Here is a 288358-nt window from a genome sequence, read left to right on the forward strand (position 1 = left end):
ATCCTGCTTCTTCTCTCCCAAAGGAGAGAAGTGGCTTTGGTTTTCACTTTAGCATTGTGCCAGTGGTACAGCACTACTGGTTACAACCAAATGGATCTACCTTTTCTTTTGCTTGCTTTTTCTAACAGTAACCAAACCAATACCTTTGAGAATCCTATGAAAATCCCATTTCTACACCATTAGCTGCCAGCATTAGTATTCAGAATCATTTTTATTTTATTTTATTTACGGCGTGTATATGCTGCCCTTCTCACCCCGAAGAGGACTCAGAACGGCTTACAGATATATTTTCATACAATATATTATGTTATTAGTATAGTACAATATCAGTATTATATATTACTATATTGCACTATGCCATTATATTGTAATATTATTAGTAATATTACATGTAATGTAAATATATAATTATAATATTGTATTATTATTACTAGTATTATAGCCATTGATTGAGGTCCCCAGAACCTCAATCAATGGCTGATACCAAATGAGAGACTCTCCCCTGGGCACACAGAAAATTGGGCAATTTGGAAGGCGCTGAACAGACAGCGCTCTGGCACCACAAGATGCAGAGCCAACCTCAAGAAATGGGGCTACAAAGTGGAATCCACGACATGCGAGTGTGGAGAAGAGCGCACCACTGACCATCTGCTTTAATGCAACCTGAGTCCTGCCACATGCACAATGGAGGACCTCCTTGCGGCAACATCAGAGGCACTCCAAGTGGCCAGATACTGGTCAAAGTACATTTAATCAACTACCAAGCTTGCAAACTTTGTGTTTTGTCTATCTGTCTGTCTGTTTGTTTGTTTGTTTTTTTTGTTTTGTTTTGTTAAAAATACAAATGTCTGGTTGCTCCTGACACAATAAATAAATAAATAAATAAACAAATAAATAGTATTATATTGTATTACATTATAATATTATAAATATTATATGTATATACAATATACTATATTATATTATTAGTAAAGACAAGATGGAATTGTCTTCTGCTTCCATCTGTCTTCACTCTGGCCAGAGCAGCCATTGGTGCCAGAGGGGGGAGGGGCCTCCCAACTGATGATATAGGCAGAAGACAAGATGGAAATGTCTTCTGCTCCCCTCTGTCTTCACTCTGGCCAAAGCAGCAGTTGCTCATATGCCTCAGACCTTTGGAGATCTCACTTAGAACTTTCTTGAGGCTGGCTTCCTCAGCCTGAATCCCTGTGCATCTTGTGGACTGTAATTCCTATCATCCTTGAACATTGGCTAGGAGTAATGGGAGGACCAGCATTCCTAGTTCTCTGTCTTTCTTGTTTCCATGCCTTATTTAATCCCTTTCCTAACTTGTAGTAACAAAAGACAACTTGCTTGCTGATTTAGCCCCAAAAAACCAGGATGTGCATTTAGATGCATTTAGGTGTTGCTTAATTCTCAGGAATTATAAAAGACATTTGCTTAACCCTTGGATGATTCAAAAGTTGACAATATTACATAGTCCAAGCAACAATGCTAATAAATCATCGCCATGTACTGGGGTGCTCTCTATTTCTTCACCATGCCACTGTATTTAAGCATTTAAGCCTACAGTCTTTTTTCATGGGTTTTTTTTGTTTGTTTATAATAGTTACATGGATGTGCTATGGTACAAAATTCCCTAACCACCCTAGTATTCAACATCTGTGTTATACAATGTAATACTACCTTAGTGAAATAAAAGATAACTACAGAGATAAAAAATGAATCTGGTGGGTTTTAATTATATCTAACCACATAGTATCCTAAGCCTTTCACTATTAAAGTATTTCTTTCTGGCGTATATATTTTTACTCTCATCTGGATTACATAATCCCAGATGTTAGTGTATTGTTTCATGAACCCATTTGTTCTGTCCGAACTCACAGACTGGTCTATACAGTAATATCTCCAAAGCTTTGTAAAAGCATTCTTTATCCTTGTTTCCAAATCTGTATGATTGCAGTAATATCTGTTTCCATAGCATCCGCAAAGGTCCTCTGTCACAGAACTATATAGTGAAACATTTATTAAAATTTTCCTGCCTTGATGTTACATAATTCTTGTAATTGTGATTTTTCTTTCTGAAAATGAATGTAAGGCACAAATGAATACATGCCTCGTCTTATTTTATACTATTATGGAGTGTCTATATTCCCCTTGCCTCCCCGTTTTGAGAGTATCATGCAACTGAATGGATTCTATGGCAGAGATTTGCAGACCTTATTTAGGTTTCTTCAGTCAGGTAATCAAGTTTCCCCAGCACTGAGCTCTACATTCACATTAGGGCCCTTCCACACACCCACATAGCCCAGAATATGAAGGCAGATAATCCACAATATTGAACTGAGTTGGATGAGTCCACACTGCCATATAATCCAGTTTAATGTACCCGTATATTCTGGCATATAAGACGACTGGGCATACAAGATGACCCCCAACTTTTCCAGTTAAAATATAGAGTTTGGAATACACTCGCTGTATAAGACTACCTCTCTGCCAACACACACCAAATAAAATTTTTAAAAGCATCAGATTTGATTTCAATATGGTAATTTTCCTATTACTGTACCTCCTTCTCTGCCTCTCAGATCTCGCACCTGCGCACCTGCACCACTTCACTATAGTCTTCGGGAGCGAGATCTGAGAGGCAGAGGAGGAGGTACGGTAATAGGATACAAGGGTGGACCAGACAGGTAAAAGAGATGTGTTTTTCTGGGCCTAAAGCCACTCCATCTCTTTTTTTCATACCCCGGGCGCCCCAGACGCCTGCAGCTTGCTCTGCCCTTCACTTACACCTTCCCGGTGAGGCGTCCCTTCACCTCTCCATCAGGACTGCATTAAGTCCATGAATCCCGATGAATGGATTTTCTCCTACCATACTTGTACAGCATCACCCTTAATGCTTTCATACAGTCACTGCAGACGGCAGGGATGCGGCCACTGCCATATTTGAGCTCCCCCCACAATATGCAGTAACCACAGATTCTCCAATCCGTATTGGAAGTTTCAGCACCCACTATAAGACGACTCCCGGCATATAAAACTACTCCCGCATATAAGATGACTCCCATGCATAAGGCTACTCCAGCGTATAAGATGACTCCCGTGTATAAGACTACTCCAGCGTATAAGACGACTCCTGCATATAAGACGACCCTTGACTTTTGAGAAGATTTTCTTGGGTTAAAAAGTAGTCTTATACGCCAGAATATATGGTATTTATTAATTAATTATTTACAGTATTTCTATACCGCCTTTCTCACCCCTGGGGTAAACTCAAAGTGGTTTACACATAAATAATGGCAAGATTCAATGTGTTACATTGGGCACCGATACAATGCCAATACAAGCAATAACAATAGTAAAACCACAATTAAACATAAATCACAAAACAATACATCAACAAGCATTATACAGCTGTGTGGAAGGCGCTTCAGTTGCCAGTGCAGTCCAAAAGGTTCTGACTGTGCCGTATGTTCCATTGTTGTAATGCAGAGGGATTTCTTCACAGATAAACAAACAGCATTTAGGGAAACTTCCTTATTTAGAATCCTGCTTCAAATTCAGTTACAAACCACACCACTGTTCTGAAACCTCTCAGCTTCTCACTGATTCTTAATGTATTATATTATTATTTTGTATATTAGTCTTTAGTGTCTAAAGAAGCTTTGGGTCACACATTTAATATCGGGAGGGCAACGATGATGAACAATAAAAAAGAAAGATCAACTTTAAAATGGTAGAAGCACAAAATTGTGGCAAGGAAGCACAAAGTACAAAGTGAAGAGGTAGAAGCATAGTTTTCTTCATACTGTACTCATTCCAGCCTCCCTCTCTCTCGTGCTCCCCCCCCCCCCTCTTCATAAAGCCAAACATACCAGGAATAAAAACCACACAAAATCAACTGACCCAAAGTTCCTCAAATAGGACAACAACAAAGCAGATAGCAATCTCCCAAAGCAGACAAGAGCACAAGGCACAGAGGCACAAGGCATGGAGGCTACTCCCTTGAAGCCCTAAAGCCCTGTACTCTCACACTAGCACTTCCTCTGACACTAGTGCTCCTTCTCGCACTAGGTCTTAACTCAAAGTTTAGACACTCTTAAATTGGGATGTTCTTAAGTCAAGGTCCCACTGTATTGTCTCACTCACCACCTGACTGCCACATGCAGCCCACAGGACCAAAAATTGCCCACCCCTGTTCTGTATTTATCTCTGTTACCATACATTAACCTTCTGTCAGAGGCCAAGGCTAATCCCCCAGCCCTTCACATCTGTACCTAGGTATAAGTTTAATTCAGAGCTACAAGATTTTTCTTGGATTCAATATATGCAGTGTCCATTCTTAACGGATCCACCCTTCCCTCTTAATTCAAATTATAAATATTTTAATGTTAGGAAATTCAGATTTCTGTCAGATAAAGAGAGTGTCCCCCATCCTTCTCTACATACATATAATAGTGAACTTTAATAGGATTTTAAAGGCATGTCAGTTAAGAAGAATTTAACCTACTTTCAATGCTTAATGGTATAGATATTAAATTTTCATTTGGCAGGAGATAAACTCTAAGATGTAGTGTCTAATTCTAAAATCTGACAAATTTGGTTTTGAGTCAATCTAGTTTTTTATATACTTTTTAAAAACATCTACTTGACAAGATGCAACAATAAAACCCCAAACCCATTTGAACTTAGGGAGGAAAGTCTGAGATGCCCATCTCTCCATGCCACTCTGCAAAATAGTAGACTGGAAAGACTGGACATATACTTTGGATCAATTGATATATCTACACCCAGAATTCTTGCTATGTTCAATATTGCAACTTATTAACTAGAATCGGGGCAAACTTCCCACACAGAACCCCCATGACCATCAGAAAATACTTTAGATAGATAGATAGATAGATAGGTAGGTAGGTAGGTAGGTAGATAGATAGATAGATAGATAGATAGATAGATAGATAGATATGATTCACACAGATATAGTATCATAGATTTAAAAGGGACCCTTAAAGAAGGACAGTGATATGTTGCATGTTCCAGGGTGGGCAAACCACAACACTGACAAAGAAACAGCAAGAAATACTCTTTATCCACAAGCATAAAGAAATTACATATATTAGAAACCCAACACTTTCTCATTCCCTTTATTTTCCAGATCAACAGACTGGGCCACAGCAACGCGTGGCAGGGGACAGCTAGTATTATTATGAAATATCAGCTGTTCACAGCTCTGAATGTTTGTTTGATTGCATGCTGCAAGTCATTTCTGGTCGCTTCTAGTATGTGAAAATCAGCCATCTATGAAGACGTTGCCCAGGGGACGCCTGGATGTCTTGCAATCCTGTGGGGAGGCTTCTCTCATTTTCCCCCATCTGCCCTTGTGCTTTGCTACTCTGCTGCTGAGTATGTATGCCCAGTGTGGAACACATCTCATCATGCTAAAACAGTGGATGTGGCTCTTAATGAGACATGCCATATTATCACGGGGTGTCTGCACCCTACACCACTGGAGAAATTACATTGCTTAGCCGGTATTGCACCACCTGACATCCACCGGGAAGTAGCAGTCAATAGCGAAAGGACATCTGCAGCCCAACCCTTGTTTGGATATCAGCCAGTACACCAACGCCTTAAAAAATTTTTTTTAAGTTTTCTAAGATCTACAGAGACACTTGCAGGAACACCTCAGCAAGTTAGAGTCCAAAAAATGCAGGTTAAAACCCGGAACCTCAATCCATGGCTGATACCAGTTGAGAGATTCCCCCCTGGGCATCCCCCCTGGGATGACTTGCAAGGCACTGAACAGACTATGCTCTGGCACCATGAGATGCAGAGCCAACCTTAAGAAATAGGCCCACAAAGTGGAGTCCATGCCATGCAAGTGTGGAGAAGAGCAAACCACAGACCACTTACTACAATGCAGTCTGATCCCTGCCACATGCACAATGGAGGACTTTCTTACAGCAACACAAGAGGCACTCCAATGGCCAGCTACTGGTCAAATGACATTTAATATAATGCCAAGTTTTCAAGCTTTGTGGGGTTTTTTTATTGTTGTTTGCTTTTTAAATACATTACAACTGTACCCTTGGTTTGCTCCAGACACGATAAATAAATAAACAGCTCCGAATAACCCCAAAAGGGATTTTTCTTTGGATATATGAGCTTACCAAAAAAAAAAAAAAAGGACTTATCATACCTTTGGACTATTTTTTTTAATTGTGTCAGGAGCAACTTGAGAAACTGCAAGTTGCTTCTGGTATGAGAGAATTGGCCATCTGAAAGGACGTTGCCCAGGGGACGCCCGGATGATTTGATGTTTTTATCATCCTTGTAGGAGGCTTCTCTCATGTCCCCACATGAGGACATGAGGAGCTGGAGCTGATAGAGGGAGCTCATCTGCCTCTCCGCGGATTCGAACTTGCGATCTATTGGTCTTCAGTCCTGCCGGCACAAGGGGTTTAACCCACTGCGCCACCGGGGGCTCCACTTTTGGACTATGATCACTGTACATGTTCTTATCAGCCAAAAAAAAGAAAGAAAGAAAACATAGCTTTGCCAGATAAATGGTGAAGGATAAATATAATGCATCTGATGGAGATAGCAGTTCCCAAAGTATCCTCTTTTATGTTCCTTTGGGGATATATAAAACATCAGGCTCATTCAGTACTGTTCTGACCACAGTTTGCTTGCATCAACCCTTTAAAAATTCATCCTAGCCATCTGTTCACATTGCATCACTTTGATTGGATCACCTTACATCATTTGATACTTAGTATAACCTCTTCATTCCCCTCTCCCAGCCTTTCACTTCAACTCCTGGGTTAACAAAGGTACAATAGTATAATATCAACTTAGAAATGTCCTCACGGGGATAAGTAAAGGTTCTTAGAAAGGTACCATACATAATACTGTGATTGGTTGTAACAATGAAGGCCTCATTCGAAGTGTCTTAATTAACAGCAGAAATTAGAAAACAGCACAAAATAGCACAAGATTTATATTATGTGTTGCAAAAATCATGTTTTTTTCTTTGATCCACAAGTAAGTTATCATGGTGCTTTCCTTAATACCTTTGTCAAATGACACAGTTAAAAAGTAAATTGTTTTGCTTGATGTTTATTATTTGCTTATGAGTTTATTGTGTATTGTATGTTGTTGATTGTCGGCGGCCTTAGCCTTTGTAAGCCGCATCGAGTCCTCCAGGAGATTTTGCGGGGTATAAATAAAGTTAATAATAATAATAATAATAATAATAATAATAATAAATTGATATCAAGGAAGATTTACCAAAAAGAATCTGCACCTGCCACTACTTTGGTCTGCAACTGGTCTCAAGCTCAAACATAACAAACACAACAGCCTTATTTTGCTACATTAATTATGAGCACAAGATAAATATGATTAAAGATTCCTATTCATCTCTTCATGGATACACACTAGAGCAGAAGACATATTTAACAACTTAAATGAGGCATGAACAACGTTTGAAAGCTTATTGGACTTGTGGCAAAATAAAAGTCGTGCCATTGCAACGTGGTACCATTGCTGCACTCATAAGGAAGTTCTAGTTGCTAAGAAGATACTGGAAAAACAAAAACAGATTTTAAATAAAACAATCAAAATTGTAAATTTTATAAAAAGCAAAATACAGAATTCAAAACACTTTGAGCAGTTTTCCAAATATCGCTATGTAACAAAATTTGAAAATGTTTCTGTTCCTGGTTTGAAAGTGTTGTTTACTGTTTAATTGTGTGGTACTTACATTGAAAGTAGCTGTTGTACTCCAGAAACTTTGTTTTTGTGGCTGCTACACACTATGTTGAATTGGCTGAGACTCTACGAGAAATTAATTGAAAAACTATAGCAAAATGTGATGCAGGATATCCCACAAAAACAGTTTAATAAACTTTTTCCATATTTTTTGTGCTAGAACCAATTAGAAATGACATTTATAATCCAGGAACAATTACGCTGCGAAATGCGTTGGTTATCACAAGGTAAATCTTCATCTAATTTTGTGGGAATTGAGAGATGAGATGAGATTATTCTTCATAGAGCAGAAATTTTATTTCATTAATCATGGGGCAGATTTTTCTTGGTTAGTAAAATTAGCATATCTGTTAGACATCTTCACCCATTTAAATATGCTCAGCTGAAATCTACAAGGAGACATAGTTACAGTTTTTCAAGCTGAAGACAAGATTGAAGTAATGACAAAAATGAAACTGTGGCATCATTGCTTGTTAAACCAAAACTATGAGACATTTACAAACCTTACAAATTTTCTTGGTTCCACTAAGACTTTTTCAAATTGCACATCATTAGAAAAAATGTCATCGTTTCCATGAATATTTTCTTGCTCTTGGTGCAAGCAAAAACCGAATTAGAGATCCATTTTCAGTTAATATTTATGAAGTTGAGGGGTACCATTACAGTAGCTGAGCTAGACAGACTCAGAAATATCCATAGGTGGTGCTCTGAGATTGCAGTTCAAGGAACAGTCCTTTCCAAATTTCTGGGCTCGCTCACAAGCGGATTTTCCATCATGATCAAATAGAGCTATGAAAATATTCATGCCTTTTATAACAGCATAAGCATGTAAAAATTTACCTCCTCTTGTTTACTGTAAGCCCTACAGTCTTGCTCAGGTAGAAACCAAAGCTAGGATGAGCCCTGAAATTCCGATCCAATAAGCCTTTATTGGCATATACATAGCAATAAGGTATAAAATACAGTACAGACCATAGAAAAGGGAACTTCACATTTGCTACACATTCAGTTTACAATCTTCATTCAGGAATCCTGCCACTGAAAGGCAGCAGTTAAAATCTTGACAATTTAAAAGCATAATGACTTTGTCTGGGTCACTGTGGTTTTTCAAGGCATGCATAACGTGTGGTAGTAAGCTAGATCTTGGTTCCTGGTAAAGTGGGCAGTGCAGAAGAACATGTAGCTGTCCCATGCTACATGGACAATACCTCTTATTGCTCGGTAGACCATTAATTCTTCCTCTAGGGAGAGGAGATGGCATAATATTAAATCTAGCCAGCATGTAGGCTCTCATGTAAGAGGGGTTAGTGAGCGCTGCAATGTAAAAGGCTGGGTTTCCCTGTATGAATGGAATTGCCATGTTCATAGGTCTAGCCAGCATGTAGGCTCTTTGCACCAAATTACAGGGAACAGTCAACCCTCCTGTTTAAGGAGCTCCACTGGCTGCTGTTTATTTTCCGGACCCAATTCAAAGTGCAGGTTTTGACCTATAAAGCCCTGAACGGTTTGGGACCTGCCTACCTGCGCAACCGCATTTCCATCTACGAACCCACATGGTTTCTTCGATCTTCCGGAGAGGCTCTTCTTTCACTTCCGCCCGCATCGCAAGTGTGACTTGTGGGGATGAGAGAGAGCGCCTTCTCTGTGGTGCCCCCCCCCCCCCACTCTGGAATTCACTCCCCAGAGATATTAGGCAAGCTCCCACCCTGGCAATCTTCAGGAGGAATCTGAAAACCTGGTTATTCCAATGTGCCTTCAGTGATTGAATGTAAGATACTCCCTGACCAACCTTTGCACAAAATGACCTCAGAAGCACTTTATTTTATGGTTTGTGCAATTAAATCCTTCCTCATCCCTGGATCCTCCTCCCCGATAATTTACATTGTCCTATCTCCCAGTGTTTTAAAATTTTTATCTTTGAATTTAGCCCTTCCCAGTGTAATCTTTTGTGTTTTAATGTTTGATTTTATATTGTTGTGTTGCTTATTATATTGGTTTTGCATTTTATGTATTTTATTTTCTGGTTTTGTTATGCTTTTGTGTTATATTGCGTGTACTGTACTGATGGGCATGGCCTCATGTAAGCCGCACCGAGTTCCCCTCAGGGAGATGGAGCGGGGTATAAATAAAGTATCATCATCATCATCATCATCATCATCATCATCATTATTAGGCTCTCCTGTAAGAAGGGTTAGTGAGCGCTGCAATGTAAAAGGCTGGATTTCCCTGTATGGATGGAATTGCCATGTTCATAAGTGAACAGGATTTGTTGGCCAAGCACAACAATTGGTTATAGTCCCTTTTTAATAAGCCTCTTTTTAATAAGGGAAGAGATCTCAGTGAAAGTTAGCAAGTTCAAGAAGTCACTATGATAGCCCAATTCCCTGATCTTTGCTAGAACTGTTGAGCACCATTTTGAGTGATGGCGTTCGCTCAAGGTGAGTTGGGTCAGAGAGTTGCTGGGGATTTGGTAGTGGATAGATAACCAAAATTTAATGATGTTTAGCCATATAGTGGCCTCTATAGAGTATTGGCCAGATTCTAGACATAGAACTGCATACGGGACACAGTTTGGGACACCAAATAATTTGTGGAGGAATTTCGAGTGGAAGGACCTGATGGCACTGTTATTAGGAGTTAACCAATTGGGTGCTCCATAGAGTAGTTGTGACATTGCCTTTGCTTGAAAAACTTGCAGAGCTGGGGGGATATATTGGTTGCCCCTGGAATGGAAAAAAAACCTCCTGGTAACACTCTCACTTGAATGGGTCCGTGCCAGTGTACATTTTAAGTGAGTGGACCATGACAGGTTGTTGCTGAACCAAAGTCCTAGGTATTTGAAGTGTTTTACTTGCTCGATATAATGGCCCTTTATCTTCCAGACTTGTTTTATTGCTTTCCCCAAAATCCAGGATCTTGGTTTTATCATAATTCACCAGCAGATCATTCATCTAACAGAAGTCAATAAATTTGTTCTGTAGTCTTTTTAAACCTACATGGGGGAGAGATAGTAGGCAGAGGCGGCCCTAGGTAATTTTCAATGGTAAGCAAACAGTATTTTGGTGCCCCCCCCCCCCAATCAATCACTGATATATATTTTCTGTTCGTCGTGGGAGTTCTGTGTGCCATATTTGGTTTAATCCCATCATTGGTGGAGTTCAGAATGCTCTTTGATTGTAGGTGAACTATACATCCCAGTAACTACAACTCGCATATGTCAAGGTCTATTTTCCCCCAAGAGCGCCTCAAGAGCGCCCCTGGGCAAAATCAACTATACTGCAAATGCTTACTTTGCGTAATGGGTTGAGCCGCCCCTGATAGTAGGCCTGAAATTAAGCAGGAAGATAGGCAATAATTTTGGCCAAAGGATTGATCAAGCACTGCTTTAAGTTCAACTTACAACACACAGCAAGATAGATAATTTCAAACCTCAATATTTTATAGAACTTTGGAATTACACAAACAACAACAAAGTGTACGTGAGCAATATCTAATGCCTACACTGTAATCATTATCTGAAGTATGTGGCTAGTACAAAATGTACTAAAAATGTGCTTGTTTATTAGGTTAGTTCTCAGGGTCTGGCACTGTATATAACCATAACATCTGGTTGTTAGCCCTGGGCAGGTAGTATTACAGTTACAGAATTTCTAGCATTGCACATATGGCAGAGCTCAGCCAACAATGCAGATCATGGGGAGATATCAGCACTAAAAAAGATCAGCATACAGCTCAACCTTTAATTCTTATCTTATGCCAATAAAATAAGTCTAGATGTGACTTGGAAAACATAGAGTCAAAACTCAGCATACAAGTTTCAGCTCTTAAGCTTTCTGCAATGAAGCTTGTAAGTGAAATGTAGCACCGGCATTCTCATTAATTAATTATTTAAAAGTTCCAAACAATAGTACGGTTCACTGTTCTGGCATCATTATTATTCTTATTATTTTCAATGTGTATGGAAGCACTCCAATAAAAATATTATAATACGAGTATGTGTATTTAGCTATTTTTCCCTTCTCTCTGAATCTGAAGATCCTTGACTTTAAAGAAATATTTGACGTACTTTAAAATCTTAGATCTTGTGTTAAGCATTTGAAGGGGGCACTGGTAAAGAAAAGCTTTCCACTGGTCTTTAATGCCAGTTAATTTGTCAGTAACATCCTAGATCAGCACCTTGGACAGCGACCAGGCCTTTTCTGCAAGGATCTCTCTGCTCATACTGTATATTCATTAAGTTTATTTCAGTGTTTCTCAATCTTCCTAATGCTGTGACCCCTTAATACAGTTCTTCATGTTGTAGTGACCCCCAACTATAACATTATTTTCGTTGCTACTTCCTAACTGTAATTTTGCTACTGTCATTATTCGTAATGTAAATATCTGATATGCAGGATGTATCTTCATTCACTGGACCAAATTTGGCACAAATACCTGATATGCTCAAATCTGAATAGTGGTGGGGTTTGAAAGGGGATTGATTTTGTCATTTGGGAGTTGTAGTTGCTGGGATTTATAGTTCACCTGCAATCAAAGAACATTCTGAACTCCACCAATGATGGAATTGAACCAAACTTGGCACACAGAATTCGCGTGACCAACAGAAAATACTGGAATGGTTTGGTGGGCACTTACCTTCAGTTTTGGAGTTGTAGTTCACCTACCTCCAGAGAGCACTGTGGACTCAAACAATGATGGATCTTGACCAAACTTGACACGAATACTTAATATGCCCAAATGTGAACAATGGTGGAGTTTGAGGGAAATAGAGCTTGACATTTGGGAGTTGTAGTTGCTGGGAATTATAGTTCACCTACAATCAAAGCACTCCTTGAACCCCACCAACAATAGCATTGTGTTGTTTTTTGTTGTGCTTATGTATTTTAATTGTTTTGTAACCCACCTCTAGCCATGAGGAAAAGCAGGTAAGAAATAAAATTATTATGGTTATTATTATTAGTGTTATGTGGAGAGTGTTGGAATGACAACCTTCATCAAGCTTGCTCTAGCAATCTGTTTGTGTATGATCTCGTTGCTTACTGTTTCCTGCATGTATGTTCTAGTCTACATATTCCTTTACTGACGCTCCTTCCACACAGCTGAATAAAATCCCACTTTTTTGGTTTGAACTGAAATATATGTCAGTGTGGATGCAGAAAACCCAGTTCAAAGCAGATATTGTGGGATTTTCTGCCTTGATGTTCTGGGTTATAGGGTTGCATGGAAGGGCCCTGAGAACTTATAAAAAGAGGCTGCAGAGCACATGCTCTCACTCTCTCACACTATGTGACCTCTTGATAGCTGTTTTGTTATAATAGTGATGTCCTGCCCGCCTGGCACAAGGAACCATCTCAAAGATATCTGAAACTGGACTAATAAGTTTTTGTACCTGTGTGTGCTGAACACATGAAATTTGGGAGTAAACCAAATATAAGTTTAATTTATTTTTGTCTCTTGGGTGCATGATATGAAACCAGTTGTTTTATGGGAGAGTATTTTTTGGGCATGGAAAAGATAAACACTTATACAGGTCTGCAGTTTTTTTATGCACTGGCAAATCTGTTTTCCTGACAGATCACAGATTGCTGGTTATTCAGTCTAACAACTGAAACCATTTCCTAGCATCATTATATTTGGTTGTATACTACAAGAGGTGATTCTGCTCTAAAGAGTTTTTATGGCTCTTCTCTAAAATGTTATGTCTCTAATAGTGAGTCAGTTTATCCCAGATTATCTGGCAGTGCAGAAGAAGAGCCCTTCCACACAGCCATATCACCTAGAGCAGGGGTCTTCAAACTAGGGATCAGGAACTGGATGCGGCCCTCCAAGGTCATTTACCCAGCTCTTGCTCAGTGTCAACCTAAGTCTGAAATGACTTGAAAGCACACGGCAACAACAACAATCATATCTCATCAGCCAAAAGCAGGCCCACACTTCCCATTGAAATACTAATAAGTTTATATTTGTTCTTCACTTTAATTATTGTATAGTTTCAAAGTGTTTTTTTCCTCTACAAATAAGATATGTGCAGTGTGCATAGGAATTCATTCATGGTTTTTTTTCAAATTAGCATCCAGCCCTCCAACAGTTTGAGGGACTGTGACCTGGCCCTTTGTTTAAAAAGTTTGAGGACCCCTGACCTAGAGTATCAAGGCAGAAAATCCCACATGATCTGAGTGTGGACTCAGATAGGTAAAGGTAAAGGTTTTCCCTAGTCGTGTCCAACTCTCGGAGTTGGTGCTGATTTCCATTTCTAAGCTGGCATTGTCCATAGACACCTTCATGGTCATGTGGCTGGCGTGACTGAATGGAGTGCCATTAACTTCCTGCTGGAATGGTACCTATTGATCTACTCACATTTGCATGTTTTTGAACTGTTGGCAGAAGCTGGGGCTGACAGTGGAAGCTCACGCTGCTCCCCGGATTCAAACCTGTGACACTTCGGTCAACAAGTTTAGCAGCTCAGCAGTTTAACCCACCGCATCATCGGGGGCTCAGATAATCCAGTTCAAAACACATATTGTGGGATTTCTGGGAATACCATGGCTTTGACTATGCAGATCTTTGTTGCCAGTGTGATATCTCTACTTTTTACTATTTTATCGAGACTGGACATTGCTCTCCTCCCAAGAAGTAAGCGTCTTTTGATTTCCTGGCCACAGTCTGCATCTGAAGTAATCTTTGCACTTAGAAATACAAAGTCTGTCATGGCCTCCACATTTTCTCCCTCTATTTCCCAGTTGTCAATCACTCTTGTTGCCATAATCTTGGTTTTTTGATGTTTAGCTGCAACCCAGCTTTTGCACTTTCTTCTTTCACCTTGATTAGAAGGCTCCTCGGCTCCTCCTCGCTTTCGGCCATCAGAGTGGTGTCATCTGCATATCTGAGGTTGTTAATGTTTCTTCAAGCAATTTTCACCCCAGCTTTGCATTCATCAAGCCCCGCACATTGCATGATGTGTTCTGCATACAAGTTAAAAAGGTTGGGGGAGAGGATGCAGCCTTGCCGTACGCCTTTCCCAATCTTGAACCAGTCTGTTCTTCCATGGTCAGTTCTGACTGTTGCCACTTGGTCCTTGTACAGATTCCTCAGGAGAGAGACAAGGTGGCTTGGGATGCCCATCCCACTAAGAACTTGCCACAATTTATTATGATCCACACAGTCAAAGGCTTTAGAATAGTCAATGAAGCAGAAATAGATGAAATACTGAAATACTAATAAGCTTATATTTGTTAAAATTGTTCTTCATTTTAATTATTGTGTTGTTTTAAAGTGTTTTTGCACTACAAATAAGATATGTGCAGTGTATATAGGAATTCGATCATTTGTTTTCAAATTATAATCTGGCTCTCCAATAGTTTGAGGGACTGTGACCTGGCCTCTGTTAAAAAAGTTTGAGGACCCCTGACCTAGAGTATCAAGGCAGAAAATCCCACAATATCTGTTTTGAACTGGGTTATCTGTGTCCATACTGCCATATATTGCAGTTCAAAGAAGATAATGTGGGATTTTCTTCAGCTGTGTGGCAGTGGCCTGAGTACAGTAATCATCACTATGGGCTTGTTGCTCCATGCAGGGAGCGCGCGCTGCCCGCGTGCCCCTTTCAGGCCCCGCCCCTCCTCCTCTTGGCCCCGCCCCTCCTTTCCCTCCTCCTCCTCCTCCTCCTCGGCTTCTCTCGCCTGCCTTTCCCTCGCTGTCTCCGCTCGCTTCGCTCCTTCGGCGGCCTCCCTGGAACCAGCCGCCATGGCCGACATGAAGACGGGCATCTTCGCCAAAAACGTCCAAAAGAGGCTGAGCAGGGCGCAGGAAAAGGTGAGCCATTTCCCTCACAATATCGAATAGGAATCCCTCTCCCCCTCCATCTCCCGGGTGTCATTTTCCTCTCAGGCTGAAGGCGGGCGCGAGAGAGTGCGCGCGCCTGCCTGTTTTGCGGGTCCCTTGTGCGCGCGCATCGTTTGCGGAGCCCTTCTGTGTGAGTGTGAGTGTGTGCGCGCGCATCCTGATGCCTCTCAAGGAAAGGGAGGGGGTTGCTTGAGGCTTCTGAAACAGAGCCTGAATCGGGGATGCTGACCTTGATGCATGCGGTGCCTTTGCAAAGGGCCAGTCTCCCCATCTCCAAAGGAAGAGGGAGAACTGCGGAAGGCTCTTTCTCATCGTGGTTTCCCCCCTCCTTCCTTCCCTCCCTCCCTCCCTGCTTTCTCTTGGCACGTTGCCTTCCTCTGCCCGTGGTGTTATGTAACCGCATCCCCTTGTCCCATTTAGTCCTTAGGCTCCTTTCGATGGAGTGGTGCAAGGGCAGCGCCTCCTGCCTGCCTTTCCCCCACGCGAAAACATACTGCTTGCCAGGAGGCAAAGGGGGCCCACCCGCAACTGTATAAGGCTGTGTCACTTGATTTCTACTCTAAGGTCTTTTGTAATGATCCATGTTAGAAATAGTCATTGTTTGGTTGTGGGTGTTATGAGTGGTCCCATTAGAAATCTAGAACATGGCCATACAGCCCGAGAAACCTACAACAACCCAGTGATTCCGGCCATGAAAGCCTTCAACAATACAAATCCATAGGGCCCTTTGGATGTAGGATACACCTCCCATTCTCCTCTCTCAATCTCTCCTGAAACCTTGCCAGTCTTTCCAGGCAGTCCTGACAGAACTGTGTTCTGGATTTGGCCTGGATCCATCGCTGGTGAGATTGACAGAGCTCCCTGGATGTATATGCACTACAACTCCCATTACCGGCTCTCTGGGTGTGGTGGATACAACTCCTTTCACCCTCTGTCAATCCCCTCTTTATGAACAATTGGTCATGATGGGTATGTGTGCCAAGTCTGCTCTAGATCCATCATCAGTGGGATTCATGGCTTGCTCTGGATTTTGGTGGACTGCAACTCCCATAATCCTCTGTCAATCCCCTTCTGTGTATACAGTTGGTTGTGATGAGTGTATGTGTCGGTGTTCTCTGATGTTGGGTGGACCAGAACTCCCATCATTCTCCAGTCAATCATCAGTGGGGTTCAAATCTCTTGATTTGGGTGAACTACAATTCCCACCATCCCCTGTCAAGCTCCCTCTGTATGTACAATTGGTCATGATGGGTATATGTACCAAGTTTGGTTCCAATCCATCACCAATGGGGTTCAAATCTCTTGATTTGGGTGAACTACAGTTCCCATCAACCTCTGTCAAGCTCCCTCTGTATGTACATTTGGTCATGATGGGTATATGTGCCAAGTTTGATTCCAATCCATCGTCAGTGAGGTTCATAGCGTTCTCTTGATTTGGGTGAACTACAACTCCCGTCATCATCTGTCAGTTCCCCTACAAACCCCGCCAGAATTTAAAGTTGGCCATTATGGTTATGAGTGCTACATTTGGTTCAGATCCATCCTCACTGGCAATGACATGACTCTCTGGATGTGAGAGGCGTCCTGGAAAATACATAAATGCATACACACCATATTTACTCAAGTCAAACGCTCACCTTTTTTGGCTAAATTTCCTCATTGAGGTGCACATTTGATGGTGTGTTAGAATTGCACACCTAACCCTGTCTTCATTGTTAGGCAAGAGATCCCAGGTGTGAACAGAGGAGGGAGAGGCATCTGGCTGTGCAAAGGCTGATGGGAAGCTGATGGAGGCCCTGGAAAGTCTGGTGGGGAGGCCAGACAGAGGGCCACAGCTTCCCACCCGCCTTTTTGTGGCCACTCACCACCTCATATTACATTTAACAGTAAATTTATATATTTATTTTGTAATGCATACATCATTACATTTGAAAATGAATTGTACATAGTAAATAGATGGGATACACACACACACACACACTCAGGCCCGTAGCCAGGATTTTGATTTGGGTGGGGGGGGGGCTGAGTTTGATTTGGGGGGGGCTAAGTCTGAGTGAAAGAGGGTCTACCTAGCAAACCTTTTGTATTGTTACCCCAATACCCCCATGCATATGGGATATATTGAGTATGGTGATCAGATAATGATATGAATAAACATAACAGTTTAAATAATGCACCAGTAAGGCGTTCTTGCGGACCACCATGAAGCCCCTCAAGACCCCCCCCCCCCCGCTACATGCCTGCATACACTTTTATTATATAGATAGGTAGTACAGATCTGAGCTCATATAATGTATGCATCAGCCCCACATAACTCAAATCAGAATTATTTTTGCAGTTATTCATTATATTCTTAAAGATAATATATCATTGAAAAATGATTTTATTATTTTTAATTAAAATAGTAATACAACATACATTTTAGTTGAAAATTGTAATAATAGCAGAACCATTATCTTTTCAAGCTACTCAAAGGTCATTAACATATTTAATATATTGTCTAATGTTTACTGGGGCCCTTGCCATCGGGCCAGTTGATGCCCAGGCCAGTTTGCCATTAGCCAACACACTCGCGCGCACACTGTATTGTATTCATCTGCTTTGCTTACTGCTGACCATGGGCCTCATTTTATTTATTTGTTTATTTTATTTCGAGCATTTATATCCCGTTATTCTCACCTCCAAACAGGGACTCAGGACAGCTTACAACAGGCAGTCATTAGAAGCGAAGACTAAATATTAAAAATCATAGTTACAATTAACACAGTTTTAACAGTTATAAACATTCAATTCAAAAACAGTTCATAATTCAATAATGCCTCTGACCAAGGTTCACATGAAATTAAGCATGGCTTGGGACGCCAGATAGGTATTGGGTACATGCCCTATCACAGGGATCCTAAATCTAGAAAGGGTAGACATCTCCACAGCCTTTTTGTGCTCTAAGGTGGAGGTCAGTACTAACATTAGTGGCCTTTGCTACTCCCAGGGCCTCTGCAAACCTTTTCAGTGAGCCCTTGGTATCCACTAGTGTTTGGTTCCAGGACACCTGTAGATACCAAAATCTGCAGATACTCAAATTGTATACAGCAATATAGTAAAATAATGTTCCTTATATAAAATGGCAAAATCAAGGTTTGTGTCTTGGATTTTGGGGGGAGTATTTTCAAGCCATGGTTGTGGGAATCCATGGCTATAGAATCCACTGATATGGAAAGCTAGCTACTAAGTTATTGTGTTATGATCCCACTTTTGCCGCCATAGCAACATCCTATGGAATTCTGGGATTGGACTTTATGGCGGGGCATTTGGAGTTCTCAGCTAGTGAGCTCTGGTGTTTCCTCAAACTAGAAACACTAGAACTCCATAGGATGCATCTTTGGCCATTGGAGGGATGGTACTGCCCTATTAATGGACTCTTGACCTCCTGCTATTTAGGACAGGCCTTGCCAAAAGAGGTCTACTCAGTGAATGTACACTTAAGTCATTGTTTTTGTAATGGCATCACTGGAGCAGGTCCTTGTGAGGGGTTTGGCCTAATTATTTTTCCTCCTCACCCTCTGCTCTTCCTGTACCATCTGTCTGTAAAAACATTCAAGGCCAAGGATTTGCTGAGCCCCACTATTTTCTTCAGTTAGGAGGAGAAACATCTTTGGAGGCCTTGCTAATACATAGAAGCAGCCATGTTACATCCTTGGTTGCCTGTAACAGAAAAGATAGATTGCGACTGTAATTCTAGATCTATTCAGAGAAAGAAAGATTTGCTCCTCCCTCAGCCCCCAGCTCTATGCTTGCACACTTTCCACACTGTAAGAGGATTGTGTTTCTTTTAATATCCACCCAAGCTCATCATGAACTAATGTGATCTTCCTCACTGTGTCCATTTAGAGAACTGAACAGTCAATTGGTAAGAATGGCCTTCAGGAAATCACTTCTGTTAGTCATCCAGAATGGCTACCTTGTCCCCTGACATAGGCCTTTGCCAGCTCTTTCATGAGCAGTGGTTAAGTATTCAGGAATGCATTAAAATATTCAGTCAAACATTGAAGGTCCTTGGTGGCTGAAAGGTGAGTCTTCCAGCAATTCTATGTGTTATTACTTCAAGGAACATCTTCGAGGAAGTAACTCGAAAGCAAAGACAGAAGATGGAAGGAAGAAATAGCAAGTAGAATGGAAGAAAGTCTTCAAACTGTATATAAACTATGAAGCATCCTAGATATTACTGGATTACAATTCCCAATTGTAGTAGCTAGTACGGCCATTAGTGATGGATGCTAGAAGTGGCAGTTCAACAGCATTTGGAGCTTCACACATTTTATGCCGTTGATGTAGATCAGTGGTTCTCAACCTGGGGTCCCCAGATGTTTTTGGCCTTCAACTTCCAGAAATCCTAACAACTGGTAAACTGACTGGGATTTCTGGGAGTTGTAGCCCAAAAACATCTGGGGACCCCAGGTTGAGAACCACTGATGTAGATTAATCACATTCTTAATGTTTGTAAATATATTGTTCTTAATGTTTGTATAATAGTAGTGTTTCTTTCCTGAAAGGACAGAACAGGACTAAGAAAGAGTTCTCGGGTTCCCAGAATCTACCAGCTGGATTCTGGCCCCCTGGAATCTAGGTTCTCAATTTGGCTCTGTGCTGAGCACATATCTTAGCATCTTGGTGCCATAAAATAAAGTGTTAAGGAAACTGCAAATGCAAAAATCCTTTCCCAGCCCCATAGTCCTTTCAAAGATGTTGAGATTATTTCTGAGTTGAGTGCTTTGAATCCGCACTTGTGGGTTTCACAAGGTAATCCCTTTTAACTGTCAGTAAATCTCTTATGTCAATCCATCTCATATTTGATATTTGCAGCACTTCTGTCCCCAAAACACTTTAAGCCATTGCTAACCCATTAAACAAGGAAAACACAAGTGTTTGGTAGCTGCCTGTGTATTTATAAAGTCTATAGGGTTGCTGACAAAATATTAAATTTATGGACATAATATAAACTTATATGAGTTTAAAATACATCTGCTTAAAATAAATCTTTAAAAATAGAGCAGGCATTCCAAACATTAAAACCAAATTCAGTAACAGATCTCCCTTGAAACCAGGAGGCAGTGTCCTAAATCCAGTTACTAGTTCCAGCAGGGTACAGCTGACAGCCAGTGTGTTTTGTGTGTTGGACTAGGACTCTGGAGACTATGGTTCAAATTCCAAGTCAGCCATGGAAGCTGGGTAAATGATGTCCAACTCTGTCACTCCTTTCCACCTGCTACTAAGGAGGCTGTCCAGGTCCTGAACCGGTGCTTGGCCGCTGTGACGGTCTGGATGAGGGCGAACAAATTGAAACTGAATCCAGACAAGACAGAGGTACTCCTGGCTAGTTGCAAGGCCGAACAGGGTATAGGGTTACAGCCTGTGTTGGACGGGGTCGCACTCCCCCTGAAGACGCAGGTTCGCAGCTTGGGTGTGATCCTGGACTCATCGCTGAGCCTGGAACCCCAGGTTTCGGCGGTGACCAGGGGAGCATTTGCACAGTTAAAACTCGTGCGCCAGCTGCGCTCGTACCTTGGGAAGTCTGACTTGGCCACGGTAGTCCACGCTCTGGTTACATCCCGTTTAGACTACTGCAACGCTCTCTACGTGGGGTTGCCTTTGAAGACGGCTCGGAAGCTCCAACTAGTCCAACGTGTGGCAGCCATGATACTAACAGGAGCGGAGCGCAGGGAGCATACAACTCCTTTGCTGCACCAGCTCCACTGGCTGCCGATTTGCTACCGGGCTCAATTCAAAGTGCTGGCGTTGGCCTTTAAAGCCCTAAACGGTTCTGGCCCAAGCTACCTATCCGAACGTATCTCTGCTTATGAACCCACCAGGACTCTAAGATCTTCTGGGGAGGCCCTGCTCTCGATCCCGCCTGCATCACAGGCACGGCTGGCGGGGATGAGGGACAGGGCCTTTTCTGTGGTGGCCCCTCGGCTGTGGAATGCCCTTCCCATGGACATTAGATCAGCCCCTTCGTTAATGGTGTTTCGAAGAAAACTAAAAACCTGGCTGTTCAAACAGGCGTTCGGTTAAACAATGCAATGTACATGATGAATATAGGAAACGGAATTATGGAAGACGAATTGGATCACGATTCTAGTTATGAGACGTTAATGTGTTATTATTGATGTGTCATTTTGTATATTATGCTGTTAATGGTTTTTAAATTTTGTATGCTGTTGGATTGACTTTTGCTCTTGTTGTAAACCGCGTTGAGTCGCCTACAAGGCTGAGAAATTGCGGTATACAAGCAAAGTAAATAAATAAATAAATAAACCTGGGAAATTCACACTCTCTCAGCCTTGGGAAGGCAATAGCAAACCCTCTGATCAGATCTTGCCATGAAAATTATGTGATAGGGTCACCATAAGTCAAAAAGGACAACACCATTAAGAGTAGAGTCACATCATCAATGTTAACTTGAGAAATCAACATGTCTATAAGTTCTTTTTAATTTGGTGATATCTAGCGAGGACTAACAATTGCATTTAAGCCAGTGCTTTTTATTGGTCCATGATAACTTCAATATTTGAAAGCTTTACAAGCCTTTGGTCCTAGATTGAGTTCTCACCATTTCCATGGAGGGCTGAAAAATGACTGCTGTCAGTCTGTGTATTTGTGTCGAGATAAATGGCCCCGTGGACTCTGACGTGACTTCCAACGCTCCTACATAGACATCTATGCATTCTTTGAAAACCACTGTACCAATTTTATGTTTTTCTATCTTATTTGCCTGGAAGTGCTGTCTGCCCTATGACAAACACCTGAAAAGTTGGTTAAATTTAGCCTAAACAAGGAAATATGAAGGATTTTCTTTGTTTTTTTACGATACTGGATAAATTGTCAAGAAAAGTCAGAGTTGCTTCCTTTTCTTCCAGGGGAGAGGGCTAGAATAAATAGATAGAAATGTCATGAAAACATAGTTCTGATTAACAATGCTATTAGCAAGAATTGTTCAACAATTTTGTTTGTGGTTAATGCAGTCGGTTGTCCCAAATGGCTTCCAAAGCAAATAATTAGGAGAGTCAGAAGAATGTTTATTTTTCAAGCTTGCTAATAACCTTTATATAATTTTAAGGCCATCTATTCATTAGTTACTTAATGAAGCACAGTAGTGAGCTGAAATTCTCAATATTTCACCTTTACATGTGGATATACATGTATGTTTTCACAATTGTACATCTGATCTGATCGATTATTCTATCAATTAACTTGTAAGCTGGTATTACTATGCGTATACTGCTGTGCTAGATATGTCTACACAGAAATAAGTCATCTTCATTTTCACCAGGTTTACTCTCACTTTTATGCGGGCAAGATTACTTGTATGTTGTCTTTCCTTTCCTCCCACAAATGTGTACCCATACTGGTTCAGAGTACTCAGAAGATAAAAATTGCAACAGTAGAAAAGGTGCTTTTTGAAACATAATGAGTTGGGTCCAGACTAAATGAGCTTCATTTAACTCCCATTGAAGTCAAAAGAACCTGATGCGGTGGTCTCTCAATTACTTCTTCCCAGAGTTCCAGAGATAGGCAGCATATTTGTGTCTGTTGGATACAATTGTGTCTTTCTCTATTGGAAGCTTGTCAGGGACCAGCAGTCAATGGCTCAGAATCCAACACCAGTCCAAGGACCATCGCTTTGAGTAAGCCATTAAGTTCAAACTTGGGCATAAAATTGGGCATATTTAATACAAATTGAACAAACAGAAAGTGACATACAGTTCAGTATTGGAATTTTTCTGAACAGAATTCTTTTGCCTAATGTATTTCTCACCTAAGTTGCTTTTTCTATCTTCTCGAATCTGTGGCAGTGTTTCTATGTCATGTAAATTCTCTACAAATTATAACAGCATATTACTATACATGTATACTCAGAAGTAATCACACTGATTTTAAAGTGATTTACCTACAGGTTGGTTGCCTCAGATTTGTAGGCTCCTTTTACACTTCCTTATATCCCAGGATCTATTTCCAGATTATCTGCTTTAAACTGGATTATATGAATCTCCACTACCATATAACCCGGAATAAACAGATAATCTGGGATCAGATCTTGGGAAATGGGGGCAGTGTGGAAGGGGCTGCAGTCACTATTGCGGTATCAAGGCTAAATGATGTTGTTCTTTGGCTACAATGTGGCAAGGGATGACCTACCACAGCAGCCACCAAGAAATATATCTTACCTCTTGATGCAGATGCTGGTGACTGATATTTCTTAGGAATGGACCTCAGTCACTAAATGTTTCTAACTTTCACAAAGTGCACATTCTTCTGTCAAGGCAATGATGAAAGAGAAAGGCAGGAAGTATTGTGAATTCCTTTTCTTTTGGCCCTCAGTCTAACATTTTTCTTCTATTCTTTCCCATTCATATGCATCAGAATTTGGTGTTTTGCAGTCCATTTGTCTTTTGGGGAGGACCAGTGCAACCCTTGGGTTCAACCATGGCCTCAGCACCTCCCAAAAATTGGCTAAAATGTAATGTGAAAGTGGAAAAATGTTTATTTTGTCTGATACTCTTCCACAGCAAAATAAGATGTATTGAGTTCATCTACAAGGGTGACCCAAGGCCATGCTTAGCTCAGTTCTTCAGTGCACATCTGTAGCATCTACTACATCTGGCTGTGCTGAGTAATATTCATAGTGGCAAAGTGGTCTCTTCTCAAGTTGTGCTTTTAAACAATACTTCTAGGTCATAACCAGTGCCAGCTCTAATCACATTTGATGCCCTTCAATCCAGGAAGTAAGATGTTTCTGGAGGAGGCTATGATGCTACAACCACCCCCTTCCTCTCTTCTACAGGGCATAGTATTTTAAGTTTCTAAGTTTCATAAACCAATCCCTGGATAAACTATATCACACAGCAGAAAAATGTTGCATTGTGGATAGAAAATTAAACAGAACCAATATTCAAAACTTTAAGTCAACCTATACCCTGCTGTTCCTTCTACTGACAACAGGTTATGATTTGGGCTAACCTAGTGAAGATAGATTATGATCCCTGTCAGAAAACTATATTTACATTCCTGGAGTAAGAAATGAGAAAAGTGTTGAACAAGTTGAACAGTCGTTACAAAACAATGCAGTCTACATGTTGCACACACCATTGGTGAATTTCCCTCCTTGCCCCCCTGTGAATATTTTTTATTACAATATATGATGTGAGATTCCCTATGTTTATTACATTTCATTTTGGGAGGTTGTCAGCAATGATGGAGAAACTCATAATCCAAAACAGGCTGACAGAGACTCGTTAGCTTAATTAGAAGTTCTGATATTTTTAAATAATAAAGGTCTCATATCTCTATTTTCTCTGCTTCATTTTGTTTTGTGCTGAGTCCAAGGATCAATTTTGCTTTCTCTCTGAAAATTAAATATTTCATTTATAATTTTATATATGTTTCAATAGAAATCGGTAGGATTGTTGACCTTTTGTTTGCTGGAGATCAGATGTTTGGAAAGAACATTTCTTTACTCTTCATTTGGCTCTTTTCTTGCTTTCTTTCCTCTTTTGTTTCTCTTTTGGAAAAGATTAAAGGGTTCTTTTAATTATTGTGCATAATATTTTTAAAAAATCAAACTGTACAAATTTGCCAATGGAAATGGAATCAGAAAAGCCATTTTTAAAACGTAAAGTATTACAACTATATTTGTATTTTATATAGTGGTTCAAAATGTAAAACATTGCATATTACTATTGGTTGATTTGTATGCCACACCAAACCATAGATTAGGATTAGAGCAAGGCTTACATATTTTCCCCATCCTCCCTGACAAAGACATGAGAAATATTTTGAAAACTTTCCCTCTTTAACCACAGCTTGCTGCATGATATAAAACCAACAAGCTATGATTAATTCAAAATGTAGTTTATTTTAACATGACAACTTCAAACCATAGTTTTAAGAAGTTGCTTGTTTCAATAAATTTAACACTTTGTGCATCTACACCAGGCATGGGCAAATTTAGGCCCTCCAGGTGTTTTGGACTTCAGCTCCCAGTAGGCTGTTAGGAATTGTGGGTGTTAAAGTCCAAAACACCTGGAGGTCCGAAGTTTGCCCATGCCTGATCTACAATGTAGAATTAATGCAGTTTGAATTTGAAACTACTTTTAACTGCCATGATTATACTATGGAATTATGACACTTCTAGTTTTACAAGGTCTTTAGCTTTCTCTCTGAAAGACTACTGGTAACCCATTATACTACAAATCCCACAAAATTCCATAGTTTTGAACAGTGGCAAATAAAGTGGTGTCAAATTGCATTAATTTTGCAATGTAGATGCATCAACTGAGTAGAGTCCAATCTTTATTGCATTGCTTACTGGAGAAATGTTGCTGCAACCCAGTCGTGAAAGTCTATCTTCAGCCTTCCTTTACCATCCCCCCAGTGCCAATGCTGCAAATGTCCAGCTAAACAGAAGAGAAGGAAAGCACATGGGGAGGGAGGGGCAGGCCAGGCCCCATCAAAAGAAACCTTAAAAGGAACTTATTTATCAGAGGCTTTGTTAACTGAGGTATTTTCTATATCAATTTAACTAAGGTCTCATATTCCTAAAATGGAATTACCTTTGAATAGTTGTGTACTATATAGAATTATTGTGATTTCAGTAAAGTTTGTTGAAAACACAAAATTTGAATGTGGATTACTACATTTGATAGAATGTGTGTGGAAACTACCCAAAGGCGCAGTATTGTAGGGTACAGTATAAAATCGGTAATAACAATAATCATAACAATAAAAAATACATCCTAGGCAAAGCAACAAATGACTCACACAGATACAGTAATATTAAAGTGAAATCACTGCCAACCCATTCTGTCAAATTCAGTCTGTTGGCCTGGTAAGGGGGGAGGGGGTTGCTTTGCTTCTTTCATATGCTTCATACTCTGTGTTCCCAAACATTTCTCTGGTTTTTCTTCTTTTTTGTTGTAACATCAACCTCCCCCTCCCACCTCCCCAAGTCAGCATATATTTCCTTTCCCACGTTTTTTCTGCCTCTATCTGATACAGCAAAGAACATCACTGAAGCACCATACTAAAACTCCATGCAGTGGCCAGTGACACTTTGTTCTCAGCATGACATAAATGTTAATACAGGTTGAGCATCCCTTATCTAGAATCCCAAAAAACTCCATAATAATCCACATGCGATAGTGACACCTTTGCTTTCTGATAGTTCAGTGTACACACAAACTTTGTTCCGTGCACAGCATTATTAAAATAATGTCTATAAAATCAGGATATGTTTGTAAGTTGAATGTGGAACGTAAACAATTTGGGTCCCATCTCCAAGGTATCCTTATGTATATGCTGATATTCATAAACCTGAGGGGAAACCTCAAAATACAAAATACTTCTGGTCCCAAGCATTTCGGATAAGAGATACTCAGCTTATATTTGAAAGAATAGGTAGGGAAGGTACAAGCCATGGACCACATGTATTTCATCTATTATTTTGCAGTTCACCAGGAGACCTCCTCCAAAACAAGCAGACTGCCCCATTTTGAATATGTAGCCCAAAGTACCCCCAAAATGTTAAAGTGCAGTTTGCCCATTGTTATCCTCTTAATTCCCTTACCCTAAAATGATAAATTGGGGGCTAAGCTAGTGGTCCTCAACCTGTGGATCCCCAGGTGTTTTGGCCTACAACTCCCAGAAATCCCAGCCAGTTTACCAGCTGTAAGGGTTTATGGGAATTGAAGACCAAAACATCTGGGGATCCACAGGTTGAGAACCACTGGGTTATGCAGAAACCCACAGGGACATGTTTCTGATAGGCTTGGGCAATCCATGGTTCTAAATGGTTCTAAAGTACTTACAAAACTAAAGTTCTGGTGGTGAAAATTTCAGAACTCTAACAAAACTTTCAAAATTTAATTATTATTTCATTATTGGTGATTTTAATGACAGAACCAATTAGGAACTGCCATTTATTATGAAATTTTGAGAGTTTTGTTAGAGTTCTGAAATTTTCACCACCAGAACTTTAGTTTTGTAAGTACTTTAAAACCATTTAGAACCATGGATTGCCCAAGCCTAGTTTCTGAGCCAGGTGAAATATGGCCCTTTGGTCTTTCCCAGAGGCATGGCTGCAAAATATTGGTCTCTATCATTGCTGCAGTTGTCTATCAACATTTTAATAGGTAAACACAGATTTTCAGTGTGAAAGAAAGTGACATGTTGTAAACACATTCTGTGCAGCTTATACATGAGCTGATAGCAGCTCATACATATGTTTTATCAGAGAAGTCAGCAGCATATGGTAATCCCAATAGCATCCTAATCTGAATGTGAGACATAAAGTAGATCTGACTTAGGCGGTGTACTTCGATAAAACGCTTCTACAACGAGGACCTTCTCTAAGCTAATACTAACAATTTTCATTTGTATTATTATGTATGCTTGGTTGTGTGAATTTCCCCCTCATGTGCAGGCATAGTACTTGCATGCATCTTGGGAGTGGCCCTCCATATGTGTAAGGGATGCCACGATGGCAAGGTGTTCTGGGACTCACAGTCCAAAAGATCTGAAGAGCCAAAGGTTCCCTATTCCTGATACAACAGAATGTTTCTGACCAATGTCTCTGAATTGCTTTGAAGGGCTGATTCATTTTCAGAAATTGTTCTAGTTATTAGATCAAGGTTAGAACAGAACTTCAGCAAGTCTCTTTTAATATAATTGATAGTAGGGATCAGATTTATCTGCCAAATGTTACCCAAACGATTCCGGTCCAGGCTATTTGGCTGACTGTATCCCCTTGTATGAACCTGCCTGGCCCATTAGATCTTCAAGAGAGGCCCTTCTCTCTATCCCACCTCCATCTCAAGCTCGGTGGTGGGAACAAGCGAGCAGGCCTCCTTGGTGGCTTCCCTACGACTCTGGAATTCCCTGTCCAGGAAAGCCAGAATACCCCACCACCACCACCACCACCACTCTTCTGTCCTTCCAGTAGCAGGATAAACCCCTTTTAATCAAACAGACATTTAAAAAAGAAGGTTTTTAAGATCATGTCAGGAGCTGCTATGGTTTTATACATTTATACAGATTTAATCTGAATTGTTTTTAATAGTAATGATGTTTAATGCTGTCTTAATATTCATATTTGTTTATTTGTATATTTAAAATTGTATTGTAATTGTTTTAATATTAGCCTCTTTGAGTCTCCTTATGGGGAGAAAAAGTGGGATATAAATAAACATCATAATAATAATGTTACCCGCACCTGTGTTTCACATGAATCATAGAATCAAAGAGTTGGAAGAGACCTCATGGGCCATCCAGTCCAACCCCCTGCCAAGAAGCAGGAATATTGCATTCAAATCACCCCTGACAGATGGCCATCCAGCCTCTGTTTAAAAGCTTCCAAAGAAGGAGCCTCCACCACACTCCGGGGCAGAGAGTTCCACTGCTGAACGGCAGTGAGTAAGACAACTACTCCCTAAAATGAATGGATGAATTGTTCGTTTCTGGTTGTAATTATTTTAGTTCAGACTTTCTCCAAATTATCTTATTTGTGCTTCTTTCCTTCTTTTGTCACCAAACTGAATTCTCTTCTTTTGCATATTAAGAAATTAAATTTCTCATTTTCTAGCAGCATTCTCTTTGGTTTTCAGCTGTGATGCTGCAACCAAGCTTCCTTTCTTGTATCATCAATATCTGCAGGCCTCTGATGTATTGTACTGTAGGGTCTAGTGATTCAGCCTTGTGCTAAAAATAGCACTTCTTTTTGCATAGGAATATGTACAGTGAGAAAAGGCTTCAACATTGTGTACAAACATGCTGCATAGCTTTGTAAACTGTATTTGAATGCAATCCAGAGAATGGGTTGTGGAGGTAGGACAGAGTGCATGTTTGATATACACTACATAATGTGGACCTTTACTGTTAGGAAGACGTCAGGTTTGTGGAATATTCTTTTTATATTACTGAAATCTCACAGTCCTCCTGGTGCAGAAGAATACACCTAGAATACTTAGCCTAATTATGGGTTTGATTTTCAGAAGTGAACAAAGGTTATAGTCTCTGTATACCAATCTTAAAGCTTCTTCCTCAAACTTCTTTCATTTCAGCAGTATGATTTTGGGTGGAGGAGGGTCACTTTGTTTTCCTTTTGTTGTACATTTACAGTAAAACATGAAAGCTTCATTCCCTAGTGAGGACAACATACTAGTTGTGAGCAGTGGCACAGCCAAAGAGGTCGGAGCTTGCAAAACTTGAGGACTCTTAAGTCTCTGCCCACCACAATAACTTACTTTCTTTTTCATTCCTTCTCTCTTTGTCATCCCACTCTAGCAACCTTTTCTTGGTCACATGAACTAGGGATGAGGACTGGATGCAAAATGGTCACATAGTACATATGATGTCAAAGCAGACATAATAGGTAAAGGACTCTCTTCTTCTCAAATTAGCCCATTTAATTTCAATTAGGAAATATTTATATAGCTTTCTTAAAGTACTGTTAACATAAAAGGAGGGAGAGGGTTACATATCTAATAATCATAGGAAAGGTATTGAATTTGAAGTGCTTCATATCAAATTGTAACTAAAATGGAGCAAAAACAAAAACAAAACCTCCAATGAGCTCCTTATTACAGTCCCTTCACACTTGTCTAGCTGCTGCTTTTCCTCTATATCCTATCCAGCTGAAATGTTTTAGCAGCATTGACATTAGGGGAGATGATGAAGAAAGGCTAGTGAAACACAGATTTTTGTGTTTGTAATAAATAATGCAATAAATATTGAGCAGGAAAAAAACAGAATTTGCTGTACTAATTTTATTGTAGCTGTGTGTGCCTACCTAAAATGGAAAAGATAAATAGAAATTGTCTTCAGGATCTCACAATGCTCATGCATGAATAGCAAAACAGAGAAAATGAAAAAGCAGATGAGACTCAGCGAGTCTTATATTATTATTTTATTATCATTAATTATTATTGTTAATTTATAATCTCCCCAAAATGAGACTCAAGGCAGTTAACAACATATCTTAAACAATATAGATTACAAATTATACAAAAATGATGAAACATACAAATATAAACAAAACAATTTATCAGGTTAAGACATGAAATATTAAAAACATTATAATTCATGAAAAGATTGTACAGATCATAAAACATAACAAAACACAGCACATCATTAAAAGACCATCTTATTCAATTTCAAACCATCTAAGAGCACAATAATTCTTATGGAAGGAGTGCAATGACCTCCTTAAGGAGGGAGCTCTGAAGTCTGGAAGCCACCAAGAAGGCCCTCTGCCTTGTTCCCACCAAATATGTCTTAAGATTTGGCCATCAAAATGGAACTCTTAAGAAAACTGGAGGAGAGTGGGAGGAAAAAAAATCATTCCTGGGTGCAATTTTGAAGAATACTTCAACATTTAAAATGTTTTTGCTTGCATATCCAAGGCTTAGAATTATAGAATCATAGAGTTGGAAGAGACCATAAGGACCAGGTTGGCCCAGCCTATGCTGTGCACAAACAACTATCAAAGCACTCCTGAGAGCAACTTGCGCTTTACCCCACCTCACTCCGAAGTAGCATATTCCACCGTCTGACAGCTCTTACCATAAGGAAATTCTTCTCAATATTTAAGTGGAATCTCTTTTCTTGCCATTTGAATCAACTGTTCCATGTCTTGGTCTCCAGAGCAGCAGAAAACAAGCTTGCCCCCTCTCCTCAATGTGATATCCTTTAAAATATTTAAACATAGCTATCATGTCCTCTCCTAAGTTTATTTCTTCAGAGCTAAACCTACCCAGCTCCTCATAGGGCTTGGCTTCCAAACCTTGGATCATAACACTGTTGGCTCATATTCAGCTTGTTGTCTACTAAGATTCCTTTCACATGGATTGTTTTCAAGCCAGGTGTCATCCATTCTATAGCTGAGCATTTTATTTGTATTGTCTAAGTGAAGTACTATACTTTCTCCTTGTTGAAATTCATTTTGTAAATTTTGACCTAGCTCTGTAATTTATTATGGTCATTTTGAATTCTGATCCTGTCCTCTGGGGTATTGATTATTCCTTCCAATTTGGTGTCATCTGCAATTTTGATAAGTGTGCCTTCTATTCTGTCATCCAAGTAATTGAAAAGATGTTGAATAGCACTGAGCCAAAGCCATGTGGCACCTCACTGGTCACTTCTCTCCAAAATGAAGAGTTGCTTCATTTCACATGTCCCTGTGGTTGCAATTTATAAACATATATAAGTCAACTTTATATATAAGCTGAGAGCAGGCTTGGGAGCTAAAATTATGGATGCTGATATGACCCATGGATAAATTCAGGATCATTCTGCAGAGAGAGGAAAGCACCAATCCCACCAGAGGAGCATACCCACTTCTGGCTGTCAATCCTATTTCCCTGACCAGGCATTCAAAAAGTCCAGAAGCCATACCATGAGAGAGGTAGTAAAGGGGGTTGGTACTTTTTTGGATTTCAACCTTTGGATGACATCCTTTTCTCGTGACGTTTTGTTTCTCTCCGTCTAAAAAGGAAATGGAGAATTTACTAACCTCCATCACACATGCTTACCTTCTCCCATTTGTATTGTAATAATCCATTTATTTTGCCATCACAAAGAATAATGTAGACTCCTCCCACCTCTTCTCTGTTTTCTTTTTATTTTAACGAAAATTTCACAATTCCGGAAAGCCTGTATCTCCTGTATCCATTCCTTCAAAATAAAACTTTCTGAACAGCTAATTCTGTCAAATTTGACATTGTGTTGCTTCACCATTAAAAGTCATTTTTAAAGGCATTACCACTCTTTCTTTGTGTTCTAAGAAGTAATGGTAGAAATTGGAACATTGAGGGCCATGTAAAGATCCCCCACACAAAAAATCACTAAACAGAAATAAGATGGAGAAATAAAATAATTCCCATTCCACTTTACCACTTTAACCTCTTTTATGTGCAGAGAGACAGCTGGAGTCACTTCCTACATGTCTTTAAAATCTATGCATTCCAGACCTTTAGAAATGGGAGCAAATGAGGAACCTGTGGAACAATCTTCCATTGTCTGATGAGCTCCATGGGGCTCTGTGTTTTTAGTGTCTAGAAATGTTTGGAAAAACATAATGGGATGGTCCTTTGAGATTTTCCTGGGACAGTTTTTCACCACTGTGATCAGAGAAGGGGAAGCCACTTTAAAATGTGGTGATTATTTAGTTCTGTCTTACTCATATAATTCTCTTGGCTGCATGAATATATTAAATTTCCTTATTGTTAAAGAACAAGACATTTTGGTAACGATGGATGTCAGATTGTTATATATAAACATACCATGCCACCAGACTTTTCTTATAATAATGCAAACTCCTGGGGAAAAATTGGCAGACATCCACCCACCTCTATCTTGAGTTCATTGCCTGAGCTGGCACTATACAAAAGTAGTTCAGGTCTAATAATAATTTATAGTGACAAATGAAAGAGGTTGCCATGTAATGTCCATGGTACTAGAAAGAAAAATCCTACATATGTGTGTGATGGATGGATGGATGGATAGATGATAGATAGATAGATAGATAGATAGATAGATAGATAGATAGATAGATGTCTTTTCTGATTTGGAGAGGAGGTCAAGAGTCTCTACAAAACATTTTGAGTGGCTGACTTCAGTAAACAACATTCAACTTGACATTTGTTGTCATTATAAAAAAATCCACTTTTTGGATGTAATATTTGGAGTAAGAATTAGATTATATACCTTGTTCTGTTAAATAAAACACTTTGGACCAAAATGCTTATCTAAGATTTGACAGCTCACATCCTAAAACTGGGGTCCTCAAACATTTTAAACAGAGGGCCAGGTCACAGTCCCTCAAGCTGTTGGAGGGTCAGACTATAATTTGGAAAAAAAAACATGAATGAATTCCTATGCACTGCACATAGCTTATTTGTAGTGCCAAGAACACTTAAAAACAATACAATAATTAAAATGAAGAACAATTTTGACAAATATAAACTTATTAATATTTCTATGGGAAGTGTGGACCTGCTTTTGGCTGATGAAATAGGATTGTTGTTGTTGTTGTTGTGTGCTTTCAAGTCATTTCAGACTTAGGTTGACCCTGAGCAAGGGCCGGATAAATTACCTTGGAGGGCCGTATCCAGCCCCCAAGCCTTAGTTTGAAGACCCCTGTCCTAAATCTTCAAGAAATAATCTATTCCACAATCAGTTTCTAAGTATTAAAAGAAAGTGTACAAACAAGCAGAATTTCTTTCAGAAATCTAGGCTACTGAGCTAATTGCAGCAGAGGGACTGTCCAGAGAGTGCTATCAGTAGCAGTTTCAATAAGACTGCAGATATGACACACTGATCTTTGTTTAAAGAGAGAGAAAGAGTATTCAGTAAAGGAATACATAGTAACCTGACATTGATAGCTGAAGACTACAAAGAAGTATTACAAAGTACTGATACAATTTGTAGGATAGAAAGTACACAAGTGTCAAGAAAACCCTCTTACTACTTGCAAAAGAACTTGCAGGGTTTGTAGTGGTAATAAATTATTTCAGCGTAGATCAGCACACACATCTCAATTTTAGCCATTTACTGTAGAGCTACATCTTCCCTAAACTCCCTTCCTGCAGGAAGTTGTTATGTTTGAGATAACCTTCAAAAACAAATAGTTGTTGGCAAGTATATGTTTTAGAGACTACTTTTAAAAGAATATCTAAATAAATTGCTTTGTAATGTTTATATATCTACATGAGATACAATTTGATAGGAGGAATACATGCACATGCATAGTTTTATGATTCTTTTGTCTGTGCCTTCCTTATAATAATTGTTACATATGTATTTTTCCCTTTCATTTTTGTGGGGATATTTTGAGAAATAAAATATTTTATGAATCTTGAGACCCTGTTTCTTTTTTCCACTGGATTCACTGGGTGTTTCCAGTTTCTTCTGTTTTTTCCCTGCAGCATGCATGTGGTATTTGGTGTTTTTGCTACTGATTTAGGCATATAAAGACCAACAGCAGCACTTTAAATTGGGCTGTAGACAAACAATGATAATTTATGCAGTGGCCTGTGTTTTGTTTATTTGATGTTCATAAGAAAATTAACTGTCTGTTTTGTATCACTCAAGCGCGTCTGAACTGTCTTCAAAGGCTGCAGAACTTAGAATGCATGATAGCAACTGAGTCTGACACAAAAGTTTGAATCACTGGGGAAAGGTCTACATTTTCCAGTTGTTATTTTTGTGTGCTTTCATGTTGTTTCCCACTTATCATGGCCATAGGTATCCTATCACAGGGTTTAGTTGCCAAGATTTGTTCAGATGGGTTTGCCATCACCTTCCTGTTACACAGTGGATTTTTAAGTCTTAGCAGGGAATTGAACCCTGGTCTTCTGATGCCCAACATTCAAACCACGACACCACATTAGTGCTCTGGACCATAGCACCACACCTTCCCCAGAAAGAGCCATAACAACCAAAGTTGCCAAAGCAGATAGAAAACAGTCATTTGCATTTTTGTTGAGCATTCCAGTGCCAGAAGCACAACCAAACTCTTCACATGGCTCTTCAGAACTGTCCAAACCAGGCTACACAACTCCATTGAAATCAATAGTTTTCCTGTTTATTATCTTGCCAGGACTTGGCTCCATCTTGATTGACTTCATCCATCCCAAAAATGCCTCTGGGCGTCTTGGATCTGGTGACAGAAAACAAGGATGGGTTATAGCTACAGTCGTTTGCCTCTTTGTGACATCTAGCCCAAACATTTGAATAACTTCAACCAGGATTTTGTTTGTGGTACAGAGCACTATGTCATCTCCTCAACTGATCTTTGCATCTGTAAGGGCTGGAAGCTTAATGTTAAAAAAAGGATGGATTTTTTTCATTACTAGCAAGAAATGCAATTTTGGGGGGAGGGGAATGGGTTATATAAACTACCCGCAGGTTTTTATTGAGTTCTCTGATTTGTAGTGGCTCTAGGTAAACAGTGCGTGCTCAAAAAATTCCCCAGTGACCTTTTTTTTATTCATTTAATCAACTACAGTGAGTCACATCTGTACCTTTGACTCATCAGCATTTCTATATTTTGCTGATGCTACCAGCTACTCAATATAATATTGTGTTTTGGAAAACAAAGAGAACCTGTCTCTCCATTGCATATCATTGCAGTGACGTGGCCAAGCCAAGCATTTTGCTAAAATATTTACAGAGATGGCATGCAGATCCACGCGCATCAGCCTTTGCCTTGCTGTTCCCCAACCAGACACCCACGCACACGTCCAAAGGGCTTAATACATTTGCTTCAAGCTGACTGTCGTTGTTGCATTTAATCTTCCTAATTTTTCTTCCCTTACAGCCTGCAGTATTCATGGGTTTGGATGGCTTTATGATGGAAGGTTTTCTGCATTATTTAGTTTCATTATATCTGATTCACCATCACAATCAATCAGAGCAGGAACTAAGCCTAATCATTCAGTGAACTTTTGTTATCAATGTTTCCTTCTATAATGACCTTGTACAAAATTAATAAATGGCAAGATCCATAACCAAAGGCAGAGCTCTAGATTGCATGCAAAAGGTCATGTTAACTGGGAGAGTCTTGCAAGAAGCTTTCAGCTTCAGTCTTGAACATCTCAGGGTCAAAAGCATCTTGTAGCAATTGTCATCTTTGCTTCTTGATAATCAAGAGAGCTACTGCCAGTCAAAGTAGAGAGTATAGGGTGGTCAAACAGTTTCTGCAAGCACAGGCTACTTCTCTGCTCCTAACAAAGCGGTTACATAAGTATTACAGAGGCTGAGTCATCTGCTCCTCACTGTGCCATCGTGGGGGCAATCAACATGGAGCTCTGCAAGTATTGTGACTGCTATTTTTTGATATTTAGAATTTCAAGAGCAGGCAAACAGTTTTAGCTTCTACTGTGTTAATGTGCCATTTTACGTCTTGCCCATTAGCATCTGGAGCGAAATATGATTTATATGTATTCCTTAGTGTTGACTGGGAACTTACATACAGGGAACTTGTGTCTCGCTGAACCTTTGGCATTGGGATTATCCTGCGGGAAGAGGCACCCCTTGATTTGCTTTCTTTGAGCACTATCTCACCTTAAAGCAGGGCTTTCTAAGCTTTTTATGTTAGTGACATGCTTTTTATACATGCATCCTTTTGCAACAAATTAATTCCATTTTACTAGCAAACTGGGGATTAAACCAACATCTTATAAAAGTTTCAAAAATAGTTACATACTATATATCTGTTATATATTATGTACTGTTAAATGTATATTTGTGTGTATGTGTATGTGTTGCATATGACCTTTACTGTATAAAGGAGATTTGGAATTTTATCCTTTACACTTCTTGTGTACTACACTTGATTCTTGTGTAGTTCCTTCTATATCTGCTCTGTGTGGTTCATCACAAATATCATTGTCAGCAGATTTTCTTTTCTGAATTAGAAACTTATCCATTTTATTGGTAATTACTGCAATGCAATTGAAGAATTGGGTAAATGATAAAAGTTGTAATAGTACTACACTTGAAGAACAGCAGCATTCCACTTCTGCAGTGATGACGCTTACTTCTTGGGAGGAGAGCAATGTCCAGTCTCGATAAAATAGTAAAGAGTAGAGACATCAGACTGGCAACAAAGATCCGCCTAGTCAAAGCCATGGTATTCCCTGTAGTAACCTACAGATGTGAGAGCTGGACCTTAGGGAAGGCCGAGCGAAGGAAGATAGATGCTTTTGAGCTGTGGTGTTGGAGGAAAGTTCTGAGAGTGCCTTGGACTGCGAGAAGACCCAACCAGTCCATCCTCCAGGAAATAAAGCCCGACTGCTCATTGGAGGGAAGGATACTAGAGACAAAGTTGAAGTACTTTGGCCACATCATGAGGAGACAGCAAAGCCTAGAGAAGACAATTATGCTGGGGAAAGTGGAAGGCAAAAGGAAGAGGGGCCGACCAAGGGCAAGATGGATGGATGGCATCCTTGAAGTGACTGGACTGACCTTGAAGGAGCTGGGGGTGGTGACAGCTGACAGGGAGCTCTGGCGTGGGCTGGTCCATGAGGTCACGAAGAGTCGGAGACGACTGAACGAATGAACAACAAGAGGTTTTTAAACATAGACTAGATGGCAACTGTCAGGAGGGCTTTCATAGTTCCTGCCTGGCTGAAGGGATTGGGTTGGATGCCCTATGGAGTTATGCTCTCTTTTAGGAGGCTATCTTCTTCCTCCTCTTTGCTCTCTCTTCCCCACTTCAATGAGACTGGGACTAACCTAGAAAGCTGAGGATGACAAGGAGGAGGAGGTTGGTAGCCAACATGGGGCTTCAACTGCTATTGCTGCTCCTGCTGGTGCCCACCCCCCCCCCTTCTCTGTCCTTCTCTTCCAATGTGAGACCGCAGGCCATCCCTGTTGCCACTGTTGCTCCTGCTGTGGCAGCCAATGCATGTCTTAGTTTGTGTGGGCAGAGGGGAGCATTTTTATGTGACACACTGGGGGACAACATTCAACATACCAGTGTGTTGTGACACACAGTTTGAAAAGCTCTGCCTTAGAGAGTAGTATGGAAAGAGAGAAAGACGTGATCAGAGTCTGGGAAAGTTGCTTTTTTGGACTCAGAATCATCCAGCGGGCATAATCAGAGTAACCATCTATCCATCCATTATTGAGTGAGTCCCTTTATGGAGATGGTGGTGGGGTATAAATTAAGTTTCATCACTCCATCAATCCCTTCATTTATATGTGCCTTTCTCCCAGACTGGAACTCAAGTGGTTTACAAAAGGCAGAAAATTAGAATAAAAATTACATTTAGTGATTTTAGCCTCAACCTTCCAAAGGCTGAGGCTAAAACAGCATTAATCTATCAATGGAATTGAAACTATTAAAACATTACTTGAAAACAAAGATTAAACACCCTTCTTGCTAATAATCAATTCTCAAAGGATTGCCAGACTTGAAAGGCCTTATCCTGCTACTTGAAAAGACAACAAAGAAGGAGCCATCTTGGCATCCCTAGAAAGGGGGTTGTATAGAAAAAAGCTGTGTCTTCAAAACAGTTGCACTTAGATATGATTTAGGTTGGGTTAATATAATAATAAACACTTTAGAAATTGTATTGGATAAGGCTAATTTGCTCCCCCCAAAATCACATTGGAATAATTCAATCCAACATTTCCTCCTATCTCTTTTGTAAGCTGGGAAAGTAAACATCACTGATCTAGGGGGAAATCATTCCAATTAGTAGAATTTATTTATTTACTTTATTTGTTTACTTTTTTCAGTCATACCTTTCTCCTAATATAAGAGCTAATAATACATATAAAACAATGCAAATGAAAACCAAATATAAATATAAAATGGAAAAACAGCTAAACTATTTATATAATTAAACCCATTAAACATTAAAATATTTAAATGTATTAAAACCCCAAACTCACCCCAGAATCCCAATCACACTGTCCCCAAAAGCCTGCCTCTCACTAGTTCATAAATGTCTAATAGCAAAGGATGGTTTTCACTAACCCATGAAAGGCATGCAGGGAAGATATATTTTCTTAGAAAAGGAAGCTTCATAACTGTATTTTCCTATTTAACAATGTATTTCACATATCAAGCTATCAATATAATGTATTTCACATATCTAGCTATCCATACAGGCACAAACTCATATAATAACAGTGTATGTATATTCCAGTCTGATTAATAGTCCATGGCCCTTTTTACTTCTTGCTTGTGGCTGGTTTTTTTTTTTCTAAATGCTTTACGTTGTGCCAATATTTTTAGAAAAATACTATTTCTTCTTGGTAAATTAAGTGAAGGCTTTCCACCCTGTGGTGACTGGTCCATAGTGTAACTGTATCGGATGCTCTGTATAATCTCAAGCATAGCAGTGAATTTAAGCCCTGATGCAAACATTCTGAAAGGAACAGATCCCATTCTGACAAAACCCCAAAGCCATTGGCACCCACTATGAAGTATTGATACATTTTTCTCTTCTTGCTATTCTGGTAAGCTGGTCTTTCCCTTCATTAACACAAACTACTAAACAATACATGTGACAGAGCCGCACAGTGGCTATGTACAGAGCTTCAAAATGTTGGGTTTTGGATGACAGCTTTTAGATTTTCCCAAACAGAATGGCACGCTGATTTAGAGATTCTGGGACTTCTAGATCAACACATTAAGTTCTGGCTAGACACTCCCTGCCCCCAGTTCAATTCTTAGCTCACATTTGGGTAATTTTAGGCAAGTGTTAAATTATTTTTCAATATGTACACATTCATGTGTATCCACTGTCTACTACCAGGAAGCTACGGCTTCATCAGATGGACAAAATTTCCCAACCTATGATAGTTCAACCTCACTTCAGGCATGGAGCCTGCCGGATCCGACAATACAACATCAATCTACTTCCAGCAGGGTTCCATGCCTGAAATGTGGTTGAACTGTTGTAAGAGGCAGCACCGGCAACAGGAGGCTTTCCGTGTTGCATAGACAACAATGGGGGGAAGCCATGCAACAACGCTTCCTCCCGGGGGATCAAATAGGGACGATGTGAGGTGCAGGGTGACTGGTTCCCTGCAGACCTCGCTGGATTTGCCACAATCCATGATGAATCCCCGCTCTTCTCACCAAGATTGATGATCTCAGTGTGATGAGGACCCTAGTATTTACCATGTCCACGGCTCTCTGACTCCAGTTCAGTCCCAGATATACTTTATATTGTTGTAATGAGAATTACCAGAATCCTTTGGGCTCCTAAGGAAAAGGCTGTGGAATTATCTATAGTATTCCAGCACGCTCTTCTTTGATATTGCTTCTGAAATTGCCTATGTGCTGTAAATGGTAATGTGTATAACAAAATGAGTACAACTCCACATTAAAGGCTCCATCATATACAATCATAACCATTTCCCCCCTTTTATGTGATTTTTCAGGTTAATCTATCTTTTAAGAAGCACTTCAAAAAAAATCCTGAAAGGAAGCACTCCAAGTACAGTTGAACTATTTCAAATACATATATATTTCTTGAAATCCAATAAAAATAATCATGATTATCATAATTTTCCTTCTATATGATTTTAAACATCTTTTCATAATAAAAAAGCTAGTGAAGCTTGAAAAGCTGACATAATGTATTTTATGCTTTGGAATTGGCCCAATAAATGCAACACCGCTTGTGGACTTTGGAATTTGTTATATTTTGCTGAATGGACAATTTGGCTGTCCTAAATATAGTTCTCCTGGATTTCAAGATATCAAATTTAGCCACAAGAGTGGAATCTTAAACATGAAGGAACCAAAGGACTGGAACTTAAATCCTTGAGGTTTTCTCCCTCCAAAGATTGGACTACAGTTTGGGACTACAATTTGTGAAGTTCTACTTATACAGCACCATTTTTTTCCAGATGTAACAGTACAGAGACTTCTTGAGAAATTTAATGTCCTCTTAAGAAAACATTGTTTATACTTGGTTTCACACAGAACAGGGACATCTGGGTCTCAAGATAAATTACTTTTCTCTTTTTAATGGAATTGAAAATATTACGTGTCTTTTAATGCTCTTTATCCCTAGTTCTCACATGACTGATAAGGGAAGTGGCCTCTTCCCTGTATTAAAATCCATGAAATCCATTTTAATTGACAATATCTCATGCCCCTTCTACACTGGCACAAAATGCAGTCCCAATCTGGTGACCTAGATGATGGATTTGGCTCACATGGAGTCCTGGCAGGGACTATAGAGTTACGCAGAAAATTGTTTGACACGGCTGAATATCCACTCTATGAGTCCCCCTGCCCTTATGTTTTGGCTGCGCCTCCATTGGCATAGTATTGCTCTGACTGGCTGATGCCACTTAGAGTGTGGAAAACAAAGTAGGTGTCATGTCATGTTTCTGGGGACTTCTATTTCGTGTCACCTGCCTGCCTGAGCCAAGGAATGTTGGATGGGAGCAAAGACACTTAGGACCTCATAACATTGACAAAGGCACGGGGGTGATTCACCGGCCCCCTTGGTGAATCCATGGGGCAGTGGGGCAATCCCAGTGCCCTGTGTCCCGGCTTGCCTGCAGTAATGCTTTTCCATTACACATGGGGAAGCATCGCCATGTGGCTTCCCCCTGTGCTGGTCCAGTTGTTCCCTGCAGTACACTTGTGCCACAGTTTATTGATGCAACCTCGCTGGAAGTTAGTGTGTATCGTGCTGCGATGTGTGTGGCTCCGTGGATCAACATGCTTGTGAAGACATGTATAATGAAGTCCTTAGTGAATCCTGGGTCTTTGGTCAGGATTCAGTCTTTTCCCCAAGTCATCTTAACTTGAGCAAGGCTGCATTAAGGTGGCATTTTCTTGGGTTAACCTGGATGAGCCCTGTGTAGCATGCAACCTCTGTGAGGCTGATCCACTTATGCACTAACCTAAGTGGTCAGTTTAGATTCAGTTACTAACCAAGACTGTTGCTCTCAAGCAGAACACAGGCTGCTAACTCCAGCATCATCTCCATTTTTCTCATTTATCATTTTTTGACATCATTGCATGATGAAGAAGCAAATGAAGTTTCAAAAACCTGCTTAATGTATTTTATACCTTGGAGCTGGCCCAATCAAAGCATTTCTGCTTCTGAATCTGAGATTTTCTTATATGCATAGATTTCTATGCTTGATAGTTTTACTAATATAGAAATTAGAATATTTATTTAAATACTATTTTGCATATGCTCAGAGCATATTACACTTCCTATATTGGTTTTCAGTATAGAAGTGGGATTTGATTTAAGCTTTGCAGTGTATTCTGAATGAATATTTAGGAAATTATGGTTATAATTCTTCTGGCATTATGCATGCATATAATTCAGGGTTACCTGCATGAAAATATTTTTCTGGTTGGAACTCAAGCCTCTTGCACTCCTTCTAAACTAATCCCTAGTTTTTACATGTAATTTCTGCCTCTGCTCCCAAATTTTCTGTCTAAGAAGTTGTGCCTAAGTGCATATATAATGCTGTATACTTGTACATTTGTCTTAAATATCTTGAAGGCACCAGATCCTCTCTAATTTGGAAGATAACCAGGCTCAGCCTTGGTTAGTAATTGAATAGGAGTCAGCCAACAAATACCAGGTGCTGTAGGCCATATTTCAGAGGAAGAAATTGGTAAAACCTGAGTAGTCTTTGTCTAAGACAATTCTATGAAATTCATGGACTCACCATACTTTAATAGACAACTTGAAGGCACGGATGCTTACATACAACATTTTATTTATAATAATTAAAATGTTAATAAATTAAATAAAAAGTTATAGTATTTCAATCAAAAATTCACCTTCAACAGAATGTTGGAAATCACTTATTTTGAACTACAACTCATTGACTCCCCCAACCTAACTCTGATTTAAATGTATGCCATGAAGAGATTTCTTATGTGATTATTGAAACCCATACTGCTGTTCAAGGCACAAAACCATTCGGAGTATCCATCGTATAGTTGCGACTGTGCACCTTAGCACACGTGTTTCAGAATATTATATTATTATACATGAAATCCCCATTAAGTCATGGAAACTACTAGGTCATGGCAAGCCACACTCCTCCTCAGAGGAGAGCAAAAGCAATCTGCCTCTGAACAAATCTATCAAGAAAACCCTATAATAGGATTTCCTTAGGGCAGACATGGGCAAACTTCAGCCCTCCAGGTGTTTTGGATTTCAACTACCACAATTCCTAACAGCAGGTAGGTTGTTAGGAAATGTGGGAATTGAAGTCCAAAACACCTGGAGGGCCAAAGTTTGCCCATGTCTGTCTTAGGTCACCAAAAGTAAGAAATAACTTGAAGGCACATAACAATAATTCTGCATTTTTTTCTATTTGCTTATTAATGACATTTTCCATGTAAAATTTCAAAGCAACAGAAGAAGCAGTAGAGATAATAAGAGAAAACAAAATGGCTGAATCCTACAGGTAAATTCCAAAAATTGATCTTTATAATATAAATATATCTCCTCATAAGAGAGTGTGTGAAATAATACTGTATTAGAAAAGAAATTCTAGCATTCTCTTTTTATATTTCTATGCAATTTCTACTAGAGGGCTGTTTGTTCTTCTCAAGAGAGGAGGACATTGCAGAAATCACTCAACCACAACTGATCAAACCATAGTACCAGAAGTAATGTCACTGCCCTGGAATGCCTGTGGGAGATTATCTTCTAGTTCTGTTTTATAGTAAGCTTAAAATGCTGCTGGAGATCTAGATCTGTGGTCTTCGAATGGAAATGGGGATGAGGGATATGAATAACTCTCTTGGAAGGCTTGCTGAAACATGGAGATTCCAAACATTTTGATTGCCACTTCTGAGTAGAGAGAGAAATGTCCCAGCTGGAGGCCAGGAAAAAAGAGTGCTGAAGCCCCTGAAAGCTGCAGCATTAATCTTCGTATCCTTTTGCCATGGGAAAAAGGTTTCACAGGGACAACACAAATTACCAAATGTTATAATAGGAATTTGCCACGGAAACCCAACAATTGGATTGCAAATAGCATTTGCCCCCTACTTCCTAATAAGGAGAGAAAATAGATTGTTGTGATCATAGAATATGGCATTCTTGTAAAGGGATTCATTTTGGGGTATCTTTCCCTGAGAAAGTTTAGACCAAGGGTGGGTAAAGTGTTCTCCACAGGCCATATATGGCCCCTGAACCCCATTTAGGTGACCCCAAATTCCCTTCCAGTTTCCCAAAAACACTTTTAAATACCATATACGAGGGGTATTTTTTAAGTAAGGTCCGTTTTGTTGTAGACACTAGTAGTTCGCGCGCATACCGCAATGAATGTGTGCGTCTTGTACCGGCATGCCTCGGGAACAACTGTGCTCAGTTTCCGCTCTGTAGCTAACCTGTACGTTTCTGTGCTTTAAAAATGTTTAAGACTATCAACTCACCCGCCGCATGTGAGGTTCGCTCAGTGATACGGTTTTTGTCAGCAAGGAACCTGCCTGCTGCAGAAATTCATAGACAGATTTGTGAAGTGTACGGTGATACTGTTATGAGTGAAAGCAAAGTGCGTAAGTGGGTACGACAATTCAAAGATGGCTGTGACAACGTCCATGATGAGGACCGCTCCGGTCGCCCTTCTTTGATTGCAGATGGCAGTGAACTCTTGGTTATCGGAGCAGGCGGCAAGTTTTTATGAAGAGGGTATTTAAAAATTGGTTCAGAGGTATGATAAGTGTTTGAACAAACTTGGCAACTATGTCCAAAAATAGAGTGAAGTATGTACTTTATAAAAATAAATTTACTTTTTTGAAATAAACTTTCATTGTGTACTTATGTTCCAACGGACCTTACTTAAAAAATACCCCTCGTATAAAACAGCCACAATTTAAGGATGCTTTTCCTTGCCAAACACGCCCCCCCCCCCCCCCCAGCATTCCCAAATGCCTCTATTTTTGTTGGAGTACTTTTCAAAATGGTGACATGACACCTGTTCCAGTTAATATTGTGTGAAGGACACAAGTTAAAGAGATTGAGCAGTGTCTTGGGCTGCAGCCCATATGGAATCAGAGAGGGATAAATTGGTCTCTAGCTCCCATGCAGTTGACAATCCCTCATCCGTTCCATGAGGCTTTTTACCATCTTTAATGTATTATCTTTTTGTTTTGATGCTATCTTATTGTGTTATGTTTTTAACTTTGTGCTTCCTGGGCTTGTCCCTTTGTGAGCTGCCCTGAGCCCCTTAGGGGAGATGGAGGCGGGGTATAAAAATAAAGTAGTAGTAGTAGTTGCTGTTATTGTTGTTGTTGTTGTTGTTGTTGTTGTTGTTACTACTACTACTACTTGAGAGCCAGATTCACAGTTCCTGCATAAAGAACAGATTGATACATATTAGTGTATGTGGCCCCACCTACACTGCTATATAGTGCAGTTTCGGATCCCAGATTATCTGATTTGAACTGAATTATATGGCAGTGTAGACTCATATAATCCTATTCAATGCAGATAATCTGGGACTAGATACCAAACCATTAAACTGTGCCTTTAATGGTTAACGCCTAATGGTTCTAAACCCACTGTATAGAATTATACTGTAAAGATCCATGAAGGTGTATAATTTTTTTCCAGTACAACAATTAAGAATGAGAAGGGAGTAGCACACATGTGAAATGATCATGATCAGTTATAAAATAAAGGTCAGTCAAGGTTTTTCTCTCTTCTCTTCCTTTCTGACCTACATGGAAGGATGTCTCTCCAACTGAGTTACTCATTGATACCCTGCTGTGGGCTTGATATGAAAGAAATAATTAAAATGACTATACAGTTGCTTAGATTGAATAGGCTCATCTTGAATAGAACAGCATCTTTAATGCCAATGGAATAGCAACTTGTTGCCATGGCCTTCATCACTATGACAGATTTGGAGAATCAGTTATTCCCCTCCATTTGGGCAATATGATATCCGAGGGAAAATAAAATGAACTTCATTGTTCTAGAGATGGGGAACAGATTAGTTACACCCACATGGATTAGCTGGAATGATAATAAAAATATTTCTCATGTCACTAATGTGAAAGAATACATACTGTGGAAGGGACACAGAAAAAATATATTAACATTTGTTTATTATTTATCCTTCTCACTGTATTTGAGTTTATAAATACTCAGTGTTCTTTATAAGTATTATTATAATAAGTTAAGTTTACAGAAACCACTAACAATATCATCTGTATGTTTGATTAGAAGCAAGCCTTGATGGCCAAAGTGAAATATATCTCTGGGAAAACATTTGCAGAATTGCAGCCTAACAGTGCATTCCAGTGTGTTTTTCTGCAGAAGCTTACTCCTCAGGGCAGATGTGGTAGGTTTTGTTCTGTGTTGGTTGTCACGTTCATTCCCTGCTCTTTGAAGATAGTTGGTTCTCTCTCAGAGGTTACCAGATCTCTAAGCACCACGGAGGTCTCAAAGAATTGCTTTCCTCAAGGCTTTAAATCAGGAAGACACCACTTAGAGCCAGTAAGAGGGGATATGCAGTGGGGAGAGGATTCTTATTTTCTGAGGACAAAGGTTTAAAACCATGGCACCATCTCTGCCCATTTTCAATTTCAGCTGGTACCAGACTCACTGATTCCATCTACCATGTCACTGTGACATCACAACAAGCCATTCCTATAGTATCACAATGGTCAAAGAGTTTGCTTCTGAAACCTCAGGAAATGGGATAATCTGGACTTGGAAACATACTGTTTTGGGAGTGGAAAGTGCATTGGGACTTTTCCTTTCTGTGATCTTTTGTCTTGGAAGAGTGAAAAGCTGGCATAACTATAAATTCTAGAACATAGAAATAGTGAGTAAATATTGTTCTTTTTCCATATTAATGCGAACATAAGCAGGACTATAATGTTGCCAAATTTGCATTTCACAGTTCAGACATTATTTGACTTGAATAACATGTTCTCATAGATTCTGACATATAGTTTAAAATGTTATTTAAATACTTATTGATATCAGCACAGCTCAAGTTGAGCACTTTTGGTTATTTTATTTCATGGGTTTTTAACTTGCTTTTAAGTATATCTGCTTGCAAGTTCTTGGGAAACATGGTAAGTGTGAAATATAACAATACCCAAATTCCACATTATTGAAAGAATAAAATAACAGAAACTATAATGCAAAATTGAAATTAACACAAAGAAAGGGGCAGACTCTGGTTATAAGTGTAAAATAGCATTTTAAAAATAAAATTAAAAGCAGTAGATCAATCAGTCATTGAAATAATACCATAAAATTATACAATTGTAGGCAAGAAAATCTGTAAGACTCTCCTGAAGGTAAAAAAGAAGAAATTATACAGTACTGTATTTCTCATAGGATTTATTCCAAAAAAGATGTAGGGCCACCATAGAAGAGATCTAAAAGGTGGATTTATCTCACTTAGTAAAACACAGAATGGTGAAGTTCTGTACTTGAATTTACTAGTTGCTTCTAAGAGTGTAAGAATCATGCATGGTACCTTTTTAAAACGTTTCATCCATTGGAAGGAATTCTATCAATTCTATCTGCAGTGAGCAAACCGGAGCAGTTTATTGTGCAGTCCTTCTTCTCAAAGCTAGGCCTTAGATGGTTACAATCAGATATTCTGACCAACTAGATTCCTGTAGAGTTGGGGGAATCAATTTGCTGCTTAGTGTTTCTAATAACTAAGACAGCTGGGTGATACTAGAAAAGGCATTTTTGGAAAATATATAAAGGGGACTATCTTCCTAAAAATGCTTATCTGACAAAACACAGTTCTTAAATAAATAACATATTGCATTTTGTAATTCATAGGCTCATTTGTCCAACCCATGCTTGACTGTTTCCTATCTTTTGTAATCCTCATCCTTGTAAAACTTTTTAATATATTTCTTGTTAGACCCTTTCCCTCAGAGATAAGTTCCTTGAAAGCCAAAATGGTGAAGTCATCCTGAAAACTGAGATGCTGTGCCTGAAACACAGATCTATTCAAAATACATTCCACTTCACAGGACTAAGTCTTGTTTAGTGTACATCACTTTTGGTGATAGTAGGGCTTGGAAAAGATACATTATTGGACTTGTGTGCTTTCAAGTTATTTCTGACTAACAGTGACCCTGAGGCAAAACTTGCATGGGGTTTTCTTGGCTGAACTTGTTCAGAGTGGGTTTGATGTCCTCTGAAGCTGGAAGTGTGACTTGCCCAAGGTCACCCAGGGTGTTTCTGTGGAGGAGTGTGAGCTCGAACCTTGGGCAACAGGATCATAGTCCAATGCTCAAACCATTATACCAGGATTCCTCAAACATTTTAAGCAGAGGGCCAGTTTATGGTCCCTCAAACTGTGTGTGTGGGGGGGGGGGTGGACTATAGTTTGAAAAAATGAATGCATTATTTGCACACTGTAGTGCAAAAAAAAATGAAAGAACAATACAATATTTAAAATGAAGAACAATTTGAACAAACATAAACTTTTCAATATTTCAGTGGGAAGTGTGGGCCTGCTTTTACCTGATGAGATGGTCAAGTTAATTAGGGTAGTTGTTGTTGTGCGTCTTCAAGTTGTTTCAGACTTCGGATGACCCTAAGTCTAAAGTTTAGGGTGGGTACATGACCTTGGAAGGCCACATCCTCCAGCCCATAGGCCCTAGCTTTGGGATCTCTGCATTAGACAATGCTTGCTCTCATAGCCTGATGCCATGCTGGCTGAGAGTTCTGGAAATTATAAATTCGAACAGTAACCTTTCCATGCTCTTTCTGATAGGCATGAGATAGTATGAAAGAAAATAGAAATTAGAAAATAGTTTTACGTTGATAGCTCATGCGGAGATTGAATCCCTGTTGTACACTTAAAAAATCGTTTTATATCCCTCATTGGGAGACTCAGAGTGGCTTAACATATGGCACAATTCAATGCCATTCAACAATGCATACACCACCCAATCCCAACCAAAACTGCAGTGTCGGATGGAAAATTGCTTAAGTATATGGAAACATATATCACATTATCTACATTTTAAATAGTTGTATGCAAGGATTTATTCCATCCATGTGATACAAATGGTCCAGTACACATTAAAATCAAATAGATTACAAAATTGTATATACATAACATTAAAGAATTTTTAAAATTGTTAATACAAAGCATGTCTAACATAGTGATTGCATAAAAACACTGAATAATAAAAGTTTATATTAGAGTATAGTGTGTTTGCCCTTAAGCTTTGTAATTTTTTAACGAAGGTTGTGAATTGTTAATGAGAACTCATCCAAATACTGTGCAGACCTTTGAAGGATCTTATAATTAGTGAATTAGTATTGATTAATTAGTGAACATTGAAGGTGAGCACATTTATCTTAGTGATTTATAGAAGCCATTGAAAGCATAACCAATCTTTTCAGTCGAAGCTTCAAAATAATTTCCAGACATATGTCCAAGATCAAAAGTGAAGAAATCTTTAACATGTTATGGATCAGTTAACATCTTTCAGAGCCTGACATCTAAGCACATAACCAGCCATGCATGAAGCTAAAGGAATTATTTCACCAGAAAAAAAAATCATTATGTTTCCCTGTGGAGTAGATTCATATAGTGCTTTGTCTTTGTATTCTGTCAAGACATACACTTGTACTATTCCTAAGCCTTAGCATTTCATATAATGGTCTGGAATTGTCTTGGTTCTTGTAACGTTTGGGGCTTAAAGAGAAGCTTGATGGCTATTTGCTGGAAGTGCTTTGACTCTGTATTCTTTCATGGGAGGAGGTTAGACCCAACTCTATGATTCTTATTTCAAGAAGAGTTAATCAACTACCTGAGGTGGCTGATACTCCATTCAACTGAGTCTGGCAATATTGAATCAAGGTTTAACTGCCAGCCCATGGAAAGGGAGAAGATGTTGTCTTGTTCTTTATCACCAAAAGGTGACAGACTGAGGAAGCAGCATTTTTATTTTTTAATTTTAGAAATATAAGAAAGAAAATCAATGGAACTAATTGTAAAACCCTTCTGACTTAATATATTCACTGGTGGCGTCATACTTCTCTGACACAGGTAGATATATTCTGCATATATCAAGTATTTTTTTTTCAGAAAACCCACAAAATCAAAAAGTAAACCATGGGCTCTACTGAATACTTGGAAATTGCAGTGTATGAAGGGAAAACCTTCAATATAATTTCTTGAAATGATGGTACAATCAGTCATTTAGAGCTGTTAACTCGTAACAGTGTATCAGCCAGAAAGATAGTTAAAATGTCAGACTACTGTTCATTCATGTGGAATAAGTGGCAGCGACTGCTTGGCACAAATAGTTTGGCAATCACAGAATTGAATGCATATTGTCGTGTGCATCAATGTGGTTAAATTATCAACTTTTGCTTGACCTAGATAGACTTTGTGGAGGAAATCCATAGGCGAATTTGGCTCATGGGTAACATATGCTAAGGAGTTAAAGGATACAGGGATAATACCCTGCCACAGACCCAGATGCTAGCTCTGTTTGCACATATACTCTGGAAGGAATAGTGCAAGGGCCAGTAACATCAGTCACAATATCAGAGGTGCATTTACTTGCTCTTCCTTCAATGTGGTATATGCTGGCCTACGCCAGTATCGGATATCTTGTGGGTCTGAGCAGATGTGTTTGTATTGGATGATGTGAAAGTAAGCAATGGATGTGATAGTGTGTTCTCTGTAGAAACTGGAGGCATGTCAGTATATGCAGCGATCAGCAGTGTGGTGCTTAAAAGTCCATTGGCTTCAAAGTGAATTGTGAAGATACTAAATTTATATGATGGCTGACATCTGCTTTTCTTTTGAAGCTAGAAACATCAATGGGCCTATTTTTTGATTCCTAAGTTTTCAAAGTTAATACTTAATATACATCTTCAAATTACTCTGTTTAATTTCAGTTTGCATTTAGCTATTATTAAATGCATTAACATCTAATCTAATCTAGGTGTTATCCTGAATCCCTTTTCAAATATATCAATAACACTATGTAATAAAATAAATAAAAATTCTATTCCTGGTTTGAAAGTGTCATTTCCTGTTTAATTGTATGGTGCTTATTTTGAAAATAGTTGTTATACTCCAGAAACTTCCATTTTGGGGCTGCCACAAGCTACGTTGAATTGGTTGAGACTCATTGAAAAAGCTATAGCAAAATGTGCTGCAGAATGTAAAGTTTTTGCAATTTAATAAACTGTTTCACTGACATTGATAACCTAGGAACAAAAACCATGTTACACAGTGTAAGCTAGGGTTGAGTTAGAAGGAAAGTGTTTGAGCTCATATTTCCAGATGCAGTGCTTTATTCATTCATACTGATTACAGTCAGCCCTCCAAATTTGCTGGAACTAGTGGTGCAGAAATCTTGCAAAAGTAAAAATCACATATAAAAATACTGTTTTTTTCAACCTGAGAGAACAGCTCTCTAGAAACATCTAGATTCTCCAGCATAACGTTGTGGTCAGCTGTGTTCACTGGAGGAATGACTGGAAGAATCACACTGTAGGACCTAGAGATTCGCAGATAGGTTTTCTCTCTAGGAATCTCTAGATCCTCCAGCATAAGTCTCTGGTAACCCTCTAGAGAAGCTGACCATAGAGTCACACTGGAAAACCAATAGATTTCTAGAGGGAACATTTTAATCAAATCAGCAAAAGAAAAACCCACAAATGGGGAGGGCCAGCTATATATTATTGCTGTGATCTAAGAGAGCACAGAAAGAGAATAGATGAGCCAAGAGAGAACAAATGTCACAGTTAGGACTTCCATAGTCCCGTCCCCCGCCCAAGTATGAGCAGAGGATGGTGTGCATGTGCCAACCTTTTCCAAACCCACCATATTCAATGGGTTTTATGCCACCCTTAGGATACAATCATTGCGTGTGGTGTGTTGCGAGCACTTTATTTACTAAATGAATTAGTTCGGTGTAACCTCTATCCTTGAATAAACCTGCGTGAGCAACCCATATTAAAGGCTCAAACTTGAATTTAATGAGATTGCATATCTGCGATGCACGAGCTTTCTTATATCTGGCAACAGGTTAATTTCTTCATTTTTGTTACAATTTTAAATTGCTACCCTTTGAAGAAGCAGAATTTTTCTCCTGTGTTTAGTACCGATAGTTTGAATTTAATGAAATAGTAATGCAGCAGAATCTTGGCAGACCTCCCAACATTTGGTTTAGATATGGCTGCAATAACAATTAGAAACGGAGGCAGGCCTTTGCACTCAGCAGGGAGGCAGGGAAGTGACAATGCACAGAGGCCATGATCTTGACTTTATGACAAAAAGTTTGTTTTGGGAAGCTATGATATCTATGATAAGAGCACTCTCGGCGAAGATAAAAATGTTACTTCTTCTTTGTGGTCTCTGTGAATCACACAAATGGGTTATCCTGTAGCTGTGAAGAACACACTTGGAAACTTTTAGAGCTTTAATGTTATATTTTTGGCAGTAACCCCCTACTCTGCAAGTAATCTTCCATGCTTTCTTTCCAGTTGATTTTCAAAAACTATAACTCTGATTTCATCATGACTTTAACCATGACAGTTTCTTCCAACATCATATGTATTTGAACTGTGTTATGGGCGTTTTTGGAAGATAAACATTTGTCTCATATTTCCAACATTTGCTAGAACTGCCATTGTACATATTAGAAAGTCTCTCTGGCATGAAGTACCACCTATACCTCATCATCCCCTCCCCCCCCCCCCACACACACACATGTGAGATCATATTGAACACAACTTCTACATTTTTACAATCAGGTGATCATCCTCTGAATATGATAGATTTTCAAATTCAGGTTTAACTATTAGAAATCCAAATAAGCTTTTATCCATCTTAAACCACTCAGTGATTTGTCTATAAGCAAACCATTATATTGGGAAACTTTCTGTTGTTAACTGCTCTCTTTAACTTGTATTGGTCATCTAGCATTAGCAAGTCTTTGTACATCAACCATTTTCCTTCTAAAAAAACTTCTTAACAAAGCTTCATGTGGAGAACACCATAGTGTTTTTATATTTATTTAATAGTGATCTCCTTATGAAGTGGTTGTTAAAGTTTGGATCAACTTTTCTGGCATACCAAAATAAGCATGTATCATAAATTTCAAACCATCTCCTCCTAATTGCAATATCATTTGTTTCTCAATGTTAACCAGTACTTCAGTCATGTCAAACAGAAAACATAGAAATACATTTTCAAATTGGGGAGACCCATAACTATTTTTTTTTTCTTATCATCTTGTTGTATCTTAAATTTAACCCTAGGCCTCTTTTCTTGGCAAATGAAAGTTGACATGTTTTTTTTTTTTGCCATTGTTTGAATGGAATACCATTGGTTAAAACTGGTAATGATTGAAACAGAAACATAATAACCATAAACAACATTTATCTTTAAATAAATTAGATTTTTTGTAGACATATTTACGATTTATATTTCATCTTTTGGACAACTGGGAAACCCAGTTTCTCAATTAATTTTTTTTTTGTTTTTCTTTAGTCATATTTTTAGTCAAAATGGCTGTTTTCTTCATATTGATTTTGAAGCATGACATCTCTCCATATTCCTTCAGAATTGAATTCAAGCTCCCACCTATATGCAAATAATCTTCTAATATCATCAAAGCATCTGTAAATGCTTTTAATTTATAACTTTGACCCTTTATATTTACCCCTTTAATGTATTTTTTAGCTCTTACTGCTCTGTTCAGTACCTCTATTACCATCAGAAACAGCAATGATGAAAGACAGAATGGTTGTCTAATTCCTTTCTGTATTTTACATAATTGTCGCAATTCTCCATTAATCAGGATTTGAACATTTTGGTTGTCATGGATTTGTTTAACCCATTCTTGAAAGTTTGGTTCACATATATAGGGAACAGAAAATAAACATCAAAGGCAACAAATGTGAGATGTGTAGATTAGTTCTACATTTAGAATGTGTTTTATAGTGTGAGTTTGTTTATGTTAGGGTAATTGCCCTGGATATAGTTGTGTTATTGTTGTACTTTAGTTTTATACCAGCGTATATATCCTGTGTTGCCTGGGTGTGGAAAGGTGTGCTGTCTGCTTTCTCCGGATCTAAGAAGGCCTGTCTCACAATGTCTCTAATGTCTCTCTGGCAAAATGGGCAGGCTCTTTTTGTTGCTCTTTCATTCCTTCCTCTATTTTCCTCAGACATCTTCTCCCGCTTCCCTTCTCTTCCTTTCCTTTCCTTTCTTTCCTTCTTCTCTTAATTTCTCTCAAAGGCAAGACTTTGGTTAGGAGAGGAACACCTCCAATTGTGGGTATAACTCATGCACTCTTCTTTTGTGACTGGATTTCAGCTCCCATCATTGTCTATCATTTCTCCTTAATCTCTTGGTATTTTAAGTTTGATCATGAAAGATATCAGTACCAAGTTTGGTCCACTTCCATTGTTGGTGGCCATGATACAGTTTTCTGGATGCAGGTGGACTGAAATTGTCACCATCCTCTGCCAATTGCTCCATACTCTACCAATACTTTAAATTGGTCATGATGTGTATGTGTGCCAAATTTGGTCCAGATCCATCGGTGGTGAGATTCAGGCGGTTTTCCACATATGAATGTACAACAACTCTTATCATCCTCTGTCAGTCCTTTACAAAGCCTGCCAGTATTTTAAGTTGGTCATGATGGATTTGTGGGCCATTTGGTCCATATCCATCTCTGATGGGATTCACATGGCTCTCTGGATGTGGGTGGACTCCAACTCCCACCATCCTATTCCAATTCCCTACCCTGCTACACTCGACCAGTATTTTAAATTGGCCATTATGAGTATGTGTGCCAAGTTAGGTCCAGATCCATTGCTGGCCATGATACAGCTCTCTGGATGTGGATGGACTACAACTTACGCCACACAATATTATATAATTGTGTCACATAAAACATTTTATGTTCCTGGCACAAGAAACCAAATTTATAAAGGATGCTCATATCACATTTTCCCCATTTTATGAAAATTTCTATTTTTTCTGGAAAAAAATTGGGAAAAACTGGCACTCCTTCCTCCTCAACTTTAAATTTTCTAGAATTTTTCCTTTTCTAGCTTTAGGATGCAAAAAGGATTAGGATTCCATGGCATGCAGTGTAGAGAATACCTATCTAGGCATCAACTTCATGATGCTGCTGAAGCCCAAACCTCTGAACCATCATCATCATATTTATTTTTGTTCCACCTTTTGCTCAAAGTATTTTACAATTATTAAAAGTACAATACAGCTAAAAACATACAAAAAGTGAACATTAAAATAAAATTAAGCTGTTCGTGGTGTTGAAACAATTTAAACATGTGCCCAAAACAATAAAAAGCAATTAAAAAGAGAAAAAGCAACTAAAAACAGTTCAGTTTATAGCAATACAGCATCGTTACCCTGTGGTGTTTTTTTTAAGCTTTTTGTTTGAAAAGTCTGTTGGAATAGAAAAGGTATAGCCTAGTGATGGAAGGACAGCAAGGAGGGGGCTATTCTGGCCTTCTTTGGGAGGAAGTTCCAGTGTCTAGAACCAGCCACTGGGAAAGCTCTCTCTTGCATCCCCAACAGTCATGCCTCTGATATCAGTGGGACTGAGAAAAGGGCCTCTCCTGATAATCTCAGGGTCCTGGAATGCTCAGACAGCCAGCTGCAGTCTGCCAGATAGTTTGGACATGAGCCATATAAGACTTTGTAGGTCATAGCCAGCATTCTGAATTGTGTCCAGAAACAAATTACCAGGCAGTAAAGCTGTTGCAGCAGGGTGTGTGTGTGTGTGTGTGTGTGTGTGTGTGTGGTTTCTGTATGTTGCCCTGATTCACATTTTGGCTGCCTCTGGAAGTTTCTCAACACTCTTCATAGGCAGAATCATATATAGTACATCAAAGTAGTCCAAATGGTAGTCCCTTTTCACAGTCCCACCGCCATCACAAGCACTGTTGGTAGGGATGAGGGAGAGGGCCTTCTCAGTAGTGCCCCTCCCTCCCCAGCACTCTGGAAACCCTCCCCAGAGAAATTGGGCAAGCCTCCACACTTTCAATATTCCGGAAGGAACTGAAAACTTGGCTTTACAAACAGTCTTTTAACAATGGTTAAACATAACAATGCCAACAGCCAGATAACCTAATTGGACTGCACTTTGTAAACTGGACCTTGGTCCCACTAACCTGAGCAGTTGTGGAGATGCTTTAATTGCTTTATACCATATAATTCTGGTTTTAAAGGATTATGTCTGTTTTTTAATTTAATATGTTTTGTTTACTTTTCACTTTTATGGATTGTTTAGTTACTTTTGTTGATTCTATTTAAATTAGTTATTGGTTTATTGTTTATTATCATTGTTTTATTTTAATTATTGTTGTATTATTTACACTGTTGTAAGCCATTTCTAGTCCCCTCAGGGATATGGGGTCGGGTATAAATGTTGTTGTTGTTGTTGTTGTTGTTGTTGTTGTTGTTATGTACCGGTGTGGTCAGATCTTGCATTTCAAGGAATGGTTGTAGTTGGCTCACAAACTTTAGATATACAAAAACACTCCTGAACCTCCAAGTTCAAACCTGAGTCAAGTAGTAGTAGTAGTAGTAGTAGTAGTAATAATAATAATAATAATTTTATTTTTTACCTGCCTCTCCTCATGTCTCATGGTGGGTTACAAAACAATCAAATTACACAAGCACAGCAAAAACTCTACAAATATACACACAAAAACGTACCACCATAAAAGTTACATTCAAAAACGTATCTTACAAAATACATACTATAGCACACAAAACAGAGATCAAACAAAGGACATTTAAAATTCATGTTTAAAGACTGTCTGGGTAGGCCTACCGGAAGAGATAGGTCTTTACATGGTTTTTAAATTCTGACAGCTTATTTAGTTGTCAAAGCTCTTCTGGCAGGTCATTCCACAGTCTTGGGGTGTCCGATGAAAAGATCCTCTGAGCGACAGTAGCCAGTCAGGTTCTGGCTGGTTGGAGTAGCTGGCCTCCAAAAGACCGAAGTAGTGTATGGGAGTAGGTGATCATTTAGGTAACCTGGATTGAAACCAATTGATGGGCTTTAAAGGTCAACAACACCTTGTACTTTGCACGGAAACTAATTGTCAGCCAGTGAAGTGGCTTTAGCATAGGTGTAATATGCACATGCCGAAAATTTTCCTGTAACTAATCTGGCTGTTGTATTTTGAACCAGCTGGAGTTCCCAAACTTGGTACAAGGGTAGCCCAATATAAAGCGTGTTGCAGAAGTCCAACCTTGAGATTACCGCTGCGTGCACTACCATGTTCAGGTCCTCCAAATCTGTGAAGGGACGCAGCTGCGGTATCAGCTGAGGCTGATACATAAGCACTCCTGACCATCACATCTACCTGGGCTGACATTTGGAGAGACAGATCCAGGAGTAGTTCAAAGTTGTGAGCACAGTCTTTCAGGGGGAGTATAACTCCATCCAGAACTGGTTGACACACCTCTATCCTCAGATGAGGACCCCTGATGGCAAGCACCTGTTTTGTCTGGATTCAGTTTCAATTCCTCATTCAGCCCATTGCTTGCTCCAGGCAATCATTCAGAGAAGACACACTATCCTTGAGTGCATCCAAACTATGAACCTATTTCTTCAGAGGAAGCATAATGCCATCTGGCACAGGCTGAATCCCTTTCCCTGATTTGAATGTCCTTTGCCATTGAGATATTAAAAACATTAAATCATAGAATTGAAAGAGACCACATGAGCCATTCAATCCAACCCCCTCCCATGCAAGAAAAGCACAATCAAAGTGCCCCTGACAGATGGCCATCCAGCCTCTGTTTAAAAGCCTCAAAAGAAGGAGCTTCCACCACATTAGTTCTTCCTAATGTTCAGTTGGAATATCCTCTGCTGTAATTTGAACACATTGCTCCGAGTCCTTGTTTCCAGGTCTCATGAGGCAACTGCAGCACTCCATAATTTAATGGCCAGGGAGCATTGATTCTAACTGGTCCTAAGACTAATTTTTAGCAGAATTGAATGTTTACATATTGCAGTTCTTGCTTTAAAACTACTGAATTTTATTTGCAACTTATCCATTCATTCAGAAGTCTGTTTATTTGTCAAACCGACTATAAAGAGTAAAGGTATTTTTAAAGACCTAGCTTCAGCAGGTAGTAAACAAACTTGTGTCTGGACTGTGTCCTCTCGGACTGCAGCTGATTGAATACTAATGTAGAAGAAGCCTAAGTATGAGAAAGGAGAGTTAGCCTTCTGCCTGAGATCTAGATTTCTTGTAAAGGTGCCTTGGTGGCATCTGAGCTGAAACCATCTTAAGTTGCACAGCACAGAGTCTGGTCAATTGCCTGCAGTAAGAAGCAGACAAACGGTACAGGTTGATCTGCCAGTACTGATCTCAGATTGGGCAATATCAGTATTATCAGTACCTTCTCTTCTATATTCTTTCCAGAGAACCCTGTATCTTCCCAAGTAATGCATGTTGTTGAGCTTCTACTATTAGTTAGATGCTATCTGCCTCTTTCTCTGAGCAAATTCACAGAATTCAGGAGAAATCTGGAAGCAATTACTGTAGACTTTTGACATCCTCTAGTTCCAGGATGTCCCTTTGCTACCAAAATCTGTGGATGTTCAAGTTCCAATTTCTACAATGGAGGAATAAGATGGCGTCTCCTATAAAAATGGAAAAATCAAGGTTTGCTTTTGGGATTGTGGGGATATTTTCAAACATTTGATGGTTGAATCTGTGCATTTGGAAGGCCAGCTGTATGTGCATGACATAGTGGCAAGGATAAAAATGGTCCAGGTTTACCACCCTGAAGAGATGCACATGTATTCTGGGGAATAGGGTAGCTTTCTGATTTAACATGGTGTCATATTGTGCTTCAGGGTGGCAGTGATGGCAACACTGTTTTTGTAATTAGCACGTGTTTCTTTGGTTGGCTAGTTATGGAATAAAAAAAGTAAAGTCTTCCAAATCCTGCACTGGCATCTGTGCGTTTTGACGTTTTACTGTTGAATGCAGATTTCTCCTTTTCCTGATAATGAATGTGAACTGAATGTTTGTTAGCAATCATTAGATGGATTCACTAGCAATTAGTTTGTTAATGAAATGCTGACAGCATTCACAGTTGTTTGGATGACCTGATCGACCAGATGGCTTAATTAAAGCAGTGTTCTGCTGTATTACATCTTTAAGGATCTCTAAAGAGGTTACATTTACTGCTGACCCTGTTCCTCCCACACCCAACTGAGCACATGTAATGGGGACAGGAGTGGCCTCAACTTGATTATCTGATATTACAAAATTAGAATCTGAATTGAATGAATTTCTGGCATTAGCAAGGCTTTTTGTTTTAAGCTAATGTAAGTTAATAGACAGTCAATAGCAAATAAGTGCACAACAAAGCAGAATTCAGGAGCTCTGTGGTTTTGTATAATTTAACATACTGAAGTTGTTTACTAATAAAGATTAATAGATGCAAGTAAATTGTTTGGAAAGTGCCCAGGCACAATGGTGGAAGACCTTAGACAACAATATTGCTTTGCTTTCTGAAGGCTCTGGGTTCAATCCTATCATCTCCAGGTATGACCTGGCAGTATTCCTCTGTGAAACCTGCAGGCACTATGGCCCCTTGGTAGAGATGACAGTAAGTGAGATGCAGCAAGTTCACATTTTCCTCACAAAAAACCTTGATATTTCATATTACTCATTAAGATGCTACATAAAATTATTCTCATCAATTTGGGCACACCGTGTTTTTGTCTCATGGAAAGTTATTTCATCCAGATTTTTCTCCATTAGTATGATTTGTTTCTAGAGCACCAAGAAATAGCTAGACTACCTATTGATAATTTCAGAATAGTATGAGAATTTCCCATAATTCCAGCAAGGTTTGCCTATATGCTTTGAAAATTCTACTTTGCTGCATTTTTCCACTTTTTTCGTGTCAAGAGTGATTTGAGAAACTACAAGTCACTTCTGGTGTGAGAGAATTGGCCATCTGCAAGGATGGGACGTTGCCTAGGGGATGCCTGGATGTTTGATATTTTACCATCTTTGTGGGAGGCTTCTCTCATGTCACTGCATGGGGAGCTGGAGCTGATAGAGGGAGCTCAACCCACCCCCAGATTTGAACTGCTGACCTGTTGGTCATCGGTCCTGCCAACACATGGGTTTAATCCATTGTGCCACCAGGGTCTCCTAATACCAGGGTGGTGGGTAATTATTTTGTTTTTGCTTTGTTTTGGTCATAGCTGGACAAAATGCAGTCCAGATGTCATGCCCTTCATAAACATGAGATTTTTTAAAAGTGACATCACAGTTCACCACTGAAATTTAGTTGTGCTATAATGCAATGGGGTAATCAGTAACATAGTCCATTTAGTGCTTTTTTTGCCAGTGTTAATAGTTAATATCATTGTGAACATTATATTGAAGTCAGTTTATACACTTTAAAGGTGCTTTAATTGTAAATACAACAAAGCGAATCATGTGTAAACAAAGTTTATTTGCTAATAATGAGTGGGAATATTTCATTGACTTCAGTAATATTTAATGAAGAATTAACATTAATTAACATTAATTATTTTCAGATAATGTTAATCTCTTTTACGATATTTAGCTAAGTTTTGAGAGCCAGCATAATGTAGTGATTTAAGCATTGGACTATGACTCTGGAGACCAGAGTTTTGAACCCCCACTTAGCTGTGGAAATCCATTGGGTAACCTTAGACAAGTCACGCTCCCTCAGCTTCAGAGGAAACAAAAGTAAACACCCTCTGAATAAATCTTGTCAAGAAACCCCTGTGATAGAGTTGTCTTAGGCCCCTTCTACATTGCCGCTATATCCCAGGATCTGATCCCAGATTATATGTTTATCCCAGGTTATCTGACATTGGAGATATATATAATCCAGTTTAAAGTAGATTATCTAGGATTAGATCCTGGGATATAGGGCAGTGTAGAAGGGGCCCTAGAGTCATCATAAATTGGAAGCAAACCAAAGGTACACAACAACAACTCTCTCTCTCTCTCTCTCTCTCTCTCTCTCTCTCTCTCTATATATATATATATATATATATAGTCTTAATTTTAAAAACATCTAAAAAGTACTTGGCTAGTCTGAAACAGGGCTCTGGCTACATGGTAGTTGTCTACACCTGATTTGAGTGAAATTTTCTTTTCCTCTTTGTACTAAAAAAAATTACATGTCACCACAGAGTTTTGGTCTGTCAAATTTGTATTCCAGGCAGACATGAGTGGGAGAACTGTTTGTACAAAAAATGTGTAGCTGAGTTCAGTACATCTCACGATCTCCTTATAAAACTGTCAGTGAGTTTGACTTAAGGGTAGCAGAACTGCAAATATGAAAAGAAAACCTGGAGAGCAAATAAATAAATGAATGTAGCAGGAATGTGATTCCATCCCCTGTGGGCAACATCGAAAGACCCTCACATCTCTGGAAGATATTAGTAGTGTTCTACATTGCCCAACAATGCATTCCTGCTGAAAAGTGCAGAATACAGTCTGAGCTTGGAAAAGTAGCTTTTGGGGCTAATTTTGTAAGTAATGTATGGATTTGAAGTTTCAAAACAGAACTGTTCCATGCTTAGACTGTTTCTCCCAGTTCAGACAGCAGAGAAGACTTCCACAACAGAGTAGTGATAACATGGAAGGACAAACATTACTGTTATTAAAAAATAAGTTTTTAGAATGAGTTGTTCACCAACCACTACCAATGAAATTTTTTTTAAGATGAAGAAGTGAGATGCAGAAAAACAACTTATTTCCTAATGGTAAAATGTGGCTCTTCAGACAATAGAAGAGTATAACAATTACTCTGTTCATAGCCTAGGCCATCATGCTTTGAAGCTTTTCTGCTGCATGACACATGCTCTCCCAGTCATTGATATTATAAATGGCAATAATTGAGCAGAAGACATCCCTCACCACTGGCCACACAACCTAGAGCTGGTGAAGATTGCATTTCAGAAGCATGTGCATGGCCACATACTCACCTCACCCCGATTAATTACTGTAGGGGGGTCTTGTTTTAATCAAAATTATCCCATACAAATGGATCATATCCAGCTGTAAAAATGATTTGTTTCCTATTTAATTACAATATTCTTCCTCTCATACACTTTCAAGCACAGTTCTCAGATGATGTTATTCAAGCCAACATGGAATTAGATTCCCACTCTTTAAGGAAAGCACTTTAGATCTTAAGGGTGATATGTCTGCTATCAGTGGCCCAGTATGATTACACCTTCAAGGAATACTCTGTCGTCTGGTACGGCACTTGATCTTTGGTATAATTATCTCCAGGTTTCTTAGAAAGACCTTTACAACACCTTGAAATCAACTAAGGAAAGAAGGACCCCAGACTTTGGGCAATGCCTCAGCCCTCAAAATGGAAAGTGACTACTATATCTTCAACCTTGCCCCATTACAGCAAGCAGGATAAAAGAATTGTAGCATTTGTTATGTAACCATGCTTTGCATGACTCAGTTTAATGATGTAATGCTAGAAAATGTTGACCATTTCCACTACCCAGGCAGCCACCTCTCCACAAAAGTCAACATTGCTACCAAAATATAGCATCATTTGAGTTCAGCGAGCACAGCATTTTCTAGAATGAATCAAGAAATGGGACTTGCATAAGACTACCAAGATGTTTGTTTATAAAACTATTGTCCATCCAACTCTACTGTATACCTGCACATTGTGGACCATCTACTAATGTCACTTTCAAGTTCTTGTAAGGTTCCATAAGTGTTGCTTTTGAAAAATCCTAATAAATCTCTTGGGAAGATGGGAGGACAGATGTCAGCATTCTGGAAGAAACAAAGGCCACCAGCATTGATGCGATGATCAACTTGGCTGGACTGGCCCTGTTGTCCAATGCCCAATCACAGCCTCCCAAAGCAGTTACTTTATTCTCAACTCAAGAATGGAAATCAGAATGTTAGTGGACAGCAAAAGAAATTTAAAGATAAACTTAAAGCTAACCTTTCAAAAATGGGATATACGCACCAAGAACTGGGAAGCCCTGCCACCCAAGCATTCTAACTGGAGGTCAGCTGTTACCAACAGTGGTGTGGATTTTGAAGAGCGCGAAAGGAAGAAAACTTGCCAAGAGGAAGGTGTGACAAAAAAAAAACCCTTGTTGTGACCGCCTTCGACCTGGAAATCTACGTACTTAATGTGAAAGAACATGTATTACCAGAATAGATCTTCACAATCATGTACAAACCTACCTCCAAAACTCTACCTTTGGAAGATAATCATACTTGACCACAAGGAATCACTTATGATGATGATGAATTCAGATGCACGGACTGCAGGATGCCATTCTTCTGGCAGAAATACCCTTCCGATGGCTGATCTCATAGATTTTCCAGCAGGGTAATCTGCTAGTAAAACTATTCTAATTGATGAGCTGCACTTGGAATGGAGCACACAGAGAATGGGCAGAGTGAAAAAGGAGCTGAGTTACATCTGATCCATCTCTTTTTTCTACCAGGGGCATATCCAGAGTGAGGACAGTCCTAAATAGTTTACAATATCCAGTACTGTTGCAGTATCCAGGTGGAGGTCACCAGGGGACACTAGAGAGAAAAGGATAGTCCATTTTATGGGGTGGAGGGCATGCTGAAGTAGTAAAATAATTCCCCTCTGTATTCCTGTTAGTTCCCCTACCTATGTTCCATTGTGGAAACAACCCTTGTTTATGATATGGGAAGTGGAGAGGGGGGATAAGAAGTGAAAATGGTTTTCCTCCTTCAATTCCACCCCCAAAAATGAATTATCCTTCTCTCTCTAGCACCCCCCGGTGGCCTTCATCCAGATAATGGAACAGTACCCAATATCCCTAGGGTATGCAGCATTTGGATTCAACACAGATTCAGCTAGCCTAGTACTGGCTCAGTTGGTTGATGGTTTAGCCTATTTTAAAGTTAGTGTCCTTTGATATGGAGATTTGCTTCTATTCAAGCAGATTCAATGTGACAAAACCCCTTGAACCAGAGCCTCAGAAACATTGATACAGCTTCACAAATCCCCAGGCCAGCATAGCCAGTTACTATGTTGACTGGAGCATTCTGGAATCACTTTGATAAGCACATCTTTGATTTCGGTTTATCTAAATTAATCCATTATTCTCATGTCATTTAATGGTATTGTAGTAATTGAATATGTATCCCATCCTTCCTCTTAATAAATTAAATCAGATAGCAATAGATATGTTTTTAATTGGCAACTAAAAGACACGGGGTGGGGAAGAACCAGATCCCCAAAAAGGGAATTCTAACAATTTGGCTTCCGCCATTTAAAATTCCTGTCACTTTTGGTGAACTTAATCCTGGGTGAATTTTGAGTCTTGAGCTATTAGGGCTTTATACACTAATTCTGTGAACTGAGCCCTGTGGCTCCCTGAAGATTGATGTTGTTATAGTAAGAATCTGACTTTGATGCCTTCCTAGGGATGAAGTTCTTGTTTTGCTGCATTTATTATTCTGAATTGTGCTTAAATTTGGGGAAGAAGATTCAAAGCCCAATTTATATGCTAAACCTTTTGAAGAGCTGGACTGGACTGAAATCCATTTGGAAACATCCAGAGTGGAGGGGAAACAGGGACAACTGCGGATAAGATTAGATTGCCATGGGGTTCTTCACCCACTTTCAGAATCTCTGTTAGGGTGTACATCCTTGTGGTGTGGTGTGAAATGAACAGTATGAAAAGCAATCCAAGCCCACTTTGTGGAGTTGCTGATTGAACAGGAATTTGTGGCTAAGTGATCTGCATAAGCAAAATGATCTTACTGCATTAGCTTATTTTATTCCATGTATCTGTGTGACCCAGTATACCTCTAAAGCCAATGCAAGAAAAAACAGGTTGCCTAAAGAGTATATAAATGAAGAACAAAAGTACACACAGAACTCACATTTATTTATTTATTTATTTATTTATTTATTTATTGTGTCAGAAGCAAATTGAGAATACAGTTATAATGTACCCCACCTTTCTGGGGTAAAAATGAAGTAAATACATAAATATTGAGTCCCCCCATAGGGGACTCAAAACCACAAATAAAGTTAAAAAACCACAAACAACGTTAAAAACTTGGCATTATACTAAATTTTCTTTGACTAGAAGCTGGCCACTTCAAGTGACCCTGGTGTCACTGTAAGAAGGTCCTCCATTGTGCATGTGTCAGGGCTCAGACTGCATTGTAGTAAGTGATCTGTAGTTTGCTCTTCTCCACATTCACATGTCATGGACTTCACTTTGTAGCCCCATTTATTAAGGCTAGCTCTGCATCTCATGGTGCCAGAGGGCAGTCTGTTCAGCGCCTTCCACGTCACCTAGTCTTCTTTGTGCCCAGTTTTTCATCTGGTATCAGCCACTGAGTGAGGTTCTGGTTTTAATCTGCCACTTTTGGATTCTTGCTTGCTGAGGTATTCCTGCGAGTATCTCTGTAGATCTTAGGAAACTATTACTTTATTTCAGACATTGGCTGCCTGGCTGATATGCGAACAGAGAATGGGCTGGAGATGTCAATGTCTTGGTCCTTTATTACAGGCTGCTATTTCCCAACGGATGTCAGGTGGTGCAATACCAGCTAAATAGTATAATTTCTCCAGTGGTGTGGGGTGTAGACATCCTGTGATAATGCAGCATGTCTCATTAAAAGCCACATCCACTGTTTTAACATGGTGAGATGTATTCCACACTGGGCAGGCATAGCAAAGCGCAAGGACAGATGTCTTCACTGTGTCTGGTTGTGATCGCCAGGTTGTGCCCGTCAGCTCGCATAATATTAACAAAGAAAAGCATTGAATTAACTTCTGTCTCATTCCTGTCAAAGTTCTACCATTAGGTAAAGTGAAGAGGTTGCCTCCGATAGCTGGTTCAAGGTGCTGTGAAAGGGCAACAAATAGTTTTGTGTACTATATCAAAATAAGTTAACTGTTATACAAGAGGAATACAAATTGGTTAAAATCAGTGGATTAGAGTTTTATGGATTTCACAAAGGGTCCTTCCCACAGACATTCTCTCCTAGGCTTGAATATTTTATGTTAAGCAATATCGGATATGTACAGTAGAAACCTTTTAAAATTCATGTTGCATCTCCTGGAGACTTCTTGCAGAGCTAGTTCTACCTCCTTTAAGGGTGTCAGAAAAAGAACATGGGGAACCTGGAACCCTCAGATTTCTGGAAGCTTCCCACCTTAGTTCCTTGTATAAGGAACTTTTATTGACTTGGAATATAAACAGTCAAAAACCAGATAAAACCAAAATCATTTGAGTCAGTCTGATATTGACATGTTTACACAGGCAATCTGCAGTCTCAGTACTATTCTTTCCCATGCCACCAAACTAATGTGAGAATCCTGAAACCTTCGAATTTTGTTGCTAATGGAGTCAACATTTTGTTGCCTGACATTTATTGCCTTTAATTTTGGTTCCCACATAGACAAGAAGGAGAATGACATCTGCCTGTATGGATATCCCAGCAGTGGTTCCCAAACTTTGGTCCTGCAGATGTTTTGGACTTTACCCCCAGAAGCCCTAGCTGACATAACTGTCAGGAATTCTGGGAGCTAAAGTTCCAAACATCTGGAAGACCAAAGATTGTGAAAACCATCTAAAGCATCTCAAGTGACAAAAGAAATAACATCTAAGACAAAATGTAAGACAATGTCTCTAACATTATCAATTTTCTCCTGTATGATTTTAAATTTTTAACATTTTAACAAGACAATAATAATAATAATAATAATAATAATAATAATAATAACTTTTTTTATACCCCACCACCATCTCTCCAAAGGGGAATCTGAGTGGCTTACATGAGGTCAAGCCCAGTGATACATTACAGCAAAATAAAACATAAACAACAAAAATAACATCACAATAAAATAAATAAGCCAATCAAGTAAAATAAACATAATGGAAAATCAATCACAGTGGACAGGCCAAATGCATAACATAAAATGATAACACTCTGGATGAGATAGCAATGAAAAGTATATTTGTGACGGAGGAGCTTCAAAGCTTCAAAACCTTGCATGATACGTATGTTTGGTTGTTTTTATACATTTTGGTTGGATAATAAAGTAACCTCCTTGTCTTGTCTTGTAGATTTTATTATGTACTTCAAAGTTTTGCTTCCCAATTACTCTTGGAAATTTCTGAGATTTGAAGCACCTAGCCTGTTCAAGATTTCTTTTGTTACCCAGGTGATAACTTTGTTTCCACCAAGGTGATATAAACAAGGCTGAAACCTAATGGACCCTTGATTTATTTTCATATGTTGTGTAAACTGCATAGATAATATCATCAGAACAATTACGGCTTGTTCCAAAGATCTGTTATAGCAGTCACACTGTGCTCTTGTGTCTGGAGCTCTTGTTCAGCCAAAGGAGGGGATCTCAATAACATTTGGCCTAATGGAACAGACTGTGAACAAATACGGCTCACTGTATTGATTGTGACACATGTTTGGCTATTACTTTCTGGTCCATTGGGAGCTGTTTTGATACAAACATTATCTGAAGATGAATTATGTCAGTCCTCTCTTTCTTTGTGCTTTCTCTTCATGATTTATATCTTTCCTCAACCAGCCAGTACTTTTCTTTATTCTAATGTTTCATTATCTTCTTGATCCCTCTCTTGTGTCAGTAAGCATTTCTTCTGCCTATTTTAAGTATTTAAACATTTCCTCTTAACTTTAAGTTTCCCTTAAAACCATTAGAAGGGGGAGAGCCAAAGCTTTGTACAAAATTTCAAGAAAGTGCTGAATGAGAAAACACAAGTGAATTTTGCTTCCTCTTTTTGCTCTTTTGAGTTATAATGTGCAATTGGAGAATTGGTGCATCTTGCTATGGGTCAGAATTTCCCTGTATTAGGTTTCCCTGTGTACAAAACGAAAAAGAAGAGAAAATATGTGGCTCACAAAGTCAAAAACATCAGTCTACTCCTGTGTCCTTCTTTTCCCTCTGTGTGTGAAGGATCTATAGCCCAGGATTTATATAACAACACAGTAAGGATCCTTTTGTCTAGACATGTCAAAACAACAAAATACCCAAACCTTTCAGGATATCCAAAAGGCAACAAGAAACAAAGCCATGCTTGAATCCAATTAGAGCATTGGTCCCCCACCTTTTTTTAACCAAGGACCACTCTACAACATCAGTACAAAAGGGTTACGAATCAGTTTTTGGTCAACTTTAGATTTGGTTTGATTATTTGAGGTGCTGATTCAGACAATTGATTGGTTAGACCACATCAGCTCTAGTTTCTGGTACAGAACATATTCCACACAGTAGTTGCCATCTGTTTGCCCACAGAAAACAATATTTAATAAGCCTCAGCTCTATAAAGGGGTTTTGTGAAACCAGTCTTTCTTGTTGCAATGGTGTAGTAACCATATTTTCAGGGCCATAGCCAGAAAATTTTTTTGGGAGGGGTTGGAATTTTCGGGGGGGGGGGGTTGAAAATTTCGTGGGGGGGGGTTGAAACCTGCCTCCTAGCTCACGCTGAAGCAAAGAGCACAGCAGAGGGCAGAGCAGCCTTCCATAGCCTGCAGCTCCGCCCCTGTCAACCACCTCCACCAAGTCTGGCCTGCTTAATGAGAACATTCAACACACACACACACCCAACTTGGTTGCTTCACTACATCGGCTATTGCTGCAAGTAATGACAGTGTGAATAAATTGTCAATATTTGTCTGAGATAGTGCTTGCAGTTCTGGAGGGACTCTTAATTTTTTGCATCTCATAGACTTAGCATGGGGATTTGGTTAACCAGTTAAAATTCATGAGTAAACCAGGTTTTTAAAAAAATCTGAAACATTTCAGGGGGGGGGGATTTGAACCCCTAACCCCCCCCCCCTCGCTACAGGCCTGCATATTTTATTCTTGCAGACCATTGGTGCTTCACAGATTACAGGTTGGGAACCTCTGAATTAGAGTAAACCCATTGAATCACTTGAGTACACATATTCATTTACCAAGTTACCATTATTTTGGAAGATCTGCACTACCTGGAAATAGCAGGATTTAAGCTTTTGCATCCAGATGAAAAATAATATTCAGTAACAGTATCCAAGCTCTCAGGTGCTAGATTTAGAACTATGGCTCTTTCTGGTAATATTCTAATAGACAAACCAATTATGAAAAGGTAGATTTATTTACAGAGATGGGGAAGTGGGAAAGAGTATAAAGAATAAGCCAAATGGTCTTGAGAACCCTTCAGGAATAGATACCATAGCCAAATATAAGAGAGCCAAATCACTAGCAGCATTGACATCACGGCAGGTCTCATAATAAAGTACCAGAAAAATCAAAGGAATAAAGAAAGAAAGTCCAGTTATACCTCATTTGAACTCAATTAACGAGTCAGGCACAAAATGGTCTGAATGTTCAGACAACTTGTCACCTAAGTGGTTCATTTCTGCTCTCAGATGAAATGGTTTTCTAACTAAGAAGCAGACCCTTTGAAGATTATTGAAAACCTCACAATATAGGACAATTCAGGTGTTTAAGTATTATAATTTGGGGGCAGCTGTGAGAGAAGAATGTAAGGACTTGAGTTGTTAAAATCCTGTAATGCATATTGACAAAGAAAGAGCAAGGAGAGAGGATTGTGTTATTGTTCTTACTCTACTTGTTCTTGTAGACTATGACTCCCTATGTATTGGAAAAATTGCTGCAACCAGAACCTGTGGGAAAAATCACCTTTTGTGTCCTGTTCTATTCTCTTTCATTCTTACCCATTTCTAAAAAAGCGAGTCCTCCCAGACTGCTTGCAATCACATTAGCCAATTGCCTCCACCTTCTCCTTAATCTCATTAGACTTTAGAAGGGCATCTGTGTTGCCCATGTTGCTGAGCCCATAATCATCCCTGAGCCTGTTGGGGGTGTGACAGGCATGTTTATCTCAAAACTGTGTATACGTTTTTAGGCAAACAGATGACAGTCTTAACAAAAATACATATTTTACATTTTTATGATGTGGAAAGAAATGTCCTTTAAATGGCACCTGCTGTTATGCTCATTAAATGTTGAACAGCCGTCTGTGATATTTTAAGGCCAGAAATGTTTAAATGTCTTGTCTTCTACCTTTTCACGCTGATAGTTCTCCCAGGAGTCAGTTTTTTTAAAGTTTCACTGTATGTATCTGGCTGTTTTGTTATCCTCTCTTCCCTTGTCCTTCTCTTATTTATTATTTATTTATTTAGCAATTTTGTATACCGGTCTTCTCCCCTCTATCGGGGGACTCGGGCCGGTTTCCAACAATAAAATCACAAAACAATCACTAAAAACATCATATAACATATTCAATTAAAACGTTATAACAGCAAAATGCAATCACATAATAACAATGGCCAGTCGTCATAGTGAATTCATTGTCCATCATTCATCATCATCTATCCGATCACAGAAATATTGATTCACTCGTTGAAAGCCAAACCCCATAGCCAAGTTTTCACCCGTTTTCTGAACGACAGAATGGAGGGGGCAGTTCTGATCTCCAGTGGGAGAGAGTTCTTAAAAGTGTAAAGGAAGAGGAAACTGAAATGGTACTACTGGTGAGACCTGTTGTAGGCCAGGGCAAGACAAGACTTGTGAGTCATGACCTACTTGCTGGAGATCTGTGATATAAGATCTTCTTTTAATGGGAAAGTGGAGCAGAACCATCTAGAAAGCTGATGCTTTAATTTTGTGCTATACATATGTGATGCATTTCATCACCTTGAGAAAGTTAGCTTTTGGAATTATAACTTCCAGAATTCTACTTTTTCTGAGAACTCCATCCTTAGTGAGTTCTCATGCCCGCCCCCCACCCCTGCCAAGTATAACTTTATTCCTATATTTGTACAAAAGGTTGCCATAGGGTGCACCTACATTTTAGAATTAATGCAGCTAGAGATCACTTTAACTGCCATGATTCAATGCTATGGAAGCATAGGAGTTGTAGTTTTACAAAGTCTTTAGCTTTCTCTGCCTCATCAAACCTACAAACTCCTCTGATTCCACAGAATTGAGCCATGGTACTCAAACTGCATTAATTCTTCAGTGCAGATGCATTCATAGTCATGTGATCTTTTCTGGGCAAAGATGTGCACATATACAATCTTATTGTTTTGTTTATTAATATATTTATACCCCATCTTTTATCATAGGACTTCTAGAAATGTATAGATAAAACAACAAACAGATTTGTCAATTTTACATTAGATTTCTACTGATAAATAATTTTCATGCCATTGTTTTTTGTGTTCTGAAACTACGATTGCATTCTGTTGAATCTATTGAATCTGTAGCCCTCTCTTTGGGTTTTGAATTTCAAACATTCATCCCATGGGTCTGTATCTTAGGGCAGTTTTATATTCTTCACACACTGCTAAAGAGTAAAAAAAGTAGTGTTAAAAATGAATTGAGGTAGTTGGTGTGTAGCTTGTGTTTCATTTAGATTTAGTATGATTTGCCCAACTAACACTGTCCCCTTTTCTATCTTTTTTCTTTTATAGGTACTTCAGAAATTAGGTAAAGCTGATGAAACAAAGGATGAACAATTTGAAGAGTATGTTCAAAATTTCAAACGGCAAGAGGTATGTTATTTTTACGTTCTGACTTTAAGCAGTTTAGATGTGTCTACGTATAGTCTTGTAGGGCAGCACATGAAATTGCTCTTGAGGTAAATTACATGCTTAGAATATGTGGAGTGAATGTGTGAAGATTTCAATTTCTTTAGCTCTTCAGCTTCATAGGTCGATGGTCATTCCATGGAAAGGGAATAGCACTACGGCTGTGTTTCCTGCCAAGCATTCAGAAAGCCTTTCACCATTCTTCTCAGAATTTTGTTTTATAAAAATTAAGGTACAGTATTAATTCTTATAAAAAAGAAAACATCATCTTCTCTGGCAAAAAGTGAGATCATAGTCCAGGGGTCCTCAAACATTTGAGATCCCTCACAGTTCCTCAGACTGTTGGGGGCGGGGAGGGGGGGGGGGTCAGACTAGAGTTTGAAAAGAAAATGAATAAAATCCTATGCACACTGCACATATTATTTATGTAGTGCAAAAACATGAAGAACAATACAATATTTAAAATTTGAACCAACATAAACTTACCAGTATTGCAATGAGAAGTGTGGGCCTGCTTTTGGCTGATGAGCCTTAATAGGGCCACGGTATGAGCCTTAATAGGGGCTTTAGCCCATGCTTGGTCAGACACGTCATGAGGTTTCCTCCAGATGCACTCTAGACCCCCTCCTCCAGTGTTTCATCACAGCCAGCTCCTCGGCTGTGAACCAAGGAGTCGGTGTGACTGTACGCAAAGGGAGGGTACATTTGGGAGCGATCAACCAGGGCGTCGACAGGATCGTCAGTCTCCAGGACAGTAAGATGCCCAAAGGACCTCAGGAGTCCTTCTGGATCCATAAATCTCCTGGGGTGGACCATCTTAATGGGTCCTCCACCCCTACGGAGGTTAGAAGTCATGGCAAATCTTAAACAAATCAGATGATGGTTGGACCCTGACACTGGAAGAATGTTTTGCTCTTTGATTCTGACCGTCCCACTGTCCGCAACAAAAACAAGGTCCAACGTGTGACCCGCCTGATGAGTGGGGCCAGATATTACTTGAGTTAGCCTCATGGTCATCATGGCAACCACGAAATCCTGAGCTGGACCTGTTAACGTGGTCTCAGCATGGATGTTAAAATCTCCCAAAACGATAAGCTGTTGGGAAGCCAAGCCCGAATTTGAGACCACCTCTGCTAGCTCAGGCAGGGAAACTGCTGGGTTGCGGGGTGGTCGGTATACCAGCAGAATCCCCAGGCTGTCTCAGGCTCCCATCTTCAAGTAGACACACTCAAACCTCGTGGATTGTGGAACAGTGCATCTGATCAGGGCGATGGACTGCCAAAAGATCACCACAACCCCTCCTCCCCACCCCCTGGACCTAACCTGCTGATGCCCGGTGGGCACAGCTGAGTGAGATTTACCCCACCCAGCTCATCCAACCATGTCTCAGTGATGCATGCCAGATCCGCCCTCTCATCCAGGATCAAATCCTGAATGATAGATGTCTTACCGCTGACGGATCTGGCATTCAGAAGCAGGATCTTGAGTTCAGGGAGTCTATCATGGAGACTACCACACTTATCCTTCTCCAAAACCCAAAACCTGCAATGGGAGATACAGAGAGGAAAGCACCTCTACAAAGCCTGTTGGTGATAAAGAAACCCAAAGCAAGATGAAACAAAATGCTGTTGAATTCAGTCCTTTTAAACTTTTATTTGAGAAGAAAGTGAAAGAACTAATGGACGTAATAGTGATTATTTCAGAGGGTAGAGAGGAAATTGACGAAAGAGACATTGCTGATTATATTGAAAGACCAAAAAGATACATGGACATTGCTCAGGATACTGTTTCCAAGAGGCTTAAACCACCACAGCAGAAGCTGGAGGAAAGTCAAAATGCTAAAGTCAGACACAGAGTCTTCAAAGATAGGAACAAGGTTCTGCTGTTGAAGCTGAGAACCAACAAGAAGATAGGAATGGTTTGGGAAGGACCCTATGCTGTTGTAAGAAAGTTGTCCAATGTAAATTTTATTGTGACCAAGGAGGGTGGAAATAGAAGAGGTAAAAAGGTGTATGTTAATAGACTAAAACCTTACTATGTGAGAACCGATTTGGTCTTTCCAGGACGATGGTGAGGGATTATCAAGTGTATTTATTGTTGGAATAAGGGAAATTGAATGAAAAAAAGTATAATCCCAGATGTATCTTGTACAGGGCTGCCACCAATTGAACAGGTGCAAACCCAACAATAGACAGGGGATAGGGATTTTATCTTTAAAGATCCCCACCGCTGTCACCAATTGTACAGGATGCACGCACCAGTTGTACAGGTGTGGATGATTATGGAGGGAATTAATCTCAGGCCTCTATTGTTGATAAGAATATGTTATAGAGGAGGCCAATTATTATTTGTAATTTAAGGTAACTGCCACCAACGTGAGGTATCGCCGATGAGATCTGGCTCTACAGACGCAGATTAATTGAGATGAGACGGTCTTCAACAAAAGTTAACAAGTTTATTGTGTACAAAGCGTATGGTTGCAGGCTGTTAAATAACTTATAGAACTTTGAATATAACTTGGTTTGTAATACAGTCCACTCTTCTAGATGGCATAGCTCGTGGCTAACTTTTACTGAGGTGAAGCACTTTGGTGAACAATGTTTCCTAATATGAATAGCCTTCCAATTTGATCTTTCCTTGATCAAATCTCTGATCTCTAGCCCTTCCTCGACTAGGGATCTTAACAAGCTTCCTTTAGTCTACTTTAACTAAAGAAACTGGTCAGGTTTCTCCCTTCAGCCCTCATAGACTGAAAAACCTCCAGCTATTCACACACACCTCTCTCCCAGGCTTTTCAAGCCTCCACTCTACACACACTGACTCTCAGACTGCCCCTTTTCCAAAGACGCACATAACTTCTCCTTGGCTCCGCCCACTTTTCACTCTCCTTCTCTAGCCTGCCTTGGTCTCCTTGGCAACGCTAACTGTGGATTCAAACCAGATAACTCTAGTTTTAGCTACTGTTACAAACATAAACATATACTCTAACAGTTAAACATATACATAGTATCAATGACTTCTGCACATATCTGATTATATATGTTTGATAGGGGAAAAAATAGAAAGGCCAATTAGTGAGTTTATTAATACAATACCAGGTTGCTTTAAAAGGAATATACCTGGTAGAACAGATCTAAAGAGTTATAAGATAAGTGCAGGAGGAGAAAAAAAATTGACGTCATCTGTATAAAAAATAAAGATAACATAGTAGCAGATTTCTTATCAAGAATGCTGGGAGGAGACAACTGAAGGGTAGGTGAGAGTGGTAAACCAACCAAGGGAGGTATGGTATGGTAAGAATGTATTGTTTATAATGTGTGTATATCTTTGAATTGTTATATTATGTATGATTGTTATGTATAGTGTATTTTGAACCGGTAAATATGAAATGTTAATCTATATGCTTGTTTATATATGTGATATAAGCGTTATATATTGCTTTCAATGATGTTTACTCTCATCTCCAGCAATATTTTAGGGATAGGGGCATAATGTAACGAAATAGCTGATTATAATGTATGTTTTAAATGTGTTTATTGATGTGGGGATATGATAAGTGCAGGCCAGCATATGTGTTGCCTGAGCGAAGGCGTTGCCATAGCGACGGAACCAGCTGTTAGAATGTATTCAAGTTAGAGAAGCCAAAGGGGCGGAGCTAACTGCCACTTGGCAGGGGCAGGCATTTTAAAAGAGTCAGAAACCCCAGTAGAAAGCCATAACTTCAGTGGAGATAGCTGAAGGGAGAAAAAGGCAAGTCAGTGCCTTGAATTGTCAGTTAAGAAAAGAAAGATACTTCACAGTGAAATAAGTTTAAAACTAGTCTGGTGGAAGTAAAAGCCATACTCAGAGTTATATTGGAAACTGTTTAACTACAGTTAACTGTAACAACATTTAAAGGAATATAGAATAACCATCAAACGTTGTACACCTGTGAATCCTTAAATAAATATTTCCTTGATCAGTTCTTTATAATTAAGACTCATGTCCATTTATTGAGAAGAAGATTTACCTCAGAAGAAGGCGGCTGAAGGTACTGGAAGAAAGGATTCTGGTTGGGGTAATGAGTTACTCCTTTTAAAAAAAGTGCCTCAAGTAAAAAAAATATATTAAAAGTCAAGCCTCAGCTACATGCACCACCAGTACTTTAGTTTCCTCATTGCCCTGGTGTGTGTGTATATATGTGTGTGTGTGTGTCATTTGTTTGTCGTATTTTACCCCATGCCCTTGAATTAGAAGCTATTTCTGTGAAGAATATATGTTGGTTGCTTTGCAAAGCTCCCCACATATGAAATACATTCAGACACAAGTGTCTTCCAAGTAAACGAAAATCAACCAAAGTCCCAAGGGGGTTGGCAAGTGATAATGGTGGCGGGACTGTGACATCTGGATGCTCTGAGCCACAGACTGGCCCATGGGCAGTCACAAACTGGCCCATGGGTGGTGGATATGGATTCAATCATTCTAACCCACATCCATGACTCTACCTTTGGAAGCAATCATACTCTGCCGTGAGTGATTGCCTATGAATCTAACATTCAATCTACTATACTACGTTGGCTCAGAGGAAGCGTAGCTATACAAAATTAAGTCTTGAAATATGGGAACATCCATCTCAATACAATAAAACCAGATTGTGAAATGTAAAAGACTCTGACAATCAAAACAGTATTCACAGGGACTTCCAAAAACATTTCAAAGGGTTCTCTCTCAGGTTGCCATCCCAAGTAGGTTCTAATAACAATGAATATGAGTACCAATCTTACCAGCAATTGTCAGACAGATCCTCTTTCTGTTGAAATGAATGAGGCACCACCTTATTGACTGTGCTACTCATTCATTGTGCTCTAAATGTAAACAGGAAACTGGGTTCTTAATCAGCCGCATTGATTGCAGTGGAACTTGCTATACCTTGTAGTATGAGAGAAATGTAGTATCAAAGAAATGTTAGTATATTGCAATACTATATTGTTTATTGCATATACTATATTGTTAGTATATATGAGAATAATAACCATAAGAGGAGGAGTTGTGGATGGTAAATTTGTATTCATGTCTTTCTTTCTTCTCTTAATGTTTTATTTTCCTTTAGCAATATTGGATTGGAAGCAGGCCCGTAGCCAGGATTTCGATTCGGGGGGCGGGGGGGGGGGGGAGGGGTGAGTTTGTTTCAGGGAAGGGGGGCTGAGTCTGAGTGAAAGAGGGTCTACCCTAGCAAACCTTTTGTATCGTTACCCCAATACCCCCATGCATATGGGATATATTGAGCATGGTGATCAGATCATGATATGAATAAACATAACAGTTTAACTAATGCACCAGAAAGGCCTTTTTGCGAACCACCATGAGAATTTCGGATGGGGGGGGTGAAGCCCCCCAAGGCCCCCCCCCCACTACATGCCTGATTGGAAGTGCAATAAATATATATTAAATTAGTGTAAGGACATAGAACAGGAATTGATAGTGTTAAATAAAAGCTGCAGTGAAGTTAGAAGCAGAAGCTCTTGCATCAAAATCTAAAGCAAAAAGATTTGCAGTGCATAACAATGCCTTGTTTTCAAAAAGAAGTTGTAGACAGAATGGGTTTTATCAGGATTATGGCAAAAGAGAGAGGTCATTTAACGCTTCCATGTCTATCATTAGTCAAAGAAAATCACCTGGTTCCATCAAAGGAAAAAAGGGGGAAAGCTTATGAAATGTTGTTACTCTACTTGGTGATATGCAGTATACTCTGTGTACTTATGTACCTATTAGCATATATACTCTGCATTGCTAAGGTCTTGTTGGGATCACTGGCTGCCTGCCTACTTTCCCCCCTCTCCAGCTCAGAGAAAGTCTATCTCACAGTGTCTCCATGGCAGTACTCTGGCAACAGTAGGCAGACAGGCTCTTTTTGAGGCTCTTTCCTTCCTTTCTCCCTTCCCCTCAAACACATGCCACCTTTCTTTCCCAGTGGCATCACAGAGATCAGTTTTACCTTAGTGCAAGATATGTCTATATCTATATGATTGAATTATTATGTAAAATATGGAAATGGAATTCTTCACTCTGGCAGATCCATGTTTGTTCTGCTGTGTTGCATGCATTATATAATTTCCCTTCTGTTTTGTATTTCAGGCAGAAGGTTCCAGGCTCCAAAAAGAACTCAGAGGATATTTAGCTGCAATCAAAGGTAACTCCAAGGAAATTGCAAATGTCATTTTCTTTCTTACTCCTCCTTTTCTTTGTAGCTATTGCTGAAGATTATTAAGGTTTCATTTGTTTTCAGACAGTTATTTTTCCCCAGATGACTAAACACAGAGAATGCATTGGCTATGAGGGCTGACAAGTGGAGAAACAGTGTTCTTATTAAAAAGGAGTTGTTCATAAAGAACACCCAAACATGAAGTGGTGGGATCTAGTCTCTCCCTGTAGGTCAGCTACAGGGGTTTTGTAGCTCAGAGAGGAGAGGTGGGCGGGTGAGAGAACTTGTCCACCTACCTATCCCCTCCCTAACTATGCTTTGAGGGTGCAACTGCAGAGCCCTTTGAAAAAAGCCCCTTTAAGAGGAGCTTTTTTCACTGCATAATAGTCACCACAACCCAAAAGGGGTGGGGGAAGTGTGATAGTTATATGGTGAAATGTAATAGTTGTCATAACTCTCTCTGGATTACTTACTAGGATCCTTGCTGGCCATGCTGGTTGCCGCATTCTTGGGACTGCAATCACAGAAGTCTAACTTCTGACCATATGATAAATCAATTTTAAAAACCATGTTTTAACAGATATTCTAATCTGGTTCCATAGAAATGTGTGGCAGAAATGTACAAATTATTTTCAGACTTCGGTTATCAAGGAATGAAGATTAAAATAGGAGAATATAAAGTTTAAAATATTGCTTGAAGCCTAGTTCGTTGTTCCTTGTCCGAGTCCTGAGACATGCTGGATTCGCAATTGTTGTTCGCCCTCGTTTTTGTTGGTAGAAAGCTGTGGTTGTGCATATAGTTTGTTTTGCCTAGATCACTGGTTGTACCCCTTCTTACAAATTTAAGACTAAGTCATGGTTTTAGAACAAATGTTAATAGTAATGCCTGACAATCCATAATCTTAAGAGAAGTAAAACTTCTAGACATTTTGAACTAATGGGGAAAAGTAGGAGACTGTTTTTTTCCTTCTTCTTGAGAAAAATGGAAATTAGTGATAATTAGAAATAGATAACTGTAAACCCCTCTCCGCCTACAGATGCAGGAAATTACAACTACTCTGTCTCTAGTTTAACTTTGTTCCAGCATAATGTCTGTGTCTGTGGGTTGGAGGAAGTTGGCATTTGGCCTAATTCAGCTCCCTCCTTTCTCCTCCCATTGGCTCTTTTGGCACTGCAGTTGTGTTGGCAGATCCCACTACCAGCAGATGGTGGAAGGAGGCTCAGAAGGGAGCTATACTAGCATAAGAGCAATTCATTAAATCAAAACCTCTATCTTACACACAGCCCCATACTATGTTGTTCCTGAACTGATGAAAGAGTAAATCATTGAAAAAGCATATCACTCCTTCCAAGAGAGGGAATGTGTTGTCTTTGTTCCATAAAGCTTTTAATTTTTCCACTGCAGGGAAAACAGTCAATGGGAAAAATAGGGAAAATATTTTCTCCATTCTTCCCCCAGATCATCTATATATATAAATTTGTTAGGGGCATCCAACGAGGAAACAAAACTCAAAAACCCCACAACGAAACTTAACCAAAATTCCCATGCCCATAACACAACCCACAAGGTACAAACATATCTACTCAAAATGAAAAACAACACAACAACACACTCACAAAACGGCAAAACAACAAAATTCAAAAAAACCCCAACGAAACTTAACCAAAATCCCCGTGCCCATAACACAACCCACAAGGTACAAACATATCTACTCAAAATGAAAAACAACACAACAACACACTCACAAAACGGCAAAACAACAAAACTCAAAAATCCCCCAACGAAACTTAACCAAAATCCCCGTGCCCATAACACAACCCACAAGGTACAAACATATCTACTCAAAATGAAAAACAACACAACAACACACTCACAAAACGGCAAAACAACAAAACTCAAAAATCCCCCAACGAAACTTAACCAAAATTCCCATGCCCATAACACAACCCACAAGGTACAAACATATCTACTCAAAATGAAAAACAACACAACAACACACTCACAAAACGGTAAAACAACTGAGCATGCGCATTGGCGCCCAGCCGCAAGTTCCCTGGCACGGGAAGATACTACACTTAGGCAGAAAAAAATGAAATGCACAGATACAAGATGGGTGACACCTGGCTCAAAAACAGTATATGTGAAAAGGATCTTGGAGTCTTAGTAGACAACAAGTTGAACATGGGCCAACAATGTAATGCAGCAGCTTAAAAAGCCAATGGGATTTTGGGCTGCATCAGAAGGAGCATAGTGTCTGGATCTAGGGAAGTAATGCTACCCCTCTATTCTGCTTTGGTTAAACCACACCTGGAATATTGTGTCCAATTCTGGGCACCACAATTCAAGAGAGATATTGACAAGCTGGAATGTGTCCAGAGGAGGGCAACTAAAATCATCAAGGGTCTGGAGAACAAGCCCTATGAGGAGCGGCTTAGGGAACTGGACATGTTTAGCCTGAAGAAGAGAAGGCTGAGAGGAGATATAATAGCCATGTATAAATATGTGAGAGGAAGCCACAGGGAGGAGGGAGCAAGCTTGTTTTCTGCTTCCTTGGAGACTAGGACGCGGAGCAATGGCTTCAAACTACAAGAGAGGAGATTCCATCTGAACATTAGGAAGAACTTCCTGACTGTGAGAGCCGTTCAGCAGTGGAATTCTCTGCCCCGGAGTGTGGTGGAGGCTCCTTCTTTGTAAGCTTTTAAGCAGAGGCTGGATGGCCATTTGTCAGGGGTGATTTGAATGCCATATTCCTGCTTCTTGGCAGGGGGTTGGACTGGATGGCCCATGAGGTCTCTTCCAACTCTTTGATTCTATGATTCTATAAGTTGGCTAGCATTTTATAGTTATTTTTCTCCATGACTGAGTTGACTTTTTATTTTGGTGCAAAATCTATTGAAATGTACTCAGAGTTGTTGATTTAATAGTCAGTGTGCTCCAGGGCTGAGTTGTTCTTGCTCAGAATACATCAGGTGTGAATAGCAGTGTTTTTATATCTAGGGTTTTAAGCAGCTAAATAGATCCACTATATTATAGTTATACTCAAACATGTTTAATCATACTTTTTGTTACCATTTTACCCTAATCATTTGCAGTAAAGTGAAAAATTGGACCTCTTTATGGAAGAAGGAATAATTAAAACTATCACCCCTTGACGTGTAGTGTGCTCTGTTTCTACGACAACAATTCTGCACTAGATTTTCTTTAGCTAACTATAGTAGTGGCAAAGATATAGAGCCAGTACAGTAAATTGTTCATTGTATATACAACATTGCTCTCTTTTTACACATTGCTCTCTTTTTGCACTTGGATGAAGTCATCCAAGTGACTTAGAGGTCATGCTTATCAAGTTTGCAGAAAACACCAAAGTGGGAGAGATAGTTAATACTCCAGTAGACAGGATCAGAATTCAGATTAGAGAACTGGCCAAAGCTCACAAAATGAATTTCAGCAAGGACAAACGTAAGATACTACACTTAGGCAGAAAAAAATGAAATGCACAGATACAGGATGGGTGACACCTGGCTCAAAAACAGTATATGTGAAAAGGATCTTGGAGTCTTAGTAGAACACGAGCCAACAATATGATGCAGCAGCTAAAAAAGCCTATTTGAAGGCACTATTTGATGGCACCCTGTATTTGAAGAAGGGCTATTGATTCTAAACCTGTTTTCAGAATAGGATGCCAGAAGAAGAGTACAGGGGCACTGAAGTTTCCTCTTCACACGTAGAACCTGGATAGCAGGCTAAAAATCATCTATTCATAGTTTTCAAGCAGCAATGGAGCATACTGGCATTCAGTTTGAATTGCAGTACATTATGAGTACCATATCCATGGGAAATAGGTTCCAAGACTCCCTGTCAATACCTGAAACTATGGATGATAACAAACCCTGTATTTCGACTATACTTGGAGCCAGAAGCATACCATATAAACTGGACCTAGAGAAGCTCAAAAACACTTCCATGGATAAAATATTTTTTGGAGCAGAGACAATTGAAACTGTGACTATTGAATTTATTATTTATTTATTTATTTACTGCTCTTATATACCGCAATTCTCAGCCCAAGGGCGACTTGAATCCGTGGATATAGGGAACAACTCTGTAGTTATTTCTAAATGTGCATTTATGCACATGCAGATGTTATGCAAATCCCTGAGTCTTTTTGTTCTGATGATACTGTTGTTGCTTATTCGTTCATCTGCTTATCCCACTTCTGCTTCCTTCAGGTGCATCAGTCCTTTAGAATGAATTCAACTTGACACCACTTTAATTGCCGTAGTTCAATGCTATGGAATCATGGGGGCTGTAGTTTTACAAGGCATTTAGCCTTCTCTGCCAAAAAATGCTGCTGCCTCACCAAACTACAAATCCCAGGATTACATAGCATTGAACCATAGCAATTAAAATGGTGTCAGATCAGAAGGGAAGAGCCAGGCATGGAGCAATGAAAGGAAGTGAGGGAAGATTGAAACAGGGAGCAGGAACACCTCTGACCTTAAATACCATATCAGCTTGGTAAAATCAGCAAGCAGTTAGTTGTAGAATATATGTAGACAAAGTTCATAAGCTTCAAAGGGGAACAAAGTTCCATGAGTATATAGAAATCCATGAAGCAAGGCACTTGACACCATGAAACAAAACAGCAGGAAAATCCTATAGGCAAAACTTAAACTTGGCAAAAACTTGGTACATGAAACTCAGAGCACTTGAAAGCCAGACCGGAATAAAATAGCAATGTTGCCTCAACTGACGCAACTCACTCCCATGAATTATTATAAACCTTTCCAGAACCCAAAACTGAAAAGAAAGCATTTTTCTTGACCTTCCCGCTAGATAATGGTTTGCTATCTTTCTTTTCCTATAGACAAAGTGATCGTCTCAGTCTCTAAAAGCTCTGCCACTGTTTACTATAACTTCACTTTCCAAGGTTTCACTATCCTCTCCTTCATTACCTCCCTCATTAACTTCTGCACCTGGGAAATCACTCTCAGCAGCATTTTCAGACAGTTGCTCTGAAAAAAGTGGTGAAAGTTCTCTCCCAGAAATGTGGACTTGTGAATCTTCCTGAAACAGCGCAGGCCTCTGTTCTGAACTTAACTCAGGCCCAAACAAACCCTCATCCCCAATCCCATCAGGAACATCTTTCCCTTCAGGAGCATCTGCATGAACATCAGACACAATCACAGGCTGAACAAGCTGACATAAAACAGCAGTGGAAAGGAATGGGGAGAGTTCGAAACAGGGAGCAATTGAAAGGAATGGGGAGAGATTGAAGCAGGGACCAATGGAAAGGGATGGGGAGAGATACAGCCACACTTTGGCTCAGCATTAAGATTTTGTGGCAGGGAAGGAGAGGTCCCTTCCTAACTATGAGTGGTATATAAGTTGGATGTTCTTAACTCAGGGACTGCCTGTAGTGATTATTCTGATTAAAGCAGTTCACGTACCTGCTGGAATGGCTGAGGGAAAGCTGAGGGAGGGCCAAAGGCATCTGATCCTATCCGAGACAGTAAGAGAACCCTGCTCTTAACCTTCTTCTGCCCAACCTTCTGAAATGATGACTTCACAAATGATAGTTGTAAAATTAAATGAAATGGTAATTCATTTATGACAGAACCAGTTGTCAACAATGGGCTCTTTGTGTCCATACATTCTAGGCATGCAGGATGCATCAAAGAAGCTTACAGAGTCTCTCCATGAGGTATATGAGCCTGAATGGTACGGCCGGGAAGATGTAAAAACGGTTGGAGAGGTAAGATTTTTTTAAAAATTTAAGTCACTATACTACTAATTTCACTTACCCATGATTAACAATGATATATAGAACCAGGAAAAATCCATAACGGTAACTAAAATAAAAAAGATGTTCTGTATCCTCAAAAGTAAATTTTAAAGCAAACTTCCTCTTCCAGACCATGAAAAGCCTGACAGACATCCCACATAAGGAAATTCAAGAGCCTAGAAATTATCTATATAAATAAAAATGTAATGTTCATTTGTGGGATTAACAGAACTCAAAACCCACTGGATGAATTGACACCAAATCTGAACACAAGACACCTAACAACCCAATGTATGTCCTTCACTAAAAAAATGATTTTGTCACTTGGGAGTTGTAGTTTATGGGATTTATAGTTCACCTACAATCAAAGAGCATTCTGAACCCCACCAATGCTGGAACTGAACCAAACTTGGCACACAGTTCTCCCATGACCAACAGAAAATACTGGAAGGGTTTGGTGGGCAGTGTCCTTTGATTTTGGAGTTGTAGTTCACCTACATCCAGAGATCACTGTGGACTCAAACAATTATGGATCTGGACCAAACTCTACACGAATACTCTATATGCCCAAATGTGAACACTGGTGGAGTTTGGAGAAAATAAAATCTTGACATTTGGCACTTGTAGTTGCTGGGATTTATAGTTCACCTACAATCACAGAGCATTGTGAACCCCACCAACGATAGAACCCCCATGTGGGCCACAGCAAGTTACTTTTTTGCATTATAATTCTCATAAACCCATGCATACTCCAAGAAATTTTGAATTAAATATATATACCATTATAGGAACTAATTAAAATCAATTCAAATAACCATTAGATTTGACCTCTCTTTAAAGCAAAATGGAATAACTTAATTAAATTGATTTCTTAAACTTGATATGATTCAGTTGGGCTTTCAGCATTAACCTAATTGCTGAATTATGGGATGAATTAAATTCTTAAATAATCCATTAAATGAAATACTATGCTAAATGAATTGTACATTTCACAGCTTGTTCTCTAATGACTTCAGATGGCTATAGGGATCCTTGCTTATTCTTGTTCCCGATTATACTATGATAGTTTAATTAATTTCAAGGTTTAATCGATTTACACAAGCAAATATTCAAGGCAGCTTTGAAAGGTCTTCGTTTTACCCACGTGGTCTTCTGGCATTCCTCACCAGGCATCAGATAGGAACTCTACCTCTATCTCAGAAAAGTGAAGTTTGATATTCTTGTTTCTAAGAATTTTGGTAGGATCCATATGGGAATCAGTCAGATGAAGAAAAAGGGAGGATAAGAAAATGAGATTATAAAGAACAGAGAAAGGGAAAGAGAAAGAAGTGGTTTTGCTGGGGTAGATTTTATTTATTTATTTGCATTATTTCTACCCCGCTCATATCAGCCCGGAGGCGACTCAGAGCGGCGTACACAATCGGTACAATTCGATGCCATATAAATACATATATTGATAAGCAAAAGAACCATTATAGTGCAATTAGACATAAGACAGTGCATAGTAACAATATTAAAAGCTAAAAACTATATCCTCTCTTTCAAGTCTTTATCCGTTACATCGTCTTGGGCCGTTCCTGGGCCATTTTCCAATTCAAGTTTGTCTATTTATTTGGAGGTTCCAAATGCTTGCTCAAAGAGCCAAGTTTTTACTCTTTTCCGAAAGGTCAGGAGGGAGGGGGCTGATCTAATGTCCCTAGGCAGGGAGTTCCACAGCCGAGGGACCACCACAGAGAAGGCCCTGTCTCTCGTCCCTGCCAGACGTGCTTGCGAAATGCATGCCGATATATTCTCTTCTCCTAAACTCAGGGCAGGGACAAAGGTAGGTGAGAACTTATTAAAGTTAAAGGTGTCATTTTTTCATCTTCAGTCTTGATTTTACGACAGTCGTTTAACTTAAAACATAAGCTTTATAATGAAAACGTTTGTACTTCATTATTCAATGTATAATTGAGAGGTTTGAATATTTTTTTAAAACTCACCCCTTTGGACCAGATTAGAGGAAAAGAAAAGTAACAAAGCTTATTGCTGCTTTTAGATGAAGTGGCCCTCTGTCATGTGACTGGGATTCAAAGGGAGTGAAGTGAAATGACTGTACTAGATTATATGTGTATACATATGTCACCTTTCTTTCCCAATGACATCACAAAGGGCAACAGCCAATCCATTGATATTGCAGAGGGCCAACAGCTTTTGTAGTACAGACAGAAAGAAAGGCAGATGGACAAACAGACATACTTTTATAGGTATAGATACAGATATATACCTATACCTGGGGTCACGTGAAAAGTTTAAGCAGCCCTGCTATAGGCTGTATTTCAGAGGAAGGAAATGATAAACTCCCTCTGAATATTCCTTGCCTGAGAAAGCCCTATGAGATCCATAGGGTTACCATAAGTCAACAGACAAATTGAAGGCACACACATAAACACATACTGTGCCTTTGGCCTAGATGAAGAGTGGCATGCACAGTTCTTACCCACCTATTTCATCTTTACAAAAATATATATGTTAAGGTAGGTTAAGTTGCTAGGGAGTGATAGAGCCTAAAATCCCTGTATAAATTTCATTGCTGAGTAGAAATTTGGATCTGGCTTTTCTCTCTGCTTATTTCTAGTTTACAGGCAAACTGAGGGCACCAGTACTGCCTTTTGGGATCCATCACACTCCAATCACATTACCAGTTTCAGTTTCCATAATCCCTGAGCAGAGTAGGCACATGTATTTATAATTTTTGAAGTGACTTAGAGAATGGCCTTGCACTGGAGCATCATTTGTGATTTTAAATTTAATTGGAAATGTGGTTTTAATCTGGTGTGACACAGTCCTGTTGTGCCTTCTGCATCACTGCAGCAGCCCCTGCTTTGAAGGTTTGAGGGCAAAAGAGTGTCAGTGAGCATTTCCAAAGGGGTTCACAAAGGACTGTGCAACAGCTTATGCTGACAATAACCTTGTTTATCTAGTGAAGCGACAGGAGCTCAAATCCAAATTCACAGTGACAAATGGAAAATTCGACTTCCTTTGTAAAATAAAATACTGTTCCAAATTATAGTGTTTGATCTTAGATCTCTTATGCTGAAGATAAAATGCTCTATAATAGCATATACCATTTGCTTTAATATATTTAACATGCCTTCCCAGAAAGTGGGCAGGAGAGAAGTGTATGCAGAAATATGTTCATATGCAAAATATGGTTTTGCATGGAGCCCTTGGAAAAAGAAGAGATCTGCTTCATGTTATGAAAAAAAAGATTGCTTTAGATCAGGAGTGTCAAACTCATCTTCACCAAGGGCTGCATCATCCTAATTGTTCCTTTAAAAGGACAGTTATAATTATAAAGTATGTTGCCTTGGCATTGAAAGCCTTGTGGGCCACATAAAATGCCATGGAGGGCTGGATTTGGCCCACGGGCCTTGCGTTTGAAATGTGTGCTCTAGATGAAGTCTGGATTGGATACAGAATGCAGAACAGTTTGGAAAGCAGGCCCATAGCCAGGATTTCGATTCGGGGGGGGGGGGGGGGGGCTGAGTTTGTTTCGGGGGGGGGGGGGTGAGTCTGAGTGAAAGAGGGTCTAGCCTAGCAAACCTTTTGTATTATTACCCCAATACCCCCATGCATATGGGATATATTGAGTATGGTGATCAGATCATGATATGAATAAACATAACAGTTTAAATAATGCACCAGTAAGGCCTTTTCGCAAACCACCATGAGAATTTCGGGGGGGGGGGCCTGAAGCCCCTCAAGCCCACCCCCTAGCTACATGCCTGCTGGGAAGGAAACACCATGATTTGAAGCTCATGTGTTGAAAGAGTGTGAGGCTAGCATGGTTTGGGAGTCTGCACTAGTTTTGCACAGAGTTCCCAAGCTCAGTTTGTTGCCATTCTGGATTTCTTTGAGTATATAGGCAAAACCTTGTCTTAACCCAGGAATTAGTCCATACCACACTGGCTATTATCTTGCTTATTATTTGGGCAGCAAATCTCCAACGTCAGGGGTCCTCAATTTTTTTAAACAAAGGGCCTCAAATTGGTGTAGGGCAGGATTATAATATGAAAAAAACATGAATGAATTCCTATGCACACTGCACATATCTTATTTGTAGTGCAAAGGACACTTAAAAACAATACAATAATTAAAATGAAGAACAATTTTAACAAATATAAACTTATTAGTATTTCAATGAGAAGCATGGGCCTACTTTTGGCTGATGAGATAGGATTGTTGTTGTTGTTATTGTGTGCTTTCAAGTAGTTTCAGACTTAGGTTGACCCTGAGCGAGGGCCGGGTAAATGACCTTGGAGGGCCGTATCCGGCCCCCTGGTCATAGTTTGAGGACCCCTGTCCAATGTGCTAGATTTTTTGGTAGATCCTCTCAAATTGGAACAATTGGAGTATCATTTCCAGTTCAAAATATAACTGTTCATCTGAACAACAAGCATGCCCAGTATGCATCCCTTTACTTGAGTGGCAGAAGGAGAATAGAATAATAGATCAGGATTATTTGAATTGTGGTTAAATATAGTGAATATTAAGATCTGTGCTTGGCTAGAAATTTTTTTAAAACTCTAGAGAATTCTTACTGCTGCTGTCATTATGTCAATTTTAAGCAGCAGTAACCAGATTCTCCAGAAAACTACACCAAAAAGCACTCAATGAAACATATTATTGTTTTAAGCATTAGAATTTTTTTTTTTAAAAAAAATCATCATCATTTTATTTATTACCTGCCTCTCCTGACAGCTCGAGGCGGGATGCAATATCAAATCATATGAACACAAAACACACACAATAAAATACATAGATAAAACACACCATTGTAATAAAAAAAAACCATACACCAAACACAGGGTACAGGCTTAACCAAAGGAGCAATAGAATATAAATCAAAACTCATAACTGAAAGTTGACTGAGTAGGCTGCCGAAAGATGAGTCTTCAATTTGATTTTACGTTCCAGAGCTCTTCCGGAAGATCATTCCACAGTCATGGGGCAGTTGATGAAAAAGTCCTCTGGGTGACAGTCAAATTACACTAAATTCTTTCAAATCAAAGGGCTAAATCCAATTTCTAGAGTGGACTTATTTAGTTGATAGGACTTGTTAAGTCACCATTTACATAAGTCCTGTTGATTCAGTGTGTCTACGTTGGTCCCATATGTTTGAATATTGTTTTGCATATTTTGTCGGGTAAAAATCCTTACTTCCAAGTAAATATGGCTGATTTGAGTGATGGTTTTCATTTGTTTTGTTTTTAGTCTACATTGTTACTGTACTTTCTCTTATTTTTCTTCTTAGAAATGTGATGTGCTTTGGGAAGATTTCCATCAAAAGTTGGTAGATGGATCATTATTGACTTTGGATACATATCTGGGACAGTTTCCTGATATAAAGGTACCGCGATGTCTCAGTATATATTAGCGTATATTGTTGGTAATGGAAATAGAAATATTGTACTTGAGAGAACAGAGTAACATACACATATAGCATGATGTGTATCATATGTATGCATATCCATTAGTATGCATTTGCTCAATAGCTGTCATCCTTCCATGTTGGAAAATATAGAAGGAAAGCTCTATGTTTCTCTCTCTGTGGACCCCTGCTTAATAACTTACAGTTATCTTTTGGTCCATTAATGCCATGCTACATATCACTTGATCTATAACATCATTTCAAAAATATGATCCAGATCAAACATGAAGCCATCTGGCATTTTTATATTGTTATTGTCATTGGGTTGCTGTGTGTTTTCCAGGCTGTATGGCCATGTTCCAGAAGCATTATCTGTGGCAAACATCCTCAGAAGTTGAGGGATCTGTTGGAAACTAAAGAAGCGAGGTTTATATATCTATGGAATGTAGTTTCCAACAGATCCCTCAACATCTGAGGATGGCTGCCATAGATGTAGGTGAAACGACAAGAGAGATTGCTTCTGGAACATGGCCATACAGTCTGGAAAACTCACAGCAACCCAGTGATTCTAGTCATGAAAGCCTTTGACAACATTATTGTCATTGTTTTGAATCTTAGTCTCACTGCTTATGGCAAATCAAAATCTGCATTACAGGATGTTGCTTCTTTAATGCAGGATATAATAAGCAGGAGCTATCTTGAATAACACTATTTTAAGTTCCTCACGTTTTGAAAGTTTTCTGAAAGGGCTTTCTTGGATTGAAAATGGGTCCTAGGAAACAGATGTGTCAGATATTTGACCTACTGGGATTGCTTTCAAACATTGGTCAGTCAAGCCAAATAAGGATTGCCCTGACATCTATGTCAGCTCTGGCCAATATGTTCCTCTGACGTATAGACTGGTGTACATGGATTTTTAGTTTAGTTTGGTTGGGTTACTGGCCTTTCTTGTAAACTCTCCTGTTTGAACCAAGACCTTGTTCAGGTGTAGGAAACATTCCTAGTTATTTATTTATTTATTTATTTATTTATTTACCTTATTTATATCCTGTCTTATCTCCACCCAAGAGAGACTCAATGCTGCTTACAAATGGCACCTACACAGTGCCTCAAACACAAAATTCACTTAAAATGATTTGGATTAAAATTACTAACACAATAACATGATTAAAATACATTCAAGGTCGTATTTAAATGTTCAATTTCTTTTCCCTGTCTGCTGAAATTTTGCAGCTGTTATTTTTTAGTTCACTTTCTGACTTCTTTTGTTTTGTTCTCCTTTATGCCCTTTATATTTTTATTTAATTTGTTATATTGGTTTTCTTCTATCAAAAGAGATGGTGCTGATTATATTACTGCTAAGACTCCTAATAATATTGTAAGAGGAGTCAAGTTGAAAGCATACTAGAAGAACAAAAAGTAAAAAAATTACAAAGCAAATTCTTGAAATACTCTGCTGTAATTAAATCTTGATACATGCAAAACAGGTCATGGGTCATTTTAATAAGAGACCCATTGGGAACTGTGGCAGCCTACTTTTATTAATTTACCAAACTACAATCACATGTGAAAATTAGAATTTAATTATTTTTGCTCCAGTGTTGAAGATACTGTTAGGATTTTCCCAAATATGCCTAGCACAGAATTATCTGCTTTCTGTCTCTCAAGAATAGTTTTGAAGTTGTTTTTTTTAAAAATGTATTCAGTGAATTTGTTATTTGTTATGGCCTTTCAAATATTCATGAAAAAAACGTATACGAGGTTTGAAATTCTTTAACAATGAGTTTCTGCGTTTAAAAAAGAATTAAAGCTAATGAAGTTTTACTAGACAATTCCTAATAGTTCAGTGGTTTTTATTTATCGTGTCATCAGCAACCATACCATTGTATTACATTTCTAACAGAACAAAACAAAACAAAACAGTGGTAAGAGAAAGGGAATATAGGTAGAAATATTTTAAAGAAAAAATAATTCCAGAAACTTAAAGGCGATACTAAATTTGAATGCACAAGAAGAACTGTGAGTTTTGATTTGAGTCTCACCATTTTCAGAATCGTATTGCAAAGCGGAGCAGGAAACTAGTGGATTATGACAGTGCAAGGCATCACTTGGAAGCTTTGCAGAGTTCAAAAAGAAAAGACGAAGGCAGAATTACCAAGGTAAGGTGTTTTTTCAGATTATGATCATCTTTGGAATTGCTGGATATGAGTGAAATTATACTCTATCCAGTGCTTGTTACAGCTGCTTTTTATTATTGTTTTCCTGCAGTAAAAACATCACTCTGTGAGATTTGCTTAGAGTTTAACTTAAGACAGGTTTTAATTGGACATCCTTAGAAGATGCTAATGTAGGTGTTCCTGTCTGACCTTCATGATTTCTTTTCTTTTATAGGAATCCAGTTCTGACCTTGATTCAGTTTAAACAGGGGTGGGCAAAGTGTGGGCCTCTGGGACCCAGATCAGTTCCTTAAAACCCCCCTCCATTTTTTTAAAATTGAGGCATGATTTTTCAGATTGTGTAGCAATGTATAAAGGCAGTCCCCAAGTTACGAACAAGATAGGTTCTGTAGGTTTGTTCTTAAGTTGAATTTGTATGTAAGTCAGAACAGGTGCATTTTGTAAGTATTAACTTCAGCAAACTCTCACACACAAACATGCACACATATACAGTATGTGCTGTGCAATTTGGTTAAATGTTGCTGTGTTATTGTTAATGTTTATTGCTATTTTCTATTTATGAGTTTATTTATTGTTTGTATTACTATTGCTATTGTTTTTGTTGTTGTATTGTGGGCTCGGCCTCATGTAAGCCGCACCGAATCCCTTGGGGAGATGGTATCAGGGTACAAATAAAGTATTATTATTATTATTATTATTATTATTATTATTATAATAAACCCATGCTGTATTCCATGTCTGGATTTCGGTGGTCCCCCAATCTATTTTTGGGACCCTACTGAATTCAGTTGGGCAAAACCCATTTTTTGGTTGGCACCCAAAAGATCCAGGAAAATCCATCCCATTGGCGGCAATGGGGAATTTTTAAAGCGTCCCTTTCATCAGTTTTAGAAACCACTGTTTTTGGCATCCTTTCTTTTAATCCCCTTCAGCTAGCCCTGGGTTAAGGCATCAGTCTTAAGAAACCACTGTTTCTGGGCATCCTTTCCTTTCATCTCCTTCAGCTAGATCAGTGTTAAGGCATCAGGTTTAAGAAACCACTGTTTCTGGCACCCTTTTCTTTAATCTCCTTCATCTAGATCTGAGTTAAGGCATCGGGCTTAAGAAATGACTGTTTCTGGTATCTTTTTATTTAATCTCCTTCAGCTAGATCTGAGTTAAGACATCAGGCTTGAGAAAACACTTTTTCTGCGATCCTATAATATCTTTCAACTAGACCTGGGGAGGAATAGAAATCTCAGCTTGGGGACTCAAGGGAGTCAGGCTTTCCCCTCCATTCAGTAAACCAGAGCAATATTTAAACAGTGCCCCTCCCCCAAATGCCCTTTCACAGTCCATAAATAAACTTGCAAAAGGAAAAGATTGGAATTGAGTCCAAAAACAAGATGATAAGAGCAGCAAAAGCACTGAAATAGAACATGGAGCACACAAGTGTCTTTTTTCTCCTGATTGGCTCCAGCGGACAGCAGGGCTCATGGCATCAGTGTGCAGCTGCCTCCCTCTCCATGATCCATGAGCACTACACATGTAGCCAAAGGAAAGCAGAGGCAACCATTTTTGGCAGCCATGTGGTCTGTTGCTGCCAGAAAAAAATGGCAGTGCCTATGCCGTTACGGCTGGCCCAAAGAGCCAAAAGAGCAGGAACCCGTTTTGAAAAATGGATCCATGCAACAGCCCTAATATATATAGGTTTGGATTCAATAAAGAAGGGTTAACACTCCTGTGGTGTTTGTTTTCCTGTCTGTGCCCCTGTTCAGAAGATTTTACCTCACTTTCTGTCACTGTGATAATTGGATTTTGAAAAAATTGGCTTGTTGTGGAAACAAGGAATGAATAGTGATAAAGCTATAGTAGAGGCACCTTTTTCCCATGATTCCTCTTCCAGGAGTGAATTTCCCTTCCAAGGGGTAGATTTCTCTCACTTCATATTGTCTCACCCTTGTTCCTAAGTATGAGTTGTTTGTAAGTCAGATGTTTGTAACTCGGGGACTGTCTGTATCCCACAACTAACAAACTCCCAGAACTATGCAATACTATACAGTACCTCAAATGCCCCTGATTTGTGTAAATATGTAAAATAGCCACTAAGTGACATGCTACACCTTTTTTTGTGACCCCAGCATTGAGCTAAGTGACTGGGACCATAGTTTAAGAAGCAGTGGAATGGGGCATATCTTGCATTGGGTCTTCTGTGCATGAGGAAAAGGAGATTTATCCCCTTCTTGCCCCTCAGTTCCCCACTGCTGCCACTCTGCATGACAGCTCACAGGTGTACTCACAGCTACAAGACTTAGTAAAAATGTTTCCATTAGCAATTGTGTTTGTGAGATCAATTTTAGTGAAGGAAAGATAAACATTCTCTATGTGTACACTGCAATCTGAATAGCAGTTGGAATTTTGAGGGATAGTAATTAATTAAAGAACCAGTTTATCTCCTATCTTCATACTTCCTAGCTAGACTTGAGAAATTTTATCTGAAAAGACCCACCTGAAATCATATGTTCCTGCAGTTTCCAAATAAGTGCTTGTCTGTCTGTTTTGTTCTAGGCCGAAGAAGAGTTTCAGAAAGCACAGAAAGTATTTGAAGATTTTAATACTGATTTGCAAGAAGAGCTGCCATCTTTATGGTCAAGGTAAATGCAGTGATATACTTCACATTTTCACAATGCCTTAAAAAGTTGGTATGTGAGCCATGTCATTGAGATATACCACATATAATCCCAAAATAAAATGGCTCAAGAAATTGAATCTTTTGGGAACCAAAAGGAGCTCCTCAAATACAATATAGCATCCATGTAGGACTTTGAATTCTTAGAGGCTGATCCCCAAAATGTGGATTTTGAAGACACAGGACTAAATCTTGAATTTGCTTGGTCAAGTGATTGACATGTATTTTGTCATCCAATCACTTGTGGAGTACATGAAGTAGTTGTGATGCTATAATGGGCGTGTTTAAAGAGCAGGGACCTCTCTTTGCAGAGGGTGGGTCTGTTGTTATCATGTCTGCAACATCCCCTTTTACATTTCTAGAATTAACACGGTGCATGTGCTTAAATGCAAAATAATTCCTCATAAACAGTATATGGGAAAATAATAGCTTGTTTCGATTTTTTAAAGGACAAAGCATGTTTCATGTTTTGCCTTTCTCTTCACAACATTTTCATCTCTGTCTTCCCATTACCATTTAGGCGAGTTGGCTTTTATGTGACCACATTCAAAAATATATCTAGCCTTGAAGCCAAATTTCACAAAGAAATCACTTTGGTGAGTAAAAGTTAAATTGGGGCAGAGTGTGTGTGTCTATGTGTGTGTGGGGGGGGGGGGTAGTTGGAAGTTTTGAACTAAGTAATTTTTAATAAAAATCCAGATGCAAAAATGTAAACATACTTATACTTAACTCTACTGAATGAAATGACAGGCAATCACCATTCCTGGGCAAATTGGATTCTGGAGTTTTAGTAAGACTTTCTGTTGGTGAATCATTTTGGTTCAGTAAAATTATTGTTTGTTTTTTCATGCCTAAGACTGAGCCGGCACCTTGGTTGCAATAGTAAGCATTAGGGGTGTGCAATTCGGGTAAACCCTGTACCATTTTTGGTGTCCAGATTTTGGTGCACCCCCTTTCCATTTTTCAGGAGCTTCCTTAATTTGGGAGGGCAAAATGCTATCTCAAATATATGTTTTCACTCTGAGAATATCTGGCCCATTGGCGGCAATGGGAGAACTTCCGAGGCTCCCTTTTCCATCATTTTTAGGGCTACTGGGATGAAAAAGTGTCCCCCCCCCCCCATTTTTCTGATTTTTTTCCAGGCCTTCCCATCTCTAGGTAGGACACACATGGACAGTCTGGGTTCATGATAGTCTTTGTGCACAGGCTGTAATTATGAATTAGACTTTGGGCACATCTGCACTAATCATTTAGGTCAGTGCAGATGTGGATTGGCTACATGGCGGCTATATCCTGGAGGGGGCTAATCTGGGGTAACCTGCCACAAATGCACCTTAATGCAACCTTGCCCCAAGTTAACTAAGGTGGGGGAAAGCCTAAATCCTGGGGCAGGAACAGAACAAAATTGTCCTGGCAGCCACGGTAAATGCCACATCCCACCTGCGATTCTAAAACACACCCCATTTTGAGAGAGGTTTGTATGGGGGTGGGGGTATAGGTCTTAGAATTGAAGAACTGCAGTGTTACATATGGAACTTTTCAGATTCTGTGTGATGTGTTTGATTGTGATAATGTGCCATTTAAAAATGGTGGTTCTTCTTAGTCCCCTTCTGGAGGAAACATGTGATTTAGATATGTGTTTCCTCTCAAATGACATTATTAAGATAACTTTTTATCCCCAGCTATGCCACAAACTTTACGAGGTGATGACAAAACTTGGAGACCAGCACGCTGACAAAGCCTTCACCATTCTTGGAGCCCCTAGGTAAACCATTGTTTATTATACTGCATATTACTACAATCCTAGGTCACCAAGGATAGGGTCTACAGTTTTGATCTCAAATTAAATGGTATTTTATGAGCGTGTATCCGAAATAATTTTATCCCCTTATCCCTAATATCAGAGCAGCAATGAAAAGTCTTAAGTGGAGTGTATGCTGAAAAGTAGATAAGAAGGCGTGTTTGAGAAAATCTTTTAAATGTATCAAGAATTTGTACAGTTAATATTGATATGCATAGCATCACAGATAAATAATCCCCACAAGATACATAGAATTAGCACAAGAAGAAGTGCAGAGAACACAACATCCTTCAACATCACCCGGATTACAGTATTTAACTATTAGGAAGTCAGTCTTGCCATACTTTACTGTGTGAAATGTATGGACATATGTAATTATTTTGCATATAATAAATTTTTATACAAGTACATAGCTTTTCCATAAGGGCCATAGACCAGCATCTCTATACCATGTTTAAAGCAGACTCTCAAATTTTGTATCTTCTCTCAAATAGCTGTAGTGAAATAGAACAGAAGGGAAAGAATGTATTAATGTCTCCTTTCTTTCTTAAAAAAATATTTCTACAGAAAGAGGTGGTGAGTGATCATTAAGATGTCTCCCAATTTTAAAATAGCTGTTTTGCTTTAGTGTTGAACATGATTGATGTCTACTCAATCATGCCTCTCTTTTAGTATTCCATATGATTCCGAAGCCCAAGTCTCATCTTTTGGTGTAGGATGCTTTATAGACACAAACCTTTTCAAAAAAATCACTGCTGTTGTTTATTTGAATCATAGATCTTAGTTGTTCTTAGACAGCAAAATGGTTTCTAGATGCTGAATTTCCCAGTTTCCATTAATCAGCAGTATTTGTTTAGAAAATAAATCAAGGCTGTGGATTTTGTCCAATGTTTTTAGTAGGTTCTATTGTTGAATAAATTCTTCTTTTAGTATTTCGTATAAGATAGCAGTGAGATATGTATTGTAAGTAAATATATGATGATTAAGGCAAAGATGAAAGAAATATATGTGTATGGACACACAAACACTAATGATTATAATTAACTAGCTTATTATGTAACCAGTGATGCCTGGGTTTGGTATTTTGTAATGATAAATATTAGAAATAATAATTGTTTGGTTTTGGGATTTATAAATGGAGACACATGTGGCTCCCTGGATGTAGGACACACAAGAGGTTCCCATCATCCTCCCTCAATCCCTCCTGAAACCTTGCCAGTATTTTAAATTGGATTATGATGGTTATATGTGCCAAGTTTGGTCCAGGTCCATCATCGATGGGGCTCATAGTACTCTCTGGATGTGGGTGGGCTACAGCTCCCATCATCCTGGGTCAATTCCCCCAAACCCTGTCAGTATTTAAAGTTGGTCTTGATGGGTATTTGTGCCAAATTTGATTCAGATCCATCATCAGTAGAGTCCATCGATGCGGGTGGACTACAACTTCCAGTATCCTATATAAATGCCCCCAAACCCAACCAATATTTTAAGATGGTCATGTTGGGTATGTGCATCCAAGTTTGGTCCAGGTCCATCATCTGTGCAGTTCACAGTGCTCTCTAGATGTCAGGTCCATCTTTGAAAATACATACAAACATAGATACATAAATAGATACAAACAAACATATATACACGTTTTCACTTTTATTATATACATAGATAATTTAAAATATGTTAATTATGGAAATGAAAGAAAGCTAAAAATGCATGGAGTTAAATACTGTCAGTCACTTCAGTTGATTGTATATCATGAAAAGTGGGGGGAAATTATCTTTTTGGGTAATTCACGAAATTCATTCTGGAAATGCTGATGCTCTACATTTTAAGTGTAAACCAAGCAAGCATTTTTATATATCCCTATGCTTAACTAACAAGGATACAGCCATTTGAAACAATGTATGTTTTTTATAGGATTACTTCATATACAGCACTGTGTCTTTAAGTGAAAAAATATGAGTGAAAAGATTATGAGATGGCCTAGAAAATGATAGTTTTTATCATTCAGAGAACAAAATTGCTGTTAAATAAATATTTGGTCACCAAAATTTAATCTGTCCTGCATAAAACATAAATGCATCCTCCATAGTTGTAAATCTACAAACATTGAAATGTTGTGGATGCTGAAATGCAATTTGATATAGGAAAGCCACTTTTTAATGTATTATAAAATGGCATTTTCTCAATTAACTAGTGACTCCGGTCCACTACGCATTGCAAAAACTCCATCCCCACCTGATGAGGAATCACCTCCCCTGAGTCCAGAAGCAAGTCCGAATCATACTCTGGCAGCACCATCTTCTCCAGCACCAGCACGGCCTAAATCTCCCTCACAGGTAAGACAAGCAGAATTAGGGGGAAATTTTGAGATATCCGTGTTACAGTTTGAATTTTGGTTTAGGTTATCTTTGATATTCAGTAGATACAATACCTGATATACAGTAGATACAGTTCCTGAAGCATGTCTCATGTGAAGGGCCTTCATAAAACGTATCTTGATTTTAAAAAATATATCTAGGAAATAAAAAGGATAGAGCACTGCTAATGTTTTTGTCTACATTGTTCCTCATAATTAATTCATTATATATTTCTTTCCTGATTATCCTTGCCGTATCTTTTAGATTCAGATGGATAAGTTAGCTTCATGTTCCACTTGGAGCATGGTCTTGAATAATGCAGGATTCTACCTGGTCTGTGATAATGCAGAAGGAGGACTAGAACACCTTAAGATAAAACCTCACCTGGATGTTGGCAACCCACCTGGCCCTGCAGGCTCTACATATTATTTTATAATTTTGTACCTTTTAACTTGTTTAGATTTTATTATGGTATAAATGTGCCTGATTAGATTTCTTATGTTTTATTTAATTATTTAATTACTTATTTTTTGGCTAGTTATTACAAGTTTTTCCAGAAGTTGTTTTATGTATTGTCTCAATTTGGTTGGTTTGTTTCATTATTATGGCATTCAATGTTTGCTACTTTTGTTTGAGTCCCTTGGGGGAGATAGGGCAGGTTATAAATAATAATAATAATAATTATTATTATTATTATTATTATTTATTACCACCTCTCTTATAGGAAACATTAATTTTGTATTAGAAAAAGCTTCTGTTTGTAAATGCTTAGGGGGTACTTTTAGATTATAGTTTCAGATTATAAATTATAGTTTCATGTGATCTTCCAGTATCTAAATTATACATATTTCAGGGTTAGAATGACAAATATTCACTATCCAACATCATTCAATAGACTTGTGCACAAGTCCATTTTAGCAGTTTTCCTTCAGCCAGTCTGGCTTCTTCGGCTTGGTCAGATGGCTGTAACAGCAAGGCCCCAGCCATCAGTGTTTCCCATCCATAATGGGACCACATGGCAGCCAATCACAGCTCCTTCTCCCCTTTTTGGGAGCACGTGGAATGCAAAGAGGTTGCCATGTGGTCTTCCTCACATGGGGTTTCCCTGTGAGCCCTGTCTGTTGGGCTAATTGGAGTAGAAGAACACTGTGACATGTCTTACGCAAGCTGTGTCTACTTCCTTCACCCTGTTGCTGAAACTCAGGCTCCTTAAAAGGCAAAAAAGAAATGGTCCCAGGAAGGGTGCTTCCTTAACCCCCTTGCTGAAACCCAGGCTCCCTTGAAAGGAAGAAAGGAAAGGGTCCCAGGAACAGAAAGGGGAGCCTCGTACGTTCCTCATTGGTGCTAATGGGCTGGATCTAGCTGTATTTTTCGGCTGCGGAATGAAAATGGCGGAATGAAAACAGCTATCCGGCTACCCACCCATTTTCAGGAGGCACGCTAAAACAGATATGGGGGTCTACCAGCCAGCAGAAATAGATTGAGGTTCAGCTGAAATGCACAAGCCTATCATTCAGTGGTCATATTTATTCATGTGTATTTCAGCTCTAAATTAAACTTATGATTGGCATTATGGTTAGCTTCTGTTAATGTATATGTCTGTGCATTTCTACCCCTTCTTTTCTCTTTTTCTTTTCTCTTTCAGTTATATTTTTAAAAAATACAATGAAATCCAATGAAATCATCTTCATTCTAAAAAAACAACACCTAGACTTAAAATCCCAGATTGTGTAATGTTAGATTGAAAACCTTGGTGTTTACTAGAGAATGCCCTCTTCAAACTGTAAAGATTAAATATGGTATTTCAAATGAAGCTATTCACAGGCAAATCAACATGCAAATGCAAAAAAAGGAAACTGTTTCGAAACTGCTGTGATTAACAAGGCTGCAGCTGCTTGAAACAACCTATCTCTGCATTTGGAGGAATTCACATGTAATTAGTGTTATTTAAGCAATCATCTGTCTATCCAAAATTTGCACCATACTTTTTTCTCTTCATATAAATTGTACGGTCAAAGTGTTTGGTCAAGAACAGAAGTGAATTTGAAACAGGGGCTTTGCAATACAGTACAAGGATTTGCACATGGATGACTTTTTCAGAAACAGGATTTTGCTAAAAAAATGTATAAGTCTCCATGTTTCCCAAGGATCGGAATTATGTGATATATCATTTTGGTGTAAAACTGATTATTCTTCATCCCAGACTGGGTTGAACTGGATTATATAGCAGTTCAATACAGTTCAAACTGCTTTGTATGCCAGTGTCTAAGCGGCCTCCGACGCCTTGTTTTTTCTGCCATCCAAATTAGTCTCTTGCTTCACCACTTCTTTCTCTGACCTTCTCTCTCTTTCTTCTCTGCCCCAAAAACTGCCAACCACAGTCAGATGGACAGGCATAAACTCAGAATTAAAGAGCAGGATACAACTGAGCACATTCTGAATATGTTTTCAGTTCCAGAAGTGAACTGAACTTGTGGTTCTCTTGCACAAAAGTACAATCTTACTTAACCCAAGCTTTCTTCATTTCAGCACCTTAATTTAAATGGAAAGGGACATTTGGCTATTAGTGAACAGATCAGAGTCAGAAACTCTTGCTAATCTACTGTAAATCACCCAGAGATCTGCCAGTAGACTCCCTGCGTTCAATAATAATAATGTAATAATAATAATAATAATAATAATAATAATAATTTATTTCCCTCCTCCCCTTGCTGCTCAATGTGGGATACAACATGATTAAAACAGTGAGCCAAAACAAAAAAAACCCTATTAAAATACATATAACAAAGATACAAAGATTAAAATAGCTAAGTACAGTTTTCCAAAGACATCACCACTGAAAAAAGAAGGAAGAATCAAGGATGCAGGGCTGTTGTGCTGCTGAAAGCTAGAATAGGTGAAGAGGAAAGGAAGGGTGGAGTTTACCAGTACGGCTCAAAGAAACACTTTTTCCCCATCAAGGGCCATTCAACCATTTTATTCCTTTTCAAAATAAAGGACCCTTTTAGCCCTCTTACTATTACTATGGTAAAATCTCTTGACGACCGAAATAAAGGCTGCCAGCTGCATCTGGCATCATTCCAAGCCCTGGATTTACCACAGCTATTTTTAGCGCCTTGATATAAAAAGAATATAATTTCTTTTCCTGCAGGGTAAATGTGATTTGATTTCTTTTGTCATGGGCTCTCTGTTAGCCTGTATGAAATGTGTTGGCACAGCATGCCCCTTGCAGCTGGGGAGATAGTAGCTGGAGCTGGACAACGTGTATAATCATTTTCGATCCTGCAACAAATCTAGAGTGTGAAAAATATGCTACTAGTATATTTGTATCAAATATTGCCATTCTTAGTTTTTAATTACTTATTCTGTTTCAGTCAAAAGGGTTGCCATCCACTAATGCGGATGTTTTTAGAGAATTTTATCTCATGTATGAAAGTATGTTGACATTTCAGACATTATCTTGTTCAGAAATAAGTTAGTTTGCTAAATAAGAAAAAAAAAACCTACAACAACCCAGTGATTCTGGCCATGAAAGCCTTCGACAATACATTAAGATAACTAAGCTGGAAAAATCTTCAGAAGGGCAGATTTGAAGGTGCCCTGTTGTGTATGGAAGGTCTTCTTCCATGAACAGAGGAGGATTTAATCCAGCAGAAGATTTCTCAAACAGAAAGGCAGAAGCAATATTCCCCAATTCCCCATCAAGTGCATTTTATATCTGTTTGAAGGTGTATCAGAGTTTGAGAACAAATCTCAGGGAGTTTCCAGGGGGTGAATGAGAGGAAATGACATCTTTTCATTTGTGGGAACATAAACATCTAGTTCTCTAAGCAGAATTATAGTCACATAATTTGATCCACTGGAGCATGTTCTATTGCCATAGAGATAAGAATGTGAATAGCTACGTATATTAACTCATATGCAACAGGTTAAACCGCTAAGCTATAGAACTTGCTGACCAGAAGGTCTGCGGTTCAAATCCGTGGAACAGAATAAGCTCTCACTGTTAGCCCCAGCGTCTGCCAACCTAGCAGTTCGAAAAGATGCGAATGTGAGTAGATCAATAGGTACCACCTCGGCAGAAGCTAACGGTTCTCCATGCAGTCATATGACCTAGGAGGTGTCTACAGACAACGCTCTTCGGTTTAGAAATGGAGATGAGTGCCACCCCCCAGAGTTGGGCTCAACTAGACTTAATGTCGAGGGAAAACCTTTACCTTTATATTAAAATGAAGGATATAAAAATAGTCACTATTTCTTTTGGCAATGAAAAGAAAGGTTATATTGACACATCAAAAAACCTGTTGAGAATAAGGTCAACTGGAACATTTCTGGGAAAAAAGCTTTTGATCAAATAATGTGCATATATAGCCACATAATAACTAATTTCTTCTCCAAAACATTATTTTTTGCCCCAAAAAACCAACACTGAAGTGTTGATTTTTTTCACAATAGATTCATAAAATGCAAAAATCATTAAAGAACCCTTAAAATTTCACAGAGAAGATGGAAAAATTGAAATTCTTTATTCTTGCATATAAGAACAAAATAAGATAAAATGAAAATTTCCACTAAAAAGAGACCACGTTCCTCTACAGCAGTGTTTCTCAACCTGTAGGTCCCCAGGTGTTTTGGCCTTCAACTCCCAAAATTCCCAGTTTACCAGCTGTTAGGGTTTCTAAGAGCTGAAGGCCAAAACATCTGGGAACCAACAGGTTTAGAACCACTCCTCTACAGAATAGTGGCCTGGATCATGATAGTTTTCCCTTGCATTGAATTCACAAGAGTAGAACTTTCCTAGCCCCTCCTTTTTTCTGCAGTAGATATGGTAGTCTTTGGGAGTGAGGTAGGAAATGAGAAAATAATTTAATCAGAAATGAAATATATGTCAGATCTTCTCCCTCCCTTCTTCCTTACTTCCTTCAATCCATTCATCTAAGTGTTCATTATTTTTCAGTGCATTAGGACAAGATTTAGCCTTAATTAGGGTAAACCTTTAAAAACAATTGGGAATAACTAATTATAATCCCATTGGTGTCATGTTATCTCATTTAAAATGCTGAAATTCCTAGGTCTCCCAGCCACCAAAGTGGGGGGGGGGGGGTGGGGTAGTGCTATCCCAAATCAGTTCTTATTATAATATACTTGCATGCACTTGTCTTTGTTTAGCTGAGGAAAGGGCCTCCGGTCCCACCGCTGCCAAAACTCACACCAACGAAAGACCTGCAGCAGGAGAATATTATTAGCTTGTTTGATGACAACTTTGTTCCAGAAATAAATGTGACAACTCCTTCACAGGTAAGTCATGGGCTGACTTAGCCTTTCATGATCTGGTTCCCTCTGGGTGCCCTCCATCATCCCCACTAAAACAGCCAAGGTTTGGGGAGATGTTTTACATTGTCTGAAGAAGAGCACCAGATCGGGAAAGGCTGGAATAGGTTACAGACTTCAGTTTCTAATGCAGTGAATCGGTTCAACTACAGGTCTTTTCATTTGTTTCCAGTGGTGTTATAGGGAAATTCTTGTATATGTTGTTAGTGTAAGCTAGATAGTGAATGTGTACTATGGCACTTTATTAACTTTTTGTCTGAGCAAGAATTTGAGCGTCTGACAAGACTGTCAGAAACCAACATGACTCCTGTAACCTCATCATTATTCAAAAGGTGAAATTGCCAAAAGATATGGGTAAAGAGCCACATGATGAAACTGCTAATGAATATTAAAACATTTATCATTGAGCAGTTGCTGAATTAGTATTGAGAAAAAATATATACAGAGTTGAAAATATTTTTGGATTATTGTCATTCATGCCGCTGAGGGGATTGTGAAAGCTATATCTTAAAAAAAATAACTTTCCCAAGTTTGTTGTAAAGTTTGTTTAGAAAATATAGTCATTATAGCATAATATAGGAGCCCCCGGTGGCACTGTAGGTTAAACCACTGAGCTGCTCAGCTTGTTGACTGAAAGGTTGCAGGTTCAAATCCGGGGAGTGACGTGAGCTTCCGCTGTCAGCCCGAGCTTCTGCCAACTTAGCAGTTCGAAAACATGCAAATGTGAGTAGATCAATAGGTACCGCTCTGGCAGTAAGGTAACGGCGCTCCATGTAGTCATGCTGGCCACATGTCTTTGGAGGTGTGTACTGACAATGCAAGCTCTTTGGTTTAGAAGTGGAGATGAGCACCAACCCACAGAGTCAGACACGACTGGACTTAAGGTTAGGGGAAAACTTTTACCTTTATAGCTTAATATGCTAATGTACTTCTGTTCTCCTGGTAGAATTGAAGGCTACTATTCTTACAGAGGGACTTTTGATCCACTGAAAACTGAAAACCAAAAAGAAATTCCACCTAAACTTTAGGAAGAACTTCCTGCTTCTCAGAGCAGTTTAACATGCTGCCATGGAGTGTGGTGGAGTCTCCTTCTGAGAAGGTTTTAAAGCAGACTGGATAGCCACCTGTCAGGAGTGTTTGATTGGATGTTCCTGCTTGGCAGAGGGTTGGATGGCCCATTTATCATTGGATATGCATCTTAGGCAGCTTGGATTCTGCAATATCTGGAATGCTACGAGATTCCTAACTTTGGTCTGAATAAGGAGAATTGGGGGAAATCATCGGCATCTGCCTTACATTAGCAGAAAGCTATAGTGGAGCAAAGACGTATGAATGGCAGCATTGGATACTACTTCAGATTGATTTCTCATAATTTCAGTTATTTTTATCTGTGGTGTATGTTGTGCGTAAGCCTAAATCCCCTCAAGGCATAGGATCCCATCTGATATTGAAAGCTAAGCGTCATCAGTGCTGGCTAGTACTTGGAATACGAGGTGCTGTAAGAACTGGCATTGAATGTTCATTACTTAAGAAAACTCTAGGAAATTAATGGGGTGCCATAAGTCAGCAGGTAACATGAAGGCATGTTGCTTTGATATCGTATAATGAAAAACTTTAAATGCAGTAAACTGAGAAATTTGAAAAAAGTCATTTACGTATTATTTTTCAAAGAGATTATAATTAATTGGTGTTTCTTTTGACAGAATGAAATTCTCGAACCTAAAAAAGAAGAGTCTTTGTTAGATCTGGACTTTGATCCTTTCAGACCTGATGCTGCACCAGCGGTGGCGGCCCCTTCACCAATGTCTCAGGTACTTTTGGGGCTATTTAAAAATGTGTAGTACACTAGATATACCATAATTGATGCTGCATTATGACACAATTCATGCCATGGATGCAGGCAAAAGGTCAGGAAAAAATGCTTCTGGAACACGGCCATACAGCCTGAAAAACTTGCAGCAACCCATTTTTTAAAAACCTGAATTAGAATACACTTGAATAGTTGCATTTTGTTTTGTGTTTGTTGTTATTTTCAGAACACGATCAATGGATGAAGATGGTGTGTCATATGGTGTCTCTGGTTATTTAACAATATATTAAGGCATAGTTACATTTATGCAGTCTTATAATTACAAATGGCTCTTTGAAGACAACCATAAAGTTGATGTGGCCTGTGGGGAAAATGAGTTTGACACCGTTGGTTTCTCTTCCTGCCTACTATCTGGACCTTCCTCCTTGGTTCCAGATATGTCCAGTAGGCTTCCTAATGGCCTCAATTGTGTCATCTGAGCAATGGAGAGAAGAATATTGAAGGCTACCATGTTTTTTCATCATACAAAATGATGAACAGTAGTTTGGGGCTGGATCTTTCAAATCTGAGATCTTTCTAGTTGGGTGCTGATCATTTCACTGAATTCTGGATTTTTGTAAAGCTGCTATAAGTTTAATACAGGATTGATAGAGTGGCATTGAAGTCCTTGAATGGGCAAAAGATGTTTTACCCTAGCAAGAAAAAATAGACCAGGTGATAACTCCAGATAAAGTATTCCTGTCTGAACATTTTAATATATTGGTCCACACTTCCAAAATATAATAGATGAAACAGTGCTGAGTATTGCTGTTACAGTCAATTTTCTTGAACTGTTCTTGGATATTTCCATCAGACATATGAAGGTGAACATCACAGAGGGTTTTGCCTAAAGAATTGAGTCAGTATCTGTTTGTTTATAGTGCTTTGAGCATCACATATCAAGCAAACAGAGATTTATGAAATAGTCTATACACTGCCTCAGCCCATAAAAGAATGCTAAACCATGCTTTGTTGAGCAGACGTGAATAATCATGCTGTTTAATTATACTTTGCAGCACATAAAAGAGTGTACAAATGAGGTTTTCAACCCTATCCTTCTTTCCTCTCTGCTCAGACGCTACCCTGGGATTTATGGACGGTAAGGTGTCTTGACCTTTGCATGCTGCCTTGTTTTATTTTCTGTAGTATCATTAATATCATAGATGTTCTACAGAACACTTTAAGGGGGAAAGTTCAGTTCCCTCAGACTAGGCTGAAAGCCCCCAAAAGCTTTCAGTCTAGATTTTACCAATGGAGGGAGGAAGAGGCAAGATAAACACAAAGACTGGAAACAAATACAATTCTGGGGTTTGTACCAAATAAAGACTGGGATGTTTTCTGTGTGCATATTTTTGCAAAAAGCTTTGAAATCCCATCACATAAACATTGCTGTATTGTATTTTGAATCTGGCAAGTCATAATTTTACTGGCAATGTAAGACATCAGTATGCATTCCACGCTATTTCATTAATTTCAGTATTCTGTCTCATTAATGGTTTTGAATGTCTTTCATTAACTTTGTTTTCAGAGAGATCCGCATTGGTAAAATGAGAACTGGAAATCCTGTTCTTAAATTTTAATTTGCAGATTTTACAATACAAACATTGACATTGATTATTTTCAAACTGCTTGTTTATAAGGATATTAAAGCACTATTAAAAACTAAAGGAACAAATGCAAATGCATTGGGTGAGGTATAATTTGGGTCAATCTGTCTCATTAGCCTTGGTCCCCCACTTTTCCAGAAAGGACTTTCAGAGCAACTCAATCCATTTTTAGCCATATATCCAGCATGACCACTGTAATGCCAGTAGGAGCCAGCTTTATAATAGGCACCCTGCAAAGTCTTTGAGGGTGTCTCAAGGTCTGATCAAACTGGCAGAGAAGATAAATAGGCGCTGAAGAACTCAAGGACAAAAATAGACTAGGAATGAGAATCAGTTGTCTCTGGCAGAATGAAGATAACACCTGTGAACAGCAGGAGTAATAAAAGGTGATGACCAAGAAAAGGAAAAATTCAGAATTGTAGCCAAGTTTGATGGTAGGTGTCATTAGAGATATCAAGACAGTCAGTTGGTCACCGAAGAACACAATTCTTAATGTTTTTTTGGGGGAAGACATGGTGGAGCTGGGTGCAGACAAACATATCGCTGGATCCAAACTTAGCCATATCTACAGTAACCCCATTGACGTCAACTAAACACATTACTGATGTTTAAAGTTAGTGAGATGTCTTATATGCAGAGATGTCTGTGATTACATATTTACTTCTTTTTCCTTACAAGACCCTCTAGAAAGAGACAAATAATTGTTGCTACTTCTTATAAGGAATGGTTGTGATTTTCAGAACTCCGATATCACAACACATTAGAGCAGTGGTTCTCAACCTGGGGTCCCCAGATGTTTTTGGCCTTCAACTCCCAGAAATCTCAACAGCTGGTAAACTGGCTGGGATTTCTGGGAGTTGTAGGCCAAAAACATCTGGGGACCCCAGGTTGAGAACCACTGCATTAGAGGGACTTATTTCAAGGAATCCTGTAGGCTTACAACCTCAAAAATTGATTCTCATGGTTTCTCATTCTATATTCATATTTAGAAAACATTGGATTTAGTGTTGTTTCAAAACTGAGATGAAGGTTGTGTCTATATCTGTGTATCTACATGTTTTTATAACTCTTTAAAAATATTGTCTGTCTCAAGAAATAAGTGAGGTCTTCAGTTTCAAATCCCTGACTTGTTTAGGTGAAAAAATGTTGGGTTTCTTGGTACTTTAAAAGCCTTTGCTTTGCTATTTATTTGTCTGGCATCCTGTTAGTGACATGTGAAGTAGAATTCCACCTTAAGCTGTGTATGTTTATTCTTGGTCTCTGTGAAGGTTGATACTCCCTTACTTCCTTTTTGTAATGACCAAAACAAAGCAAGGACTCTCCATCTTGCTGTGGTACAACCCTACCTGTGCCATGCTGTTCCTGGTGGAAGTGGGGGTAATTAGAGAAACCTCTGGCTATGCTCCAGATGCTTCTTTGATTCCCTCCGTCCTCCATAGCCAAAAGCAGTGGGATGACATATTCTGTGACCTCCAGAGAACTGTTAGATTTTGGCAGATGATGTCCTTGAACTATATCATCTGACTGTGAGAACATAGCCAGCTATCCATCCCCCTTCCTCTCACCAGTCACAGAACGATTGTTGGGAGGGGGTATTGAAGTGACACTGTGAGTCCTCGGGATTTTAATTTTAAAAATTTAATGTACTATATTTATATCCCACCCTTCTCGACCCCGAAGGCAGCTCGTAGCAGAGACAAAATTCAAATGCCTTAAACAATTCAACAATTAAATAGCATTAGTTAAAAATCTAAATGAGGCCAAAAGCAATTCAGACATAAACAATACACTTACAGTTATAAAATCTTGTTATCCACAATCATGGTCTGGCCATTCCAGTGATTGTTACACATAAATCCAAGTCATCTATTGCAATGTATTAGTTGCCAAAGGCTTGTTCACAAAGCCACGTTTTCACCCTTTTCCTGAAAGTCAAGAGGGAAGGGGCTGATCTAATACCACTGGGGAGGGAGTTCCATAGCCAAGGAGCCACCACTGAAAAGGCCTGTATCTTGTCCCCACCAACTGCGCCTGTGAAGGAAGTGGGACTGAGAGCAGGGCCTCTCCAGAGGATCTCAATCTCCAAGATGGTTCATAGGTGAAGATACCGGGTGACAGGGGAGTCATAGCAGAGTTCAGAAGCATGTGGAACTCTTACACTGCTTGAAACTATACATGATTTCAGCTACAGTTTGCTTTTAGTTGTGTGATACCATGTCTCAATCCCCAATATAATCTTTTAAAAGTTATTAATATGATTTATCTCCATACAGACAAGCAATGAACTGGTGCAGCCGGTAAGCAGACCATTTCTATTTCACTGTCAAACTCTTTAGATAGATAACTACTGTCTCTTAAATGTACATGATTCCCTCAAGTGTTGTAGTTGTGGTTAATTCCTTAATTTAGTCACATATTTAAGATATTAAATTGTGTGTGTTTATCATCCAGACCATCTTTATCTTTTTCATCTTGTTTTTTTCTTTACTTTCCTGTCTGCTAAAGCCCGATTCTTCAAAAAGTCTTTCCCTGTGTAACCTGGTCATGGAGGAAAACCCCAACAGTGGGTCATCAGAAGATTTTAATAAACCCCAAACTGATCTAGGTTCACTCAACTTGGACCTAGATAGTAGTACAGCCAGTGAGAAGCAGGAAAAGGATGCAGGTGGTGGTCCTTTCCCTGAGGCAGAGCAAACCTCAACAGAATCGTCTGTTGCACTGGCAACTACTACTTGGTCTGCAGTGGGCCAGCAAGAGGATGGTGTCACTTGGACAGCCTCTCTAGATGAAAGTGAAACCAATTTCCCGGAACCATACCAGGACTCAGGCCACATTATGGACAGTGACACAGATTTGGTGGAGACAAACGAGCCTTTAATGGATGAAACTTTGGCTGAAAGGCCTGCAATGGGAACTGATAGCTTTTTCGATGGAGACCCATTTAGTATGGAAAAGACAGAAGAAGATAAACAGGAAACAGAAGAGTCTTTGTGGGCAAATGTGGAACCATATGAAAAGGTAGATGTTAAGTGCAGGGAGGTAGACTGCACAGAGAAGTTTCAAGAGAGAGATTGGGACAATGAAAGCTACACTGAAGTAGATCATTGTGGGGCCTTAGCAAAGGCAGACCATGAAATCCTAAAAAGCACTGAGGTAGAAGCTGCAAGGGATTTACAACATAATAATAAGCAACCAGAGACAACTGCTGTCAGTTCCTTTCCTGATTTTGACCCAGAATTTAATGAAGTTGCTGTGATACAGAAAGAAAATAAAACAGATGCTGAGGATGTAGTGAATATAGGATTGGGGTGTGAGGTGAGTGACTGTGCAACTATAGAATATAGATCTGAAACAGAGGAAGGGTTAGGTTTCTGGAGTCAGGATAATGGAACAGTATGTGCAAATGACTTACCTACCGTTGGAAATGTGGCCATCAATTCTGCCCAGGAAAATGAAATGGCAAATCTTACAGGATTGGCTAATGTAGATGTCAGTCAGAAAGCAACTGGAGAGGTTGAAAACCCTGTGTGTGGTGAGGAGTTACGTGGTGCAGAAGAGCCTGATAAAGAGATTGAAGACCATAGCCACGGCCTTTCTGAAAGCAGCAATTTTGCTGGTGAATGCCAAGCAACTTTTATACCCTTTGAAAAGGATATTGTCCTGGAGCCTAGTTCTCAGACAGCTAATGCAAATCTTAGTCATTCTTGGCTAGGTAATAAGGAAGATACATTTGTAGATGGGGAAGAATCTTTCATGGCTGAAGAACTCGATACTAGCTTTAGTTTTCCTGAAGTATTGCAAACAGATCCTTGGCAAACCAACTGGGATCCAACAGTTAATGATTCCTGGGGTTTTTCTAACCAAGTAAATGGAAATGACAACTGGCCCTTTCCTCCCACAGAAGACTCTGTGGATGGAAACATGGAGAACACCTGGCCTAGTTTTAATGAAAAATGGTGTACAGAAGACATGGGAGGTTTAGATAACAGCTGGGAAGCTATGGGTATAACACCAAGCTATCAGAATCAGGAGGCGCCTTTAAGGCAGGAATCATCTGGGGAGCAGGCAAATATTAGCGGCTTTGGACCAAACAAGGAGATAGGCAGACCGCTGGTGCTCTTCAAAATGGGAAATTCCAGAAATGCTAGCACTGAGAGCTCTGCTAGCCCCAAAGACAATGAGACCAACAGCTCAGATTTATCTGAAGATGAAATTGCTAACCGGAGATATGGATTGTTGTACCAGGAAATAGAGGCTGATAAAGAAGAGGTACCTACCCCAGTGTGTAGCATAGTCTAGAAATGAGAATTCCTTAGGTCATATATACCTATATATATATAACCTTGTGTGTTTTATGAAGTGTCTTTTTCTGTGTACTCCTCCCTGTCCCCTTTTGCTAACTTTAGTGATCACACCAAAATGCCAAACTGAGTGCAGTTCAACCGTATATACATTGGCCACAAAGAGGTTGGCTGTTGAATTCACCATTTGATTCTTCCCACTGTGTTTTTTCCTGATTTCTAACACAATATGTGTGCCTCCTGTCTTTTTCTGACTGTAATGTGTATCATTATTACTTTTTTCTTTTTTAAAAACCATCATAATCAGTAATGCCATAATGCTTGACAGAAATATCACATTTCCTTTTATTTTTAAAAATCATTTTGGTTTTTTTAAAGTGCATTTTTGCAATGTGCAACCAGTATTGTGATATTAAGATTTTGTTAAAAAAAGATTTTTGTTCTGATTTCTCATTTTAATTAGGTACCCGGCAGTGCTTTTAATGGATTCTCACAGGTAAGGGCTCGTTTTAAATCTGTAAGAGGTTGAGCACATCCAGACTGATTGAAACATCCCAGCTTTTCTTCATGTTTTTTTATTATTTTAATTGGGGTTTAACCAACTGGGGATCTGGTACAAAAAGTCTCTGATTGTACCATGGGCTGAATAAAAAATATTCTGGGATGAACAAACGGTGTATGGATCTCCCACATAAAATCAGAAAGAAATAGAACAAAAGCTGGGATTTTCTGTTCATTTAAATTGGTCTGAATGCACCTATCTTTCCCAGAGTGCAGGTCATGGTTAAATCTGTGGGGCAACGGTGTAAAGGATGCATGTTTTTTTTCTTACCATGTCCTAAATGCCATGTCATATTTTGTAGTATTAATTCAAATATAAGTTTAAATGGGTATTTTCTTTTCCTGTTTGAATGACCATTTGGATTACAGCACACTTTGAAACACAGGAATTTCACATCTTCATCTCTTTTAACTCCTTCCTTGAGGTATGAACTTTAATTAGCAGGAGTTTGGTCATCCAGTTTGATAAAGAAGAAATTCATTTTGAAATTTGAGCTTTCTTGTTGAGCAAGAGTTTGTCCCCTCTGATTAAATGGAGTCTCATTTTTGGTTGTTTTTAAAATATTCTCCCCACCTTTGAGAGCTGTCCATTTTAGGACAGCTTTTCAGCAGCATTTAGTATGTTTACAATTCTGTGTTAATCAAAGCCAACAGCAGATCTTGAGTAAAAGCAAGAATCATGCTTTGATCAGCAAAGGATGATAATTTAAACATTTACTATAAATGGCATGTAAAAATGTTACATTGTTTCACAAACATACCATACTTCAAATTGAGTATATATCTCAGAATTCCATTAACCTGCTCAGAAAGAGCTGAACTGTACATAGCTTTTCAATTATTTATTTATTTATTTATTTATTTATAGTATTTATATCCCGTCTCTTCTCTACCCCAAAAGGGGGACTCAGGACAGCTTACATAGGCAGCAATTCGATGCCGTTACATGAACAATTAATACAATAACCATTAATTAACACTCTTGTGTTGGCATTGAAAATGTTTAGATAATGCTACTCAAATTTTTAAAAACTTAATGAAATAACACACATCATTTTAAACAAAACTTTGCATTATAAGGTACTACATTTGGTCACAGGGAAAGTACAGACTGGCTGATGTGGTTGTCTGGGCTCCTTCTATAAGAAATGCTATGCCAAAAGCTCCCTAGAATAAATAATCGAAATCCACTCAATTCAGTGAGAACTAACAGATTGCTGCATAGTATCATAAGGAACCGACATCATAGCAGTCTGATAAAATTCTACGATTTAGTTTGAAAACAACTGCTGTAAGGTACTAAATTATATAAATGGATCAACGAAAACAGTTGTATGCTTCTTTAGAGGCCTCCAAGTAGAAAAGTAGATATAAAAGTAGATATAAATGAAAGCATTAAACCTCACAACCTCTTGCCACAGATGCAGGCGAAACGTCAGGAGAGAATGCTTCTAGAACATGGCCATACAGCCCGAAAAACCTACAACAATCCAGTGATTCCGGCCATGAAAACCTTTGATAATACATTAATGAATGCATGGTGCTATACATAAATTTATTTCTATATTTGTGTGCATCCTTTTTCATTTTATTCTTCCCTAGGATACTTCTCTATTCTCAATGCAACCAAGTCAGAATGTGGTGGATAACATGGTAAGTTATTGTTTTTTCTTCCCTGTTTTTCCTGAAGACTTCTATTTCAATGACTTGCACTCTTTGTATCACCCCATGCCCCATTTTGGAATATGAAAGATCCCACACCAAGCATTCTTTCTCTTGGGCTGGGGAAGGAGGCTTGGTAGGTTCTTTGTTGAAAAGGGAAAATGCACAGTTCATACAGCCACACTAATTTATATATGGTAGTTAAAATATCCAAGTATATCTACAAGATCCCAGTCAGTGATGTTTTACAACGTTGCAAAGGAGTAACAGTATTTTCAGCCATTTATGCAGGGATAGCTAGTAGGATTCAATTTTGATGACAAATGTTCTGCAAGGTGTTGAACTGAAGATATGAAAATTCTGCATTCAGTTGTGCAGTACTTGCTGTCTAAACTCTGTGCCTATTGAAAGCTGCTTTCTGTGCCATTTGCACTATAAGAGCTGTCCAAGATGTTCCAAGAGAAAACAAGAGAAGAATAGCCTGTACTTCCCCTTCCTATGCTTCTGAACTTTGCCCAAACTTTAGCCTCTCAATTTCTAGCATTCTTCAATGGGTTTTATTTGTCTACCTTTACAAAACCAATAATAAACACAATGGCTAAAGGCTGATACAGAAGAGGCACCATCTTTAGAGGTCCAAGCAGAGGAAGCCCCGGGGGCACCTGAAACGGCTGACACTACTGTTGAGCCAGAAGCACAGCCGGCAGAGGCTGCTGGTGAGCCAGCAGCTGACACTGTGGTGAGTGACTGGTACTTTGCGTGCCCACACACTCATCCAGTTGGTTTTATCATCAACAAGCATATCACTTTTTATTTGCCTTTTCCATCTTCATCATCATAGATTCTTAGAATTGGTAAATGCAAAAGCTGTGTCTTGGCAAAGGGCACATTCACTACAGGAGTTGCACTTTTGAGAGCAGGTTGTGGTAATCAAAACCATTATTTTGATTACCCAGAATCCATTCCCTAACATGACCACTGTCCTTACTCCCTGAATGATTCTGGGAGCTGTCATGCCAGCACTTGGGTTTAAAGCATTTGTGCATTATTCAGTAAGACTAAAGTATAAGCCATTCCTAACAATAAATTCTCTCACTGTTGGATTTATAATAATAATAATAATAATAATAATAATAATAAACCTTTATTTGTACCCCGCTAACATCTCCCGAAGGACTCGGTGCGGCTTACAAGAGGCCGAGGCCAAACACAACAAAAACAACAGCATCACAAATACAACAAAATAACTCATAAAACAGCAATAAACATTAAAACAATAACAAATAACATTAGACAGTAACACCATGACACATTTAAAACTAAGGCCGGGCCAATGTAATGATTAAAAATATTAAAATGCTGGGCATGGCAGGAGAAATAGATAGGTTTTTGGAGATAGGTGCAATGTGCAGACAATCTTAAAACTCTAGTAAAGTGCATTTGGGACATGATGCTTGGAGTTTCCTATTCTGGGAAGGCACACTGGAACAACCACGTCTTCAAGCTCTTCCTAAAGACTGCCAATATTGGGGCTTGTCTGATGTCCTTGGGGAGAGAGTTCCAGTCGGGGGGCCACCATGGAGAAGGCCCTGTCCCTCGTCCTCACCAATCGCGCTTGCGATGCAGGTGGGATCGTGAGCAGGGCCTCTCCAGATGATCGGAAAGATCATGTGGGTTCATATACGGAGATGCGGTCACGAAGGTAGGCAGGTCCCAAACTGCTTAGGGCTTTGTATTTTAAATTGACAATTTATGGGAATATGATTGTCTTATAATATGGAAGCAAGCCATTTGTTCCTTAGGGGTCTATACAGAAGTAGTTCCTATAGTACCTTTAAAACTGGAATTAACTGGAGAATTGTCTCCAGTTCTAAAAAAACTCTCCTTCCATACATCTAAAATAGATTGGAGAAGAAATGTAACCAATTGCCTATCCAGATCCTGTAAGGACACAATTTGGTCTTCTGGAGAGAAAAAAATATATAAGGGTAAAAACAAGGAACCCCATGCACGACCAAAATGGTCTATGAAGTCACTAATCTGAATTGAAATTTACTGATTGTATGAGATGAGTCTTGAAACAATTTCATTTCTTCTCATGCAGTAGGTAAGAGATTGAACCAACATTTTTTTGTGGGGAGTTAAAGTCTAGGTCAGTGGTTCTCAGCCTAGGGTCCCCAGATGTTTTTGGCCTACAACTCCCAGAAATCCCAGCCAGTTTACCAGCTGTTAGGATTTCTGGGAGTTGAATGCCAAAAACATCTGGGGACCCCAGGTTGAGAACCACTGGTCTAGGTAATGCTGCTTATGCACAAACAGTTGGGTTAGAAGAGCCATTTAATTCCCTGCTGATTTCACAACTTCTGTGATATTTACTCTAAACAAGACTACTGGCTTCCAGCAGTCTCCACTGTGTTGCTCTCGTGTCACTGTGAATTAAATCAAATTGTCTTCCCCACTGCTCCATAATTAGCATCAGAAACCTAGTAACCAATAGCCTGTTTCATGCAGAATCTTATTATAACTTTATCATAAAAAGAAAGCCAATTTCACTAAATGTATGCTTTCTGTGGTAGAGTGAATGCTTTCTGAAGCAATTTGACACCCCCTGGACATTTTGTTAGTTTAAATTGACAATAGCAAGTACACATGCAAAAAAGAGAAGCTGAATCTTTTAAGACTGATATCCAAAGCAATTGCCGGCTATCTCTCAATCCTTTCTTCTTTAGTGAAAGTTGTGATGTAATTCTGCTGTGGTATGAGTTTCCCCATTTGCACAAGCTGCAACCAGTGAAACGGAGCTAGGAAGGAGTAATTCACAGCATGGTTCTGTGTGATTGTGCAATCTGTACGTGCTTTTGTGCCAGTCATGTGGGGTCATAGGGGCCAGTAACTGGGCAACTTCCTGTTATTTTTTTTAAATCTCATCTGGATTCAAAATGACTTGGGGAGAAGGCAGACAACCTCTGTGACCATCACAAAGATGTGGGGAGAGGTATTTGGGCAAAAAAGTAGCTGTGTCATCTGAGAGCACCTCTCCACAGCCTTAGACAGGAATATTCTAAATCAGTCAGGAAATACCAAAAGTTGGAATCTTCTTCATTAAACAAAAGTAGGTTCGGCAACTCTTGCTTTGAATTGTAAGACATGTACTCTTTGGTCCTTTATCGGGGATAAGGCCCAGGGTCCTTTTTGGAACTGATGTAGTAAAGATACACCAGTATACTTAGATGGAAGTCCATGCACTGGCAAAGGAAAACAAAAATACCTAGATAGAGATGTGAGGTTACTTTCCTGGTGTTCCCCAATGGCCAGTCAATGGCTGTTTATTTCTGGTGAGGTATAGCTGTGCCCAGATGCTCTCCAGCACCTATTGTGCTTCCTAGAAAAATGGTTACATAAGGTTGGTAGACACCTCACACAACACTGGGAAAGGAAGATCCACTAGCATAACAACCCATTACACTATTGCAGGGGTTCTCACACCTTTTCAGTTACGGAGAACCTTCGAAATGTGAAATTCAAGGTGGAGGAGTAAATTTCACCGCATAGAAATATACTGTATTTTATATTTGCCTTGGACACAATGAGTCTGGCTTCTGTCTTGTCCAGCAGTGGTACCATTGTCTGAATGCATTGTATATCATTCAAATATTTTGGTTCCCAGGAGCCGACTGGCAAACTGTAGTCTATAGTTTGTTTTTCACATGGAAGGTGCTAAATATATTATCTAGTCAATACTTTTTTACATGCCGCTCATTTGCACAAAAAACTCCCACTGTATTGAGATTTACCCTCCTCCGTGCATTTCTAATAATAATTTTAATTTTAAAAAATCCTTACCTTTTCGTGGAGCACTTGGAAATGTTTGAGAAACTCAGCACTAATGTAATGCTACAGGAAGAGTCTGGCAAGGCCTTTGTTTTTTGCATTGGAGGCAGGGATGACTTCTCACTGAAGTAGTGCAATTAAGTCAAAAGGCAATTGATTAGAAAAGGAAGGTGTTATATAACACTAATTTGAACAAGATAAGGCTATGAGATGTTTCCATAGCAACAAATATGCTGTCAGCAGTTGACTTCTCCTAACATGTGGTTTTGAAGCAAACAAGAGTAGACTATATGTTTTGAAGGAAAAAATACTGATAATAAAAATTGGATACAGTAAAGATGGAATGCTAGAAAAAATGACTAGGGCCTCATCTTCAAATTATGTTAAGTTTTTAACTGTTAGTCTCTAGGCGCTGAATGATAGACAGATAGCTAGATAAATTTTATTTTGGTCCAGAGACCCTTATTACACTGTAGCATACAAGTTGTACAGGTAATGAGATTAAGAACATCCAGTGGATAAAATTGCAAATAGTAAAAGCTGCTTAAAATACATGATTGGCTAAAAACCGGGATAAAAAGCTATACGAAGTGTCGGCGTGTTTCAGCCTCAAGGTATACAAGCAATGAGAATTAAGAACAAAGAACCAGTTGCTTGGGCACACAGAGTAGACAATTCCCAATTTTAGACACAGGTTTTTAGCCAACTTGTGTTTTAAGCAATTTTAACTGTTGTTAATTTTACCCATCTGTGCACTGAATGAGTATTTCAAATTTGTACACATTACTGTTTATAATAAACAACTGATTGTCATGTTGAGTTGAAGAGTTGAGACAAACCTTCTCATTTTTTGCATATTTGTATGCAGATAGGCAACCTGAGGAAAGATTTCTTTGCTTCACCATTTACCATCATCATTATTAAAATAAGTTGTTGGTTTTTGCATGTTCTCTTTCCATCTTTTGTTTCTGGCCTGATAGGTTTCCAAGAGAATCATGCCAGCCAACATCATCTAATCATTCTATATGCTTTTTATGCTTTTCCACATTTTCATGTAGTTAATAATACATCATAGCAATACTGTTATTTTTCTAATAAAACCCTTGACATCAGTGCTATAACCATATTTCTGCTTTTATGAAGGATGCTGTAGAATCAGGGGATAAGGAGACACCAGGACATGATGAGAAAGAGTGTGAGGTATGTACAAACATCTCCATATGCACAGTAGGAAGCATTGATGTTTTTGAGAAAGTTTACAATTGCAGTATTGTCCGTTTGCAGCACTGTCTCATGCAAGGTGAGAGACACATTCAGAGTCCCATTGATTTCAACAGAAGAAAACATTAACAATATATGTTTACCTGTCTTGGGAAGAGTGTTTCACTTTGGCTGGCTATGCCCCTGATTTCTGTTTGTTATGCAACTCTTTTCAAATTGGCATCTAAATTTGCACGAAGCAGAAGAACTGGCACAAATAGGGATACATCTACACTACCACATGCACAATGGAGGACCTTCTTACAGTGACACTAGAGGCACTCAAAGTGGCCAGCTTCTGGTTAAAGAAATTTAGTATAACACCAAGTTTTTAACTTTGTGTTTTTTCTATAATTATAGTCTCAATTCGCTTCTGACATGTGGATTTGCTGTAGATGATTACATGGGAAATCCTGGATCCACTTTGAGGTCCAAATAGTGAGGAATGACACAAACCACAGAGCACTGATGTGTGTTAAGGTCTTCCTTTTGTGCACTTTCCTGAGTGTTTGTTGTCTAGCACAAGTAGAAATCCATATACTAGGACAGTTTAATCAGGGATTGACACCGAGGTCCAGGGCCAACTAATAAGGTATCCATATAGACATAAATTTTCAGTACTCACAATACAACAATGTCCACCAATATACTTTATGGTGGAGCTAGCTTAGGAAGTTGAGAGAAACCCTTGGCAAACACAGCTTCGTCCACCAACCCTTTGCCACCTCTCTTTGCTCTCCAGCACTTGCTGTTTATCTGCCTGACTCACTTGGCTTTGTAAATCATATTTACCCTGTTGACACATCCAAGATATATATGAATAGAGTGGGTTTTTTTATTTGTATCAGTTACAGATGGATTCTGTGGTTGAAGATGCTGCTGAACCAGAGGGCGTTGATGTAACTCCTGTAATAGAAGGTGGCAAGGTTGCTGATATTGCTGCAACTGGTGTTCAGGAAAGTGACATACCTTCCATTGAAGAAAAGGCAGAAGAATCTCAGGTAAAGTCACTACCAAACTTTTCTTCCCTTTTTTAAAAAAATAGGACTTATAGTTCTATGTATTTTAGAAAGCTCCACTATCAGTTTCCTATCATTTTGTCTGGTTGCTTGTCCCAAACAACCCAGTTCCTGGGTATGGTACTGAAAATTCTCTTTGAGAACACCATGAAAAGGAATTATTGTTGAATCTGTAGTATATTTGATCAAAAACACGTTCCACAACCTTAGGCGTTTCACCATTTTGGTAATATTCACTAATATTTAAGTTTTAAAATGTATTATTTCAGAGCTAGGATCTCAATTAACAGAAGGCTGTTTAAGATTTCTTATGGTCAAAAGTTTAAATATTTCAGTTTCTTCTATGTCTTATTTAGCTTTCTTAAAAACATTTGGTGTTCTGAGGACATTACAGACCCAGGAATATTTGAAACAGATACAAATGTTGAAAATTATGGGTATCATCCAACCATATTAATGTGCCTAACCTTTACTTTTGGGCTAGTTGATCTGAGAAAGGATAGAGAACTGCTACAAATAAAAAAGCAACTAGTTATGTAAAAAAAAACTGGCAAATAGAGGAAAGCAGGAGTCAAACATTGTCATTTTCAGATTTTTGTTACTTGTGTGGCTCTTTTCCATTGCATGCCATCATTTTCCTCTAAAATGAGTCTATTTGGTTTGTTATTGCCATCTTTAATATGTTGTATCTCTCATTTCTCTTAAAGCACAGAAAAAAAACTTTTTTTGGTTTGGTCTGATATAGACATTTTGAGATCAAACTTGTAAAAGCAACTGGCTGCTCTAAAAGACAGAATTTGTTGTTCATTCGTTCAGTTGCTTCCAACTCTTCGTGACCTCATGGACCAGCCCACACCAGAGCTCCCTGTCGGCCGTCACCACCCCCAGCTCCTTCAAGGTCAATCCTATCACTTCAGTGATCCCATCCACCCATCTTATTTTATTTTTATTTATTTGGAGTGCTTCTACCCTGCCTTTCTCAACCCCCTAGGGGGGACTCAGGGCAGCTTACAAAAAAGGCACAATTCGATGCCCAACAATTCACAAAGTACAATATACAATTTACAATTTAACATCAACAATTGTCACTAGTTAAAACATCACATCAATACAATACAATAACAGTAATAAAAATCATCCTGTGGCCAATGTTCGCCGATTTATAATTCCATAATCCATCCAGCATTGTCATTGTCCTTTCCTGCACTTGTCGTCCTTGTCTTTGTCCATCTGCCAGCTTACCCAAAGGCCTGATCCCACATCCAGGTTTTTAACTTCCTCCCGAAGGAGAGGAGGGATGTTGATGACCTAATTTCCCCGGGGAGTGCATTCCACAGGTGAGGGGCCACCACCGAGAAGGCTCTGTCCCTTGCCCTTGGTCAGCCCCTCTTCCTTTTCCCTTCCATTTTCCCCAGCATAATTGTCTTCTCTAAGCTTTCCTTTCTTCTCATGATGTGGCCAAAGTACTTCATCTTTGCCTCTACTATCCCTCCAATGAGCAGTCGGGCTTTATTTCCTGAAGTATGGACTGGTTGGATCTTCTCGCAGTCCAAGGCACTCTAAGAACTTCCCTCCAGCACTACAGTTCAAAAGCATCTATTTTTCTTCGCTCAGCCTTCCTTATGGTCCAGACAGAATAGTAGCATCTATATGAGAATAAATTATTATCTTTCTTTCCTTCCACATTTTTTCTTTTTCTCTCAAGGAAAACCTCAGCAACATTCCTTCAGTAGTCATAGAGCCTGCATCCAACAATGAAGGGGATGGAGAAGATCATGAGGTTCTAGTGAATGAATCTAAAGATGCTGTGGAAGATCCTGGCACTCAGGGCACCGAAGGCATAGCTAGCAAAACATCAGAGGCTGTGAAAGAGCCAAAAAGCAACAAAGATGTCCAGCCTGCATCTTCTGAGGAACAGCCGGTATCAACAGATGATGGCATGCCACCCGGCTTCCTCTATAAGGTATTTTAGTATTCATTTGTTTCCATTTGATGCTTCATTCCCAGATATAGGCCAAGAAGAATTTGAATCCACCTTTTTTTACATTCCTTCCACATGAAAGACATGAAGATTTGGATATATGTATATCATTGGAACCAATCAAATGTGTAATGTTACCCAGGGTAATTTAATATCATCATCATATCATAGGCTATCACTTGTGACTGAGTACGATTGCTTTCCAAGCATAGGGTCTTGGCAGTAGGTCCATATGTGACTGTAGAGACCTTATTCTGGATCCGCATGTTCTTTCACAGTGCGGACATCCGTTTCCAGATGAAAGGCAGTCCTGATAAAGGTTGGCTCGACACACTTCACTTCACTTCATTTCTTAATTAGTCGCTCTCCACTAAGGTGCTCCGAGCGACTTACAATTTAATATAGCATTTCACAATATAAAAACATTCAACATAAAAACATTCAACAGTGACTATTTGGCAAATGAGATCTGATTACTTAAATGCACAACCAAACAGCCAAGTCTTGAGTACTTTTACAAAAGGTTGTAACTCCAACATTGCTCTAACATATATCAAGATCTAGCTTAAGTAAAACTTCTCTGCATCTACTCCAGCGGTGCAGAACCCCCATGGCTTCACAGAAAGTGTTGGAATACCTGGCTATTGTTGTCTGGAAATAGGAGAGCAAATGGCACTTGCTTGGATGATTTTGTACAACACGGAGGCCATATTTTGTGGTGTAATGTTTCATATTGAGCAGGGAGTGGATGTCAAAGAAAGGAAAATCTGAGCAGCATGTTTTGAGTGTGTGCAAGTGACAGTGTGACAGGAAATGTATCCATTAAGAGCATGTCGCATAGTTTCAAGCTATTATTTTTGTGCTTCACAGGTTGAAGTTCTCCATGATTTTGAGGCAGCCAACAGCGATGAGCTGAATTTGCAGAGGGGAGACACTGTATTAGTAATCCCATCGTCAGCTGCTGATCAAGTAAGAACAAGATGGGTTTGCTTCATCATGTATTAAAACAGTAAAACAGATATTTGAATGAAAATTACCCAAAATTATTGAAGGAAAATCAAACATTTGCACATCGTTTTGGTTCAGAATACAGATGATAAATATGAATGGCTGTAAAATGTTATTTTCAAAATGGAGTGATCACTTCTAGACAAATACAGGCTGCAATTCTATATGACTCAGTTTAGCTTGGTAGTTTTGCCCATGGACCTACAGAAAACTGAGCCTTATGCAGTCACTGTACAGCCTCTGAAGCAATTCTGTACCTGATAATGAGCAGACAGTGTGAGAATTGCCTAGCTGTGTCCCCACACTCAGTCACAATAAGACTGCTGTATTTCATTGCATAATAGTTGCACTTTTAATCCTCTCATTTTGTTGGGTAAAAGAAGAGCGTGACTGCTATGCAATGAAATAAAATTTGTATCTTCTCTTTGCAAAATTCTGGAGTTTTTAAAAACAAAAACTACCTTACTCCAGAGAGATGAAGAGGAAGGAAGTAAAACTTGGTGTCTGCTAAACTCTGAGGGCTAAAGGGATGAGGGAGGGCTCACTATTAGTTTAAACCGTCTTTGAGGAGGAAAGGGACGATTAATGTGAGGAGAATAAAAAATGAATTTTCAAACCCTCAAATTAGGGTACAACCATTATGCAATGAAACACAGTACTGTACTATATTTGTGCTAAGATCCACTGATGTTGTCTGGAAGACTAAGCAGTGTTATAATCATTTTACATGTGGCTACGGTGGCTTCTATGATTCCGATTCCACCTGTTTTCCTACAAGGCATAGAATAGCTTTGTGTATGTTTGTGGGGGGGGGGGGGGTAATGCTGAAGCCATAGTGAGAGCTGTAGGACCTGCAGTCAAAGTGCAGTGTCCAGTAAAGGACATACAAAAGTGTAAGGGAATTGTATACATGCATATGTCCTTCATGGGATGCCTGCTGTAATATTTGATATTGAAAAACATGTATTCATTCACACATACACACACCAGTCACATGGCTCGTACACAGAGGAGACATGTAAATACTCAGAAATTGTTTTTCTTTCCACCATGCAGGAAGCCGGCTGGATAACAGGCATTAGGGAATCTGACTGGCTTCAATACAGAGATCTAACTTCGTATAAAGGACTGTTCCCCGAGAACTTCATCCGACGTTTGGAGTAGGTCTCAGTTCAAAGGTATAAAGTGTGTTGTAGGAAGCTCGGTCCTGACATTCTGCACCTCTCCAATGTGCAGGAGTCCACCTTTAGAGTCAAGCCATCATGGTTTAGACTGATGCCAGACAAAAACATGGGTGACACATATCAAATGAGCATGATTGCAAGAAATTCAAAGCTAGCATATTCTGAAGCAGTATGCGGGGGGGAAATGTCCTTATTTGTTCACTGTACGTGACAACAGATTTGTTTGTATTTGGTCAAAGCTATGGTGATCCTGTAACCTGATCCTTTCCTGTGCAAATCTGAGTAGCCTCCGCAATACCAGAACCTTAACATGTCTGCACTAAATGTCTTGTATTGAGTTGCTGCACTGCAGAAGACTTGATTTAATTATCCTGTAGAACTAAGGTCAAACTATTATAATTTTAATGTCTTATAAAAAAAAATTCTGCAATGTTTTTCAGTGTTCTTTTCAAGCATACATATCTATCGATATATATACACATATACATACACAGAAACAAATGAACATGTACTGTGTATATATATGTGGCAAAAGGGTTATATGGGGGCCAACCAGCTGCATTATGTGCTACAGACAGCAGGCATAGCAAGAGGTCTGGTAAAGCTTGACAGGAATTGGATGATTCACAAGCCTGACCAAAGCAGGCCTGCAGTTCATTACTCAGCTTAGTACACTAGAAAGCGGATCACATCTAGGGATGAGATTTTGGCCTTGGTTTGTGGCACATTTGCCAAAAGGTTACTCACCCCTGATTATCTACATTAGTACACATATCTTACCCATTCATTGTAGATCCTTGATGTAGTATTGTTCATATTGGCATTTGCTCTTATTGTCTGACATTAAAGAATTCTGTTCCAAGTGGAAATTAGCTGCTCCATTGCCAAACCATCAGTAACATCTGCGTTTGTAATGCAAAATTATCATTTCAAGACAAAGAAGTTATCAAAATTACACTCAAAGCTGCTACAACACCAAGGAAGGCATGGCTCAGTCGCCTCTATATTACCAACTGCTACAGCTAGGGATGAGATAATTCTGATAAAGGGTGTTACAATACTAATTTTATCTTATTTATGAACTTAACTGGATGGATAAGCAAAATTCTATTCTAAAGATAAATGAACACTATATTTTCACTATATGTACTTATGCAGCACACCTTCAACAATCCCTTGAAAGTAAATACGATATATCCTGTACCAAGAAATCATCTGTAACTATTGTTTTTCAGTGTTGTGTCATTGCAAATAAATCTTTGATCGGCTCCAGACATTAATGGTCTTTTTCCTCAACACATACAAAACTTGGTGTTTATTAATCCTGTCAAACAGGAAAAGGCTTCCACAAAAATACCATATTTCATCCATTGTCGGAAGCCTTCGATTAAGATGTACTCTAATTTCAGTATCACCAGCACCAACAAAAATATGTAAGATGCGATTCTAAGATGAACACTTTAGAGATGTTTATATAGGGAAAAAGTGTGTCTTAGAATTGAAGAAATACAGTAAATACCTGCTTTATCTTTATAGCCAAAGCCCATTAGGATCAGAAAACAGTATGAATGCTTTGAATGAGATAGTTAATAAAAAGAAATGAATTAGTCCCACATATGAATAGGACTGTGGCTCTTCCCACTTCATAATTTCACCTTGCTTGATTTTCAGGGATGAGGATAATCCTCATATAATCTAACTGTGGATTACATATATTGTATGTATATAGCTAGTTTAACCCTTGCAAAACTGAATTACTGTGGCACAAAAAGATACATTGCTGAAAGCATGTCACCAACATGAACGGTTTAGAAGGCTCTGCTCTAGATTTTGAATTCCATAACAACTAGTAGTGCGAGTTGGTGAGGGTTTCTAATTTGCATAATGACAGATTGAATTAACCGTGGGTATTCATTCTGAAATGGCAAGAGGATTGGATTCACCCCCACTTACAGCCCAACTAGGCAAGACCATAGCCATGCAGGACCCAGTCATGGTGGAGTGCTTTTCTGTTCGATCCCCAAAATTACATTGTTAATGGCATTAGCTAGCACAGAGAAGAGGTTGATTAAGACTCAAAAGGTGCCTTTTAGGTCAGTCCTGTACCTTTTATCAGTGGTTCCCAACAAGTAGAATCATCTACATAGTTAAAGCAATAGTATGCCCCATAGTAACCTTTGGTTGTGAGAGCTGGACCATAAGGAAGGCTGAGCAAAGGAAGGCAGATGCTTTTGAACCGTGCTGGAGAAAAATTCTGAGAGTGCCTTGGACTGTAAAAAGATCAAACAAGTCCATACTACCTGAAATAAAGCCTGTCTGCTCACTGGAGGGAAGGATATTAGAGGCAAAGATGAAGTACTTTGGCCACATCATGAGAAGACAGGAACGCTTGGAAAAGATGATGCTGGGAAAAATAGAAGGAAAAAAGAAGAGGGGCAGACCAAGGGCAAGACGAATGGATGGTATCCTTGAAGTGACTGGCTTGACCTTGAAGAAGCTGGGGGTGGCCATGGCTGACAAGGAGTTCTGGTGCGGGCTGGTCCATGGGGGCACAAAGAGTTGGAAGTGACTGAACGAATAAACAACAAAACCCAACATTTGGTCCTCCAGTTGTTTTGGACTTCAACTCCTAGAAATCCCAGCCAGCTTATCAGATGTTAGGAATTGTGGGAGCTAAACACCAAAACACCTAGAGGACCAAACCACTGTTCTAGAGGGAGAGAAGTTCATCAGGCACCACTCCATTATGCTTTAGCTCCAGAAGCAGATGAAAGCCTCTCTCTCAGTACCAGCTGCCATTTCAGTGTCTTACAAGGCAGAGAAGAAGAATGGGTTCCATCTGTCAGTCAATGTCCTTCCCTACTGCCATTTCCTTATTATTATAAGCCTGAGGGCATTGGAGTGTCAAATTAATGTTTTGTAAGCCACTCCTGTAGGCTTTTTGTCTGAAGAGTGGAGTATATAAACTCTAAACAAGTAAATTAGTGTACACTGAAAACATACAGACTCCTGAAATCTGTCCCACATTTAAGTTTATGAGCAGAAACCATTTCAAAACCATGGTCAGGATCCAGCATTGGGAGGCATATTGTAATGCTCAGCTCAGGAGGAACAATTATACAGCTCTACTCCCCTCCAATACAGCTATTCAGTGGCCAAAGGAGTCCTTGTAACCCAATCTACAATGAGGATTTCTTCAACCAAAATCTCAGGAGAATGCATTTCATTTTGATACCTTACTACAGGAACATATTCTGACCTGTTTCCATGACATTGCACTCCACCTACCATGCAGCCACTATGGGGATGTACAGGAGGGAGGTACGTTCTGTGAGAGCTTTAGTCATTATGTGAGGAAGGCAGTGAATGTCTCTTTCTGCAATGTCCTTCACTAAGAGAATGCCAGCTCTTGCATAGAAGCGAGTAAAGTGTTATATAAGAGAAGCATGTTATGGGTTCACACACAAAGCTGCACTGTCACGTTTTATTAATGTGTTCCTTTAATTTGCAAAGAGTGCTTAAATTCATCTTTAAAAAAGATACATTATTAAAAATAATATGTAAAATTAATGACATCAAACACAATATATAGTGAATTCAAATCATGAAACAGAGGTTTATGATACAGTATTACTTCATGTAGTATTCCATTTATAGGTTCGCTTCACAAGCATACCACTCACCAGTGGGCTCCTCATCATTAAAAGTCAGTTTCAAGCATCACTGAATACATTACAGATGAGCATATTTCATATTAGGCATGATTCAGTCCAATATATACACATATATATGCAGATGTGATAGAGATTTGGCGAGGTATTACAGAGCACAGGGACATCCCCCTTCATCAATAAATAAATAAATAAAGTTCTCACTATGAGTTCCAATAATGTGAACCAACAGCATCGCTATCAAGGTCCCAGAAACAGCATGTCCTGAGCAGCTCTACTTTCAGGTTTTCTCTCTGAAAACACACAGGCACAAACACATATTTAATATGTAGAAGATAAACATCTCAACAATTGTTTCCATACACATACATTTGAACTGAAGGAGAAATGGCTCTAAAGCACTCATCTATTTTCTCTGACCATAGAATTATTTTACAAGACCATTCAACAATAGGATACAAAGAAACCCCTTCCATACACACTGCAAAGAGAATAGCTACATAAAACAATATTTCTTTTCCATGCAAGAAAAAAATCATTTAAAAAACCCAAAGAGCAAGTGAGGCTCACATCATCCAAAATGGGACAGAGAAAATGCTCAGTGTTCCAATAGTTTGGCTCTTCTCTAGCAACAAAGAGATGACAAAAACATTTAACAATCTACAATCTAATTTGCAAGTCACTTTCAAGCCAACTGCATAACAGGGCACTTGACAGGAAACCATAAAAACAGGTTATAGCTGCTATACTAATGGAGTTTTATTTACTATCAATGCATAAATGTTCATTTCACTATACAATTTACCTGTTATTGTAGCACTGCTATAAAACTGCTTTCTCACTATCCTGTTTTTCTTCAGATTCTTCATCAGATCCTGGAAAATATAAATAGAAAGATTAAGGTCAAAATTAAGTTTGATGTGTCAAGGCAACCTTTTACACAGTACTGAAAAAATGAGAAATTTAAGACGTGATTTTCTGAACTAAATGAATGAGTACTATCTGATATTTGATTTTAGTAAATGCACTAGCTGTCCCCTGCCATGCATTGCTGTGGTCCAGTCTAGTGATCTGGAAAATAAAGTAATGAGAAAGTGTTGGTTTGTAATATATGTAATTTCTTTATGCTTGTGGGTAAACAGTATTCTTTGTTGTTTCTTTGTCAGTGTTGATGTAGAGATTGTCTAGTTTGCCAACACTGGAACATATTGTTGTCCTTCTTTAGGGGTCACTTTCAAAACTATGATACTATGTCATATACATATGAGTGTGTGTGTGTGAATTATCTATCTATCTATATTATTTATCTATATCTATGGCTGGATGGCTCTTTGTCAGGAGGGCTTTGAATACGTTTTCTTACCCTAGTGAAGGGAGTTGGGCTGGATGGCCTTAAGGCAGCATTTCTCAACCTGGGGATTGGGACCTCGGGGGGGGGGGGGGTTGGGAGGGGGTGTCAGAAGGGTCACCAAAGACCACCAGAAAACACAGTATTTTCTGTTGGTCTTGGGGGGGTTTGCGTGGGAAGTTTGGCCCCATTCTATTGTTGGTGGGGTTCAGAATGCTCTTTGATTGTAGGTGAACTATAAATCCCAGCAACTACAACTCCCAAATGTCAAGGTCTATTTCCCCCAAACGCCATCTGTGTTCATATTTGGGCATGTTGAGTATTTGTGCCAAATTTGGTCCAGATCCATCATTGTTTGAGTTCACAGTGCTCTCTGGATGTAGGTGAACTACAATTCCCAAACTCAAGGTCAATGCCCACCAAACCCTTCCAGAATTTTTGGTTGATTTTGGGAGTCCTATGTGCCAAGTTTGGTTCAATTCCATAATTGGTGGAGTTCAGAATACTCTTTGATTTTAGGTGAACTGTGGTAGTAGGTATATTGTGTCCAAATTTGGTGGCAATTCATCCACTGGTTTTTGAGTTATGTTAATCCCACAAACGAACATTACATTTTTATTTAGATAGATTGCTATTATACAATACCTGTATTATAGCAGGGTATCAAAAGGATACTGACTGAGAGCGAAGTTGTTATTAGAACACTATGCAAGCCCAGTGCAGCACAGTGCTTCTAAGTTACAGATTTTTCTTTAATTCGGACAACTAAAGTGTGGGCTGTTATGAGTGGCCTATCAACAGTTCTCTGAAAGACTGTAAACAGCACTTCTAAGAATCTCATCAGGATCATGAAAAATACTTCTGAGAACCACAGTGCCATCCAGAAAAAATCTCATGTCACAATTGATGGCAAAAACATAATTCTTGTGAAATATACTATATAAAAAAACCTAGGCAGCAAATGAAGTTGGGCGAGTGTATATTTTTGTCTCAAGTCATCTCCAATGTATGGCAACACAAAGACCTATCACAGAATTTTCTGGACAAGATTTGTTCAGAGGGATTTTTGCCTTCCTTAAAGGGTGAGAAAGCATGACTTTCCTTTCTTCTCCTCCTGACATTTGCCCTGCGCTTATGCTGAAGTAAGCACCTGATATGAACATGGCTCACACCAGTTTTCTACAACACCTCAAATCAAATCCTGGCTTCCTAGTAGCATATATCCATGCACACTTGATGACTTTCTTAAGCATGCTGTATCATCTACTGAATATATTTATTGAGGATTATTTTCTTAAAATGTTGTAAAGACTATTTCTGGACACTATTATTTTTTGGCGTCTGTTCTGGTACAGCTGTACCAGGAGCTCCAACTTTATTTGCTTTTTATTAAATGTTTGATTGCAGTCCTACGTTTCAGGGACTCTGCAGATAGGTGGCTTCTTTTGGTTGCAGTCACAGGGCAAGTCACCTGTCCATCATAGTTAAGTTTGTTTCCGCCCCTTGCTCAGGGCAATTGGGAAGGGAAGTGAGCCATTTTTTAGTTAGTCTCAGCAAGGAAAACTAATGTATAGGACGTGTGCAAGCTTCCCCTGTACAAAAGCTTCAACCTTTAAGAATTTCCAGGAAAACAGCCCTAAAGACCAAAGAACTCCAGTTGGAGAACATCTAAGCCTTTACTGCTAGGTCCACTCGGTGTCTGAGAAGCAGTTCGACCTGGTAGCGGAGCCCACATCAGTAAGGGTTAGATTACAGTCAGCCTGGGAGAAGTTAAAAAGGGGATTTTCCTTTAAAGAAGAAGTTATTGAAGATAGTTGTCTGTCCTTCGTGGGCAAGATTAGGAATTCACCAGTTGCTTAAAAGCTTGAAATCATTTGCTTAACTTTACTAAAGACAAGAGAAGTTTCTGTTTGATTGTTCATTAATAAAAGACTGTTGTACTTCACAAGCCATCTAAAGACTATTTGTGGTGGAAAACCTCTGAGAACTTCTCTTTGCGCCCCCCCCCCCCCCCCCCTGGCTTCCCGCTGGAAAAAGGTTGCAGGTCCTGTTGTAAAGGAAATTCTTTACAGGCCCAGCACGCGACAGAACAGCATCTATAATACAGAGAAGGCTGTTCCTATTTTTCAGTTAATAGTCTAGAGGGACACAACTCAGCAAGATGGTTACATAACTTCTATGCATAACATCTCAGTTTCGGTCCCTGGTATTGCAACTGAAGAATTACAGGTTGCAGTGCTAGAAAAAATTATGCTATCCCATATGCTCATTTGTCAACATGCCTGGCAAAAAAAGAATATACAGGCAAAGAACGTGGCTTCCTGATCTTGCTACAAGTGGGAAGGATAGGCAGGGAAGTCACTAGAACCTGATCCAGTTCCAGTTTCCTATGTGCACTCTACAGGGTCACAGAGCACCAACAATCTGTAGCAGATTTCAAGACAGCAAGAAAAGGAGAAAGAACAAATTCAGGCACCTGATCTAGTTTCAACCAAACTAAACCCATCCGTTTTAGTGTCATCAGTATCCAGTTGCCCAGTGGAAAGAAAAATCTCAATGACTGGTTAAATGTCAGCATTATTTTTGGAAGTACACTCCAGTACATTCTCAGTTAACCAGCACCACCCATGGGGATTGATAGATGCCAGATAAATGTAGTTTCTGATTCCTTGAAAGTTACTATTAAAACAGGCCTAATACTAAACCCCATCCTATATACCATAAGTTCTGTATTTACTTGATATTACTATTGAAATACAGTTTTACTTTAGTATAAAAATTCCTTTTCTATTTAACGTATTGTTTTGTTGACTTTTTTGCTGGTTGCTTGAGATTTCCAGTTGCAGGAGTTCCAATTAACTGAGAGTCTAATAGATGCCTCACTCTTTGATCACCACTAGATGGGGCTAAAAAGAAAATAATTCCACTTCTTTGAAATAAATCTAGTTTCCCCATATCATCCCCTAAGCTTGTAGTGATAAAATCAATTCAAAGTTTACTGCTAATCATTCATATTGTTTAATACTAGACAAAAAGATCTCGTAGCATCTTTGAGACCTGACAATATTAAATAATTCCCTTTAGTTTCAAAGGGGCTACAACATCCATTTGCATCCTGTATTTGGCAGAAATCAAAAGAGGAAGAAAAGGACATGAATGTCAGGGTGGGGAGAGGAGGCTTGTGTATCCCTGCCTTACCAAACTGTAAATCTCACAATTCCATGGCACTGAACCATGGCGAATAAACTAGTGTCAAACTGTATTAATTCTACAGTGTAGGTCCAACCCCAGAAACATTAAGATTATAAAACTTTTTTCAAAACTTGTTTGAAGTAACTTTACAATAGTTACATGTTTCAACTACATGACTTTCGCCCAAGGATTGTAAACAACAACAATGCCCATCAGTTTAGGGTTTTTTCCCATCCATACTGAACCTAATCCTTCAAGATAGCTTTTGATACCATGATCAAATGTGTTCAATATCATGGTTTAGAAGACTACACAAAGACAAATGAGACAAAAATACATTTCATAGAGTGTTAATCTATATAAATTAAAATGTAATGTTCATTTATGGGATTAACATAACTCAACGTTTCTTTTGATTAAATTGACCCTTGGGTTTATTTTGATAGGGCTGTGTCCTGTTCCTAGGGAAGTACGAATTTCTTTTTCCCCCTTGAAATCTAGAAGAACCGTTGCCCCTATTTCTAAAGGGCCCGGTATAGTATGTGCCATAAGGTCTGCGGTAATTATTGGGCTGTTGCCACCTAGACCTTTGCTGCTGGAAGGGTTGCCACGTATAGCCGAACTTATTTGCGGCTTGGCGCACATCTTGTTTCTCCTTGATATTAACATCTGTGTCTGGATTGAAAAGCCCTGCATCGTGAATAGGAAGGTCTTCTGCTAAAGACTTTCCCTCCTCAGAGAGATTGGCTGCACGCAGCCATGCATGCCTTCTAATGGCAGTAGCAGTTGCAAATAAATTTCCTGCTGCTTCGGCTAGGTGTTTAGCGAAATCTTTTTGAAATTTGGAAAGTATTATTGCCTCTGCTTGGAGGGCTTTCGGCAGGTGTTGATCATCTCTAGGCAGAGATTCAATACTGGGCAAGATCTTTTTCCACAAAAAAGATTGGTAACCACTCATGTACGTTGCAAAGTGGGCCATGCGGGTAAACAACCCAGCAGCAATGTGTGCCTTTTTGCCTAAAGAATCAAGCCTCCTGCCCTCTCTATCCGGAGGTGTAGTCAGAGCGCCTTTAGGACGCTTAGATTTCACCACCTCAGTCACCACCGTATTTGGTTTTGGGGGAATAGTAACCCATCTACATGAGGAAACATCAATTTTATACATTGAATCCAGCCTCTTGGGTATTGCTGGAGTCATGAATGGTGATACATCTACAATTTTAGAGAGTTTCAATAAATATGGTAACATTGGTAAGGACATAGAGGGGGAAGCATTCTGCTCCTCGGAAGGAAACATTGGGTCATCGATATGCTCTGGTGGTTTTGGAGCTGGGATTCCTAGTTCCTTTATCATTCTTTCCATGAGAGCATTAAACCTATTAAAGTCTGTCAGCTGAACACCAGTGTTTTCCTCACCCCCCAATGTCTGGATAGTATCTGGGGAGTCGGAGTCTGATGCCTCGTCATTCCCTTCAGGTGCTGCAACAACAGGCACATGTTCAGGAACTGGTTGCGCACGCAATAAGTTCTGGGTAGTGTTTGCCAGAGTAGGCGTAGATGAAGCTACAACAACTGCATCACTGTGACCCTGCTCTCTATGCTGCTGGTGTGTAATCACTTGAGTTGGAGCAGTCTCTTGTGCTACATGTCCATCATCAGCATCTCTCATAGTTGACACATTGGTATTAACATTATTATTATTATTAATAGGCATAGGAGTGATAGCAGCATCCTGTACCGAAGGTCTCATGTGGTATACACTGACAGGATTAACATCATTAGTCAAAGATGTATTAGTGCTGGTAAGCTGTCTATTAAGCAGCATGGGGGCTTGCCCCGGTGTAGGTACTTGTCTTGGAATAGGTTGCTGTATGAACATCAATTGGCCAGAAGGGCCCATCTGCCAGTAGCCTTGAAAGGGCATAGCACCAGGGCCATATCTCCTCCAATGGCTAGAGGATCTTGAGGACCTGGAGCGGCTGTGCCTCCTTGAGCGTCCTGAAGAGGACGAGGAGGATGAGGATGAAGAAGTGGATGATGAGGAGGAAGAGGAGCGTATGCGTCGGTGCCTCCTGGATGAGGATCGGTACCGTCGACGTCGAGAACCATGACGTCGCGATGGGGACCTTGCGCGCCTTGGGCGCTTGCTTGGCCGGCGAAACGTCATGGCAGGCCATGATCTCAATGATGGTGCTGCTGCCGCATTCGCCGTTTCATTCTGGCGATTCTCCTCTTGAATAGTTGCCTCGTTCATCCTCTGAACTGGCTGCTGTTCCCTTCGGTCGGCAGTGCCTTCCGATATCGGGCGAGGCGGAGCTTGCTCAACAGCCTCGGAGCTGGGAGGCCCATTGTACACGCCCTCGAAGGCGTGGCTTGTCGAAGGGACGGTATTTTCGGAGGCGGAGTCGACTTCGGGAGCGAAAGGAGCCACCGCGCAAACTCCGCCTCCCTGCGCGTTCGGGGAGAGCAGCGGCATCGGAGGGGTCAGACCATTGGTCGTCGCCCCTGCGTCAGTCTGAGGCCGAGAGGTCCCCGAAGGGGTTGCGTTCAATGCATTGGGGCCTGCGACACCTCCGGCGATCAGGCCCGAGTCTCTCGGCGCCTTGTGCAGTCTCTCGCCTCCACGATCCATGGCGGAAGGGACGGACTTCTTTGTCAGAGCTTTCTTCAGCACGGTAGTTTGGCGGCCATTTTGGAGGCCGCCGTTTTTAGATTTTTTAAGCTTTTTCTTTCCCCCCGAAGGTAAGGAGGGTTGTTCAAGGGCAGTTTCTAGAGCCGGATGCGGCATTAAAGCTTTCTCGTAAAGCGCTGCTCTTAGTCTCGACAGTCTATTTTTCCTCGTCTGAGGAGTAAAAGCAGCGCAGATCTCACAAGGTTGAGAGAGGTGCCCTTCACCCAGACACTCAAGACACAGTGCGTGTCCATCTGTGTCCGGGAGAATATTTGGGCAGTTGAGACATTTCTTAAAAGCTGTAGTAGCCATAGTATAGAATAAAATATTGTTTTTGTCAATTCTCTTCAGTAACCTTGTCGTTCAACAACGGAAAGGTTCCTCGCTGTTCGCTTTAGCGCGGAAAAAAGAGAACTGAATAACGGCCACTGCCCCGGGCTATATATAGGATAGGGGAGGGGGGCGCGTGGCCAGAGGGAGTCTAAACGGTCATTTTTTACTTGAAGAAGGTTCCGATCGCTGGATTGCGCATGCGCAGGATTTACCATATGTGCGATTCACAGGATCTACGACAGGAAAACCACTGGACGAATTGACACCAAATTTGGTCACAATACACCTATCAGGCCAACAAGTGATCATCACTCACAAAGACACTGAAAATCACAGCAGAAGATACTTAAAAAGCCAAAAAACAAAAAAATGCATTACACATGTGCAAAACCACATATATATTCACAAATACACATATGTACACATACACACAAATATATACACACACATATACACATAAATACATGCACAAAACACATATACACAGACGGCCACAGCAATACGTGGCAGGGAATGGCTAGTTTAAAATAAAATAACACATGGTCATTGCAAAGCTTCAGTTTTTTACACAGCAGGATTCAGAAGATCTCTTTCCAACTGCAACTTCCAAGCCGAAGAAATACAATTTAAATAAACCGAAACCAAATCCTTATTCTTGTTTTCAAAAACAGAAATCAATTAGTAGAGCTCCTCTGAAGTGTACTGTTTCCCCCCTATATTTGCCTTATCCATACTAGAATTTTATCCCAGAATCTGTGTATTTCGGGGCATGTTAGCCACATGTGTCTCCCACCTCCTATTTCTCCATTTTCTCCAACACAATTTGGAAAATAAATTATTAATTTTATGGAGTTTAAGTGAATTATAGTATCATCTATTCATAATTTTCAAAATATTTTCTCTCAGTTGTACTGGAATTGATTTATATGCTTCAGTTTTCCAGATTGAGCCCCACTGTTTCTCTTCCAATTTGAACCATAGATCTAATTCCCATACCAGTCTCAGTCCAATTAATGTTCCTTTTTTAAACTTTTTGAATTATTTGATATAGTTTTGAAATTTGCCTTTTGGTTCGATTCCATTTTTCATTGCAAATTGATTCAAGTAATGTTAGCTCCCTTGGTTGGGGGGAGGGGTTAATTATATTTATCTGAAAGTATTATTATTATTATTATTATTATTGGACATTTAATATAATGCCAACTTTTCAAAGTTTGTGAGTTTTTGTTTGTTTTTTAAATACATTACAACTGTACCCTTGATATAACTATAAATATTAATATTATTATTTATTTTTATCCCGCTTTTCCCCCACAGGTGGGATTCAAAGCAGCAAACAAATGGTTAAAAGAAATGTCATAATACAAAAACACAACATTACCCCTCTAATCCAAACAAATAAACAATAAACCAACACACTGCATAAAGATCCAAATCTTTGGCTGTGTGAGCCTTGCCAGACCAAAATAGCCTGCTTGTTAATGGTTGTTGGGAAAGGCCTGCTTCCATAGAAAGGTTTTAACCAGGGAGTGAAAGGCCAGTAACGACCTGGCCGAATGCACCTCTTTGAGGAGGGAGTTCCAGAGCTACAGGACCACCACCAAGAAGGCCCTTTCTCATTCTCACAAACCATACTTGTGACAGTGATGAGACCAAGAGAAGGGTCTCTCCTGATGATCTCAGGGCTCATATGGGCTGATAGGAGAAGATGTGGTCACTCAAGTAGGCTAAGGCCAAACTGTTCAGGGCTTTATAGACTAAAGCCAACACTTTGAATTGTGCCCGGAAACAACTGGAAGCCAATGTAGCTGATTCAAAAGAGAAGTAGTTATTTATTTATTTGTATTTATTTGCAAAAATTATATGTATTTGCATTAATTGCCACCAGGATGGATTAATTGTCTGCAATTTATTTTTACTTCTTCCATTTGAACAGATTTTCCTGATAAAAATAAACATTTCATTCTATAGATTCCTTTCTCTTCCCAAGCTTTGAACTGACTATATGTACTATTATATTTAAATAATACTATGTAACACGATTTTTATTTCTGGGTTACAAATACCATTTCCTAATTGGTTCTATCATAAATACGTGGGAAAGTTTTTTAAACTGCAAAAACTTTGTTTCTGTGGGACATCCTGCAGCACATTTTTACTATAGTTTTTCAATGAATATCTCACAGTCTCAACCAATTCAACAAAGCTTATGGTGACCACAAAAACTAAGTTTCTGGAGTATAACCTTTTAAAGTAAGTATCACCCAAATAAACAGGAAATAACACTTTCAAAACAGGAAGTTTTTTTTTCAAATTTTGTTACATGGTGTTCTTTAAGTCTCTGAAGAAAATGTTTCGTTACCTGCTTCGGATTCAGGAGGGGAATAAAATTGTCCATCAGAAAGGAGTCCAGGCTGAAGAAGAGCAGCTCGCTCAGAGACATCTTGTACCAGGAGCAGTCCTATAGACAAAAAGGAAGTCATGATTACAAAATCTTTTAAAATGAAGTTATAAACACTCATAATAATGTATCACAGCATTATCACACTTTAAATAGCATTATCTTACAACTCTGTGGACACCAAAGCAACCTTCTCTCTCCAGCGCTATTATACCCTACAAAATTCCTTCAGCATGCAAGACAAACAATGTTTCTGGCTACTATAGACAGCAAAGGAACATACTGTTTTCTTCTTCTGCTTCCTGTGGCAAAACTTTGAAATCTAGGAACCAGGTTTCTATCCAGGCAAGAATGAAAGATATGATGGGCAACACATAGCCAAAAGGACCTTGAGACAACAGCTGAAAGGGGGTGAGAAGAGAGAAAATAAATTATAAAAATATATTACAACAGATGAATGACAGAATACAATTTAAATGAACATTTACAATGATAAACCTACCTTTGAAATGATTACTTTTGTTAACAAGAAGGCACTGGTTACTGCGGTTGTAAACTGAAAGAAAGATTAATGGTTATGAATGCAGGTGTATCTTCTAGTTTACTTTCTCAAGCCACAGGAAAGTATCACAAATACCCAACCACACAAAAACTGTGATCCATGCTGGGCAATTAACAATTATTAAAATTCTGAACTTAGCAAGTTCGAACTAAATATCCATGAATTGTCAAATTCATCTCCTTTTCATCTATGATTCCAAACATGGGAATACAAATCTTCAGTTCACTCACAGACGTGTGATCTGTAGTTAATTATGTATCTAAATATATTATTTCCAGTATTCCTACCTCATTGAAGAAAATAATTACAACTAATTGCAACCAAAGCAACTTGAGGAAGCATCCACCCTGGTTTTACAGAAATGAAGTAATAACATAGGAAAATATTCCACAGTTAGCCCTTAATCTGAAGTACACCTTCTAAAAGATATAAAACAGAGCCAAAGAAATGCAAGAAACAGTTCCAAACAGTCAATCAGTAAGCAAACAACATGCCAGAACAAGAAAAAAAACCCTATTTTTGTTGTACAGAGCTTACTTTCTTAGCTATGTCACACCATCCACAGAAACATGAATATATGGACCTCAAAAAGCTATTAAATAGAAAAATCTGGCGCTGCTATATAGTCTATAAGATAGAAGCGATGCAGTTTTGGAAAGCATATTACATTATGGACATGCTGCCAAGTCAACACCACTTGCCCTTATCTGTTAAAAAATCTGCTACTTACTGCGATTGCCCACCAATGTCGCAATCTGCACAACGCATAGGCAAGTATCAAAATCTTAAACCGAAAGACAGCCAGGAGCTACAGAAAAGTTTGGAAAGTGGGGAACAAAAAAGATTTTTACAATATTGATTTAGAAAACTAAAATGTGGCATCATTCGTCTTTTTCTGTCACCATCCCATCCCACATTTCTCCTGAGGCAACTTATGGACATCATTCTACACTTGCCGCCTCGTTTTTTTCAGCCACTTCGTTATAAAGGTTTCCTCCTCATAAAGATTGTTTTCATAAAACAGGCTGTAACAAATATTTTCTGTATAATATGCTGATCTCAGATTTATTCAACCTCTGATCACATGCAATCAATGTATCTCTATCTGAATAATGCTGTCGAGAGCACAACCCCTCCAGCCAAAGTGATTTTTTTTTTAGTCGTGTCAGGAGCGACTTGAGAAACCGCAAGTCGCTTCTGGTGTGAGAGAATTGGCCATCTGCAAGGACGTTGCCCAGGGGACGCCCGGATGAATTGATGTTTTTATCATCCTTGTGGGAGGCTTCTCTCATGTCCCCGCATGAGGAGCTGGAGCTGATAGAGGGAGCTCATCCGCCTCTCCCCGGATTCGAACCTGCGACCTGTCAGTCTTCAGTCCTGCCGGCACAGGGGTTTAACCCACTGCACCACTGGGGGCTTAGAGGGCTACATTAGTGATTAGAGGGCTACATTTTTAAGGGAGAGAATTCTGAGAATACTCTACTATCGCATTTAAATTGTTCTTCTTGTTATTTACACCAAAGCCAGCTTTCTTCTCTCTCCCTTTCTTATTGCAAGAAAATGGAGCACTTGTTAAGTGTGAACTGTTTTGTTTTCATTGCTGATTTTTTCACATTTTCTGGTTTGTTTTCTGCTTTCAAGTATATAATACAACAAAAGAAATGTTTTACATGGTTGTAGTGTAAAGTAAAGATTTCCTTTTGACATTAAGTCTACTCATGTCCAACTCTGGGGGGTGGTGATCATCTCCATTTCTATGCCAAAGAGCCAAGGTTGTCTGTAGACACCTTCAAGATCATGTGGCGGTATGACTGCATGGAATGCCACTACCTTCTCACCTAGTGATACCTATTAATCTACTCATATTTGCATGTTTTTGTACTTCTAGTTTGGCAGAAGCTGGGGCTAACAGTGGGAGCTCACCCCGCTCCACAGATTCAAACCACCAACATTTCGTTTAGCAAGTTCAGCAGCTCAGCAATTAAACCCACTGTGCCACAATAGCAAGACTGCTTATAGCAAGGTATTGGAAAAAAGAAATAAATATACAAATAGAGGAGTGGTATAAGGAAGTATGGAAATTGGCAATAAATGATGAGTTGACATGTATATTAAAAGCTAAAAGAGGTATATGGAAACGAAGTGCTTTTGATGATGTATGGAGAAAAATTATCGAAAAAGGATTTAAAAACAAAGAAGGAAAGTTGCTGCCACAAGAAGAATAAAATTTTGGACAGATGATATGTAAAAGCTGTGGCTTGGGAGGGGGGAGGGGAGCACAGCGGTGAGGGATAGATAATATGTATAAGCAGAAAAATAACACTAGATGCCAAAAGTATGGTAAGCTGTATTGAATAATATGTATCTGCTGTAAAACAAACAAGGTATAACAAATTATTAAACCATGATAAAATAATAAAATAATATTATTTTTAAAAAACCACTGTGCCACCGGGGGCTCCTATTTTCTAAAATCCATCTCTTCTACAGTACTTTATAACTCCACCAACCACGCCCAATTTTTAAAATATCTGATATCTTGCCTCTCATTTGACTTACAGCTACCCTAGGAATGAGAGACCACTAAGAGGTTATACAAAAACCTTTCAGGTCTTACAAACTCTAGGCCATGCCTGCCTTTTTCCATTCAATCCACCCATAATCCAGTCAGCCTCTATTCCTACTATTTTCCACTTATCTTAGTATTATCTTTTCCAACAAATGATATCATCTCTTGGCTTCTTCTTTTTTTAATTTTAGAGATCTATTACTAAAAATCTATTCAGAAGTGCCCTTTGTGATTGCTACAGTACAATTTCTTAGTGATAACATACGCAAAGCAGGGAGGGAAGTTTTTCATCACTGCTTTCCTTATTTTATCACCAAGAAATTGAACTTAAGAACAGAATTTGCTTTGTTGTATTACCTAATCTATTGTGGCATTTTCATTTTCTACTCAAATTCACTTCTCCATGTACTTAGTAACTATGAAGTCTTCCACAATCCTTGGGTTAGCACTCAATATTCGTCAACTCCCTTTCCCTTTCTCTCAAGCCCATCTCTCTTCTGTCAATCATCAGGTCTCTCTGGGCTTTTTTGGTCCTTGGATTCTCTTTTCTCTGGGATATTTCCTCATTTGACTTTCAAACCAGAACTTTTATATTTTTTAAACTTCAGCTATCTTATGTGTATTTTTCTTAACCAAACTTACTGTTCAGTTCCAGTTGCAGAAACTGTAAATTATTTCTCAGTTTCATTACCAATATAGACAGGATGCCCACTGATATCATCAAGCTTATGGGAGGTTAAGATTTTGGGACCTATTTTGTTCCCATAAAACCCCAAGATCTACCAGCCTAGAACAACCAGAACACATCTGAATACTAGAACTGAAGACATTTGATGTGTTCCTCCAACACAGAAACCCTGATTATTTCAGCATTTCTGCCGAATTAAATTAGGCCATGGGTCATTAAGCTGATAATACTGTTATCCTGAAGTGGTTACTTCTGTTTTGAAAAGTTTATTAGAGGTCTAAAATAGGCTTGTGATGGGTGTGAAATAATAAATGCCAATGTGGACGGTTTATTAATGCAACTCTCCGCACTAACATGCATTTCTCAAATATGTTTGTAGAAATATACTTTTTGATTAGCAGTTTTCTATTCTTTTCAGGTTTCTTAGACAAAGCTTCTTCATATAGAAAAATTAAAGATCGGAAAATAAATACTTACAAATATATCAAAATATGAAGAGTGATAGTCGTAATGAAGGACTTCGTTTTTTAATCCCTTCTCAATGCCTCCATTTACCTAAGCAGAAATAAAATATCCCCTCATATTAATATATATACACACAGTTATAAGTGACACATTCTATGTACAGGCAGTCCCCAAGTTATGAACAAGATTGGTTCTGTAGGTTTGTTCTTAAGCTGGATGTGGATATGAGACAGAATAGGTACATTTTAAGTGCAACTCCACCCAAATAAATAAATAAAAGAGTAGCTTTGGATAGCATAGATAAGGGTTAACACATCTTGGTGTTTGTTTTATTGTCTGTGTCTCTGTTCAGAAGATTTCACCTCACTTTGATAATTAGATTTAGGACAATTTGGCTTGTTGTGGAAACAAGGATTGGTGATAAAGCTTCAGTGAAGACACCTTTTCCCGTGATAACTCTTTCAGGAGTGAACTTCCCTTCGTTGGGGTAGATTTCTGACACTTCCTGTTGTCTCACCCCTGCTCCTGACTATGAGTCATTTGTAAGTTGGATGTTTGTAACTCAGGGACTGCCTGTTATTAAAACAATAAAATAAGATGGACAAGATATGCGTCATATATTACATGCATTTCACAAAGATGTTTCTGGTGGCAGTCAGTCCCCACTCAGCATCTTATCCTGTTTTATAATAGCATTTTACAATATCTGGTATCACTCCTGAATGTTTGGAAAACAACCTGTCTTTGTTACTTTTATTCTGCCATCCTGTAAGCCTGGCAATAAGATCCACTCAACAAAAGCAGATGTTACTGAATGGTGATATATTTATAAAAGTATACATTTTTAAAGAGCAAGGGAGGGGATTATGCTGTCATGGGGAATATTTCATTACATATTTTTTAAAAAATCTATCATGGCTAAAGCAGTAAACTTCTCAGGCTGAATCTACACTGCCATATAATGCATAAAATGCTATATAATGCAGAGTAGACCGTATAATGCAGTTCAATACAGTTCCAAAGTGCCTTCTATGGCAATGTAGATCATCCTCTGTAATACCCACATTTGTCAGCAGGTACTAAAAGTGCAAAGCAGGAAAATTCCCTTTCAATCTTCCCAACCATAAATTTAAAAGGCTGTAGTAGAGCTACTTTCCCAGCGTTAGCCTGAGATCTCTTGCCAGGCTGCAAATACTTTATTATTACCTTAGACTTTTGACCTGATTTTATGCTTTTCATATTGAGTAGTGGCCATTCATAGCCACTGTGTCACTGTCTGTTGTTGCTTTGAGTTCAGATTTTAATATAATTTTAAATTTAGTTACTCTGTTGCAAAGAGGCGGCATGAAAACCAGTTCCATGAATGTAGCCAGTTAGTTGAAACCATGCTACTGTAATTTCCTTAGGCCATTTCACAACATGAAAACATGCATTTGGAAGTCTAGGGAGATTTGCTCAATAATCATCAAGAAAGGGCACACCAGGGATTGCAGTAATAACAGGACCATTTCATTAATTTCCCAATGTGATGTTTAAAATCCTGCAAAAAAAAGAAAGCTGTCCAAGCTGGGTTCAGGAAGGGAAGAAACACAAGGAATCATATCACAAACATATCCTGGATAATGGAGCACACTAAATATTTTCAAAAGAAAGTGAACTGTGATTATAGACTTTAAAGCATTTGATTTTGTAAGTCACAAAAAGCTATGGCTCATTCCTAAATGGGGGTGCCACAGCTTTTGATTGTCTAGATGTGCAACCTGTACTCCAGACAAGAAGCTACTGTTAGGACAGAACACAGAGAAACAGAACAGTTTGCAATTGGAAAGAGGGTCAGGCAAGGCTGCATTTTATCACTGTATCTGCTTAACTTGTACATCGAAAGTATCATACACTAGCGCATATACACAGGTTGAATGGATGTCGGGGGGGGGGGGGCTGCTGCCCACCTGCTTTCTCCAACTGAGAAAGTCTACCTCACAATGTCCATTTTCTTCCTTTCTTTCTCCCATATCTTCTCTTCATACATTCCCCCCTTTCCTTTCTCTTCCTTGCCTTCCTTCTTTTTCTTTCTCCCTTCTTTTCTTTTTTCAAACCCCTCAATTATTTTAAATTAGATACTGAAGAATAAGTGTGCCAAGGCTGGTCCAAATTTATCAGGCCATGTAGGAGCCTTTGAGGCACAAACGTACAACCCAACATATATACAGGGCAAGGCAGCATAACTTCCTTTTTTCAAAACTTAATAAAACCCATTGTATGAATCAGAATTATATATATATATATATATATATATATATATATAATGTAGGCACGTATCTAAAGTTTTGTTTTACGTAGTTTTGAAGATCAAATTAGGTAGGTGATGTCCCCCATTCTACATTCTCCATACACTGAGTAAACTGATTTCTGATGTTTGTCATGACTCTTGCCAGCATAGCAATTTCTTCCTGGATGTTGGTCTTCAAATCTTGTAGGGTCCTTGGATGGTTCACATAAGCACGGGATTTCAAAAAAACCCGTAGAAAAAAATCACAAGGGGCCAAATCTGGAGAGTAGGCCGGCCACTCCAAATCCGCTCAAAAAGTAGGCCTCAATGGCAAAAGCACGCTCCTCACTGTTCCAATGCATGATGGCGACTGAACTGTGTCAGGACAAAACTTTATACTCCTGCCTCTTGAACGAGACCACCACAGCTCCGCTACGTCTTCAACCGACTGAATGGCGTGCTTTTTAAAAAAGGAAGTTATGCTGCCTCACCCTGTACATACAAACATATGTTGGCTTTTACATAAATAAAGCAGTATTCAACTTGGAAGAAGGAGGTGGGAAATTGGAGGAAGGAACACCAACAATCTAGATATGCAATTGACACCATACTACTTGGAGAAAATAGCAAAGATTTGGAACAATTATTAGAGATGTCAAGATTGAAAGTGTGAAGCCTTAATAAAAATAATGACTACAGATGATTTAATTAACTTTAGAATAGATGATGAAGACATCAAAATAATTCAAGATTTTCAGTACTTTGGGACTATAATTAATAAGAGTGGAGACTGCAATAAAAAAACAGAAGAGTAAGACTTGGAAGGGTACCTATGAAGGAACTAAATGTAGTACTGAATACTAAAATTAAGATTATCTGTGAGATCATATTTCCCATTTCTATATATGGTTGTGAAAGCTGGACAGTGAAGAAAGTGGATAAGAAGAAAACACATATGAGATATGGTGCTGTGGACAAGTTCTATGTTTATACTAAAAGACACATAAATGGGTCTTAGAGCGATCAGGACTGAACTCTCCCTAAACAGAGTCTGTCATATTTTGACCATATCATAAGAAGAAATGACAATGGTTGGTGAGGTGGAGGATGAGAGGAAAAGAGGAAGACTTCATTCTAGAGGAATACACTCTCTCAGCTCTGAATTTGTGGATGACAGGGTGACTTGTAGGTCTTTCATTCATAGGTGATCATATATCAAAATCAATTTGAAGACAATTAGCAAGAAAAACAATCTTAGACACGACTACTCAGAAATCTCTCATTAAGTTCGATGGGGCTTTCTCCCAGGTAAATGGACATGAGACTGTAATCCAATTTAATGAAGTCTTGGAATTCACCATTCCTGATCTTACACATTCTCAGTCTGTTATTAGAAATACTCACATTTAACTCTATTATCCACAGTAAAGTTACAAACAAGAGGTCAAAGGTAACAAAAAGGCAGAAAGTCCTTCGGACATCAGATATGCCTTTTTTCTCCCGGGTGTCATAAGATTCAATTCTCGCCATTAGCTGTGTAGGGTTTATGGAATGAACATCTCGTAAAGAAGGATGGGACCCCAAACTGCTGCCCAGGGCATTTCCTTGATGTTCTGGCAGCTGACTCATCCTGGTTTTGGTTACATCAGCTTTTTTCCAGCTTCAGCATCACGGCCACATTTATTCATTCTATGAAAAAAAATCAACAGTGAATTAATTTGATCATGTAAATTCACTGTCATTTCCCAAAAGTAAGCTCAATTTTCTTTCAAAAACAATAAAGTATTACTCAGTGTCCCTAAAAAACTGAATGATACATACTCACATTGTGAACTCCCAAACTATAGTCATGACTATATGTTTATAATGTAAGAATAAAATTAAAAATTAAGTACCTACAATATGGTCACATGAGCTTTTAGTACCTACAGGGTGTTGAGGACAAGTAAGTCACAAAATTATTTTAAATTGGATAGTGAAGAAGAAGTATGCCAAGGCTGGTCCAAATTTGTAGTATGATAATATTGTCTTGAGAAAGAACTTAACTGAGTCCAAACTTTATCTCCCAACAAACACATTCAGATAAAAGTAGAGCTGCCTGTCTAAAACAACACAAAAATGTGTAACATCTCAATAAGCTCTCAGGAATAAAGGTCTCAGATCCAAAGGTGGCAGCCTAAATATACAATGTAGGTGGAAAGCAGAACAGAACTTCCTAAACTCTGAACAGCCATGTAAGGTCGGAATCCTGTTGTTAGTTCCAATTAAAATAGGTTCACTAAGTCAACTGAACTTATGCTAAATGCTGATTTAATAAGTTATCACTTATACAAGAAGTCAACTGTAATTTAGGAAAAAATGAATTGATTTAGGTTTCAGGATTCTAACTGGGTAAACTTAAGCCCTGGACAAAAGCCATCTGTTGAATTGAAGGCCAACAGCTAAGTCACCCAACCGTCCCAGAGTATGTCAAAATATCATTTCCCTCCCTTTCCAAAAGGTTTCCTAGGGTAGACCCTCTTTCACTCACTCACTCAGCCCTCCCCCCGAATCAAAATCCTGGCTACGGGCCTGGTGTGATGTATCCATGAATAATGTGTGCAGATCCCCATAAGGTGGCCTTCTGCAGGTGGAAGGTGGTAATTCTGTCAGCGCCAATTTGCTTAAGTGCAGGCCAAGGTCTTTAGGCACTGCACCCAGTGTGCCGATCACCACTTTGGCCAACCTTAACTGGTTTGTGCCAGAGTCTTTGCAGTTCGATCTTTAAATCCTTATATCGTGTCAGCTTTTCCAGTTGTTTCTCTTCAATCCTGCTGTCACCTGAGATTGCAACATCGACAGTCCATACTTTATTATTATTATGCAACTGAATTACTGGGTTGTTGTAGGTTTTTTCGGGCTATATGGCCATGGTCTAGAGCAGTGGTCCTCAACCTTCCTAATGCCGCAACCCCTCAATCCAGTTCCTCATGTTGTGGTGACCCCCAACCATATTTTGTTTTCGTTGCTACTTCATAACAGTCATTTTACTACTGTTATGAATTGTAATGTAAATATATGGTATGCAGGATGCATTTTCATTCACTGGATCAAACTGGGCACAAACACCCAATACACCCAAATGTGAATGCTAGTGGGGTTGGGCGAGGATTGATTTTGTAATTTGGGAGTTGTAGTTGCTGAGATTTATAGTTCACTTATAATCAAAGAGCATTCTGAACTCCACCAGCGATGGATTTGAACCAAACTTGGCTCCCATGACCAATGGAAAACACTGGAAGTGTTTGGTGGGCACTGACCTTGAGTTTGGGAGTTGTAGTTCACCTATATCCAGAGAGCACTGTTGGACTCATGCAATGGTGGATCTGGACCAAACTTGGCACAAATACTCAATATGCCCAAATGTGAACACTGGTGGAGTCTGGGGAAAGTAGATCTCGACATTTTGAAGTTGTAATTGCTGGGATTTATAGTTCATTACAATCAAAGAACATTCTGAACTCCACCAACGATAGAATTGGCTCAAACTTCCCACATGGAATCCCCATGACCATCAGAAAATACTGTGTTTTCTTTTGGTCTTTGGTGACCCCTCTGACACTCAGGGGTCCTGACCCCCAGGTTGAGAAACACTGGTCTAGAGGCATTCTCTCCTGACGTTTCCCCTGCATCTATGGCAAGCATCCTCAGAGGTAGTGAGGTCTGTTGGAACTAGGAAAAAAGGTTTATATGTGTGTGGAATGACCAGGGTGGGACAAAGGACTCTTGTCTGCTGGAATTACTGTGTTGCGAACCGATGCCTGGCGAAAAAGGCGTGGCGCCAGCCGGAAGTGTTTGGCTGCAGAGGAGGTAAACAAACAGCCCTGCTTCAGCCACCAAACACTAGGCACAGCTGGGAAGAGAAGGGGGCGGGGCTCATGCGGAACAAACCATGAACCCGGATGGGAGGCAAGAAAAGTCCCGCGGACTGGCAGGAGAGAGGAAGTAGAACTCTAAAGGGGGGAGGGGGGGAGGGAAGGAGGAGGAAGCGCCCCTCCCTCACGCGAGGAGGGCGCGCGAGGACCTAGGCCTTGGCCCACGCGCCCTCTTTCCCTCACAGAAAACACAGCCGTACGCGAGGAGCAGGCAAGGCCCACTTACCCGAAAAGAGAAGAAGGGCTGCTGGTGGAGACTCAAAGCCTCTCTTGTCAGGCTCTCGAGGGCTAGACCGGCTTCCAAGGCGGGGCCCGGCGAGGAACTGAAAGCCAGGGACGGAGGCGGCGCTGAGGCGACAGAAAGAGCGGGGAGGAAGTAGGCGGGGCCTGATGCGGCGGCGTAAGGCGAGGGGCGGGGCCAGCCGCGAGGAGGAAGGGGGCGGGGCCTGAGGGGCGGGGCTTCTCGGAGTTTCCGCCTGATTGGCTGGTTCCCTGTCAGGAGAGCTGCCTCCCTTCCATTCCTGCCCAGGAACTCTCCAAGGTACTTAAACTCTTTTTTTCCCAATTAACCAAAACCTTGGAAAGTTTTCAAGTCCAAACTAAAATCCAAGGTGAGGGCCTTTCTACACAGCCATAGTAACCCAGAATATCAAGGCAGAAAATCATAGAATCATAGAGTTGGAGGAGACCTCATGGGCCATCCAGTCCAACCCCCTGCCAAGAAGCAGGAATATTGCATTCAAAGCACCCCTGTCAGATGGCCACCCAGCCTCTGTTTAAAAGCTTCCAAAGTTCTGTTATTTTTAGCTTCTTTTATGTTGCAGCTGGGAGCCCCCGGTGGCGCAGTGGGTTAAAGCACTGAGCTGCTGAGCTTGTTGATTGAAAGGTCGCAGGTTCGATTCCGGGGAGCGGCGTGAGCTTCTGCTGTCACCCCTAGCTTCTGCCAACCTAGCAGTTCGAAAACATGCAAATGTGAGTAGATCGATAGGTACCGCTCCGGCGGGAAGGTAACGGCGCTCCATGCAGTCATGCCGGCCACATGACCTTGGAGGTGTCTAGGGAAAACGCTGGCTCTTCGGCTTAGAAATGGAGATGAGCACCACACCCCAGAGTCAGACATGACTGTACTTAATGTCAGGGGACTACCTTTACCTTTACCTATGTTGCAGCTGCAGAGGGTTTTTCTGGTGCCCCTCACAGGAAACATGCAGGCAAGCCTATTTTTACTCTGACTTGCATCTATAACCCAACATGCACACATTCACTTATTCACTGCTTCTCTCACATGGGCTACTGACTGATAACAAAATTGCTGGTCTTATTTGGATGTCATGCTTTGGCATTTCATCAGAATTTTCCACTTTATATTAACCAAACCTTGAATTATGGTCATAGAATCATAGAGTTGGAAGAGACCTCATGGGCCATCCAGTCCAATCCCCTGCCAAGAAGCAGGAATATTGCATTCAAAGCACCCCTGACAGATGGCCATCTAGCCTCTGTTTAAAAACCTTCAAAGAAGGAGCCTCCACCATACTCCGGGGCAGAGAGTTCCACTGCTGAAGAGCTCTCACCAGGCATGTAGCGGGGGGGGGGGGGAAGCTTTGGGTGCTTCAGCCCCCCCACCCGAAATTCTCATGGTGGTCTGCGAAAAGGCCTTACTGGTACATTATTTATTTATTTATTATTTTATTATTTTGGTTACTTCTACCTCGCCCTTCTCACCCCAGAGGGGGATTCAGGGCAGCTTACAAAGGCATCAACATAACAGTAGAATAAAAACAATATAGCAGCAATTAAACAATTAACAATCAGTTTCTGCATTGTTATGTTTATTCATATCATGATCAATATATCTCATATGCATGGGGGTATTGGGGTAACGATACAAAAGGTTTGCTTGGATAGACCCTCTTTCACTCAGACTCAGCCCCCTCTCCCCCAAATCAAACTCAGCCCCCCCCCTCCCCGAATCAAAATCCTGGCTATGGGCCTGGCTCTCACAGTCAGGAAGTTCTTCCTCATGTTCAGATGGAATCTCCTTTCTTGTAGTTTGAAGCCATTGCTCCGCATCCTAGTTTCCAGGGAAGCAGAAAACAAGCTTGTTCCCTCCTCCCTGTGGCTTCCTCTCACATATTTATACATGGCTATCATATCTCGTCTCAGCCTTCTCTTCTTCAGGCTAAACATGCCCAGCTCCTTAAGCCGCTCCTCATAGGGCTTGTTCTCCAGACCCTTGATTATTTTGGTCGCCCTCCTCTGGACACATTCCAGCTTGTCGATATCTCTCTTGAATTGTGGTGCCCAGAATTGGACACAATATTCCAGGTGTGGTCTAACAAAAGCGGAATAGAGGGGTAGCATGACTTCCCTAGATCTAGACACTATGCTCCTATTGATGCAGGCCAAAATCCCATTAGCTTTTTTTGCTGCCACATCACATTGTTGGCTCATGTTTAACTTGTTGTCCACGAGGACTCCAAGATCTTTTTCACACGTACTGCTCTCAAGCCAGGTGTCCCCCATTCTGTATCTTTACATTTCGGTTTTTTTCCTGCCAAAGTGGAGTATCTTGCATTTGTCACTGTTGAACTTCATTTTGTTAGTTTTGGCCCATCTCTCTAATCTGTCAAGATTGTTTTGAATCCTGCTCCTGTCCTCTGGGGTATTGGCTATCCCTCCCAATTTGGTGTCGTCTGCAAACTTGATGATCATGCCTTCTAACCCTTCATATAAGTCATTAATAAAGATGTTAAACAGGACCGGGCCCAGGACGGAACCCTGCAGCACTCCACTTGTCACTTCTTTCCAGGATGGAAAAGAAGAACTAATATTGTGCTATGCTAATAATATACGGTATATAGATATAATATAGATAATATTATAATGTAATACAATATAACACTAATAATAATACAATATAGTAATATATAATAATATAGTAGTCCTAATATATTAAATATAATTACTACTGATAATATATAATGATATATAATGATATACAGGTTTATTATTATATATTTGTATATTTTAAGTTGTAATGTTTTGATTGTGAACCACTTTGAGTCTCCATATGGTGAGATATAGCAGGATATAAATAAAGAAATAAATATAGGCATTTTTAAGTGTATTTATGATATTTTTAATCTGTTTTGCAATCCCTGGTCACAGCTTTGCACTGTGAGGTGATGTCACAAAGCTACCATTATGACACCAGCAGCAGCGAGATCAGCACAGTGTTGTGCTGGAGATGAAAGGACAGTACTTGTGAAGCAATTCACATGAGAAGCTGAAGGTCTGGTTTGGGACACACTCTTATGAATATGGAGGAAATTGAAGGAAAGAGGAAGAGATGGCAAGACTCTAAACAGGTATTTAAGGCTTTGAGTAGCACTGAAGGACGTGACTGTATGCATGTACTGTATGTGCCTTCAAGTCACCTGCCAACTTATGCTGATCCCATGAATTTCATAATCAAAGAATGCTCAGAAGTGGTTTTGCCAATTCCTTCGTCTGAAATACAGTAAGACCCCCGTATCTGCAGGATCGCTTTCTGCAGTTTTAGTTAGCTGCTATTATCACTGCTGGAAGCGTTTGTGGGCATTTCTCAGTCCTCTGAATTAATTCTGTAATATACATGGGCTGGAAGTTGTTGCACAAGCATCAGCTGAGGAAGCAATGAGATGAAAGGGAAAACATTGGTTCCCTTGCCAATGTGTGGGGTTGGGGTGTAGTCTTCCAGGACATGGAAACCAACATAAAGGACATCTTAGGGCATAGCCTTCAGCATCTGGTATCATTGGCAGTCTCCTATCCAAATAATCACCCTATTTCCAAGATCAGGTAGGATCCAATGTGTTTAGGGTGTTTAGACCCCTATATCAAATTGGATTACATAAAAAGAAAAGTTACTGCTAGCTGTTGCTTTGTAATTCTTAAAATCCAGAAGTTATTCGAAATCTATCTATATAGAAGTAAAAGTTGGTTTCTTTGTGTAACAAAGGCCCCTACATGGCTTGTTGAATCTAGACCAGGCACAGGCAAACATCAGCCCTCCTTTGTGCATGTGACAGGGCTCAGACTGCATTGCAATGGGTGGTCTGTGGTTTGCTCTTCTCCACACTTGAATGTTGGGGACTCTACTTTGTAGTCCCATTTCTAAAGGTTAGCTCTGCATCTCATGGTGTCAGAACACAGTCTGCTCAGCACCTTCCAAGTCGCCTTATTGTATCGGCTGCTAATTGTTAGTGCAATTCAATTTTTACTTAATCTGCTTATAAAATGTCTATTGAAAAAAGCTGTTTTTTATTCTTAATGGATAAGTCACCAAAAACTTTGCCAAAAACAAATACAAAACTTGTGCTGAATCTGCCAAAAAAATATGGACTCCATAATTATGTCTATATCCACATACATATTATTTATTTATTATTTATTTATTGACTTTATTTGTATACCGCTCTTCTCAGCCCTTAGGTGACTCAGAGCGGTTTACAACAGTTTAGATATACAGAATACAAAATCATTACGTATTTAAAAACAAGTATGGTGCTGGGGGGAGGGGTCCCCAACGGATGGCAAATGCAGGAGACAAGATGGTGTTGTCCCCTGGCCTCCCCTCTCTTCGCTCTGGCCCAGAGCGGCAGTTGGTGCTGGGAGGAGGGGTCCCCAACGGATGGCAAATGCAGGAGACAAGATGGTGCTGTCCCCTGGCCTCTCTTCGCTCAGGAGACAAGATGGTGCTGTCCCCTGGCCTCCCCTCTCTTCGCTCTGGCCCAGAGTGACAGTTGGTGCTGGGGGGAGGTATCCCCAATGGATGGCAAATGCAGGACACAAGATGGTGCTGTCCCCTGGCCTCTCTTCACTCAGGAGACAAGATGGTGCTGTCCCCTGGCCTCCCCTCTCTTCGCTCTGGCCCAGAGTGGCAGTTGGTGCTGGGGGGAGGAGTCCCCAACGGATGGCAAATGCAGGAGACAAGATGGTGCTGTCCCCTGGCCTCTCTTCACTCAGGAGACAAGATGGTGCTGTCCCCTGGCCTCCCCTCTCTTCGCTCTGGCCCAGAGTGGCAGTTGGTGCTGGGGGGAGGAGTCCCCAACGGATGGCAAATGCAGGAGACAAGATGGTGCTGTCCCCTGGCCTCTCTTCACTCAGGAGACAAGATGGTGCTGTCCCCTGGCCTCCCCTCTCTTCGCTCTGGCCCAGAGTGGCAGTTGGTGCTGGGGGGAGGGGTCCCCAACGGATGGCAAATGCAGGAGACAAGATGGTGCTGTCCCCTGGCCTCCCCTCTCTTCACTCTGGCCCAGAGCGGCAGTTGGTGCTGGGGGGAGGGGTCCCCAACGGATGGCAAATGCAGGAGACAAGATGGTGCTGTCCCGTGGCCTCCCCTCTCTTCACTCAGGAGACAAGATGATGCTGTCCCCTGGCCTCCCCTCTCTTCACTTCAAATCAAACTATTCTAAATAATAATAATTGGAAATCACCACAGTATGATCAGAAGTTATTTATTATGGTGAGAAGTTCAAGAATATGGACTCTGTGTCTTTGGCCATGCCTATATAAATATTACAGCTATATATCATTTTTTTTCAAATAATAATTCGAAACCATAATAATATGATATAGAGTTAAACTAATCCAGTGACATTACAGTTGTTTTGAAATAGACTTGTTTGCCCTTCACTTGTGGATACATTTAGAGAGATTAGATAAAGCTAAGCATACACAGCTCGTGTGGTCTTTGTCCTACAGCAGATAAGGAACAGGTCTGTGTATTTTACAACTCTCCCAGACCACATAAACTGTTAGAAGGTTCACAAAGGCATCAGTCTGAAATTTCAAAATTTTTACTCAACATTGTGTGCAAGCGGTGAGAATCCGAGTGTTCTAGGTGTATTTTCTCCCTTCAAAGTCAACTGTCACAATTGCATCTTCCTACCTACTTGGATTTTTTTTAACTGCTACTGCTTTTTAATTATTTTCAATTAACTGCTTGCTTTTTTCATGCAGCTGTGTGGTGTTTAAACAGCTTTCCTGTCCTAGAGTGCAACACTCTCCCCATATTTGCTTGCCTGAGGATTGAGATCTGCTAGGAGAGTGAAATGCTTTTTCCCTAGAAGCTCATTTAAGGGCTTTATTTCTAAAGCTTTTGGACCTCATTAGTGAACTCTAAATACTTTTATTTATAGTTTTAAAGTCTTTTACATATTAAAGTCTTTTTAATATGTTTTAGAAGCAGTTTAAATATTGTAATCAATTAAAAAGCAATACATTTATGTGCTATCAGCTTTGAGTGCTTCAGCCATCCCTCATAGAAATCAAAATTGAACAGTCTTGTATATACATAATAATATTAATAATAATAATAATAATAATAATAATAATACATTTTATTTATATTCAGCCCTTCTGCCCTAGGGGACAGGCAAATGTTAAATGCCTTTTACAATCATATACAATGAGACAGACAAACACAAACAAAGGCAGAGGCTTCTCCTTTCATTTCTGGCTTTCTGGAGGTGGTGTTCATCTCTGGGAAGGTGCTTTCTCCATTTTCAAGCTGAGGAGCCTGCGGTGCCACCTCCTGGTCGTGTGGCCAGCAGGATTGCTTGGGACGTCTCTTTGCCTCTTACCACCGAAGCAATACCAATTTAACTACTCACATTTGCATGTTTTCAAACTGCTAGGTTGACAGGAACTAGGACTGACAGATGGGAGCTCAGACCGTCTTGTGAACTTCCAACCTTCAGGCAGCAGTTCAACAGTACAAGGTATTAACCCATTACACCACCGCAGTCCTATGTTTGTTGGAAAGTGAGGCTTCCCATACCTTATGGGAAATGGGTAGGATCAGAGAAACATTTTTATATCCCCAGAAACAAAATGATTACAGCACATTTAAGCTGTATGCATAATTTCTAGCTCCAAAACTTGCCTACTTTTAATTAACACATTATAAAGCCTTTAAAGAACTAGGTGTGGCCATTATGACTCTACCATGGAATACAGATAGGAGTGAGACCACCCTGATTAATCTGATGTATGCACGTCATTGGAATCTGAAATAGCGTGCAATGGCCTAAAGAGAAACAGGACTCTCAGGGATAAAGATCTGTTTCAAAATACTGAACTTATCATAGCTATGAAAGGTATGCCCTGACAAATGAGATCTGACTTCAGGATTTGATTTAAATGCTGCTTTATCCAATGCAATAGCATCCCTGTACAACAAGCTTTCTTCTTTGTTGGAAAAAATAACAAACCTCAGATCTCCAACACCTGAAGCAGTAGATCAAGGTTTATTTCATGAAAACAAGATTGACGATCTCAAAAACTCATTATCTCCTTGCAAGAGAGAATTATTGACCTGAGGATTCAAAGCTGCCATTTAAATGTATGTTTCAGCTGGATCCCTGAAAATGTGGAGGGAAGCAGGTGAGTGAAATGACCTCATCTGCTTCCCTACAGACATAATCCTGGATCTTCACTTTTCCACCTTAAACTTAATATTATTACAGGCTTATATGTTTCTTAGGAATTAGGTGCCTGTGTATTTTTCTTAATTAATATTTAAAAAACCTGTGGCATTGCCATTACAGTCCAGTCATCAAATAGATGTATTCTAAGTTGAAAGCCTCTCTGTAAGCTGAATTACTGCAGTTAAATCACACATCTTACCAGGTCTGCAGATTTCGACCAAATTCTTCCTATTGTCCTCAAAATTAATAAGACTTTAGAAAACACTTCTATTGAGAGGTCTCAGTCTTAGATTTCCTAAAATCCAGCTTTAATGGCAAAAGAGGACTAGCTATTCCAAATCTTTGTTTTGTTTTGTTTTGCTTGGACACACTACCTTTCAACTGCATATTTTCCATAATTATATGAACCTCCAGTGGGTAGAAATGCAAAGGATTGACAAGATCAATGTTTTCCAAACTCTCTTCTAAGAGAAATGATAAACTATTTCAAAACAGTGACTCAAAAGATTTTTATTTTTGTCAAATAGACAAATTATTGTTCTAATATATTTTTATGAATAAAAATGTGGAAAGAACATGATAGGGTCCTTCCAGACAGGCCCTATATCCCAGGATCTGATTCTAGGTTTTCTGTTTATCCCAGATTATCTGTAAATGGGGACTCATATAATCCAGTTTAAAGGGTTTTAGCTTCTCACAAAAGGAATATCCATTTAGAGCCCTACCTAACTATTCCACTTCCACTACCCTTAAGAAGAATATATACTAGGGCTAGGTTTGAACAGCTCGGTACTACGGTGCAAACCGGACGCTACTGTAACATCCCAAGAAGTGAGAGATTCTGCGTATGGGGAGAACAAACAGTGGAATATGTTGAACATTTCTTAATTGACTGTCCATCATATACTGAACTGCGAGACAGATATTTTCATCCAGTATTATCCAACTGCAGGTTCCCCAACAAAAATGATATTCTGACATCCCTCTTGCAAGGGCAGGAAAGATCCAACATAATCGGAGTAAGCCTTTTTATTCTGAAAGCTATTAAGAAAAGAGCAGATTTCCTGAAAGAAGAACCAGGGAAATAAGATTCTGACTATAAATAGAAGGTTAGCTGTTGTCCTCACCTTTTTGCCTTGTTTTTTATTCGTGTTCTATTTTGAAATGGTCATATAACTGGTCAAATAAATAAATAAAAATAAAGATAAATAAATAATCCAGTTTAAAGCAGAACACCTGGGATCAGTCCTGGGAAGGGCCTCTAGTTTTCTTCAAGACAAACCCATTTTAATAGAACTTTTGGTTTGAAAATGAATGGGGACTTCGATATTCTGATTGCGAAAGATGCAAATATAATTAACTGAACATTGCCTTTATCAAGCTGGAGACACTCTCAGAACATTGACACCGAGGACTTATTGCAGTAATACCCACAAAAGGTACAATGTCCACAATATAGAGTTGGATCATAGAACATTTATACAAATTAGGAAATGGGGCCAAGTGGCAGTAGAAATCTGATTTCTGCTTTATCAGGTGCCACAAGATTGAGATAGTGTGGCACTGGAAGCTTTTGAAAGGACTGGCTAGACAGTCGTTCTGAAAAGTTAATGAAACAAATGTTTCTAATGAAGTTATGACCATGTTTTTGAAGAACTGTGATATCCATTTACTGTCTATTCATATCTAAGTAATTTTGTTTATGATCTGCCCACATAAAATGACACATTTCTGGAAATATATATTATTTGTTGTATTTTTCTTAAAGAAATTAAAATTGCAGTAAATACTATTTTAAAAAATGATTAGCATTAATATCTGGTGTTGCCTGAGTGTTTTCTTTGTGACTTTTTCTGTAGGCATATTCTAGAGGCAGCTGGTATTATGTTTATCGACTGCAATGCAAAACTGTGAGAACTAGTTTATCTAAATGGTGGACTATGACTCTAGAGACCAGGGTTCAAATAATCTCTTTGCCACGAGAGCCCAAGCAGATCACACACACTGCATTTCAGAAAACCCCAAAGCATGTTCACTTTAGAGGTGCCATATATTGGAAATTACTTGAAGGCACACAATAACAGTAATGCAAAACTTTGTCTTATTCTCTCTCCTTCTCCCTCTCTTGATAGTTACTTTTTGTCATGAGTCTATTACAGAATGTGAAAATTCTGTTTTGGTTCATAATAATGTGGTACAAACAGAGTAGTGTTTTAATTAAAAATAGACACAATCTGTTTAGAAAGAAGTGTGATTTTCAAAGGAATATAGGACATATCTTCAAGCTTCAGTAAAGCTGAGAACAAGAAAAAAGTGTACTTTGCTTGCACCACCTAGTGGCAATTTCTTCATAGGAAAGTAATGAATAAAATATATGTCAAGATACTGCACCTGTGAAGCCAAACTACAAGATATATTTTCACATTTCAGAAGTTCATATTATAATGGCATTGCCAGGGTTTGTATTTTCTTTGTGACTCTTTCTTTTCTTCCTCCCTTTCCCTCAATACGCCATATCCTTCTTTGTTTCTTTCCTTATAGACTTTGTTTGTCCTCATATACTTTCCCTCTTTTCCTCTTTTTTTCTTTCTTTCTTCCATTTTCTTCCTTTTTTCTTTCTTTTCTTCACTTTTTCATGCTTTCCCCATTTTCTTTTCCTCCTTCTCACACCTTTCCCCACTTATATTTGGGTTGGCTTATACTTGAGTATATAGGTAGTTAGGGGATAGCACCAGCATTCTTTGGCTAAACACCTTATAAAACTATTGCTCTTATGATTTCTGTAGCACTGAGCATGGCAGTTAAATTGGTGTCGTGCAGCATTAATTCTACAGTGTAGATGCAACCTTTGACAGTGGTTGAGTCACTCAGAAACTGGATCCAATTCTGGAAGTAACATAAAATAAATTGGAGCAGAATGGCAGAAGAAATACTTTAATTCAACAGTTTAAAGAAAGGTTATTTTCTGAAGTGTAAAGAAGGCGGGGGGGATCTCCAAACCACATTATATAAATATCCTGACAGCAACACTTGGAGAGTTTCACCACATTGGAAGAAACCCAAGAAACATTTTTGAAATGAAAACAGCAGAACAAGTTCACCCAGAGTACTTTGGCAATGAAACACTGCTGAACATCTTCACCTATGTGAAATGTTCAGAACAGATGGAATCCCACAAGGCACCAAAAATAAGATGCATTCTGCTCTATCTTCCTGACTCAAGGAATTTTACAGAGTTTAATGTTGTTTAATGTTTAAAGACCCGGTCTCGATGCCAGACTGAAAGAGACACCAACTTGGTGACTCAGGGTTTCTGGAGTGGCTTGTCTGCAATAATCCAAGATTAAGAAAAGCACTGTCTTTAATCTTTAAAATAGTGGAGAGATGTGTGCATTTAATTTGCAAATTTTAATAGATACAATAAAATTTACAGAACTTAAAAAAAGAAAAGAAATACAAAACAGAAACAACGAGTGAAAGGAAAAAGTTGACTTTGAATCTTCCTTATGAATTTATTAATATATTGGGCAGAGTCCAGGTGTTTGTTGGGACACTGCCCCCCTGCTTTCTCCATTCTCCAGCTCTGAGAAGGCCTACTTCACAATGTTTCCATGGCAAGCTGTCTTTGTGGCTCTTCTTTCCTTCCTCCGTTACCTTCATATATATACCCCCACCCCTTCTCTTTTCTTTCTTTCCTTCTCCCCTTGCTTTCCCTCATACATATTGCCCCCTCTTTTTTTTTACTTTCTCTTCCCTTCTTTTTCTTTCTGCCCTTCCTTTATTTTCCATTCTTTTTTCCTTCCCCCCTCATAACTTTCCCCTTTCCTTTCTCTTTATTCCTTCCCTCCTTCCCCCCCCCCTCCTTCTTTCCTTCTCACTTCTTTCCTTTTCCTTCTTTTTCTTTCTTTCTTTCTGGCATCTTTCTCTTCTTTCCCCTCAAAAACTTGTCACCTAGTAGCAGTCAAGTTGCTTTACTCCCTTACTCTCCCAGTGGCATCAAAGAAGGCCACTTCACCTAGCAACAGCCTTTAAAGTACAAATGAACAGGCATACATTATCTGGCATGTATGTATGCATATATATATATATATATATATATATATATATATATGTATGTATGTATGTATATGTGTGTGTGTATATATATATATATAACACATATATACATATACATATATATATACATATATACACACACACGCACACACACACACACACACACACACACACACACATATATAACTTCCTGAGCCCACTGTGACTCTCATCCAATGACTGATCAAGACCAAACTTGGCGCACAGAACCCCCATTACTCACTCTACATTCTGGTGCAGTTTGGAGGAGGATGGACCATGGATGATGGGACTTGCATATGGAAGTTGCAGTTCACACGCACCCACTGAACCCAGCTGACAGGATCTAGGCTCAATTTGGAGCACAGACAAACAATGCCTTTGTAAAATTACTTAGACACCGCCAGGTTCCTAAACTATATATATAGATAGATAGATAGATAGATAGATAGATGCATGTGAACTTCAACTTCCATATGCAAGTCCCATCATCCATGGTCCAGCCTACTCCAAACTGCACCAGATTGTGGAGTGGGTAATGGGGGTTCTGTGCGCCAAATTTGGTCTTGATCAGTCATTGGATGAGAGTCACAGTGGGCTCAGGAAGTGAGTGAAGGTACTGCAAGTCCCATCATCCACAGACCATCATCCTTCAAACTACAACAGGATGTAGAGTGGGTCATGGTGGGTCTATGTGCCAAGTTTGGTCTTCATCAGTCATTGAATGAGAGTTGCAGTGGTCTCAGGAAGTGAGTGAAGGTACTGCAAGTTCTATCATCCATGGTCCATCCTCCAAACTGTAGCAGGATGTAGGGTGGGTCATGGGGGCTCTGTGTGCCAAGTTTGGTCTTTATCGATCATTGCTGTGGGTCACAGTGGTCTCAGAAAGTGAGTGAAGGTACTGCAAGTCCCATCATCCATGGTCCATCCTCCTCCAAACTGCACCAGGACGTAAAGTGGGTCATGGTGGGTCTGTGTGCCAAGTTTGGTCCTCATCTGTGATTGATGGGGGCCACAGTGGTTTGTGGGAGCTGAAGTGTTTGAAAGTACTGCAAATCCTATCATCTGTAGTCCATCCTCCCCCAAACTGCACCAGGACATAAAGGGGGTCATGGGGGTTATGTGTGCCAAGTTTGGTCAAGGTCTGTCATCCGTACAGGTCGCAGTGGCCTGTGGACACCTCTCTTTTGCTGGTTCCCATAAGCTATACTGAAGAAACTGAAAATAGCAGATAGTTGCTGACTCTGCTGAGTACACATATATGGGAATCTTTCACTCATCGGCTAAAAAAAATCTGCTATACTAATTGGTGTAACTACAGACTTGGGAAGTGAAAATGCAGTTATTTGTGACACTGGCCACATCACTGCAATGTGGTGTTGTAGGACTGAACTCCGAGAAAAGTAAATATTTTCTTTTTGGTTAGAACTTTCTGCCAAGCATTTTGTTTCAGTTGGTATTGTTTAAAAAAGGGAAGTAACTGAAAAAGTGGCACATGATTCCCCTGTAAGGTCAAAACTTCTAAAAACAGAACTTTGGCCTCAGAAAAATAAATATCACACCATTTGCCTCATAACAAGGGCATCCAGTGGATCAACCACCATTGGAGCGTGTGTGTGAACCCACTCTTAATATTAATGCCTTCCTTTTGTGTCCTCTCCAAGTTGAATAGGAGCACTATTTACATTGGACCCTATTCCTTCAGAGATTTGGCACTTTCATTTTGCTCAGAGCAACTATGGAAGGTGAAGTGAAAAACTCAAGATTGGATTCCTATCACCATTGTGATAGATTCATTGACTAATCTTGAGAAATGGACCATTTTAGTTGCATATAGATAGAGCGCCAATGTGGCATATTGATTTCAGCATTGGACTATGGCTTTGTAGACTGGGGTTCAAATTCCCTCTTGGCAATGGAAACCCACTGGTCATACTCTTTTCCTCAGAAGACAGCAAATCTTCCCAAGAAAATCTCATGATGGGTTTGCCTTAAGGTTGCAATAAGCTGGAAATGACTTGAATAGCAGCAAATATAGATACGTTGTCCCCATCTTGAGATTTCCCCAGATTTATGTTTACTTTGAAAACTATAGTGATCCATCACTGCAAACTATCTCAGTAAACTGCTTACAGCAAGAACTGCAGAATGCTAAGTGAATCATTACACCCTAACAAACCTTGAAACACTGCATTTGCGCCTAAAAAAATGTTTTCCTTAAACATCTCTAAAGGGTATGGAGGCAGTTTCACCATAATTTCAATTTCAAAAAGCTTTTCCCTGGGAATAAATTGGCCATGGGGGCATTCAAAATGTGGGGAAAATATATTTTGCGCCCTCTTGTGGATATTTTGGGGAATTCCAGGACAATTCTTTGGATTTTGTTTGGTAAATATTCTGTTTGCGTGGGGGTGGGGCCATCTACACACCCCTAGTATTCACTTGGGGAATTATGGAGCAAAATGGTACTGTTCCATTATCCGGGCAGAGGCCACTAGGGGGTGGATAGTCAATTTTATGCGGGTAGAGGGTGGGTTAAAGGAGTAAAACAATTTCCCCTTTTTTTCCTGTTATTCCTCCCACTCATGTCCCCATCGTGGAAATAACCCTTGTTTATGATATGGGAAGTGGGGAGGGGGAATAACCAGCAAAAATGGGGGAAATAGTTTTGCGACCTAGAGCAGGAAACTGGACCCTCAGACAACAATCCACCACACTTGACTTCAGGAATACAATCCTCCTGTATTGATGAAAGATGAGTACAAAATAGAGGAAAAATGCAAAGGTAAAAAGTCACAGTAAAAATCAGCAACAAGTAATGTCCATAAACAAGAACATAAAACCCACAGCAAGACTGCTGAATCCTGGAACCTGTTAGCAATCCACTAACCGTACTTGGAACAACTAGATAACCTCTGAGGAACAAGGCCACTTGAATCAGGAGACCTGCAAATGCTTGCACATGAATCTGGAACGATGCCTGGTCTGAAGCTGCATTCAGGCCAGGCATACTTAAGGCCGAGAAATCTATTGCGAGACACATCTGAAGTTTTTGTTTGGATTTCTCCCAATCTAGCTGACCTACGTAAACGTTGTGCTTCTCCCCGGCTCTACCAAATCTGCCCCTGCCTATCCTCATTAGGCAGGCCAGGTGTCAGCTTCTCTGGAGAACTAAGACTGGGAGGAAAAGGGAGTGAACCATCTCCGCTCGGCTCGGAATGCATGTTCTCATGAGAATCTTGACTTTCGCTTTCCAAGGCTGTAGGATTTTCACTACTCAAACCATCATCATCTAAATTGGCCTCAGAATTCACATTGACATCTACATTGGCATCAGGAAATACAATCAGAGAATCAGGTTTAGATTCACACACAGGCTGAACCCCAACAAATAGATTCCCTCCTTCAACTCCCCCCGCTACATAGAATGGACTATCTTTCTCTCTATAATAATAATAATAATAATTATTATTATTTATTTATTTATTTATTTATACCCCGCCACCATCTCCCCAAAGGGACTCAGAGTGGCTTACATGAGGCCAAGCCCGACAACACATCAGTAAAAACAACAAAGCAATAAGCAAATAAAGCAATACAATTAATATAACTTACATATAGACAATAACACGCAGCGATTTAAAAACCTATGGCCAGGCCAGATGTAATAGTTAAAATTTTAAAAATAAACGCAGGGCATCAACAGAGGTAGGGTGTATCTAGTAGGAGGGTTTAAAAGAAATGTAGGGAGAGCAACCCAACAGGTAGTTAAAGTGCTTCAGAGGACATTTTGCAGGGAATTGTTTCCTTTATTCAGGGAAGGCACACTGGAACAGCCACGTTTTCAGGCTCCTCCTAAAGACTGCCGATGTGGGGGCTTGCCTGATATCCTTGGGAAGTGAGCTCCAGAGTCGGGGGGCCACAATAGAGAAGGCCCTCTCCCTCATCCCCACCAAGCGAAGGGGGCGGGAGAGAGAGCAGGGCTCTCCAGATGATCGAAGAGATCGCATGGGTTTGTACACAGAAATGCTGTCACGCAGGTAGACGGGTCCCAAACCGTTCAGCACCCCCTAGTGGTCTCTACCCAAATAGTAGAAGAGTATCAGCAAAATGTTCAGTGAGGGCAATTTTTAAAATATATATTTTTATCACTTCTGGACTGGAACACCACAGAATGGCCTGTTGGGGATTCCTCATCTTCGGAAGAGGAAGGGGAGCAGGGAAGTGCTCAGGAATTGGAGGGAGAAGAAGAATCAGACGATGAGGATTTGAAAGTGCCCACATTTCTAGAGAAATGAAAAAAGACAGAGCACAGATGCCGTTCAGTCAGAATAGCTGCTAAAAACGCTAAGCTAATTGGGAGGCACCCTACCACCTCCTGTGTGGGGAATTCGGGGCTATAAATCAGAGGCAGGAGTAGTCAGCTTTCACTGGAAACAACGACCCTGATATTTCTGTTTTCACTCCAATGTAATCTGTTTTGTGTCTGCTGCTAAGTTCTTAGCTCATCGTCTGTTCTCTGATGGAAGACTGGTGTTTCATCTGGGACTTCATAAGAGATTTTAATTTGTGTCTGGATTAAGACTTGCTTTCTTTTGCACTTTTCAATTGCATTTGCTTGTCCTTTGTGTTTGCTGAAGTAAAGCATTTTTCTTTTATTTTCAACATTGTCTAAAGGCTGTTTTTGAAGGGCAATTCAGGACATGGCCCAAGGGGATGCATTTATGCTTAAAAGTTTCCATTAACATAGTGCCTTGACCCTGGGCAGGTAACTGTAGACATGAATGCTGGCATAGTATTCATATTCAATATGGTAATGATCCACACACACACACTTTGGATAGCATAGGGAAGAATTAGCACCCCTTCGGGGTGTGTTTTGCTGTGTGTGCCCCTCTTCAGAAGATTTTGTTGCACTTTCTGCCCCTGTGATAATTGGATTTTGAAAAATCTGTCTTGTGGAAACAAGGATTGGTGATAAAGATTCAGTGAAGCCCCCTTTTCCCCATGATAACTTTTTCAAGAATGAATTTCTCTTCCAAGGGGTAGATTTCCCTCACTTCCTATTGTCTCACTCCTGTTCTTAACTATCAGTTATTTGTAAATCTTATGTATCTAACTTGGGGACTGTCTGAATTCTGTTGACTGCAATATAGTCATTCATGGTATGTCAAATCAGTTATTGCTGGTCATCCCCACCCCCCAACACACACACACACATTGCCCTTGTATCATGCTCAAAATGCATATGGAACTCCATCTCAATGAAAGAGGGCAAAAGATCAAATGAGATCTCTGTGTCTTTTGCTACATTTGGTCAACTTGTTGAATTGATGGGAAACAAAAAACACTCCCCCATCTTTAAATACTGAGTTCTCTTTCTGACCTACAAAAATCATCCTTCTACTATTCTTTCCCATTTCATATCTGCCATATAATTGTGGTGGACTTTGAAATATGTTTTAAAAATGTGGCATTCTCAAAACCACAAAGGCATTTTCCCTGTGGATAGAATCAGGAGGATGTCCAGTATGGTTTCTGGGTTCTCCGACATAACATCCTGAAGGCTTGGTTGCAAAGAGGAAGGATGCCAAAGAAAACTAGGGAGCAAGTGGCAGGTCACAGTTTGGTCACAATTCACTCCCTGTAGCCGACAGTGCCGGAGGCTTCAACATTTGCATAAAAACTTAAAAGTCATAGAATATCTTACTCCTGAATTTTATGTTATTGTGAGATTTTACTAAACGTTTCTCTTCCTTTTACAAAATTAATTGACTCTGTCAACATTAACGCAAAGAAGGGGATTTCTGATTCTGTAAAGTTAGCCTCTCCCACAAATTGTTGTACAGTTGTGTATCGTGGCTCATGTATTTGTTCCTCTTTCACAATGGTCACTATGGTTCAAGTAAGATAATGATTCTATCTTGGGAATACAACTGTTCTACAACATCATAGAAGATTCTATGTAGAGAAACTCACATGATTTTTGTGCACAGAATAAGTCCCGGACAATGAAGGTTGTCGCCACTCTAAGATTTTCCTTTCCAGGGTTTCCCAACTCTTCAAATTTTCTTTCCATACATGCCCTGGGACTACCAATTCCATTGTTGAAGCACCAGTCCTGGTGGCAGGTCTTGTTCACATCTTTCCATGGGGAAATATCTTGGTTCTTGAGAGCCTCCTAGATCCACCTAGTTTCATTCTCTCATTGGACAATGGGAGAGCAGAGCCAGGTCTCTGGCTATAGCAGAAGATGGAAGCTCTAATTGACGCTTTAGCTGGATATCAGTGGCATCAAGAGAGGATGATCTCATCTGGCTTCTGAAGGTAGGCTTTCAAGGGTATTTGTGATGGTTGAAGTATGTCATATCATATCAAATCAAATCATTTATTTCGGTCATTGACCAGCACAGGAAATAGAGTCACATTTTCATACAAACTTGGTATGTATGGTACATTAAAAATATAACTACTGAAGCACAATATGGGTGAGGGAGCGGAAAGGAAGGGGAAACAGGGTAAAAACATACAATGCCCAGATCCATCACCAAATTGTAGATTCAGAGAAGATTATTACTGGACACACAGTTAACTTTTATTAACTTTGAAGTATGACAGATTGAAGTATGACAGATGAGGGGAAACGTGGAGGAAAATATTGGGATTTGCTGGAGATGGCTATAGAAGATGTGATGAGAGCAAAAATGATAACCAAAATGCTAGAGAAGGAGAACATGGATGGCTTGATTTCATGATGGAATATAAGGAATTAATGAGAAAGATGAGCATGGAGAAGAAGGAAGAAATGATGGAAAGGAAAGAAGAATGAATCACCGGTATATCAAGAAAAGGGGCAGAGCAGGTTGAGGAGAACCACACCATTGGAAAGAAGTTGCCTAAAATGATATTATGACAAATTCCTATTGTGTAGTGATAATACCGTATATACTTGCACATAAGCCAACCCAAATATAAGCTGAGGCACCTAATTTTACCACAAAAAGTGGATAAACGTATTGACTCGACTATAAGCCGAAGCTGAGAACTGCGGTAGCTACTGGTAAATTTCAAAATAAATAACAATAAAATTACATTAATTGGGGCATCAGTAGGTTAAATGTTTTTGAATATTTACATAAAACTGTAATTTAAGATAAGCCTGTCCAACTCTGATTAAACCATTATTCCAACCTTCTTCAATGTAAATGTGCTTACGTATCCTTCCAATAATAATAGAGTAAAATAACAAATGTAATAATAATAATAATAATGTAAAATAATGGAAATGTAATAGTAATAATAGAGTAAAATAATAAGTGCAATAAAATTAATAATAGAGTAAAATAATGAATGCAATAATAATAGGAAGAAGAAGGAGGAGGAGGAGGAGGAGGAGGAGGAGGACAACAGAGTAAAATAATAAATAGCTCTGACTCGAATATAAGTGGGGGGCGGGGGGGGGGGTTCAGCCTAAAAAGGGGGCTGAAAAACTAGGCTTATATTTGAGTATATACAATGCAATCTCTAGGAGCCCCTGGTGGCGCAGTGGGTTAAACCCTTGTGCCGGTAGGACTGAAGACCGACAAGTTGCAGGTTCGAATCTGGGGTGAGCGCGAATGAGCTCCCTCTGTCAGCTCCAGCTCCCCATGTGGGAACATGAGAAAAACCTCCCACAAGGATGGTAAAACATCAAAACATCTGGGCATCTCCTGGGCAATGTTCTTGCAGACGGCCAATTCACTCACACCAGAAGTGACTTGCTGTTTCTCAAGTCGCTCCTGACATGAAAAAAAAGTATAATCTCTTTCCAGATGACTGCTATCTTATTGAGAACTTGTGAATATGGAGTCTCCATGTAACGTTAAGACTTCCCATAGTAAGTGTTTCTCAGCCTGACAACTGGGGCTTGAAAAATTACACATCGGTATGTCATTTTCAACTGTACCACTATGGAAGGCCATTCCTGTTTTCCATCTATTGTTATGAACACCAAACCAAAACTACTCAGAATTAAGAATTACACATTTATAAATAAAATATAATCTCTGTGGCAAAATCTTTTAAAAGCCTTCCTCGCCCAAATTAATATTATTAAAATTATTCATGGGACAGAAAAATCATAAATCCTGCTTATTGATCTTGACACTGACTTTATAAAATGTCGCAGTGAGCAATTTTCTGAATGCCTAGTTGTTAGCTTAGCTCACACTAGAAAGGAAGCATTCCTGTCACTACTCTGAAAACTGGTTTGTGGTTGAGGGAAAAGGTTGCTCCAGACACCCTAATGGCTACTTGGATTTTGTGGGCAATGCATCCGTCTATTTACAGAACTGCTTTATTGTTTGAAACGCAAAAGTAATCGGCTTTGGGAGCTGTTGGTTGAATTGAAAAGGAAAAAAAATAAGAAAATGTTATATCTATGGACAGCTCAAAATAGCTGAATGGTGATAAAGTGCAAGATTATTGTTCTCACAGAAGAAACATGTGATAATGTCTGTGTAAGCAATGACATAATATGCTATATTCCCCATTAAATGCAAGTTTATTATCTCAGTTGTCATACTGGGACAATAGGTGAAAATCCCTTTGGATCGGGAATTGGTATTTATTTATTTATTTACAGTGTTTATATTCTGCCCTTCTCACCCTGCAGGGGACTCAGGGCAGATTACAACGTACATATACATGGCAAACATTCAATGCCATAGACACACAACATATATAGACAGACACAGAGGCAATTTAACATTTCAGCTTTTCTTAAGGGTTTTCTGGTCACCAGGGGAGCTGTCGCTTCACCATCCATTTGTGACATTGATGGAGTACTTCCTCATTCTTTGCATGCTTGCTGGAGATTTTTATGGCCTCGTAAATTAGTTAAATTTGCCTCCCCACATAAGCGGTACCTAAATTTCCTACTTGACAGATGCAACTGTCTTTTGGGCTGCAAAGGTTGACAGCAAGCTACCCAGGTTGACCCAGGCTGGCTTTGAACTCATGACCTTTCGGTGAGTAGTGCTCTTAATGCAGCTGACTCCCAGCCAGCTGCGCCACAGTCCCAGTAGAACTTTAACAAGTTACTTTTTGGGACCCTAAGATCTTCTGGGGAGGCCCTGCTCTCTATCCCACCTGCTTCACAGGTGCGGCTGGTGGGGACGAGAGACAGGGCCTTTTCTGTGGTGGCCCCTCGGCTATGGAACACCCTTCCCATGGAGGTAAGATCAGCCCCCTCGCTGATGATGTTCCGTAGAAAATTAAAAACCTGGATGTTCGAACAGGCATTTGGTTAATTCGGTGCAATGAATGTATTGATTAAAGGTTTGGTAATATGGACGACGAAACTGGATTACGATTTTAGTCAGGAGATGCATTGGACTGTTATTGATGTGCGAATATCATATATTTATAATATTATAATGTAATACAATATAATACTAGTAATAATAATTCAATATTATAATTATAATTATATATTTAATTACATGTAATATTACTAATAATATTACAATATAATGGTATAGTGCAATATAGTAATATATACTGATATTATACTATGCTAATAATATTATTGTATGAAAATATATATTGTAAGCCGCTCTGAGTCCCCTTCGGGGTGAGAAGGGCGGCATATAAGCGCCGTAAATAAATAAATAATAAATAAATAAATATTGTGTATTATGTTTTTATGGTTTTAAATTGTATACTGTTGATTGTTGTATTTTGTTGTAAACCGCGTTGAGTCGCCGGCTAGGCTGAGAAACAGCGGTATACAAGTATAGCAAATAAATAAATAATAATAATAAATTGCTCATGTCAGAATTCCCAAAGGCAGCACAGGTAGGCTGTGTTGGCTTAAGGATTTGAAGAGTTGTATCCCCTCCAAAACAATTTCCCCCCAGGCCTGTGGTATGGCTGAACTGTGATAATCTCTCCCAATGGTTTTTAATTTTTCTCTGAAGAGCTGCAGGGAGAAGCTTAGAATAGATCAGAATCGTAATTTGCGGGAGAAGTGTTTACCTCAATTGCCCTTATAATGCACAGTAGCAAAAAGTGCAGTCTGAAATGCACAGTAGCAAAAAGTGCAGTCTGTAATTTGGCCAAAAAAGGTTCAAATTCCAGTTACTACCTGCTTAGAATTCCTTCTTTACAACACAAAAGTATTAGATCATCAAAGCTTCCATCAATGGAAAAGAAAACCTTGGGGCAGGCATGTAGCCAGGGGGGGGGGGCTCGGGGGGCTTCAGCCCCCCCCCCCCCCGAAATTTTCATGGTGGTTCACGAAAAGGCCTTATTGGTGCATTATTTAAACTGTTATGTTTATTCATATCATGATCTGATCACCATACTCAATATATCCCATATGCATGGGGGTATTGGGGTAATGATACAAAAGGTTTGCTAGGCTAGACTCTCTTTCACTCAGACTCAGCCCCCCGCCGAAACTCAGCCCCCCCCCCTGAAACCCCCCTGAAAAAAAATTCAGCCCCCCCCGAAACGAAATCCTGGCTACGGGCCTGCCTTGGGGTCCATCTATGTTGTAGAATGAATTCACTTTAACTGCCTTGGTTCAATGCTATGGAATCATAGGGGCTACAGCTTTATAAGGTCTTGAGCCTTCTCTGCCAAAGAATGCTGATGGCTCACCAGACTACAAATCCCAGGATCCCATAGCATTAAGCCATGACAATTAAATTAGAGATGATGTCCCTCAAAGAGGAGCTCTAGGTTCAGCTCCTGAAGCAGCTTCCCCTTTGGCTTTGGATCAGTTCTAAGAGTACCGTATTACACATATATAATGTGCACCCTAATTTTGACAAGGTAATTTGGCCAAAAAAAGGTGAGCATTAGATTTGAGAAATAGGGTATTTTCTATGGCTCTATTTATCATCAAGTTTATAGTTACTGCAAGTGTTGGGAAACGGTTCCAAATGATATTTTTGCCAGTGTCTTTCCCAATATTCCTTCTCATAACATGACTAGGCTCCACATCCATGTATATGCATGACATTCAGGGGGAAAACAAGACTCCCATCTCAGTTAAAACAGATTTATGGGTAGAAGGGGTCCACAACTCCCAAGCTGAGTTATTGCTCTTTGCCAAATAACAAGACCAGAAAATCAAGGAAACGTTGCAGGCTTACTACCTGTTATAAATCTTTTAAATTATTCTTCCAACACTGGGAATGATATACTTGATCCTACAGGCCTTCTGAACCCCCAAGCTACATGCTCAGATAAATATACACACATGCACTAACATTTAATTTGGAAAGTGAAGTCTCCAATGAATCTTCCCTGAAAGTGGTGAACAGAATAATTGTTCCATTTCTTGATTTGTATAGAAGATGACCCATCTACCAGCTCTGTTGGCTCACAAAACTTTGTTTGATATTCTGGGTTCCTTACCTGCAGTCCAGGGGCCATCCATACAAAAATGAAGAAACACATTCTGGTATGGATTACTGGAATAATGTTTAGTAGTACAAAAACACCACCTTAAACCTTAAGTGTGATGTAAGTCTTGCCTTGTGACCTCATCACATGGAGGAAAATTAGCATCCTAGCACATGGGATCCTTGAAGTGACTGGATTGATGTTGAAGGAGCTGGGAGTGGTGACGGCCGACAGGGAGCTCTGGCATGGACTGGTCCATGAGGTCATGAAGAGTCGGAAACGACTGAACGAATGAACAACAACAAAGCACACTGCCAGGATGCTCCCTCTTTGGAGCCTGACGGACGTCATCATACGACATATGGCAACTTCCAGTGAGGCTCCATAGAGAAAGCATCCTAACATCATGGTAGGACACTTCCCATGTTCCATAGGAAACAACACGGCCAGGGCGGGGAAAAGCCGTGCGGTGACGCTTTCCTATGTGTGATGGGGAAGTATTGCCGCTGGCAAGGCGGCAAATTATGCCTGGTGTCCCACAAATTCACCACGGAGGCTGGCAAATCGTCCCAATGCACCTCATCAATGTGATGAGGTCCTCTTTTCATCTTTGCTTGTGAAATTAGCTTGGTAAACATTGCTGGGAGACGTTAATTCAATTTTTTGTCATGCAGTGAGTTCTTGCAAATTTTTGGGACTTTTTTTTTTACACATTACTTCAAAATATACAAAATGGAAAATCTGTGATCGGGTTACCTCTCATTTTGTGGTGGCTGTATGTGTAGGGTCAGTTTCACCAAAGAGAAGAGAATGGTATTGCACAAAAATGATTTATATATCTCTGGACAACTAGAAATGAGAGGTCGCTGAAGCAGGCTGGATAATTCTCAAGACATTGCCTTGCCATGTTGATGTAAGCATTCTCACCTACAATCTTGAGAATGGTGATATTTTTTCATAAACTTAAAAGTCCTAAAGATAATGAATACACCGCTGAACATCATGTACAGCTTTTTTTCTGAACTGGACCGTGTTACCTATCTTGAAGTACAGCTAAGGTAAAGGTAAAGGTAGTCCCCTGACATTAAGTCCAGTCATGTCTGACTCTGGGGTGTGGTGCTCATCTCTAAGCCGAAGAGCCAGCATTGTCCGTAGACACCTCCAAGGTCATGTGGCCAGCAGTACAGCTATTGGACAGTAAAAAATAAGATGATTCACATTGATTCACTGCTGGTTTATATTTCTAAATATTTCAGTGTGGTTAGCAAAGTTGTTTGCGTGTGTACATGAGCTTTTAGAAAGGTATATAACTTTTTTAAATGCTGCTGCAGTTTCAGGAAAATGTGGTTTCTCTAATTGAAGGCTATACAAAATAGATTCCTTTTAGACATCAGTTGATTAGTCATGGCCGGGTGGGTCACTCTCTTCTATCATTTGATGTCCAGTAATGTGGTACAACTTACAAGAGATCCAGCCCACATTGCATGTCATCTTCAGACTAGACAGCTGGAAAATTATTAAATCAGCCCACAGTCTTCTTCTGTTTGTAGGGGAAGAAAACAATACCTCTCATGCCAGCTCACGCCATCCTAGAATAGTTTAAAGTGCTGTGAGGGTATCAGCATAGAGCTGTTAGCATCATTTTTATCAGAACTACTGTCACCAGAAGACATGGATGTGTTTCCATCCCACAAACTATGAAAGGATACATCACAGACTCATAACATTAAAAGGGACCACAAGGAATTGTTTTCCTAGTATTTAGGAAGAATCTCTCTTCTTGTAATTTGAACAAACATTTGTCTCCTGGAGTTTGGAGCATAAGGAAACAACAACCATGCTTCATCTTCTCCATAGCATCTTTTGGAGTATTTAAATATAAGTATCATGTCATCTTTTTGGACTTCATCAGACAGGCAGGAGGGAAACAGGGGAAAGTGAGGAAAGCATTGGGAAGAGTGAGAAAAACATCTTATCCCATCCTCTCCCAGCAGGGTCCGTCTTTGTGGATGACCAGCTATCCCACAACCTTTCCTCATCTTCTTTTAGCTTTGTTTGTAAGTCCATACAGGTACATTTATTAGTGCACCAGTATATATTTTCATGCATTTTCACATAGAGTTGCATAGCTCTGGTCTGACTCTCTCCCTAGGAATCAGTGGAGATGGTGCCCAGGCTTTAAAGCTAACTCGGATACAAAAATAATATCATTTCTTCGTTTCATCCTCCTTGTCTTAGAATGTTTTACCCCCACCTGGAGACCTAGAGAAATGGAGTTTTCCCAAGTTCTCTTCCAGAACCCTGAAACTTAGAAACTCTAACATGGGAACCAAAAGATTTGTCTGTCAGCTAATATAGCTCGATGGGCACTGCAGGGCAGAGGACAACCTTAAGTCTTGCATTGCTAAAAGTGAGCACAAAAATTATCTCCAATTCAAAAACAATTCAATATTCCCATACTCCCAGCCTTCTGTTAATATTTCCCGGGTAAATGAAGCAAAACATCAACAATTTAAGATATGCAGGTGACATAAAATAGGAAGGACATGGAACAGATACAAAGTGCAAAGGCAGGATTACAGATGAACATTAGGAAAATAAAAGAAATAATGACCACTGTTCTGGTACAGCTGTACCAGGAGCTCCAGCTTCTTTTTCTTTCTTTGAGTGTTTGCATGTATTTCAAAGTTCCATGCATTTTGCGATAAGGTGGCTTCCCTTGGTTTGCAATTATAGGGCCAATGACCCATCAATCATTATTAGGTTTTTTAGTTCTGCCCCTTTTTCTGGGTTTAGGAGGGAAAAGGGGGACCTCTAGTTCAGTTCTCACAGAGAAGCCTTTTGTACAGGGCGTGAGTCAGTTCCACCTGTAGAAAGTTTCATTTTTTACAGCTTTTGCTGGGGGAATTCAGTCCCACAGTTCTACAGAAAAGCATAGCTTTTGCTGGGGGAATCCAGTCCCACAGCTTTACAGCCAGCCTTCACTGGGAATTGAAGACCTTCTTTCTTCTTGGAAATCTATAAAAGGACTCTGTTTGGTAAGGACACTCGCGGCAGCCATAACGCAATTTGGACCGGGTGTAGGGGCCCACGCCAGCAGAGCCTAAGATAGATTGCCCAGGTAGAGGTCAAGGATTTCCCTGATAGAGAAGAAACAGTTCATGAAGATAGTTGCCTGTCCCTTGTGGACAAGATTAAGAAAGCCACCAGTTGATTCAAAGCCTTGAAGTATTTGTTTGATTTATTGAAGACCTAAGCACTAATAAAGAACTTTGTTAAACTTTCCTAGTTTCTAAAGACTTTGTTTAGGGAAATCTATAGGGCTTCTAATCCCGTTGGGCATACAGAACACGTCCTTTCTACAGGCCTTTTCACAGGCCCAGCATGTGACAGCACAACCACAGATGATTTACTTGATGAAGAAGACATAGAAATAGTTCAAAATATGTTTACTTTGACACAATCATTAATCAGAGTGGACACTTTCCTCAAGAATTCAGAAAAAGAGTAGGACTTGAAGGTGCAACTATGAAGGAACTAGACAAGTCCTGATGCTTCAACTAAAATTTTAATTTGTCAGTTTCTATGATCTGATACCACTCTAATTTTAAACTGAATGATTAACGAAATAGAGAGCCATAAACTTATCATGAAACCATGCATTATCAGTAGTACGTATCTAAAATGAAGTAGATATTGTTACTGCTTGCTTTCTATGGCTTTCCTTCCTCTTTCTGCTTTTTTTCCTCCTGTTTGTATTTCATCTGCCATGCTGAAACTGGTAATCGGATTAACTGCTTATACTACCACATATGTTTTGTATTATGTGATGTCAGAATACATATAATCCAAAGCCGTTTGTGAACTTGCTTCATACTTGTTCAGAGACATCCAAACTGTGGGAATGCAAGTGTCACCTGCTGTAGAGGAAGGTAAATGAGATCGTTTGATAGAAAATTGGAATAATAGAAGAATTTCAGTATGAAATCTTCTAATTTGGTTGTTCTAAGTAGATAGGGGCTTCTGTCAGTTTGTGAGATGGGTGTTTCATTCAGTGTGCCAATGTTTACTTCGCAAAAGAAGCAAAGACAGATTTGGTGCTGAGGTAACACCTCCCTTCGGAAAGTAATCTCAGTGGAATTAAGTGTGTGTGGTATTTACCTGAAAACTATAAAATAGCTGCAGTTCAATATCCCTGTAGAAAAGCCATTAGGAGAAACCATAACATTTAATCCCACAAAGAGTTTGATCAGGGCAAAACATTATCGCAAATTGATATAAGGAGTGTCAATACACATGAAAAGCTCTGCTTGTTTCTGTTCTGGTGCTCTAAGAAACTAAATACCCCAGTAGTACTGGTGCCATAATATACATACTAACAGCTAACTCATTCTACACTAGGAACCATTTTCTCTTTTATAAACCAGACAATGTGGTAAGATCTGCTGTGGAGGCACTTCCCCCTTCCAAGCATCATTATAAGTACATCTGGTGGGAACATAGTCATTTACCATCAGTACAGGCAGTCCCTGACTTACAAACACGTGACTTACAAATAACTCAAATTTAAGAACATGGGTGACACAACAGGAAGTGAGAGAAACCTACCCCCTGGAAGGGAAATTTACTCCTGAAAGAGGTATCATGGGGAAAAGATGTCTCAACTGAAGCTTTATCACCAATCCTTGTTTCTACAACAAACCTAATTTTACAAAATCCAATTATCACAGGGACGGAAAGTGTGGTGAAATAACAGAGACAGAAGCACACACCAAAGCTGTACGTATATTTAGCTGGAGTTACACTGAAAAAAAGTCAGAATGAAGATGGGAACTAGGAAGATACATGGTGAGAATATTGGCCCATTGATCCATTTAAAGCGGTGGTTCCCAACCTTTTTTTTTTTTTTGGCCAGGTACCACTTGACCAGGGACTACTTTGACTAGGGACCACTCTCCAACATTAGTACCAAAAGGCTTATGAATCCGTTTTTAGTCAACTTTAGATTTGGTTAGGTTATTTGGGGTGCTGATTCAGAAAATTGCATTGCATAGACCACATTGGCTCTAGTTTCTGATACAGAACATATGCTATCCTGTAGTCGACATCTGCTCACCCACAGAAAACCATATTTAATAAGCCTCAGCACTATAAGAGGGTTTTGCAAGACCAGTTGCTCTCATTGCAATGGTATAATAACAGTGAGACAGTGGACCATATTTTAGTTCTTGTGGACCACTGGTGGTCTAATGACCTCAGCTTGGGAACCACTGATTTAAAGCAAACTAGTGAGTTAAACTACACAATACTATCCACCCAAGGTTCCTTGAAGTTATTTTGATTCCATGTCCAGAGGCACCTTCACACATATTACCAGTGGCTAAAGAGAGTTTGACTTAAACTTTTAGTCCATTTCATTCATTGTCAAGATGTACAGATAAAAACCATGTGAACGGCCTCTGCAAATTATTCTGCCCAAGCAAAAAGTGAATATAACTATATTAAAAGATAATAACCTGTCATGAAGATCCAGTTTGATTGTGTTGAGTCTTGGTTTGTTAACTGTCTTTCACTTGACCAAAACTTGATACCTCTCCTGTGTTTGTGATATCATTCATGACTCCACAATATCATTCAGACTGGGCTATCTCCATGCCAACAGCAGGAGCCAGTGACCTAAACTAGGCAGCTGCCAGCCTGACTCTTTATGTTTAATCTCATCATCCAAAACTGAAGATGACTTGGATTAACATGGGATCGTGCTTGTATCAATTAAGAAAATAAGAAATCACAAACAGCAGAATGCCGTGAAAGTGTGGACTCATTTGTTCTTATTAGTTTATTATTAATTAATAATTTCTTTTTATACTGGTCAATACATTGTCAAATGATGCTAATAATGTTTAACATTTTATTTTATTTTTTAAAAGAGAGCTTGGCAGAAATTGCATAATGCTGTAAGCATATGGAGGTTTTGGCCAGAATAAATTAGTGGGATGATTCATATTGTCTGCAACTTTTTAAAAAACTTGTTTTCTCTAACATTTCTGAGTCAGCAAAGAATCCTTGAAACAGTGTTGGCTTTTCTTCCCTTGATTTCGGTTAGATTCATTATCAGCTTAACCTTACACTGGAAAATTCCATTTAAAGATCATATTTCCAGGAGAAAATATTGTCTGTCAGCCAGCCAGTGTTTTATTGTTCCAGTCTGGAAATTAGTTTTGTTATGTAACCAATATAAATGCCTCTCTGTGAACTACAATTTTTCAGTATCCACCTGTAATCCTCCCAGGTCCCAGTGTAACTCTAACTTTATGGTGTTAGGTTCTATCTTAACAGTACTCCTGCTTCACTATTTTTTGCTAATCACTATCTAGATTTTCCCCTGGTTTTGTCTACACTTCAGTCGTGGGTACATCTTGATTCTGGGTATTTCCCAAAATAAAGAACAATGCTGTTCTTTGTGGACTGTGGTTCACTTTTTGACCTTGTTTCACTTATCATTACACCCACCACTCACAAACATTCTCTGACAATATGTCTGAGAGATCTGCTCAGTTGAACATACTAAGTAAACAACCTCTTGCTTAAAGAAGATTGATTGGCACTTACAGCAATGGCATTTCCAGACAAAGCTATCTTAGAACAGTCAATAGCATGAGCAGACATTATGGCCAATGTTACATTTGAGAAGGCCATTATCTTCTTGACTTACAACCCCCCTTGGTACCATCCCTGACACAGAGCATATTGGAGGCAGAGCCCAGAAGTTTGGGAATACAGTGTTGCCTTGCCACTTCGCAGTTCGCTTTTTGTGGACTCGCTGTTTCGTGGGGTTTAAAAAATTTAAATACAGTAATGTATACAAGTAGTGAGATAACACTGGAGGAGGAAGGAGGGGTGGATGGATGGATCTCTGCATAGGCTCAGCCTCCTTGCCCTCTTTACCTTCTTCCTCCTCCTCCTTCTCCTTGGTGCCACTGCGCATGCGACATGGAGCCCAGGCTGGGCATGAGCTCGAGGCGGAGGGAAAGCAGCACCCAGACAGAGAGAGAGATTGATTGAGAGAGAGGGACCATCTTCCGGAGGGAGGGAGGATGGGGGACATACGTATACGTATATACACTATAAATATACTGTAAGTGTCCCTACTTCACGGATTTTCACTTATTGCGGGTGGTCCTGGAACGTAACCCCCACGATAAGTGTGGGAATACTGTAATGAAGATGGAATAATAGAGCTTCTCTTGGTAGTGCTCTTAATGTAAACTCTATTTACATTAAAAAGTAGAAAGGTGGGTTTCTTAGTATCTGGGAGCCTTGGCATTTGCCTTGTCCTGTTAATTGCAGATTCTGTGGTTCAATAGTATCCATAAAAAGGTCTCATTCTGCTTGCAAGACCCGTTAAGCTTTACAGTTATAAGAGCTCCCTTCTAGATCCAAACTGACATTTATCTATGTTAGCCCTTACATAGTTTTAGCATCTCGACTCAGTGGTTCTTTGGGATAGGAGCTTCTTGATTGTAATGTGGATTGTTTCAGTTGGTCTTATATAACCCTTTAGTTTCTCCTAAGATAAAAGGTATAGGGGAAAAGATAAAGGGGGAAATGATTTTGTAGTACCAAATAAAGAAAATATTTTATTTTAGCACACATTACAATCCACTTCCTAAAAAGTATTCAAGTTCCTTGAATGCATGTGTTCCTCCAGGTGACCACAAGATGCTGCTATGAAGCTGGGTTCCAGTTGCAACTTTGGCAGGCCCCTTCTACACTGCTCTACATCCCAGGATCTGATTCCAGATTATCTGTTTTAAACTGGATTATATGAGTCTCCACTGGCAAATAATTTGGGATAAACTCATAATCTGGGATCAGATTCCAGGATATAGGGGCAGCATGGAAGGGGTCACAATGTACCTGCATATATTCTTGCACATGCTTTACTCTATCTGACTTCTCCCTCCCCCAGAGCATTTAGCCCTTCCAGGGAAAATCCATATGAGTTTCTTTCCCCACCCCTAACCAGAGCCTCAGATTAATTGGACAAGTCTTATTCTGAGCTACAGGCAACAGCCATAAAGTTCCAAGAGGAACTATAATCAATGACAGCAAGAACTATCTTCTCACTGTTGTTACTACTCAGCAAATAGTTTCTTCAGTGCATCAAGTTTTCTCACCCAGGTGTTATTAAAAAAAATCAAAGCCTCTCCTCTAATAATAAAAACTATAAATTTATAACATATTTTTAGAGCTTGGTTTCAGCCAAGCTTAGCCCCAGCCCAACCCCAAACATTCTTGGAAGGATTAATCTAATCATTCAGCAAGCCTAAAACTTGTTTGGAAGAAGTAGACAAGGCCACCCCTTATAGAGATTTACATTGACAAAACATTTTTAGAGCTTCTCCTACATCTTGATTCAGGTATATTAAACAGATGGGGGAGAATATTCATGTATGTACACAAAAACTGGGTGCGATCATAGACATATTCCTGGGCACCCAAATAAACTTAATATATGAGTTAAGGAAACAACACAGATTCTTCCAGTGCACTCGCTACTGAGAGACTGATTACCCTGGGACCCAGAACTCATCAAGGACTTTGTTTATCCACTTGATTGACTTTCCAGTTTCCCAAACCTCAGTCTTTGTGTAGAGATTATTCCAAGCTTCCAAAGTCCATTAGTGCTAAAAACCCATTCTTTTCCAATCTGGACAATGGGACTCGTACCCTCAGAGGTGGGACAGTAACCAATCTTTAATTTTGAACCTCACCCATCCCAGCTGCTCTCTCACCTCTCCCCATCTGAGATATCAGGAGGAAGTCTCAGCCAATGAGATGGCAGATCCTAGGAGGCACATCTCCTGACCAACCAGGGGAGGGAGTGGGAGGTGTGAATAGCTGCCAAATTTTATGAAATGTGCTGTACTTTTCTGTATATGCCAGTTTTTTTTTATGATTGTGCTGTTCTGTCATCTATCTGGCCAGGTAAATAAGCCTCTGTTATTGCCTTCAAACCTGGTTGTGTTTTTTCTTGCTTTCAAAGTAGCATGGTGTGCTGGGTAATGGACATGTACTGTTTATTTATTACTTTTTATATCAAAGATGGGGACAAACTTCTACTATTGATTTTCCAATTTAGGAGAGTGTTATTAAAAGCCGAAGGGTGGTTATACAGTGTTATTTTAAAGGAGCAGAAACTGAGAAGTTACAATCAACAGGCAGAGGGTGTGAGCCTTCTTGCATGTATAGTATGTGTTTAGTAGTGTAGGGTTGTAGTTTTTAGGTTGATTGTTTCAGATTGAGTTTCAGTTGTGGTTTAGTTCGATATATATATTTAATTTTTTAATTGATTTGTTTTTGTGGGAGATATTGTTTTCTGTTTCATGTAATATTTTCTGTATATGTTTCTGTTTGTTTGTATGTTTTCTTCTTAAATAAAAAATAATGTTTAAAAATAATAGACTGAGTAAAAATAAACCAATGCTCAATGTCAAAAGGCAATGGTACTTATGCTAACTAATGCATAATACATTAAATATGAAGCCCATTCTGTTACTGACAGCATTGTCCTTCACACAAAAGAACAAGCATACAACTACGGGATTCTACTCACTAGTCTTTTGGTTCCAAAGGATTCAAGTCTTTCTGAGTACTGGAAACATAATCTTTGTTCAGGTGGCACACTTTTGTGGAACTCTCTTTTGAATCCCCACTGTGAAATAAAGAGACCAAACACAAGTTGTGGAGAAATAAATGGACCATTTATTGACCTAATTAGAAACTGGTAATTGAGCTAATTGGCTAGTCATGGTGGGAGCACTGCAACATGGGTAATGGTGTGAGGCCAGGTATCTTTCTGGGACCACCTTCCAAACCAACCACTGGGCGAAACACCTGACCTTGGGGGCACTCCACATTGATGGTTTGCTGTCCCGACTGGTCATTACTGGAAGGCCATAAGAGGGAACCTCTTCCCCAGACCATAAAGCCCCATAAGGAAGGGGTAACCCACCTCACCCCCAGGAAAGCCATAAGGAAGATATTTTGTGGAACTCCCTAAGCCATAGAGCCTACAGAGATAAACCTAAGATTCCCTTTACCCCAGAATGGAGGGGCGCCAAGGTGTACGCCGATCCAATCTCTCCCCCTACTTCCTGCCACGAAGATTCAGGTATCTGCCTAGTGTCTTGGTCCTCTGTGGGGAGATTCAAGTGCTCCCCTACAGCCATCTGGTTGGCCACTCCTGTATGGAGTTGTGTTTCCAAAAGGTCTTTCTGTATTAATTTGTTCAAGTGACATGCATAGGCAAAACTTTCAGTGGACATACAATACATAGATATAAAATAAGACATAAAAGGCTCTGCTTAATAAATAAAACATGAAACCAGCTATGAGCAGAATTTCAAATATCTAAAGCTAAAATTTAACACATAAACAATACAAAATTATTGAAAAACATCAATGGAGGGAAGTGTTCAGTCTTTGTATAAAACCTCCTCAAGCAGTGAGAAATCAGCACAAACAAGTTGAAACTACAATCTTATACCTGTCTTCTACTTAGAAGGAAATCCATTAGAGCTCAATGGAGCTAACACCTTAGTTGATGGGTATAGTCTTGCAGCCTAGTTACCTAAGTATAATGGACCTTTCTGACCTTTCTTTGACAAACAACTTGAATATACAAAAATAGAAGAAGAAAAAAACAGAACAAAAATGGCTCATATAATAAACACAAGGGTGGTCATTGGGGGACATAATAGTAAAAAAAGTGATTATAAAAAGAAATAAACATATTTATTCTTTAGTTCATTATTTAATCCAGATTTCTCTTTCATGGGCAAAGTGCTTCATGATGATGATGATGATGATGATGATACTTTATTTGTATTCTGCCCTATCTCCCCGAGGGGATTCAGGGTGGATTCCAGCATAACAATGGCAAACATTCAATGCCTACATAAACACACGATAATAATAATAATAATAAATAATAACACTTTATTTGTACCCCGCTACTATCTCCCCAAGGGACTCGGTGCGGCTTACATGAGGCCGAGCCCAAACACAACAATACAAGCAATAATAACAACAATACAAGCAATTAAAAACACATAAACAATAAGATACACAACATTATCAATAAAACAACACATAATTAAAACAGTGGGAAGGCCGAATGTTAAGTTAAAATTGGAAATAATGCTGGGACATGAACGGAAGGTGATACTGATGCTTGTGGAAGGGCATACGAGCAGACTTAAAAAAATGTAAAGTGCTTTGGAGGACAAAGTGCTATGGGGTCATTATTCCAGGAAGGCACATTGGAACAACCATGTCTTCAAGTTCCTCCTGAAGACTGCCAAAGTTGGAGCCTGTCTGATGTCTTAAGGGAGTGAGTTCCAGAGTTGAGGGGCCACCACCGAAAAGGCCCTCTCTCTCTCTCGTCCCCACCAATCGCGCCTACGATGCTGGTGGGATCGAGAGCAGGGCCTCTCCGGATGATCGAAGGGATCATGTGGGTTCGCATACAAAGATGCGGCCACGCTAACATAAAATCCAAGAATACCCCCCACATATAAAAGTACCATTAAAGCTTAACATCAAATTAAGACCTAACATCAGTAAATTAAATTAAATCAAATCAGTAAACCACCATCTCAGACAGGGCCTTCTAGGTGGTGACCTCTTGGCTGTGGAATGCCCTCCTTATAGATATTAGATTGGCCACCTCCCTTTTAACATTCTGGAAAAAAGTCAAGACGTGGCTTTTTGAACATGCATTTATAAATGCAGAGTAACTGACACAGAAAAATGGAACGACTAGACAATGAGTCTGGACAATGTTTTTAAAAGGAGACATTATGAATTTATATTTTATTGATTTGTTTAGTGTTTATTATATGTTATGTTTTTAATTTTATTTATGACATTGTAAGCATTGGATTTTGCCCTGTTAACCGCCTTGAGTCGCCTATGGGCGATACAGTAAATAAATAAATAAATAAATAAATAAATAAATAAATAAATAAAACCAGACATCAATAAATTAAACTACACGTAATCAGATAAAATTCTATAATAACATAAATTGACTTTGAATGAATGGATTGTTTGTTGTACTAGCCATAGGCCATGACATCAATAATATACTAACTTTATAAACACTTTCCAATATAAACCTTAAAACGTAACAAGATAACATACATTTTTAAGAAGACACCCACATTAGTGTACAACAGCAAGCAAAGGTTCACAAGATGGCATGGGTTGATTATGTGGTCAAATGAGGTCATTGATTATAATCCTTACACTACAAAGAAATCACAAATGATCCTAACCTTACTTCCATCTCTGAGTGCATTTCCTGCCGTTTGGACCTATGATACCCCCAGAGCATGTTGTGTTTCTGTGTTCCTTTCTGGCCCTGCATGTCCCAACCGCGCAGGCAAATGCTGCTTTTGTCACCTGTCAGCAGGGATCAGACAGTTTCAGCTTGCCAGCTCTCTGCCCTGAGGTTACTCAGACGCAAAGCCAGTCATTACTGTAACACCACAAATTAAAATTCTTCCACCACATGGTTACAAATTCTCCAGGGACAAAGGAGTGCTCAGAAAGCGTAGTTTACACAGCTCCGCCATGGAGGTGCGTGTCAGAGCTAAAGCTGTTGGGTTGGCTAAGAATAATTGGGCAGTTGATTGTGCCAATGAAGGGCATGATGCAAGGAAGAAATCGCAAAGCAGGCCAGTTAAAAGGGATGATAGAGGAGTATTATTTCTAAAAGTGCAAGTGGATTCATTAATGGTCCTCAGTGTCATCACAGAATATGATCTAGCATTAATCATAGAATCATAGAGTTAGAAGAAACCACAAAGGTCATTCAGTCCAATCCCTAGCCATGCAGGAAAACACAATGAAAGCAGCCTCGACAAATGGCTATCCAGCTTCTGCTTATAAACCCCCAGAGAAGGAGATTCCACCATGCTCCAAGACTGCATATTTCACTGCCAAACAAGGAGCCCCCGGAAACACAATGGGTTAAACCCTTGTGCTGGCAGGACTGCTGACCAAAAGGTTGGCAGTTTGGATCTGGGGAGGAGAGTGAGCTCCTGTCTGTCAGCTCCAGTTTCTCATACAGGGACATGAAGGTAGCCTCCCACAGGGTGGTAAAACATCTGGGCATCCCCTAGGCAATATTTTTGCAGATGGCCAATTCTCCCATACCAGAATAATAATAAAAATTATAATGATAATGATCATCATCATCATCATCATCATCTCTATTTAATACCCCGCCACCATCTCCCCAATGGGGACTCGGGGCGGCTTATATGAGGCCAAGTCCAACAGCATATTACAATAAAATAAAAACCAAAACACAATGACAACACAGTATAATACATAAAACATGTGAATACAATGAACAAAATAAAATACAAAAGAAAGTCATTCACAATCACAATGACAATGAGCATGTGCAAATACTAAAAACTCAAGATGGGATAGGAAAGGAGCAGATTGTTTGCGAGGGAGAAACTCATACAGGAATGGGGTCGTAAAAATAGGCCTTCATACAAACGGGGAAATATACTCTGGGGACAAAACGTTGCGGGGGAGCAGCTGTGTATGGTTGTATGGCTACTCTCCAAAAGCGCAATGGAAAAGCCAGGTTTGCAGTCTCCCAAGTTACTCCTGACATGAAAAAAAACCCCTGCCAAACCGCTCTTACCATCAGGACTTTCCCCCCAAATTTTAGGTGGAATCTTTTCCCCCACAATTTGAATCCTTTACTCCATGTCTTAGTCTCTAGAGAAGCAGAAAACAAACTTGCCCCCTCTTCAATGTGGCATCCTTTCAAATATTTAAAGACGGCTATCATATTCCCTCTCAGCGTTCTTTTCTCCAAGCTAAAGATATCCAGCTCTCTAAGCTGCTCCTCATAGGGCTTGGCTTTCAATCCTTTGATCATTGTGGTGGCTTTTTCTCTGGAAACATTCAAAATCCCCCATATCTTGACTCATTCATTACCAAAAATGGAGAATGTAGTCAATAAATCAGAAGAAGGATTTGAAAGAGCAGGTATGAAGGAACTAGACAAGATCCTGAGGTGTAAAGATATATAATTAAATATTTAAATTAGAATTGTCAGTGCCCTCATGTTTCCCATTTCTTTGTATGGTTACAAAAGCTAAAGTAAGCTCATGTGAAATGTGGTACTGGAGAAGAGCTTTACATATATGAGGGGCTGCTGATAAATCTTTGGCTTTGTGTTCTTGTTTTGTTTCTATGCTAACGAATGTTACATCACATGAAAGCCTTATGTGTCTAATATATGTTTTCAAAATTTTGTGTTTGTAGCTTATGGCAACAGTGATCTAGGCATGCAGGAAAACAAAATGGCAGAGTCTAAGGTGGTATTCACAGCAAATGAGAGCAGAGGAGTGATAAAATTCTTGTTTCTGCAAGGAAAGTCTGCCAAGGATATTCATGGTGATATGTCGCAGATATTGGGGGATCAATGCCCTTCATAATCTACAGTTAAGAACTGGGTTGCCAAATTTAAAACAGGCCACTTCAGCACCAATGATGAGGAACGTCCTGGACTGCCAAGAGTGGTTGTTGTTCCAGAGATTGTCGATGCTGAGCACAACCTCAGCCCGGAGAATCAGCTAATTTCAGCAAAAGGAATAGCAGACATCATGGGGATTTCTCGTGAATGTGTTTGTGTCATTATCCATGAACATTTGAACATGAAGAAGATTTCTGCAAAGTGGGTCCCCAAATGTTTTACATCAGATCAGAAAAGCATGCAAGTGAAAACTTCCCAGTCCATTTGTCAGTGTTTCCGGACTGATAAGAACTCCCTGGATTGACAGGTCATTATGGATGAGACCTGGATTTATTTGTATAACCCTGAAACCAAGGAGCAGCCCAAAGAGTGAAGGCACAGTGGTTCTCCTTGTCCAAAGACGTTCAGGGTGCAAAAATCAGCCACTAAAGTGATGGAGTCTGTGTTCTGAGATAAGGAGGGCATACTGCTAATGGACTACCTTCAAAATGGTTCCACCATCAATTCAAGGTATTACACTCAAATCAAATCAAAATATTTATTTCGGTCATTGACCAGCACAAGAAATAGTGTCACATTTCCATACAAACCTGGCATGTTTTGTACATTAAAAATATAAATATAACTACTAAAACACAATATGGGTGAGGGAGCAGAAGGGGTATTACACTGAACTTTTGGACCAATTGAAAGCAGCTCTGAAGGCCAAAAGGTGTGGCAAGCTGTCCAAAGGAATCTTGTTCCTGCAAGACAACACCTCCACTCACACTGCACAAGCAACCATGGCATAACTGGTGGGACTAGGCTTCCAGCTGGTTGACCACCCACCTTATTCACCGGATCTAGCGCCCTCTGACTATCCTCTGTTTCCAAACCTGAAGAAACACCTCAAGGGTACCAAATTTCACACCATTTCTGATGCCACTGCTGCTAGGGTTGACTGGTTTGAGGCACAACCGAGATCCTTCTTTTTGCAGAGCTTACAGAACTTCAAATACTGATGTAAGAAGTGTGTTGATATCAGTGGAGTGTATGTGGAATAAATGTAAAGTTTCATCTTCCTATCTCGTTTCTTTCTGGGTAAAGTCAAACACTTATTAGCAGCCCCTTGTAACGTGTGCTGTTAAAACAAACAAATGGGTCAAACAAGAAATCAAACCTGTACTCTTCATAGAAACCAAAATGACTAAATTGAGACTGTTACACTTTGGTCATGCCATGAGAAGACATGAGTCACAAATGAGGCTCTATCTATCTATCTATCTACCTATCTATCTATCTCACAATCAACAATGCTTCTAAGGTAGAAGACACAGGGAAAAAAGAAATCTGCATTTCAGATTGATAAGTTAAGGAAGGGACAGGACCTAACTCAAGGCTGTACCTTCCTTAACTGTTAATAGGACAACTTGGAAGTGTCCATACTGCAACCTAGTGGATGGATAAACTTTAAATTATAATTTCTTGCTTAAAATGATAGCTAGTTGCCAGAACCACAGAATCTAAGGACTTCATCACATGCACCTCCTCCATTTCTACACATTTCTAAAACATTCATAGATGAAGTGCCACGGAGTCCTTCGCAAACTGATTTTTGACTGTTGTCAGTGGTGTTTCATCAATGAACTATTTTAGGAGTTGGGTGGGCAGACAGGATCATATTCTAAACTCCTGATGGCTTAGAAGCAGGAGAAAGTGCTTCCGCACACATAGGATGGGATCTGTCAGACATGTCTGTGTCGTGTTGTTTCAGTGACATGGTGCAATGGGCATTCTTATGAGTAGTCTCCTCCCGAGCATTGATGCTCCACTTTTTTTCCTCAATTCCTTCTCCATGAGCTTGGGGTGGTAATTTTTAAAATTTAATGTTATACTAAGAAATTTTGCAATTGTAAGATATCACCACTTTGCAATCACTCCCTCAGTATTAATCTTTGCTTTCAAAATACTATTATTGCTAGCTTTTAATATTTTTGGGTACCAACTACAGTCACTCCTAGGGCCTATGCAAGGTCAGGAGTAATTATTATAAACTTATAATTCTGCCTTAAATTGGAACATATAAGTGCTCATCTCACCCTGATGCCCAAAGTTATGATTTGAAGATGCAATTTTTTGTATTTCTCCAAAAAGACTATGAGAGATTCAGTACTGTAGAAACACTTTGAGACTAAATTCCTGAATATACCTGTGGTATGGCATGAGAGGAGATCCACGAGAGTGACAACATGAGTTACAGCACTGGGTAACATGACATATGTAAGTCATGAATATGTTTGAAGCCAACACTCGTGGCCAACCTTTTTTACTTGAGATACTAAAAGCAACATGTATAGAAGTATGGCAGAGGGTCCAAAGTGAACAGTTTTCTGCTTTCTCCCATCTGCATTTACTTAATGAGGAAGAATCAGATTTCGCTAACTTCTTCTCTAGAATTGGGAAATGTTACTTTTGATCACAACTCCCACAATCACCAACGTGCACAGCCAATAGCTATGTTGGCATGAAGATTCTGGGGTGTAATGCAAAAAGTATTCTGAGCCCTGCTTCTACTTGTGTAAATATGGTTCTATAAGAATAAAGTGGGAGCATGAATAATATTATATAACACGATGTTTGTTCCTGGGTTATAAATGTCACTTCCATTGGTTTTATCATAAAAACATGGGAAGAGTTTATTGTAAAAACTTTGTTTTTGTGGGACACCCTGCAGCACATTTTGCTATAGTTTTTCAATGAATATCTCACAGAATTTCAGCCAATTCAACATAGTTTGTGGTAGTCAAAAAAACAAAGTTTCTGGAGTATAACAACTACTTTCAAAGTAAGTACCACACAATTAAACAGGAAAGAACACTTTCAAAACAAGAACAGGGTTTATTTTTTTCCAAATATTGTTACATGGTGTAATTTTTGAATGATCTTAGCCATAAACTCAGACAGCCAAGATTCAAAATAGCAGGCTGTGCTTCAAGAAATTATCATAATAATAATAAACACTACAATCTCATTACTGTGACTGTATTGTAGTAATGCTGGCATGTCAAGTGGTGCCACCTCTAATTGGTACGGCATGCCGACTTTATACGATACTTAATTCTTGATGGCCTCATGCGAAGCCTTCATTAATTACAAGAATAGAAGTACGGCCCCCATCGCACACCAGTGTGTTGCCCCGACACTTCAATGGCGTATGTTTATACAGGCTTGGAGAACTCTGTCACCTACTGTGCCTTTGCAGAATGAAACGGAAATGACAGTTTCTTCCATGGTACCCTCGTCCATCCGTTATGCTAAATTGTTCTGCTTTCTTAATAGCAGAGAAGAACCAATAGATGTGTCAGAAATTGTGAGGTAGAAAAGCACCCATTTTGCTTATTCCACAGTCATTGCTCCTTCTGGGGGTGAGGGGATTTGTAACTTAATAGTCCTAGAACAATTGAAAGGTTGCCTCAAAGGGGAATCGACGAAGACCAGTTGTTTTACTCAATTAGCACTAGATGAGTATAGAACATTGACTGAGTAGACCTTTGATGTCTGCATATCTCAAGAACAGTGTTGGTGAATATTGCAAAAGAAAAAAGAAAGGCCACCACCATCATCATTAAAAAGTAATCCTCATGACTACGTCTTCATGACTATGGGGGGCAGTTCAGGTTTCAGTAAAGGTTTTATGGAGCTGGTTATTAACTGGATTCACAGGAAAGTTTGGTATAATGTCAGTGACATAATACCAAACACATATTAATGCCTGCATGTGTAACATTTTTGGTCATGGCAAATGGAGAAATTCAGCAGCTTTATATGCTATGTTCATCCAGAGTTTTATCATTTTATGTTGTACACGTGGCCTGCTCATTGTGATTGATTTCCTTTTTTAATACTTTTTTATTGAATACATTTCACTTTAGTTTTACATAAAAACGAGGTAAAGACAAAAGTCCTTTGTCCCACCCTGGTTATTCCACAGATATATAAATCCACTTTCCTACTTCCAACAGACCTCACTACCTCTGAGGATGCTTGCCATTGATGCAGGCGAAACGTCAGGAGAGAATGCCTCTAGACCATGGCCATATAGCCCGAAAAAACCTACAACAACCCAGTGATTCCGGCCATGAAAGCCTTCGACAATACAGTAAACGGTACGGTTAGGTATAAAAATTGGGTTAGGATAATAGTATATATTCTAGTACTTTTACGAAAGTAGAACAGTGGACAGGTAGGGAATGTCAGAGGGTTTGAAGGGAAGGGGGAAGAAAAGAGAGAGAAAAAGAGAAAGTCATTGTGATTGATTTCTCATTGCATTATCTTGTTCTGTTCTGTTTTATTTTGTTTTATTGTATTCCTATGCTTTATCTATTTTATTGTGATATTAGTTCTGTTGTTCTGGTTTTATTTTATTGTATTTTGCTGTAATGTATTTTGGGCTTGGCCTCATGTAAGCTGCCCCAAGTCCCCTTTGTGGAGATGGTGGTGGGGTATAAATAATTTATTATTATTATTATTATTATTATTATTATTATTATTATTACACATCTATCTCTTCCAATTGAGCATTATCCCCTGATATTCATGGGCTAGTGGGGAGGATGCAGGTGAGGGGATGGAGTACCCAGCCAACCAAACTCAAGCCAGTACAATATAAGATTTCACCCCAGTTTAAATGAGAGGAATACATATATGATTAATAGCCATAATGTTACCAAGAGCAATTTCACTCCCAAAGGAATATAGCACTGGAGCTTGGGTGGAGCACATGATATCATATTAGAAGATGCTTTCAATATCCATGAGGCTTGTGGTGATATTCAGAGCATATAGACTGAAGGGCTATGCATGGGAAAAGTGACTACTACCCAGAGGCGTATTTTGCCCCCCCCCCCCAACCAATCACTGATATATATTTTCTGTTTGTCGTGGGAGTTCTGTGTGCCATATTTGGTCCAATTCCATCATTGGTGGAGTTCAGAATGCTCTTTGATTGTAGGTGAACTATACATCCCAGTAACTACAACTCGCATATGTCAAGGTCTATTTTCCCCCAAAGAACGCCTCAAGAGCACCCCTGGGCAAAATCAACTATACTGCAAATGCTTACTTTGTGTAATGGTTTGAGTTGCCCCTGCTTCTACCATGACTCTTAAAAAATAGTATTATAGGCCTTGGAATGAATGAACAGAAACCTAAGCCTGAGCTCCTGCTGAGAAGCTTGACATGGAAGTCATGCTAGAATGACAGATAATATTAGGTGTTGATGCAAAACATTTAAATCCATGAACAGAGTTTCTTCTTCTTAACTCAATTGTTCAATAATGTATCGTGTTTGAACATAAGAAGAATCCAAGCATGTACCATTGGTTTCAGGAGGTCTGCTCTAAATATGACTAAGTCGGATTCAACTGAATATTAATAAGCAACAATAATGCTGTGCACATTCAAGTCATCATTATATGTATCATGTTCAAATTACGGTAGTTGCTCTTGCTAATTTTCCTCCCCATTCAACTAATCAAGTCCAATTGAATGGAAAATTAAGAATTAGTTACCCATTTTCCCCTTAAGTATTGTTCATAGATAACACAATATAATCCATGGCAAACTACTCAGACCTCACAACCTCTGAGGATACTTGTCATAGATACAGGCGAAACGTCAGGAGAGAATGCTTCTAGAACATGGCCAAATAGCCCAAAAAACCTACAACAACCCAGTGATTCCAGCCATGAAAACATTCGGCAATCTATATATATAAATTTGTTAGGGGCATCCAACGAGGAAACAAAACTCAAAAAACCCCCAACGAAACTTAACCAAAATTCCCATGCCCATAACACAACCCACAAGGTACAAACATATCTACTCAAAATGAAAAACAACACAACAACACACTCACAAAACGGCAAAACAACAAAACTCAAAAATCCCCCAACGAAACTTAACCAAAATTCCCATGCCCATAACACACCCACAAGGTACAAACATATCTACACAAAATGAAAAACAACACAACAACACACTCACAAAACGGCAAAACAACAAAACTCAAAAATCCCCCAACGAAACTTAACCAAAATTCCCATGCTCATAACACAACCCACAAGGTACAAACACACCTACTCAAAATGAAAAACAACACAACAACACACTCACAAAACGGCAAAAGGATAAAACTCTAAAAAAAACCAACGAAACTTAACCAAAATTCCCATGCTCATAACACAACCCACAAGGTACAAACATATTACTCAAAATGAAAAACAACACAACAACACACTCAAAACGGCAAAAAAACAAAACTAAAAAAAAAACCCAACGAAACTTAACCAAAATTCCCATGCCCATAACACAACCCACAAGGTACAAACGTATCTACTCAAAATGAAAAACAACACAACAACACACTCACAAAACGGCAAAATGACTGAGCATGCGCATTGGCGCCCAGCCGCAAGTTCCCTGGCGCGCGCACATGCCCTTCTGGCCAACGTTCCCTCTGCGGAAACCATGCCCACTCCAAGCCCCGCCGCGCCGCTTCCCGCACACACACACACCCCTGCCACACACACACACACAACCCCACACTCCATCACTCCCCCCGCAGCCGCACACACACGCAACCCCACTCCCCCCGCCGCCGCACACACACATGCAACCCCACACTCCATCACTTCCCCGCTGCCGCACGCACACACGCAACCCCACTCCCCCCGCCGCCGCACACACACACGCAACCCCACGCTCCATCACTCCCCCCGCCGCCTCACACACACACGCAACCCCACTCCCCCCGCCGCCACACACACACACAACCCCACGCTCCATCACTCCCCCCCGCCGCCGCACACACACACGCAACCCCACGCTCCATCACTCCCCCCGCTGCTGCACACACACACACAACCCCATGCTCCATCACTCCCCCACCCCAATCTTACCTCCTTTTACTTCACGCCCCCTCCAAACCCCACCCCGCCCCTTCCCGCCCTTTCAAAATCTAGGAAAGACAGGAAGGAAAGAAGGAAGAAAGAGAAAGGGAGGTAAAGAAAAAGGGGGAAGGAAGGAAAGTTAGAGAAAGAAGGAAGAAGGAAAGGAAAGAAAAGGAAAGATGGAAGGAAAGAAAAGAGAGACAGCAGAAAAGAAAGAAAAAGGGGGAAGGAAGGAAAGAGATAGAGAAAGAAGAGGAGAAGGAAAGATGGGAGGGGAGGAAGGAAGGAAGGAGGGAAAGAAGGAGAGAAAGAGGGAAGATTGGCCACAGCAACACGTGGCGGGTAAAGGTTGTTATTTCTATTATTATTATTATTATTATTATTATTATTATTATTATTATTATTATGCTATTGTTCCTATGAGACCCTGGAGGAATGGGAGAGGTGTCAGGTCCCACAGGCAATGCATTGCATTATTGTTATTGTTATGATGGTGGTAAAATAAAAGGAAATAAAAAGTGAAAGAAGGAAGCAAACAGGGAGGGAAGAAAGGCAAAGGAAGAAAGGGGGAGGGAATGAAGGAAAGAGAGAAGGATGAAACCAAGTAGTGAAAGAAAGAAAGAGGTAGAGAAGGAAGAAAGGAGAGAAAGGGGGAGGAAAAGGGGGAAGGAATAGGTAGGTACCTCTCTTTCATAATAGTCCAGATATCTACCTCAACTTTGATAAGTTTTACTATAGGCCACAGCAACGCGTGGCAGGGCACAGCTAGTACAATATAAAAAAGGCTACATGCTTGTAGTTGGTACAGACAAAACGATGTAAATTGAAGTGTCATTGTTGTTTGGGAATAATGACAGCTCTGACTGGAGGACATGGGCATTAGAAGGACCAAAAAGTAAAATAGCACAAGGTTTTAGCTTTATAGGTATATGGTTACTGTACATATAAAATGGTATTATGAAACATGCTTTTGTAGTTCTAACTACAGAGATGTTTTAATTAAAATAATATGTTTTGCTGAAACACTTGTACATTTTTATAAACAACATTTTGGTGTCACCCCCTCAGATTATTTCACCCACTGCGGTTCCCATCTCCTACACGCTTATTGATGCCACTGGCCTGTGGCAATGCAAAAACTCCTAGCACAAAAATACTGAACACCAGCCTCATGCACGTTCTGAAAAGCAACATTTTGCACCCCAAGTATGCATCCTAAAATTCCTGGCTAAGTCCCACCACAAATGTATGTTTAAAGTAAGGAGGAAAGAAGCAAGACTCATTACAATGTGATGTTTTATTTGGGCAATGAGATAGCGGGTTGAGTGTATGACATGTATGTTCAGGAGGCAGTTCTATGTATCAGGTTCAAAACTAAACACAGCACCTGTTTTCAAAGAAGCTAGAAAAATTAAGGATTATTAAACATAGTGGTTTACTTTTTTTTTCTTCTTCCCCGATACTGGGTGCACACTTTGATTTGATTCTTGTTGGATCAGTGGGAAATTATGATATTCTTTCAACTAGAGAAGTGACTGTGCAATCTTGTAGACTAAATCAGATTTTATTTAATAGGCTTTATTGTGAGCAAGGACATGTGTACACTGGCACTGAGGAAACAGTGCTAAGGTAGCTGGATCTCTGGATTAGGAAATCTGATTTTAGATTTAGATTAAATGCAATGAAAAGAAATCTGTGGATTAGGTCCAATCTGAGGAAACTGAGATTAGCTTTCCATCAGGAGACAAATGAATCAAAAGTTAATTGCCACTGATTTGGATTGAACTGTATAATGTGAAATGTTTAAAATATGAAATAAAAGACTAGGAATATTTTCAGTGTTCACCAGCACATTTAGCAATAGTTCAATAGTGATGCCTAGTTTATAAAGGATATAACTTTTTTAAAAAATCACCCCTCAAACATACAAAGATTTTTTCCACATCTTAGTTTTCATGAACTAAGAAAGAAGTCTGTGCAGTTTCCAGTACTGTATTTACACCAGGACTGGATTATATGTTGACCTCCAGATGATGTTGAACCACAACTCCCACCAGTATTAGCTACACATTTAACTGAAATAGAATGCTCTATAGCACAATCATAGTAATGTTTACATGGCAGCAGAACTCAATGTATTTAGTGGGGCTTATTCCCATGCAAATGTGTTTGGGAATGCAGATTCAATATTACTAGCTGAGTTTGTGAGATCTGGTGGGCTGACGGCTTGCTTTTGCTTTTTGGCAGAGTTTCAAGACTGTCCAAGAAATGAACTCATCTCAGATTTGAAATGGGGTGGGCAAACTTGGCAGCATTCAGGCAAGGAGGAAAACACCCATCTCCCACCAAGGGCTCTGGCCATTTCTGATAAACAAACAGTCCTGACGCTCTGGAAGCCTCCCTGCCTCATTTGACACGTTGTGTTACAACCCGCGTCACTTTAAAAACAGAGGTTTGATATTTGATGCTCTGCACTAAAATCATCCGACCCTCTGAAAAAAGCCCTCAGGATCATTTGCTAAGAAGGCAATGTTCCAGCAAAATTCTGATTTAATTCATCATCTCATTTTGCGTAGGGCTAGATTGTGTTTTCTGTGCCCTAGACCCACACAAAGGGCAGAGGCTGAGATCATACAAATCACTATATCCCTGGGCGTCAGTTTCTTTCAACTTGTGTTGCTATCTAATTTTGACAAATGGTAGCATAGTGTTTGCCCATTAGATGCAGATGTGTCATAAAAATGATTCATCATCCTGGTGGATTGCTGAGCAACATAGTGAACAGAAAACTATAAAAACCAATACAGTAGACGCTGTTAAATAGTCCTCATGGGGATCAATGTACTTTCTGGTCGCTTGAGTATTGCTATTAAATAGGTCTAATATTATACCCCGTGCTATACCAAAATATAAACTTTGTATTGATGTCATACTAATTTGAAATATAGTAATTAAAAATAAATTAAGACAAATAAAAGTGGGCTTAATTAATGGTTTATTATGCATAGATTTTAATTTTTGTTTAAAGTATTGCTTCTTCGGGTTTTTTGTCAGTTGCTTGAGTTCCAGTTAACTAAGTCTATTGTATTTCCATCTCAGAATGTATTTTCCAATGTGTACCTCACATCCATGCACATCTCACTTTTTCTGAGTGTATTCATACTGCTCAATTATAAATCTGACACCACTTACAACAGAGGGCAAACAAGTGGATCACTCAAGTGGAAGGGATACCTGGAGTTGTTGGACCAGATGGACTATATTGAGGATTATGGTTTCAGATCATTACCTACATAAAGAAAGAGGCATTCATAATGTTAAAAGGATATTTTAATCTTTTAATGTAGAGGGGTATTGGATCTGGAACCAGGAAAACATCAGTTTGCAAGCACACAGTAATTGGCAACAAAAAGATGTAGTGAAAACAGAAGATCAGAAGATACAAAACATAGGCCCCATCCACACATCCACTCTGGCTTGGACGACTCGAGGGTCAGGGTGTCCTGATAATGCCTACCCCACAATGTGAGTTCAGGGTAAACTGCATGATAAAAAAACTCACTAGAAATCTGGATTCGAGCCAAATGATTCATGGAATCCCTCCTGTGCCTGAAGAAGGCACAGGAAGGAGTGAATGCAAAAGACAGAATGCAAATGTAAACAGCAGTGGGGAAGCATCAGAATAATAAGGCAGTTGCAGTCTAACCGAGGAGGGAAAAGAAAGTCTCCCCTTTCAGCCCTCTGTTGCCATAGGAGTGCTTGAAGCTCTTGCCTTGCTTTGTACAGCTCTAAAGCAATTGCTTTTTTGCCAGGAGGGAGGAATTAAAGCAAAATAAACTCCTGGGTTTTAACGGAGGCACTTAATTTGGACCAGAATGTGTTATCAAAGATCCGGTGGGTATGTGGACTGACTTTCATCTTTCTTCCGGTTCATATGATGCTTGTGCAGGCACTCTAGAGCAAACCTGACCTCTTAAATCCATATTCTTCTCTGGACTAAATGGTTGTGTGGAAGGACCCACATAAATACAAACATGGGTATAACAAGGATTTATATTCCCACCATTTTTGAAATGTGTACTCCAATAATATATATTCAAACAAGGACTTGATGATTCAACTGATTGTGACCATTATTAATGGAAATATATTTAAAACCATAGTTTTGCTAGTTGATAAATTAAGATGGTTTCTATAACTAGTGAAGTGGGCAATGACCAGTCACAAAATGGAAGTTAAGAAACGTTCACAACAACAATGAAAAAGCCCAAGAAATAGTTAAAGATGCAAAATGAAAGCGTGGGAGATGTTGACAAATACAAATATGCTATAATCTGGCTGAGTGAACATTGTGAGGATATTCATGCAAACAAAGTGAAAATAGTGATGGACCAGAGAAGCTTTTAAAGTTGATAAATGTACAGCCTTGAAAACATGCAGTGCACAGTGTTATATTGTTTTGGTTTTACTGTATGGCATGGATTCATCGACTAATATAAAACATCTAAACAGATTTATTACAGGATATTTCAGGTTTTCTGCATTGAGAGGGTGCCAGACAAAATGACACGGTTATGGACAGAATTAACAGGATCTATCTACTTCTTTTTAAAAGATTCACACAAATGATCAACAGTGGCTTAGGGACCAGGTATACACTGAAAATTAAGGAACAAGATATTTCTCAAAACATATTCAGTTTAGGATTTTGTTTTAATATCAGAAATGAAACAGGAGATCCAAAAGACCAATATCATTTCAGTCTTTCATTTAGTCCAATGCATGCCATGAGAATGTGACCCTATTTACACAAGAATTATAATCCTACTGATCACTGGCTTGAGATCAGGTAATCAGCAAAGTCAGCAAAGTATTACTCCCCCCCCCCCCCCAAATGTAACCTCCAACCCACATCCACCCAGAAACTGTGAGTTAATAAAACTGATTAAGCCATAAAATATGCTTATATTGATCACTGTATAAAAAGCACAGTGCTGTAAAGTGGAAGCAGAATCCAGGAGTTGCATACAAAAGCCAAATTAAGGTAAACAAACGCCTCCTCTCCAGCAAGGAAACACTGGATTTCAAAGTCTTGGTTTGCTCTGCTTTAAGTCAGCTGTTTTCAATCAATGCTTTTTGCTGGAGAAACAAAAAAAAATCCTGGATTTAGTTTGATCTGGCATCAGTGGAGCATTGTAGACTCTGTGGCAGCTTTGAACAGGTTTGAGGACTGCCTGTTTAGGCAAACCGAATTTCTTAAATCCAAATCCTGATCCAGATTAAATGGTTGTGTGGGATGGTCCTGTGTGTACATTCCTACTATCTACTGCAATTGGCTTTGAAGATCATTTGATCAAATAAGGAATATGGATCTAATAAACCAGTGTGCTGAATACAAATGACAGCAGTAGTATGTTTATGTGTTTTAATCATGCTGTAACCTGCCTCAAGCCACAAGGAGAGGCGGGTAAAAAATAAAATTATTATTATTATTATTATTATTATTATTATGTAGAAGAACACTTAAGTATAATTCCTTATTCCTGATATTACACCATTCAACTAGTATTAGGCAAATATGCTATTTTTTTAATAAAGAAAAATTAAATCATAAGAAAGTTCCATACAGTTATTATGCCATCAATGGTAGGTGCCACATTATAGTAACAGCCTCAGAGCATCAAGTTCTGTCAGTGTACTTCCATTGAATGTACCCATCCATCTCAGTGCAATGGGCTTTCTCAATGCTAGAGTTTACCCTGTGGGGCATTAAGAGGTCAGGTGGGAGCAGGGCACCTGGAAAGCATTTGGCTGAAGTTCTTTAGCTGGAAGAACAGACAGATCTCCAGTAAGTTACTGGGTTTCCTGCTGGAGCCTTCAATGACTCGCTGGAGACCCAGGAAACAAATTTATTTTATTTTCTCACAGATGTGGGTTTGCAGTCAGATGCCACAGAGTACCCCTGACCTTTCTTGGCCACTTATTGGCAGTAAGAGGTGTTCTCGTGCATAAATGTTCCATGAGGAGTATTGCACAAGGAAGTACAGACTTTTTAATGCTACTGAAAACAGGACCTATGAAAAATGAGGCAATACCACCGTATGTCACTCACATGATTCCAGCCTCTATCTTTTGCATGTAATATAGTTTATCTCTCTCTTGAGAATTAATACATACATACAATATTTTAATATGATTTCAAGAGCATAATTTGCCTCTTAGAAAATATAAATGATAAGATCATTCCAAAGACCATAATGGCAAAAATAAGCTTCTCTAGTAACTGCAGAATACAGGGTCAATGTTAAAATGAGACCTCTCTTTTCTTCAATGAGATGTCTCATCTATAAGACAATTTTGAAAGGTACAACCACAATTTTGCAAGGTTAGACATCAGCAGCTGAATATTAATGGTAATCTACATAATAAATTTTTGTTGTTTTCACACAAAATCCAAGGTTCACTATCAGCATGCATCTCTCATCTTTTCTGGCTGAGCTGTATGGCAGGTGCTTGGTGGGATGAACACAGATGGGTCACTTATCCCAAGCTTTAGATCAAAGAAGCGTGTGGAGGTTGTCACACTGTAGTTCTTTGTGTAGGTCTCCTGAACTGGGTAGCAATCCTTGACTGTGTAAACACCAACCCAGGTCTCAACTGCAATGAAACACAGAATATTACTACTCTTATATGGAAAGCATGGATTTTTTTTAGTTTTTCTTAAAACATAAATTTATTTATTATTTGTTTTCAACATTTATAGCCTGCCTTTCTCAACCATATGGCGACTCAAGGCGTGTTACATGATTCGATGCCATGCATTCATAAAAGTGTGATTAAAAATAATATAAAAACACATATAAAAACCATTAAAACATGTAGTCACCGATGTCATCTTGTTAAAATCATTTTCCAGTAACATCGTCTGGCCAAATTAAGGATTGAATTCAACATAAGGATTAATGATACAATCCTCAAGCCCACTTATTCTGGAAGTGGCTTTGATTGGTTTCAGTGGGAATACTTTGTTTTGATTGATTTCAGGGTTATATAATGAACATTTCAGGGTTATATAATGAAATTCAGTATTGCTATATTTCTTTGTTAAGACATCTGACAGTGTGATATAGCAAGATGAAGAAACTGGTGGCCCTCCACATGTTGTTGGGCTCACATTCCTTTAAGCTTCAGCTAACAAAGCCAACGGTGAGTGGTGATGGGAACACAAATTCACCATCTTCTGAAGTGTAAAAATCCCCCAACCTTTTGATGCAGCAACAGAAAAATGGCCATCATGCAGCCGTGTTAATCTAATAACAGATCTCACAAGCCTGTTTTCTTACAAGTGTGGATGCTAGATGTTTCTTGATCACTGATACATATCATTGATATTATGCCTTTCCTTGAACCAGTAGCTATTTGAGGTTTGTTAGCTTTTGAATGCTGAATGGATTTCAGGTTATACAAACTCTCCAGGAGAAATTATGAAATTAACAGACAACTTGTTGCAATGTCAGGCTGATGGCTACCCAGCTACAGAGGAGTTGGCATGGAGACATGGTCATTTCAGTGATATTCTGATGTCATGAATGATGCCACAAACAAGGTAAACTCAACTCTTGGTAAAGTGAGAGACAATCCATTGCCAGATTGACACTCAACACTATTAAGACAGATCTTCATGACAGGTTGTATTATTTACTACATCTGTTATATTCATTTTTCTCATAGGTCGTTAATATTAGAGTAATTTGCAGATTATTCACATGTTTGTCTTGTAAAAGAGATTTTAAATAAGCCAAACATGTCAGTCAAACATTTTTAACCACTGATGGTGTGAATGAATATGCTCCTGAAGAGGAGACCAGAACTTCAAAGAATATCTGAGGGAATGAGTCTGAAGCTGGATCTACACTGCCCTATATCCCAGGATCTGATCTCAAATTATCTGCTTTGAACTGGATTATATTACCTCTGAGGATGCTTGCCATAGATGCAGGCGAAACGTCAGGAGAAAATGCCTCTAGAACATGGCCATATAGCCCGAAAAAACCCATAAGAACCTACTGGATTATATTAGTCTACACTGCCAGATAATCTAGGATAAGAAAACAGTCTGGGATCAGATTCTGAGATATAGGGATGTGTAGATCCAGCTTGAGAAGGATGGATTTTGCTTCTTTGTCTGAACCTATGGGGAAGCAGTGATGTTTGTTAACTTTATGTGATGATGTAAGAATGGATACTGCAGCAACTGCTGTTTATCCTGGAGGCTGCAAATGAGCACTACAAAATTCTCTAAACTTTAAACATTTCTAAAAATGTCAAAGTCACCTAGTAAATGTAGCATAACTACCAGACCATCCTTTATGCCCCAAAATGTTCCCTATAGTTCTCTTCCACCAGAAACAGTATCAAATTCCTTTCAGAATGTACAAATAGACCTGAAAAGTAGGTACAAGATTGCGTTTCCTCTTGTCTTATACCTCTTATAGTCTACCTCAACACTTTTGATGACAGTATTCCCATCATTGATTGTTTGCATATGATTGTTGCACTTTCCTTGCTCTCCCTTCAGAATGTATTGCACTCATTGAGCCTGAACCTCAGCTATGTTTTTTTCTCAGCCATATTGTTTTGATGTTGCTTACGATCGTGATTGTTTTTATATTTTATCTGATGTTTTAAATTGTTTGTGTTTTATTTGTAATTTTTGGCCTTCTCCCTTGTAAGCTGCCCCGAGTCTCCTTGGAGAGATGGTTGGCGGGGTATAAAAATAAAGTTATAATTATTTTATTATTATAGGGGAGAATGCAAAGAAAGGCCTCTAAACATCAATATTGGCAATTCTAGAGATATTATAGTATGAGGTCATTTCGAGAGAGATTAAAATATAGCCTAGCAGCCTAAACTGAGAAAAAAAAAACCCCGAATAACAAATAAAACAAACAGAAGTGGTGTGGTTGCATTTCTTCCAAATCTAGATATGGATACTATCAGCATCTGTCAGCCTGGCCAATGACGTGGAATGAGGAGGTCATGATTCTATTAACATCTGTAGGCATACAGTGATAGGAATATGAAAATTGTGTGCCTCTAGCACTATAAGAACCCAACCGTACACTGCTGTCTTATCAAAATGGATACTAGTGGAATCTGGAATGTAAGCCCGAAATTCTCAGGTAACAGCTATAAGCCCAGTCAGGCATCTTGGGGGTCTTACCTCAATGAACAAATGCAAGATAAGACCATCGATATAATGAGCCCTGCTGGATCAGACCAAGAGATCTACAGAGACAAACGCTGGAACACCTCAGCAAGCAAGAGTCCAAAAGTGGCAGGCTCAAACCCAGAACCTCAATCAATGGCTGATACCAAATGAGAGACTCCCCCCTGGACACACAGAAGACTGGGCGACTTGGAAGGCACTGAACAGACTGCGCTCTGGCACCACAAGATGCAGAGCCAATCTTAAGAAATGGGGCTACAGGGTGGAATCCTCGGCATGCGAGTGCGGAGAAGAACAAACCACTGACCACCTGCTGCAATGCACCCTGAGCTCTGCCACATGCACAATGGAGGACCTTCTTGCGGCAACACCAGAGGCACTTCAAGTGGCCAGATACTGGTCAAAGGACATTTAACCAACTACCAAGTTTGCAAAATCTGTGGGTTTTTTTTTCTTTTTTTCCCCTTTTCTTTTTAATCTGTGTGTTTGTTTTGTTCTGTTACAATTGTAATACAATGGTATGGTTGCTGATGACACGATAAATAAATAAGTATTAATGGTAACACTCAACCTATTTCATTCATACTTTTATAAATGTCCACAGAATTTCCTTTTGTATAACCCACAGAATTATCCTACTGGCCATATTTCTTGTAAACTAAATAAATCAAAGCAATATTAAACTCCTTTAAGTGCCCAGACACCATGGTTTTAAAAAGACATGGAATCATCTAGAGAGGAATCCAGACAGAAGGCCAAGGCTTGTTATCAATCCATACCACTTATTTCTTGTAGGAAAGGAGAAAAAAAATTGTGTTTCTTGCATGTTATACAACTGACGATAGTAATGTAGGAACAGAATGGTGTGAGATAAAGAAATAATGTGTAATTAATACAATTAGTGCTTACGTTTTCTAGCTAGCTTTCTGTCAGACCACTCCTGTACCATAATTTGGTCACCAGGACCTCCAATGATCTTCATAGGTTGAATTGTCAGGAATATCAAAAGGATCCCATGGGTCACTCAAAGGTACCTTAGAACACAGCTTTGTCACTTGCTCTATCTGAAACATCACTGCATCTTTATAGAGGTAGATATATTCGAAGAACCTGGAAGAATGGGACAAGATCAGAATTAATATTCATTGATTCATTATACAAAATCAGGGAAGATACATGATTTATCTACCCAACAGACTTCAACACAGGAAACTGCCATATACTGAGAACATTTCATCTTAGGCTTCAGAGTAAAAGTGGTCTGAAAGGCATTTCAGTAAAATAAGCATACTGGAAAAGAAAAACTGTCAAAGACCTGTTGTTGGACAACTGAACTGGGAAAAACCAGCATATTTTAAGATTTCTGTTTTGACTTACAATGAATCCAATCTACTTCTTTCTTCTTTATAAGAAACAGCCTGCAGAGCTGTTGGGGGTTCCAACATTTAGAGTGCGGAACTAAGAACTAAAAAATAGCCTTAAAATGTGTCATCCTTGATGAGAAAGAGGATATTGGCACATGTAGAGAACCATTATATGCAGTGATGTGGTTTCAGCAAGAGGAACACTTTAACAGAAAATGGAATAATATCTGGAGACTGCAACAATGAGAAAAATGCTTTGAGCAACTTTCTTTTCCTGACTTTAATTGCTTTTACCCAAATACATTTAATACTTCTCAGCTTTGCCAACTGAAAAAATTCTCACTTATAAACCGGGGGGGGGGGGGGGGGGAAAAACTTTGTCAGTTTCATAATTCTGAACTACAAACAATGTGCTAATAATGCTAAATTATTATGCTAAAAATTGGTACTGTTTTTCTGTTAAGAAAATATAGTTTTTTCTTTCCCATTTGTGTTCAAGAGTAAACAATTTTTCAATGTCTTTCTGGAAAAAAAATCACAGGAAGCTATTTTTTAAAGTATTTCCATTTGAGTAAATTGTTTCAAAAAATTGGACACCTCCTGTTTTCACATACAGGTAAACTCCAAGTTACGAACACAATAGGTTGCATAGGTTTGTTCTCAAGCTGAATTTGTATGTAAGCTAGAACACGTACATATCTGTTTAAGTGTAATTCCAGCCATATATATATATAGAGAGAGAGAGAGAGAGAGAGAGAGCGCGCTTTGGATAGCATAGGGAAGGGCTAACGCCTCTGTGGTGTTTTACTGTCTGTGCCCCTGTTCTGAAGATTTCAACTCACTTCCTGTCCGTGTGATAATTGGATTTTCCAAATTTGACTTGTTGTGAAAACAAGGATTGGTGATAAAGCTTCACTTGAGACACCTTTTCCCCATGATAACTCTTTCAGGAGTCAATTTCCCTTCCTAGATAGATTTCTCTCACTTCCTATTGTCTCACTCTCATTTTTTTCTCACTCCCATTCTTAGCTGAGTTGTCTGTAAGTGAAAGTTTGTAACTTGGGGACTACCTACACTACATTCAGCTTCAGGTACATTCATCCTATCACCTATATGCCCTGCTTCAGTCTAAAGACTACACACAATACTTCAGCATCTAACCATAGGTCTCCAAATACCTGTTACTATTTCCTTTCTATTACCCTTCCAAGGAGAAAGTTCACAATTTAATATTTATGTTATTCTCTCTTCTATGCCAAGAGTCTCCTCTGTGTTGAATTCAGACTCAGTAGACTTCGATTAGATCCACTAAAATCAATAGCATTTAAAAGTTAACAACTCAAGAACAATTGGTTTCAGTGGGATCTGTTTTTGATTTGGATACAGTCCTGTAAATCTGGATCCAATTCAGAACTCATAATTAACTGGTTTCATGGATTGTAGATTACGCTGTTATTAATTTAGAAGTCTAAGTGTGAACTACCCAGAGAAAAGAAATCATGCATGGTGCAAATCCCAATACATATTTTGTTTAAAGGTTAAATACCAAGTTCCATCTGGAAGCCCTTTCTTTTAGAATAAAGGGATTTTTACTTCCCATCATTGAACCACAAATATTTATCAGAAAGTTGCAATAAAAATCAATAATCTCCTGTTGACCAAGGTGCTTTGAATATAATTTGTTCTTTTCCCAAACACATGAGATTCCGAGAACAGTCCTTCCGTAGCAAGCACAGGGATAGAACATGTCATTTCCTAATTAGTGAATAGGCAAATAATTATCCCTTTTATACAGGATACAATATTTTCTCCCTGCCCTTTTCAGGACAATGATTACTGTGAATAATTATGCCAGTAAAGAATTCTGCTAATCACTATTTGACTTTATCAGAGTGACAGCAATAACGTTTGATCCAAGAATTCTGTTGGATGACAATCAAAAGATTAATTTCAGATTTCTTGAGCCTGTACAAAAGGATGCTTTGTTAATTCTATAGATATTTAAACATCTAAATGCACATACTTCTCATGGAAACACCATTCCTGTCTGTCTGTCTGTCTGTCTGTCTGTCTATTTATCTATCTATGATGGACTGCTACAGTGAGTGATGTTTGCTGTGCCAACCTTCTTTCACTAATTTCCAAGACACTCTAGTGTTCCTTGTTAATGAAGCAACATTTGTCAAACGTCCTTCTGTGCGTGATACTTATTTGATGTTATTGGTTGCATATATTGGTTGCATAGATATTTGAGAGTTCTCTGTCACTATTTCATCCATAAAGTCCTGATTTCTTCCTTCCCTTCGAAAATGACATATCAAATCATTTCAATAGATTGACAGAGATTGGTTTATCTTTTTTAAAACTGTCTTTTAGTTATACTCATAACTGTTTTCCATTAAATGTTTGACTAGCTAATTTAGAGACCTGTTGTTCTCCACAATTTTAAATCTAAGGACCTACGTTTAGCAGTTTTTCTAAACTTCTAGACATTTGTTCATTTTGATCAGTCAAATATATTATTTTACTTTTAAAGTGGAATTTCCTAACAAAGGTTTTTAATGTTGCTTCTGGCATCCAGACTTTAATTCCAATATTAACAACAAAGGAAGGTTTTGCTGCTTATCAAGTTTTAATTAATTTTAATGTTAAATACACATTCATACAATGGCCATGACAAATTATACACACACACACACACACACATATATATATATAATGTGTCTATTTATGGACACATAACAATATTTTCTCCACCTGCCATCACATCCAAGACAGTCAAATGCTTAGTCTATGTCTCACTGCAAAGCAAGATTAGCAAATCTTTTAGTGATTTCCCTTTTGGATAGAGTATTTTGAATGGAGAAGTATATTTTGTCCTAGATAAAAGCCAATAATTTGATTACTTACTAGGGCAGATCAGACAAATGCATTCTTGCATTAAAATTATGAGCCCCCACCCCTTACTTTAAGTAGCAGCTTTTTCAAGGATACTTCTGTTCCTACAGGCTGAAGAAGTGAGGTTTACTATGAGTAAACTGTCGCTCAGAACTCAACAATGTTTTGTACAATCACCAAACACTTTTAGATAATGTTCAGTTCCCAAAATTCTATACCAGCGGGATGTTAGTTTTCTGTACCCTGTTCTTTTGGACTCCCTGCCACAAACCAATTCCTGCCCCAACCCTCTCTTTTGAATGTTTTCCTCAAATTATGTGCCAAGCCGCATTTACTAAAGTTTGAAAAAGTAGTGCCAGGGAATTGGCTGGTTCTCTCTTCCATTAAACTGTATGAAGTTAGAAACACGATTGAGTGCTTAAATGGAGAATGGCCAGAATGACTCAACAGCATGTAAGACCAAAGTTTCCAAAATTTCCTTGCGTGATGTTAAAAAACATTTTATGAACATTTGATCTTTTTCAAATCTTTCCAAATTTGAAGACATTTTATATTTAAACATCTATGTGCAGAGGTCAAGAAGAAGAGGCATAACTACTAGCTACATAATTTGTCATTCTAATATCTTGGATTGGACACAACCTTGGTCATTTATTTTTACATTTTGATTCCATTTATTTTATCCCCTTTTGGCAGCAAAGGAGCCCCCAAATGGTCAGTGAGTGCACATAAAACACTGACAAAATAAAAAATAATATTAATTGTGCACCTCAAGCAGTGAGCATTGAATGCTGAAAGAATCAAATAATCATAGCAGGTTATGGTTGGCTCTTGGTTCACATCTGAACAATACAGACCACATCATCTCTGGCAAACAGGATTGGGTGATGTTCACACTTCCATAGACAAAGGCAGAACGAGGTGTCCTGCAAAGTGTGAGCATAAGGGCACTGCTGCCACTACATCTTCCATTATATCTTCTACTTCTTTTCTTCTCCACAATTGTTCTTCCTCCACTCTCTAGCCACTCGAACCAATATATTTGGGGCTTGGTAGGAACTCTGGAGTGTTTCTGGTCTCCAGAATTACAGTCCAACATTCAAACCACAACAGCACTCTGGATGTTTAGAATAGTGCTCCGTTAGAAATCTGTTTCCTTCTGTTGTCCATTTTTTTACCAAATAGCTTCATGGAATTTAGCCCTGGCTGCCGAACAAAACTTACTGAATCTTGTAACTTACTGAATTTTTGTGTGTGATGTCCAGGAACACCAAATCTGATGCAGTCATTGTCGGTTTTATAACAAATACAGTACTGGATTTGTTTTTTTTATTTCTGTGTTGCAATTGAGAATTTTGGGGCACATTTCATGTGGTCCCTCCATAAAAGGCTTTCTGATTTGGGAAACCTTTCAGTAGCAATGCTACACTACAATCAGCAGTGCCTCTCACAACACAGGATCACACAATCCCAACACCACAGAAAGGCACTGCCAGTAAGTATGTGATGACATCACTCAGATCCATGAAGAAATCCATTGTGAAAAAGGTGAAGAAGAGAAATATAATTAAATATGGAGATTTACCAATTGGGATAAATTGCCCCTGGAAAAAGAAAACAACTATAGTTCCAATACTCTGGGAGCAATTTCAAATGAAATGACAAAGCATTTGTGTGAAATTTCCATACACATGATTACAAAAAACAACACTGCTTGAAGCATGACACATCATCTTACATAGCCATAACCGTGAATTGAAAATATCACCGTTCCTCCCATAACAATCTCCAAAAGCAAACCTTTATTTACCGTTTTATTTATTTATTTATTTATTTTATTTTATATAGGGAATGCCATTTTATTATGCCATTGCATACAATGAGACTTTGGGATTCATGGATTTTTGGTATTGCACCACCTGACATCCGCCGGGAAGTAGCAACCAATAGTGAAAGGACCAAGGCAGTGACATCTCCAGCTCATCCCCTGTTTGGATATCAGCCAGCATGTCAATGACTTAAATCAAGAAATAGTTTTCTAAGATCTACAGAGACACTCGCTGGAACACCTCAGTAAGCGAGAATCCAAAAGTGGCAGGCTCAAACCCAGAACCTCAACCAATGGCTGATACCAAATGAGAGACTCCCCCCTGGGCAGACAAAAAACTGGGCGACTTGGAAGGCGCTGAACAAACTGTGCTCTGGCACCACGAGATGCAGAGCCAACCTTCAGAAATGGGGCTACAAAGTGGAATCCACGACATGTGAGTGTGGAGAAGAGCAAACTACAGACCACCTGCTGCAATGCAAGCTGAGCCTTGCCACATGCACAATGGAGGACCTTCTTATTGTAACACCAGAGGCACCAGAGGCCCCCGGTGGCGCAGTGGGTTAAACCCCTGTGCTGGCAGGGCTGAAGACTGACAGGTCGCAGGTTCGAATCTGGGGAGAGGTGGATGAGCTCTCTCTATCAGCTCCAGCTCCTCATGCGAGGACATGAGAGAAGCCTCCCAAAAGGATGACAAAAACATCAAATCATTTGGGTGTCGCCTGGGCAACTTCCTTGCAGACGGCCAATTCTCTCACACCAGAAGCGACTTGCAGTTTCTCAAGTCGCTCCTGACACAACAAAAAAACAAAAAAACAAACAAACAAAACCAGAGGCACTCCAAGTGGCCAGCTACTGGCCAAAGGACAATTAATCAACTACCAAGCTTGCAAACTTTGTGCTTTGTTTGTTTGTTTGTTAAAAAATGCAATGCAACTGTCTGGTCTGTTCCTGACACGATAAAAAAAACAAAACCAGACTGGGCCACAGCAATGCGTGGCAGAGGACAGCTAGTAAATAAAGAAATTTCTGGAAGCACGCTCTTATTTGCACAAGCTTAACCCAGCTAACGCTCTTGAGGTAATTTGAACTCCCCCAAAGGTCTCAGAGGATGGAGAATGAAGATGCCCTGAAGGGATGATTGACAGGGGCAGGCGCGAGGCGGAGGGGGGCGGGGTCAGGTCGGCTCGCGTCCGCAGTGAGAGAAACACCTACTTCTTGCAGGGGATGAGGCCCTTCTTCTCCTCCAGGACCCGGAGCCGCTGGTTGGGGCTGTCGTAGGTTACGGAGGCCCGCGTGTTCCTGCCCGTGACGTGGTCGTAGGCCACGGTGCGGCCCTCCCACTGCAGCGGGGCCAGGCAGGGGGTCTCCGCCCGCGCCCCGCCCCCCCCGCAGAGGCAGGGGACGAGCAGGAGGAGGAAGAGGCGCCCGCGCAGGCCGGCCATTCCCTCGACGCTGCCCCGGGGCTTCTTTCCAGGAGGGAGTCAGGCCGAGGAGGCGCCTTCTGAGCGAGGGCCTGACAGGAACTGCAGGGGGAGCCAGCGCCGCTTACCCGACTCGCCCTCGCTTCCTCCGCGCAGGGCAGCCCAGGAAGGAGGGAGAGGGACACTCCATCTTCAGAGGAAGGGGTCGACATTTGAGGGGGAAAGTGGCCACATTCTCCATCAAGGAAAGGCCCAGGAAGACCTTGCCTCGTCTAGACAGAATCATAGAGTTGGAAGAGACCACTTGGGCCATCTAGTCCAACCCCCTGCCATGCAGGAAAAGCACCATCAAAGTAGGGTGTGTGTGTGTGTGGAATTGATAGCTTTATCTATCCAGACAGATAGAGATAAATCTGTTTATTGATTAGTCCATTGACCATATCAACAACAAAAGACTAAATTATTATTATTATTATTATTATTAACTTTATTTATACCCCGCAAAATCTCCTGAAGGACTCGATGCGGCTCACAAAGGCCAAGGCCGCCGACAATACAAAATACAATACACAATAAATTCATAAGCAAATAATAATCAATTAAAATATTTATTTCGGTCATTGAACAGCACAGGAAATAGTGTCACATTTCCATACAAACCTGGCATGTTTGGTACATTAAAAATATAAATATAACTACTAAAAACACAATATGGGTGAGGGAGCAGAAGGGGAAACAGGGTAAAAACATACAATGCCCAGATCCATCACCAAATTGTAGATTCAGGGAAGAAGATTACTGGACACACAGTTGACTTTTGGAACTAGCAATGGCCAAATAGTTATGGGTAATGGCAAATAATAAAACATAAGCAAATAATAAAACATCAAGCAAAACAGTAAAACAATAACAATGACACCGTGATGCAATTAAAACCAGGCTGGGCCAAATGTAATGAACACAATTTAAAAGTGCTGGACTTGACAGGTAATATGAGGAGGTATTTGACAGGTAATATGAGGAGGTAGGTGCATGTGCAGATAATCCTGAATCTCTAATGTGCATTTGGGACTCAAGCTAGGAGTTTCCTATTCTGGAAAGGCACACTGAAACAGCCAGGTCTTCAGGCTCTTTCTAAAGATAGCCAACGTTAGGGCTTGTCTGATGTCCCTGAAGAGAGAGTTCCAGAGTCGGGGGGCTACCACAGAGAAGGCCCTGTCCCTCGTCCCCACCAAACGCGCCTGCGACGCAGGTGGGACTGTGAGCAGGGCCTCTCCGGATGATCGAAGGGAGCGTGCGAAGAGACCGTGAGGAGGGCCTCTCCGGATGATTGAAGGGGGCATAACACAGACAAATAGACACCAGTCAAAGCCCCAAACCTCCTCCCATGGTTAACTCAAAACAAATTCGAAAACTATAAAATAAATACAGAACAAGTTTGGTAAAATTGGATTAAATTACAAAATAAGCGGGGGGGGGGGGGGAGGCAGGGGTAGAGTGATCAATGTAAAAAAATCAATTGGGAGAATTTAAATAAGTTCATCACCATTTTATTTATTTATTTATTTATTACTCCACTTTTCTCCCATGGGTGGAATTCAAAGTCACGTACAGTGGTTAAAAACTGCAAAATTACATAATATAAAAATACAACAAAATCATATAACTACAGTAAACACAAATACTACATAAGTCGAATTTAACAAATTAATAAATTAACAACAAGAAAAACAAAACTTTATATACCGCTCTGTCTCCCCGAGGGGACTCAGAGCAGTTTCCAAGTAACATCATGAATACATACAGAGTAAACAACATAGTCATAAAATTAACAAAGCAATATAAGCATAAAAATCACAATATGTTTAACATAATTAAAACATTATACCATTAAAAATTCCCTGACCCTTAAGCCATTAAGGACATCCCTAATCTATATATATAAAAATTCTCTGTGCATAATTAATACCTTAAAAACAAAAGAACCAATGAACAAAATCACACCAGATTTGGCAACAAAATGTCTGCCTTCACAAGGAGTAACCATCACTCAAAAAATTATGATTTTGTCATTTGGGAGTTGTAGTTGCTGGGATTTATAGTTTACCTACAATCATAGAGAATTCTGAACTCCACCAACGATGGAATTGAACCAATCTTGGCACAACTAACAGAAAATACTGGAAGGGTTTGGTAGACATTGACATTGAGTTTTGGAGTTGTAGTTCACCTACATCCAGAGAGCACTGCAAACACAATCATGGATCTAGACCAAACTTGGCACGGATACTCAATAGGTGTTGGCTAGCTGGTATCCAAACAGAAGAAGAGCCAGAGATGTCAGTGCCTTGGTCTTAATCACAGGCTTCTACTTCATGATGGATGATAATTTTTTCTAGGGTCCTAAAAACTCCATCGTCTTTAGGTTGTGTTAAAATATTGTCAGTCCAAAATAGCATTCCAAAAACATACTATTACCCGTAACTATTTGACCATTGCCTATTGCTGATCTTCAGGAAAGGCCTGGTTCCATGAAAAGGTTTTAACTCGAGAGTGAAAGGCGAGCAAGGAGGGGCCGATCGCACCTCTCTAGGAAGGGGGTTCCAGAGCTACGGGACCACCACCAAAAAGTCACGACGGTGGTGGGACTGAGAAAAGGGCATCCTTCTGCTGATCTCAGGGCTTGTATCTATCAAAATAGAAGATTTGGGAGGCCATTCCACATATTAGAGAACATAACCTTTTAGAGAAGAGCCAAAAATAGCAAAAAACCTTTTGAGCAAAATCTCCTCTTGTAGTATACAACCCAATATAACTATGCTAGGCAATGGTTATAACAAGCAATCTCCAATCTATCAAGAAAACAGATTTGCCAGTGCATAAAAACAGCAGAACTTTAGAAGTGTTTTTTTTCAGTGCCCAAAAAGGTACTCCCATAAAAAAAACTTGTTTCATATCATGCACTCAAGAGACAAAATAAAGTAGACTTTGATGAAAATAACATATTTGGTTTACTCACGACTTTCATGTGTTCAACATACATGGGTGCAAAAACTCATTAGTCCAGTTTCAAATACCTTTAAGATGGTTCCTTGTTCCAGTCGGCCAGGGCATCACTCTTATAACAAAACAGCTAACAGGTCACATAGCCAAAGAAGAGAGAAAGGGAGAGAACTGCACTGGAATGTGTCCAGAGGAGGGCGACTAAAATGATCAAGGGTCTGGAGAACAAGCCCTATGAGGAGCGGCTTAGGGAACTGGGCATGTTTGGCCTGAAGAAGAGAAGGCTGAGAGGAGATATGATAGCCATGTATAAATATGTGAGAGGAAGCCACAGGGAGGAGGGAGCAAGCTTGTTTTCTGCTTCCTTGGAGACTAGGACGCGGAACAATGGCTTCAAACTACAAGAGAGGAGATTCCATCTGAACATTAGGAAGAACTTCCTGACTGTGAGAGCCGTTCAGCAGTGGAACTCTCTGCCCCGGAGTGTGGTGGAGGCTCCTTCTTTGGAAGCTTTTAAGCAGAGGCTGGATGGCCATTTGTCAGGGGTGATTTGAATGCAATATTCCTGCTTCTTGGCAGGGGGTTGGACTGGATGGCCCATGAGGTCTCTTCCAACTCTTTGATTCTATGACTCTATGACACTGCAACCCTTTTATAACTTCTCAGAAACTTCCAACTCTATGATTCTATGATTCTATGAGTGGAAGCTAGACTCCAGAACATACATGAAGGAAACAGTAAGCTACAAGCTCATAGACAAACAGATTGCTAGAGAAGGCTTGATGAAAGTTGCCATTCCAACACCACACAGGCATATAACCCAAAATATCGAGACAGAATAACCCACAATATCTGCTTTGAACTGGGTTATCTAAGTCCACACTCAGAAAATGTGGGATTTTCTGCCTTGATATTCTGGGTTGTGTGGAAGAGCCCAAAATTTACCTCAGAATCCCAAGTTACTGGTGTTGAATCATTTCTCTCTGACCTATCATCAGTGAAATATAATAATAATAATAATAATAATAATAATAATAATAATCAACTAGTCGGAGTGGTTTATAACTGTTTTGATGGTTTTAAATCAAATTTTTTAGTGCTATATGTGTTTAATTCTATTTTAAAATTTGCATTTTTGTATATTTTAAATTGTATACTAATGCTTTTATGTCAAGCCGCTTTGAGTCCCCTTTGGGGAGACAAACGGGGTATAAAACAACAACAACAATAATAACAGCAACAAGATAATGTAACATGATTTCTGTTCCTGGGTTACAAGTGTCATTTTCTAACTGGTTCTATCATACAAGCATGGGGAAGGTTTAGAAAATGACAAAAAAACTTTGTTTTAGCAGGACGTCCTGCAGCACATCTTGCTCTAGTTTTTCAATGAATATCTCCTCGAGTCTCAACCGATTTAACATAGTTTGTGGCAGCCACCAAAAAAAAGTTTCTGGAGTAGAACAACTACTACTTTCAAAGTAAGTACCACAGAATTAAACAGGAAATACTTTCAAATCAATACCAGTTTTTTAAAAATTTTTGTACATAGTCTAATTAGAGACAGATTGAAATTAATCAGATCATAGGACCAATTTGATCAATGTGTTATCAGTTCTTCTGCTCTAAATATGACTAAGCCTTGGTCCAAATCAGCATCTCAAACAAAACATGACAATCTGGAATCTATCACGTTTCTACTTTTTACCAGATAGAAAGAACAGCAACTGATCTAAATGAGAATTTCTCTATGTTTTTCTTTTACGCTTTTCCTGCTCTTCCCCCTTTCACTATAACCATCATTTTCACAAGCTAGAAGTACAGGTTTGATCACTGCACATGAGAGAGATGTTTGGCTCTATCATAAAAAAAACATGGGAAAAGTTTAATAAATTATAAAACGTTTTTGCAGGACATCCTGCAGCACAATTTGCTATCGTTTTTCAATGAATATCTCATAGAATCCCAACTAAAGCCCCGTCTAGCTCCTTCCACACTGCCCTATATCCCTGGATCTGATCCCAGATTATATGATTATCCCAGATTATCTGGCAGTGTAGACTCATATAATCCGGTTCAAAGCAGATAGTTTGGGGTCAGATGCTGGGGTATAGGGTAGTGTAGATCCAGCCCTACACAGCCATATTAAATTCAGATTTAAACTGGATTATCTGGCAATGTAGACTCATAATCCCATTCAAAGCAGAAAATGTGAATTATCTGCTTTGATAATCTGAATTATATGGCAGTTTAGATCCAGTCCAATTCAACATAGTTTGTGGCAGCCACAAAAATGAATATAACATTCTGGAATATAACAGCTATTTCCAAAGTATATACCACACAAACAGGAAATAACATTTTCAAACCAGGAACGTACCATTTTTCAATTTTTGTTACATAGTGTCATTTATTCCCAACCCATCATCAATGATATTATTATTATAATAATAACCTGCATCTTCCGTGGAGAAATTGCCGTATACATATCCATAGCAATGGAACTGATTAGCTTTTCCCAAATATTCTTTAAAATGTTACAGAAATTTGGAAAATTACTTGGGACTGGCGGTGCACTAAAAGCATCATTATATGTATGCAGCATAAATGAGACAGTCCTAACTGGGAAACCACCACAGTTATCCAAAGTTATTTCCACATCTCTTGTCAATGCACAGATCCTATTAAAGTTTTGAAGAAGAAAACAACTGTAAAGCAAGACCATGTGAATATCACAGACTTTCCATTGCTCAGAAACAAGTCAGACAAAAATGAAACTACTTATCAGATGAATCAATGATACACACAGCTTAACAATAATACAGTTTCAAAGCATTGATGCAAAATTTACAGTTTGTTTATTTTACTGATACCCTACTTTTTCTCTGACATGGGGCCAGAGGCAGCTCATATCAAGTTCAAAACAATGTGTAGTAAAACATATTGGATAACAAAGTTTTTTAAACCTCAAAAACGTATCACAACAGTTCAAAACACATAAAAACAGAGCAGATAAATAAATAAAATGCAAGTATATCACACTCTGGAAACCAGCATGGTATAGTGGTTTGAATGTTGGCCTAGAACTCCAGGAGATCAGGGTTCGAATGTCCGCTTGGCCAAAGAAACCAACTGGGTGGCCATGGGCAAGTCACATTCTCTTTGCCTCAGAGGAAGGCAGCGGCAAACCTCTGAATAAATACTGCCAAGAAAACCTCACGATCTCGAAAGCAGATAAAAACAACACTATTACACCCAATGAAAAGATCCTTTTGCCACAGTAACTTTAATACCAAAGGCGTGCCTGTGTACTCGTAAAAGGTCTTCATCTGTCCACTGAAAGAAAAAAGACAAGGAGCAAGTGCACCTTTTCCTGCACGAGGGAATTCCACAACTTGGGAGCAGCCATAGAGAAGGTTTTCTCCTTTATCGTCAGGAAATGCACCTGTGATGGTGGTGAGAAAGAGGAAAACTTGTCTTTTGCCCAGTGCTGTCTACTGGTAGAACATCATTTTCTCACACAGTGTTGCTATAACTTAACAAAGTAAGAAGGCCTATAACTATAACTTTTGCAAGCAAAAAGTCTCAAGTTCATCCCTGGCAGTCCTAGTTTAAGGACAGCAGGGTAACTTCTGGACAAGGATGTTAACAACTTGCAAAGGAGATGATATCTGCAGTGCCCTTATACTGTTAACACTGTCGCACCTCAGGGTAAAATCACCTTGCTTAAGACACCAAAGAACACACCAATAGCCTTTATGGTTTATTAAAATAAAAGATAAAAAGTTCAGAAGGCAAAAGTATATTTCCAAAAGATCAATCCAAGGTAACATAGGCAAACAAGATCCATGAATACACAGGCAAGGCAAAGTCCCATGAGAACATGTCAAAGTCCTGAAACATGAACATGAAAGCTGCAAGATAAACCCAAAGTCTCTTGGATGAAGCGGGAAGTTCCTCTGACACTGAGGCATGTTCAAACAGCCTATTTAATACCCTTTGGACAACATGAAGGCATTTCTCTGGCCTCGAGCCTCTCTCTCTCGCCTGTTGGCGATCCTGACACTTCTTCGGGCCTTAAATTCCAACTGATCAGCTCTATCTAAGCCTCCGGCTCCATCAAGGTCAATTTCCTCATTAGTGCTTTTCCCCTCATTATCAGGCTGAGAACTATCTTCTCTTCCTGAATCCACCTGGCTCTCAGTAGTTTCACTTTTCCCAGCGTCATCCCTTGCTGTGGGAAACAACTGAAGTTCAGCCCCCTGTTCCTGATCTTCTACGTCTAACACAGGGACATCATAACTTTGCACCTGACTGTGCCTCTGAAACCCATCATTCCCATCAGAATCATTGACACTATCACTCAGAGATTCCCACTGAGTCACAACAAACACTATGCAACACGATTTTTGTTCCTGGGTTATAAACTCGTGAGAGACAAAGGTTCAAATCCACACTCAGCCATGGAAAGCCTTTATTTATTTATTTACTTACTTACTATATTTGTATACTGCCCTTCTCAGCCCGCAGGTGACTCAGGGCATTCCTATACAGCCATGTCCCTCCTTCCACTGAAGGAATGCATTATATGAGTCTACACTGCCATATAACACTCTGAACTGTATTATATGAGCCTACACTGCTATATAACACACTGAACTGCATTATATGTGTCTACACTGCCATATAACACACCGAACTGCATTAGCTGAGCCTAGACTGCCATATAACACACTGAACTGCACTGAACTGCCATATAACACACTGAAATGCATTATATGTGTCTACACTGCCGTATAACACACTGAACTGCATTATATGAGTCTACACTGCCATATAACACAGTGAAATGCATAATATGAGCCTACACTGCCATATAATACACACTGAAATGCATTATATGAGTCTACACTGCTATATTACACACTGAACTGCATTATATGAATCTACACTGTCATATAACACACTGAACTGCATTATATGAGTCTACACTGCCATACAACACACTGAACTGCAATATATGAGTCTACACTGTGAAATAACACACTGAACTGCAATATATGAGTCTACACTGCCATATAACACACTGAACTGCATTATATGAGTCTACACTGCCAAATAACACACTGAACTGCATTATATGTCTACACTGCCAAATAACACACTGAACTGCATTATATGAGTCTACACTGCCATATGACACACTGAAATGTGTTATAATGTATGATTCTACACTGCCAAATGACACACTGAAATGCATTAGATGAGTCTACACTGCCATATAATGCAGTTCAGCATAGTTAAAATGCATTCTAGGCATTATATGGCAGTGTAGATGGGACTTGGGGCTTGACAAGTAAAGTTTCCAAGAGCAGAGAAGAAACTTTAAGAGTGGATCCTTCCTTCCTTCCTTTCTTGCTGAGTCCTAACCTCTGCCATTGAACCCACCTGAACGTGTCCCCATCGGGCAGTTTCCTTCCCCGAGACCCAACTTTCCCCTCCAACCGTGGGCTGCAGGCGTGGGATGGCTCGCTGGGCGGAAAACGAGGAGCGGCGTGGAGGCGCGCCGTCAGAAATCCGTGGCGATGATGATGATGCCGCCGGGGATCAAAGGGAGCCGCGGCGGGGATGATGTCACGCGCGCGCGGAAAGGGGCACCCCCTCCCCGCCCACGGAGGGCAACCCGTCCCACGTCACCGCCGGCGCGGCTTATAAAGAGAGCCAGGGAGATTCTTCAGGCTGCCATCCCTCGACCCTCAAGACAAGCCAGCCAGTTGCCTTTCTTTGGTTCCTCCCGTCCGCGATGCTGTGGCTGTGGCTGTCCCTGCTCTTGGGCCCGTCGTGGGGGTCTCTGCTGTGGCGGGGGGGCTCTCCCTGCGAGCCGGTGCGCATCCCCATGTGCCGCCACATGCCCTGGAACCTGACCCGCATGCCCAACCACCTGCACCACAGCACCCAGGCCAACGCCGTGCTGGCCATCGAGCAGTACCAGGAGCTGGTGGCGCAGGGCTGCAGCCCCGTCCTGGGCTTCTTCCTCTGCGCCATGTTCGCCCCGCTCTGCGCCCCGGAGTTCCTCCACGAGCCCATCAAGCCCTGCCGATCCCTCTGCGAGCGCGCCCGCGACGGGTGCCAGCCCCTCCTCCGCCGCTACAACCACTCCTGGCCCCCGGCCCTGGCCTGCGAGGAGCTGCCCCTCTACGAGCGCGCCGTCTGCATCGCCCCCGAGGCCATCGTCACCGACCTGCCCCAAGGTAAGACGGGACCGGGCCCAAGGCAAGAGCCGCTCCCTCCACTCCACTCCACTCCACTCCACTCCACTCCCCTCCCGCGCTCACGCCGCCTTCCTCTCTCTTTCTATGGCAGAAGACATCAAGTGGCTCGACCTGTCCGACGACATCATGGTCCAGGAGAGGCCTCTGCCCCCCGAGTGCAAGCGATCCGGGCACGGTGAGGACCCTCTGAAGCCGACCCTCCTTTCCCCTCACTCTTCCTCTCCCCGAATGTCTAGCTTTAACGCCAAAACAGACCCCTTCTCTCTCCAACTTGATCCTCTTTCCCAAACTTTCCCCTCAAAAAGCGACCATCCCAAGCCTCTTCCTTCCCAATGCATAGTTTCAACTCCCCTCCTTTCCAAAACAGACCCTCCTCTTCTCCCAACTTTCTTCTCCAGCTCCTCTCTAAATATTCTTCTTCTCACTCTCCTCTTCTTCTCCCTCTCCTCCCCCAAACAGACCTATTCTCACTCCAACTTGATCCTCTTTCTCAAACTTTCCCCTCAAAAACCGACCCTCCCAAGCCTCTTCTTTCCCCATGCACTCCCCACCTTTCCGAAACAGACCCTCCTCTTCTCCTAACTTTCTTCAACTCCTCTCCAAATCTTCTTCTTCTCACTCTCCTCTTCTTCTCGCTCTCCTACCCAAAACATACCCACTTCTCTCTCCAACTTTATCCTCTTTCCCAAACTTACCACCCAAAAACCAACCTCCCAAGCCTCTTCCTTCCCCATGCATAGTTTCAACTCCCCTCCTTTCCGAAACAGGCCCTCCTCTTCTCCCAAATTTCTTCTCCAACTCCTCTCTAAATCTTCTACTTTTCAGTCTCCTCTACTTCTCGCTCTTCTCCCCAAAACAGATCCCTTCTCTCTCCAACTTGATCCTCTTTCCCAAACTTTCCCCTCAAAAAACCGACCTCCCAAGCTTTTCCTTCCCCATGCATAGTTTCAACTCCCATCCTTTCCTAAACAGACCCTCCTCTTCTCCCAACTTCCTTCTCCAACTCCTCTCCAAATCTTCTTCTTCTCACTCTCCTCTTCTTCTCGCTCTTCTCCCCAAAACAGACCCCTTCTCTCTCCAACGTGATCCTCTTTCACAAACTTTCCCCTCAAACCCCGACCTCCCAAGCCTCTTCCTTCCCCATGCATAGTTTCAACTCCCCTCCTTTCCAAAACAGGCCTTCCTCTTCTCCCAACGTTCTTCTCCAACTCCAAATCTTCTTCTTCTCACTCTCCTCTCCAAAACAGGCCCCTTCTCTCTCAAACTTGACCCTCCTCTTCTCCCAACTTTCTTCTCCAACTCCTCTCCAGATCTTCTTCTTCTCATTCTCCTCTCCAAAACAGACCCCTTCTCTCTCCAACTTGATCCTCTTTCCCAAACTTTCCCCTCAAAAACTGCACCTCCAAAATGCTCCCAAGCCTCTTCCTTCCCCGAATTCAGTTTCAACTCCTCTCCAAATCTTTTCACTTTCCTCTTCTTCTCACTCTCCTCTCAAATCAGACCCCTTATCTCTCAAACTTGAACATCCTCCAAACTTTCCTTTCCAAAAACGACCCCCCTTCAAAACGCGCCCAGCATTTTTCTTCCCCAATACAGAGTTCAACTTCTCTCCAAAACAGACTCCTTCCCTCTCCAACGACCTTCTTCTCCAAACTTTCCTCTCCAAAGGCAACCCTCCTCTCCAAATAGTGCACCCAGCCTCTTCCTTTTCCCATGCATAGTTTCAACTCCCCTTCTTTCCAAAACAGGCCCCTTCTCTCTCAAACTTGACCCTCCTCTTCTCCCAACTTCCTTCTCCAACTCCTCTCCAAATCTCCTTCTTCTCACTTTCCTCCCCAAAACAGACCCCTTCTCTCTCCAACTTGATCCTCTTCCCCAAACGTTCCCCTCAAAAACCGACCCTCCCAAGCCTCTTCCTCCCCCAAATTCAGTTTCAGCACCTCCCCAAATTTTCTCACTTTCTTCTTCTTCTCACTCTAATCTCAAAACAGACTTTTGCTCTCCTCTCCTAAACAGACCCCTTCTCTCTCCAACTTGACTTTCTTCTCCAAACTTTCCTCTCCAAAGGCAACCCTCCTCTCCAAATAGCACACCTAGGGTCTTCCATCCCCAATGCAGTTTCAACTCCTCTCCAAATCCTCTTCTTCTTGTTCTCCTCTCCAAAACAGATCCCTTCTCTCGCAAACTTGACCATCTTCCAGAACATTCCCTCTACACAAGGCGCCCAGACTCTTCCTCCCCCAATGCATAATTTCAACTCTTCTCCTTTCAAAAAACAGACCCCCTTCTCTCTTAAACTTCTCCCGTCTTTCCTCTCCAAAACCAACTCTCCAGCCTCTTCTTTCCCCAATGCCATTTCAATTCCTCTCCAACTCCTCTTCTTCTCACTATCTTCTCAAAAACAGGACCCTTCTCTCTCCAGCTTGACTTTCTTCCCCATACTTTCAACTCCGAAGAGGTGCCCAGGCTCTTCCTTTCTCCAATGCATGTTTCAACTCTTCTCCAAATCCTATTCTTCTCATTCTCCTCTCCAAAACAGATCCCTTCTCTCACAAACTTGGCCCTGGATACCAAACTTTACTATTACACCCCCAGCCTCTTCCTTTCTTGAATGCAGTTTCAACTCATCTCCAAATCTTCTCACTTTCCTCTTCTTCTCACTCTCCTCTCAAAGCAAACCTTTTCTCTTACAAACTTGAACCTCCTCCAAACTTTCCTTTGCAAAAACCACCCTTCTCTCCAAAACACCACCAGCTTCTTTCTTCCCTAATACAGAGTTCAACTCCTATCCAAAACAGACCCCTTCTCTTTCCAACTTGACTTTCTTCTCCAAACTTTTCTCTTCAAAGGCAACCTTTCTCTCCAAATAGTGCACCCAGCCTCTTCCTTCTCCCCTGCATAGTTTCAACTCTCCTTCTTTCCAAAACAGGCCCATTCTCTCTCAAACTTGACCTTCCTCTTCTCCCAACTTCCTTCTCCAACTCCTCTCCAAATCTTCTTCTCCTCCTCCCCAAAACAGACCCCTTCTCTCTCCAACTTGATCCTCTTTCCCAAATGTTTCCCTCAAAAACCAAACCTCCCAAGCCTCTTCCTTCCCCAATTCAGTTTCAACTCATCTCCAGATCTTTTCACTTTCCTCTTCTTCTTACTCTCCTCTCAAAGCAGACCCATTCTCTCTCAAACTTGAATCTCCTCCAAACTTGCCTTTCCAAAAACGACCCTCCTTTCCAAAAAGTGCACCTAGCCTCTTCCGTCCCCAATGCAGAGTTTAAATTCCTCTCCAAGCCCTCCTCTTCTTGCTCTCCTCTCCAAAAGAAGATCCCTTCTTCTCTTCCCCAACATTTCCTCTCCAAAATGTGCCGAGACTCTTCCTTCCTCAATGCATAGTTTCAACTCCTCTCCTCTCCAAAACAGACCTCCTTCTCTCTTAAATTTGACTCTCCTCTTCTCCCAACTTTCCTCTCCAAAACCAACCCTCCTCTCCAAAATGCACCCAGTCTCTTCTTGCCCCAATGCCATTTCAACTCCTCTCCAACTCCTCTTCTTCTCACTCTCCTCTCCAAAACAGATCCCTTCTCTTGCAAACTTGGCCCTGAATACCAAACTTTCCTATCTAAAACGCACCAGACTCTTCCTTCCCTCAATGCAGTTTCAACTCCTCTCCAGATCTTCTCACTTTCCTCTTCTTCTCTCCCCCCTCTCCAAAACAGACCACTTCCCTCTCCAACTTGACTTTCTTCTCCAAACTTTCCTCTCCAAATAGCTTACCCCGATTCTCCCTCCCGCCATTCATAGTTTCAACTCCCCTCCTTTCCAAAATAGACCCCTTCTCTCTCAAACTTGACCCTCCTCTTCTCCCAACTTTCTTCTCCAACTCCTCTCCAAATCTTCTTCTTCTCACTCTCCTCTTCTTCTCTCATTTCCAGAACAGACCCCTTCTCTCTCCAACTTGACTTCCTTCTCCAAACTTTCCTCTCCAAAGGTACCCCCACATCTATACAGTTACTGCTTGTCCTGCCTGAATCATACTTTTGAACAGTTCTTATTCTTTAGTTTTAAATCTAGTATCACCCATTACTCCTATCCTCTTCTTCAAACTCTCCTCTCTCAAACTGATCCTCTCCTGCCTCTCAAAAACTTGCCTGGCTTCTTCCTGAATTATGTAATTTCTTTCAACTTTCTCTGTGTTTTGTCTTATTTTTGTTCCAAAGATCGCTGCAAGTGTAAGAAGGTGAAGCCCACCCTGGCCACATATCTGAGCAAAAACTACAGCTACGGTAAGGCTCTTGGGAGCAAAGGAACAATTCTAGCCATAATTGCATCTATGAGAGAGATTACACTATGTGACAAAATTTGAAAAATATTCTGTTCCTGGTTTAAAAATATTATTTCCTGTTTAATTGTGTGGTACTTACTTTGAGAGTAGTTGTCATATTTCAGAAACTTTGCTTTGTGGCTGACGCAAACTATGTTGAATTGGTTGAGACTTGATGAGATAGTAATAAAAAAACTAGAGCAAAGTGTGCTGCTGGATGTCCCACAAAAATGTTTTTATGATAGAACCAATTAGGAAATGACATTTATAACCCAGGAACAAAAATCAGGTTCAAAGGTAAAGCTCTTGACATTAAGTCTAGTCGTGTCTAACTCTGGGGGGTGGTGCTCATCTCCATTTCTAAGCTGAAGAGTAGGCATTTTCTGTAGACACCTCCTAGGTCATGTGGCCTGCATGACTGCTTTGAGTGCGGTTACCTTCCCGCCAGAGTGGAACCTATTAATCTGCTCACAATTGCATGTTTTCGAACTGCTTGTTTGGCAGAAGCTGGGGTTAACAGCGGCAGCTCACTCCGCTCCAAGGATTCGAACTGCCGACCTTTCGGTCAGCAAATTCAGCAGATCAGTGGTTTAACCCACTGTGACATACTGTGCTTTTGTGTCAATAATAATAATAATAATAATAATAATAATAATAATAACAATAATAATAATTGTTATCTAGCCAAATCGGCAGAACACTCAAATAAAACAGGTTGAGTATCTCTTATCGGGAATTCTGAAAGCCAAAATAGTCTGAAATTCAAAATTATCTACATCAGCAACTGAGGGCCCTTCCACACAGCCATATAATCCAGAATATCAATGCAGATAACCCACAATATCTGCTTTGAACTAGGTTATCTGAGTCCACACTGTCAGATAATCCAGTTCAATGTGGATTTTATACAGCAGTGTGAAAAAGACCTGAGACAGTGGTACTTTCTGATAGTTCAGCCTACATTTTAATTTTTTTAAATGTATAAAATTGACTTCAGTCTATGTTTGTGTGTGCAAGGTCTATATGAAACTAAATGTATTTCATGTTTAGACTTCGGTCCCATCTCTCAAATATCTCATTTATACACATATGTGAAAATATAGAGTTTCCAAAATCCCCCCTTCCCTGCCACTCCAAAATTCCAAAACATTTCTGGTCTCAAGCATTTCAAATAAGGGATTAACAACCTGTAGGTCATATATTGTATTTCTCTTGGAATTGAGCTTCCTTTCTTCATATCCTAAATTTGAAAAAAATGTTATCTTCCTAGTTTGAAAGTGTTATTTCCTGCCTAATTGAATTGTACGTACTTTGAAAGTCGTTGTTATACTCCAGAAACTTTGTTTTTGTGGCTACCACAAACTACGGGCCCTTCCTCACAGCCCTATATTCCAGAATATCAAGGCAGAAAATCCCACATTATCTGAGTGTGGACTCAGATAACCCAGTTCAAAGCAGATATTGTGGGATTTTCTGCCTTGATATTCTGGGATATAAGGTGGTGTGGAAGGGCCATCAATTGAATTAGTTGAGAGTCGATGAGATATTTGAAAAACTATGGCAAAACGTGCTGCAGGATGTCCTGTAAAAACAAAGTTTTTGCAGTTTAATAAACCTTTTCCAGTTTTTTTAAAAATAGAACCAATTAGGAAATGACATTTATAACCTAGGAGCAAAAATTGTGTGACATGGTGTAATTTATTTCTAAATAACAAGATTAATCAAGCCTAATTTGTTATTGTGCATTTTGAGAGGCAGTGGATTTATAGTATAGACAACCGCTTGATAACCAGGACATATAAAGGAATTTCAAACTGGCATCTTAGAGTGCTTCCAGACAGGCCCTATATCCCAGGATCTGATCCCAGTTTTTCTGCTTTAAACTGGATTTTATGAGTTCGCACTGCTAGATTTTATTTATTTATCGTGTCAGGAGCAACCAGACATTTGTATTACATTTTTAACAAAACAGACAGACAGACAGACAGACAGACAGACAAAACACAAAGTTTGCAAGCTTGGTAGTTGTCTTAATGTCCTTTGACCAGTAGATAATCTGCTAGATAATCTGGAATAAACAGAAAATCTGAGATCAGATCCTGGGATTTTGGGCCTATGTGGAAGACCCCTAAGGCCCCTTCCACACAGCTTTATAAAATTCAGATTGAACTGGATTATAGGGCAGTGTGGACTCACATATCCAGTTCAAAGCAGATATTGGGCCCTTCCAGACAGGCCCTATACCCCAGGATCTGATCCCAGGTTTTTTGTTTATTCCAGATTATCTGGCAGTGTGGACTCATATAATCCAGTTTACAGTAAGAACCTGGGATCAGATCCTGAGATATAGGGCCTGTCTGGAAGGGCCATCCATGGATTATCTACCTTGATATTATGGGTTATATGACTATGTGGAAGAGCCCTAAAATATGGAACAGAAACAGCAAACTTGTTTTTTATTAACATCTTGAAGTCCTGATTTTGGCTTGTCGATGAAGTTTTAGCAAGAAAATCATAACCTATACAGTACTATTCACTCATTTTGTGAAAACCTATAAGCTTAATAGAGTGCCAATTCAATTTATATTGGTTTATAAGCAGAGTTTTGTATCCCAATAGAAAAATAACAATTTCAGTGGTTTTATGGGACGTAACTATCAGGCGTGTGTGCAGTGGAACTCTGTGAGACTTGTTTCTGAAAAATAAATATCATATAAGGCTGTTCATTCCCCCCAACTTTCACTCATGTGGAATGACACATTTTCTTCTGTTCTATGTGCTGCAGTTATCCATGCTAAAGTAAAGAGCACGGAGAGAGGGAGCTGCAATGAAATCACCACGATGGTTGATGTGAAGGAGGTGCTGAAGTCTTCATCTCCAGTCCCCCGTGCCCTGGTCCCTCTCTATACGAACTCTTCCTGCCAGTGCCCTCCCCTTCTACCAAATCAAGATGTCCTCATAATGTGTTATGAGTGGCGCTCAAGGTAAGCCATTATAACATCACACCTTGAGTTTGATATTAAAATGTATCGAGTTCCATATTAAGACTATTAAGGAAAGAGAACCAATTGCATCCTTGGAGGTGATCCATCAACTAAAATGAACGAGGATGACCCTGATGGCAGAGTAGCTCCATACATAATGGAGAACCATTGTGGTGACATGGCTATGCTCAGTCATGAAATATAGTGGGTAGCTTTGGGCCCATAACTATCAGCCAGTTTATTCTGCCAATAGGACCTACAAAATGCTTGGAGAAATCCTGAGATATAAATATGATTTGTAGTAAAGAAAAATTGCAACAAAATTCTGCATTTGGAATCCTCTTGTTCGTTCTCTCAACAGTATTCCAATTCACTCACCATATTACCATATATACTCAAGTATAAGACAACCCGAATATATGTCAAGGCACCTAATTTTACCACAAAAAACTGGGAAAATGTATTAACTCGGGTATAAGCCGAGGATGGGAAATACAGCAGCTACTGGTAAATTTCAAAATAAAAATAGCTACCAATACAATTACATTGATTGAGGCATCAGTAGATTAAATATTTTTGAATCTTTACATAAAACTGTAAGATAAGACTGTCCAACTCTGATTGGACCATTATTCTAACCTTCTTCGATGTAAATGTGCTTACGTATCCTTCCGATAATAATAGAGTAAAACATTAATGTAATAATAATAATAAAAATAATAGAGTAAAATAATGGAAATAATGGTAATACTTACTTACTTAGGCGATCCCTCGTTGTCTGAGTAGGATTGTCTTCCAAGATCGGTGTACTGGCAATGGGTCCATAGGTGACTGTAGAGCCCTATTCTTGATCTGCATGTTCTCCTGCAGTGAGGGCAATGGTTTCCAGGTGGAAAGCAGTCCCGGTTGGGATTGGCTTGACACACCTTCCTCTTGGCATGTTTCTCTCTTTCACACTCCATTCGTGCCTCTTCAAATTCTACAGCACTGCTGGTTACAGCTGACCTCCAGTTGGAGCGCTCAAGGGCCAGGGCTTCCCAGTTCTCAGTATCTATGCCAGAGTTTTTAAGGTTGGCTTTGAGCCCACCTTTAAAACTCTTTTCCTGCCCACCAACATTCCGTTTTCCATTCTTGAGTTCGGAGTAGAGCAACTGCTTTGGGAGACGGTGGTCAGGCATCTGGACAACGTGGTTGATCCAGCGGAGCTGATGGCGGAGGACCATCACTTCAATGCTGGTGGTCTTTGCTTCTTCCAGCACGCTGATATTTGTCCGCTTGTCTTCCCAAGAGATTTGCAGGATTTTTCGGAGGCAACGTTGATGGGATCGCTCTAGGAGTTGCATGTGACATCTGCAGACAGTCCACATCTCGCAGGCGTATAGCAGAGTTGGGAGGACAGTGGCTTTATAAACAAGCCCCTTGGTATCCCTACGGATGTCCCAATCCTCAAATACTCTCTGCTTCATTTAGAAAAATGCTGCACTCTCAGAGCTCAGGCAGTGTTGAATTTCAGTGTCAATGTTGACTTTTGTGGAGAGGTGACTGCCAAGGTAGCAGAAATGGTCAAGATTGTCTAATGTTACACCATTAAGCTGTATCTCTGGCATTGGAGAGGGATTGGCTGGTGACTGCTGGAAGAGGACTTTGGTTTTCTCGATGTTCAATGACAGGCTGAACTTCTCGTATGCTTCTGTGAAGGTGTTTAGAGTGGCTTGTAGGTCTTCTTCTGAATGTGGAGATGTAATAATAACAGTAATAATACAGTAAAATAATAAATATAATAATAATACAGTAAAATAATGTAAATGTACTAATAATATATAGAGTAAAATAATACATGTAATAAAAATAAGAGTAATAACAGAGTACAATATAAATAACCTTGACTCAAGTATAAGTCGAGGGGGACTTTTTCAGCCTTAAAAAAGGGGCTGAAAACTCAGCTTATACTTGAGTATATGCGGTATTTAGCGCTCACAGGGTATTGCTGATTTTTCAGTCTCTGCAATTTTTTTTCATTCATTCATTTGAATGTGTGTATGCATTTGTTTACATTTGTGAGCCTCTTAATCCTTTTGGCTTTATAAATGACAATATTTGGAGAACCGTGAATGCGATTTCGGGAGTAATTTTGAATGAGCAAGACTCATTAGTGTTACAAAAGACTCACTTTCATCAGAGATGCAAATTTCCAAAAAATGTTTTTGAAACTATAGTCACATTTAGCCACGTGCCTTTTTGAGTCTGCTTGAGGGCATTGCTTATAGGCTGTCATGAAGTGTAAACACACTTCAAAACCTAACATTACACCATTGCTTAGAATTACAGCTATATATAGAATTGAAATAGGAAAGATAATTTTCAGGCACCCTGTATGATAATATTGATAAATCTGAGCTTCCACATCCAGAGGTCTGACTGTATGCATGCTTTGAAAAGGAAGTTGAGAAAACCAGAATATGATGACAGATTGGGGCATTGGACTTGATGGCCCATTGGATCCCTTCTAACTCTGTAACTATGATTTACAAGCTGAATATCGATGTTTTGATTAGAGAGAAAGTGGGAGGAAAAATAGGTCTGTGTGTGCAACATAGGAAGCAACAATTTGGTTAAGCTTGGGGCATTTTAGCATGACAATGCATCAGTGTGAACAAAAGCTTTCAAAATTAAACCCAGAATTGGGAAAAGATCAGACTAAGTCCCATATTCCATGGAACAAGTTTGCCAGGGATGCTTCTAAAGGTCACTGAGGTTTTCCTTTAATATGCTTTCTTAAGGGATTTGAACAAGACAGCAAAACAAAACATTGTGTTTCTCATTGAACTAGAAGATACATAAACAGGGTTTGAGTTACAGCAGCTTTTAAAAATGTCAACAGTACTGGTGTCTTGCTTGGAAGAGTGCTGAAGTAAATACCACATTTTTGTTTCTATCACAATATGATTTTTATGATTATATTGTGGCCTCGGTCTTGGCTTAAAGGACATGGAAGGCTATGCTGAACTGAGACCATAACGGTAAAGCTCATCACAGATGTTCAGTCTGACACAGTGCTGTGACCAAAAAGGAAATAAGAATTTCTTCTCATAAATTATAGTTATTTTTTTCTCTATACTGCCTTGGGCAGACCACACCTGGAATACTGTGTTCAGTTCTGGGCACCACAATTGAAGGGAGATGTTGACAAGCTGGATGTATCCAGAGAAGGGCAACTAAAATGATCAAGGGTCTGGAGAACAAGCCCTATGAGGAGTGGCTTAAAGAACTGGGCATGTTTAGTCTGCAGAAGAGAAGGCTGAGAGGGGTCATGATGAGGGCCATGTATAAATATTTTATTTATTTATTTATTTCGCGCATTTCTACCCTGGCCTTCTCAACCCCCGAGGGGGGGGGGGGACTCAGGGCGGCTTACAAAAGGCACAATTTGATGCCAACACAAACAATAAGATAAAACATATATAAACAGCAATTATAAACAATTAAAACAATCAATTATACATCACAATCAATAAAACCAGTCTAATGCTCAACGTTCACCAGCTCAGAATCAGTAAATTCATTCCACATTGTCAAATCCTATCAATTCTAGTCGTCATTGTCCTTTGTCTATCTGCCAGATTACCCAAAAGCCTGGTCCCATATCCATGTTTTTAGTTTCCTTCTAAAAGAGAGGAGGGATGTCGATGACCTAATTTCCCCGGGGAGTGAATTCCACAGGTGAGGGGTCACCACCGAGAAGGCCCTACTCCTTGTCCCCACCAATCTCACTTGTGATAGAGGCGGGGTCGAGAGCAGGGCCTCCCCAAAAGATCTTAAACTCTGAGGCGGGACATAGAAGGAGATGCGTTCGGACAGATACGCTGGGCCGGAGCCATATAGGGTTTTGTAGGTCAAAACCAGCACTTTGAATTGTGCTCGGAACTGGATCGGCAGCCAGTGGAGCTGACATAACAGAGGGGTGGTATGCTCCCTGTATGACGCTCCGGTGAGTAATCTGGCTGCCGCCCGCTGGACTAATTGAAGTTTCCGAACAGTCTTCAAAGGCAGCCCCACGTAGAGTGCATTGCAGTAATCTATTCGGGATGTAACAAGAGTGTGGACCACTGTGGCCAGATCTGACTTCCCAAGGTACGGGCGCAACTGGCGCACACGTTTTAAATATGTGAGGGGAAGTCACAGGTAGGAAAGAGCAAGCTTATTTTCTGCTGCCCTGGAGACTAGGACACGGAACAATGGCTTCAAATTACAGGAAAGGAGATTCCATCTGAACATTAGGAAGAACTTCCTAACTGTGAGAGCTGTTCAGCAGTGGAACTCTCTGCCCTGGAGTGTGGTGGAGGCTCCTTCTTTGGAGGCTTTTAAACAGAGTCTGGATGGCCATCTGTCAGGGGTGCTTTGAATGAGATTTTCCTGCTTCTTGGCAGGAAGTTGGACTGGATAGTCCATGAGGTCTCTTCCAACTCTATGATTCTAGGGTTACCCCAATAAGTCAGAGGAGTGTTATGCCATTCTTTATTTCCCTTACTGCCATAGGATTGCTCTTTATTATTTGACATAGTTAAGTCAAACATTTAAACATTCAAATCCTCAAGGAAATAAACGCCAAGTGAAATCCTATAATGTCTATTCCCAATTAAGTCATACAGATTCTAAGTGGAATGTTATTTCCAGGTAAATGGGATGTTGTCTGAAGCCTGAAACATACCTCACTATGCTGGAATCTACAAAACCTAGAAGTGCTTATGTTCTTTTGTGTCCCTCTTGTTTCTACCATGATTTCAGATTGATGCTTCTTGATGGGTGCTCAGTTGAAAAATGGAAGGAGCCTCTAAGCAAAAGGTTTAAGGTAAGACATTCATTTGATATTTCTAAGAGCTCTTCTAGAAGATGTGATGGATACCTCCTTTCAATTTTCTATAAAGGAAAATTGGCTTCCAGTCAGTAGCCAAAGAGCAAAAATTAACAAAGGGATCGGTTTTAGGTAAACATGATATAATTCAAATAAAACATTTTTCTCACACTCACCACTTAAGATAGAGCACAGGAAGGGAAACTTTCCAAGAGTTATGGCACAATCAAGGGCTATGGCTATTGTTGTGGCTAGCCATGAAGCCAACATTTTCAAGCAGCCCTATTCAGCTGCACAGAAACATCAGACTCATCGGTGTATAAACAAGCTGTTGTTACATGAACACAACACTAAGGCCTTTCCCTCTGCACCACAAGATTGCAGGAGGATACATTGAAATGACCACTTCCTTGGCATGCTCATCAAAACCTTTTCCAAACTGTTTTGGGGGATTTTTGCCTTCCTCTATTTATCTTGTTGGAAATTCCCTTTGGTTGAGCTTTACCAGAAAAACACAGCCAGTTTTGCTTTGAATAGTGAGACGTTCACTTTTACTGCCCTGCTGCTCTCATGCAGTGTTTGCCTCATCACTCCTGCTTAGGTTAGGTGGACTGGGTCAATAAACAGATGGTAATTATTAAATAGAGGGATAATTTGAATTGCTACTCCAGTGATAGTACTTACTTACTTACTTACTTAGGCAATCCCTCGTTGCCCAAGTATGATGGCCTTCCAAGTGTAGTGTCTTAGTGGTGGATCCATTTTTGTTGTTGTTCGGTCATTTCTGACTCTTCGTGACTTCATGGACCAGTCTACGCCAGAGTTCCCTGTCGGTCGTCACCACCCCCAGCTCCTTCAAGGACAATCCAGTCACTTCAAGGATGCCATCTATCCATCTTGCCCTTGATCGGCCCCTCTTCCTTTTGCCTTCCACTTTCCCCAGCATAATTGTCTTCTCTAGGCTTTGCTGTCTTCTCATGATGTGGCCAAAGTACTTCAACTTTGTCTCTAGTATCCTTCCCACCAATGAGCAGTCAGGCTTTTTTTCTTGAAGTATGGACTGGTTGGATCTTCTCGCTGTCCAAGGCACTCTCAGAACTTTCCTCCAACACCACAGTTCAAAAGCATCTATCTTCCTTCGCTCAGCTTTCCCTATGGTCCAGCTCTCACATCCGTAGGGGACTATGGGGAATACCATTGCTTTAACTATGCGGATCTTTGTTGCCAGTGTGATGTCTCTACTCTTCACTATTTTATCAAGATTGGTCATTGCTCTCCTCCCAAGAAGTAAGCGTCTCCTGATTTCCTGGCTGCAGTCTGTGTCTGCAGTAATCTTTGCACCTAGAAATACAAAGTCTGTCACTGCCTCCATGGATCCATAGGTGACTGTAAAGACATATTCTTGATCCACATGTTCTTCCACAGTGAGAGCATTGGTTATCAGGTGGAAGGTAGTCCCGGTCAGGATTGGCTTGATGTGCCTTCCTTTTGGTGCATTTCTCCCTTTTGCCCTCCATTCATGCCTCTTCAAATTCTGCAGCACTGCTGCTCACAGCTGACCTCCAGTTAGAACGCTCGAGGGTTCTCGGTGTCTATGCCACAGTTTTTAAGGTTGGCTTTAAGCCCATCTTTATATCTCTTTTCCTGTCCACCAACATCCTGTTTTCCGTTCATGAGGAGTATAGTTCTTGAGCTTTGGGAGACTGTGATTGTTGTTGTTGCTGTTGCTGTTGCTGCTGCTACTATTGTTGTTTTTGGTTGTTTTGACAGACAATGGCTTGAATAAATCACTGCCACCCTTTTCTTCTTTAAATTCTGACCTTCCTCTCTAGACATCTATCTCCTTAAACATGGCATTCCCCCTCATCTTTTTCTTCTGTTCATCCAACTACTAAGTATTATTTAGATTTCAGAAGTGTTATTTAGATATCTGGAGTGTTGCCTGACATAACAACTATAGGGCCTTGTTAAATCTCCCATTTCTGGAAGCACTAGTTGAGGAAATGGACTTAATATTTTTATGTGGGGAGAGTAGATGTAGCTGGTGTTTAGGACAGGTTCTTTAAACTTTGGATTGAAATCCAGAGTGGATCCACCACTACATTGTCCTGCAAGTAAGTGATCTTCACTGGTCAGTAATTCATGAGTTCTCTCTCTCTCTCTCTCTCTCTCTCTCTCCCACTAATGTGTTTGCTTTGTTTTCTTACTGTTTCTCATAGCGATGGGAACAGCGTCTCCAAGAACAGAAGCTGCGAGTAGCTCCTAATAAAAGCCAGAGTGCTAAAAGCTCCGGACGCAATGGGGTACCAAAACAAAATTTGAAGACGGCCAACCCAGCCCCTTCTGGTCCCAAGAAGATAACTAAACCGAGAAGTGAGCAAAAAGAAGTTAATTCCAAAAAAAATTGAATCACAATTTTTATCCGTGCCAAAACTCACAATCTGACCAAAGTGGTATACGTGTACTCCTGAAACCATCAATGCAAACATTATTGCTATGTTCCAAATAGACCTTATTTACAATAATTCACTGTTAAAAGAATGTATTTTCACATCACAGCATGGGGAAAAATTGCTTCTTTATTAAGGCCACCATTACAAAAGTGTTCTAAAAGAAGCATCCACTTTCCATCCCAACGGAGAACTCCATTGCTATTTTTTCAGCACTAAACATTATATTTGTGTATTAAAACAAATAATTTTTAAATATTCTTTGGGCCAGCTTTTTTTTAAAGAAAGAATATTAATTGATGTACATAAATATGTTAGCTGGAAAAGGTAGTTTGAAAGCTTAGAATAATTCTTGCCACATGTAAATTGATTTGAAAGACTTTAAAATGTAGAATGCAAATATGTAATATTTGGAACTGAAATTAGGGCAAAAAACAAATGCATTTTGCAATATTTTAAGTGTTTTACAATGTGTTAGCACATTTTAAGTGTTTGTAATATTTTATTAGAAAAATATTTAGCCTAATCTAGAGATCTGAGCGCATTAAAACAGATACGTGAATCTCTCATACATCGGATATCCCGTTCCTTTCAATAGATGGGTGCCAATTAGAAAACAATTCTTAAAAAAATATTAAATGTTAGAGGTTCTGCACATATTAAATGTTAGAGGTTCTACACTTAACCAAAATGAATGTAAACCTTTAGAAAGCTGAGAGGTGCCTTGAGTTTCTTTCCAATCCTTTGCCTTTCACATTTGAAATGGAATTCAGTTTTACATATTTTTTTCTGGTTTAAATAAATTCCAGTGGTTCTATATGATGGATATGATCCAGAGCCAAGTAAATGAATGTAATTAGTTGAAAGCAAGTAGAAAATTGCCAATGTAGGATCTATGTTTTAAACACTGGAGAATTTTAAAGTTTAATATTTGTTTGCTTCATTGGGAGCCCTGGAGTTGAACTATAAGCAAAACATTTGGCTGTTGGTGTATATACAATAGGACGCTGAGGATTTTTAGATGTGTTTAGTATTGGAATGCATTTTGACGAAGCCATTTCATAATCTTATGTAATGATGAGCTAGTTTTCTTATAAAAGGGATGAGCAAAGTATTGTGTTCCCAGAGTTGCTGTCAGTTTTTCGGGCTGTATGGCCATGTTACAGCAACCCAGTGATTCTGGCCATGAAAACCTTTGACAATACATTGTGTTCGCACTTTTGAACTTACTTAATTGTAAGCAGCACCACCATGGCCTTTTCTAGGGGCAGGATAAACTTAACTTGCTTTTGTGGATTCTAAAAGTAGTATATTTGGGTCTCCAGATATGTTTTGGCTGCGGCTTCTCCTATTCCAGTGGTTCTCAACCTGTTTTTGGCCTACAGCTCCCAGAAATCTCAGCCAGTTTACCAGCTGTTAGGATCTCTAGGAGTTGAAGGCCAAAAACATCTGGGGACCCCAGGTTGAGAACCACTGTCCTATTCCTTACTAGGACTGATGGGACTTGTGCTCTACAAACACCTGGAGGGCCACCTTTCTCCCATGCCCCGTTCTGTATTTTTTCATTGAGAACCAGCTGTGCACAGTAATGACGGCTCGTTGGATGGTTGTGCATTGCACTCATTGGTTATTGGTTCTAATCCTTTCTCCCATCCCTCCTAGGTTTATTTATGTCAAACAGATAAACTGTGCTTTATCTACAAAAGGTGACTGGAGACTCAAATTTACTTATTGACACGGCTCTGGAAAAGGGGAGAGGAGTTTTTATAGCTGTAAATTAATCCATGCTGTTCATATCGCCTCTATAACCCATTATAATCTTTGCATGTTCAGTCTTAAAAAGAAAAAAGTAGATCAACCCGATGTCTCCTCTCAGACTCTCAGTAGAGAAGGCATCATGGCAATGTATAAATATGTGAGGGGAAGTCATAGAAAGGGAGCAAGCTTGTTTTCAGCTGCCCTGGAGACTAGGATGCGGACTAGGCTTCAAATTACAGGAAATGAGATTTCACATGAACATTAGGGCAGTGGTTCTCAACCTTCCTAATGCCACGACCCCCTAATACGCTTCCTCATGTTATGGTGACCCCTAACCATAAAATTTGTTCCATTGCTACTTCGTAACTGTCATTTTGCTGTGGTTATGAATAGTAATGTAAATATTGGATATACAGGATGTATTTTCATACACTGGACCAAATTTGGCACAAATACCCAAATACACCCAAATTTGTCATTTGGGAGTTGCAGTTGCTGGGATTTATAGTTCACCTACAATCAAAGAGCATTCTGAACTCCACCAACAATGGAATTCAACTAGACTTGGCACGCAGAACTCCCATGACCAACAGAAAATACTGAAAGGGTTTGGTGGGCATTGACGTTGAGTTTTGGGAGTTGTAGTTCACCTACATCAAGACAGAATTGTGGACTCAAACAATGATGGATCTGGACCAAACTTGGCACGAATTCTCAATATGCCTAAATGTAAACACTGGTGGAGTTTGGGGAAAATAGACTTTGACATTTGGGAGTTATAGTTGCTGGGATTTATAGTTCACCTACAATCATAGAGCATTCTGAAATCTACCAACAATTGAATTGGGCCAAACTTCCCACACAGAACCCCCATGACCAACAGAAAATACTGTGTTTTCTGGTGGTCTTTGGTGACCCCTCTGACACCCCCTCGCAACCCCTCCAGGGGTCCCGACCCCCAGGTTGAGAAACACTGCATTAGGGAGACTTTTGTAACTGTTCAGCAGTGGAACTCTCTGCCCCAGAGTGTGGTTGAGGTTCCTTCTTTGGAGGCTTTTAAACAGAGGCTGAATGGCCATCTGTTGGGGGTGCTTTGAATGCGATTTTCCTGCTTCTTGGCAGTGGGTTGGACTGGATGGCCCACAAAGTGTCTTCCAACTCTGATTTCTATGATTCTATGTTAGTATCGAGAGCACAGTGGTACCAGTTTCTTAGGTCTCCTGTTGTACACCCTGACTAAATGTTATTAATAATACATGTACATTTTAAATTGTCAACTTGATATTTCACTGTAATTTTAATAATTGTTTCAGCTCTAACTGTACTTATTAGCACATTTATGGTACTGTTTATAATCATTTATAACTTCTAGTTTCTGATGTTTTATTTCTCCGAAAATAAACAAATATTTTATAATTTGCTTTTTAAAACATTAAAGCAAAACTAATGTAAAATGATTGCCAGCATAGCATTTGTACCCATCTTCATAATGTAAGCAAGCATGATTGACATTCTACTGTACAGAACAATAAATATTAAAATTTCTTTCGCTTATTGTATTTTTATTTACTTTGTGGTTTGAAATGCTGGTAAAATAAAGGAACCAGTATTTGCCCAGATTTTTTTTTAATTTTATGCCATTTCTAAATATTGTCATCAAACCTAATTTCATGTGTAGAATTATTACTCACTTTTGATAATACTAGATAAGTCCACAATATCGTTTAAAATACAAGGTTTTTCGTGGAACTCAAGAAAAATTGGAAGAGTCATTTTAGTAGGGATAATAATAATAATAATAATAATAATAATAATAATAATACACTTTATTTATATTCCACCCTTCTCTCCTAGAGGACTTAAAGCAGATTACAGCATTTACAACAGACATAGGCAAACATTAAATGCCTTTACAATCACATACAATGAAGCACACAAACACAAACAAAGACAGAGGCTTCTCCTTTCATTTCCAGCTTCTGGAGGTGTGCTCATCTCTGGCTCTGGGAAATGCTTTTTCTCTCAATTTTCAAGCCAAGGAGCTTGTGTTGTCACCTCCTGGTTGTGTGGCTGACAAGATTGTTTGGAGCATCTCTTGCCTTTTCCTGCCAAAGCAGTTCCGATTTATCTACTCACATTTGCATGTTTTTGGAACAGCAAGATTGGCAAGAACTGTAGATGACAGATGGCAGCTCGCCCCGTCTCATGGATTTCAATTGCCAACCTTCAGGTCAGCAGTTCAGCGGCACAAGGGTTTAACCCATTGTGCCACCATGGTTCAAAGCAGATGTAAACTATGTTTACTAGATGCTCATCCATTTTTTGTTTAAATATCTCTAGCGAAGGAGAATCCAATACCCTCAAAAGTATCACATTCTACTGAAAAATAACTCTCACTGTTAAGAATGAATCCACTATCTCAATATCATGAAATTTGCTTCCTTGCAAATTGATCCTAGCCCTTACTTACTTAGGCAATCCTTCGTTGTCTGAGTAGGATTGTCTTCCAAGTCCGGTGTACTGGCGATGGATCCGTAGGTGACTATGGAGCCCTATTCTTGATCTGCATCTTCTCCTGCACTGAGGGCACTGGTTTCCAGGTGGAAGGCAGTCCCGGTTGGGGTGGCTTGACACGCCTTCCTCTTAGCATGTTTCTCTCTTTCACCCTCCATTCATGCCTCTTCAAATTCTGCAGCACTGCTGGTCACAGCTGACCTCCAGCTGGAGCGCTCAAGGGCCAGGGCTTCCCAGTTCTCAGTGTCTATGTCAGAGTTTTTAAGGTTGCCTTTGAGCCCATCTTTAAATCTCTTTTCCTGCCCAACAACATTGTGTTTCCGTTCTTGAGTCTGGAGTAGAGCAACTGCTTTGGGAGACAGTGGTCGGGCATCCAGACAACATGGCAGGTCTAGCGGAATTGATGGCAGAGGACCATTGCTTCAATGCTAGTGGTCTTTGTTTCTTCCAGCACGTTGACGTTTGTCCGCTTGTCTTCCCAAGAGATTTGCAAAATTTTTCGGAGGCAGTGCTGATGGAATTGTTCTAGGAGTTGCAAGTGATGCCACATCTTGCAGGCATATAGCAGATCCTAGCCCTATCCTTCACAGCAGCCCCATCTTCTGCATGATGCCCCTTTGAAATCTTTGAACACAGATATCATGCCTTCTCTTATATACCAAAGTCTTTCAAACATTACTTGTAGAATTTACTTTATATCATTCTGCTCAATCTTCTCAGGATGTATTTTCATTTATCCTTGCCCTTTGTAAAAATGTGGAACCAGAACTGGATCCAAAAGAATTTGGCAAAAGAGCTGACCTGCTTTGATTATCCCAAACTGAAGAATCACACACAGATCTCAGGAGTTTATATCAGGAGGCTATTTTAGATGACTCAGCAGCCAAAAACAATCTGGGCTGCATTCCCAAGTTAACAAAAATGAACAAAATGTTGGCTGAGTGGGCTTATTAACAAAAGATCCTCCTCATCAGTGCACAGCAGAGTAACTTATTAGCAGCATCATGACCAAACATCAGTAGCCAAAAGTGATAAAAAGAACAAAAACACACCGACCAATGTTATCACTTTTTGTAGCAAAATAATATGGTTGCACTATTTACAAAAATAAGGTTTCCATAACACAAATAAAGTTCTTTATACTTCCTTTTTTGTTTCTTTGCTCTCTGGGCTTCTTTCTCATGCAGATAAACAGTGTCCAGTTTCGCTCTCACACATCCTCCGCTCACACTGAACTTACACAGCAGCTTCACACAGCAGCCTTCATGCTGGAGGAGCTTCACACAGAAGGCCTTCAACCTGGGGCTTCTCTCACCGAAGCTTCTCACACAGGGGCTTACTTAGGCAATCCCTCGTTGTCCGAGTAGGATTGTCTTCCAAGATCGGTGTACTGACGGTGGGTCTGTAGGTGACTGTGGAGCCCTATTCTTGACCTGCATGTTCTCCTGCAGTGAAGGCATTGTTTTCCAGGTGGAAAGCTGTCCTGGTCGGGGTTGGCTTGACACGCCTTCTTCTTAGCACATTTCTCTCTTTTGTCCTCTGTTCGTGCCTCTTCAAACTCTACAGCACTGCTGGTCACAGCTGACCTCCAGTTGGAGCACTCAAAGGCCAGGGCTTCCCAGTTCTCAGTGTCTATGCCAGAGTTTTTAAGGTTGGCTTTGAACCCATCTTTAAATCTCTTTTCCTGCCCACAAACATTACGTTTTCCATTCTTGAGTTCAGAGTAGAGCAACTACTTTGGGAGATGGTGGTCGGGCATCCGGACAACGTGACCGGTCTAGAGGCACAACTGTTTATATTACCACCCTATTGGTTTTGCTTAGTCATTGCAATTTAACCCTTTCAGTGCCTGATCAATATTTTTGTAATTAAAAATGCATTGTTAATTTTTGAATTTTCTGACAAAAAACACTCCAAAATAGTTAGAAAAAAGCCAAATACATCACAAGCAGGTTACCATGTGACAAAAGAAAAAAAAAAAACAGAAAGAGAAGATCCAATCATGGAATAATAGTAGCCCCCATAAAACTAATCAAGTTTTATTCATAACACTACGTAACACAATTTTTGTTTCTAGGATATCAATGTCATTTCCTAATTAGATCTATCATAAAAATATGGAAAAGATTTATTGAACTGCAAAAACACCCTGCAGCCCATTTTACTATAGTTGTTCAATGAATATAGAGTTTCAGCCAATTCAACATTGGCAGCCACAAAAACAAAGTTTCTGGAGTATAACAACTCTTTTTAAAGTAAATACTATGCAATTAAACAGGAAATAACATTTTCAAACCAGGAACAGATCATTTTTCAAATTGTGTTACAAAGAGTCTTTTGAAAGTTATTGAAATGAATTAGATCTTAAGACTAATTTGACCAATTTGCTCTAAATATGACTAAGCCTGGATCCAAATCTGAATGGCTCTGAATGAGAATTTCTCTGTAATGTTTCTCTTCTACACTTTCCCTGCTCACCACCCATTTACTATAACCATCATTTTCACAAGCTAGAAGTACAGTTTTGATCACTGCATCTGCAAAGAGATGTTTGAAAAGGGGAGCAGTAAATTATTTCATGGATACTAACCAAACAAGTTTAAATCACAACACTTGCCTCAAAAACAAGAGGCACATAAAATACCATCTGAAGAGGTCTATACATCAATATAGCGGGCAGGAAATGATTGGGAGGCCTTTTCAAAGAATAGTAATTTTGCCCAAATGGTGTAGCTGAAAAAATGGTGTCTGAAAACAAAGATCAAGCAATAACTTAATAAAATTGTATTGTACGTTAACAGTTAAGTTTATGAAGGATCTGAGCTATCCATAGAAATGGTATAATCAATTTATAGTGCAGCTTTTAAAGCATCTCTCAAGCATTCTTGTTTGTGTTGTGAATACTCCAGTTAGCATGTGCCTATATCTATGTATGTTGTAATGAAATAGCTAATTAATGTATGTTTTAAATGTGTTTATTGATGTTGGGATATGATATGTGCAGGCCAGCTTATGTGTCACCTGAGCTGAGGTGTTGCCATAGTGATGGAACCTGCTGTTAGAATGTATCCAAGTTAGAGAAGCCAAAGGGGCGGAGCTAACTGCCACTTGGCAGGAGCAGGCATTTTTAAAAGTGAGGGTTTTTTTGGTCAGTCTTTGGTGAGGAAGCCAAAGAGGAAAGTAGTTCTGGTGTGCTGAGAAACCGAACCAAGGGATTTAAGTCTTCAGCCTGTGTGTTTAGAGAGCCAATTGGACCTGTTTAAATGAGCAAGTAGCTCGTGAGCTAAGGGGAAAAAGAAGCCCCAGTAGTAAGAAAAAGACTTTATAGACAGAGTAAAATGGGAATTAGAATTAAGAATTGTAAAGGAGTTGTTAAACTGCTGCCACCAATTGTGAAGAAGACCGTTTTAATGCCACCGAATGCCACCGAATGTGAAGGTGCGAGTGGTAAAACACCCACTGCCACCTAATCTATGAGGGAAGCCAGGCAACGATCAATATCAACCTAGGAGCTATTTTATAAAGGGACTGTTAATTACAGAAGGCTTTATTTATTTGATAGCGTAGCGTTTACTTTCCTGCCTTAACTTTACTATTGCAGGCTGTACAACTTAGGAGAAACTGTATCAGGCAAGGCTTGAGGAGAACAATAACAAGTTTAATTTAACAGGAGTATAACATGTTTAACTGTTTCTTCAAAAGAGGCACAAATCTTGATGATTACATTGGAAAGGTTTCATGAGTAATCTCAGACACAGACTTCAAAACGTTTCACAGCAGGCACAGCAGGCTTAAACCCTGCCAAACCTTGATTCTTAATTCAGAATCAACAACCCCCTGTAGCTCTCTCACTACCGGGTCCTTCTCTGCAACCACTTTGGTCACCAATTGATTCCCTGAATCCCCACCCTGAGATTCAGTCTTTCCTATAGCACACCGGCTACAGACACCTTTCCTGAATCTCCACCCAGAGACTCATTCCTCTCAGTAGCTCTCCGGCTTACCGACTGACTTTTTAAAACAGCTGCCTCCTCAAGAGGCAGTTGGCTCTGCCCCTGTTGCTATGGCAACTCAGCTAACGCCAAGCCACCATCTCCCACAAAACATAATCTCCCATACTTACCATCCCTAAACCACTGTCCAAACTACACATAACCAAAGAAATAAAACTTACACATCGTCACAAGAATAAATTAAAATACCTGGAAGTAATAATAACAAAGGACTTAAAAGAAAAGTAGTTCAAAAAATTAACAGAGTATGAAAATATACATTTATCTTGGTTTGGAAAAATAGCATTAGTAAAAATGGAAATTGGATCTGTTTAAATGAACAAGTAGTTCGTGAGCTAAGGGGGAAAAGAAACCCCAGTAGTAATTCATAACTTCACTGGGGATAGGTGAAGGGAGAAAAAGGCAAACCAGTGCCTTGAATTGCCAGTTAAGAAAAGAAAGATACTTTGCAGTGAAATAAGTTTAAAACCAGTCTGGTGGAAGTAAAAGCCATACTGAGAGTTATATTGGAAACTGTTATGAGTACTTGTGTTAAAGTCAACTGTAACAACATTTAAAAGAATATAGAACCATCAAGCCTTGTACACCTGCAAATCCTTGAATAAATATTTCCTTGATCAGTTCTTTAGAATTAAGACTCATGCCCATTTATTGAGAAGAAGATTTATCTCAGAAGAACGCGGCTGAAGATATTGGAAGAAAGGATTCTGATTTGAGTTACTCCTTTTAAAAAGAATTGCCTCAAGCAGAAATAATATAAAAGTCAAGCCTCAGCAACACGCACCACCACTATTTGAGTCTTCTCATATCTCTAGATACACACACACTCACACTGCAATTTGTTTTTTTTGGCCTTGTCTTTTACATATGTATTGATCAAGTGAAAGTAGTCCCCACAGCAAATTATATTTGCACACCTCCAGGCGAGTGCTGTTCCTGATGTGGCTGGTGATCCCTCTGATGGACTGTGTCACTCTTGCATGAGGAGAGAAAGGAGGAGGTTTGGGCCTCAATACAAGGTGGGCTCCTGTTGAAGGCCAGGAAAGAGGAGGTCCCTCTCTCCTTCCACAGGCTCCCAAAGACAGTGAACACATCCTTATTCAATTGCTCTAGTGTTCTTCGTCTCCAGAGAGGGGGTTTGTGTCTAAACATGAGAAAGGTTTGTATAGACAGCCAGGAAACTCCCTCCTCTCTTTATCTAGACCCCTCAAAGACAAGGAGTTGATGAGGACCTCCTTCCCATGGATGCATTGAAAGGGGGAGAGCTGATTTTTTGCCTTTGTGGACCAGTCAAGGGCCCTCCTTCACCTTGGCCATTAACAGGTCAAATTGCCTCCAAATTGCAGTATGGTGAATTGAGAACAGTGCGGGTCAGCTCATTGCATGCACACTGGAGGGACCCCCTGGTAGAGCCTCCCTCCCTCCCAGGGTCCATCATCAGGTGCTCTTGGGCCTCGTAGTCCAATACCCACATGGCCTCTGCAGTCATCAGTTGGGAGCCCCTCCCCCCAGCACCAACTGCTGCTCTGGGACCAGAGTAAAGAGAAGATATTTTATTTATTTTATTTATTGTATTGTATATTATTTGGAAGCCGCTCTGAGTCCCCTTCAGGGTGAGAAGGGCGGCATATAAATGTCATAAATAAATAAATTAAATAAATGGGGGAAGCTGCACTCAGGGAATTCTTCAGTAGTCTGCTTCTCCCTAAGCAAGCTTTCCTCCTCCCTGTCTTATGGGTCATCTTTGATATCTGGTGGATACTAAAAGATCATGAAGGACAGATGTGAGGGCCGGTCAAAGAGGCTGCTTCTGGAGATGCTTAGATATAGGACGTCTTTAGAAGCTACAAATTAGGATGTCTTGGAAACTATCCAGAGGAAGGGGCCCTTCATAGCTCACTTACCTTCCTCACACATGTGATAGACGAGTCCTCCACACTGTAGGTCTGGTTCATCTTTAGTGGCATTCTATCCTCTCCCTTTCTGCACTTAGAGATCTTACTAGCAAGTAGAATCCCAGGCTTTTCCTTCTCTTTGTTTTTCATGCAACTTACATTGTCCATGGAAAAGGAGGCAGGAGGACACCACCTTGCCATTTGGCTCAGGCAGCAGAAGACCTTGGGGTAGCTCTGAGTCTAACACTACCTCCCTAAATAATGACAGAAGAAAGAGTCCCTTCCCTTTTCCTCCAGGCTGGTAACATCGTCTATGTTGTATCCCTCTGAATCTTTGGCATTACAGCTGTGTGTTGAAATAGTGGGGCAGAGCTCCTGACCATGTAGCCTGTGGGTCCTGCACCTCTTGGACTGTTGGAAATGACAACCTTCTTCAAGCCCTTCTCTAGTAATCTGTTTATCTATGATCCTATTGCTTAATGTTTCCTATATGCATGTTCTGGAGCACTGCAACGCACCCAAGTACCTGGGAGTCACTCTGGACTGTGCTCTTACCTACAAGAAGCACTGCCTGAACACCAAGCAAAAAGTGGGTGCTATAAACAATATCATACGAAAGCTGACTGGCATAACCTGGGGATCACAACCAGACACAGTGAAGACATCTGCCCTTGCGCTATGCTACTTTGCTGCTGAGTACGCATGCCCAGTGTGGAACACATCTCACCACATTAAACAGTGGATGTGGCTCTTAATGAGACATGCCGCATTATCAAGGGGTGTCTGCGCCCTACACCACTGGAGAAATTACTCTGCTTAGCCGGTATTGCACCACCTGACATCCGCCGGGAAGTAGCAGCCAATAGTGAAAGGACCAAGGCAGAGACATCTCCAGCTCATCCCCTGTTTGGCTATCAGCCAGCACGTCAACGACTTAAATCTAGAAATAGTTTTCTAAGATCTACAGAGATACTCGCTGGAACACCTCAGCAAGCGAGAGTCCAAAAGTGGCAGGCTCAAACCCAGAACCTCAACCAATGGCTGATACCAAATGAGAGACTCCCCCCTGGGCACACAGAAGACTGGGCGACTTGGAAGGCACTGAACAGACTGCGCTCTGGCACCACGAGATGCAGAGCCAACCTCAAGAAATGGGGCCACAAAGTGGAATCCACGACATGCGAGTGTGGAGAAGAGCAAACCACTGACCACCTGCTGCAATGCACCCTGAGCCCTGCCACATGCACAATGGAGGACCTTCTTGCAGCAACACCAGAAGCACTCCAAATGGCCAGCTACTGGTCAAAGGGCATTTAATCAACTACCAAACTCACAAATTTTGTATTTTGTCTGTTTGTTTTGTTCTGTTAGAAATATAATACAATTGACTGGTTGCCCTGACACGACAAATAAATAATAAATAAATTGTGAAGATCTCAAGGAGTTATGACTATGTTTTGAATAACCAATATGTTTCAGGTTCGTATAATATATTATGTGATTTAGTGTGCCAACTTAGAATATTGTTCTTAGATTATTTCCTAAATCGTGCCAAAAGGACTAGTAAAACTTCTCCCATTTCATCCTCACATGTAATAACAAATTATTATGTTAGTTTTATCCCTGCTGAGAGAGACAACTAACATTCCTCCACAGTATTCTCCTCATAGTCAAATGTTCTGAAATGTAATGATGGAATTGTTCTGCAGAGAAAAATATGTATCTGAGTGTGTAGGGGAGTGCACATAAAACAGGAATTTTGCACAAACTCTGCAAAATATTTCCACTGCAATGCTTTGGGACATCACATAATTAAAGGAAAATTGTGCAAACTTCATACTAATCTTTTATTCTGCCTGATAGAATTTTCTGACTGTTAGGAAACCCAGTGTTGTTGTTTTGACTTGTGAATGAATGATTGTGAACGTTCTTTCCACTCCTAAATGACACTTGTAGAAACATAGCAGATATTATAAACTGGAAAGGACCCCATGAGCCACATCTCTCTCTTTGACTCTAAATCTTCAGTTATGTACATTTTTCTTGTACATAAAATCTGATGATGATACATGATATTACGTTAGAGAAAGCTATTTCCTTCTTGAATTACATGATAAAAATTTCCACAATTACTCGTTGAATGGTGATAGCATTCTTAACTTGCACAATCCAAAAGCAACACTATTTATTAGGAACACACAGTGTCGCAGGGAACTCTTTTTACTTGAAAATAACCATCTTTTGAAAGATTGTTATACATAAACATACTTCTGCTTCAAGCTCTCCAAATCAACATCGCCAAAAACAAAATTTATGGCTCTTGCAGCATGTTCTTCATTTGATGATCCATGAACAGCATTGCGCAGAATATCTTTTGCAAACTGAGCCCTCAATGAATCCGGATTAGTTTCTTTTGCCTTCTCTGGATCAGTGGGTCCCATTAATTTTCGCCAGTCTTCTACAGCATTTTCTTTGGTGAGAATCATGACCATGGATGGACCACTGGAAAACCAAGGCATACAACATCATTTGTGTGGCATTTGTTATTAAATATCACATGCTGAGGGAGTCTGTTGGAGTGTGCGCCTTATGCTAATAGCATGCTGCAGACACCAGAGATATAGACAAACTATCATTGGGGCATAAGAAAGTAATTGCATTAGCTTAACTCCTTTCTTGTTTTGAAGAACCCTCCATCTATCTTTTTTCCTCGTTTAAACAATCTTTACATGATATCATGTAAAGGTTTTGGGGTAACTTCAAGAATCCTTGGAAGAAAGAATTTATCTGGACCTACTTTAGTCTGCTTTCAGACTGGGGCTTGGTATAGTATTGATCGTCCTGACTGGTGATCTTCTCCAGAGAAATGGGATGGACTGATATTTAATGATCCTCCTTGATCTTTCATGGTATCCTGTGTGCATAGGGATATTTCTATTCATTTCTATTCATCTGGAGTCTATGGGGTGCTACGGGATTCTTGGCCATGGTAGTCCATGCTCTGGTCACATCCCCTATAGACTACTGCAACGTGCTCTATGTGGGGCTGCCTTTGAAGACTGTCCGGAAGCTTCCAATGGTCCAACGAATGGCAGCCAGATTACTAACAGGAGCGGCGCTCAGGGAGCATACAACTCCTCTGTTGCGTGAGTTTCACTGGCTGCCAGTTTGCTACTGGGCACAATTCAAAGTGCTGACTTCAGCCTATAACGCCCTAAACGGTTCTGGCCCAACTTACATGTCCGAATGCATCTCCCCTAATGAACCATCTAGGACCTTAAGATCAGCTGGGGAGACCCTGCTGTCGTTACCGCCTTCATCACAAGTATGTTTGACGGAGATGAGAGACAGGGCCTTCTCGGTGGTGGCCCCTCGGCTGTGGAACGTCCTCCCTATAGATATTAGATCAGCCATCTCCCTTTTAACATTCCGGAAAAAAGTCAAGATGTGGCTTTTTGAACAAGCGTTTGCAAATGCAGAGTAACTGACACAGGAAAATGGAACTGACAATGAGTCCAGACAACGTTTTTAAGAAGGAGACACTATGAAATTATATTTTATTGATGTGTTTCGTTTTTATTATATGTTATGTTTTTAATTGCATTTATGACATTGTAAGCATTGATTTTTGCCCTGTTAGCCGCCTTGAGTCGCCTACGGGCTGAGAAAGGCGGTATACAAATACAGAAAATAAATAAATAAATAAATATTCTATCATGCTTTTCAATATCTATTTATTAGGGCTGTGCAAACATTCACTTGTGATTCATTTTTCGTATCTATTTTGTAAGATCTGTACATATGAGGCAATATTAAGAAACGCGAGGAGCACCCACGCAAAATCTTAAGAATCAAAACAGTCACAGACTTTTTGTTAAAGTTATGTAAGCCTCATAAGTCTCCCAAAGTCAGTTTCATTTTCAGCACAAGCAGAAAACCATACCAGTGGTGCAAAGCCAAAGAGGCCATTCCTCTTTAAATTAAGGAAAACCAGGTTGCCTGTTGCATTGGGAGGGCAAGAGAGCTGGGAGGGAGATGAAATTCTGGGAAATGTATTTTGGGAAGGTGAGGACTCCTTTGTCCTGCCCTAAACTCCACTTCCCAGAATTCTGCTCACAACAGAAAGTCCCAATGAGGTAGAGAAGAGCTATTGTCCATCCATAGTGGCAGCCAGGCACACACCTTAGAGCTCCAACAAATTATTGAATCCGCAAAGAGGACTGATAGTAAATCTGTGCTAGACTGGGAGGAAAATCCCTAATTTGAAATTCTATAATATGTGCTGCGTGTCATATAGAGACATTCAAGGTGATAGCTATTTTGGCTTTTTTTAAAAAATGTTATTTGTAAAAACTTAGAAAAATTTCTAAAAAGTCAGTGGATGAGTGAAACATCTTGAAACTTTTTTGGGGTGGGGCGGCATAACAGTGGTAAATGTGTTCTACAATTATAGCAAGTTTCATCTCGATAGTTCTAATAATGAGAGAGAAAGCAGCCACTGAAGTTTCCTCATTGACATGATTACTTAATGAAAAAGTATTGAAAAAATTGTTATATTATTATAGTTATTATATGGACCCCTTACGATATTTTAGAAACACTTTAGAAATGATTCACCACCGCTCCTAATTTAATAATGAATATTGAAGCTTTTTTTCATTGATCGCACAGACCTACCATATATGATAAGGGCAAGGTCATCAGAAGCTTTGGAATTGGGGGCCATGACTGCATGTCATTCTAAGGCAGTGGTTCTCAACCTTCTTAATGCTGTGACTCCTTAATACAGTTCTTCCTGTTGTGTTGACCCCCAACCATAACATTATTTTCTTTGCTGCTTTATAACTGTAATTTTGCTACTGTTATGAATCATCATGTAAATATCTGATATGCAGGATGTATTTTCATTCACTGGACCAAATTTAGCACAAATACCCGATACACCCAAATTAGAATACTGGTGGGGGTGGGGGTGGGGGGTGATTTTGTCATTTGGGAGTTGTAGTTGCTGGGATTTATAGTTCACCTACAAAGAGCATTCTGAACTCCACCAACAATTGAACTGAATCAAAGTTGGCACACAGAACTCCCATGACCAGAAAATACTGGAAGGGTTTGGTGGGCGTTGACTTTGAGTTTCGGAGTGCTGACCTCACTTACTTTTTAAACAAAAATTAATCATAATATATTGCGTTGGTTTTTAAAAACATTTTGAAAGTACCAGGCACTTTTAGCCTATTTCTTAAATTCAGAATTAGAAAGGATGCGCTTATAGCATATTGCATTAAAAAAAAAACCCCACACACTTACTTTGACATATATTCTACAAGCTGATCAAAAAAAGGTTGATCTTCTTGAGCTTTATAAAACTGAGCTGCCATTTCAGGTGTTATCTGTGTTTCTTTCATTTCAGATATGATAAATCCGGCCTCTTTTACTTTGTTTATTATTTCATCTTGGAGGGAAAAGTAGAAATAAGTCACATTATTTTAAAAGCATATAGGATTGAGAAATTCAAAATATTTTAGCTCTTAAACTGTAAAGTACAAATTATGATTGATAACTACATAATAATAATAATAATAATAATAATAATAATAATACTTTATTTATACCCCGCTACCATCTCCCAAGGGACTCAGTGCGGCTTACATGAGGCCGAGCCCACAATACATCAATAATAAAAGCAATAACAAAAAATAATACAAAACAATAAAGTACAACTCCTAACAAAAATAAGCAATAAACATTAAGAGTAACATGAGAAGACCTTGGGTGTGAAGCTCCAGTATGAAGGCTGAACTTTGTGTAATGGAAACTTTGTTCTTGTAAATGTTGTTGTTCATTCGTTCAGTCGTCTCCGACTCTTCGTGACCTCATGGACCAGCCCACGCCAGAGCTCCCTGTTGGCCGTCACCACCCCCAGCTCCTTCAAGGTCAGTCCAGTCACTTCAAGGATGCCATCCATCCATCTTGCCCTTGGTCGGCCCCTCTTCCTTTTGCCTTCCACTTTCCCCAGCATAATTGTCTTCTCTAGGCTTTCCTGTCTCCTCATGATGTGGCCAAAGTACTTCAACTTTGTCTCTAGTATCCTTCCCTCCAATGAGCAGCCGGGCTTTATTTCCTGGAGGGTGGACTGGTTGGATCTTCTCGCAGTCCAAGGCATTCTCAGCACTTTCCTCCAACACCACAGTTCAAAAGCATCTCTCTTCCTTCGCTCAGCCTTCCCTAAGGTCCAGCTCTCACATCCATAGGTTACTACAGGGAATACCATGGCTTTGACTATGCGGATCATTGTTGCCAGTGTGATGTCTCTACTCTTTACTATTTTGTTGAGATTGGACATTGCTCTCCTCCCAAGAAGTAAGCGTATTCTGATTTCCTGGCCACAGTCTGCATCTGCAGTAATCTTTGCACCTGGAAATACAAAGTCTGTCACGGCCTCCACTCGCCCAACAAAATTCACCCACCAATGGGGGGGCCAAAGGGTCAGGGATAAAAACAGAAATATATCAAGCAAACTGTGTTACGTGGAAGGTAGAGTGCCCTCTTAATTGGTACACATTACACCACATACAAGCCCTTTAACATGCGTTTTAGTATCCTCGAGATTTCACCTACCTGTGTCCAAAGAAATACGGTTCTATGACATGCTTTTGTCAGGTTATTCGGAGGACCAAGAAATGCCAGAGGTCTCGTTTCTAGGCATTTTCTGAATGCTCCAGTGCAATTTTATAGTAAACTTCCACTTTGGTATGACTATAACTGTGCCATAGAGTTGCATTCTCTCTACACATTTTCAAGCTCCTCCAGTGAGATTCTATGGTACGCTTTTGACAGAAGTGCCATTTATATCACACATTTTTGTTCTGATTTTCCCCCAAAGGATATTGAATTGTAATTTTGCCTGTCTAAGTGGCTTTCCCACATTCCCTCCCTCTTGTAGCTCCGTGTGTCCAACCAACATTTGTTCTCTAGACCCCATCTACACTGATCATTTAATGCAGTTTCAAATCAATATTGCTGTGTAGATTTTTTTTGTCGTGTCAGGAGTGACTCCTGGTGTGAGAGAATTGGCCGTCTGCAAGGACGTTGCCCAGGGGACGCCTGGATGATTTGATGTTTTTATCATCCTTGTGGGAGGCTTCTCTCATGTCCCCGCATGAGGAGCTGGAGCTGATAGAGGGAGCTCATCCGCCTCTCCCCGGATTCGAACCTGCGACCTGTTGGTCTTCAGTCCTGCCGGCACAGGGCTTTGACCCACTGCACCACCGGGGGCTGTGTAGAATATTACATAGGAAATCCTGAAGCCATTTCAGGTCCAGATAGTGATTTCACAAACCACAGAGCACTGATACACATTAAGGGCTTTATTGCACGTTCTTTTGTGGTAGTTTGTTGTCACTTCTGACACAATAAATAAATATTTATGAAGATAATTGTGTACAACTTTCTTATGGCATTTACCTTTATGTTCCTCAAGAGCAGTGGGTTTAATGACAGCTAAAGTGTTTTCCACAGGGAAAAAGAATTCTAATTCCCTTGCTGCTTGGTCAGGAGTTGTGCTGCCATGCAGCTGATTGATTGGCGCAGTGTCAATAGAAAATTCTGCACGTAAACTAGGAGAAAATAAATTAGAAAATTTAATATATGGTATGGTTGTTTCACGTTCACAAATTGCAATGGCAAACTCTTCTACAGTGGATAATCTAATTTTAAATACATACACACACACACATGTATATACAAGAAGGATCTAAAAACTTGTCTCTTCTGATGTGACTTTGGAGAGTGACCGTATACTTACTCCCTGTTGTTTCTCCCATATTGCACCTCCCTCCTCCTTTTTGTAGGCCTGTCTCCATTGTTTTGTCCCCTACGTGCTCCACCCGTACAAATATACCTTTTTCATTCTTATCTCATCCAGAGTTGTATCATTTTATGTCGTACATTTGGCTCGCCCACTGTGTTTGATTTTTTCACTTTGTCATTTTGCACTGTTTTATTTTGCTCTTATGTTTTACTTATTTTATTGTGTTGTTATTTTTTGTTGTTCTGTATTATTTTGCTGTAATGTATTACTGGGCTTGGCCTCATGTAAGCCACCCCGAGTCCCCTTTGGGGAGATGGTGGCAGGGTATAAATAAAGATTATTATTATTATTATTATTATTATTTATATGTGTTTCATATCTGCATGCGCTGTGAAGACCATTGTGGATTTATGTGTATTTCCCATTATTTTCTAATCTCTCATCCTTTGCCAGCTTGAGGATCCCAACACTGTAGATTTTTGTCGTGTATTTGTTTTGCAGTGCCAATGGAAGTGCCACATTATGATGTTTAAACTTCTCCAGGTGATTGGGAAGGAGAGATAACAACATAGTCAATCCAAGTCAATCTTTTTATCCTATGGCCAAATTTGAGGGAGTGTGATTCATGAGTGAAGAAAGCACTGGAGCAGCAGTTCTCAAAGTGTGCTCCGGGGAGCCCTTGGGGCTCCACAAAGCATACTGAGGGGCTCTGCACTTCCCTCCTCCTCGCTCCCCTCCTCCTTCCCTTCTAAACTTTCCCTTGTATTTCCTGCTCCTCACCCCTCCCCCCTCACCCCCAAAGCCTTTCCCCCCCCCCCACCTCTCTCACCTCCCAGATCCATTGCTTGCTTCCCTACCTCCCACTGCTCAGTTTTTTGCTTTTCGGGCATGGCAAAAGGGAGCTGGATTGGATAGCTCCTGGGGTCTTCAACTGAAATACTGTTAAGTTTATATTGGTCAAAAAGGTTGCCCATGCCTGATATATTGATAAACACACACACACACACACACACACACACACACATTAGCTGTACCCACCATGTGTTGCTGTGGCCAACCTTCCCTCCCTCTTTCTCTCTTTCCTTCTTTCTCTCCTTCCTTCCTTCCTTCCTTCCTTCCTTCCTTCCTTCCTTCCTTCTCTTCCTCTTCTCTTCCTTCCCTCTCTTTTCTTTCTCTTCCTCTTTTCCCCCTTTTCTTCTTACTCTACCTATTCTTGGACTGCAACTCCCTGCAGTCCTCCTGATCAATCCACCTACCTATCTATTGCTATCTAAACTATCTATCTGGAGGATTGCTGGGAGTTGCAGTTCAGGAATAGGAAACGAAATATGCAGGGATTGGGATGATCTCAAAGAAATCCAAGGAGAAGAAAGCTTGCATCTTGGAAGCAGTGCATTTGGATCATCCTCCTCTCCTAAAGGGCCTGGTCTAGGGGATGCTGGAAGCTGTATTCTGGAAGAGAGTGTGGATATGCTATTGTGTGTTTTGTTTGCTGGGGGAGTTGTTTTTGCGTATGCACTGTAGCGTCTTTTTGATTTTGGGGCTTTTAAAGTCTCTTCCACTGGGTTTTTCAGTGTTTTTATGAGTGATGGTCACTCCTTTTTTAAAAAAAGATATTTTATTATGTTATACACACAGATCAATAAGCCAAATTCCAAGTGTTACACATATAAATACTGAGTAATTCAACAAATAATAAAGACATTATGCTAATTTACACTGGTGTATATTACATTATCTCCACCTTCCCTCCCTCCCTCTCCCTCCCTCCCTCCCTCCCTCCCTCTCCCTTCAACCACACTATATTTCTACTAATTCTGCAGATCCAGCCACTGGTAGTCTTTGGATTTTTTCTATGATGTGATCATTGGCTCCTCCATTTTTCACCCAGTTGAAGTAGACCTTCCATCTATTTGTAATGATCTTTTCTTTGTCCATTCTTGGTGTTTGCTTAGTCATAATTCCCATAATATCTAACAGCACTTCATCGTAGATATAATCATTCCAATTATTCAACATCCATTTCGATTTGACTTTCCATCTTCTAGCAATCACCGCATGGGCTGCTCTTATTGTTACCTTAAATAACTCCTGGCAATTAGTTATTATACTCGGATGATCCAACACTCCCCAAAGTAGCAAATCATTATTAATTTGAATTTTTATCTGGAATATCTCCTGAATTTTTCCTTGTATCATTTGCCAGAATTTTTTTTATTTCACAACACTCCCACCACATGTGTGAATAAGTACCTTTTTCTTTATTACAATGCCAACACTTCAATTTTTTTCCTTTTACCATATAAGCCAATTGTTCAGGAGTTCTATACCATCTTAATATCATCTTTTTTTTCTAATTCATTATATTTTTCTATTTTTATTTTATTCATGTTCCTAATTATTTCCTCTATGGTCACTCCTTGGCCTGATAGGTGTATAGAGATTTGGTGAACATTATGTTTACTTTATATATAAAATATGATGCAATATAATATATAAATATTTCTTGTGGCTCCACAAGAAATATTTGCTTCAAAAAGGGATCCTTGGTTGAAAAAGTTTTAGAACCCTGCACTGGAGTTTGCTTCAGTTAAATCTGGAGGAAAAATTATATAACAGATTCTGTCTATATTTTGGAATTTAGAGTGAATGTAAGTATTTCAAGATTATTAATAACATCCATAGGAAGACTAATAAGGATGAACTAAAATTTCACTGGAAGTTATAGTTTAATATTAGAACATCTACCAATGATTCTATGATATCTATTGCAAGTCAGAATTAAACAGCAGATCTTGTAGCCAAAACATCTAGCCACATCTGTATGTCTCTATACTCAATTCCATCTTATAAACATGGCAAAAATGTACACACACACACACACACTCCATTAAGTTTTGTTTTACTAAGTAATGGGGGCACATGCTGCCAACAGGCCACATTTCCCCCTTCCCTGACCTTTGGCGATGCATTTTAAGGGAGTCTCATTTTAAGGAGATTTAATAGCATGCCTCCTGGTGCTGTATGCAACTTAACAAACTCTTTGTTAAATGTTCACTTGTATACTTTTGAAGTTATTTATTTTGTAACAGCACTAAATTCTGCTACAAGGTGCTAAAAAAGTACTGTCCAGATGATGGCACTATTGTCACATGATAATGATTTTCATGCTTGGAGTGCAAACATATATAACTTCATTTATCCATTCATTTATCCTGCACAGTTATTTCATCCACGTACCTCATTGGGCATTGCTCCTTTGCCTCTTCGAGTATCTTTGGACCCAGCAAGCCTCTCCATTTTTGTATTGCATGTTCTTGTACCAGAGCAAGTGCAAGAGTTGGCCCACTATAGAAAGAGAGTAGATTAAAAAAATGTTATAACCACATCTATTTCCCAGTAATGTGACTATTTTAATGTATATTTAATGTAAACTACATTAAATGTGTTCATTCCATATCAATTCTAAGGATATTAATCATCCAAAAAGCTGAGTTCAGCATTTCCAAATGAAGGATTTTGTACATGACTAAGAGGAGTAAAAACATCAATGACCTCTGAAAGAAATTGCCTACTAAAATAATTTCAAAATATTCAGTTCCTAATATAGTTTGAGACACTTTCATTCAATGTATAGGTTTCTTTTTTTTAAAAAAAATTGAAAGATAAAGATAGGACTAGATGTATTAATTTATAAAACTCATTCATAAAATTTGTTCAAAATGGAACAGACTTTACTGAGTTCTACACTTTATCCAGCTAATGCCATCAACCTCACTACAGGACTCGGGGCCCTTCTAATCCAGAATATCAAGGCAGATAATCCACATGATCTGTTCTGAACTGGATTACTTGAGTCTGCACTGCCATATAATCCAGTTCTAAGCAGATAATTTGGATTTTATATGTCAGTGTAGAAGGGACACTTCAGGTCCAGTCTATCTTGGAGACCATATCTCTTTCTATGAATCGATGCAGGGACTAGGATCTGCCAGAGGCCCTTCTCTCAGTCCTACCTCCATCTCAAGTATGGTTGTTTTGGGTTTTTTTGGTTTGTTTTTGTCGTGTCAGGAGCGACTTGAGAAACTGCAAGTTGTTTCTGGTGTGAGAGAATTGACCCAGGGGATGCCTGGATGTTTTTGATGTTTTATCATCCTTGTGGGAGGCTTCTTTCATGTCCCCGCATGAGGAGCTGGAGCTGGTAGAGGGAGCTCATCCGCGCTCTCCCTTGATTTGAACCTGCAACCTGTCTGTCTTCAGTCCTGCCGGCACTGGGGTTTAACCCACTGCACCACCGGGGCACCGGGGTTGTTGGGGATGAGAGAGGGGGCCCTCTCGGTGATGGCCCTCCGGCTTTGAAATGCCCTCCTCAAAGAGATTAGGGTGGCCCCCACCTTCCAGGTTTTTCATAAACAGCCGAAAATATTTTTAAGAAGATAGAAAAGTAGGAAATTATAGATAGAAATATAAGGAGGGGAAAAAAGGGAAAAAAATAAAAAAAATGTAAAAATGTAAAAATATCAAAAAACCAGGTCAGGAAAAAAAAAAGGTCTGCCGATATTGTCTCTTTTTGTCTTTATTTATATAAGTCCAGTTTTATACTTCTTAGTTTTAAGCTAAGTCCAATTACAAATCTTTATATCTGTTTTCAATATAATCTTCAATTATTGACCAGTCTGTTTGTTTAATCGGGTTTTTACATAAGCTTTTGACCATGTTTAGGGATTATAAATCACTATATTTGTAAACTTAGTGAGTAGTTACTGTTCCACTTTAGGAGGATTAATATTGCTTATTGCCACTATTTTATAGCTTTTCGAGTCTTTTTGTATTTTAAATTGATAGAGGTTTTATTATTGTTTTATGTGTAATGGGGCCAATATTAATTTAACCTTTTATGTTTTGTTGTATGTGTATTGTGTGGTATTACTGAGTGCAACCCGTGAGCTGCCCCAAGTCCCTCCGGGGAGATGGTGGCGGGATACAAATAAAGTTTATTATTTATTATTATAAGACTTTCTAATTTAGACATTACTTGATTCAGCACATTAAATAATTGACTTTAACACTGTACAATTATATAATTCTCTGATCATATAGAGAGCCAATAGAGATGGTTAAGAAGTCCTCTCTCTGAAACAATCTTATGGATCGAAGTGCTCATCCTTGTGTATATATTTCTTATTAAAGATATACTGTATATTTCTGAGTACTGTTTAATTCTCATTATTGGGGTAGATTTCTGAATTGTTGCTGCATTGTGCAAAATGAATTACCTGGTCATTTCTTCCAGGAGAATTGGGAAATAATCTTCGTTTTCATGCTCTTTGTAAAACAAGCGTGCTTGATCTTCTGTTAGGACTATTTCCCTTTGCATTGCTATTTCAAAGCCATCTTCTGCAATCCTTTTCAGAATAGAGTCTGCATGCAAATGATAAAAAAGAACACTGCATTGTACCATGCTAAACCATACCATTAGGTACTGTAAGGGCAATGAGGCTTCTCTAGATTTTGCTGGACTGTAACTTACACCATTATTCAAATGGATCAAAGGCAAATGTTCAAAGGTAAACTTGCTGGGGTAGGGATCCTATAATGGTGATGGCCTATCACTCTCTTTGTAGAGGTCTGATGGACTGCTTCTTTCCCATGAGACTGTGGGAATGACACAAGACACTTGGAGCATGCTCCACCTGCCTTCAGTTGTTTGGTGATGGCCCATGTGTCTTCTCGAAGGTGAAGAGAAGGCTGGTGGAGGAGGAAGGCTGTTTGAGTGCAAAAAGTAATGCCAGCTCTTGCACCTCTAGACCATATTTGTCCCTTGCAGAAGTGGTGAGTGAAGAAACAATGGGAGCAATGAAGGATATTTGGTGGGATTCTTGTCCACCCTTGGTTGTCCACACCCAACTCACTTATAATATGGATAGAAAGCTATTGAAACCAAGAACATGGAAGGAAGGTGGCAAAGCGTCTATCCAGGGAAAGACTGCCATTAAAAAAGCATTGACTCTTTATACTCTCCCCATACCAGAAAGAAGATATCTATTGAGTTGCTATGAGTTTTCTGTGCTGTATGGCCATGTTTCAGAAGCAGTCTCTCTTGATGTTTTGCTCACATATATGGCAAGCATCCTCAGAGGTTGTGATGACTTCACAAGCTCTGAGAATGTCAGCTACAGATGTGGGCGAAATGTCAGGAGATAATACTTCTAGAACATGGCTCTAAAATACAATGAACAAATTAGATAGATAGATAGATAGATAGATAGATAGACAGATAGAGCGAGCTAGGGCAATGAAGAGACTAAAGTAGTGGTGGTGCGTGTAGCTGAGGCTTGACTTTTAAAATGTTTTTACTTGAGGCACTTTTTAAAAGAAGGAACTCATTACCCCAACCAGAATCCTTTCTTTCAATATCTTCAGCTGTGTTCTTCTGAGGTAAATCTTCTTCTCAATAAATGGACATGAGTCTTAATTATAAAGAACTGATCAAGGAAATATTTATTTAAGGATTCACAGATGTACAACGTTTGATGGTTATTCTGTATTCCTTTAAATGTTGTTACTGTTGACTTTAGTTAAACAGTTTCCAATATAACTCTCTGTGTGGCTGGTTTTAAACTTATTTCACTGCAAAGTATCTTTCCTTTCTTAACTGACAATTCAAGGCACTGACTTGCCCTTTTCTCCCTTCAGCTATCCCCACTGAAGTTATGGATTCCTACTGGGGTTTCTTTCCCCCTTAGCTCACGAGCTAATTACTAATTTAAACAGGTCCAATGACTCTGTAAACACACAGGCTGAAGACTTAAACCCCTGTGTTCAGTTTCTCCACACAGCAGAACCCAACTTCCACTGTTGTCCACTGACTAAAAGAAAAACTGACACTTTTAAAATGCCTGCCCCTGCCAAGTGGCAGTTAGCTCCGCCCCTTTGGCTTCTCTAACTTGAATACATTCTAACAGCTGGTTCCGTCGCTATGGCAACACCTCAGCTTAGGCGACACATAAGCTGGCCTGCACTTATATCATAACATTAATAAACATTTTAAGACATACATTGAGGCCCGTAGCCAGGATTTCGATTCGAGGGGGGGGGGGCTGAGTTTTTTTCAGGGGGGGATTTCGGGGGTCTGAGTTTCGGGGGGGGGGGCTGAGTCTGAGTGAAAGAGGGTCTACCCTAGCAAACCTTTTGTATCATTACCCCAATACCCCCATGCATATGGGATATATTGAGTATGGTGATCAGATCATGATATGAATAAACATTACAGTTTAAATAATGCACCAGTAAGGCCTTTTCGCGAACCACCATGAGAATTTTGGGGGGGGGGGGGGTGAAGCCCCTCAAGCCCCCCCCCCCCCCCCCCGCGGCTACATGCCTGCATACATTATAATTAGCTATTTCATTACAATGGTTATACAGCCCGGAAGAACTCACAGAAACCCAGTAATTCCAGCCATGAAAACCTTTGACAACACAGAAGATATCTACTTTATTAATTGGATTGTTGTTATCTCTAACATAGATTTCCCATATCTACATCAAGGATGCTATTTGCCATTATCACTCAGATTTTATCAGAAGGAAAGTAGCACACTCAATTCCCTTGGTGTTTCCTCTCTATTCACTGTCATCCAACAACCATTCCATCAAGCAACAGAAGAGGAAGAGACGGGAAGTAGCACAGCAATTTAATTACCTCTCCTGAGATCCTGGTAACTTTGTGCTCCCCTTCTTCAACTGTTCCTATGGAATTTCATTATTATAAAATCTTATAACTAAGAAGTAGTGGAATCTCCCCATATCTGTCACCCTCTCAGTGTTTTGTGTTTCAACTCCTACTATCTAGAAGGCCAAGAAACTGAGAAATTGTTGTCCAGAATCTCTTCTATGAAGCCTTGCACAGTGTCTTCTGTTTACTCTAGCACAACAGTTCATCAGAGAGTACCAGTGCCAGAATGCATTATCCTAATATAGGGAGAGGACTTGTGTGGTCCTCCTGATACTGCTGAACTATATCTCCAACAGCACTGCTACAGGATAGCCAATGGTGAGGAACACTAGGACTTGAGGTCCAACAGCATCTGGCAGTATCCACAATTCCCACTTCTGAGCTGGCATATTTCTAGTTAAATCTATTAACAACATTAAAGGAAAAAAATACAAAGAGAAAATGTGGTGCTCTTCACTAACCTCTTCTTTCTCTTAAAAGGGCAGGTCTAATCAAAGCCAATGTTCTTTCAACATCTGGGCCTTTCTTCGATTTAGCAAAATTAGGAAAAAAGAAGGCAAGTTGTCTACTTGCTTCCTCCACACTGTCTTGAATGTCACATAAATTTGCTAACTCACGATTTTCCAAGGCTCCTTTCAAGCTAAAAAAATAAAAAAAATAAAATCATACTAATATTTAATTATTAGTAAAATAGTAAAATGAAATAAAATAGATGTGAGTGTCAAGCAATTAATTTTTTACCAACCAGGGACATCATTTCAGAGGCAAAGAAGATTTATTTATTTATTTATTTCATCTACTTATACCCCGCCCTTCTCACCCCGGGGGGGACTCAGGGCGGCTTACAAAGGAGGCACAATTAGATGCCCAAATCACACAACAAACAATACAAAATATAACAATTCAACAATTAAAATAAAACATCAATACCTAATAAAATCATAAAAACTCTCTCATGTCAGAGTCCATATATCAGTGTCCATATATCCATTCCATTCCATTGTCCTTGTCTATCGATAGGTCCTTTAATCAGTTGTCAGCATGGCCAAAAGCTTGGTCCCACATCCAGGTCTTTAGTTTTTTCCTAAACGCTAGAAGGGAAGTCATCGATCTGATCTCCCCGGGGAGTGAGTTCCACAGGTGGGGGGCCACCACTGAGAAGGCCCTGCTCCTCGTCCCCGCCAGTCTCACTTGTGCCACTGGCGGGGTCGAGAGCAGGGCCTCCCCAGAAGATCTTAAACTTCGAGGTGGGATGTAGAGGGAGATCCGTTCGGACAGATACACTGGGCCGGAACCGTATAGGGTTTTGTAGGTCAAAACCAGCACTTTGAATTGTGCTCGGAATTGGATCGGCAGCCAGTGGAGCTGATGCAACAGGGGGGTGGTGTGCTCCCTGTACGCCACTCCGGTGAGCAATCTGGCTGCTTCTCGCTGGACTAGTTGAAGTTTCCGAGCAGTCTTCAAAGGCAACCCCACGTAGAGTGCGTTGCAGTAATCCAACCGGGATGTGACAAGATGTACTATAAACTCTACTTCATGAGGAATCTATTGCTTAAATAACACAAGGAAACTTAAAAATAATAATACATTATATGCAAACAACAATAATAACCTGTATCTGCAAAAATCTACTTGCTAATTTACTCCAATTTTAGTAAAATAATTTTCTCTTGCAGATCTCTAAAAACAGGTGCTAAGAGGGAACAGAGGTTATAAAATGCAATTGTTGAGGCTATAAATCCCAGAATTCCTCAGAATTTGTGGAAGATGTGCTCTAAAAAGAAAAGGGTACTGTTCCATTATCTGGGTGGAGGCCACTAGGGGGTGCAGGAGAGAGAAGAATAGTCCATTTTATGGGGAGGGGGGAGTTGAAGGAGGAAAATCATTTCCCCCATTTTTGCTGGTTATTTCCCCCTCCCCACTTCTCATTTCATAAATGAGGGTTGTTTCCACAACAGGGACATAGGTGGGGAGAATACCATAAAAATGGAGGAAATTGCTTTCCTTCTTCAAGCCACCCTTCACCCCCATAAAATGGACTATCCTCTCTCTAGCACCTCCTAGTGGCCCCCACCCAGATACTGGGACAGTAGCAAGATAAGAAAAGTTATTTCCAAGCTGCGGGAAGGGGGGTCACAAAAACTAAGGCTGGAACGACACTGCTCTATATCCCAGGATCTGATCCCAGATGATCTGTTTATCTCAGATTATCTGGCAGTGTAGATTCATATAATCTAGTACAAAGCAGATAATCTTGGGTCAGATCCTGGGATATAACACAGTGTGGATCCAGCCTAAGATGAGTAATATCCCTATGGTCTTCCATAAATCCATTCAGTGATTGAATGGGAAATTAGGACTTCATCACACAGATTGCTGCAAGCATAATAGAACAGCTGATTTGTTGAGCCCCACACCACCCATCACATGATGCATGACCACTTCTGGTGGGGCTTCATAGCACAACTGTGGTACAAGCATCCTACGATGGCACACCCAGAACATGAGCTTCCTATGTTCTATAAGAAGCATCGGAGCCAGGGCGAGGGGAAGCCATGCACTGATGCTTCCCCATATGTGATGGTGAAGCGTTGCTGAGGGTGAGGCAGGGTGCGTGGTACTGGGATTGCCCCACTGTCCTGCCGATTCACCATAAAGGCTGGCAAATCGCAATACTGGGGCTCATCAATGTGAATATAGAGCTTACTAGCCATTCTTAGAATCTAGAATGGCAGTGGGAAATGACAGAAAAAGATGATCAACTTTCATCTACTTTTAATTGTTTTTAATTTCTTTCAGGCTGCAAAAGCACCGTTGTGTGCTCAACCATGAGTTAAGTATAAGCTCAGAAAGCACTCTAAAATTGGGTTTTGTGGCCCCAGTTTAGATTAAAACAAGAGTGTGCCAGCAAGGGTGGTCAAACTCCTCTTAGCCAGCATAGCTGTTAATTAAGAGTTCACCTTCATCATCCTAGTTTCATGAAGAAAGGGCTAGGGGTGTCATTGATGCCAATGAAGGGGGTTTTCTCTTTTCAAAATCCCATTTTTTTCTAGAAAGGGGGCAACATTTAAAGATAAAACCAGATGATAGAAGGTTTAAACTTCCCCATCTAGCAGTTCTGCTCTTCTACTAATCTGAATTTGATCCTGTATTTTCCTTTTAGGAACAGGCTGTATCTTTTACTGTGAGCTACATATTGAATTTGGCACAATATTAGCTGAAGTGAGATCCACTAAAATTGATGTGTGAAGTTAAACATGCCCCCAATGCACCCGATTGAGTGCATTGGAAGCAAAGTAGAAGAAACACATGGTTGAACTGAAATAATTAGAATTAGAGTATGCCCATTACAACTCATGGAATTTAAAAATTATAAATAACTAATGTTTCACAGGTTTGCTGCAGGCGGACCTAGACACAAGGAAACACACACACACACACTGAGAATTAATATATTTCCCTTCAAAGGAAGAACCGCACAATGAAACCAGGAACAAAATTGTTGACATTCTTCTTCTTCTTCTATTATTATTATTATTATTATTATTATTATTATCAATGTCATTCTTCTTATTATAATATTTTTCTCATTATTATTGTCATTCTTATTATAATAATATTTTTCTCATTATTATTATTGTCATTCTTATTATAATATTTTCTCATTATTATTATTATTATTATTATTATTATTATTATTATATTGCCATTCTTATAATATTTTACTCATTATTTTATTTATTTATTTATTTATTTATTTATTTCTTGCACTTATTGACCGCCACTCTCAGCCCTAGGGCGACTCGTGGCGGTGAACAACAACATAGAAAAGACCGTTTACAATAAATCAAGACAGTACACAACAATCTACTACTACATAACATATACTTATACTAAAAATCTGCTTCGTCATATCCTGGGGTCATAGTCGATTTCATAGTCGTAGTCCATTCCGGTCATCATTTCCAATGATATGGCACTTCAGTTGAAGGCCAACTTGAAGAGCCATGTTTTCAGGCTCCTACGAAAGGCCATAAGGGAGGGCGCCTGTCTAACTTCGGCAGGGAGGGTGTTCCACAGCCGGGGGGCCACCACCGAGAAGGCTCGCTCTCTCGTCCCCGCCAGGCGTACCTGTGAGGCAGGCGGGACCGAGAGAAGGGCCTCCCCGGATGATCTCAAGGTCCTCGTGGGCTTGTAGGCCGAGATGCGGTCTGCAAGGTATTTTGGGCCGGAACCAAATGAATATTATCATTCTTATAATATTTTCTCATTATTATTATTGCCATTCTTTCTATTATTATAATATTTTTTCATTATTATTATTATTATTATTATTATTATTATTCTCACTAATATTATTGTTGACCGCTTTGAGTCCCGACTCAGGAGAAAAGTGGGATAAAAACAAACAAACAAACATGCACACAAAGCTGCAATTTACCCTGTTGGTTTTTCATGTCTTTTCTGCATTCTAGGTATAGCTTCTTCGCCCTCTTGCATTTCCCACTCTTCTTCCTCCTCCTCCTCCTCCTCCTCCTCTTCTTCCTCTTCTTCTTCCTCCTCCTCTTCTTCACCCTCTTCTAATGTTTGTAAATAAGGCATAGCATACTGTGCTTGCTTTCCTTCAGATACTATCAGAATATGGCTTGGTGCAGACAGCATAAATGCAATGAAGTCTTCAAAATCAGGCTGAAAAAAGACAATTACAATTAATGTACCATTAAATAGACAGCCATTAAATACTAGATCTCATTGTCCTTTGATTTAGTGACACACTTGTCCTTATTTCACAAAAAACAAACAAAAAATGTTGCATGATACATCATTCCAACTAGCAGGCCATCTTCCAGTAACTCCATTTGAGAAAAATGAGTAATATAAGTTGAGGTTTTTAATGTAACAAACATATACAAATTCACATACAGTTTTCTGCATTCATTCTGTTACTAATGTACATATCTCAAAACTTCAGGCATTTAGAATAGGCTGTTGAGACACCTCCCTTCAGTCTTAGGCCCTTTCTACATTGCCATATAATCCAGATAGATAGATAGATAGATAGATAGATAGATAGATAGATAGATAGATAGAGAGAGAGAGATAGGAGGGTTGAATGAAAAGTAATGCCTCCACCTTTGTTACTTGGGTTTGGATGGCAATTTTAATAAATCAAATGTAGAAATAATCCTTAGAATGTGCTCTTTAAACTACCACTATTCACTTTTCCACATAATCACCAGACAATTGGATACATTTCTGCCAACGATGAACAAGTTTTCTGAAGCCGTCATGGAAGAAGTCAACACTGTTTCCGCAACCAGCGTCTCACAGTTCTCTCATCCTGGGTACCCATCATGCACAGATCTTCCAATAGCCAAGCAAAGCAATAATGTGACCCACACATTCTTGTGAAATGCCAATTATGCTTGAAATTTCTCTCTGATATGATGATCATCCTGAATCAATCTGTCAACCTTTTGCTTGTGAAACTTGGTGGTTGCTGTCACAGGACATCCGACTTTTAGGTTGTCACGAAAGTCAGATGTTCCCACTTTAACTTCTTCAAACTTACTCGCCCAACGATGCACAGTACTCACATCAACACAATCACCATAAACAGCTTGCATTCTCTGATGAATCTTCTTTGGGGCGACACCTTCTGCTGTCAAGAATTCAATGACTGCATGTTGTTTAAGTCGCATTGACTGACCGTCTGCGCAGGGTTCCATACTTTGCACTTTAACAACACAACCATTCAATGCTAAGGCTTCCCACCAAAATGGAACTGTAGAGGAGAGTCTACTGAACAAGCCAGTACCTGCTGCATACCAGTACTGCCATCTGTTGAGAAGTTACGAAGATGGAGGCATTATTTTCCATTCAACTCTCGTTGATAGACACACATACACATGCTTTGGATAGTAAACAAAAGGGTTAGCATCTCTGTGGTGTTTGTTTTGCTATCAGTGCTCCTATTCAGAAGGTTTCACCTCACTTTCCGTCCCTGTGAGAATTGGATTTTCAAAAATGTGTCTTCTTGTGGAAACAATGAGTGGTGATAAATCCTTAGTGGAGATAATGTTTCACTTCTTCCAAGAGTGAATTTCCCTTCCTAGGGGTAGATTTCTCTCACTTACTGTTGTCTCACCTCTGTTCTTAACTATGAGTCATTTGTAAGTTGGATCTTTGTAATTTGGGGGCTTTCCAGCAACTGCTGGAGATCCCAGGGAGTGTCCATTGGAGATCCCTGGGAGTGTCTTCTGACTCCTGCAGTCAAACCTCTGGTTTCAAAATGGCAACCAGAACCAGCCATTACTAACTTCTCTGCTTTAAGACCTTACTTTCCCAACTGGGAAACCTGTGGACTACAAAGGTTTTTACCTGTCAGGTAAAAAGCTTGTCTTTTAAAACTTCATCAGCTTCTTTAGACCTTTAGAACTTGCCAATTTCAGGGACTTTCTATTTCTTTTGATGGGTTAACACTTTTACACTTTCTATCTCACTTTCACTAGCTGTGATAAAAAGTCTCTTTAATGTTCCCTTGTCTCTTTGACCAGAGCCTCACTGGGGAGTAGACATTTGGTTTGAATTATTTTTATTGATCTCTAAACCCATGACATGCTGTGTAGCAGTCAGTGAATTGGTCTCATTTGCATCTGAAGCATTTTGCCTTTGCCTTTTCTCTAGAGTAGGAGCGCTCTGTCCTTTATTCTTCTGCTTTCTCTTTTTAAGAGTCACTTCCATGTCTAATGTTTAATTAACTGAAACTGTTGTGAACTAACAATGAGAGTAGGAATAGGACCAGCTGAAAAGGCAGAAAAGAAAAACGGATGGAAAGAGGGATCAAAAGTTGTATCCAAAAAAGGATTTGGATTTCTTTTGACTCACTGGTACATGGAGAAGATTGTCTAGATTGTTCATCCTTTTTCAATTTCCTTCCCAAACTTGTTTTCCTTTCTTTCTAAAGTACTTTATGTCAGGCAGGTTACAAACCCAGTTTCATGATACTACAGTTCACATAGCATTTTTGTTTCTTCACTTCTGCAGTGTATTCAATTCTACTCTCACACCACCATCTCCAGTTTCCAAGCAGCCCTACAACAACTGGGTTTTTGGGGCTGAAATTCTGGTATCTAGCCAACCCAGTCCCCTTCTATATTGCGATACAATCCAGTTCAAAGCAGATAACCTAGATTTTATATGGCAGTTGAGGCTGTAGCCAAGGGCAGGGTAGGGCTTCGAGGTTCAATCCCCACCCCCAAATTTTTCAGGTTAAAAAAACCCCTGGTTTACTCATGAATTTTAACTGGCTTACCAAACCCCCTGCTAAGTCTATGAATAGCAAAAATTAAACAAGTCCCTCCAGAACTGCAAGCACTATCTCAAGCAAATGTTGACAATCTATTCACAGTCATTACTTGCAGCAATAACTGATATAGTGGAAGCCAGGCATGTAGCCGGAGGGGGGGGAGGCTTCAGGGGCTTCAGCCCCCCCCCCCCCCGAAATTCTCATGGTGGTTCGCGAAAAGGCCTTACTGGTGCATTATTTAAACTGTTATGTTTATTCATATCATGATTTGATCACCATGTTCACCATATGCATGGGGGTATTGAGGTAACGATACAAAAGGTTTGCTAGGGTAGACCCTCTTTCACTTAGACTCAGCCCCCCCTCGAAACAAACTCAGCCCCCCCCCCCGAATTGATATCCTGGCTACGGGCCTGGTGGAAGCAGCCAAATTTGCCCACCCACAACTGGTAGGCAAAGCCTAAGGCAAGGGAGGGATTTGAAGCTCCCCACGAAGGAGACGAGGAGATTGATTTAATTAAGTCTATATAAAATACAGAATGAATCATACTATTTAAGTTATTTTGTGTTATGGAACTACTTTTCATGATTCGCTAAAAAAAAAAAATCAAACCCCTCCCAAAAATGTTTTCTGGCTATGGTCCTGATGGCAGTGTAGATGGGGCCCCAGTTGAGTCATTGCTGACATTTAATTCATGATTTATCTAAAATTTGAGAAATATCTTTCCAAGTACATGTATAAAAATAAGATGCTGATTTTTTTAAAAAAACCCAATGTGAGTTCTTATTTGAGAAAACAGAATCTAACATTACATTTGCCAGTATGTTTTCACCCTATGTATTAACAAGCTCTATTAGGAGAGATTACACTTCAGTCACATGCCTAGCATTTTGGAATGTTTTGGTTTCTGTCTTCTCCATTGAAACAGATCAAATAACAAATTATGGAAAAGTCTTTGTCTGAAAGTCTGAAGAACTGTTGTTATTTAGTGTTGGCCACACTGGACTAGATTAACAAATAACCAGACCTGTTACAACTGTAGTGTAGTGGACTCAGGGCTCATGGGACTTTTTAAAAATTAGTGTACTTTGGCCCCTTCCACACAGCTATATAAAATCCAGATTGAACTGGATTATATGGCATTTTGGACTCAGATAACCCAGTTCTAAGCAGATATTATGGATCAACTGCCTTGACATTCTAAGTTATATGGCTGTGTGGAAGTGCCCATAGTAGTATCATCTGGCACTTTCTCAGAAAGGAATAATGTATTTTTTTATGAGCTAGCCTGATTGTAACGCCAACTACTCAAGGGTGGTTTGTTCTTGAAGAACCATGCAAGACCCATTGATTTTACAAAAACTCTACTTCTGATGGAATAAAAACGAACTACGTTTTTTTTATATGGTTCAACATTATCCAAATATTTACATTGGCAGCAGTTCTATGGAGAGTTATCATTATTACCTGCACTTTAAAATTAACCATGAAAACATGGTAAACATTAAAACAGTATAAAACCACAATAGAAGCAATATAAATAATAAAAACCAACATAATTATCATCAGCGTCTCCTAGTTAAATAACGTTGTCCAAGTATTTTTGAAACCCTCCTTGCCATCCCAATATCCTCTTCCTTCCCATCACTTTGGTCACCTGTCCCATGGAAGATGGTTGAATGAGGGAAATTCTGCTTTCTGAATTTCCAAAGATTAATAGTGTGTTTCCAACTTATTAATCATAGAACAAAGCTAGCCTACAGAACATTTTCATTCATAATAGAAGAAAGCTAAAGATGCTTCATTTGATGTCCCTTCTGGAATTTAAATCAGATTTTGAGCAGCAATATGATGAGACTATTAGGTGGACAGAGTTATAAATGAAAGAAAATTATCCATGTAGGAGGAACTAGAGGACAGAGGTTTCATGGCACAACCCCTTCATTGGAACAACAATAGGAAAACAGAAATATTACATGGACATTACATGAGAGAGTTTGTATTACTTAGGAGGAGTTCACCACAGGAAGATGGATTTCTGCTCCTCCAAACAGCAGATAATACTATACAATTTCCTTTTACATTTTTAACTAGATCATAACCCAAAATTTATCTTCATTTTTGCTTATATAAAAATAAATGTTTCTCTTTATGTAGAAGGTTTGGCACATGCTGCCAAAAATAACCTTGTCTGATGAGGTCTAAACTGCAAGAGATAGGTCTAAACTGCAAGAGATCCCATAGCCACAAACTTGATATTTTTTTAATTTTTTGTTTCTTATTTTTTATTTTTTTAGTCCCTTCTTTTTGTAGTACCTAGTCCTGAAATGGCTAACTGCAGCAAGGCCCACTTTCATCTTCACATATCATATCACATTTTTGCCAGAAAATAAATCCTGTATGAGACATAGATATGACCAGAAATCTGTTCTAGTTTGCACCTGGGAGTTAATTTTGGTGCATTTTGGGATTTGAAGAGGGATTGGAGTAACAAAGCTAATGAAAGGAAAATCCCATATGTGTCTTGAAGCATTTGGTACTTTTTCACTAATTAAAGGTGTTTGTTCAAGGAATTTTGAAGGCACAAAAAAGAAAGGGGGTTGTGATATGTATCTCAGGGGCTGCATATACCTCACTCCTGATATAGCTTGATTGATATTTCTTCTGACATCAAAATTTGAAAAAAAATATTGAGGGGCATTTTAATTGGTAGAAATCAAAATATTGCCCATCCATGCACTTTGAGCCCACTCCACCTTTTTGATGAATAGACCGGTAATGGGTGATATTAAAGGATATGCTGCAAAATGTTGGCTAAAATACTTAGGAAGCTTTCATAAGCAAAGGTATTCCCTGAAATAATACACAGGCAACCAATGGTTCCCCAGATGTTACAGCATTTCAAAACCCAGTATCCCAGCCATCATAGCCTGCTATGATGAGAATTGAAGTCTCAGATCTAGTGAGGCACAAGTTTATCACACTACCTGGAATATTCATTAAAAAATGCCCAATTCATATAAGTGGCAATCCATGTTACCTCTTCTGATTTGCTTTGATAAAAGTCCCTAATTTGTTCCTCAGTTAATATCTTCTCCTCTTCTGCCAGGATATTAAAGCCAGCTCCCACAATCTTCAGTTGTAGATTGACCATCACATTTTGTAGAAGAAAAGAATAGGTTATCAGGCTATGGTTTAACTATATTCAAGCTGTCACATATATTTAAAAATATTCAATTAATTGACTATCTGTTTTGAACTATGAATCAATCAATACATTTAAATTAAATAAAAGGAATGCACACATCTCACTTTAAAGAAACAAAACAACATAATAGCAACAAACATCCGTAAAGCACCTTTAAAACCAATATTTGCTTACTGCATATGTCTCTCTTGACTACTTCAATAGATGCACAAAGTCATCTTGTGAAGATTATCTGATAATACAAGGTTTTCCAAAGAGTTTTGCTTACTGTTTCTTTAATTTCGTCAACTTTTTCGAGAGCAACTGCATCAGGCTTTATAATAACAACAGTGTATTTTTCCTCCTCTGAAAGAAAATGATAGAATATGTAGAATTATGTATACAATTGCACAAGATTAAGTAACTTTCCAGATTTTTAAATATAAACCTCTCTTTTAATACTAGCCTGCTTGCTACAGTAAGACAGGATAAGCACATATAATATCTATGCTTGGGTACACTTAATGCAATTATTTTTCCCCACTAAATGTGGTATTACATATATCATTAATCAGTTAATCTGTCTATCTATCTATCTATCTATCTATCTAGGTAATATAATATAAAATGCAAATGCTTGATAAAATGCTTTTTGACTAGATACCATGGGTTCTAGTCAATACCACATGACCATCAGAAACCCATAATATCTAGTCAAGTTCAAAATAGTTTATTGTATGGGCCCAAGGCCATGACAAAAAGCACCACACACACACACAATAGTACCCTCAGAGTACAGGCACCAAAGATACTAAACAGAACCATATCTAGTCAAAACCTTGCTTCTATGACTGCTTTTATATTGGTCTGAACTTTTAAGAAGAATTATTATAATGACATGGGACTAGAACATCTTCTTACAATTATTCTGTTATGGATTGCTTCAATATTAGCCAATTTGAGTCTCATTTAAAAAAAAGAAGGTGGGTTAGAAGAATAAGTTGTTGTTTATTATTTATTTCTAGTATTTTTGGGCCTGGGATTGCTGCCCTTTCATGATGGGTTTGCACTTCCTCTGAAAGATCAGGTCCATAGGTTGAGGATAGAACAGAGAATAGGATGCAAATGGATGACTTCTACCAACAATACAGAAGAATCCAGCAGAACCAGGAGAGAATGATCTCCCTTCTACACTACAGACCCAATATATCCCCAAATCTCTATCCAGAGGTTAGGAAGCCATCTGGAATAAGTTCACAAGCTACACAGATGGTTTGCAGTGGAAAGGGAGGGAGAAAACAGATTTATTACTACTGCCAGCACCACTTTGGATTTTGCAAGGATAAAATAAAGGGGACATATGGTGCTACTGTAGATCCTTGGTCGATTAGAGTGGTATATCAGCAGATGGTAGATCACCAACAAATTTTAGGTGCTGTAGACAATATTTCAAAGGAAGCAATGGTCAAACCCCCACTTCTCAGCGTTCCTTGCAAAAATTTTGAGGTTGCCATGAGGCAACTTGAAACTAAATACACATCAAAGCAACATCATATTGCTGAATTAGAAACTAGAAATAGGAAATTGAGATATCAGTGCACTCAGGTATCAGTCACAAAAACTTTTGTTATACTAATCAAATGATGATTGAAAATAATTATTTGGGAGCAAGGCTGTCAGTAATTCAGATGTACCATACTCCTGATTTCCTTAAAATCTTGATATCAAAACCAGAAAAGTAACACCACATGACCATCAGAAATCCATACATGAAGAAGAAGAGAATTATAATTTTATTTTCTGATCAGCAAGTTAACACTATACTTCCTACTCTTTTTTTAAAGAGCTAAAAATATATAATAATAATAATAATAATAATAATAATCAGAAAAAATAACGTTATTGGTTGGTTGAATACAGTGATAATCTTTCTCAGATATACAAATGATGCAGCAGCAATCATTTGGATTGCTACATCATTTGTATGGCTGAGAAGGATAATATTATATTCAACCAACCAATAAAGTTATTTTTTTCAGGACATCTCCCATCCACCAGTTCTTCAGAAATAGGCTTAGAATTATGAACCTTTGAATACCTCTCTCCCCTGAGATTGGATGAGGAAATTCACTGGTCCTGTGGGTTACCAAAGATCTCTGTTTTGCAAACCTTGCAATGTGCTTGGTATAAAGAGAAACTTTTTAGTTCTCCCCTGAGACTATAGATTTATTTTATTTCAACATTTCCTCCACTGCATGTCCTAGTGTCAGGCTAATTTAGGGAATAGCAGGACTTCTCTGTCTTCCCAAGTTATACTGTAATTTTCATCTCTCTATTATTCAGCACCTGAAGCAGCCCTGAATCCATCCATTCGAACAGTAGGACTAGCCATGTGGAAAAGCACTGGGATCAAGTTTTTTTTTTACTTATCTTTCCCATCTCCAAATAGTCAGGTATCTCTTGGTTTATTGTCGAAGGCTTTCATGGCCGGAATCACTAGGTTCTTGTGGGTTTTTTCGGGCTATAGGGCCATGTTCTAGAGGCATTTCTCCTGACGTTTCGCCTGCATCTATGGCAAGCATCCTCAGAGGTAGTGAGGTCTGTTGGAATTCCAAAAGACCTCACTACCTCTGAGGATGCTTGCCATAGATGCAGGCGAAACGTCATGAGACATGCCTCTAGAACATGGCCCTATAGCCCGAAAACCCCCACAAGAACCTAATCTCTTGGTTTAATTTTAATCTAAAATTGATTGTATATAATAATCCCACAGAAACACTTGCCAACAACTTCTTCTTCTTCGGGTTCTTCCTCAATTTCTTTTTCTTCTATTATTACAAGCTCTTGCACCTAAAAAAAGTTTTAATGGTTAAATTTCATATCGATATCAATAAGTTGCACGAGAAGATCGCAGGGCCCTTCCAGACAGGCCCTATATCCCAGTATCCGATCCCAGGTTTTGTGTTTTGAACTGGAATATATGAGTACTCACTGCCAGATAATTTAGGATAAACAGAAAACCTGGGATCAGATCCTGGAATATAGGGCCTCTCCGGAAGGACCCTTTGTCACCACTACTACCAAAATTCTATCTAATTGTTGCAACAGAAGAAGAGGAGCAAGGTCCCTCAGCACTCTTACTTTTCTCCTCCTTTCACTGTAAATCAGCAACAATCATTCTATCTAAGCTATAGAAGTAGAGGAGATGGGAAGTAGTAGTGTCATTTACATCTTTAACAGAAAAATTGGTACCAAAAGCAGAAATAACAATGAACAAAGAGGAACAGGTTCCTTCCTATATCACAAACAAGAGCAGCAGTTCAACACATATCAACAAACTTTTAATTCAAAACTTGCAATATGCTCATAGGAAGTATAAGAGCTTATTCAGATAAGCCATAAGTAACGAAAAACATTTTGAACTTTCTAGAGGCTACTTGAAGGTTTCTTTTAAAACACATCCTTTCCTCTGTGTTTGCTGTTCACACATGCCCTGTAAAGGGTTGTGGTGACTGTTGTTATTTACCTTACCTGCTGTAAGCAGATACACACAACTATGGTAGGATCGTCTGGAACAGAATCTCATTCTTCGCATCTCCTTCTATGAACCGGCACAAACTCTTCCGAGGAGACCCTCCTCTCGGTCCCACCTCTGTCACAAGCACAGTTGGTGGGGACAAGAGAGAGGGCCTTCTTGGTAGTGGCCCCCCGCCTCTGGAATGCCCTTCCAAGGGAAATAAGACAGCCCCCATCCCTCCTCTGCTTTTGTAAGAGCTTGAAGACCTGGTGGTTTCAACAAGCCTTTGAAAACGACCAATTCTAACTCAGTCTTACACATTGTCGAATGCGGCCTTATTCTTCCTACCAATTACCCAGATCACTCTAATTGGCACCGGAATGAACAGCCACAGACCCGTACCTAATATTATTGTTGCCTGCCATAGCATTGCACTTAATTCCCGGGGCCCCTAGAATTTTGGGGCTTGCACAAATCTTGGCCCGGCCCTGTAAATTTTTTAATTGCCTTGAACAGGCAGGATTACTTTTAATATATGTGTGTTATGGCGACAATTTTTATGCTTATATTGTTTTGTTAATCTTATGGTTATGTTGTTTTACTTTGTATGTTTTGCGATGTTACCTGGGAACCACTCTGAGTCCCCTCAGGGAGATAGCTTTGGAACGCCCTTCCCATGGAGGTAAGATCAGCCCCCTCGCTGATGGTGTTTCGAAAAAGATTGAAGACCTGGATGTTCGAACAGGCATTTGGTTAATTCGGTGCAATGAATTTGATGATTAAAGGATTGGTAATATGGACGACGAAATTGGATTACGATTTTAGTTAGGAGATGCTTTGGATTGTTATTGATGGGCCAATATTGTGTATTGTGTATGATGTTTTTATGGTTTTAAACTGAATACTGTTGATTGTTGTATTTTGTTGTAAACCGCGTTGAGTCGCCAGTTAGGCTGAGAAACGGCAGTATACAAGTACAGTAATAAATATAAATAAATAAAATAAATAGAGCAGTATATAAATAAAGTTTTATTAACAACAACAACAATAATAATAGTAATTATTATTATTATTATTATTATTATTATTATTATTATTCTTTCCCAGCTCAGGTTATATTGCATGTTAACGGCAGACATACTACTGCAGTTTAAGATGATCAACTGTGTTTCCCCAGTTCTACTTCATCATAATCCCAATGCTAGTAGTACTAACAAAAACTTGCATCTACACAGAGGACAAGATCAGAGTGGACGTAAAAGGGAGATCAGAGTGGATATAAAAAGACTGTAAAAGAAGAACTTGTACAAGCCAGGAGATCAGTGATTTTCTGAAACAACACACTTTGGAGAATGCCAAACTATCACACAATTGGCTTTCTTCCTTCTACTTTTCCCATTTGTTTTCTCTCCTGTTTGCTAGGGAGAGGGATACAGAGTCTGTCTTATGATTGATCTTCATCAGCTGCCTTGGGGGTAGGTAAAATGCTTTTAATAACTATATTAGGTGAACATATGGCTGATATTGATCGGCTGCAGCATAGGAGAGAGGATAGTTGGATCAGGATAGCAAGTCTGAGGGGAATGGATTAATCCCCTTCATACCATTGTGGTGTTTCTCCAAGCTAAATCCTAGCTATGGAAAAAGCATATTTTATCATAGCTTTCCCTCAAAATGCAAACAATAACTCCTTTGAGGTAATACAAAATGGCGAAAGGGTTAATCTTCCCGCACTCGGTCCTTCAGATGTAATTAAAGACTACAAATACATTCCATTTTGTATTTGTTTTAAAAAGTTGAGAGATCGTGCCTTTCCTATATCACATCTGCTTCAGTCCTTTAATCTCCTCTGAAATTGACTGCGCTGTAAAGCTATATTCATCTGCTTGCCTAAAAGTCTCATTGAACTCTGTGGGATACATATCTCAATAGACATCACGAGAACCTGCTGTTAGGCATGTAAAGGGCCTTCATTGAACACTGTGCTTAAGGCTATGCTCACCTAGAAATAAGCTCCACTGAACATGAACATGTGCCTCGAATTGGCTATATATCCCACAGTGTTCAGAAAAAAATATTTTTTTTAATGTTATCACAATTTTGCTGATTAAAAGTAACCATCAAAACTACAACCTGCTGTAGTTTCATGGAGAAATCAGATAAATTTGTGTATACAAGTTGCTTTGGATCATAACTGATTTGTATATACAAATAAGCAACATGTTTATTATACCTTCTGGCCAAGCGGAGCCCTTCCACTTCATGCCACGCACCACAAAAATACCACATTTTTCTGGGAAATAAGTCAAATGCTGCCCATATGTCATATTTCCAGTAGAACCAATGGGATTTTGGGAACAGCAAATCATGGTGGGATTGTTTTTTTAGTGATACTAGAAAGTGCATCATTGGGCCCTTCCACACAGCCATATAACCCAGAATATCAATGCAGATAATCCACAATATCTATTTTGAATTGGGTTATCTGAGTCCACACTGCCATATAACCCAGTTCAAAGCAGACTTATGTGGGATTTTTATACAGCTGTGTGGAAGGGACCTATGATACGCATCCAGTGGGGCAAGATGTAGGCAACTTCTTAATTAAGAATTCTCCCTTTAATAATAATAATAATAATAATAATAATAATAATAATAATAACTTTATTTATACACCGCTCTATCTCCTCTCGGGGGACTCAGGGCGGTTTCCAAGTAATATCACCAAAACAGCATAACATAAAATTGACAAAACAACATAAGCATAAAATTATCACAATAACACATGTATATTAAAAAGAATCCTCCTATCGAGAGCAATTAAAAAGCCGGGCCAAGGCTATTGCAAACTCAAAATATGAGGGGGCCAGGAATTAAGTACAGTACTATAACAGGCTAACGGGTAGGGCTGGGCAACCACGGAAAAATTTGTTTCTAAAATCAATTCATTTTTTGGGGGGATTTTTGCGTTTCGATTTTTAAAAGAATTCCGAAATTTTTCTTTTAAAAAGTTTGATATTTACGAAATTTCATAAATTACAAAACAATACGAAACAATTACGAAACAATTACGAAACAATTATGAAACAATTACGAAACAATTACGAATCGATTCGTTAATGGCGGATGTGACCGCGCAATACGCTAAAAAACCTCCAAATGGGACAGGGGGAACTTCTGAAGCTTCCCTCTCCCTCTGTTGTTGACTGTTGGTGTGATATTTATAATTTTTTTCACTGATTAAACAAACAACAACTATAAAACTTGCCCCAGACATGCGGAAATAATAACGAAACGATTTCAAAACGATAATGAAATGAATACAAAACGAATTCGAAACAATTACGAAACAAATTTAAAAATTCATTTCGTTTTTTAGTTGCTCCTGAATGGTTCGTTATCGCTTCGTTATAAAAAAAATAACGAATTTTTAACGAATTACGAAATTACGAAACGAAACCGCCCAGCCTTACTAACGGCAATAGCAGGTACGGGTCTGTGGCTGCTCATTTCCAGGGCCTATTAGCACAATGAAATGGAAGAGGGGAGCTCTGAGTCAATTGCACCTATGTGAAGGCTCATCTGCATGGGCAACATACACTGATGTTGATCCAAAGTAGGGTACTCCAAATCAGCACCATCGAAGTGCCCTGTGCAGCACTGAACCAGGTGGACAGCTGGATCGAGTCCACACAGCCCTGTGATGCCAGACTTGGTTCTGCACCACACAGTTGCTGACTCTTACCTCAGTCTTATCTGAGCCAAATGAGTCTGGAAGAGGGTGAATGGACTCCACAACTTTTTTTTAACATGGGAGAAGGCTGTGTTAAGTGCTCTCATCCCCCATTAGGGCAAATGGGTCCCATGTGTCATGTGGATGTCATAGAGTCAATTTGCACCCTCTCCATATTTTTTGGCTCATGTTGCTGGGCCCTGAGTCTCATTCACTTCCAAGGTGATCTGTGAAACAGAGATGCACTGAGTTCATAGAATCATAGAATCATAGAGTTGGAAGCTACCTTAAGGGCCATCCAGTTCAAGTCCCTGCTAAGAAGCAGGAAAATTGCATTCAAAGCTATATGAGTTTATTTATTTATTTATTTATTTATTTATTTATTTATGTATTTATTTATGTATTTATTTATGTATTTATTTATGATATTTCTTTCTCATACCCAAAGGTGAATTAAGGCGGCTTACAAACAGGCAGCCATTCGATGACTAGCAATATATACATTAGAATGACATCTAAACAGAATTAAAAATACAGTCAATAAAAGCTTTAAAAACATATAAAACAAATGCCTTCATTGTTAATCTCATTGCCCAAAAATCATTGCCTGAGCAGTTCCAATGTTCAATTTCGTCTAATTTCATGTTTGATTATTGCATTAGATTCCGAGTTCACATCCTATGGGCCAGACTTAAGGATTTTGGAGGGGTTGGAATAACTGTTTTTGGACTATATTACACACAACTCAGTATGAAACAAATTATAAAGACTGTACATACTATTACTCTGTTTCAGCCAAATCATGAAGGAAACCAGCAGCACAAAACAGCACAACAGCTTAAACCCAATGGCTGGATAAAGCTTTCAGTATTTTAATTTTAAAAAGCTATACTGAAACATGGCTTTGTTACCTCTGGCCTGGATATTTCTCCTGCTACAATTTTTCTTTCTTGTTCTATGATCTCTATAACTCTTCTGTTCAGAAGAGGCCCATTGGCACCTTTCACCAGATCTATCATCATGCCATTCTGTTAAAACAACAACAACACTCAGGAACATGCATCATTTATGTTAAATGAGTCGCCTTCGGGCTGATATGGGCAGGATAGAAATAATGTAAATAAATAAATAAATAGGGTAATATTATCTTTTCCAAATTTAGATACATTATTGTACATGTTTTATTGTCTTTTAGCAATCTATCTTATATACTCATGCATACTATACATCTAAAAATGTAATAAAAAAGAACCCTGCCTCCAATGGTTCGATTTAGTACAGTTTAATGTGGATCAGAAATGAACTATCCCCTTCTCTGAGTAGAGTAGTGAAAGACAAAAACTTAGCCCATCATAGGAGAACCTAAAAGAAGTAATACCTCTCTTATACTTTCTCCACTGTGGTGATGGATTTGATCTTTTTTTAATGGTAGTCAGGGATGGATGCTCCCCAGGGATGGATGCTACCCTTTTCAAATACAGATTTTGATCAATTGGTTAGAAGTATGACAATCACATTATACAAGAATGGGGGAAAGCCTTTGACTCTCCAGATGTACTGTTGGCCATACTAACTGGGACTATTAACAGTTCTAGTTCAAAACATGCTGGGTTTCCAGTCTCTTCTGAATTAAATGATACAGTTTTATACTCAAATATAGAAAAGACCACTAAACAAGCAATTGTTTGTTTGAAAACTTTAGTTTTAGTTTTAAGTTTTAGTTTTAAGTTTTAGACCACACGTATAGTAGATGATATAAAACGTCCAGCCTGATAGCTGAGGTTTGTAGGAAATGCAGTTCCTTTTCCCCCTGATTTTTTTTTTGTTGTTTATATGAAAAAAGAGAAGAAGGGGGGGGGGGGGGGAGAGAAAGAATTTCATCACCCATTGAAATACTAACAAGTTTATATTTCTTAAAATTGTTCTTCATTTTAATTGTTGTATTGTTTTTAGGTGTTTTTTGCACTACAAATAAGATACGTTACTAACCGGTGCTTCTTGCAGGGAGCGGTCAACTCTCCTGTTTAAGGAGCTCCATTGGCTGCCGTTCATTTTCCGATCCCAATTCAAGGTGCAGGATCTTACCTACAAAGCCCTGAACGGTTTGGGACCCGCCTACCTGCGTGACGGCATTTCTGTGTACGAACCCACACGTTCTCTTTGATCATCTGGAGAGGCCCTGCTCACGCTCCCACCTCCATCGCAGGCGAGATTAGTGGGGATGACAGAGAGGGCCTTCTCGGTGGTGGCCCCTCAACTCTGGAATTCACTCCCTAAGGACATCAGACTTGCTCCAACGCTGGCAGTCTTTAGGAGGAGCCTGAAAATGTGGTTGTTCCAGCGTGCCTTCTCAAAGTAAGGAAAACTCTTAGCAATATGTCCTCAAATGCACTTTAATACTGAATTAAGATTGTCTGCGCTCCCTTATCTTTCACTGATAACCCTATTCTAAATTGCCTTACCTTGTTCATGGCCAGCACTTTTTGATTTTAAATTTGAATTATTACATTTGGCCTGGCCATAGATTTTTAAATGCTGTATGTTTGATATTGTTATTGTTTATTGCTTATTGTGTATTTTTCTGTTTTTGAGTTATTTTAACTGTTTTGTATTGATTATTGTTATTGCTTTTGTTTATTGATGTATTGTAGGCTTGGCCTCATGTAAGCCGCACCGAGTCCCTTGGGGAGATGGTACAAATAAAGTATTATTATTATTATTATTATTATTATTATTATTATTATGTGCAGTGTACATAGGAATTCACTCTTTTTTTCCAAATTATAATCTGGTCCTCCAACAGTTTGAGGGACTGTGATCTGGCCCTCTGTTTAAAAGGTTTGAGGACCACTGTTTTAAATAGTATGAATAATACTTCAGTCATAGTAATATTTTCACAATAAAAGTCAGTTTCAAATTAGGAAAGAGACCAAGCAAAAATCAAGTAATATATACTTACCACACAGAAGATAAATGCAGGTTCACATTTGTCTTTAAATGGGAGCAGAGGCACAATGTTCTCAGCTTCCGCCTTGAATGAAGAATATGTAGATAAGTAATCATATCTTTCTCATGAAATGTGCCAAAATATTGGCCATCCGTTGGCACATATCTTCTTTTTTATGCCTCTAAATCTTAATCTTTTTCTCTTGCTTCCATTAATGTAAACAAATCAATAAAGTATTCTAGCTTTTCATCTTATTCTCTGAATTTTTGTTCCAATTTTGTTGTTCTTTTGCTGTCTTTTTTCATTATTGAAAAGTAAATATAATTTTTTTTTGGTCAGGAGCATCCTGTTGTGAGAGAACTGGTCGTCTGCAAGGACGTTGCCCAGGGGACTCCTGGATGATTTTTGATGTTTTATCATCCTTGTGGGAGGCTTCTCTCATGTCCCCGCATGAGGAGCTGGAGCTGATAGAGGGAGCTCAACCGCCTCTCCCCGGATTTGAACCTGCGACCTGTCGGTCTTCAGTCCTGCCGGCACAGGGCTTTAACCCACTGCGCCACCGGGGGCTCTGAGTAAATATAATGACATAGTCATTATAGTCACTAAAAGATAGCCCGTAAATATAATGACTATCTTTTAGTTACGTGAAAAAACATATATACTACAACTTGGTAGTTTATGGTACAAAGCACACTTCAATGATGATAGAAGAAGCAACTACCTGATCTATAAAGACAAAAATCATAATCAGGTCATAGCTGTAGAACCAACCAAAATGTCTTAAATGTGGGAACTTTTAAGTTCTATACATCAAATTTCATCGGGAACAAGAACTATGCAGTGGAAGAAAAAATAAATGTTGAAATCTTGTTGCCAGTTCTCGCTGAACTAGAATAATCAATTGACAGTTTTTGTTCTTGCTATTTACTATCTGGGGGGAAAGGCTGTACATTTCACAGTGACAGACACGAGGATTCAATGGGACACTGCTGTTGAATGCCATAGTTGGTACCTATTTTTTTTGCTGGTTTCTGCACCAAAAAGTGACTCTGGGAGACTAAAATGTCCCATCCTGCATGAGACACCACCTGAGATAAGTAAAATAAAGCCTGTGGTTTTCATTACTTTACTATAAACATGTGCTCCCCCAAACAGCATTAAAAATCTTAGTGATTCAATCCTCACCACTGCAAAATGTAGGAGATTATCTTCACCATATTCATTTTTAAGTTTTCTGAATAAATTCACCACTGCTTTACAAGGTCCACACCAACCTTGATAAACGTCAACCACTGAAAAATATACACAGATACAAGAATCAATCTCAATGAAATATAATTTTAAAATAAAGATACAATTTTCTTCCTTTTTTGCAATATAGCATGTTCAGATTAAATGTTGCTGCCTGAGGCAAAGGATCAAAAAAGCCCTCCTCATTCCATACAGAGGCCTCTTCTACACTGCCATATAATCCAGATTGTCAAAGCAGATAAACCACATTATCTGCTTTGGACTGGATTATATGAGTCTACACTGCCATATAATTCAGTTCAAAGCAGATAATTTGGATTTTATATGGCAGCGTAGAAGGGTCCAGAGAAGCAGTCTGAACTGGAATCCAAATCTATTTACTATGCTATATATTCATTGTATATTGCCTGAGTACCTTAGTTGTAGGATGGTGAAAAATAGTTGTAAGTACAGGGTGAGGCAGCTAACTTCCTCTGTTAAAATGTGCGCCATTAAGTCGGTGGAAGACGTAGCGGAGAGCTAGTGGTCTCGTTCGAGAGGCGGGAGTATAAAGTTTTTTCCTGACACAGTTCAGTCGCCATCATGTGTTGGAACAGTGAGGAGTGTGCTTTTGCCATTGAGGCCTACTTTTCGAGCAGATTTGGAGTGGCCAACCCGCTCTCCAAATTTGCCCCCTTGTGATTTTTTTCTATGGGGTTTTTTGAAATCCCGTGTTTATGTGAACCATCCAAGGACCCTACAAGATTTGAAGACCAACATCCAGAAAGAAATTGCCAACATAACGCCTGCTATGCTGGCAAGAGTAATGACAAACGCCAGAAATCAGTTTACTCAGTGTATGGAGAATGGGGGACGTCACCTACCTAATTTGATCTTCAAAACTATGTAAAACAAAACTTTAGGTATGCGCCTACATTATATATATAAAATTTCTGATTCATACAATGGGTTTTATTAAGTTTTGAAAAAAGGAAGTTATGCTGCCTCACCCTGTATATAAATTAAGATAATATGAAGTTGTTGTGGTCCTGTGTTAAAAAGCAAAATCTGAGGAAAACTCCACAAAAAAGGGTGCATGTACACTGTTGAATTAATGCAGCTTAAGACCACTTTAATTGTCATAGCTCAATGTTGGGGTATCATAAGAGGCAGCCCTAGGTAATTTTCAACGGTAAGCAAACAGTATTTTGGCGCCCCACCTCAACCTCTGAGGAAAGCAATGGCATAAATCTCTATGATAGGAATGGACTTGAAGGCGCATAATTACTTCTACTACTGCTACCACTATTACATAGTACATATATTTTTAATGCATAAAAGGAATAATTGACATCTATGTTTGATGTATGATATGAATGTAGAAGAGGAAAAGAAGAGGAAATGTACCTGTTAGACCTTTATTCAGCAACATCTCATCCCATTGCATTTGATTGGTTATTACTGTCTAGAACATAGAATTTTGTTAGCTCTCAAATGCTAGACATTCCAATGACTTGTTGAATAGTTTATTATGTATATATTTACTAGCTGTACCTGCCACGCATTTCTCTGGCCAACCTTTCCTCCCTCTTTCTCTCCTTCTTCCTTTCCCTCCCTCCTTCCTTCCCATCCCTTTTTCTTTCTCCCCTTTCTTCCTTCTGTACCTCCTTCCTTCCTTCCTTCCCTCACTCTTTGCGTCCATCCTCTTTCCTTCTCTTCCTCTCCTTCTTTCCCTCCCTCTTTCTTTCCTTCCCTGGCAGTGGATGAATCTCCCCCCTTGCCAGACCCACTATTGTGCCATCCATTCCTAGCTCCTGTGCTGGCCGGAAGAGGGAGGATGGTCGGCGGTGCATTTCATGCTTGATGTGTCCTCACACAGGAAAGGGTGGGGCCATGGAATTTGTTTGTATGCATGCGATGTGTTGTCTTCTACCTTTTTTGAATATTAATTTTCTTTTCACTGTTTTTTTGGGGGGGGGGGGATTTTTTGAGTGATGGTCACTCCTTGGGTTAGAAGGTGCCTTATGGTCAAATTTGGTGTCATTTCGTCCAGTGGTTTTTGAATTATGCGCGTCCCACAAATGAACATTATACACACACACACACACACACACTAGCCGTCCCCTGCCACGTGTTGCTGTGGCCCACATGGGGGTTCTGTGTGGGAAGTTTGGCCTAATTCTATCATTGGTGGGATTCAGAATGCTCTGTGATTGTAGGTGAACTATAAATCCCAGCAACTACAACTCCCGAATGTCAAGATTCTATTTTCCCCAAACTCTACCAGTGTTCACATTTGGACATATTGAGTATTCGTGTAAAGTTTGGTCCAAACCCATCATTGTTTGAGTCCACAGTGATCTCGGGATGTAGATGAACTGCAACTCCAAAGCCGAAGGACACTGCCCACCAAACCCTTCCAGTATTTTCTGTGGGTCGCATTCTGTGTGCCAAGTTTGGTTCAATTCCATTGTTGGTGGAGTTCCGAATACTCTTTGATTGTAGGTGAACTATAAATCCCAGCAACTACAACTCCCAAATGAAAAAAATCAATGTTTTTGCATGAAGGACATAAATTGAGTTGTTAGGTGTATTGTGTCCAATTCGTCCAGTGGTTTTTAAGTTCTGTTAATCCCACAAACGAACATAACATTTTTATTTATATAGATATAGATTTGCAGTATATCTATTCTGCCTTTATCAGCCCGAAAGCGCTGATGCCACTGCAGTCATAAAATACAGTTAAAAAACATTTAGCACAGCATTATAAAAGTCCATACAAAACCCCCATTAAAACATATAATCACTGGTTACTTGCTGTTATAGTTAAGAATAGTTTTAAAAAAGATCTGTACCTGTAGCTGAATTTCTTTCTTCTTACTTGTCATCTTATTTCTTACAGCTATTCAAATGTAAAAAATATTGAACTGAAATAATTGAGAAAAATACTGTTATTGCATTTTGACATTTAGTTCAGTATGTTCATTTAAACTAGTGTAATAAACAGACAAACAGTTGCAATAGACAATGGAAGCAAGCCAAATAAATTTAGTAAATGATTTGAAGATAATTTTAAAGCATCTTCTGCTGTGGAAGAGAGACTAAAGGGGTCAAATCTTCTTTGTCATTGCACACAGTGGAGAAAAATGGCACTGTGCTAATAGACCGACCTCTTATTATGACTATACTACCACATATAATATAGGGAAGTTATTATAGCTTCATCAGAGACCAACAAGTTTCTGCATAGTATACTGAGACCACAACCCTTAATACAGGTACATGAAAACATTTACTGGAATCAATATTTTATACCAGCAGAGGGAGTAGCATGGTTGGGTTAAGCAAAAAAGGACTTGCTCCCACTCTTCAAGGTTTTGTTTTGTTTTGTTTTTGTCATGTCAGGAGCGACTTGAGAAACTGCAAGTCACTTCTGGTGTGAGAGAATTGGCCGTCTGCAAGGACGTTGCCCAGGGGACTCCCGGATGATTTGATGTTTTTATCATCCTTGTGGGAGGCTTCTCTCAAGTCCCCGCATGAGGAGCTGGAGTTGATAGAGGGAGCTCATCCGCCTCTCCCCAGATTCGAACCTGCGACCTGTCGGTCTTCAGTCCTGCCGGCACAGGGATTTAACCCACTGCTCCACCGGGGGCTCCTGTTCAAGGTGATCAACAACAATATTTTTCTAGAAAACCAAACTGAACAATAAAGTCACTACATTCAACCATATAATAATAACCATAATGGCACATCACCTCTTGCACAGGTTCGTAGTACTTATAGAGGCTATGATATTGAATAGGCATTAACTGCTTTCAGGAATGATGAAAACTGTGAAAGAAGGCAATGGAGTGACTGATAGGGCTGCTGTTGACATTGTTGCCATGGTTACCAGGAGCACCCAACTGTCAAGCAGGCCAAAGAAGGAGGAAAGGCCTGGTCTAGATGAGGTTTAAGATCCTCCAGCCTCACTTTGATTGTACTTTTCCTGCATGACAGGAGTTGGACCAGATGGCCCATGTGGTCTCTTCCAAGTCTATTATTCTGTGATCTTAGATAGAAGACAGACAATTATGAGCTTTCTCTGAAAAACAGCTTATATTTTTCCTCTGGATATATATATATATATATATATATATATATATATATATTATTCGAACTTATATGCCGCCACTCCCCTGGGGCTCGGAGCGGCTTACAAGAATGGCTAAAATCTAACACAATTTAAAAACAATTTAAAAACAGCAATATTAAAAACCAAAGGCCAGTCGAAACAGGTATGTCTTGCATGCCCTGAGGAAAGCTGATAAGTCCCGCAAGGCACGGACTTCAGGTGGTAGAGTATTCCAGAGTGATGGTGCCACTGCTGTGAAGGCTCTGCGTCTGGTTGCTGTTAGATGCAAAATCCTGACATTGGGAATTTCCAACAAATCTTGGTCCTCAGAACGGAGGGATCTCTGGGGTTGGTAGGGGGTGAGGCAGTCCCTCAGGTACATCGGCCCCAGACCATGCAAGGCCTTAAAGGTGAGTACCATCACTTTGAAAGTGATCCAGTGCTCAATTGGTAACCAATGCAGCTGTAGTAAGATTGGTGTTATGTGGCATCTCATTGGAGTTCTCGCAAGAAGCCGAGCAGCTGCATTTTGTACCAACTTGAGCTTCCGGATCACCGACAGAGGAAGGCCAATGTAGAGAGTGTTATTAGGCCTGGGTAACAACGGAAAAAATTGTTTCTAAAATCGATTCATTTTTTGGGGTTTTTTGCGTTTCGATATTTAAAAGAATTCCGAAATTTTCCTTAAAAAAAGTTCGATATTTACGAAATTTCGTAAATGGTAAAAAATTTACAAAACAATAATGAAACAATAATGAATCGATTCGTTAATGGCGGCCGCAATCGCGCAATACGCTAAAAAAACTTCTGAAGCTTCCCTCTCCCTCTGTTGTTGACTGTTGGTGTGATATTATATATTTTTTTCACTAATTAAACAAAAAACAACTATAAAACTTGCCCCAGACATGCGGAAATAATAACGAAACAACCTCAAACCAATAACGAAACGAATACATAACGAAATACGAAGCATTTACGAAACGAATTGAAAATTGAAAAGTTGCTCCAGAATGGTTCGTTATCGCTTCATTAACAAAAAAAATGAATTTTTAACGAATTATGAATTAACGAAACGAAACTGCCCAGCCCTAGGTGTTACAGTAGTCCAGTCTTGAGATGACCGTAGCCTGGATCACCATAGCTAGGTCGTCCCTGGACAGGTAGGGGGCCAGCTGTCTAGCCTGCCGCAGATGAAAAAAGGCAGTTCTGCTAACGGTGGAGACCTGGGCCTCCATCGTCAGCAGAGGGCCCAAAAGGACACCTCGCCATCCAGGGTAGGCAGCTGGATATCCCCACTGCCCGGTCGACCCAGCCATAGGATCTCCGTCTTTGCTGGATTCACCCTCAACCTGCTGGCACGGAGAGACTGATAGGGCTGCTGTTGACATTGTTGTGGAGTGACTGATAGGGCTGTATACTAGCTTGGGGACCCAACGCTGCCCGTGTTATTTGAGAAAGGCATTGTTTGTCTGTGCTCCAAGTTTAGTCTAGATCCAATGTTGGCTGGGTTCAGTGGGTGCAGGTGTACTTGAATGTACAGGATTCAAACCAAACTGTTTTCAGAGTGAAATGCTCAAAATCTGTTGAATGATAAAGAAGCTCAACTTCTAATATGATGAAATTTGAGGATTTAGTTAAGCTTCTCAAGAATATGAAGCGGAGAAAATTCTAGGCCACCAATTGCACAAATTGCTTTCCAGACTGACTTCTAGAGGAATTGTTTCCTTTGTATTGTTCTTGATCAACCTTAGATATTTTTCTTCACTGCTTCTTTCATGAGCTAAATGATTTACAAAATAGCTCTGTTTTTAAATATGAACTAGTCCATGGCAGCAGAGGACAGAACCTTGCCCCCTCCTTTTATTATCAGTGTTATGGAGTGGATTTTTATTATGGGAACATTTTGCCTATAAAAATGCACCCAGCATGAATCAAGAAAAATGTTGTTGCCTTGGAGACTATATGGTGACCTTAAGAAAGAACAAAAGTGCTGTATAAATAACAGCCTGGAGAGTAATCAAAATCAAATGATTTCCAGGGCTAAACTTAATGACTTTTCTGTTAGGAGAAACTGCATGGGTTTTCAAGGATATTAAGACTGGCTTCTCCTCTAAACCATTCAGTCTGGCTAGATCCACTCAGCTTTATAAATCTTTTGAAGACTATTTTAGCATCATGCAGAATAGTTTGGGTTTCTTCTCTACAATAAATCATGGGTTAAATCTTCAATGAAGACCTCTTTTAAGGTACCACAATATTTGAAATGTGGTATAATGTAGACATTGTACGAAGATGTATCAAACCAAAAAAAATTGAGGAAAAAGTGAAAGGTACATGATGTTGCTTATTAAAAAAAACAGCTGCATTTTGGTGAAACAAACAGAGGAAAGCCTAGTTCTATCAACTAAAATCAAAGAACTTTCTTGAGCTTCTCAAATTGTTTTAGATTGGAGAAGTTGGGTAAATAGTAGGCTTGGGCGGTTTCGTTCGTTAATTTCGTAATTCGTTATTAATTCGTATTTAAATTAGCTTACGATCCAATATTGAGCCATGCAGGAATAGTGTGAGGAGTAAATTAGATTCGAAACAATTTTTTCAATTTATTTCATAATTATTTCATAATTATTTTGTAATTATTTCGTAATTATTTTGTAATTATTTCGTAATTATTTTCGCATGTCTGGTGCAAGTTTTATAGTTGTTGTGTGTTTTACCACACCAACAGTCAACAACAGAGGGAGAGGGACGCTTCAGAAGTTCCCCTTGTCCCATTTGGAGGTTTTTTTAGCATATTGCGCAATCGCGCCCGCCATTAACGAATTGATTCGTAATTATACGAAATTTCGTATATTTCGAAATTTTTAAAAGGAAAATTTCGGAATTATTTAAAAAAACGAAACGCAAGAGCCCCCTAAAAACAAAACGAGTTTAGAACCAAATTTTTCTGTGGTTACTCAAGCCTAGTAAATAGTCCCAATCCCTGCTGTCATAGCTTATCTCAGGGTAGAGTCACTACTACTGGGATAACAGCCTTTTTTTCAGTAAGAAACTATGCTGAAGTGGAGGCTGGAAATATTATTGGGGGATAGGCTACAATTTTCAGAACATAATTGCAGGTTTCTGAATAACAATTCAGCTGCGTTATTTTCTGCTTCTCTGAAAGTATATGGTAACTGGGCATATAGAGTTGTAGTAACCCAAGCATCAACTTCAATCTACTTTTGGGGATGCAGCTGTCTTGATCAACTTGGTGAATGGTTAATTCTATGGAATGGATGGGGAAAACAGAGCTCTGTTTGCTCTCCTGGACTTATTTGTGACCTTTCAATACCATTGATGATTAAATTCTTCTGGGTAGCCTTAACTTTTTTTAATTGATTTTTATCAGTGAACACCATCAAGACATAAAGACAACATTTATAACAATAGATGAAAATTATAAATAAAATGCTAAACGAAAATAACCAACATACTATCCTAATTCCTTGTACAATGAAAGTGGGTGAACATGTTTATGGAGAGAAGTATGGAAAAAAGGGAAAGAAAAAAAGGAGGTGGGGGATGGAGTAGGGGGTTGGGGGGGGCAAAGGGGGTAGGAAAAAAAACAGAAGAGAAATCAGCATCAACAGTCCATACAAACCAACATAAATACATTATATATTATTTTTGTTACTTCCAGACTGCCTATG

General features: G+C 39.6%; 5 protein-coding genes and 1 long non-coding RNA gene across 11 annotated transcripts; 3 read left to right on the forward strand and 3 right to left on the reverse strand.

Moving 5' to 3' along the window:
• The first annotated feature begins 15413 nt into the window (after positions 1–15413).
• Positions 15414–125031, forward strand: AMPH (amphiphysin). Of its 5 annotated transcripts, none has more exons than XM_060781607.2 (23): positions 15415–15588; positions 71667–71747; positions 77898–77952; positions 83626–83720; positions 89047–89142; positions 91215–91322; positions 93888–93973; positions 94529–94604; positions 95691–95773; positions 98001–98142; positions 103333–103461; positions 105198–105305; positions 106419–106442; positions 109224–109247; positions 109456–109968; positions 111715–111747; positions 113415–113465; positions 114079–114213; positions 118449–118505; positions 119420–119566; positions 121290–121547; positions 122436–122534; positions 123630–125031. In XM_060781607.2, the coding sequence occupies exons 1-23, from the start codon at positions 15520–15522 to the stop codon at positions 123735–123737; spliced, it is 2577 nt and encodes an 858-aa protein (XP_060637590.2). In that variant the 5' UTR covers positions 15415–15519; the 3' UTR covers positions 123738–125031. The 5 variants fall into 5 exon arrangements, with proteins under 5 accessions (XP_060637592.2, XP_060637590.2, XP_060637591.2 ...); XM_060781606.2 differs by having other exon boundaries at positions 15416–15588; positions 119414–119566; XM_060781609.2 differs by lacking the exon at positions 114079–114213 and having other exon boundaries at positions 15414–15588.
• Positions 125032–127239: 2208 nt separating this feature from the next.
• Positions 127240–148247, reverse strand: STARD3NL (STARD3 N-terminal like). Its single transcript, XM_060781612.2, has 9 exons — positions 148067–148247; positions 145331–145615; positions 141670–141747; positions 138666–138743; positions 137876–137929; positions 137657–137774; positions 137335–137433; positions 128234–128303; positions 127240–127721 (listed from the first exon to the last, which is right to left on the reverse strand). The coding sequence occupies exons 2-8, from the start codon at positions 145553–145555 to the stop codon at positions 128251–128253; spliced, it is 705 nt and encodes a 234-aa protein (XP_060637595.2). The 5' UTR covers positions 145556–145615; positions 148067–148247; the 3' UTR covers positions 127240–127721; positions 128234–128250.
• A 50-nt stretch (positions 148248–148297) lies between these two features.
• LOC132778550 (uncharacterized) lies at positions 148298–154651 on the forward strand. 2 transcript variants are annotated; one of them, XR_009631755.2, is made up of 3 exons: positions 148298–148381; positions 151012–151211; positions 154300–154651. It is a non-coding gene; the product is annotated as an uncharacterized lncRNA (long non-coding RNA). The 2 variants fall into 2 exon arrangements; XR_009631754.2 differs by having other exon boundaries at positions 154524–154651.
• A 40945-nt stretch (positions 154652–195596) lies between these two features.
• EPDR1 (ependymin related 1) lies at positions 195597–209296 on the reverse strand. Its single transcript, XM_060781613.2, is given in 4 exon segments — positions 195597–198941; positions 202423–202487; positions 202489–202623; positions 208819–209296. Coding segments are annotated over 4 exon segments (621 nt in total). The 5' UTR covers positions 209049–209296; the 3' UTR covers positions 195597–198750.
• Positions 209297–217298: 8002 nt separating this feature from the next.
• On the forward strand, positions 217299–233164 carry SFRP4 (secreted frizzled related protein 4). Its single transcript, XM_060783416.2, has 6 exons — positions 217299–218281; positions 218394–218477; positions 222514–222579; positions 225403–225601; positions 230387–230450; positions 232673–233164. The coding sequence occupies exons 1-6, from the start codon at positions 217834–217836 to the stop codon at positions 232859–232861; spliced, it is 1050 nt and encodes a 349-aa protein (XP_060639399.2). The 5' UTR covers positions 217299–217833; the 3' UTR covers positions 232862–233164.
• Positions 233165–245335: 12171 nt separating this feature from the next.
• On the reverse strand, positions 245336–283443 carry NME8 (NME/NM23 family member 8). The gene is made up of 15 exons (XM_067470178.1): positions 283411–283443; positions 281963–282020; positions 280511–280617; positions 279338–279409; positions 277290–277406; positions 271916–271978; positions 269418–269492; positions 268982–269074; positions 263073–263320; positions 259093–259271; positions 256173–256317; positions 254137–254244; positions 250551–250702; positions 248394–248538; positions 245336–245585 (listed from the first exon to the last, which is right to left on the reverse strand). Exons 1-15 carry the CDS (start codon positions 283441–283443, stop codon positions 245336–245338), a joined length of 1845 nt encoding a protein of 614 aa, XP_067326279.1.
• Between the last annotated feature and the right edge of the window lie 4915 nt (positions 283444–288358).

Source organism: Anolis sagrei, chromosome 6 (assembly GCF_037176765.1).
Source record: "Anolis sagrei isolate rAnoSag1 chromosome 6, rAnoSag1.mat, whole genome shotgun sequence".
Classification (NCBI taxonomy): Eukaryota; Metazoa; Chordata; class Lepidosauria; order Squamata; family Dactyloidae; genus Anolis; species Anolis sagrei.

Coding starts and splice junctions, on each gene's coding strand:
- AMPH (XM_060781606.2), top strand. CDS start 15,520: ATGGCCGACATGAAGACGGGCATCTTCGCCAAAAACGTCCAAAAGAGG. Junction 71,748..77,897: donor AAAATTTCAAACGGCAAGAG/GTATGTTATTTT, acceptor TTTGTATTTCAG/GCAGAAGGTTCCAGGCTCCA. Junction 111,748..113,414: donor CTTTTAATGGATTCTCACAG/GTAAGGGCTCGT, acceptor ATTCTTCCCTAG/GATACTTCTCTATTCTCAAT.
- STARD3NL (XM_060781612.2), bottom strand. CDS start 145,555: ATGAGTCAGCTGCCAGAACATCAAGGAAATGCCCTGGGCAGCAGTTTG. Junction 141,748..145,330: donor TGTGGATAATAGAGTTAAAT/GTGAGTATTTCT, acceptor ATTTCTGCTTAG/GTAAATGGAGGCATTGAGAA. Junction 137,775..137,875: donor CAAAAGTAATCATTTCAAAG/GTAGGTTTATCA, acceptor ACCCCCTTTCAG/CTGTTGTCTCAAGGTCCTTT.
- SFRP4 (XM_060783416.2), top strand. CDS start 217,834: ATGCTGTGGCTGTGGCTGTCCCTGCTCTTGGGCCCGTCGTGGGGGTCT. Junction 218,282..218,393: donor CGTCACCGACCTGCCCCAAG/GTAAGACGGGAC, acceptor TTTCTATGGCAG/AAGACATCAAGTGGCTCGAC. Junction 225,602..230,386: donor TGTTATGAGTGGCGCTCAAG/GTAAGCCATTAT, acceptor CCATGATTTCAG/ATTGATGCTTCTTGATGGGT.
- NME8 (XM_067470178.1), bottom strand. CDS start 283,443: ATGACAAGTAAGAAGAAAGAAATTCAGCTACAG. Junction 279,410..280,510: donor ATCTCCTACATTTTGCAGTG/GTGAGGATTGAA, acceptor TCTTCATTCAAG/GCGGAAGCTGAGAACATTGT. Junction 248,539..250,550: donor TGCTCTTGAGGAACATAAAG/GTAAATGCCATA, acceptor TTTCCCTCCAAG/ATGAAATAATAAACAAAGTA.